Genomic DNA, 288358 nt, shown 5'->3' with positions numbered 1-288358 from the left:
ATTTTTGAAGTCACATTTAAAACAAATTCTGAGCGGTAAATCTCGGCTCGCTTTCTGACTGTGAAAGTGATCTTGACTCAGAAAAGGTTTGTGACCACTGCTCTACTTTGTTCACTCAACATTAGGTATTCTTTCGTTCACTTTGTCAAGTTCATTTATCCCATTGAGACCCATTAATGCTACAGTGCACATGTGCTATGGCGTGTTTGTCCCTATCACATAGATAAAGCCATTGCTGGAGAGATGGATAGCACACTGTTGCTAGGTCAGTTAGGGCATGTTTCTCTTCTCCTGGCAGTATTATATGCAATATTATTGGTAAAGCCATGCAAATTCCGAATATTGCTCAATTAATGGGCAAATAACTTCAAATAGAGCTTATTACGGATTCTGCTTATGGGAGGGATTTTCATATGGGTTAATGGAGTCAAATAATCTTCTGAAACTTGCCCTAGGCCCTGAAAACAAAGATAATACAGTGCAATTCTGCATTTCTCCTCAAAAAACCACAAACAAAATTAAAAAAGTGGTGTACTATGAAGCACATTACATTACCTATCAGGCATTCTCAAGTTCATATTGTGTAATTAAATCCATCAGGTTCAAATTCATAATGGAATTGGGAAAATATTCATTTACTTTGCATGTTACTTCAAATGGAAGTAAGACTTTTAAGGTCACCTTTTTGGGGGGGATACGTCTGAGCCATTTTTTAAATGAAAACATCTCAAAATAGCGAACAAGGTGAAAGAGCTCAAGTGTAATGCTTACAGCAGCATAGGACTAGCTGCTCCTCTTATCACAAAATAAGACACGATTTGGTTGTTATTAACAGATGATGCCTCGGGATGACAAGAAAAAGTAACCTCCCCATTTCTCTTTACACTTCCAAGATGATAACTGTGCTATGCAGAATGTGCAGTTTTGAAAGGCAGTTATGTCACAGCTCTCAATTAAAGTGCACCCACTGGCACAGTGGCATTTATTGTCAAGAGAAATCTAACAAAACACAATGTATGTTTTAGCTGGCATTATACATAGACATCAAACAGAATAAAACTTTTCAGTGCCCCTAACTTCTGGACAAGCACTTTTTTGGAGCAGGGTTGAAGCAAGGTCAGGTTTCCAGTAGTAGTTGTGAAAGTAGCATCATGTTTTCTCCGAGCCAGAGTGGCAGTTTAGCTTAAAAAACAACTCCCCCTTTCTGGCCCAGAGTGTGAATGTACCCTATTATGGATGATGTTGCTGGTTCTGTGAAAACGGTTGCTGTTCATGAAAACATTAGGAGCACCTGCTCTTTCTATGACAGTCTGACCAAGTGAAAGCTATGATCCCTTTTCGATGTCACTTGTTAAATCCACTTAAATCAGAGTAGATGAAGGGGAGTAGACAGGTTAAAGAAGGATTTTTAAGCCTTGATACAATTGAGACATGGGCTGCAGTCCAAACTCAAAGTAGACAGCCCTTGTCCCTAAAACGTCAGACCTTGAATGTCGTTTTAAATCGTCACATCCTAGTGTACCTTAAATGTCCCTTGCCCAAGCGAGGGAGAGTGATGATTGGAGAGGCAACGTCCTTGGTGGAAATCTTGAAGTTGAGCTTAAAAGCACCCAAACCTCAAAGCTATTAATATACTGAGCAACCTAACAGAGCTAGAAAGCACTCCTGTCAGGTAGCTAGCTGCTGTTACCCATAGCTTGGTCATCTATTCAAATACATTTCAGAATTCTCAAAAATATGTTTATGAAGCTAGCTATGTTTTATGGGCTCCTCACTGCGAGACTAAGTGAATTTGCCAACGTTCAAATCAATGTCATCTTGATTGATGATTTGGGATGAGTTGGACCGCAGAGTGAAAGAAAAGCTGTCAACATGTGTTCAGCATACGTGGGAACTCCTTCAAGACTGTTAATAAAGCATTCCTCAAAGCAATCCTCATGAAGCTGGTTGAGAGAATGCCAAGAGTGTGCAAAGCTGTCATCAAGGCAAAGGGTGGCTACTTTGAAGAATCTGAAATCTAAAATATATTTTGGTTTGTTTAACGCTTTTTTGGTTACTACATGATTCCATATGTGTTATTTCATAGCTCTGATGTCTTCACTATCATTCTACAATGTAGAAAATAGTCCAAATAATGAAAAACTGTGGAAGGAGTAGGTGTCCAAACTTTTGACTGGTACTGTATATTTTTTAGCAAGCTAGCGTCATAATTTTGTCTAACATGCTGAAAATGCAGAAGTGTTGATTAAATTTGACACTTCGCGGCCACCAGAGTTTGACACATGACTATAGTTTGCATTGATTTGTGGATCATATTAACCCCACAAATGATCAAAGTTCCTCACTCACTCCCTCAAGCTAAATCGAGGGCCGAGGGGGTTAACGTTTGTGAATTGGACCTACACTTAAGATGGGAATCAAACAAACTGCATCCGGTATCGACAGTGATTCCCCAGAGGGAAAGTGGCTAACGATAGGGCTGAGGTGGTAAAAATAACATTTTGGACTGTAGCCATGGATTGTGTATGTGTGCAATAGGCAAGACAAAATATTTAAGTGCCTTTGAATGGGGTATGGTAGTAGGTGCCGGGCGCATCAGTTTGTGTCAAGAACTGTAACGCTGCTTGGTTTTTCACGTTCAAGTTTCCTGTATGTATCAAGAATGGTACACCACCCAAAGAACAGCCAGCCAACTTGACACAACTGTGGATAGCAGTGTAGTCAACATGGGCAAGACTCCCTGAGGAATGCTTGACACCTTGTAGAGTCAATGGCCCAAATAATTTAGGCTGCTCTGTTATGCAGGTGAATGAGGACCCAAAAGCGACTTTACAGAAACAGAGTTTATTCCAGGTCAAAACAGGAAAACTGAAACCCTCTAGTCAGTAGAGGGGAACAACTGGAGATGCGACCACAGACTGCGGGTCGCTTCGGGAAGGCGCAGGCCGTAGCTGATCTAGACACCTGCTCACACGCAGCATCTGAAGAAGGCAAAAACACGACAGGACGGAACGAGGAAACAGAACAGCAAACAATGATCCGACAAGGACAGAAGCGAAAACAGAGAGAGAAATAGGGACTTAATCAGAGGGAAAAATAGGGAACAGGTGAGAAAGAGTAAATGAGGTAGTTAGGAGAATGAGGAACAGCTGGGAGCAGGAACGGAACGATAGAGAGAGAGAGAGAGAGAGAGGGAGGGGGAGAGAGAGGGATAGAAAGAGGGAAAGAACCTAATAAGACCAGCAGGGGGAAACGAATAGAAGGGGAAGCACAGGGACAAGACATGACAATCAATGACAAAACATGACATGCTCTGATGGCTAAAGGGTGTGTAACTCAATATTAGGAAGGTGTTCCTAATGTTTTGTACTCTCTCTCAGTGTATGTTTTGAATCTTCTCTGTCACATCTTCATAACAGCAGAACATACAGTGCATTTGGAAAAGTATTGACTTTTTTCACATTTTGTTACGTTACAGCCTGATTCTCCTCATCAATCTACACACAAAGCAAAAGCAAAAAAATGAAATATCCCATTTACATAAGTATTCAGACCCTTTACTAAGTACTTTGTTGAAGCCCCTATGGCAGAAATTACCCCTCAAGTCTTCTTGGGTATGACAATACAAGCATAGTACACCTGTATTTGCAGAGTTTCTCCCATTATTTTCTGCAGATCCTTTCAAGCTCTGTCAGGTTGGATGGGGAGCGTCGCTGCACAGCTATTTTCAGGTCTCTCCAGAAATGTTCGATCGGGTTCAAGTCCGGCCACTCTTGAACATTCAGAGACTTGTCCCAAAGCCACTCCTGTGTTGTCTTGGCTGTGTACATAGGTTCATTGTTCCGTTGGAAGGTGAACCTTTGCCCCAGTCTGAGGGCCTGAGTGCTCTGGAGCAGGTTTTCATCAAGGATCTATATGTATTTTTCTCTGTTCATCTTTCCTTCGATCCTGATTAGTCTCCCAGTCCCTGCTGCTGAAAAACATCCCAACATCATGATGCTGCCACTACCATGCTTCACCGTAGGGATGGTGCCAGGTTTCCTCCAGACGTGATGCTTGGCATTCAGGCCAAAGAGTTCAATCTTGGTTTCGTCAGACCAGAGAATCTTGTTTCTCATGGTCTGAGAGTCCTTTAGGTGCCTTTTGGCATACTTCAAGTGGGCTGTCATGAGCCTTTTACTGAGGAGTGGCTTCCGTCTGGCCTGATTGGTGGAGTGCTGCAGAGATGGTTGTCCTTCTGGAAGAATCTCCCATCTTCACAAAGGAACTCTGGAGCTCTGTCAGAGTGACCAGCGGGTTCTTGGCCACCTCTATTATGATGTATTGTGTGCAGATTGATGAGGAAAAAAATATATTTAATCAATTTTAGAACAAGACTGTAATGTAACAAAATGTGGGAAAAGTCAAGGGGTCTGAATACTTTCTGAAAGTACTGTAGTCCTCCTGAGGGACTACATTGCCTGTATGTTGCTGTTGTGCCCTCAGATCAAGTTAAACTCGTTGTGAGAAATGTATGTTTTTCAAAGCAGAACCATAGGGATCTTCCAAGACAATTGGGAATTGGGAATTGTATTAGCTTAAAGGTAATGCTTCCACATCACTGGGATAATCTGCACTCAAATGTCATTAAACTGGCATGACTGTTACAACTCGCCAGATATCCTGCAGCAAATCAATGTGAAATCCTCTCAAAGCCTGTTAGGATTTTTTTTTAAGACAAATTCACTAGGCTTAAAGGCCCAACGCAGCCATTTTTATTTAAATTTCAAATCACTTCTAGGTATCATCCCCCTTTTTCTCCCCAATTTTTGTGGTATCCAATTGCTGGTAGTTACTGTCTTGTCTCATCGCTACAACTCCCGCATGGACTCTGGAGAGGCGAAGGTCAAGAGCCATGCGTCCTCCAAAACACAACCCAACCAAGCCGCACTGCTTCTTAACACAGCGCACATCCAACCCGGAAGCCAGCCGCACCAATGTGCCGGAGGAAACACCGTACACCTAGCGAACTGGTCAGCGTGCACTGTGCCCGTCCCGCCACAGGAGTTGCTAGTGCGCGATGAGACAAGGATATCCCTGCCAGCCAAGCCCTCCCTACGACTCCCGCCAAAGTTGGCTCCCCTGCCTGTTCGGGCGGCGCTCGTCGTCACCGGCCTACTAGCCGCCACCGATCCCTTTTCCCATTACTGTTAGTTTAGTCTTATGAGTTGCACCTGTTCCTATTTGTGTTTTCTTGATTTACTTACCTATTTAAGCTTGTGAAGCACGCCCTTGTTTGTGCGGGATTGTATTTTGTTCACGTCTTGTATCGGAGGTGTTATTGTGCTCCGGACCGCTGTTACCCCTTGTTTTGGGTTGGTCTGTGTTTTCCGACCTGTGTTTTGGGCATGACCATTCTGTGCTGGATTAAAGTGCATTTCTCCATGAACCCTTTGCTCTCTGCGCCTGATTCCTACCTTCCCCTCCTAGTCATCCGTGACACTACCTTTAAAGTGCTCAGCAGGTAGTCCCTTATTTATGCTTTTATTCTGTAGAAATGCTCCTAGTGCACCATAGAGACTGTAGAAAATGAATGGGTATACTATAAGTTCATGCAGGGCAGGAGCAGAGAGACCAAACTGGTACTTCTGACCTGAGTCAATGACCACTGGGTGTCTAGACCCATGACAGTCTGGTGAATTCTATTTTAACCTCTTGTGCATGTCACACCCTAATCTATTTCACCTGTCTTTCTGATTGTCTCTAGCCCCCTCCCTGTTTCGCCTATCTTCCCCAATATCCCATGTGTATTTAAACCTGTGTTCTCTGTTTGTCTGTTGCCAGTTTGTCTTGTTTGTCAAGTCAACCAGCGTTTTTGTTCTCAGCTCCTGCCTTTCCCAGTCTCTCTATTTCTCACCCTCCTGGTTTTGACCCATGCCTATTCTGATCCCGCCTGCCTGAACACTCTGCCTGCCCCTGAGCCTGCCTGCCTGCCTGCCGACCTGTACCTTTGCCCCACCTCTGGATTATTGACCTCTGCCTACCCTGACCCTGAGCCTGCCTGCCTGCTGTCCAGTACCATTAACCAACCTCTGGTTTACTGACCCCTGCCTGTCTTGACCTGTCTCTTGCCTGCCCCTGTTGGATTATTAAACCATTGTTAATTTGACGTGTCTGCATCTGGGTTTTACCTTCATACCTGATAGTGCATCCAATTTAGTGTGTCTTCAGACTTACTCATTTCCCACCGTGCTCATGCACCCTCAAGTAAGCTGACCTCCCAAATATGTCAGCAATGTGGGTAAGGATAGACACGACAGCTCCAGAAGACACTTGGCCAGGCTAACATGTTAAAATGCATCTCTGGTTGGACATCGAACCATCAAAATGGCATGAATCATTAAGCAAGGCTGGCTGAATGCTATCCCTAGACATCCATGCTACAGATCTGTGTGCTCGCTCAGTGGGCACCAGTACACAGGAAATCAGACATTCCATGGACAACCTATTGCAAACACACACACACACACACACTCACAAACAAACACATCGAAATTTAGAATGCTACCCATCTGCACATTAAAACTGGTTCATACTCAGACTCATTTAGCCTTCCTGATGATGAGGAACTATCACGTTATGCTCTACACCAGGATTCTCCAAGATGGGGGGATATCCCTCTCTCTGCCCTGGGAAATGCTTTATTTATCCCAAACAACATACTGGAGAGAGGGACACATTTGCCCAAGGTGAGGTGATTTCACTGTAGTGCAAAAGGCCACACACACACACACACACACACACACACACACACACACACACACACACACACACACACACACACACACACACACACACACACACACACACACACACACACACACACACACACACACACACACACACACACACATAGTGAGACATACACAAACAGAGTCACGCACTCATACAGTATACCCACACAAACAGATAAAAAGAGCCTCTAATGCTGAGCTGCACGCAATATCTTTCACAGATGAGCTGATTCTCCCTCCCCTCTCTCCTCTATCTACACTGGCTACGGTACAGCTCCAAACTCTGTCACTAACATTCACGTCATACAAACATGCACAAAGCACTGATCCCAGGTCAGGTCCTATACAATGGAACAGTCCATAGGTACCCGGGTGGTCAGACAATAGACACCCTATTACGTGACTGAGTGGTTGATGAAGATGAAGCAGGGTGGTTTAGGGTCAAACGTTTGACAAGCAGGGTCTATGATGGTTGAGGGAGAGTGTGAAACTATAACCTCACATGCATTGTTGGTTGGATTGCAAGGCAGAGAGAATGGAGGGGACAAAGAGGAGGAAATCAAGTCACATTGTGCTGTTTCATACCCGAGGAAGGAGCTTGTTCTTCTGCCATTTTGTCTTTTTAATAGTCTGTCTTAGATGAGTTAGAGGCTACAGGATATGCTGAAACAGTGCTTTCATGTGCTGTTACTGTGAATTGAGAATTGTCAAACGAGGCTATGCAGGTGGGAAATTAGGGTCAGTGTTCATAACGCTCACTCCAGTGTCACAGAACATGAGCATGGAAATAAATGAATCTGAGAATGAGACTGATTCATCCAGATCCCTTCATTTAACATTTACCAAAGCGAAGTAATACTGCTCACTTTAAAATGCAATATATCAAGATAAATTCCATTGCATATCTCTTCACAAATCTACACAGGAAAAAAAATGGAATGGCTTCCCTCTATTCCTGCCAGTAGTCATTTAGTTGGTTGGTCTGTGAGCCAGAGTTCTAGTCTTCCTGTATAGTTAATGTACTTTGTTCCCAGTGAGGGGAGAGGTGGAAAGGATGGGGATGGGGCAGCAGAAAGCGAGAACAGAAGATGGCAAGCTCTAGTAGCATCCAGGGTCAGCCCTGTGCCCCCGGTCGTGGCAGTCAGGCTACTGTACAGACCACCCCGGACGGACGGAGGGAAGGCCGGGCTGCCATGAGCCTGGGGGTCTCAGTGGAGCAGAGCATCATTATGTAGCTCCAGTCCCCTGAGCGGCTGCTTGGCTTCGTCTGTTACTGCTGGGGCCGCCCCACCCTGTACTCGCACATCGTTGTTCCTAATGGAGATCCAGCACCCTCCGCCACCCTGATCTGTGCCCACTGAGCCCTGGCTGGGCAGGCACCCATGGAGGGGGGGGTGAGATGGGTGCCGGTAGAGATAGTGGCTGTGTGACAAGTACTAAGGCCGTGAAGGGACAGGGATTGACAAAGACCCTGGCACTCAAAAGGTTAAGCTTCACCAACCAGGAATAAGATGACTCTCATGCAATGAGATGCATTCAGGACTTCTGATTTGTGCAAGGCCACAGAGAGCCAAAATACTTGTTTTAACCACTGCCAGTGGTCGAGGGGCTTTGAAAACCGTATTCTCTCTCTCGGTGAGAATAACCTCCTACATAAATAAAGATAAGGCATGCATTTACAAGTGACCTCATTTGACCTGCCCAAAACGCCCCATCATCTCGTTGCATTACATAACTAATGGATGCAGGGGTTGACGTAATCTACAGCTGTGGGAGGTTTGCAGCGCATCACAAACGCTGCTACCAGAAACAGGTTCAAAACAGAATAGGACCTTTCTAAGAATCAATAGAACTCCCTCTCTCACTTTTAGCATACTTCAGAATCCATCAGGATGAGCCCAAATGGTGGGATGAGGTCAACACATCTCATGGACCATCCACCGCTTCACTGATAAGCAATGCGAGGAAGAGCCGTCCAACTGATCTTTACCTGTCAGCTAAAATGATTAGTTGCCTACGCAAAGTCTACCAGATTCTCTCTTTCACACACACACACACACACGCACGTACACATACATTTTCCCATGCAGTTCTTATAACATACCTTCAATTCAGGTTTTCTGACCAGCAGAGGGCAAGCACGCATTGTGTGTCTTCATCACGGAAACTTGGAATAACTTATACATGGTTGGTTAGATGAGAATTTTGGAATGGTGGATGTTGATTTCTGGAGGCTGCCATCAAGGGGGAATTTAAAAAAAAAAATCTGTTAATTCACTTCAACGAATCACAACCCGCCATAGCATATCAACAGTGACAATGGTTAGCTGCAATTTAAGTAATAGTTTGACTGTCAAATCCATGTGTTGGTGTGTGGCCAGCAACTTTTATAGAAGGGAATTATCCGTACCAGATTTGAGTTCGAAAGTTAACTCTGTGTTAACGGTACAACACCATAGATGTTGATCCGTTTTAAACGATCCATCTTATGTCAGTGATGAACGTAAACTTCTATACAAACCTCACCAATCTGAGGTTAAAAGGCTGTGTAATTCCCCTCAATTTGATGTGTTCAAAACGTGAGCTTGTGTAATGAAGAAACAGTGTCCACATCAAGGAAAGTAGCCTGTATACAAATTAAATATGGAAAAAAAATGATTACATATTTGAATTTAGTATGATAGTAAATAAAGCAAACTCGCAAACTTCTACAATAATCACATATTTCACTAGTTTAACCATTTAGAAAGTTTAAAAATGCTCTTATGCACAATTTAACCGGGTGCTCTAGAAAGAGTTGGGTAGCCTACATTACGGAAACAGGTTGTTCTGCTGTTCTCAGTTGTTGCTCATATGATAAGCAGGTTTTTGTTACATGAGAAATATAAGGAAAGCTATTACTGCCACCAGTACAGGCATTGTGAAAAACACAAGACTCGTCGCTAATGAATTGCGTGGCATCCGTTGGCAGTTTGATGTGCGTGAGTGATGTAGTGATGTCCCATTCCCTAGGCCTTATGGATCTCTCCCTACCACTAGTTGTGCCGTTTTCGGTGCCACTCCCCCACCAAGGAACACACGTAAACACGGGAGAGGGTTGAGTCCAAGTGCTCACCAGGTAGCCCTTTATGAATGCACCTAGCGGACCCATAGAGACCGTCGGAAGTAAAGGGTGTACTGTAAGTTAATGCAGGACAGGAGCAGAGAGACCAAACTGGTACTTCTGACCTGAGTCATTGACCGCTGGGTGTCTAGACCCATGACAGTCTTGTGAATTTGTTTCCAGCTCCTCCTGCACATCCAATTAAAAGTGTCCTTAGACTGACTTGTTCATTCCCAATGGTGCTCATGCACCCTCAAGTAACCTGACCTCACAAATATGTCAGCAATGTGGGTAAGGATGGACATGACCTGAACATACTTGGCCAGGTTAACATGTTAAAATGGATCTCTGGTTGGACATCGACAAATGGCATGACTCATTGCCCGCAAGGCTGGTTGAATGCTATCCTTAAACATGGAATCTGTGTGCTTGCTCAGTGTGCACCAGTACACAGAATATCAGACCTTACGTGGACAACCTAACCCCCCCGCCCGCCCCAAACACACAACGCCCTCCGTCCACACATTAAAACTGATTCATACTCAGTTCCTCATCATCAGTCGAGGAATCAATATGTGATTTCTACATGCCCACCAGGAAGCTCCTAGATGGGAGCATATCCCTCTCTTTGCCCTGGGATATGATTTATTTATCCATAACAACATACTGGAGAGAGGGACGCACATGCCCAAGGTGCAGCGATTCCTCAGTAGCGTACAAGAGGCCACACACACACACACACACACACACACACACACACACACACACACACACACACACACACACACACACACACACACACACACACACACACACACACACACACACACACACACACACACACACACACACACACACACACACGTGAGAAACACAGAAATACTGAAAATCACACACAGAAAAAGGCACTCTGCTAATGGTGAGCTGCACGCAACATCTCTCACAGATGAGCTGCTGCACAGGTACAGCTACCTCGCCTAAAGCCTACTCTCGTAGGAAGACGCTGTAAACTGCCAAGTGCTAAAAGTCAGTATTCAAATCAAAATCAAATCAACTGTTATGTGTCACATGAGCCGAATACAACAGGTGAAATGCTTACTTACTTACTACAAGCCCTTAAACCAACAATGCAATTTTAAGAAAAATACCAACAAAAATAAATAAATAAAAATAACAAATAGAGAGAAGCAGTAAAATAACAATAGCTATATAGGCTATATACAGGGGGTACCGGTACAGAGTCAATGTGCGGGGGCACCGGTTAGTCGAGGTAATTGGGGTAATATGTGAATGTAGGTAGAGTTATTAAAGTGACTATGCATATATAATAACAGAGAGTATCAGCAGTGTAAAAGAGAGGGGAGGCAAATAGTCTGGGAAGCCATTTGATTAGATGTTGAGGAGCTAGACCTGGCGCTCCGGATTAGATGTTCAGGAGCTAGACCTGGCGCTCCGGATTAGATGTTCAGGAGCTAGACCTGGCGCTCCGGATTAGATGTTCAGGAGCTAGACCTGGCGCTCCGGTACCTGGCGCTCCGGTACCGCTTGCCATGCAGTAGCAGAGTGGCCGAGCAGTTGCTGTATTTGGACTACATGTGTGAAATGTTGTGTGTCGAGTGAAATATTGACTCGTTGTTATCGAGCTGTCCACTCAAGAATAAGCTCCAAGTTATAACCTGTGCCTGCAATCTGGTTCAAGTTTTCAGTCAACCTACCAGGGTATTTACAAACTGAACAGGAAACAAATCATCTCATCTTTACTTATGTTGTGTTGCAGAAATCTGCTCTAAAGCAGATATCCACACCCATCGGATGTAGTGATCATATAATAGCCATATCTTGACAAGCCAAAGTTCCAAAGACTGGACCTAAAATTGTTTATAAATGATCATACAAAAGGATTTGCAATGTCGATGTGTGTAATGAGGAACATCCTGACGCTGCCCTTCTGAAATTATTCAGACCCCTTGACATTTTCCACATTTTGTTAAGTTACAGCCTTATTCTGAAATGAATAAAAAGATAAACATATTCATTAATCTACACACAACACCCCATTATGGAAAAGTGAAAACTGGTTTTTAGACATTTTTGCAAATGTATAAAAATAACAACACAGAAATACCTTATTTACATAATAATTCAGACCCTTGCTATGAGACTCGAAATTGAGCTCAGGTGCATCCTGATTGGAGTCCACTTGTGGTAAATTCAATTGATTGGACATGATTGGAAAGGCAGACACCTGTCTATATAAGGTCCCACAGTTGACAGTGCATGGTCAGAGCAAAAACCAAGCCATGGGATCGAAGGAATTGTCTGTAGAGCTCCGAGACAGGATTGTGTCGAGGCTCAAATCTGGGGAAGGGTACCAAAATATTGCTGCAGCATTGAAGGCCCTCAAGAACACAGTGGACTCCATCATTCCTAAATGGAAGAAGTTTGGAAACACCAAGACTCTTCCTAGAGCTGGCCGCCTGGTCAAACTGTGCAATCGGGGGAGAAGGGCCTTGGTCAGGGAGGTGACCAAGAACCTGATGGTCACTCTGATAGAGCTCCAGAGTTCCTCTGTGGAGATGGGAGATCCTTGCAGAAGGACAACCATCTCTGCAGCACTCCACCAATCAGGCCGTAATGATAGAGTGGCCAGACGGAAGCCACTCCTCAGTAAAAGGCACATGACAGCCTGCTTGGAGTTTGCCAAAAGGCACGTAAAGGACAATCATCATGAGAAACAAGACTCTTTGGTCTGACGAAACCAAGATTGAACTCTTTGTTTTGAATGCCAAGCGTCACGTCTGGGGGAAACCTGGAACCATCCCTACGGTGAAGCATGGTAGTGGCCGCTTCATGATGTGGGCATGTTTTTAAGCAGCAGGGACTGGGAGACTAATCAGGATCGAGGGAAACGGAGCAAAGTACATAGAGATCCTTGATGAAAACCTGCTCCAGGGCACCCAGGACCTCAGACTGCTGTGCAGTGACACTCTCCATCCAACCTCACAGGGCTTGAGAGGATATACAGAGAAGAATGGGACAAACGCCCCAAATCAGGTGTGTCAAGCTCGTAGAGTCATACCCAAGAAGACTCAAGGCTGTAATTGCTGCCAACGGTGCTTCAACAAAGCACTTAGTAAAGGGTCTGATTTATTTTTTATTTTTAAAACATTTTGCAAAAATGCCTAAAAACATGTTTTTGCATTGTCATTATAGGGTATTGTGTGTAGGTTGATGAGGAAAAAAACTACTGAATCAATTTTAGAATAAGGCTGTAACATAACAAAATGTGCAAAAAGTGAATGGGTCTCAATACTTTCCGAACGCACTGTATGAAACTGCTTCCTCCAGTTACTGATGGGCATGCGCCTTCAAACTGATTTATAGGACATAGCCTGCAGTATGCTGGGTATTCAATGCAGGTCTACATTGCATGAAACGTTTTACATTTTAGTCATTTAGCAGACGCTATTACCCAGAGAGTTAAGTGCCTCGATCAAGGGCACAGACATATTTTTCACCTAGTCTGCTTGGGGATTCGTTCCAGTGACTTTTCTGTTACTGGCCCAAAGCTCTTAACCACTAGGCTACCTGAAGGGCTTGACAAATTCATGATTTACCATAGGCCAAATAGGTGACTGTAAATAGCATTGTACGTTGCAAGAAACCACTTTGCAAAATATAATTCATTATTAGTACCATACAGTAATCAGACAATGTAGACTACCCCTCTGACTATTGGCTTATTTGCATATTCAAGCCTGTTTCAAAATGCAACACTGTCAGTGAGTACTACCTGACTCGCTTTTCAACGACTGCTTGAAATGTAGCCTACACATTTTGTGCTCTTGTATAGGAAGCAGTAACTCCCCATTGCTGGCCTGTACTTATCTGTAACTGGGTAAATTACTTGCTAACTAGCAAAGAATATCAACAAAATGTGCCCCCGCTCTGGCTCTGCTTACAACAAAACCACACACTCAGTCTTGCAAAGTTAGATTTGTTTTGGTTTCTTGCTATGAAAAAGGGCTGATATAAGGCTGATTCGATATGCGGTGAACTCAGTGAAGTTCAATCTCTGCACGTGCGCAGATTAGAGGGAACATTGCTCATTTGTACAACACAAGACATGCAACCAGAGGTCTCTCCACAGTCCCCAGGTCCAGACAGAGGCTGGGAAACGCACAGTATTAAATAGAGCCATGATTACATGGAACTCTGCCACCACAGGGAACTCAAGCTAGCAATAAAACCAGATTAAAACATTTTAAAACATTTTAAAAAACATGAATACACAGCCATATATATATGTTGTATTGTAATTTGCACTGTATTATGTATTAGACTAAGATATTGTGTGCATGTACTGATATGTAGGCTATGTGTGACGTTTTAAATGTACTTCAGTCCTTGACAAACCATGTTCTGTACTCTGTATTATGTCATGTTTCATGTGGACAGCAGGAAAAGTAGCTGCTGCTTTTGCTTCAGATGATGGGGATCATAATAAATACCAATACCAAACTCTGTCACTACCATTCACATCATACCGACATGCACAAAGCACTGATCCCAGGTCAGGTCCTATACAATGAAACAGTCCAAAGGTACCAGGGTGGTCAGACAATAGACACCCTATTACGTGACTGAGTGGTTGATGAAGATGAAGCAGGGTGGTTTAGGGTCAAACGTTTGACAAGCAGGGTCTATGATGGTTGAGGGAGAGTGTGAAACTATAACCTCACATGCATTGTTGGTTAGATTGCAAGGCAGAGAGAATGGAGGGGGACAAAGAGGAGGAAATCAAGTCACATTGTGCTGTTTCATACCCGAGGAATGAGTTTGTTCTTCTGCCATTTTGTCTTTTTAATCGTCTGTCTTAGATGAGTTAGAGGCTACAGGATATGCTGAAACAGTGCTTTCATGTGCTGTTACTGTGAATGGAGAATTGTCAAACAAGGCTACGCAAAATCAAATCACATTGTATTTGTCACATGCGCCAAGTACAACCTTACCGTGAAATGCTTACTTACTTACAAACCCTTAACCAACAATGAAGTTTTTGGAAAAACATTTCCTAAATAAACTAAAGTAAAAAATAAAAGAGCAGCAGGAAAATTACAATAACGAGTCTATATTCAGGGGGTACCGGTACTGTGTCAATGTGCGGTTGTACAGGTTATCAAGCTAATTGCGATAATATGTACAGTAGCAGTCAAATGTTTGGACACACCTACTCATTCAAGGGTTTATCTTTATTTTTTACTATTTTCTACATTGTACAATAATAGTGAAGACATCAAAACTATGAAATAACACATGGAATTATGTTGTAACCAAAAAAGTGTTAAACAAATCAACTTTTATTCTATATTTGAGATTCATCAAATAGCCACCCTTTGCCTTGATGACAGCTTTGCACACTCTTGGCATTCTCTCAACCAGCTTCATGAGGTAGTCACCTGGAATGCATTTCAATTTACAGGTGTGCCTTGTTAAAAATTAATATGTGGAATTTCTTAATGCGTTTGAACCAATCAGTTGTGTTGTGACAAGGTAGGGTTGGTGTACAGAAGATAGCCCTATTTGGCAAGAATAGTTCAAATAAGCAAAGATAAATGACAGTCCATCATTACTTTAAGACATGAAGAACTTTGAAAGTCAAGTGCTGTGATGAAACTGTCTCTCATGACGACCGCCACAGGAAAGGAAGACCCAGAATTACCCCTGTTGCAAGTTCATTAGAGTTAACTGCACCTCGGATTGCAGCCCAAATACTTGCTTCACAGAGTTCAAGTAACAGACAAAGTCATTCTCAACATCAACTGTTCAGAAGAGACTGCGTGAATCAGGTCTTCATGGTCTAATTGCTGCAAAGAAACCACTACTAAAGGACCAATAAAAGAAGAAGAGACTTGCTTGGGCCAAGAAACACAAGCAATGGACATTAGACTGGTGGAAATCTGTAATTTGGTCTGATGAGTCCAAATTTGAGATCATTGTTTCCAACCGCCGTGTCTTTGTGAAACGCAGAGTAGGTGAACGGAAGATCTCAGCATGTATGGTTCCCACCGTGAAGCATGTAGGAGTAGGTGTGATGGTGTGGGGGTGCTGGTGACCTTTGCTGGTGACATTGTCAGTGATTTATTTATAATTCAAGGCACACTTAACCAGTATGGCTACCACATCATTCTGCAGCGATACGCCATCTCATCTGGTTTGCGCTTAGTCGGACAACCATTTGTTTTTCAACAGGAAAATGACCCAAAACACACCTCCAGGCTGTGTAAGGGCTATTTGACCAAGGAGATTGATGGAGTGCTGCAACAGATGACCTGGCCTCCACAATCACCCAACCTCAAGCCAATTGAGATGGTTTGGGATGAGATGAACCGCAGAGTGAAGGAAAAGAAGCCAACAACTGCTCAACATATGTGGGAACTCCTTCAAGACTGGTGAAAAAGCATTCTTCATGAAGCTGGTTGAGAGAATGCCAAGCTGTCCATCAAGGCAAAAGGTGGCTACTTTGAAGAATATAAAATATATTTTGATTTGTTTAACACGTTTTGGGTTACAACATGATTCCATATGTGTATTTCATAGTTTTGATGTCTTCACTATTATTCTACAATGTAGAAAATAGTAAAAATAAAGAAAAATCCTTGAATGAGTAGGTGTGTCCAAACTTTTGACTAGTCCTGTACGTGTAGGTAGGGGTAAAGTGACTATGCATAGATAATAAACAGCGAGTTGCAGCAGCGTAAAAAAGGGGGGGTCAGTGCAAATTGTCCTAGTAGCCATTTGATTAGCTGTTCAGCAGTTTTATGGCTCGGGTGTAGAAGCTGTTAAGAAGCTTTTTGGACCTAGACTCGGCGCTCCCGTACTGCTTGCCATGTGGTAACAGAGAGAACAGTCTATGACTTGGGTGACTGGAGTCTTTGGCAATTTTTAGGCCTTCTTCTGACACCACCTGGTATAGAGGTCCTGGATGGTAGGAAGCTTGGCCACAGTGATGTACTGGGGCCATACGCACTACCCTTTGAGGCCGAGCAGATGCCATATCCATTGCACTGTATTACGTATTACAGGTGGGAAATTAGGGTCAGTGTTCATAACGCTCACTCCAGTGTCCCAGAACATGAGCATGGAAATAAATGAATCTGAGAATGAGACTGATTCATCCATATCCATTCATGTAACATTTACCAAAGCGAGGTAACACTGCTCACTTTAAAATGCAATATATCAAGCTAAATTCCATTGCATATCTCTTCACAAATCTACACAGGAAATAAAACATGTTGTGGCTTCCCTCTATTCCTGCCAGTAGTAATTTCATTGGTAGGTCTGTGAGGGGGATGGGCGCCGGTGGAGACTGCAGCAATTTCTGGTGCCTGGATCTCGCTGACATCCATCTTTTGCAGAGATAGTGGCTGTGTGACATGACGGCATGATGGAGTAAAATAGGCATAAAGTACTGAGGCCGTGAAGGGACAGGGATTGACAAAGACCCTGGCTCTCAAAAGGTCAGACTTCAGCAACCGGTAATAAGATGACTCTCTCATGCAATTAGATGCAGTCAGGACATCTAATTGATTTTTGCAAGGCCACAGAGCCAAAAACCCATGACAACAACATTTAAGACTTGTTTTAACCACTTCAATTCTTGAAAACTGTATTTTATCTCAGTGAGAATAACCTCCTACATACATAAAGATTAGGCATGCGTGTCCTCAGTTGACCTCCCCAAAACGCCCATCATATCTCATAGCAGGACAAAACTAATTGATGTGGGGGTGGATGTAATCTACCGCTGTGGGAGTTTGCAGTGCATCACAAACGCTCTTATCAGACACAGAAGGTGATAACAGAACAGGACCTTCCTAAGAACCACTAGAACTCTATCTCTACTCAGAATCCATTTTTCCATTGACCTCGTTCGCTTCTTTGTCAGTGTTCTCCTGTGGCTGCCTACTGCCTTCACTATGATGTAACTACTTAAATGTTAGGATGCTCAAATCAGGATGAGCCCGATTGGTGGGATGAGGTGAACACATCTCAGCGACCAATCCACCTCCTCACTGATAATGTGAGGACAAGCCATCCAACCGACTTACCTGTCAGCTAAAATGATTAATAGCCAACCCGAAGTCCAGCAGATTCTTTCGCACACACTTTTCCATACAGTTCTCATTACAAACCTTCCCCAGCAGAGGGCAAGCATGCATCGTGTGTCTTTATCAAAGCCAATGTCACTCATTTCATATAATGCATTCTTCATTACTAACACTAGAGGGTGGAATGGCCAAATTTAAATCCCAAGTATGTGTATTGACTAAAGTATAACCATGCAGCACTGTAATAATACTCATACACACACATGCTTCAACGTACAAGGCACTTTACTCCTGAACGGATCCTGTTCTCCAACTTCTCTCTCTCTCTCTCTCCCTCTCTGTTTGTTGCTATGACACTCGTCAGATGTGGCAGGGCCTGCAAACCATTACAGACTACAAAGGGAAGCACAGCTGAGAGCTTCCCAGTGACACGAGCCTACCAGAGCCTAAACTACTTCTATGCTCGCTTCGAGGCAAATAACACTGAAACATGCATGAGAGCACCAGCTGTACCGGAAGACTGTGTGATCACGCTCTCCACAGCCAAAGTTAGTACGACTTCTAGACAGGTCAACATTCACAAGGCTGCAGGGCCAGACGGATTACCAGGACGTGTACTGTGAGAATGTGCTGAGTGTCTTCACTGACATTATGAAGCTCTCCCTGTCCGAGTTTGTAATACCAACATGTTTTAAGCAGACCACTATAGTGCCTGTACCCAAGAACACTAAGGTAACCTGCCTAAATGACGACCGACCAGTAGCACTCATGTCTGTAGCCATGAAGTGCTTTGAAAGGCTGGTCATGGCTCACATCAACATCATCATACCAGAAACCCTAACAAACCGCCCCAACAGATCCACAGATGATGCAGTCTCTATTGCACTCCACACTGCCCTTTCCCACCTGGACAAAAGGAACACCTATGTGAGAATGCTATTCATTGACTACAGCTTGCTGTTCAACACCATAGTGCCCTCAAAGCTCATCAATAAGCTAAGGACCCTGGGACTAAACTCATCCCTCTGCCCCCAGGTGGTAAGGGTAGGTAACAACACATCCGCCACGCTGATCCTCAACACAGGGGCCCCTCGGGGGTGTGTGCTCAGCCCCTCCTGTACTCCCTGTTCACTCATGACTGCATGGCCAGGCACGACTCCAACACCATCATTAAATTCGCCGATGACACATCAGTGGTAGGCACCGACAATAACGAGACAGCCTATTGGTACATTTACATTTACATTTAAGTCATTTAGCAGACGCTCTTATCCAGAGCGACTTACAAATTGGTGCATTCACCTTATGACATCCAGTGGGACAGTCACTAGGCGGTCATAGACCTGGCCGTGGTCCAAGCACACCATGACAGTCGTGAAGCGGGCACGACAAAACCTATTCCCCCTCAGGAGACTGAAAAGATTTGGCATCGGTCCTCAGATCCTCAAAAGGTTCTACAGCTGCACTATCGAGAACATCCTGACTGGTTGCATCACTGGCTGGTATGGCAACTGCTCAGCCTCTGACCACAAGGCACTACAGAGGGTAGTGTGAATGGCCCAGTACATCACTGGGGCCAAGCTTCCTGCCATCCAGGACTTCTATACCAGGCGGTGTCAGAGTAAGGCCTAAAAATGGTCAAAGACTAGAAATTGCCACCCCCTTCCCCTCCCCTTTCCACACCACTGCCACTCTCTGGTGTCATCTATGCACTATGCATAGTCACTTTAATTAACTCTACCTACATGTACATACTACCTCAAATACCCGGTGCCCCTACACATTGACTCTGTACCGGCACCCACCTGTATATATGATTATTTTTTACTGCTGCTCTTTAGTTACTTGTTACTTTTATCTCTTATTCTTATCCATATTTTTTAAAACTGCACTGTTGGTTAAGGGCTCGTAAGTAAGCATTTCACTGAAGGTCTACAGCGATTGTATTCGGCGCATGTGACTAATAAAATTGGATTTGATTTGATTTGTGTGTGTCTCTCTCTGTGTGTCTCTCTCTCTCTCTCTCTCTCTCTCTCTCTCTGTGTGTGTGTGTCTCTCTGTCTCACTCTCTCCCTGTGTGTCTCTCTCTCGCTGTGTGTGTGTCTCTCTCTGTGTGTGTGTGTGTCTCTCGGCAGGGTTGGAACAAAGGAAGACATTTCAAATTTCCCCAAAATACTTCCAAAAATAGACTTTTGTGAGGTGAATGCTTCCATGTCTGCACACGTGCCTGCTTGAAAGCATGTGCATACATGCATGCGTCGCTCGGGTTGGGGTGATTGGGTTGTTATGCCTGCAGCTTACTAAAATGAAAACTTCCGTCCCATCTGTTTTGGTCCTGAGCTATAATTCACCCAGACAACTTTATGCTAATCAGTGCCATTGTAAACAGTCTGTCACGTTAACTCTTCCTCTGGGTCAGACAATCTATCCTCTCACACTGAAAATAGTTTTCAAATTGATGATCCCCAGACATTCATCATATAATAGTGAAAACTATTGCGGTTCTTAAGGTTTGATTACATCTTCAATGCTTATTTAGATGGAGAGATCAATGAGCTGGCCAAAATGAAGGAAGGAATGAAAGGAACGGTGTGATGACGCCATTGGGCAGCCCACTGAAGTGTTGCATACACAGTGACCTCATGTGACCAAAGATCATGACCTCCACAACTATTCCCTCCCCTGAGGTGTTAACCCTCCACAGCTCTTCCATAATAGTGCAGTTACCCCTCTTCATTATATAAACTGGAACAAGTCATATAAGCTTTTCTATGTGTGTCGTTCTTGGCATGCGGTGAACTACAGATCTAAAGGGTTAATGATCTCAACATTATGTTGCAGTATTGTTTCTGTAGCATCTTAAACATACTTTTTGCCTCTCGTCAAATGAAATCTCTCAAGGATTTCGGGTTCTGTGAAATGACAGGGAATCAACACATGATAAATCCTGCCCACCTGCTCCTCTCATAGGGTATCTGAGACATCCATCATGATGGTAATAGAACCTGACCTCCCTGTGTCTAGGGTTTGCTCTCACCATCATAGCCAGTCACATCTAAGCTGACAAGTGTATTCAGAAAGGCAATCAGGGTGGCTTTAGCCTCATGGTAAAGTGCACAAAGGGCATTCTATAGGCCAGTAAGCTGTGACAGGTCCACATAGCAACTATGGACCACTAACAATTGGAATAGAGAAGGGGCTCTCCCATTTACTTTTCCCAAATTCTCTGATTTTCAACAGGCTCCTTGGGGATTTATGGATGTGACAGACAGACCGAGATCTGTAGCAGCTCTGTCATGCACTGACCAAAGGAGATAAAGTCTTTGTGTTGAAATCAGTGACATGCAATTTTCTATGGTGACAGACACAATGCACAAGACACAGGGCAAATGCCTAAAAGCACACAGACCTCCGTCTCAAGGCCCGGAATGGAACCTTAGCTATTTCACTGAACCCTTATCAGTGGTACCAACATTTTTTTTGTTGACTCCAGCTTTTAGAGCGAGAGAGAGTTAACTCACACACAAGAGTTAACTATAGATAACAGTTAGGGACAACAAATCAATAGAAGCACAACAAGGGGAACTCAAATAAACCCTTGCTGCAGAAGGATGATGGAAAAGAAAGGAAAAACAGATCACACAAGATAAATCGGTTAGGTCCTGAGTGGAAGCACGGTAGCTCTAGGGGTGGGGGCACAGGGTGCCTTCAATCATTTTTCAACTCGAACGAGCTAGCTAACATTAGCTAACTAGCCAACTAATTTCAACTCGCACAATGATATTGACAGCTAACTAACCCAGATTTGCAAGTTAGGTAGCTAGCAAGCCGGTTAGGTGAATTCCAGCTTGGAAAAGTGGTAGTGTGTTTGCTTTTGATCAGATGTGAGCATCCTGATTATAGTGTACTCGAGAGTAATGGGAGGACACATTGATCAGGTAGGTAACATCTGATCTGGTTAAAGGCAAAACATACTCCCGCGTTTCTGTCCTGGAACTCACCTCTCCATCAGAGATAATGATATAATCAGTGCTGTGCGTGTTTGTATGCATGTGTCTATGTTGTAAGGAGGTGCCCCCTTCCACGGTCCCTTTTAAATTAGGTGTGAATCATAGGTACTGATGTGTTCCGACTGGTGGATTCTGCTGGGTGAGAATGTGATATAGGGAAATGAAAATTGAAATGTAAGACAAGTCGCCGACGTGGAAACTATTAAGTTGAAACGGTAGCAGGAGGAAACTCCACACGATTCAAGGCATGACTGTTGTATCTTACCTAACGAAACCCACAGTGGGTGTTAATGTAACAAAAATGCCTGGAAGTTCAAGAGATTACAGGTTACCCCAGGAAACCCATTGCGGGTGGTAACTGTAGACAACAAGGTAGCTTTATTCACGTCAGGGGGAATTTAACGAACAAGATTGCTGCATCAGGGGAACATAGCAGGGGTGAACCTTAGGTGCATACGATATTATATATGGCTCTGTTCACGCCAGGGGAGCAGAGCAGGGGTTAACAACTTTGGTGAAACTCCACATGGTTTCATGTGTTGCACTTGCATTTAGTAGAGTCTATGAATCACATAATAAGGCACAGTAATGGCGTCAAACAGAAGAATCAAGGACACGGACGGTTCCTGAGGTTGTGAGATTCTCTCTAAAACTATAAACAATTTCCTGGTCACCAAACATTACTGACATGCAGCAGATAGGAAGATAGAGGTGAAGCAAGAGCGTTTACTCCGCTCAAAGAAACTGTTCATGAAAAACAAGTCCACAAAGTGAGGAATTCTTGTATTTGATTGAATAGAAGTTCCCTAATGGTAAGGTTGTTAAGAATGCACTGATATAAGTAGACTTGTGGCATTTCCATTTTTAAAAATATTTTTTAAATGGAAACTGACAAAAAAAATCTAAAAAATAAAACTCCCTCTTCAGTCCTCCCGCTTCAGTCCTTCACAATTCCATATCTCCCTTCTCAGGCTCCGAAGCCTGAGAGGGTGGTACGGCTCGTGCTCCACGTAGCGCCTCCGCCAAGAAGTCTTCCAATCCCGGCACCAGTCTTTCGCAGCCACAATGATGTCCATCTTTCTGGACTTCCTCTCCACCGTGGCAATGCCATTAATCACCATAGCTTATAAGGCGACACCATGGACTCTTCATGCTCTCGACAGCCCTGACTTTGATCGCCTCATTCTCTTTCACCCTCGTTGGGCATTCCAAAGATGTGACTTCATGGTTAAAAAGAAAACACATTTATACAGAGGTGTGCCAGTTGTTCACATGCGTATCTGCCCTCTTTTTGGCTAGAATGTTCCCACCTGATCTCGTCTCCCTTCAATCTTTGAGCACGTGTATTTCCATTGTTAGACTGGTCACTCTAATATCTTGTCAATATCATTATAACTGTCACCTGTCCTTTCAGAATCAGTGTGCTATATACAAACAAGGAGTGGGAACCGTGTAGCGAAAGCTTGACCCCTAGACCTTTTTTCAATTTAGAGAAAGTATAAATATGCACAACCCCAGCCAAAAGCAAAGATGAGAGAGGCCTGTAATTTTCATCATAGGTACACTTCAACTATGACAGAGAAAATTAGAAGAAAAAAATCCAGAAATCACATTGGAGGATTTTTAATTTATTTATTTGCAAATTATGGTGGAAAATAAGTATTTGGTCACCTACTAACAAGCAAGATTTCTGGCTCTCACAGACCTGTAATTTCTTCTTTAAGAGGCTCCTCTGTCCTCCACTCGTTATCTGTATTAATGGCACCTGTTTGAACTTGTTATCAGTATAAAACATACCTGTCCACAACCTCAAACAGTCACACTCCAAACTCTTTGGCCAAGACCAAAGAGCTGTCAAAGGACACCAGAAATAAAATTGTAGTCCTGCACCAGGCTGGGAAGACTGAATCTGCAATAGGTAAGCAGCTTGGTTTGAAGAAATCAACTGTGGGAGCAATTATTAGGAAATGGAAGCCATACAAGACCACTAATAATCTCCCTCGATCTGGGGCTCCACGCAAGATCTCACCCCGTGGGGTCAAAATGATCCCAAGAACGGTGAGCAAAAATCCCAGAACCACACGGGGGGACCTAGTGAATGACCTGTAGAGAGCTGGGGCCAAAGTAACAAAACCTACCATCAACACACTACGCCGCCAGGGACTCAAATCCTGCAGTGCCAGACGTGTCCCCCTGCTTAAGCCAGTACATGTCCAGGCCCGTCTGAAGTTTGCTAGAGAGCATTTGGATGATCCAGAAGAAGATTGGGAGAATGTCATATGGTCAGATGAAACCAAAATATAACATTTTGGTAAAAACTCAACTCGTTGTGTTTGGAGGACAAAGAATGCTGAGTTGCATCCAAAGAACACCATACCTACTGTGAAGCATGGGGGTGTTTTTCTGCAAAGGGACCAGGAAAACTGATCTGTGTAAAGGAAAGAACGAATGGGGCCATGTATCGTGAGATTTTGAGTGAAAACCTCCTTCCATCAGCAAGGTCATTGAAGATGAATCGTGGCTGGGTCTTTCAGCATGACAATGATCCCAAACACACCGCCTGGGCAACGAAGGAGTGGCTTTGTAAGAAGCATTTCATGGTTCAATTTGCCTAGTAGTACCTAGTCAGTCTCCAGATCTCAACCCCATAGAAAATCTTTGGAGGGAGTTGAAAGTCCATGTTGCCCAGCAACAGCCCCAAAACATCACTGCTCTAGAGGAGATCTGCATGGAGGAATGGGCCAAAATACCAGCAACGGTGTGTGAAAACCTTGTGAAGACTTACAGAAAACGTTTGACCTTTGTCATTGCCAACAAAGGGTATATAACAAAGTATTGAGATAAACTTTTGTTATTGACCAAATACTTATTTTCCACCATAATTTGCAAATAAATTCATTAAAAAATCTTACAATGTGATTTTCTGGATTTTTTTTCTAATTTTGTCTGTCATAGTTGAAATGTACCTATGATGAAAATTACAGGCCTCTCTCATCTTTTTAAGTGGGAGAATTTGCACAATTGGTGGCTGACTACATACTTTTTTGCCCCACTGTACATGCTTAATATTTGCCATTTACCTCTGCTAGATCACATTTACCAATAAAAGCACTGTTTTTATTTTTATTTTTATAAAATGTGATTTTTGAAAACAAAAATCAATTATAATCAGGACATAGTTGTAATAAATAATTTTTATCTTGTAAAAATATAAATGAAACAAGGTTTTCATCACTATTGATGTTTATTGCTTTGAACTGAACAAACTGACACATTTTACATACAGTATTTTATTGGAAATGATAAATGAGCCCCATTGAACACAAACTAGACACTGCATGAGGGACAGAGTTTTACTGTGTGTTGCAAACGTATGTATTGCACTTGATGCATGTGTACTGTGTCTTCCTGTTCTTCTTGGGTCCACACACATCGCAGCGTTGTTCTAGAATGATGAAAACACTTAGTTCAGGAATTTTACTAGCGTCTCACTCACAAACATATATAGTTACAGCAGGCCAAGGTGTCAGTCACGCAAACCTGCAATAAAGTCAAAGTGATTCAGTTCAAACAAAAATGGCCTTTAAATCCAAGCTTCTCAAAAATAATTCAATTCAGATCTTAGAGTTCGTTCCCAAAGAAAAGCAAGTCCACAACAACAAAAATACATTTTAATCCAATGGGAATACACGCATAACCTTTCATTCTGTTCAATTTCCTATCACATTTAATGTGGAGACATTACGTAATAGAACATCTTCGGTGAGAGCAAATGGAGTTTGTGTTGAAATGTATAATGGGGAACATGGACACCTGCCTGCTGGGCTGTGTCAGCATCTTGTCAATATGATAGATCATCTTTGCATGCATTTAGAATGGCTTCCACCTACTGACCAACTCACTTCCTATTTCACTTCTTCTTCTGTGAGGTTTTATGGCGAACTACACACAAAAAGGTGTATTGCCGCCACCAACTGGACACTTTATAGTGTTTGTAATGCATGTGTATGGTGTACTTGTCTCGTTGATTATGTTGGAAACATGACCTTTGCTTTAGACATAATACAACTTTAGGAAGTGGTACTATTTTCCATTTGTATTTGAATACTACTGTAATATAAACACTACATGAAAATCTAGCTGATTTCATGGCATTCATTTTATTCTCAGGATATATACACTTTTGGTAGCAACATTGTAATATAGCACAATTTTGCAAACACAAATACATAGAGTTAGACAACTGCATGGAAATGCAGAAATATAACGCTCCGTTATAATGCCCCATCCTCCCCTTTTAACCTTTAACATAACTTATAACCCTGGCAAAAGATGAGTTTTGATGAGTTTTGATATTTTTCCGTATTTCAATATTTCATGACTTTCAAATAAGAAAGAGGGGTGAAACATGTTCATCCTGTTCAGACACATCTGAATCATCCACCAAATATTCACTTTAGTCCCAAAATGCAGGTCACTCATACATCATGAATCAAGTTGAATTGTCCGAGTTAAAGTCTGGGAAACTAAACCAAACCCACTGCATAGACAGAAGATACAATTCAATGAAATGTACATGGTGGCAAAAATAACCGGCACAGCATCACACCAATGTGAAATAAAACAAAAACACATTTTGATTTTAATAAAAGGATGCACAAACGGAGTGATTTTTCTACCCTAAATACTGTATGCAAACTGGTGAAATGAATGGTGCTGAGAAAATTCTGAGCAAACTCACATTCTGAGGTTCCATTCTTACCCACGAGTCCCTGAATTGAAGTACTTCTGTCAGTTCAGTTTAAGTAGTGGAATAATGAGACGGAGAAGGAAGCCATTCGGGCTCTGGCTCTGTTCTGGGTTGAGGAGGTGCCACTGTCCACAGGGACAACAGATGGTCTTGAGTCTGCTCCGGGCTCTTCCCTCCCATTGGTCCCTGGTTACTTCTCGCCTGGTCCAAAGCGAAAGCTCTATAATGTCAGAAAGCCCTGCACTGCAGCTACCTAACTATATACCGGACTATATCGTACACACCCATACACACACACACACACACACACAAAGAAAGGATGGTCGACTCCATTTTCTAGTGATGCGTCGCACTGTAAAGACTTGTTTTAACAAGCTTTGTTATTCAGTGGTTAGCTGTGTGTAAACAGTGTTTTGGGAATTTGAAGCATGCTTACAGTCAGTATCTTTGTGTTGTTATGATATAGGACACAGTAGAGCTGCATGATGTCGTATATCACTGAGTATACATCGCCATGCACTACAGCCTAGTCCAGTGCCCGGTCCTCGAGTACCCCCGACAGTATATATTTTTGTTATGGCCCAGGACAAGTACACCTGATTTTACTTGTCAACTAATCATCCAGCCCCTGGCAAGTCGAATCAGGTGTTTTTGTACGGGGCTGCAACAAAAACGTGTGCTGTTAGGGGCCTACTCAAGGACCGGAGTTGGGAAACGAAACACTGGTCGAGACAACAATCAGCCCAAACATGCCACGGTATTGTGGGTAGTTTAAGTAAGTTTATCAGGCAATAGAGTCCATCCCCATTACTATTCACTCCAATTCACTTCAGTGTAAAACCTCAGTGGGATGGCATAGTGAACTGGAATCATGTCCTTATACCAATATACAGTGATGGTGTTAAAAAAGCATCAGGAAGCATTTTCCATTTCAGCTACCAAAGTGTCTCTTCGATGACATCAGTAAGGCAAGTGTTTTTTCAAGCTGAGGAGTGTGCGTCTGTGTTCTGTTCCAGCACTGAACTCTTTTGGAAGCACTGGCGATTGACTTGAGATGTAGTTTTGCAGCCAGGTTGGCAATTGGGGCAAAATAAACGTGCTATACTAGTGTATGAGTGAAACTCGCGGAGGTGAGCATGTAATGCTAGGCTACACAGCACAGCAGGATCTCAAAGCTTCATCTGATGCCCTGCCGGTTAAATACTCTGACATCAATTGTAAATGGAAACCGAATAGATTGCTTTAATTGGTGCAGTGACAAACCATACTCAACTTTTCAATTGAAATTGGCATGTTGGCTACAATGGGAGTGAGGGATAGTTTCTGTGAAAGCACATTCCATTCCAAAGATAAAATCGAATTAATTACAGCGTCATACATGAATGTGGGGAAATGTAATGATCATAAATGTTTAATACTGATATAAATTAGCTTTGACTCTTATCAGTCTCTTTTGTTATTGCAGCTAACATTTATAATCACAAGATGAAACGTGTGTATCTATCAAACAGGTGTATGAAGCAAGAGTTCCACGGACATTCTCATGGTGTCATGTCTTCTCAGGTTTGAGCTTGTTAGTAGAAAAGAGTATGTTGAGGATGAAGTGAATATTGAGGCCTGCTCCACGTACAGTGCAGTGATATTGGGGACTCAGTAAACAGCCTCTCTTTTTCACTATGTCAGGATGAATGTCATATCCTTCAGCGTTGGAATGTGGTCCAGGTGACAATGCCGTTTTGACCAGGATAAAATCCTCCATCCCTTCCACAATGGGGAGGGTCTTTGTGCTTGTTGACAAAATGTTAACACTAGCCAACCATAAAGTTTGAATTCAGAACAAAATGGCCAACAATAGAGTACAGTTAGGAAAATGTGTGGCCAATTAATAATCAAACAGGGTGAACTCTACAAAAAAAATACACGTGAGAGGGTCTGTACAAAACAATAGAATCGTCATCAAAGAAGCGGTGGAAGTTTCCTATGTTTTTGATATGAAAATGTCTGCACATGAATACGCCTGCTCTTCCTCACCCTTCTGAGCCTAAAGATGGAATGGACGGCGGTATGGTCAAGCACTGCTTCGATTTTGGGGGGCAAAGCTCAATGACACGGGCTTGGTCCTACTCTTTCTTGGTCCATCTCCATTTTCTTCCTGTCACTGCGCTGCGTTCCCCTCTCCCTTGGTGATGTGTGTGTTAGCCTGGACCGTGGTCCAGTACTGGTTGGAAGGTTGCGGTGGTGGTGGTTGTCAGATGGTGGTGTATATGTAGACGAAGATGACCACTAACAGGTTGAGCACGGTCCCGATGATCCCCAGCACGGCCAGGATGCGCTCCTCTTGGTCATCCACAGGGTCTGTGGCGTGGGCGTGGCAGACATGCCGGCCGTGGGGGACCATGTTTACCATTAGTGAGCCCCACCCCCACAGGGTGCTATGCCTACAGAGGGGAGGAGAGAGATGAGTGGGATACTACCATTTACCATTGTATATGTTTATGCTGTACTTTATGTAGAGGTCTCCAATTCAGACATTAGAAGGCAGGCAGGCAGGCAGGCAGGCAGGCAGGCAGGCAGGCAGGCAGGCAGGCAGGCAGGCAGGCAGGCAGGCAGGCAGGCAGGCAGGCAGGCAGGCAGGCAGGCAGACAGACAGACAGACAGACAGACAGACAGACAGACAGACAGACAGACAGACAGACAGACAGACAGACAGACAGACAGACAGACAGACAGACAGACAGACAGACAGACAGACAGACAGACAGACAGACAGACAGACAGACAGACAGACAGACAGACAGACAGACAGACAGACAGACAGACAGACAGACAGAGTCATTGATTACGTCTAATTTTAGACAAGCTGGCATTTCACATGATTCAAGGGATGAAAAGTTAATGTAGAACAAAATCAAGCTTGACTTTTTTCTTATGATTTCCCATAGTTGGTTAACCCTTGCTATGGTTCCAGCATGCCAGTGAGATGTTGGGCTGGCCAGCCCAGGGTCCCTGCTCCTGTCCCTTTTCCATGCAACAGCCCCATGTGTTAATTCAAGATGATGCTCATGTGAAACTGAACGTTTTATCATCCAATTCCAGCCTCATCATGGGCATGACAGTTCTGTGCTACTTTGTCAATGAGGGGCCATTCAAGTGGACTGAAGTAGAGAGGACAGATTGTAGTAGGTGTCTGTGGAATGCTCTTACTGATGCAGCTTACAAGATGTGAGCCCAGGTCAATTTGTGACAAGACAGAAACAAACTTTCTCCTGTACTGCACTTGTTGGCTTCTCGCTGCACAACACAGGGCCAAACAGAATAAACAATATAGGAGCCAACCGAAGTTGATGCAGCATAGGGGGCCCCGGTGAGGCCTGGGAGACACTGATGTCTCCCTCCCTCTGCTCTGATGTGACTTAGCCATTCAGCGGTGAAACGCGATTATTTCCAACCCAATTAGGGGGAAATACATGTGGCACCTCCTCGCTCCAGGCCCCAGCCAGGGAGTCACTCACTCACACATGGCCCCGGTGAGTCCTCTCCGCGCTGGGGGAGGGGAGGGGAAAAAAGACTGTTCCCCTGCCAAATGATGATGAGAGAGAGAGAGAGAGAGAGAGAGAGAGAGAGAGAGAGAGAGAGAGAGAGAGAGAGAGAGAGAGAGAAGAAGAAGAAGAAAAACTAAATAAAGAAAAAGTAGAGGGGGAAGGGGTATAAAGAACATAGATAGTAAAACAGAGATAGAAGGAGAGATGTGGCGGTCTTCAGCATTGTTCTCAATAGACACCACACTACCTCTTGATGCAACGGAAACAAACAGGCTACAATGGTTTTAAAGTGTCTCCAGTGGAACGTTAACATTGAAAGATGCTTTTCCTGTCTACATCCAGGTATTGGTTCTCAGTTCTGCACTCCACTTTGACTTCTCCAGCTTTATTGGATCTCATCCTAACTGAATTGACGTGCAACTGGTAGCCTACTGGCGCTCTGTTGTTCACGCCATACCCAAAGCCCCATGTGTAACAGTGAGTCACTGGATGCTGACAGTGGACAGGGATCTGATGGGATGGGTGGGGGTGAGTCACGGTATGTGCTCCCTAGCCCAGCTCCAGTGTCACTGAGAAAACCCGTAGCAACGTGATGCCTATTTTCCTATAACCAAGGAATTACCAACCCAACATACTGTATGTTATCTTTACAAGCATCAACCAGCATTGAAAATAATTGTGTGTAGTGGGTATTAAAACACTTTCTTTAGATATATCACTCCTCATACAAGTTGCAGGCATATACTGTATGTTCCTCATTTACCCACCACAGCATATGGATTACACTCACCTATTCTTTAAGATCCACATTGGACTGAGGTAGATGATAGGAAATTGATGCTCTATTGGAAAATCCCTCAATGGCCCAGACACTGTGATTGACATGGCAGCCAGCCCAATCGGAGGCATATTCACAACCATCCTCAGTAAAAGAGAACGTGTAGCCCGCTTAGTTCGAGTCCTTAGCAATGTTCTATCTTAGCCAGTTTGCACACAATACAGGCCTGTTCAGAAAGCATGTATTAGTGATGGTTCAGCGGCTCGCTGAGGTTACAAGACGTCGCCCTGCAACATTAATATCATTAAGGGACCCGAGCGAGACGCCATCGATGATTAATGCACTTAAATTTGCTCGTTAAAGAGCGCGAGTACAGCGGAGTTAGAGACAGAGAGAACAGTACTGAGGCTACTTGCATAGCAGAGCCTGGGTGAACCTCCATCTGCAGTCCCCATTAGAGTCAACTGACAAACTATTACAGTATCGTTAAACGGTGTTTAAATGAGACCCGAACAGCAGCTCAGTCCAGACGTTTTCTCTGCAAGAGTCTAATGGAAGCTTCTTGATGTTCCATTGTTCTGAAACCTCTTCAAAGGCAACCCCCAAAATCTCCAAGCTCAGACTCCTCGGTTTAAAAAATACATTTTCTGAAGACACAGAGGACATGGTCTACTAATGGACTGCACATCTGAGCACTTTACATCTCAAGTGTAATGGGGAAAGGTTTTGAGAGATAGTCCAATGTAATTGTGTGTACATCTATAGTACTAAGTACCTTGCCCTGCTCCCTCTCCCATTTTAGCAGCGGCAGGTAGATTTCTATTGGATTGCCCTCTGTACACTGAGCTCGATAAGGAGCTATCTTTAAGTTCACAAACAACTGCTGCTGGCTTCCAGTCGAACCTTTTAAGCACTAAAGAGCGATCGGAGCTAGTTATTGATGAAGTGTTGGCGACATCGGACCGTTCACCTTGAGGAATCATGCGAGCACGCACACCTGCACGGCAGGTCCAGAGAACTTCGGGTCACCGCTGCTCAGAGAGGAGGTTGATAACAGAATGTTCCCAGTTTTACTCAACACTAATTGCCAGTTAAATCAATCATGCTAATTACTGTCAACGAGTAGAGATCCATTCTTATGTCGTTTCTTACTACTATTGTGGTTTTACTGGCAAACAGCAGGAGAGAAGTGGTACTGTACACATGATCGAGAAAATACAGTAAAACCTTCCATTACAAGGCTTTGTGCAGCTTCAGGTTTTTCCTGGCTGTGGGTTGGGCTGGGCTGTGCTGTCTCTCCTTGTGCCACAACATTATGTTTTCAGCCAGAGGTGGAAATATGAAGGAATAATGAAAGTGAAACAGAGTAAAAGAAAGAGATACACTACATGGTCAAAAGTAGGTGGACACCCCTTCAAATGAGTGGATTTGGCTATTCAGCCACTCCCGTTGCTGACGTGTGTCTAAAATTGAGTACACCCGCTGTGCAATCTCTATAGACAAACATTGTCAGTAGAATGGCCCGTACTGAAGAGCTCAGTGAGTTTCACTGTGGCACCGTCATAGGATGCCTTTCCAAGAAGTCAGTTTGTCAAATTTCTGCCCTACTAGAGCTGCCCAGTAAGTGCTGTTACTGTGAAGTGAAAATGTCTAGGAGCAACAACGGCTCAGCCATGAAGTGGTAGGCCACACAAGCTCACAGAATGGGACCACCGAGTGCTGAAGCGCGTAGCTACAGTCACTACTGAGATCCAAACTGCCCCTGGAAGCAACGTCAGCACAAGAACTGTTCGTCTGGAGTTTCATGAAATGGGTTTCCATGGCCGAGCAGCTGCCCACAAGCCTAAGATCACCATGCACAATGCCAAGTGTCGGCTGGAGTGGTGAAAAGCTTGCCGTATTGGACTCTGGAACAGTGGAAACACATTTTCTGGAGTGATGAATCACGCTTCACCATATGGCAGTCTGGCAGACAAATCTGGTTTTGGCGGATACCAGGGGAATGCTACCTGCCCGAATGCTGTAACATTTGGTGGAGGAGGACTAATGCTCTGGGGCTGTTGTTTATGGTTTGGGCTAGTCCCCTTAGTTCCAGTGAAGGAAAATCTTAACACTGCAGCATGCAATGACATCATAGACGATTCTGTGCTTCCAACTTTGTGGCAACAGTTTGGGGTAGGCACTTTCCTGTTTCAGCATGACAATGCCCCGTGCACAAAACATTTCCATACAGAAATGGTTTGTCGAGATCGGTGTGGAATAATTTGACTGGCCTGTACAGAGCCCTGACCTCAACCCCATCAAACACCTTTGGGATGAATTGGAAGGCCTACTGCGAGCCAGGTCTAATCGCCCAACATCAGTGCCTGACCTCACGAATACAGAAATGTTCCAACATCTAGTGGAAAGCCTTCCCAGAAGTGTGGAGGTTGTTACAGTAGCAAAGGGAGGACCAACTCCATATTAATGCCCATGATTTTGGAATAAAGATGTTTGATGAGCATGTGTCCACATACTCTTGGTCATGTAGTGTATATTTAGGAGATGTGGTTTATTTTGGTCCTGCATTTAAGTGGTCCATGCCTTCTAGCACCCATAGAGGCTGGAACTTGCTTAATGTTTATGCCCCATAAAAGGATTAAAATACCTCTCTCTCCAATGGAGGGATGCATACAAAGCTCAGCCACTTGTGAGATGCCAAGTCTTCAGTCATCAGAATTGGGTAGAAACAAACCAGAAGCACAACATGCTCAGAGTTGTGTTGTGGCATGGAGGTATGGTTGGTAAGCATGAGCGTGAGTAATGAGATACACCAATCGAAAGAACAACAGAAAGGTATCACTAATTGGCAGCTGTGTAAGGTGTCTCATTTGAAATGGATGAAACCGCCTCTTACCATCATATCTGCAATTACAGCCTGGATACCTGGCTAGTTCTGTATTCAACGTTGCTTTGCCAAAAGGCAAGTTGTTTCGACAACAACATTGTCTTGGTACTAGAGGTTGAAGTGGTCGGTCAATGTTTCAGGCCAGAAGGATCTGTCTGAAAGCCCCAGACCCAATGATATGTTGACTGTAAACGCTTCTCTTGTGGGACGAAACACAAACATTTGTCAAAGGATAGCATATTAGTGCTGGATATGTGCACCGAAGAAATTACAATGGCATGGTTACAGCCTTGAACATGGAGATAAAATCCGCAGAGACATGCCGAACCTCAGCTTTGCTCCCCGCTCTATCTTTCATCGGTCTGTCACACATTGTCTCTCATCTTAAAATAATCATGAGATTTGCATGTTGCATAATGCATATTTTACAGAAGTACGACATATCATGGGCTCTGGGGCTTTCAGACAGATCCTTCTGGCCTGAAACGTTGACCAACCACTTACAGTATAAGACAGCACTTAACATAGAAACTCTCCATTTTAACTCAGAGCTGATACCTTTACTGAAGAATGCCGATGAGAATAAGTATTGTTTCAATAAATGCACATCAATAATTACTACAGTGGAGGCTCCTCAGAGGAGGAAGGGGAGGACCATACTCCTCAGTGAAATTTGATGAAAAATGTAAATAGTGAAACATTTAAAAAAAGTTATCCTTTTCAGATAAAACTATATTATATACAGTTGAAGTCGGAAGTTTACATACACCTTCGCCAAAACATTTAAACTCAGTTTTTCACAATTCCAGACAGTTAATCCTAGTAAGAATTCCCTTTCTTAGGTCAGATAGGATCACCAATTTATTTTAAGAATGTGAAATGTAAGAATAATAGTAGAGATAATTATTTATTTCAGCTTTAATTTCTTTCATCACATTCCCAGTGGCTCAGAAGTATACATACACTCAATTAGTATTTGAAAGCATTGCCTTTAAATAGTTTAACTTGGTTCAAATGTTTAGGGTAGCCTTCCACAAGCTTCCCACAATATGTTGGGCGAATTTTGACCCAATCCTCCTGACAGAGCTGGTGTAACTGAGCCAGGTTTGTAGGCCTCTTTGCTCACACACTCTTTTTCAGTTCTGCCCACAAATGTTCTATAGGATTGAGGTCAGGGCTTTGTGACGGCCACTCCAATACCTTGACTTTGTTGTCCTTAAGCCATTTTGCCAGAACTTTGGAAGTATGCTTGGGGTTATTGTCCATTTGGAAGACCCATTTGCTACCAAGCTTTAACTTCCTGACTGATGTCTTGAGATGTTGCTTCAATATATCCACATAATTTTCCTACCTCATGATGCCATCTATTTTGTGAAGTGCACCTGTCTCTCCTGCAGCATGATACTGCAACCCCTGTGCTTCACAGTTGGGATGGTGTTCTTCGGTTTGCAAGCCTCCCCCTTTTTCCTACAAACAGTTCTATTTTTGTTTCATCAGACCAGAGGACATTTCTCCAAAAAGTACGATCTTTGTCCCCATGTGCAGTTGCAAATCGTAGTCTGGCTTTTTTATGGCGGTTTTGGAGCAGCGGCTTCTTCCTTGCTGAGCGGTTCTGGGATTGATTTGCACTTTTCACACCAAAGTACGTTCATCTCTAGGAGACAGACGGCGTCTCCTTCCTGAGCGGTATGACGGCTGCGTGTGACCATCGTGTTTATACTTGCGTACTATTACTTGTACAGATGAACGTGATACCTTCAGGCGTTTGGAAATTGCTCCCAAGGATGAACCAGACTTGTGGAGGTCTAAAAAACAAATCTGAGGTCTTGAGGCTGATTTCTTTTGATTTTCCCATCAAGCAAAGAGGCACTGAGTTTGAAGGTAGGCCTTGAAATACATCCACAGGTACATCTCCAATTGACTCAAAGGATGTCAATTAGCCTATCAGAAGCTTATAAAGCCATGACATAATTTTCTGGAATTTTCCAAGCTGTTTAAAGCTGCACTGAAAGTAAAGGGGCTGAATAATTTTGCACGCCCAATTTTTCCGTTTTTGATTTGTTAAAAAAAGTTTGAAATATCCAATAAATGTCGTTCCACTTCATGATTGTGTCCCACTTGTTGTTCATTCTTCACAAAAAAATACAGTTTTATATCTTTATGTTTGAAGCCTGAAATGTGGCAAAAGGTCGCAAAGTTCAAGGGGGCCGAATACTTTCGCAAGGCACTGTAAGTGCCCACATCAGAATCAAGCTTATGGGAAAAATCTGCATCGATTAGGACGAAGGTCTGGGTATTCAAACTGCGGAACACAACAAGAAAATAAGAAGAAACAGGGATGTTCTCAAGCAGCTTGTCAAAACCACTGCGTTTTTGGGCAAGCAATAATTTGCTTTAAGAGGACACGACGAGAGGAAATGTTCTGCCTACAAGGGCAACTACAAGGAGCTTGCAGACATAATTGCACGTTACAATGCTTTAATGGCTGAACATTTTGAACTTTTGACTGTCAATTCTGAATGATTTGATAGCTTCTATCGCATCATCCATTAAAATATTAAAGCGAGATTGATGCAGCGCATAATTTCAAAATCCTACGGTCTTTATTTAGCAAATATGATAACACATCACTGCGGCCAGACACAAGAAAAAACGAATGACATAAATGTTGCAGCAGCCTAGGCCACACCTAAACATTAGAAATCTGACATGCAGTACGGGATGAAAACTAGACTATTATTCAGTCTGATCAACTGTAGACTACTAATAAGAGCAGCTGCATACAGCCTATGTGCCCTGTCCATCTGGTCAGGGTAAACTAATTGGTAACGTTATGTATTTAGAAAATGTGAATGTAATCTAATTTAGTTTATATTCAAAATTGGGGTGGCTAGGCTGCTTATATGTTTTTAATCCAGAATGATTACCTGGATATAATGAATCAACATAATAGTGATGAAGGCCTACAGTTGCATAGGCCTGCATGATGCAAACATGCATAAAGCAAGCTCAGCAAGCTCATTGTCTATGAGTTGTTATCTATGTGCCTGGGTTGAGGATATCCCCCTCCTATCCCCCTCCTAATCTAACCTAAATATAATTTATGTCAACAAATGTAAGGTAGCTCCAGTTTGAAAGGGTTTTCATCCCCCCCAGGGCCAGGAGTTTTTTTCAAGAAAAAAAAAAACATGTGACCAGATTAGGAATAACTGGTCCCATCATAGCCCATATGAAAACATTTTACAACTGATTAAGCACTGTCATACCTTATAGGGTCCAGAGTTTTCCTAGTTAGGTTAACGTATAAGGACAAACTCCAGGCCCCAGGGGGTAAAAACTGCCCCACCGCTCTGGTACCTGTGGTGGCACCAATCTGCTTGCAGTGGTCAGTTATCATCAGCTATGTGGATGATCAGGGCTTTATTCAGGAACGTTTCTTGAGCTACTTTGATGTGTCAAGTGGGCGAGATGTACAGTCTGTGTTTAACTTTATGAATTTTGAGATGTCTGAGTTTAAGTTCTTCGAGACTCGTTGTCCAAACCTACGATGGCACAGTTGTAATGGAATGTATCTGCTATTTGTATTTACAGCTAAGTCCCCTCCTGTTCCCTGATTTAAGAGGTGATGACTACTCCACTACCATTGTCAACTTTCACCTGGCATGAACTGAAGCCACATCTCATGTGCCCGCTCATCCACTGGCACATTGAATGTTTCCCCTCCAAGAACAGAGTACCCCTATCAATTTTATCTCATTGCTGTACAGTCGTGGCCAAAGGATTTGAGAATGACACAAATATTAATTTTAACAAAGTCTGCTGCCTCAGTTTGTATGATGGCAATTTGCATATACTCCAGTGATCAGATGAATTACAATGAATTGCAAAGTCCCTCCTTGCCATGCAAATGAACTGAATCCCCCAAAAACATTTCCAATGCATTTCAGCCCTTCCACAAAAGGACCAGTTGACATCATGTCAGTGATTATCTCATTAAAATAGGTGTGAGTGTGACGAGGACAAGGCTGGAGATCAATCTGTCATGCTGATTGAGTTTGAATAACAGGCTGGAACCTTCAAAAGGAGGGTGGTGCTTGGAATCATTGTTCTTCCTCTGTCAATCATGGTTACCTGCAAGGAAACACGTGCCGTAATCATTGCTTCACATGCAAGGATATTGCTGCCAGTAAGATTGCACCTAAATCAACCACTTATCGGCTCATCAAGAACTTCAAGGAGAGCGGTTCAATTGTTATGAAGAAGGCTTCAGGGCGCCCAAGAAAGTCCAGAAAGCGCCAGGACCGTCTCCTAAAGTTGATTCAGATATGGGATTTGGGCACCACCAGTACAGAGCTTGCTCAGGAATGGTAGCAGGCAGGTGTGAGTGCATCAGCACGCACAGTGAGGCAAAGTCTTTTGTAGTATGGCCTGGTGTCAAGAAGGGCAGCAAAGAATCCATTTCTCTCCAGGAAAAACATCAGGGACAGAATGATATTCTGCAAAAAGGTACAGGGATTGGACTGCTGAGGTCTGGGGTAAAGTCATTTTCTCTGATTAATCCCTTTTCCGATTGTTTGGGGCATCCGGAAAAAAGCTTGAGAAGACAAGGTGAGTGCTACCATCAGTCCTGTGTCTTTTCTACATTAAATAATCCTGAGACCATTCATGTGTGGGGTTGCTTCTCAGCCAAGGGAGTGGGCTCACTCACAATTTTGCCTAAGAACACAGCCATGAATAAATAATGGTACCAACACATCCTCCGAGAGCAACTTCTCCCAACCATCCAGGAACAGTTTGGTGACGATCAATGCCTTTTCCAGCATGATGGAGCACCTTGCCATAAGGCAAAAGTGATAACTAAGTGGCTCTGTCACGTTCTGACCATCGTTCGTGTGTGTTTTCCTTGTTTTAGTGTTGGTCAGGACGTGAGCTGGGTGGGCATTCTATGTTGTGTGTCTGGTTTGTCTATTTCTATGTTTGGCCTGATATGGTTCTCAATCAGAGGCAGGTGTTAGTCATTGTCTCTGATTGGGAACCATATTTAGGTAGCCTGTTTTGTGTTGGGTTTTGTGGGTGATTGTTCCTGTCTCTGTGTTTGCACCAGATAGGACTGTTTTGGGTTTTCACGTTTCTTGTTTTTGTAGTCAGTTGTTCATGTGTACATTTACGTATTAAAAGAACCATGGACACTTACCACGCCGCATATTGGTCCTCTGATCCTTTTCGCCTCTCCTCTTCGGAAGAAGAGGAGGAAATCCCTTACAGGCTCGGAACAAAACATTGATATTTTGGATCCTTGGCCAGGAAACTCCCCAGACCTTAATTCCATTGAGAAACCCACAAATTCTGACAAATTCCAAGCATTGATTATGCACGAATGGGCTGGATGTCAGTCAGGATGTGGCCCAGAAGTTAATTGACAGCATGTCAGGGCAGATTGCAGAGGTCTTGAAAAAGAAGGGTCAACACTGCAAATATTGACTCTTTGCATCAACAACTTTGCATCAACTTGTCAATAAAAGCCTTTGACACTTATGAAATGCTTGTAATTATATTCCAGTATTCCATAGTATCTTCTGACAAAAATATCTAAAGACACTGAAGTAGCAAACTTTGTGGAAATTAATATTTGTGTCAATCTCAAAACTTTTGGCCACGACTGTATGTAGTGTCAGTCACATACACAATCACATTATTACACATCAATGATTTTACTCATCAATGATTTTACTTGCTTGGACTGACTCATTCTTAGCTCTTTTGTCCAACTGTGTACTGTGTTGTGTTGTTGTTTTTTTGTCTTCCCAGTCAAATCCTGTCCTGCACTGGTCAAGCCTCTGAACACCTCAACTCATGCCTCATACCCTCATTTAATCACTGATCCCTTTCCAACACTGTAAGTAGCCCTCTCATTCCCCATAATATTGTACTATAAATGTATTTTTAAATCTTTCGATTCAAATAATTAGTCTTTGACGATTTTTGAAACACACTTGTTCGTCTCCGTGTGTTCCGCCTATACCGTGCGTCTCCCATCCTCTGCCATTATGAAGTCACCAGCCTCCACTGACGTACTGTATATATCTAATGCTTAGGGGAAAGAAGTTAGGACAATTCCAGTGGGGTGGAAAACAGGAAGCAAAGTCCTATTTATACAATGCAAATACAATACGATGGACTGAAAGAGCTGCAATTCAATACATTGCCTTACTGAACGTTTTGGATTCTCAATGTAGATAATACTGTTATTCCAACCCACGTGGATGACAGATTATCTGCATCATCTCTTCATCACACAGCGACACTGGATGCCTTGTGAATGGCTTGTAGGCCTCTGTCATTGTGAACAATGGTTGTTGATCGATACCTAAATGATCATGGACTGTCTTGCCTATAGAGTGATGTAAAAGCACAAACATAACACGTCCAAATAGACACCATGCTGCCATCCTATCCGTTGCCCCTCTCTCTCCCTCAGTCCACACCACTACACGGTTGCCTCTGATGCAGAGGTTATTGCATAATGTGGCAAGAGTCTGGCTGTCTCATTTTAAAGTGACATTTCATTTTAAAAACAATCACACTATAACACACTATATTAGAACCCTTACTAAAACAGCACGGACACACACACACTCATATACAGACACGCACAAACGGTACACACGCGCGCGCGCGCACACACAGCGAGATGAGTCACAAAGAGTGATGGCAGAGGAACCAGAGCCTTATGACGGCCCAGACATCCACGGGCCTCATTATAAGCTCCGATGGACAGGCAGCGTGGGAGGGAAGAGTGGCGCCCAGGGCCAACGGATGACTGTCAGATCGCTACCCATTCTTTCGTTCATCTTTCGCTTTTTCCCCGCTCGGATTAGTGACTACCCGTCCTTCCGACCAGAGCATCCGGGCTGGATTCAATTCCTCCCTTCGCCCTTTTCCGGTGTTATTCCCATTAGCATCACCAGTGACCTCTTTTTTGGGATCTGCTCCTTGATGTTCAAGAGGTGGCAGGTTAATCGTGCCCTTTCCAATTTCACTCCCTTTCTCTACAAATGAAATGAAAATGTACTGGCAACACCATTTGGATGTGGTTGTCGTGGTGGGTGGGTGTGGGGGGGGGGCAGCAGTCTTTCTATTTAGATCTGCAGCTCCTCTATCTCCACCTCTCCTCCAACCAATGAAACTGAGCGATGGTGGCTTTAACTGGCTCAATCTAATCAAATACAAGTTGATTGTTAGTGATTGAGTAGTATTTCAGAGTGTTTGGAGGATAAAATGTAAGAAGCAAGGGGGATATGTAGAGGCTATTGAAGGAGAAAAACAGACCAGAGACCACTCTGCTTCCCTGTGGCTTCCAGCTACATTCTGATTGATCAATCCCTCATCCCCTGGCTGCTCTGTGAATGAATCTGACCTGTGGAAATGCCCTGTGTCTACACATGTCTGGGATGAAAGCCCCTGTGTTGATAGTGATAGATGGACGTGCTTCTGAAGAACACTCTCAGACATAGGGACATACACCCAGGGGGCCAATTCACACTTGTCAGCCATGCAAAAATGTTCAAATCGATGAGGGAACGCAGTACTGACACCAAACGTTTACATGGGAATTTTCAAAGTGGGAAAGTTGCAGACCCCCGATCTTCTCACGAATATGTCAAACAAATCTGCTACGTCACATTATGATCATAATTCTTAATTTTATATTCTTCAAACGTGTCAAAAGTAAGCATGTGGTCAAAAGGAGTACAAAGGTGCAGCACAAGTGTAAGGATATGAACATTATCCTAAAGGATGCGTGTGCTTTCAAAACTATAGTCAATTCTCTGCCTTAAGTGGAGGGCTTTTCAGCATGAAGCTGTCTGACCATATGACCTATTCGAAACACTGACAGGACTCATTGTTGCAGATGCTGGAAATCACATAGTGGACATTTCGTTTTTTTCCATAGCACCACACAGCTGATTCAAACAATCCAAGGTTGATGATGAGTTGCTCAGCTGTGTAGTGCTAGGGCAAAAACCAAAATGTGCACCCGGGGGGGGGGGGGGGGGGGGTCAGGACCTCAGGGGCCTGATTGATGTCACACTTTTACCCCCAGCTAATATACCTGACACAAATAATCAACTAATCATGATCTTCTGTTTAGAATGCAATTAGTTTAAATCAGATGTGTTTGCTAGGGATGTGGAAAAGGTTTGACACCCCTCCGCCCCCGTAGACGGTAGTTGCCCATCCCTGCTTTAGAGTCAACAACAGCCTGACCTCTGACCCAGCTCACCTTCCACACAAACTCCCTGTGGGAGCAACATAGATAGTACCCTTCAACAACATGTTCGGTGACACTTTCTCTGTTTGGCTTTTTGTCTATTCGATAAGCATTGAGATGCTGTATTGGATAACATGTTTCTCTCTTTTTCCTCTCATAGAGCACCGCGACACAATGACACTCATCATGCACAGACAGACAGACAGACAGGCAGACAGCACACGAATGCACACACAACCTCTCCATATCTCTATGACTGTAATGTGCAGTATTGTCAACTAATGACTTGCATACTCACCACACATTGCACCAGGGGGGGTAACCAATATGCTCCTTCTTTTTTGCTATTCCAGTACCCTCGCCATGTCTCCACCGTCCTGCCAAGCTCCTTCTCCACCCCCTCCCTTTCCCCCGGCACACTTCTTTCTTCCTGGTCCAGGTCTCTCGCTGTTGGGAAACAGTTCAAATGTCCTGCTGCAGCACCGATTTGTTTGCAGTTAGTCTCTGTTTCACTGAAGCGGTCCCTTTGAAACTCTGACGCTTTTAAGTGTGGCTTTGGCTTCTCAAGTAGAATAAACCCTTACCTTGACTTTGTATATGGTTCAACTGCTTTTCAGTCCTCCAGAAGGAAGAGTCCCACCCGATCTTTTCCTCGGGTGTCAAAGAGACTCTTTCGTTCGTTTGGTTTCCACTGTGCAGGTAATGGAACATTGATGCATGCTTTTCCAACATGCCTGTCGTCATCAATATTTGATAAGAACTCTTGCTGTTTGAGCTCGATTCCCACTGTCCTTGTCATGAGGCGGTGGACAATGCTTTTCCTCCGCTTCATAGAGTTGAAGTCCCATCTTCTGTCCCAGAGGTCTGTCTGCTCAGTGTCAGTTCGGCATCAAAGTTTTAACATAATATAATCTGATCCATTGCACTGGTTGTGGACCTGCAGACAGTCTTCCCGGCCCCAAAAGTATGTATTATTCAATTTTATCTTTCTATTTCGCCAAATAAGATCTGCTGCTGGTTGGAGCTGTATTCAAGTAGGAGGCGTCTTCCGTAGCGACAAAAAGGGCTGGGAATGTCGCCATAACAGAAATCAAGCCAATGGGACTGGATGAGAGGATTGTGACATATAAAAAATAAAAAGAGATCCCCAAAGAAGCTGCTGAACTGACAGCAGAGGAGTTAGGGGAGGAGGAGAGGGAGGGAGGGTGGCTGAGAAACGTATGTGGGGCGTGCGATGGAGGGGAGGGGGACAGGTGGGTCAAGTTGCGTGTCGAGCGGTCCTCTGTCACACCTATGGATTTCCACTGAAGACAAATAAAGTCGTGAGTAACAGCCACAGAATCCCAGATAGGTCTTATGTCGCTCTCTCGCTCTCTCTCTGAGGCTGTCAAACGTACTCCATATGCTCATCCATCCATCATTCTCTCTTACACTCTCTCTCTTCTTCGGTCCTTCTCTTGACTTCTCTGGGTGTCACCTGGTTGGCGGTCAGATACCCAGCTTCTCCTCTCACAGGGATGGATGATGATTTATAACCTGGTGGTTAACCTGTAGTGGAATCCCTTTTTGTTGCTGGTCCACATTTCCATGATCCTCCTCAAGTCTGAAGGAGGATCCATCACTCTCAGGTTTACAGGTTTGCACCTTTTCACAATCCCACTGTCCCTCTCTTTCTCTCTGTCTCTCTTGCTCCACATGCATCTCTGTGTGTCACTGAGCAGCTCTGCCCCCCCCCTCCCTTTCCCCTCTTTCTCTCTCTCCCCCTCCACTTCGAAGCTCCTAGAACAGCTACTAACTGACAGCGTCCAAAATCCATTCATAATTCTGCTTTATAAATCACCCATGTTCCTGGTTATGCTCACACTAAGACACAGAAAGATACCAGAACACACTCTGGGGAGACATAAATAATGGCATGCTAGGTTACAGTAGTAGTATGGTTATATAGAGAAGACAACCAATTTCACTAAATATATATAGCCCGGAACAACAATTTGAGCACTTCTCACAAGGCTGTTACCACAGAACTAGTCTACGGCTCAAGAAGAAGCATCAGTGCTGCCGTAATAACAGTCCCCATTTCTGGCATAGCACCAGCATGAGCTGCTGTATTCTCTACAGTCCTCCAGTAGCACCGGTGTCAATGTGCCTGGGACTGTGGCCCACTGGCCTCCAGCTCCATACCCACTACCCAACGCCACCATCTGGGCACTGACAGCCAGCACACAGCTTGACAGAGAGGGAAGCATGCTCGCTGGAACCAAGGAAGAGGCATTGTGGTGTTGGTGCCATTAGGTTGTTGAAATACAATGAATGGAACAGACCTTACACTGCAAGGTTCTCACGTTCTTTGCTACATGTTCTGTAGAGGTACAGCTAGTACACATACAGACACAGACACAAACAGGCAGACACATACGCACACGCACACGCACACACCCATGCAGAACCACGCACGCACGCACACACCCACACCCATGCACACACCCACACCCATGCACAACCACACCCACACCCATGCACACCCACACCCATGCGCACACCCACATGCGCACACACCCATGCACACACCCATGCACACATGCACACACACACATGCATGCACACACACATGCACACACAAACCATGCACACACACATGCACACACAAACCATGCACACACAAACCATGCACACACACATGCACACACAAACCATGCACACACAAACCATGCACACACACAAGAAAAGTGCAAACATACATTATCGCATAATCAGGGATTTAAATTACATGAATGAATTCTTTGTCGCAAGGTGTGATGAATGAAAATCATGTCCTGTAGCTTAAGCTTTATTGCCGAAAAACTTTTCAATCAACGCCGTAGGTGGTGAAATTTCCTTTATTTTATTTTTTAAATGTCCTCCGCCAGCTGGAGCAAAGCCACCAAATAATTAACTGGAACCATGGTAATGGCGAGGAGGAGAATAACCCTTCCTGTAGGCTGAATGGGCACATTGGCTCTCGATTAGCAGAACAGGGGATAGAAGACACACTGTGAAATAAAAGGGCTACAGTAATTGGAAAGTGTGTGGGCACTGGAAAGAAAGTGAGGGAGTGGGAGGTGGTGGGGGGGGGTTAGTCAGAAGGAATGCAGTCAGTCCCTTTCTAACTTATTACTCCATTATTTTCAGGAAAAATTATCTTTTTTTACCCAAAGAAAATACTGATAAGAACACACACACACACACACACACACACACACACACACACACACACACACACACACACACACACACACACACACACACACACACACACACACACACACACACACACACACACACACACACACACACACACACACACACTCTCTCTCTCTACTCACCTCTTCCTCCCATTGCCGGATATCCTTGAGTCTGACTTATACCATATTCAAACAGAATGTGGTTGCTAAGGAACTGCCTCTTTTGAGACACCTGCTGCATCACAGCCAGCCTGCTGATAACAAGTCAGATAAGCAAAACGAAAGGGAGGACTGGGTAGGGATGGGCTGTTATAAAGCATTCAGCGTGTTATACTTTAGAAGATATTTAGGAGCAGACTGAGTAATGCACTCTGTGGTGCCTCTGAAGGCAGAGAGACATGTTCCCCCTCAACCCCCCCCCCTCTCCATGAGAGACTCTGTGGAGATGTGACTGAAAAGGAAGTGCAGATGATAAAATATTGACTCAGTCAGTACTACAGGGACCTCTCTTCACCAGCGTTCTGCAGGAGGCTTAAGCGAAGCAGCTCAAAGTCCTTCATTCGCAGACTGGTCAGGCATTACTGATAACCTAGCTTGCATGGGGCTTTAAGTTTGTGTAATTCAAATGCCTATCACACTCCTTGAAGTGTCCCCCCTACAGTCATACCTTGGTAGAAGCCCCTGAAGCTTCTGATCTGGAAAGAGACAGAAGCCCGAGAACCTGCAGAGAGTGGAAATTGGGAGATAGATAGCCCAAACAACAGAAATACCTTATTTACATAAGTATTCAGATCCTTTGCTTTGAGACTCGAAATTGAGCTCAGGTGCATCCTGTTTCCATTGATCATCCTTGAGATTTTCCTACAACTTGATTGGAGCCCACCTGTGGTAAATTCAATTGATTGGACATGATTTGGAAAGGCACACACCTGTCTATATAAGATCCCATAGTTGACAGGATTGTGTCAAGGCACAGATCTACGGAAGGGTACCAAATAACTTCTGCAGCATTGAAGGTCCCCAAGGACACAGAGGCCTCCATCATTCTTAAATGGAAGAAGTTTGGACCACCCAAGACTCTTCCTAGAGTGAGCAATCGGGGGAGAAGGGCTTTGGTCAGGGAGGTGACCAAGAACCCGATGGTCACTCTGACAGAGCTCCAGAGTTCCTCTGTGGAGATGGGAGAACCTTCCAGAAGGACAACCATCTCTGCAGCACTCCACCAATCAGGCCTTTATGGTAGAGTGGCCAGACGGAAGCCACTCCTCAGTAAAAGGCACATGACAGCCCTCTTGGAGTTTTCCAAAAAGCACGTAAAGACTCTCAGACCATGTGAAACAAGATTCTATGGTCTGATGAAACCAAGATTGAACTATTTGGCCTGAATGCCAAGCTTCACGTCTGGATGAAACCTGGCACCATCCCTACAGTGAAGCATGGTGGTGGCAGCATCGTACAGAGAGCAAAGTACAGAGAGATCATTGAAGAAAACCTGCTCCAGAGTGCTCAGGACCTCAGACAGGGGCAAAGGTACACTTTCCAACAGGACAACGACCCTAAGCACACAGCCAAGACAACGCAGGAGTGGCTTCGGGCAAGTCTCTGAATGTTCTTGAGTGGCCCAGCCAGAGAACCGACTTGAACCCGATCAAACATATCTGGAGAGACCTGAAAATAGCTGTGCAGCGACGCTCCCCATCCATCCTGACAGAGCTTGAGATGATCTGCAGAGAAGAATGGGAGAAACTCCCCAAATACAGTTGTGCCAAGCTTGTAGCGTCAAACCCAAGAAGACTCAAGGTTGTAAATCGCTGCCAAAAGTGCTTCAACAAAGTACTAAGTAAAGGGTCTGAATACTTCTGTTTTTACCTTGTTATTATGGGGTATTTTGTGTAGATTGATGAGGGAGAAAAGCAATTTAATCCATTTTAGAATAAGGCTGTAACGTAACAAAATGTGGAAAAAGTCAAGGGGTCTGAATACTTTCCGAATGCAATGTATCATATTAATGTTAGAGGTAACAAGACCTCAAAGTAGCACACTTTCCACAGAATTTGACAGTACATAGTGCACATCCCCTTTTGATCACTTCTATTCCAAGCTGTGGGCGTAGCTCAAGTTCCAGCATAAATTACATCAATAAGATAATGTTTTTTGAAAAGCCAGAGAAGAAAATAACTTCCTAGGGTTTGTGTGGCTCGAGGCTACCACCCACATCCCAACACACACCCACACCATGACCTGTACACAACCATATGATGTATGCGATCAGACACTCCACGCCACATACACAATCTCAAACTCACTCATTCACAATTACCATCTGCATCATTACCCCTATCAAGCCTGTTGCACATTGGAACTCTCCTCGAGCACAATGCTGCTCAGTTCTCCCAGCTTGCAACTACAAAAATCCCTGTTTCTACGGGAATAGAAAGGAAAGAAAGGCTAAACTAAGTAAGACACTCACGTGGAACAGAACAGAGAAAGATGCCTCTGTGCATACCAATAGTGGAGTGGGTGTGTGTACACCGTAGAGACTCATGGAACTCCATGCTATGTAAATGTGCTTGCGGTTCAACTCCCTCCCTCTTTACCATAGTTCATACAGCTAGCTGGATCCGGAGTCATAGAGATCTCATTGGTCCAATAAAATATATCGTTGTTGCAGGGGCCTTCCTCAGTCATGGGAGAAGTGAACCGTAATGTGAATGTAATTGACTTAATGGTATGATTACACAAAGAAATGTCAATGTGCCACTGAAATGCTAGTACTAATGCCTATCCTATCATATGGCCCATTGGCCTCCATCTTATCAATCAGATCAAAGGCCTGCTTTGCTCCACTGATTGTTAGCCATTGAAAGATGGAGCCTGCAGCGATATAAATTCCATTCAGTAGGATATCCCAGGGTAATTCACTATTTCCACCACTGTCTTCATTAGTACATATCCACGACCCCAGGGAATGTGGAGTCTTACAGGCAGAGCACTTGGCAGGCCGGGGAATCTCCCAGGCATAAAACAGCCCTGACAAAGATAATGAAGCTAGCTTTGATTGCTCAGGTTAATATCGAGAGATGGGTGTGTTTGGGTGATGATGATTATAGTTGGAGTCTAAGATAATCAGAGTTACATTAGAGGTTCGATAATGACCCTTCTTTCATTCCCCTGACCAGTGGATACAGCTCTTCAGTTCCCCTAGCTAACACTAATCCACCCCCATGGGAGCTATCTACACCATGCATGGGATTGTGGCTGATGGTTGCAACCATGAGATTAGAGGTTCTTCCTCTCCAATTTCCTAATTTAGTCCAATGTCAGTCACATGTCACATCAAATGGGAACTGGGATATCTCTAAACTTAGACTTAGGCCCGGGTCTTAGGTTTCTAATGCTGCAAAAACTTTATCTCCATAGTGTGCCAGGCTGAGGTCCTCCCTATCTAACCTGAGTGTACAAAACATTAGGAGCAGCTTATTTGGACTCCTTTTGCCCTCAGAACAGACTCAATTCAACGGGGCTTGGACTACAAGGTGTCGAAAGCGTTCCATAGGGATGCTGACCCATGTTGACTCTAATGCTTCCCACTCCTGAGTGTCGCAGCGGTCTAAGGCACTGCATCTCAGTGCTAGAGGTGTCACTACAGACCCTGGTCCGATTCCATGCTGTATCACAACCGGTTGTGATTGGGAGTACCATAGGGCGGCGCACAATTGGCCCAATGTCGTCTGGATTAGGATTTGGCCGGGGTAGGCCATCATTGTAAATAAGAATTTGTTCTTAAAAACGTCTTATGGCTGCAAACCCGTTAACGGGATTGATATGACAACAGCCAGTGAAAGTGCAGGGCGCCAAATTCAAAACAACAGAAATCTCAAAATTAAAATTCCTCAAACATACATGTATCTTATACCGTTTTAAAGGTAATCTTGTTGTTAATCCCACCACAGTATCTGATTTCAAATATGCTTTATAGTGAAAGCACCACAAACGATTATGTTAGGTCACCACCAAGCCACAGAATAAACACAGCCATTTTTCCAGTCAAAGATAGGAGTAACAAAAAGCACAAAGAGATAAAATTAATCACTAACCTTTGATGATCTTCATCAGATGACACTCATAGGACTTCATGTTACACAGTACATGTATGTTTTGTTTGATAAAGTTCATATTTATATAAAACAAAATCTGAGTTTACATTGGTGTGTTATGTTCACTAGTTCAAAAAACATCCAGTGATTCTGCATAGCCACATCGATTCAACAGAAATACTCATCATAAATGTAGATGATAATACAAGTTATACACAGGCAATTATAGATATACCTCTCCTTAATACAACCGCTGTGTCAGATTTTTTAAAAAGACTACTACCATACCCCGTTCAATGGCACTTAAATCTTTTGTCTTGACCATTCAACATCTGAATGGCACACATGCACAATCCACGTCTCAAGGATTAAAATTCCTTCTTTAACCGGTCTCCTCCCCTTCCTCTACACTGATTGAAGTGGATTTAACAAGTGACATCAATAAGGGATCATAGCTTTCATCTGGATTCACCTGGTCATTCTGCCATGGAAAGAGCTGGTGTTCCTACTGTTTTATACACTCAGTGTATTTGGACTTTTCTACAATACCTAAAATGTTTTTTCACACTTTAAGCCAGTCTCGAAACATCTGAACAAGACCTAGAGGGAAACTATGAGAGGCCATGTGATTGAGGGCTGGGTTGAGACGGTCTCTGACTGCTCCGCAACGTGAATGTCCCCGTGCGGAATAGTTTCATGGGCATTTATCCTATATTCAATTATCCCCCTGCAAGATGTATTTATCATTGTGATTTCTCCGGTACCTAGGCGTTAATTTACATCCCAGTTTCACGTTAAAGAAAAAAAACACTCAAATATGAATTAGTCCACTGATCATACATTCCCAAAATGTTTTGCATGTCAGCAATCAAGTTTTCAAGATGTAGAATTTTCAAGAAGCGAAGTGTCACTTGCCACATCATCATGACGCTAAGTTTTGCATCATGCAAAATGCAATATATCGACTCCGTCAAAAACATACACTAGGCTAAAACAAGGACAGTTGAGACATTCAATTTTACATGTCAGTCATCTTATTACTTAAGTATTTCAGATTACTGTCTCGCTTGTCATTACTGGTGAAACAGAACCTTTGCCAAGCATGACAAATTATACAATCAGAAACTATCCGTTGCCACAATTACTTTGCATATCTGTACCATTACTGCCATCTAGTGACTTTTTGAATACCCTTCACCTCTGCACATTCGCAAATTGTTGTCCTATTTCAAATTCAATAGCACCAAGTCAATGGTGGAAGACATGCTTCTGCTTCGGGGTTTTTTTCAATACATTTCAGATACAACTGATCTGTCTCAGTCTGAACATTCATAGTCAAATATGGAGATCTGTCAAGCATCTTACCTAAAACAACATTTGGTTTCCTTAACTTCTCATTAACTCATCCTTTTCCAGGAGGCATAAGGCATCCCTTGGAATCAATGGGACAGCGCTCAACCTTTTGGTGGTGGTGTTTGTGTATGTTTACATTCCAGTGCACCATGCATCATGACAGAAAACTGCTGCCCTTAATAGCATAGATTGATTATTTATCCACACACAAAGTACACGCACAGGGAGAGGTTATGCATTCTAATGTGTAATCACTGCAAGGCATGATAGCATACATGTTGCAAATCATAAAGGTCCACTGAGAAAGAAAACATATGATGGGGTGGCAGGTAGCATAGTGGTTAAGAATATTGGAGCAGAAACCATAAGGTTCCTAGGTGAAAAATCTGATGATGTGCTCTTGAGCAAGGCACTTAATGATTACATACCGTTTTACCTACTTCATACAAATATACAGTACTGTATTCCAGTCAAGGCTCATCCTATACACACATGATCTGTTAATTTACTGTCCATAATGTATATACACACCATCACAAACATGTATGTTTATGTTCCAGACACTGACATTTTTGGAGACAGAAACACGAGCATTTCGCTGCACCTGCGATAACATCTGCAAAATATGTGTCTGCTACCAATAACACTTTATTTGATTTAACCCGAATTGTTCCTGTAAGTCTGCTAAATGACGAAAATGAATAAATCAATTGCTTATTGAATCTTATTGAAACTATTTGAGTGTGCTGTTGCAAATTGTATTATCCTCGAGGACGCTGGCAACCTCGACACAGGGCAGACTCTGCTGTAGGCTGTGGTGGTCACCCCTCTATTTCCATGTCTATGCGCTGGTCCTACACATATCTGATTGGCTGTGCTGTCCTTATATTTTAGAACTCCTATCCCATTGGCTCAAAGTTTTTAAGGCGAACTTTAAACCGACTTTACCATTTTCTAATGGGGTAGGACCGGAATAATGCGAGGACTAATAGTGGAGTCTGAAGAGTCGAGTTTATTTTCTATTTGAAAAGTAAATGATCTAGCCTATTAACTGCATTTGCAAAAATAGGCCAAACTAAGACATGTGCTCAAATTGTATTTGATTGTTTTGTTTTGGCTCACCTATTGCATAAAATTGTTTTCTATTTCTTAGTTTCTAAATTGTATTTTTCTTTTAACAATTTCCTGGTGATTCCGTTGCACTTGGATTATTTATAGGATCGATTTGTAACGCAGAAGATACTTCTAAAGATGTCAAGCAGGAGATATGCTAACTTTTTCGTTCTTGGAGTGACATTTCTTGTATTTCTTACATTTTCGAAATGTGGGACACTAGTGAGGCGTTCAGCCCGTAAAGGGCACGAGATGCAGAGGCGAACGGCGGACAGGTACCAACACGCAACCGTGAATGATCAAGTTTATCAGACTCGGTGGAGAATGACGACGACTTCAAAACCCAAATTAAAACAGAAACAGTACCATTTTAATGGAAAGAAATACTGGAAATACGCAACTAATGTCACACTTCAGTTAAATGGGTGAGTAGCCAGTAATACATGTAGATTACTCCGGAGCCCGACAGTCAAAAGCAGGTGTTTTACAATAGCCTACATAACGTAGCCTATAGTATAGAGAATCAGACCATGTTTCAGTGTCCTTTTGTCGTTTGATAGTTTCATAAACATTTTGATTAAGACGGTACACATTTGGGGGTTTATTATTTTGTCTAATGGCTTGCCAATTATTGTCCTCTGGAAAGTCAGGCTACTAGAAAATAATTACTTGTGCTTTTAAAGTACATTTCTTTCAAATGGGTAGTCTCCTTCAAGTAATCTGTTTCAATTATCCATCCAAAATGGTAGACCACCATCCAATGTCATTCCATCCTAAAAATGTACACAGGTATGTATGTTTGCACAAGTCCCTCTTGGATTGTGAGAAATCCTTCTCTTTGACATAAGAGTTATCGATGTAAGTTACATGTGACTTGACTGCACCTTTTGATGAAAGTGCATGACAACAAGTGATAAATGGACCCAAAGTCAAATCACACAGGACTGGGAAATGGCACTTCATGCACAGCAAAGTTCATGGAGTTTGCCACTTTCTGAACGGGCCAGATTAGAGACTCAACACATCATCCGGTGAAGTATTCCCCTGACCTGCAGAGGAAATGTTGATCCTTAAAGCTAGGGTAGGAATTTTGATTATCCCATTGCATTAGTACATTACAGTACTTCTGCTCATACCATGAGCGGAAAACAGGGTACACGCTCTCTAAGCAATTAACAGGATTAATCATTACTTCCCATTTTCCAGACTGCTTTATTTGGATGCCTCAACTCATATGTTTTCAGTCAGTGAAAAAACATTTCACTAATTGAGATAAACTAGTACACACAACTAACTTAGCACCAACAGGCCATTTCTCTTTGGGGGCCATGACAGTCCCACTCTGCTCTATTTAGCCCCAATGCACAGAAGGAGCCTGGCTAAATGTCCAAAATAAACACTGTCATGGTTCTACTCGGGGGGGCATGGGGTGGCGGTTCAGCAGTTCAACCCAGGCTTAGGTGAGCGACCGACCTTCCCCGGAAACTGGCATCGCTTCAAAGCCTCTTTGATGAGGATCTTTAGCACCCCACGTCATTTAAGAGGGTAAAATATATTATTGATCTTCTCACGGGGGTGAAGTGGAGGGAAGTGGGACAAATCCCTGAACTCTGCTAGAACAAGAGCATGAATTGACTTGGCGGAGCTGCAGTGAGCCTATAGAGTGTGACTGTGTGTAACTAAGGCTCTCTTTGTGTGAGCCTTTTTATTCACAGCCACAGAGCTCCTCTGAAACATTGCAGCATTATGTGCTTGTACTGTACGGCAGGTTATAGGCCCTAACACAACACATGCCGCAATGCAGAAGCTCTTGGAGTCTCTCGTGTTCCAGAACATTCGTCCTGTTCCAGAGCAGAGAGACCCTAGAACTAAAAAAACGGCATTCAGTCTGAGCCTTTTAGAATAAGTCCTCAAAGATGAGAGGATAGAAAGCCCAAGTCTAAGAGTTAGGCACTTCAGAATCGGTGCTCAGTCACCAGAAGAAAAGGTTGAAGATAGAAAGTTGGATAGCCTATGGCAGTGGATGGGAGCAGTGTGAGTATGCAGGCTCTTAATGGGGTGGCTCCTCCACCCAGATGACAGGTCCCACTTAGTTCTGTAAACACAGGGGCTGGGGATTATTCTACTGTATTAGAGCAGTGTCAGCACCGCGTTAAGACTCGACTAGAGATAAAAAATAAAAAACATCCAGTAATTTTCCATTCCACAACCACCGCTGCTGACAACTCCCTATTTGGGGTGAAAGCAACCCCTCCACCTTGTCTCAGTGGTGTCTGCATTCAGCTGTCAGGTCGCGAGGGAGGAGGAGGCGCTGACCGCACCGAATTAACGGCACTCATCCCATCGCCAGCTGACCCCTTCCCCTGCGCCTAGTCATATAGGACCTCCGTCATGTGACCCATGCCCTCTCTGTTGAATGAGGCCATGTGCAAATGTTCACACATCCACTAGCTGCTATCTAAAAACCGTCTTCATAGTTGGAAGAACCCAGGTGGTGTTCAGTTCTCAAGACCTGCACTGAAGGGAACTGTCAGTCTGAGAGAACAATGATATGCCTGTCACAGTCCTGTTTGGGTTTGGTTAGGAAGTTTGCACATCTTTTGTTGAGATCGATTGGATGTTGCTGGTCAATTTAAAAAATCCTTTACCAAATGTCTTCAGGATTGTGTGCAAACTGAAAGATCTGCAATTTAGTGTTGATATAGTTGTAATTCCGGCGCATCAATGGTCTGACAGTCTGTTTTGGCAGTGACATCTGCTGAATTAGCCTCCACCTTGGCCTGGGGTTCAAAGGTCATTCAGTCTCCAGATAGGCTCACCTTCCTCTGGGTGAGTTCACTGCTGGGTTTGAATAGGGGCCCTGCCTCTGCTACTTTGCAGACCCCCAGTCAGACCCTTTTGGAAGAGGCTCCTGGCCCACTATTTGCAAACACACAATAAAGCCAGAAAACTGTAACTAATCAGCAAATCCCACAAAGGAGGTATAAGGGGAGCTCGGTGGCGCGGGTCACGCTGAGCTGTCACTTTGAAGAGGGCGTCGTCACCGTGGCTTGTGTTGGCGTGCTAATTGCCACTTCTCCCAGAAGCCCCCTGGATAAACAGGCGGGTGCCCCAGAAACGAGACTCTGCAGAGGACCCTTAATCCGGTTTTGTTTACCCAATCTGTGGAGCAGAGGGGGCAAGTGGCTGGACCAGAGACAGACAGATATGGCCAGACCAGTGTGGGAACACAATATCTGTCATGCATTGTGCACAGGACGGACAGAGGCCCTTCTCACCCAGGGCAACCACACCATGGCCCCTCATTCATATTCATAGCTCCCCTTTTAAACAAACTGCATCTATTACGTCCAAAGGCAAGTGTAAAGACAAGGAGGTATTAACTGTTTCACACTGAAGCAACAGTACATTTCTGGGGGCCCCAAGTAGTTTATTATGAATATCCAGGAAGTTGTGAAAATAGGACCGTGTTTAGATCCTTTTGTGATCAAATTAAGTGATTTATTTTGTATTCGTGACCTTGAACTGTGTTATAATGCAGTAGTGTCTGTGATTTCTGTGTGGGGTTCCTGTCTTTAAGCTTAACCTTAACTTATGACAGCCTAAACTTTGTACTGTGATAACTGCTGCCAGGGGCGGACTTGCCATTGGCATTTCGGGCAAATGGCAGATGGGCTGATCTATTTTTAGCTTTGTGGGCCTGTCTAACTTGGATTTTTTTGCCCAAAATTATCGTTATCTGGCTAATAATGTTGGCCTCAAGGAACAATTGGGCTGTTGTGCCAGCCTCGAGGAGAAAAATGGTCCAGTGTTGGGGCTTTAAGGAAAAAAATGGTCCGGTGTGGGAGCCTTAAGGAAAAAAATGGTCCAGTGTTGGGGCCTTAAGGAAAAAAATGGTCCGGTGTGGGAGCCTTAAGGAAAAAAATGGTCCAGTGTTGGGGCCTTAAGGAAAAAAATGGTCCAGTGTTGGGGCCTTAAGGAAAAAAATGGTCCAGTGTTGGGGCCTTAAGGAAAAAAATGGTCCAGTGTTGGGGCCTTAAGGAAAAAAATGGTCCAGTGTTGGGGCCTTAAGGAAAAAAATGGTCCAGTGTTGGGGCCTTAAGGAAAAAAATGGTCCGGTGTGGGAGCCTTAAGGAAAAAAATGGTCCGGTGTGGGAGCCTTAAGGAAAAAAATGGTCCAGTGTTGGGGCCTTAAGGAAAAAAATGGTCCAGTGTTGGGGCCTTAAGGAAAAAAATGGTCCGGTGTGGGAGCCTTAAGGAAAAAAATGGTCCAGTGTTGGGGCCTTAAGGAAAAAAATGGTCCGGTGTGGGAGCCTTAAGGAAAAAAATGGTCCGGTGTGGGAGCCTTAAGGAAAAAAATGGTCCAGTGTTGGGGCCTTAAGGAAAAAAAATGGTCCGGTGTGTTAGAAATGCCAGGGCCAATTTCTGGTCACAATCTGCACCTGACTGCTGCAGTGATCTGATCCTATAAACTCTGCTATCTTTAATATGTCGTCTGTCTGTCTCCCTTGCTCTCTGCAGGACTAACGTATGTGGAAACAGGTGCTGCCACGGATGGACCGTTTCACCCAAGACTCAGAAATGCACCAAACGTAAGATTATCATGTTCACTGACCTTTCCCCAAGCATAGCAGGACTGTCAGCCCTTCCATAACGTGTAATGTTGTTCCACATTGTTGGGGAAATATTATATAAAGATCTCGTCATACCGTATAATGGAATATCATGCATAAATCTTTTTTGTTGCAAGAAGCCTCCTTATACAATAGGGGATGGTTGTCCTTATATCAATGTCAAGTCAAATCAAATCAAATTTTATTTGTCACATACACATGGTTAGCAGATGTTAATGCGAGTGTAGCGAAATGCTTGTGCTTCTAGTTCCGACAATGCAGTAATAACCAACAAGTAATCTAACTAACAGTTCCTAAACTACCGTCTTATACACAGTGTAAGGGGATAAAGAATATGTACATAAGGATATATGAATGAGTGATGGTACAGAGCAGCATAGGCAAGATACAGTAGATGGTATCGAGTACAGTATATACATATAAGATGAGTATGTAAACAAAGTGGCATAGTTAAAGTGGCTAGTTATACATGTATTACATAAGGATGCAGTCGATGATATAGAGTACAGTATATACGTATGCATATGAGATTAATAATGTAGGGTAAGTAACATTATATAAGGTAGCATTGTTTAAAGTGGCTAGTGATATATTTCCATAATTTCCATCAAATCCCATTATTAAAGTGGCTGGAGTTGACCACGACAACCAGAGTTTTCTTGCCCATAGGGTGCACAGGGGCACGTGCCCCCTCAGATTTGTCCTGTTAACAAAATATATATAATAAGTCTGTAATACTACTAACCACCAACAATTTTATAAAGTTGCGTTAAGCTAGCCCAGATAGGTTCCAACTTCATAACTAGCTACCAAGAAGCCATTTCAGGCTATCAATCAAGTGAGTTATAAACAAGCTAGCTACTCTATCTTAGCTGGCATGCCTGCTGGCAAGGTTGGTAGACTTTAGAAAAGCGAGCAATAACTTAATGTTCTGAATAAGACTGCCATTCCTTTTATTATTTGACCCAGATTTTAGCAGAGAAGTATACTAGTTTCTTTAAAAAACAAATAGCCACCAGGAGGATACAGGCAGCTCAAGAGGTAAGCTTAGATATGCAGAAAAATACATATTTGTTTTTTACATAGAATTAAACCTAATGATTATGGCTCTAGATTGCAGGAAAAAGCTGTTTCAGGCCTAGCCCCCCTCCGGACCACCCCCCAGTCATCTTCACGTACTTTATGCCCCCTCAGATCTTTGGAGGACATGACACCCCTGATAACAAAACTCTCTATCATGGTACTTGTGATAGATCTATTCCCAGTACTGTACTGTATATAGATGGCAAGCTGTCAGTAGTTGGTTTAATAAGGAGTGAGCGAGCATCAATCAGGCTCTATAGGACAATGGAATGTTCTCTCCACCCAGCTGGAAGTTGTAATGTCATATCCAACATCAGCAGATCCCAGTCCAACCTGTGTTTCCTCCCATTTCACTCAGCCAGACATCTGGAGAACGTATGATTTCATTGTATCATCATTTTCTGATTATGATGGGGGGTGTGGATGGCAAATGTGAATTCCGGTCAAGACCTACACAGTTTACAGATATACTAGCTTAATTTGACCTTTTTAAACCTCGACCACACTACAATTAGCATTTTCTGCTACGCCGGAAAATTCTCTGCAACAACAGATTGATCAAATTAAGATAGGACACCTTTCGACTTGCAGTGTGCAGCAAAAAGCGTCCGGTATCGATATGTTTCGATATGTTATGAAAGTGAATATGTCATGTGTTGATAGTGTTGAGCACCTCTGGTCTTGAAGAGTCTGTCGTAGGCTGCATTTACACAGGCAGCCCAATTCTGACCTTTTTTCACTAATTGGTCTTTTGACCAATCAGATAAGCTCTGAAAAAGATATGATTTGAAAAGACCAATTTAGTGGGGGAAAAAAATCAGAATTGGGCTGACTGTGCAAACACAGCCATAGTGGTCTGTGATGATGGCCTAACTTGGACTTGACCCTGGAGCAGCAGGCCTTTTGCTAAACCCTTGACAGGCCTGGGCCCATATTCTTAAAGCGTCTCAGAGTAGGAGTGATAATCTAGGATCAGACCCCCCCCCTGCCCATATAATCATATTAATTATGATCTAAAAGGCATAACTGATTTTAGATCAGCAATGTAACTCTACACACAATGCGAGCACTGGTTTGTCTACACACCATGCTGTACACAGAGAAGAGGTCGGGACCTTTTAAGAAAGGAAGAGCTCCTATTCATGTCTGTCTCCCAACACATCTCTGTGGTGTAATCATTATAATCCACACCTCCATAAACCTTGTCGACAGGTATTGGACACCTTTACTTGATCCAACCCCTTGACCCAGAGGATTTAAAGGGCCAGTGTCATGTCAAAACAACCTGGCTCAGCATTCCTGCATAGCACGGCTCTGCACATTGTCAGGAAGCACAAACTCACTGCGAAACTCACACTCACTCACACACATTCATGCATGCACCCACAGAGGCACACACACGCAGGCATGCACACACACAAATATACTCCCATACTTCCTTTCCCCCTCTCTAAGGTGTATTGATCAGTTATAAAAGCCACACTGAAAAGGAAACTCTGAAGTGGAAGCAGATTTAGGCCTAGATTCAATCAGATCAAGCGTTAACCGGGGATGGCCGACACCCACATAGCCGATGTTTTGGTGTTGTTGGCGGTGGAACTGCGTTGGAGCTGTCGAATCGGTGAGCAGCTGCTCCTCTGATCTTTGTCATGAAACCACACCTGTCCCACTCGTGTTAGAAGTTCAGAATGAGAAAGTGTAGGCTATATCGAAATATGACCCTCAAATCGAAAATCATTAAACAAAATCATGAGGATTTCTATAATCCTAATCGAGGTGTAGATTCATTCTCACATTCCAGTGTTCACATTTGTAAGCAGTGCTGCATGGGATTTCTCTTCTTTTTTTTCAATTGCTAACATGTATTGGTCATAACTGAAGTCACATTGTCAAAACTCTTCACATAGTCAGAAAAACAGAAGTGTATGTGGACCAAACTGTGAATCATTTCTCATTGTAACTGCGTTCGTCTGTTGAATGAAGAGAGTCAGACCGAAATGCAGCGTGTAGGTTACTCATGACTTTAATGAAAGTATCGCGGTACATGAAATAACTGAACTAAATACAAAAACAACAGAACGGAACGTGAAACTAATTACAGCCTATCTGGTGACTACTACACAGAGACAGGTACAAACACCCACAAAATACAAAGCAAAAGTCAGGCTGCCTAAATACGGTTCCCAATCAGAGACAATGACAAGCACCTGACTCTGATTGAGAATCGCCTCAGGCAGCCAAGCCTAACAACACCCCTAATCAGCCGCGATCCCAAATAATACAAACCCCAATACGAATACAACATATAAACCCATGTCACACCCTGGCCTACCCAAACATATAACAAAAACACAAAATACAATGACCAAGGCGTGACACTCATTGCTTTCACACAAAATGCATTCAATTACCACATTCTCCAAAATCCATGAACTCTGTTCTCATTCATACTCCACCACCTAAAAAACTATATATTTGCAGCACATGTTTTCAAATACAAACACATTGTTTCCAAAACTGTTCAAAAACACATTCAAAACAGAATGATGGCAAATGTGGTGCATTTCTGCTGTAACCAGATTGAAACATATAGAACATTTTAGCAGAATATTTAATCATTCCAAACACAGCTGATTGCAATTTCAGCTGAAAGCCTAACCAAGTGTCCTGTTTTTAGTCTCGTTAACAAACAGACAAAAGAGGATGGCTTCGGAATGATTTAGTTTGGAAACATGGATCAAGGAAGAACGGTTGGTGGGGAAAGAAGAGTGGCAGGGTTGAATTAGACATTCCAGAAGATACTTTCCAAGATGCATCACCAGAGAAGACATAAGATGTGATGTTGATGAGAACTTGTGGCCAAATGCAGGAGAGAGGGAGAACTAGAACCCTCACAGTACTCTACAGTATGAGTGATTATACTATACATGTGGATGAGAACTAGAACCTCACAGTACTGGACAGTATGAGTGATTATACTACACATGTTGATGAGAACTAGAACCCTCACAGTACTCTACAGTATGAGTGATTATACTACACATGTTGAATGAGAAGTAGAACCCTCACAGAACTCTACAATATGAGTGATTATACTACACATGTTGATGAGAACTAGAACCCTCACAGTACTCTACAGTATGAGTGATTACACTACACATGTTGATGAGAACTAGAACCCTCACAGTACTCTACAATATGAGTGATTATACTATACATGTTGATGAGAACTAGAACCCTCACAGTACTGGACAGTATGAGTGATTTATACTACACATGTTGATGAGAACTAGAACCCTCACAGTACTCTACAATATGAGTGATTATACTACACATGTTGATGAGAACTAGAACCCTCACAGTACTCTACAGTATGAGTGATTATACTAAACATGTTGATGAGAACTAGAACCCTCACAGTACTCTACAGTATGAGTGATTATACTACACATGTTGATGAGAACTAGAACTCTCACAATACTCTACAATATGAGTGATTATACTAAACATGTTGATGAGAACTAGAACCCTCACAGTACTCTACAATATGAGTGATTATACTACACATGTTGATGAGAACTAGAACCCTCACAGTACTCTACAGTATGAGTGATTATACTACACATGTTGATGAGAACTAGAACCCTCACAGTACTCTATAATATGAGTGATTATACTACACATGATGATGAGAACTAGAACCCTCACAGTACTCTACAGTATGAGTGATTATACTACACATGTTGATGAGAACTAGAACCCTCACAGTACACTACAATATGAGTGATTATACTACACATGTTGATGAGAACTAGAACCCTCACAGTACTCTACAGTATGAGTGATTATACTACACATGTTGATGAGAACTAGAACCCTCACAGTACTGGACAGTATGAGTGATTATACTACACATGTTGATGAGAAGTAGAACCCTCACAGTACTCTACAATATGAGTGATTATACTACACATGTTGATGAGAACTAGAACCCTCACAGTACTCTACAGTATGAGTGATTATACTACACATGTTGATGAGAACTAGAACCCTCACAGTACTCTATAATATGAGTGATTATACTACACATGATGATGAGAACTAGAACCCTCACAGTACTCTACAGTATGAGTGATTATACTACACATGTTGATGAGAATTAGAACCCTCACAGTACTCTACAGTATGAGTGATTATACTACACATGTTGATGAGAACTAGAACCCTCACAGTACTCTACAGTATGAGTGATTATACTACACATGTTGATGAGAACTAGAACCCTCACAGTACTCTACAGTATGAGTGATTATACTATACATGTTGATGAGAACTAGAACCCTCACAGTAATGTACAGTATGAGTGATTATACTACACATGTTGATGAGAACTAGAACCCTCACAGTACTCTACAGTATGAGTGATTATACTATACATGTTGATGAGAACTAGAACCCTCACAGTAATGTACAGTATGATTGATTATACTACACATGTTGATGAGAACAAGAACCCTCACAGTACTCTACAGTATGAGTGATTATACTACACATGTTGATGAGAACTAGAACCCTCACAATACTCTACAATATGAGTGATTATACTAAACATGTTGATGAGAACTAGAACCCTCACAGTACTCTACAGTACGAGTGATTATACTACATATGTTGATGAGAACTAGAACCCTCACAGTACTTTACAGTATGAGTGATTATACTATACATGTTGATGAGAACTAGAACCCTCACAGTACTCTACAATATGAGTGATTATACTACACATGTTGATGAGAACTAGAACCCTCACAGTACTCTACAGTACGAGTGACTATACTACACATGTTGATGAGAACTAGAACCCTCACAGTACTCTACAATATGAGTGATTATACTACACATGTTGATGAGAACTAGAACCCTCACAGTACACTACAATATGAGTGATTATACTACACATGTTGATGAGAACTTGAACCCTCACAGTACTCTACAATATGAGTGATTATACTACACATGTTGATGAGAACTAGAACCCTCACAGTACTCTACAGTACGAGTGATTATACTATACATGTTGATGAGAACTAGAACCCTCACAGTACTCTACAATATGAGTGATTATACTACACATGTTGATGAGAACTAGAACCCTCACAGTACTCTACAGTACGAGTGATTATACTACACATGTTGATGAGAACTAGAACCCTCACAGTACTCTATAATATGAGTGATTATACTACACATGATGATGAGAACTAGAACCCTCACAGTACTCTACAGTATGAGTGATTATACTACACATGTTGATGAGAATTAGAACCCTCACAGTACTCTACAGTATGAGTGATTATACTATACATGTTGATGAGAACTAGAACCCTCACAGTACTCTATAATATGAGTGATTATACTACACATGTTGATGAGAACTAGAACCCTCACAGTACTCTACAGTATGAGTGATTATACTACACATGTTGATGAGAACTAGAACCCTCACAGTACTCTACAGTATTAGTGATTATACTACACATGTTGATGAGAACTAGAACCCTCACATTACTCTACAATATGAGTGATTATACTATACATGTTGATGAGAACTAGAACCCTCACAGTACTGGACAGTATGAGTGATTATACTACACATGTTGATGAGAAGTAGAACCCTCACAGTACTCTACAATATGAGTGATTATACTACACATGTTGATGAGAACTAGAACCCTCACAGTACTCTACAGTATGAGTTATTATACTACACATGTTGATGAGAACTAGAACCCTCACAGTACTCTATAATATGAGTGATTATACTACACATGATGATGAGAACTAGAACCCTCACAGTACTCTACAGTATGAGTGATTATACTATACATGTTGATGAGAACTAGAACCCTCACAGTAATGTACAGTATGAGTGATTATACTACACATGTTGATGAGAACTAGAACCCTCACAGTACTCTACAGTATGAGTGATTATACTATACATGTTGATGAGAACTAGAACCCTCACAGTACTCTACAGTATGATTGATTATACTACACATGTTGATGAGAACAAGAACCCTCACAGTACTCTACAGTACGAGTGATTATACTACATATGTTGATGAGAACTAGAACCCTCACAGTACTTTACAGTATGAGTGATTATACTACACATGTTGATGAGAACTAGAACCCTCACAGTACTCTACAGTATGAGTGATTATACTACACATGTTGATGAGAACTAGAACCCTCACAGTACTCTACAGTACGAGTGATTATACTAAACATGTTGATGAGAACTAGAACCCTCACAGTACTCTACAGTACGAGTGACTATACTACACATGTTGATGAGAACTAGAACCCTCACAGTACTCTACAGTACGAGTGATTATACTATACATGTTGATGAGAACTAGAACCCTCACAGTACTTTACAATATGAGTGATTATACTACACATGTTGATGAGAACTAGAACCCTCACAGTACTCTACAGTATGAGTGATTATACTACACACGTTGATGAGAACTAGAACCCTCACAGTACTCTACAGTATGAGTGATTATACTACACATGTTGATGAGAACTAGAACTCTAACAATACTCTACAATATGAGTGATTATACTAAACATGTTGATGAGAACTAGAACCCTCACAGTACTCTACAGTACGATACTACACATGTTGATGAGAACTAGAACCCTCACAGTACTATACTACACATGTTGATGAGAACTAGAACCCTCACAGTACTCTACAGTATGAGTGATTATACTATACATGTTGATGAGAACTAGAACCCTCACAGTACTGGACAGTATGAGTGATTATACTACACATGTTGATGAGAAGTAGAACCCTCACAGTACTCTACAATATGAGTGATTATACTACACATGTTGATGAGAACTAGAACCCTCACAGTACTCTACAGTATGAGTGATTATACTACACATGTTGATGAGAACTAGAACCCTCACAGTACTCTATAATATGAGTGATTATACTACACATGATGATGAGAACTAGAACCCTCACAGTACTCTACAGTATGAGTGATTATACTACACATGTTGATGAGAATTAGAACCCTCACAGTACTCTACAGTATGAGTGATTATACTATACATGTTGATGAGAACTAGAACCCTCACAGTACACTACAATATGAGTGATTATACTACACATGTTGATGAGAACTAGAACCCTCACAGTACTCTACAATATGAGTGATTATACTACACATGTTGATGAGAACTAGAACCCTCACAGTACTCTACAGTACGAGTGATTATACTATACATGTTGATGAGAACTAGAACCCTCACAGTACACTACAATATGAGTGATTATACTACACATGTTGATGAGAACTTGAACCCTCACAGTACTCTACAATATGAGTGATTATACTACACATGTTGATGAGAACTAGAACCCTCACAGTACTCTACAGTACGAGTGATTATACTGTACATGTTGATGAGAACTAGAACCCTCACAGTACTCTACAATATGAGTGATTATACTACACATGTTGATGAGAACTAGAACCCTCACAGTACTCTACAGTACGAGTGATTATACTACACATGTTGATGAGAACTAGAACCCTCACAGTACTCTATAATATGAGTGATTATACTACACATGATGATGAGAACTAGAACCCTCACAGTACTCTACAGTATGAGTGATTATACTACACATGTTGATGAGAATTAGAACCCTCACAGTACTCTACAGTATGAGTGATTATACTACACATGTTGATGAGAACTAGAACCCTCACAGTACTCTATAATATGAGTGATTATACTACACATGTTGATGAGAACTAGAACCCTCACAGTACTCTACAGTATGAGTGATTATACTACACATGTTGATGAGAACTAGAACCCTCACAGTACTCTACAGTATTAGTGATTATACTACACATGTTGATGAGAACTAGAACCCTCACATTACTCTACAATATGAGTGATTATACTATACATGTTGATGAGAACTAGAACCCTCACAGTACTGGACAGTATGAGTGATTATACTACACATGTTGATGAGAAGTAGAACCCTCACAGTACTCTACAATATGAGTGATTATACTACACATGTTGATGAGAACTAGAACCCTCACAGTACTCTACAGTATGAGTTATTATACTACACATGTTGATGAGAACTAGAACCCTCACAGTACTCTATAATATGAGTGATTATACTACACATGATGATGAGAACTAGAACCCTCACAGTACTCTACAGTATGAGTGATTATACTACACATGTTGATGAGAACTAGAACCCTCACAGTACTCTACAGTATGAGTGATTATACTATACATGTTGATGAGAACTAGAACCCTCACAGTACTCTACAGTACGAGTGACTATACTACACATGTTGATGAGAACTAGAACCCTCACAGTACTCTACAGTATGAGTGATTATACTACACATGTTGATGAGAACTAGAACCCTCACAGTACTCTACAGTATGAGTGATTATACTACACATGTTGATGAGAACTAGAACCCTCACAGTACTCTACAGTATGAGTGATTATACTATACATGTTGATGAGAACTAGAACCCTCACAGTAATGTACAGTATGAGTGATTATACTACACATGTTGATGAGAACTAGAACCCTCACAGTACTCTACAGTATGAGTGATTATACTATACATGTTGATGAGAACTAGAACCCTCACAGTACTCTACAGTATGATTGATTATACTACACATGTTGATGAGAACAAGAACCCTCACAGTACTCTACAGTACGAGTGATTATACTACATATGTTGATGAGAACTAGAACCCTCACAGTACTTTACAGTATGAGTGATTATACTACACATGTTGATGAGAACTAGAACCCTCACAGTACTCTACAGTATGAGTGATTATACTACACATGTTGATGAGAACTAGAACCCTCACAGTACTCTACAGTACGAGTGATTATACTAAACATGTTGATGAGAACTAGAACCCTCACAGTACTCTACAGTATGAGTGATTATACTACACATGTTGATGAGAACTAGAACCCTCACAGTACTCTACAGTATTAGTGATTATACTATACATGTTGATGAGAACTAGAACCCTCACAGTACTCTACAATATGAGTGATTATACTACACATGTTGATGAGAACTAGAACCCTCACAGTACTCTACAGTATGAGTGATTATACTACACATGTTGATGAGAACTAGAACCCTCACAGTACTCTACAGTATGAGTGATTATACTACACATGTTGATGAGAACTAGAACCCTCACAATACTCTACAATATGAGTGATTATACTAAACATGTTGATGAGAACTAGAACCCTCACAGTACTCTACAGTACGAGTGACTATACTACACATGTTGATGAGAACTAGAACCCTCACAGTACTCTACAATATGAGTGATTATACTATACATGTTGATGAGAACTAGAACCCTCACAGTACTGGACAGTATGAGTGATTATACTACACATGTTGATGAGAAGTAGAACCCTCACAGTACTCTACAATATGAGTGATTATACTACACATGTTGATGAGAACTAGAACCCTCACAGTACTCTACAGTATGAGTGATTATACTACACATGTTGATGAGAACTAGAACCCTCACAGTACTCTATAATATGAGTGATTATACTACACATGATGATGAGAACTAGAACCCTCACAGTACTCTACAGTATGAGTGATTATACTACACATGTTGATGAGAATTAGAACCCTCACAGTACTCTACAGTATGAGTGATTATACTATACATGTTGATGAGAACTAGAACCCTCACAGTACACTACAATATGAGTGATTATACTACACATGTTGATGAGAACTAGAACCCTCACAGTACTCTACAATATGAGTGATTATACTACACATGTTGATGAGAACTAGAACCCTCACAGTACTCTACAGTACGAGTGATTATACTATACATGTTGATGAGAACTAGAACCCTCACAGTACTCTACAATATGAGTGATTATACTACACATGTTGATGAGAACTAGAACCCTCACAGTACTCTACAGTACGAGTGACTATACTACACATGTTGATGAGAACTAGAACCCTCACAGTACTCTATAATATGAGTGATTATACTACACATGTTGATGAGAACTAGAACCCTCACAGTACTCTACAGTATGAGTGATTATACTACACATGTTGATGAGAACTAGAATCCTCACAGTACTCTACAGTACGAGTGATTATACTATACATGTTGATGAGAACTAGAACCCTCACAGTACTCTACAGTACGAGTGACTATACTACACATGTTGATGAGAACTAGAACCCTCACAGTACTCTACAGTATGAGTGATTATACTACACATGTTGATGAGAACTAGAACCCTCACAGTACTCTACAGTATGAGTGATTATACTACACATGTTGATGAGAACTAGAACCCTCACAGTACTCTACAGTATGAGTGATTATACTACACATGTTGATGAGAACTAGAATCCTCACAGTACTCTACAGTATGAGTGATTATACTACACATGTTGATGAGAACTAGAACCCTCACAGTACTCTACAGTATGAGTGATTATACTACACATGTTGATGAGAACTAGAACCCTCACAGTACTCTACAATATGAGTGATTATACTATACATGTTGATGAGAACTAGAACCCTCACAGTACTGGACAGTATGAGTGATTATACTACACATGTTGATGAGAAGTAGAACCCTCACAGTACTCTACAATATGAGTGATTATACTACACATGTTGATGAGAACTAGAACCCTCACAGTACTCTACAGTATGAGTGATTATACTACACATGTTGATGAGAACTAGAACCCTCACAGTACTCTATAATATGAGTGATTATACTACACATGATGATGAGAACTAGAACCCTCACAGTACTCTACAGTATGAGTGATTATACTACACATGTTGATGAGAATTAGAACCCTCACAGTACTCTACAGTATGAGTGATTATACTATACATGTTGATGAGAACTAGAACCCTCACAGTACTCTATAATATGAGTGATTATACTACACATGTTGATGAGAACTAGAACCCTCACAGTACACTACAATATGAGTGATTATACTACACATGTTGATGAGAACTAGAACCCTCACAGTACACTACAATATGAGTGATTATACTACACATGTTGATGAGAACTAGAACCCTCACAGTACTCTACAATATGAGTGATTATACTACACATGTTGATGAGAACTAGAACCCTCACAGTACTCTACAATATGAGTGATTATACTGCACATGTTGATGAGAACTAGAACCCTCACAGTACTCTACAGTACGAGTGATTATACTATACATGTTGATGAGAACTAGAACCCTCACAGTACTCTACAATATGAGTGATTATACTACACATGTTGATGAGAACTAGAACCCTCACAGTACTCTACAGTACGAGTGACTATACTACACATGTTGATGAGAACTAGAACCCTCACAGTACTCTATAATATGAGTGATTATACTACACATGTTGATGAGAACTAGAACCCTCACAGTACTCTACAGTATGAGTGATTATACTACACATGTTGATGAGAACTAGAACCTCACAGTACTCTACAGTATGAGTGATTATACTATACATGTTGATGAGAACTAGAACCCTCACAGTACTCTACAGTACGAGTGACTATACTACACATGTTGATGAGAACTAGAACCCTCACAGTACTCTACAGTATGAGTGATTATACTACACATGTTGATGAGAACTAGAACCCTCACAGTACTCTACAGTATGAGTGATTATACTACACATGTTGATGAGAACTAGAACCCTCACAGTACTCTACAGTATGAGTGATTATACTACACATGTTGATGAGAACTAGAATCCTCACAGTACTCTACAGTATGAGTGATTATACTACACATGTTGATGAGAACTAGAACCCTCACAGTACTCTACAGTACGAGTGATTATACTACACATGTTGATGAGAACTAGAACCCTCACAGTACTCTACAATATGAGTGATTATACTACACATGTTGATGAGAACTAGAACCCTCACAGTACTCTACAGTACGAGTGACTATACTACACATGTTGATGAGAACTAGAACCCTCACAGTACTCTATAATATGAGTGATTATACTACACATGTTGATGAGAACTAGAACCCTCACAGTACTCTACAGTATGAGTGATTATACTACACATGTTGATGAGAACTAGAATCCTCACAGTACTCTACAGTATGAGTGATTATACTATACATGTTGATGAGAACTAGAACCCTCACAGTACTCTACAGTACGAGTGACTATACTACACATGTTGATGAGAACTAGAACCCTCACAGTACTCTACAGTATGAGTGATTATACTACACATGTTGATGAGAACTAGAACCCTCACAGTACTCTACAGTATGAGTGATTATACTACACATGTTGATGAGAACTAGAACCCTCACAGTACTCTACAGTATGAGTGATTATACTACACATGTTGATGAGAACTAGAACCCTCACAGTACTCTACAGTATGAGTGATTATACTACACATGTTGATGAGAACTAGAACCCTCACAGTACTCTACAGTACGAGTGATTATACTACACATGTTGATGAGAACTAGAACCCTCACAGTACTCTACAATATGAGTGATTATACTATACATGTTGATGAGAACTAGAACCCTCACAGTACTGGACAGTATGAGTGATTATACTACACATGTTGATGAGAAGTAGAACCCTCACAGTACTCTACAATATGAGTGATTATACTACACATGTTGATGAGAACTAGAACCCTCACAGTACTCTACAGTATGAGTGATTATACTACACATGTTGATGAGAACTAGAACCCTCACAGTACTCTATAATATGAGTGATTATACTACACATGATGATGAGAACTAGAACCCTCACAGTACTCTACAGTATGAGTGATTATACTACACATGTTGATGAGAATTAGAACCCTCACAGTACTCTACAGTATGAGTGATTATACTATACATGTTGATGAGAACTAGAACCCTCACAGTACTCTATAATATGAGTGATTATACTACACATGTTGATGAGAACTAGAACCCTCACAGTACTCTACAGTATGAGTGATTATACTACACATGTTGATGAGAACTAGAACCCTCACAGTACTCTACAGTATTAGTGATTATACTACACATGTTGATGAGAACTAGAACCCTCACATTACTCTACAATATGAGTGATTATACTATACATGTTGATGAGAACTAGAACCCTCACAGTACTCTACAGTATGAGTGATTATACTATACATGTTGATGAGAACTAGAACCCTCACAGTAATGTACAGTATGAGTGATTATACTACACATGTTGATGAGAACTAGAACCCTCACAGTACTCTACAGTATGAGTGATTATACTATACATGTTGATGAGAACTAGAACCCTCACAGTAATGTACAGTATGATTGATTATACTACACATGTTGATGAGAACAAGAACCCTCACAGTACTCTACAGTATGAGTGATTATACTACACATGTTGATGAGAACTAGAACCCTCACAATACTCTACAATATGAGTGATTATACTAAACATGTTGATGAGAACTAGAACCCTCACAGTACTCTACAGTACGAGTGATTATACTATACATGTTGATGAGAACTAGAACCCTCACAGTACTCTACAATATGAGTGATTATACTACACATGTTGATGAGAACTAGAACCCTCACAGTACTCTACAGTACGAGTGACTATACTACACATGTTGATGAGAACTAGAACCCTCACAGTACTCTACAGTACGAGTGATTATACTAAACATGTTGATGAGAACTAGAACCCTCACAGTACTCTACAGTACGAGTGACCATACTACACATGTTGATGAGAACTAGAACCCTCACAGTACTCTACAGTACGAGTGATTATACTATACATGTTGATGAGAACTAGAACCCTCACAGTACTTTACAATATGAGTGATTATACTACACATGTTGATGAGAACTAGAACCCTCACAGTACTCTACAGTATGAGTGATTATACTACACACGTTGATGAGAACTAGAACCCTCACAGTACTCTATAATATGAGTGATTATACTACACATGTTGATGAGAACTAGAACCCTCACAGTACTCTACAATATGAGTGATTATACTATACATGTTGATGAGAACTAGAACCCTCACAGTACTCTATAATATGAGTGATTATACTACACATGTTGATGAGAACTAGAACCCTCACAGTACTCTACAGTATGAGTGATTATACTACACATGTTGATGAGAACTAGAACCCTCACAGTACTCTACAGTATTAGTGATTATACTACACATGTTGATGAGAACTAGAACCCTCACATTACTCTACAATATGAGTGATTATACTATACATGTTGATGAGAACTAGAACCCTCACAGTACTGGACAGTATGAGTGATTATACTACACATGTTGATGAGAAGTAGAACCCTCACAGTACTCTACAATATGAGTGATTATACTACACATGTTGATGAGAACTAGAACCCTCACAGTACTCTACAGTATGAGTTATTATACTACACATGTTGATGAGAACTAGAACCCTCACAGTACTCTATAATATGAGTGATTATACTACACATGATGATGAGAACTAGAACCCTCACAGTACTCTACAGTATGAGTGATTATACTACACATGTTGATGAGAACTAGAACCCTCACAGTACTCTACAGTACGAGTGACTATACTACACATGTTGATGAGAACTAGAACCCTCACAATACTCTACAATATGAGTGATTATACTACACATGTTGATGAGAACTAGAACCCTCACAGTACTCTACAGTACGAGTGACTATACTACACATGTTGATGAGAACTAGAACCCTCACAGTACTCTACAGTACGAGTGATTATACTAAACATGTTGATGAGAACTAGAACCCTCACAGTACTCTACAGTACGAGTGACCATACTACACATGTTGATGAGAACTAGAACCCTCACAGTACTCTACAGTACGAGTGATTATACTATACATGTTGATGAGAACTAGAACCCTCACAGTACTTTACAATATGAGTGATTATACTACACATGTTGATGAGAACTAGAACCCTCACAGTACTCTACAGTATGAGTGATTATACTACACACGTTGATGAGAACTAGAACCCTCACAGTACTCTACAGTATGAGTGATTATACTACACATGTTGATGAGAACTAGAACTCTCACAATACTCTACAATATGAGTGATTATACTAAACATGTTGATGAGAACTAGAACCCTCACAGTACTCTACAGTACGAGTGACTATACTACACATGTTGATGAGAACTAGAACCCTCACAGTACTCTACAATATGAGTGATTATACTATACATGTTGATGAGAACTAGAACCCTCACAGTACTGGACAGTATGAGTGATTATACTACACATGTTGATGAGAATTAGAACCCTCACAGTACTCTACAGTATGAGTGATTATACTATACATGTTGATGAGAACTAGAACCCTCACAGTACTCTATAATATGAGTGATTATACTACACATGTTGATGAGAACTAGAACCCTCACAGTACTCTACAATATGAGTGATTATACTATACATGTTGATGAGAACTAGAACCCTCACAGTACTGGACAGTATGAGTGATTATACTACACATGTTGATGAGAATTAGAACCCTCACAGTACTCTACAGTATGAGTGATTATACTATACATGTTGATGAGAACTAGAACCCTCACAGTACTCTATAATATGAGTGATTATACTACACATGTTGATGAGAACTAGAACCCTCACAGTACTCTACAGTATGAGTGATTATTCTACACATGTTGATGAGAACTAGAACCCTCACAGTACTCTATAATATGAGTGATTATACTACACATGTTGATGAGAACTAGAACCCTCACAGTACTCTACAGTATGAGTGATTATTCTACACATGTTGATGAGAACTAGAACCCTCTCAATACTCTACAATATGAGTGATTATACAAAACATGTTGATGAGAACTAGAACCCTCACAGTACTCTACAGTACGAGTGACTATACTACACATGTTGATGAGAAGTAGAACCCTCACAGTACTCTACAATATGAGTGATTATACTACACATGTTGATGAGAACTAGAACCCTCACAGTACTCTACAGTATGAGTGATTATACTACACATGTTGATGAGAACTAGAACCCACACAGTACTCTACAGTATGAGTGATTATACTACACATGTTGATGAGAACTAGAACCCTCACAGTACTCTACAGTATTAGTGATTATACTATACATGTTGATGAGAACTAGAACCCTCACAGTACTGGACAGTATGAGTGATTATACTACACATGTTGATGAGAACTAGAACCCTCACAGTACTCTACAGTATGAGTGATTATACTATACATGTTGATGAGAACTAGAACCCTCACAGTACTCTACAGTACGAGTGATTATACTATACATGTTGATGAGAACTAGAACCCTCACAGTACTTTACAATATGAGTGATTATACTACACATGTTGATGAGAACTAGAACCCTCACAGTACTCTACAGTATGAGTGATTATACTACACATGTTGATGAGAACTAGAACCCTCACAGTACTCTACAGTATGAGTGATTATACTACACATGTTGATGAGAACTAGAACTCTCACAATACTCTACAATATGAGTGATTATACTAAACATGTTGATGAGAACTAGAACCCTCACAGTACTCTACAGTACGAGTGACTATACTACACATGTTGATGAGAACTAGAACCCTCACAGTACTCTACAATATGAGTGATTATACTATACATGTTGATGAGAACTAGAACCCTCACAGTACTGGACAGTATGAGTGATTATACTACACATGTTGATGAGAAGTAGAACCCTCACAGTACTCTACAATATGAGTGATTATACTACACATGTTGATGAGAACTAGAACCCTCACAGTACTCTACAGTATGAGTGATTATACTACACATGTTGATGAGAACTAGAATCCTCACAGTACTCTACAGTATGAGTGATTATACTACACATGTTGATGAGAACTAGAACCCTCACAGTACTCTACAGTATGAGTGATTATACTACACATGTTGATGAGAACTAGAACCCTCACAGTACTCTACAGTATGAGTGATTATACTACACATGTTGATGAGAACTAGAACCCACACAGTACTCTACAGTATGAGTGATTATACTACACATGTTGATGAGAACTAGAACCCTCACAGTACTCTACAGTATGAGTGATTATACTACACATGTTGATGAGAACTAGAACCCTCTCAATACTCTACAATATGAGTGATTATACTAAAATTGTTGATGAGAACTAGAACCCTCACAGTACTCTACAGTATGAGTGATTATACTACACATGTTGATGAGAACTAGAACCCTCACAATACTCTACAATATGAGTGATTATACTAAAATTGTTGATGAGAACTAGAACCCTCACAGTACTCTACAGTACGAGTGACTATACTACACATGTTGATGAGAACTAGAACCCTCACAGTACTCTACAGTATGAGTGATTATACTACACATGTTGATGAGAACTAGAACCCTCACAATACTCTACAATATGAGTGATTATACAAATAATGTTGATGAGAACTAGAACCCTCACAGTACTCTACAGTACGAGTGACTATACTACACATGTTGATGAGAACTAGAACCCTCACAGTACTCTACAATATGAGTGATTATACTATACATGTTAATGAGAAATAGAACCCTCACAGTACTGGACAGTATGAGTGATTATACTACACATGTTGAATGAGAAGTAGAACCCTCACAGTACTCTATAATATGAGTGATTATACTACACATGTTGATGAGAACTAGAACACTCACAGTACTCTACAGTATGAGTGATTATACTACACATGTTGATGAGAACTAGAACCCTCACAGTACTCTACAGTATGAGTGATTATACTATACATGTTGATTAGAACTAGAACCCTCACAGTAATGTACAGTATGAGTGATTATACTACACATGTTGATGAGAACTAGAACCCTCACAGTACTCTACCGTATGAGTGATTATACTATACATGTTGATGAGAACTAGAACCCTCACAGTACTCTACAGTATGAGTGATTATACTACACATGTTGATGAGAACTAGAACCCTCACAGTACTCTACAGTATGAGTGATTATACTACACATGTTGATGAGAACTAGAACCCTCACAGTACTCTACAGTATGAGTGATTATACTATACATGTTGATGAGAACTAGAACCCTCACAGTACTCTACAGTATGAGTGATTATACTACACATGTTGATGAGAACTAGAACCCTCACAGTACTCTACAGTATGAGTGATTATACTATACATGTTGATGAGAACTAGAACCCTCACAGTAATGTACAGTATGAGTGATTATACTACACATGTTGATGAGAACTAGAACCCTCACAGTACTCTACAGTATGAGTGATTATACTATACATGTTGATGAGAACTAGAACCCTCACAGTAATGTACAGTATGATTGATTATACTACACATGTTGATGAGAACAAGAACCCTCACAGTACTCTACAGTATGAGTGATTATACTACACATGTTGATGAGAACTAGAACCCTCACAATACTCTACAATATGAGTGATTATACTAAACATGTTGATGAGAACTAGAACCCTCACAGTACTCTACAGTACGAGTGATTATACTACACATGTTGATGAGAACTAGAACCCTCACAGTACTTTACAGTATGAGTGATTATACTATACATGTTGATGAGAACTAGAACCCTCACAGTACTCTACAATATGAGTGATTATACTACACATGTTGATGAGAACTAGAACCCTCACAGTACTCTACAGTACGAGTGACTACACTACACATGTTGATGAGAACTAGAACCCTCACAGTACTCTACAGTACGAGTGATTATACTAAACATGTTGATGAGAACTAGAACCCTCACAGTACTCTATAATATGAGTGATTATACTACACATGATGATGAGAACTAGAACCCTCACAGTACTCTACAGTATGAGTGATTATACTACACATGTTGATGAGAATTAGAACCCTCACAGTACTCTACAGTATGAGTGATTATACTATACATGTTGATGAGAACTAGAACCCTCACAGTACTCTATAATATGAGTGATTATACTACACATGTTGATGAGAACTAGAACCCTCACAGTACTCTACAGTATGAGTGATTATTCTACACATGTTGATGAGAACTAGAACCCTCACAGTACTCTATAATATGAGTGATTATACTACACATGTTGATGAGAACTAGAACCCTCACAGTACTCTACAGTATGAGTGATTATTCTACACATGTTGATGAGAACTAGAACCCTCTCAATACTCTACAATATGAGTGATTATACAAAACATGTTGATGAGAACTAGAACCCTCACAGTACTCTACAGTACGAGTGACTATACTACACATGTTGATGAGAACTAGAACCCTCACAGTACTCTACAATATGAGTGATTATACTATACATGTTGATGAGAAATAGAACCCTCACAGTACTGGACCGTATGAGTGATTATACTACACATGTTGAATGAGAAGTAGAACCCTCACAGTACTCTACAATATGAGTGATTATACTACACATGTTGATGAGAACTAGAACCCTCACAGTACTCTACAGTATGAGTGATTATACTACACATGTTGATGAGAACTAGAACCCTCACAGTACTCTACAGTATGAGTGATTATACTACACATGTTGATGAGAACTAGAACCCTCACAGTACTCTACAGTATGAGTGATTATACTACACATGTTGATGAGAACTAGAACCCTCACAGTACTCTACAATATGAGTGATTATACTATACATGTTGATGAGAACTAGAACCCTCACAGTACTGGACAGTATGAGTGATTATACTACACATGTTGATGAGAAGTAGAACCCTCACAGTACTCTACAATATGAGTGATTATACTACACATGTTGATGAGAACTAGAACCCTCACAGTACTCTACAGTATGAGTGATTATACTACACATGTTGATGAGAACTAGAACCCTCACAGTACTCTATAATATGAGTGATTATACTACACATGATGATGAGAACTAGAACCCTCACAGTACTCTACAGTATGAGTGATTATACTACACATGTTGATGAGAACTAGAACCCTCACAGTACTCTACAGTATGAGTGATTATACTACACATGTTGATGAGAAGTAGAACCCTCACAGTACTCTACAATATGAGTGATTATACTACACATGTTGATGAGAACTAGAACCCTCACAGTACTCTACAGTATGAGTGATTATACTACACATGTTGATGAGAACTAGAACCCTCACAGTACTCTACAGTATGAGTGATTATACTACACATGTTGATGAGAACTAGAACCCTCACAGTACTCTACAATATGAGTGATTATACTACACATGTTGATGAGAACTAGAACCCTCACAGTACTCTACAGTATGAGTGATTATACTACACATGTTGATGAGAACTAGAACCCTCACAGTACTCTACAGTATGAGTGATTATACTACACATGTTGATGAGAACTAGAACCCTCACAATACTCTACAATATGAGTGATTATACTAAACATGTTGATGAGAACTAGAACCCTCACAGTACTCTACAGTACGAGTGACTATACTATACATGTTGATGAGAACTAGAACCCTCACAGTACTCTACAATATGAGTGATTATACTATACATGTTGATGAGAACTAGAACCCTCACAGTACTCTACAGTACGAGTGACTATACTACACATGTTGATGAGAACTAGAACCCTCACAGTACTCTACAATATGAGTGATTATACTATACATGTTGATGAGAACTAGAACCCTCACAGTACTGGACAGTATGAGTGATTATACTACACATGTTGATGAGAAGTAGAAACCTCACAGTACTCTACAATATGAGTGATTATACTACACATGTTGATGAGAACTAGAACCCTCACAGTACTCTACAGTACGAGTGATTATACTATACATGTTGATGAGAACTAGAACCCTCACAGTACTCTACAGTACGAGTGATTATACTACACATGTTGATGAGAACTAGAACCCTCACAGTACTCTACAGTATGAGTGATTATACTATACATGTTGATGAGAACTAGAACCCTCACAGTACTCTACAATATGAGTGATTATACTACACATGTTGATGAGAACTAGAACCCTCACAGTACTCTACAGTATGAGTGATTATACTACACATGTTGATGAGAACTAGAACCCTCACAGTACTCTACAGTATGAGTGATTATACTACACATGTTGATGAGAACTAGAACCCTCACAATACTCTACAATATGAGTGATTATACTAAACATGTTGATGAGAACTAGAACCCTCACAGTACTCTACAGTATGAGTGATTATACTACACATGTTGATGAGAACTAGAACCCTCACAGTACTCTATAATATGAGTGATTATACTACACATGTTGATGAGAACTAGAACCCTCACAGTACTCTACAGTATGAGTGATTATACTACACATGTTGATGAAAACTAGAACCCTCACAGTACTCTACAGTATGAGTGATTATACTATACATGTTGATGAGAACTAGAACCCTCACAGTACTGGACAGTATGAGTGATTATACTACACATGTTGATGAGAACTAGAACCCTCACAGTACTCTACAGTATGAGTGATTATACTACACATGTTGATGAGAACTAGAACCCTCACAGTACTCTACAGTATGAGTGATTATACTAAACATGTTGATGAGAACTAGAACCCTCACAGTACTCTACAGTACGAGTGACTATACTACACATGTTGATGAGAACTAGAACCCTCACAGTACTCTACAGTACAGTGATTATACTATACATGTTGATGAGAACTAGAACCCTCACAGTACTCTACAGTACGAGTGATTATACTACACATGTTGATGAGAACTAGAACCCTCACAGTACTCTACAGTACGAGTGATTATACTATACATGTTGATGAGAACTAGAACCCTCACAGTACTCTACAATATGAGTGATTATACTACACATGTTGATGAGAACTAGAACCCTCACAGTACTCTACAGTACGAGTGACTATACTACACATGTTGATGAGAACTAGAACCCTCACAGTACTCTACAGTATGAGTGATTATACTACACATGTTGATGAGAACTAGAACCCTCACAATACTCTACAATATGAGTGATTATACTAAACATGTTGATGAGAACTAGAACCCTCACATTACTCTACAGTACGAGTGACTATACTATACATGTTGATGAGAACTAGAACCCTCACAGTACTCTACAGTACGAGTGACTATACTACACATGTTGATGAGAACTAGAACCCTCACAGTACTCTACAGTACCTATACTAAACATGTTGATGAGAACTAGAACCCTCACATTACTCTACAGTACGAGTGACTATACTATACATGTTGATGAGAACTAGAACCCTCACAGTACTCTACAGTACGAGTGACTATACTACACATGTTGATGAGAACTAGAACCCTCACAGTACTCTACAGTACTAAACATGTTGATGAGAACTAGAACCCTCACAGTACTCTACAGTACGAGTGACTATACTACACATGTTGATGAGAACTAGAACCCTCACAGTACTCTACAGTATGAGTGATTATACTACACATGTTGATGAGAACTAGAACCCTCACAATACTCTACAATATGAGTGATTATACTAAACATGTTGATGAGAACTAGAACCCTCACAGTACTCTACAGTACGAGTGACTATACTATACATGTTGATGAGAACTAGAACCCTCACAGTACTCTACAATATGAGTGATTATACTATACATGTTGATGAGAACTAGAACCCTCACAGTACTCTACAGTACGAGTGACTATACTACACATGTTGATGAGAACTAGAACCCTCACAGTACTCTACAATATGAGTGATTATACTATACATGTTGATGAGAACTAGAACCCTCACAGTACTGGACAGTATGAGTGATTATACTACACATGTTGATGAGAAGTAGAAACCTCACAGCACTCTACAATATGAGTGATTATACTACACATGTTGATGAGAACTAGAACCCTCACAGTACTCTACAGTACGAGTGATTATACTATACATGTTGATGAGAACTAGAACCCTCACAGTACTCTACAGTACGAGTGATTATACTACACATGTTGATGAGAACTAGAACCCTCACAGTACTCTACAGTACGAGTGATTATACTATACATGTTGATGAGAACTAGAACCCTCACAGTACTCTACAATATGAGTGATTATACTACACATGTTGATGAGAACTAGAACCCTCACAGTACTCTACAGTACGAGTGACTATACTACACGTTGATGAGAACTAGAACCCTCACAGTACTCTACAGTATGAGTGATTATACTACACATGTTGATGAGAACTAGAACCCTCACAATACTCTACAATATGAGTGATTATACTAAACATGTTGATGAGAACTAGAACCCTCACAGTACTCTACAGTATGAGTGATTATACTACACATGTTGATGAGAACTAGAACCCTCACAGTACTCTATAATATGAGTGATTATACTACACATGTTGATGAGAACTAGAACCCTCACAGTACTCTACAGTATGAGTGATTATACTACACATGTTGATGAAAACTAGAACCCTCACAGTACTCTACAGTATGAGTGATTATACTATACATGTTGATGAGAACTAGAACCCTCACAGTACTGGACAGTATGAGTGATTATACTACACATGTTGATGAGAACTAGAACCCTCACAGTACTCTACAGTATGAGTGATTATACTACACATGTTGATGAGAACTAGAACCCTCACAGTACTCTACAGTACGAGTGATTATACTAAACATGTTGATGAGAACTAGAACCCTCACAGTACTCTACAGTACGAGTGACTATACTACACATGTTGATGAGAACTAGAACCCTCACAGTACTCTACAGTACGAGTGATTATACTATACATGTTGATGAGAACTAGAACCCTCACAGTACTCTACAGTACGAGTGATTATACTACACATGTTGATGAGAACTAGAACCCTCACAGTACTCTACTACAGTGATTATACTATACATGTTGATGAGAACTAGAACCCTCATACTCTACAATATGAGTGATTATACTACACATGTTGATGAGAACTAGAACCCTCACAGTACTCTACAGTACGAGTGACTATACTACACATGTTGATGAGAACTAGAACCCTCACAGTACTCTACAGTATGAGTGATTATACTACACATGTTGATGAGAACTAGAACCCTCACAATACTCTACAATATGAGTGATTATACTAAACATGTTGATGAGAACTAGAACCCTCACATTACTCTACAGTACGAGTGACTATACTATACATGTTGATGAGAACTAGAACCCTCACATATCTACAATATGAGTGATTATACTATACATGTTGATGAGAACTAGAACCCTCACAGTACTCTACAGTACGAGTGACTATACTACACATGTTGATGAGAACTAGAACCCTCACAGTACTCTACAATATGAGTGATTATACTATACATGTTGATGAGAACTAGAACCCTCACAGTACTGGACAGTATGAGTGATTATACTACACATGTTGATGAGAAGTAGAACCCTCACAGTACTCTACAATATGAGTGATTATACTACACATGTTGATGAGAACTAGAACCCTCACAGTACTCTACAGTATGAGTGATTATACTACACATGTTGATGAGAACTAGAACCCTCACAGTACTCTATAATATGAGTGATTATACTACACATGTTGATGAGAACTAGAACCCTCACAGTACTCTACAGTATGAGTGATTATACTACACATGTTGATGAGAACTAGAACCCTCACAGTACTCTACAGTATGAGTGATTATACTATACATGTTGATGAGAACTAGAACCCTCACAGTAATGTACAGTATGAGTGATTATACTACACATGTTGATGAGAACTAGAACCCTCACAGTACTCTACAGTATGAGTGATTATACTATACATGTTGATGAGAACTAGAACCCTCACAGTAATGTACAGTATGAGTGATTATACTACACATGTTGATGAGAACAAGAACCCTCACAGTACTCTACAGTATGAGTGATTATACTACACATGTTGATGAGAACTAGAACCCTCACAGTACTCTACAGTATGAGTGATTATACTATACATGTTGATGAGAACTAGAACCCTCACAGTACTGGACAGTATGAGTGATTATACTATACATGTTGATGAGAACTAGAACCCTCACAGTACTCTACAATATGAGTGATTATACTACACATGTTGATGAGAACTAGAACCCTCACAGTACTCTACAGTACGAGTGACTATACAACACATGTTGATGAGAACTAGAACCCTCACAGTACTCTACAGTACGAGTGATTATACTATACATGTTGATGAGAACTAGAACCCTCACAGTACTGGACAGTATGAGTGATTATACTATACATGTTGATGAGAACTAGAACCCTCACAGTACTGGACAGTATGAGTGATTATACTACACATGTTGATGAGAAGTAGAACCCTCACAGTACTCTACAATATGAGTGATTATACTACACATGTTGATGAGAACTAGAACCCTCACAGTACTCTACAGTACGAGTGATTATACTATACATGTTGATGAGAACTAGAACCCTCACAGTACTCTACAATATGAGTGATTATACTACACATGTTGATGAGAACTAGAACCCTCACAGTACTCTACAGTATGAGTGATTATACTACACATGTTGATGAGAACTAGAACCCTCACAGTACTCTACAGTATGAGTGATTATACTATACATGTTGATGAGAACTAGAACCCTCACAGTACTGGGCAGTATGAGTGATTATACTACACATGTTGATGAGAAGTAGAACCCTCACAGTACTCTACAATATGAGTGATTATACTACACATGTTGATGAGAACTAGAACCCTCACAGTACTCTACAGTATGAGTGATTATACTACACATGTTGATGAGAACTAGAACCCTCACAGTACTCTACAGTATGAGTGATTATACTACACATGTTGATGAGAACTAGAACCCTCACAGTACTCTACAGTATGAGTGATTATACTATACATGTTGATGAGAACTAGAACCCTCACAGTACTGGACAGTATGAGTGATTATACTACACATGTTGATGAGAAGTAGAACCCTCACAGTACTCTACAATATGAGTGATTATACTACACGTGTTGATGAGAACTAGAACCCTCACAGTACTCTACAGTACGAGTGATTATACTATACATGTTGATGAGAAATAGAACCCTCACAGTACTCTACAATATGAGTGATTATACTATACATGTTGATGAGAACTAGAACCCTCACAGTACTCTACAGTATGAGTGATTATACTACACATGTTGATGAGAACTAGAACCCTCACAGTACTCTACAGTATGAGTGATTACACTACACATGTTGATGAGAACTAGAACCCTCACAATACTCTACAATATGAGTGATTATACTAAACATGTTGATGAGAACTAGAACCCTCACAGTACTCTACAGTACGAGTGACTATACTATACATGTTGATGAGAACTAGAACCCTCACAGTACTCTACAGTACGAGTGACTATACTATACATGTTGATGAGAACTAGAACCCTCACAGTACTCTATAATATGAGTGATTATACTACACGTGTTGATGAGAACTAGAACCCTCACAGTACTCTACAGTACGAGTGATTATACTATACATTTTGAAGAGAAATAGAACCCTCACAGTACTCTACAATATGAGTGATTATACTATACATGTTGATGAGAACTAGAACCCTCACAGTACTGGACAGTATGAGTGATTATACTACACATGTTGATGAGAACTAGAACCCTCACAGTACTCTACAGTATGAGTGATTATACTACACATGTTGATGAGAACTAGAACCCTCACAGTACTCTACAGTACGAGTGATTATACTAAACATGTTGATGAGAACTAGAACCCTCACAGTACTCTACAGTACGAGTGACTATACTACACATGTTGATGAGAACTAGAACCCTCACAGTACTCTACAGTACGAGTGATTATACTATACATGTTGATGAGAACTAGAACCCTCACAGTACTCTACAGTACGAGTGATTATACTACACATGTTGATGAGAACTAGAACCCTCACAGTACTCTACAGTACGAGTGATTATACTATACATGTTGATGAGAACTAGAACCCTCACAGTACTCTACAATATGAGTGATTATACTACACATGTTGATGAGAACTAGAACCCTCACAGTACTCTACAGTACGAGTGACTATACTACACATGTTGATGAGAACTAGAACCCTCACAGTACTCTACAGTATGAGTGATTATACTACACATGTTGATGAGAACTAGAACCCTCACAATACTCTACAATATGAGTGATTATACTAAACATGTTGATGAGAACTAGAACCCTCACATTACTCTACAGTATGAGTGACTATACTATACATGTTGATGAGAACTAGAACCCTCACATTACTCTACAATATGAGTGATTATACTATACATGTTGATGAGAACTAGAACCCTCACAGTACTCTACAGTACGAGTGACTATACTACACATGTTGATGAGAACTAGAACCCTCACAGTACTCTACAATATGAGTGATTATACTATACATGTTGATGAGAACTAGAACCCTCACAGTACTGGACAGTATGAGTGATTATACTACACATGTTGATGAGAAGTAGAACCCTCACAGTACTCTACAATATGAGTGATTATACTACACATGTTGATGAGAACTAGAACCCTCACAGTACTCTACAGTATGAGTGATTATACTACACATGTTGATGAGAACTAGAACCCTCACAGTACTCTATAATATGAGTGATTATACTACACATGTTGATGAGAACTAGAACCCTCACAGTACTCTACAGTATGAGTGATTATACTACACATGTTGATGAGAACTAGAACCCTCACAGTACTCTACAGTATGAGTGATTATACTATACATGTTGATGAGAACTAGAACCCTCACAGTAATGTACAGTATGAGTGATTATACTACACATGTTGATGAGAACAAGAACCCTCACAGTACTCTACAGTATGAGTGATTATACTACACATGTTGATGAGAACTAGAACCCTCACAGTACTCTACAGTATGAGTGATTATACTATACATGTTGATGAGAACTAGAACCCTCACAGTACTCTACAATATGAGTGATTATACTACACATGTTGATGAGAACTAGAACCCTCACAGTACTCTACATTACGAGTGACTATACTACACATGTTGATGAGAACTAGAACCCTCACAGTACTCTACAGTACGAGTGATTATACTAAACATGTTGATGAGAACTAGAACCCTCACAGTACTCTACAGTACGAGTGACTATACTATACATGTTGATGAGAACTAGAACCCTCACAGTACTGAACAGTATGAGTGATTATACTATACATGTTGATGAGAACTAGAACCCTCACAGTACTCTACAGTACGAGTGATTATACTATACATGTTGATGAGAACTAGAACCCTCACAGTACTGGACAGTTGAGTGATTATACTAACATGTTGAGAACCCTCACAGTACTCTACAATATGAGTGATTATACTACACATGTTGATGAGAACTAGAACCCTCACAGTACTCTACAGTACGAGTGATTATACTATACATGTTGATGAGAACTAGAACCCTCACAGTACTCTATAATATGAGTGATTATACTACACATGTTGATGAGAACTAGAACCCTCACAGTACTCTACAATATGAGTGATTATACTATACATGTTGATGAGAACTAGAACCCTCAGAGTACTGGACAGTATGAGTGATTATACATGTTGATGAGAACTAGAACCCTCACAGTACTGGACAGTATGAGTGATTATACTACACATGTTGATGAGAAGTAGAACCCTCACAGTACTCTACAATATGAGTGATTATACTACACATGTTGATGAGAACTAGAACCCTCACAGTACTCTACAGTACGAGTGATTATACTATACATGTTGATGAGAACTAGAACCCTCACAGTACTCTACAATATGAGTGATTATACTACACATGTTGATGAGAACTAGAACCCTCACAGTACTCTACAGTATGAGTGATTATACTACACATGTTGATGAGAACTAGAACCCTCACAGTACTCTACAGTATGAGTGATTATACTACACATGTTGATGAGAACTAGAACCCTCACAGTACTCTACAGTATGAGTGATTATACTATACATGTTGATGAGAAGTAGAACCCTCACAGTACTCTACAATATGAGTGATTATACTACACATGTTGATGAGAACTAGAACCCTCACAGTACTCTACAGTATGAGTGATTATACTACACATGTTGATGAGAACTAGAACCCTCACAGTACTCTACAGTATGAGTGATTATACACTACACATGTTGATGAGAACTAGAACCCTCACAATACTCTACAATATGAGTGATTATACTAAACATGTTGATGAGAACTAGAACCCTCACAGTACTCTACAGTACGAGTGACTATACTATACATGTTGATGAGAACTAGAACCCTCACAGTACTCTACAGTACGAGTGATTATACTATACATGTTGATGAGAACTAGAACCCTCACAGTACTCTATAATATGAGTGATTATACTACACATGTTGATGAGAACTAGAACCCTCACAGTACTCTACAATATGAGTGATTATACTATACATGTTGATGAGAACTAGAACCCTCACAGTACTGGACAGTATGAGTGATTATACTACACATGTTGATGAGAACTAGAACCCTCACAGTACTCTACAGTATGAGTGATTATACTACACATGTTGATGAGAACTAGAACCCTCACAGTACTCTACAGTATGAGTGATTATACTATACATGTTGATGAGAACTAGAACCCTCACAGTACTGGACAGTATGAGTGATTATACTACACATGTTGATGAGAAGTAGAACCCTCACAGTACTCTACAATATGAGTGATTATACTACACGTGTTGATGAGAACTAGAACCCTCACAGTACTCTACAGTACGAGTGATTATACTATACATGTTGATGAGAAATAGAACCCTCACAGTACTCTACAATATGAGTGATTATACTATACATGTTGATGAGAACTAGAACCCTCACAGTACTCTACAGTATGAGTGATTATACTACACATGTTGATGAGAACTAGAACCCTCACAGTACTCTACAGTATGAGTGATTACACTACACATGTTGATGAGAACTAGAACCCTCACAATACTCTACAATATGAGTGATTATACTAAACATGTTGATGAGAACTAGAACCCTCACAGTACTCTACAGTACGAGTGACTATACTATACATGTTGATGAGAACTAGAACCCTCACAGTACTCTACAGTACGAGTGACTATACTATACATGTTGATGAGAACTAGAACCCTCACAGTACTCTATAATATGAGTGATTATACTACACGTGTTGATGAGAACTAGAACCCTCACAGTACTCTACAGTACGAGTGATTATACTATACATTTTGAAGAGAAATAGAACCCTCACAGTACTCTACAATATGAGTGATTATACTATACATGTTGATGAGAACTAGAACCCTCACAGTACTGGACAGTATGAGTGATTATACTACACATGTTGATGAGAACTAGAACCCTCACAGTACTCTACAGTATGAGTGATTATACTACACATGTTGATGAGAACTAGAACCCTCACAGTACTCTACAGTACGAGTGACTATACTACACATGTTGATGAGAACTAGAACCCTCACAGTACTCTACAATATGAGTGATTATACTACACATGTTGATGAGAACTAGAACCCTCACAGTACTCTACAGTACGAGTGACTATACTACACATGTTGATGAGAACTAGAACCCTCACAGTACTCTACAGTATGAGTGATTATACTACACATGTTGATGAGAACTAGAACCCTCACAATACTCTACAATATGAGTGATTATACTAAACATGTTGATGAGAACTAGAACCCTCACATTACTCTACAGTGCGAGTGACTATACTATACATGTTGATGAGAACTAGAACCCTCACATTACTCTACAATATGAGTGATTATACTATACATGTTGATGAGAACTAGAACCCTCACAGTACTCTACAGTACGAGTGACTATACTACACATGTTGATGAGAACTAGAACCCTCACAGTACTCTACAATATGAGTGATTATACTATACATGTTGATGAGAACTAGAACCCTCACAGTACTGGACAGTATGAGTGATTATACTACACATGTTGATGAGAAGTAGAACCCTCACAGTACTCTACAATATGAGTGATTATACTACACATGTTGATGAGAACTAGAACCCTCACAGTACTCTACAGTATGAGTGATTATACTACACATGTTGATGAGAACAAGAACCCTCACAGTACTCTACAGTATGAGTGATTATACTACACATGTTGATGAGAACTAGAACCCTCACAGTACTCTACAGTATGAGTGATTATACTATACATGTTGATGAGAACTAGAACCCTCACAGTACTCTACAATATGAGTGATTATACTACACATGTTGATGAGAACTATAACCCTCACAGTACTCTACATTACGAGTGACTATACTACACATGTTGATGAGAACTAGAACCCTCACAGTACTCTACAGTACGAGTGATTATACTAAACATGTTGATGAGAACTAGAACCCTCACAGTACTCTACAGTACGAGTGACTATACTATACATGTTGATGAGAACTAGAACCCTCACAGTACTGAACAGTATGAGTGATTATACTATACATGTTGATGAGAACTAGAACCCTCACAGTACTCTACAGTACGAGTGATTATACTATACATGTTGATGAGAACTAGAACCCTCACAGTACTGGACAGTATGAGTGATTATACTATACATGTTGATGAGAAGTAGAACCCTCACAGTACTCTACAATATGAGTGATTATACTACACGTATTGATGAGAACTAGAACCCTCACAGTACTCTACAGTACGAGTGATTATACTATACATGTTGATGAGAACTAGAACCCTCACAGTACTCTATAATATGAGTGATTATACTACACATGTTGATGAGAACTAGAACCCTCACAGTACTCTACAATATGAGTGATTATACTATACATGTTGATGAGAACTAGAACCCTCAGAGTACTGGACAGTATGAGTGATTATACATGTTGATGAGAACTAGAACCCTCACAGTACTGGACAGTATGAGTGATTATACTACACATGTTGATGAGAAGTAGAACCCTCACAGTACTCTACAATATGAGTGATTATACTACACATGTTGATGAGAACTAGAACCCTCACAGTACTCTACAGTACGAGTGATTATACTATACATGTTGATGAGAACTAGAACCCTCACAGTACTCTACAATATGAGTGATTATACTACACATGTTGATGAGAACTAGAACCCTCACAGTACTCTACAGTATGAGTGATTATACTACACATGTTGATGAGAACTAGAACCCTCACAGTACTCTACAGTATGAGTGATTATACTACACATGTTGATGAGAACTAGAACCCTCACAGTACTCTACAGTATGAGTGATTATACTATACATGTTGATGAGAAGTAGAACCCTCACAGTACTCTACAATATGAGTGATTATACTACACATGTTGATGAGAACTAGAACCCTCACAGTACTCTACAGTATGAGTGATTATACTACACATGTTGATGAGAACTAGAACCCTCACAGTACTCTACAGTATGAGTGATTACACTACACATGTTGATGAGAACTAGAACCCTCACAATACTCTACAATATGAGTGATTATACTAAACATGTTGATGAGAACTAGAACCCTCACAGTACTCTACAGTACGAGTGACTATACTATACATGTTGATGAGAACTAGAACCCTCACAGTACTCTACAGTACGAGTGATTATACTATACATGTTGATGAGAACTAGAACCCTCACAGTACTCTATAATATGAGTGATTATACTACACATGTTGATGAGAACTAGAACCCTCACAGTACTCTACAATATGAGTGATTATACTATACATGTTGATGAGAACTAGAACCCTCACAGTACTGGACAGTATGAGTGATTATACTACACATGTTGATGAGAACTAGAACCCTCACAGTAATGTACAGTATGAGTGATTATACTACACATGTTGATGAGAACTAGAACCCTCACAGTACTCTACAGTATGAGTGATTATACTATACATGTTGATGAGAACTAGAACCCTCACAGTAATGTACAGTATGAGTGATTATACTACACATGTTGATGAGAACAAGAACCCTCACAGTACTCTACAGTATGAGTGATTATACTACACATGTTGATGAGAACTAGAACCCTCACAGTACTCTACAGTACGAGTGACTATACTACACATGTTGATGAGAACTAGAACCCTCACAGTACTCTACAGTACGAGTGATTATACTAAACATGTTGATGAGAACTAGAACCCTCACAGTACTCTACAGTACGAGTGACTATACTATACATGTTGATGAGAACTAGAACCCTCACAGTACTGGACAGTACGAGTGATTATACTACACATGTTGATGAGAACTACAACCCTCACAGTACTCTACAATATGAGTGATTATACTACACATGTTGATGAGAACTAGAACCCTCACAGTACTCTACAGTATGAGTGACTATACTACACATGTTGATGAGAACTAGAACCCTCACAGTACTCTACAGTACGAGTGACTATACTACACATGTTGATGAGAACTAGAACCCTCACAGTACTCTACAGTACGAGTGACTATACTACACATGTTGATGAGAACTAGAACCCTCACAGTACTCTATAGTACGAGTGATTATACTAAACATGTTGATGAGAACTAGAACCCTCACAGTACTCTACAGTACGAGTGACTATACTACACATGTTGATGAGAACTAGAACCCTCACAGTACTCTACAGTACGAGTGACTATACTACACATGTTGATGAGAACTAGAACCCTCACAGTACTCTACAGTACGAGTGACTATACTACACATGTTGATGAGAACTAGAACCCTCACAGTACTCTACAGTACGAGTGACTATACTACACATGTTGATGAGAACTAGAACCCTCACAGTACTCTACAGTACGAGTGATTATACTATACATGTTGATGAGAACTAGAACCCTCACAGTACTGGACAGTATGAGTGATTATACTATACATGTTGATGAGAACTAGAACCCTCACAGTACTGGACAGTATGAGTGATTATACTACACATGTTGATGAGAAGTAGAACCCTCACAGTACTCTACAATATGAGTGATTATACTACACGTGTTGATGAGAACTAGAACCCTCACAGTACTCTACAGTACGAGTGATTAAACTATACATGTTGATGAGAACTAGAACCCTCCCAGTACTCTATAATATGAGTGATTATACTACACATGTTGATGAGAACTAGAACCCTCACAGTACTCTACAGTATGAGTGATTATACTACACATGTTGTTGAGAACTAGAACCCTCACAGTACTCTACAGTATGAGTGATTATACTATACATGTTGATGAGAACTAGAACCCTCACAGTAATGTACAGTATGAGTGATTATACTACACATGTTGATGAGAACAAGAACCCTCACAGTACTCTACAGTATGAGTGATTATACTACACATGTTGATGAGAACTAGAACCCTCACAGTACTCTACAGTATGAGTGATTATACTATACATGTTGATGAGAACTAGAACCCTCACAGTACTCTACAATATGAATGATTATACTACACATGTTGATGAGAACTAGAACCCTCACAGTACTCTACAGTACGAGTGACTATACTACACATGTTGATGAGAACTAGAACCCTCACAGTACTCTACAGTACGAGTGACTATACTACACATGTTGATGAGAACTAGAACCCTCACAGTACTCTACAGTACGAGTGATTATACTAAACATGTTGATGAGAACTAGAACCCTCACAGTACTCTACAGTACGAGTGATTATACTACACATGTTGATGAGAACTACAACCCTCACAGTACTCTACAGTACGAGTGACTATACTACACATGTTGATGAGAACTAGAACCCTCACAGTACTCTATAGTACGAGTGATTATACTAAACATGTTGATGAGAACTAGAACCCTCACAGTACTCTACAGTACGGACTATACTACACATGTTGATGAGAACTAGAACCCTCACAGTACTCTATAGTACGAGTGATTATACTAAACATGTTGATGAGAACTAGAACCCTCACAGTACTCTACAGTACGAGTGACTATACTACACATGTTGATGAGAACTAGAACCCTCACAGTACTCTACAGTACGAGTGACTATACTACACATGTTGATGAGAACTAGAACCCTCACAGTACTCTACAGTACGAGTGATTATACTATACATGTTGATGAGAACTAGAACCCTCACAGTACTCTACAGTACGAGTGACTATACTACACATGTTGATGAGAACTAGAACCCTCACAGTACTCTACAGTACGAGTGATTATACTATACATGTTGATGAGAACTAGAACCCTCACAGTACTGGACAGTATGAGTGATTATACTATACATGTTGATGAGAACTAGAACCCTCACAGTACTCTACAATATGAGTGATTATACTACACATGTTGATGAGAACTAGAACCCTCACAGTAATGTACAGTATGAGTGATTATACTACACATGTTGATGAGAACAAGAACCCTCACAGTACTCTACAGTATGAGTGATTATACTATACATGTTGATGAGAACTAGAATCCTCACAGTAATGTACAGTATGAGTGATTATACTACACATGTTGATGAGAACAAGAACCCTCACAGTACTCTACAATATGAGTGATTATACTATACATGTTGATGAGAACTAGAACCCTCACAGTAATGTACAGTATGAGTGATTATACTACACATGTTGATGAGAACTAGAACCCTCACAGTACTCTATAGTATGATTGATTATACTATACATGTTGATGAGAACTAGAATCCTCACAGTACTCTACAGTATGAGTGATTATACTACACATGTTGATTATGTTTTTTGTTGTTGTAATTATTATTGCAGCCCTGGAATTTTTGTTTCAACCATTTTATTTTTCACAAATAAATTACTACATGCAAAGATATAGAAAAAATAAAGGTTATTGAAGCAAATTGCTGCATTTATTATTCATTCTTGTTACACATATATTTTAGTACAATCAATAAAGTGAAAAGGTGTTATTCTTATTCTATAATGAAATGCTGATTTACGTGAAAAATCGTTCAAAATTCAAAGAGTTCATCATTTATGTATTGCTCCCTGTTGTTAGTGTTTTTTAGGTCAGTGTGTTATGAGATATAATGTACGCTTTCTGAGTGAGAATTGTTGCCAGTGTTCTGGTCCAACGAGCTTATTCTGAGACATGTATGAAGTGTTTTGGTGGTCTGAGTGAGTTTTGGAGGTGAGATTAACTGTTTGGCCAAGATGCATGTTGGTAATGCAGACTGTATGAAGAGTTTTGGAAAAAGTGGCTTCAGTATTGACCGATGCTTGTCAGCAATTGAAAACAAAACTGTAATGTGACTCAGTGCAGCCAATGACAATGTCCGCATTATGTATAACGCCGTTCATGCTTTTGCCAGCCCTTACACAGTTCCACGTCCAGCACCACCAAAACAGCCGCTATGTGGATGTCGCCTGAAGCCAATCTGATTGAATAGAGCCCTTCGTTAGATTCAGTCCACTGTGCACTTTGAGCCTCACTTCTGGTTGGTCACATTGTGCTAGCCTTCGTGCAAAAAAGCCACGGATAAAAAGGGAGTCCGTGCACAACCCCTGAAAAAAATGTCAGTAAGCGGTGCCCATCGCTGTTGATATTCATGGAGGCGGCCAGGAGATTTGTGGTAAGCTGCTGGGTTTGGGATATGCTGTTGTTGTCTGTGTCCAATGGGCCATTACTGGAGCCCTCCAGGGGGTTCGACCCGGGCACAATGGCGTCCAGCCAGGGATGATGGGAGAAACCAAGAGCCTGGTACCGGGGTTGGGGGGGCCTGCATCGTGTATGCATGAATACCCCCTCCCTGTATCCAGGACCATGGCTCTCGCCCCCTTCTCCTCTTTTTTTCATTCCTTAGTTCATTTCAGGGGAGTGAAGTCTTGACCGTTCCACCATTGGCTGTTTTTCTTGTTTAAGTTACAGTCCACATTAAGCTGTTTGTCCTACTGAGTTTTTATTGAGATAGTAAAATGTGCCGCACAAAGTGGTCGAAGCAGTTATCCTTTTACGGTTGAGTTTCTGCTCTAGCATCTTAGCCCTCTCAACCACAGTCCACTGTTCTGGTTTTATGAACCTTCTCCTCTCTCTCCCCCTACTTGAAGCAAGATGCCTTCCACGTTGCCACAACGGAGCCGTGTGCAGGCAGCCCAACATCTGTGAATGCCGAACGGGCTTCTACGGGGCCCGCTGTGAGTTTGCAAGCGTGACCTATGGCCTCGTAGGCCTACCCTGGGCCTTCCTGCGCCCCACCAGCCCCATGGTCAGCACCACCACCACCCTTTCACCAACCACCACCCTCTCACCAACCACCGTCATCCCCAACACCACCCCAGTGCCCACTGAGACCACAGCTGCATGGAGGACAGAGGGGACACCAGTCAGCACTGTGCGCTGGAAACCTCTTACGTGAGTTTTTGACTTCTGTTTGCTGTGCACTGCCTTGATTTACTGCATCACCAGCTTGTGCCATTTAGTCCCTTCTCTACTCCTCCATTTCCTCTTCCTCCTCTCAGTTTGCTGGCTTTGATGTGCCAGTCTCCAGTCAGATGCCTGGGTTAGCCCAGCATGTGGGCCACAGGTGCAGAGTCAGAGTGTCTGTAGCGCTTAGTTTGGTCCAGCTGATGCAGTGCAGGTGTTGGGATCAGGGCACCTTGCCAAATGGTAGAAAGGGTTGGCTCAGTGCCAGCCTATGGGTAAAGATAGAGTACAGTATAAAATATAAGATTATGACAATATTTTGCGGCCTCAACTGATAAAGAGGTAACCCTTACATTTGTGGAATGTGAAAGAAAGCTTCTATTAAAATTGACTGTGGAGTGAAGTTACCTAGGATAGTCAGCAGGTGGAACTGTTCTCCAAATAAAATCTACTGTAAAAAATAGTGGAACTAATACTGTACTGCAAATGGAGCCAGTGTGTGTGTATGTGCGTGTGTTCTTGTTCATAGTAAAGAGATGTGGTTTTTACAAGGGGTCCTAGGATTTTATTTTCAAAAACGTTAATTATGCAGACAATGGTCAGAGTGAGTCATGTAAAAAAGAGACCAAACAGCCCTTGAAGTCATGCAAGAGGATTACCTGTGAAAATAATATACTGTATATTTATGCTCTGAAATGAAAAAGAAAGCTTTTAGTCTCCGTAAGTCTTTTGCCAAAATGTGAAAGTTGTTGGTGGACGACTGCTGTTGGAAACTTTTAATGTTGATCATTCATATAATAGTTCAAGGGTTCTTCACCTTTTTCAGTCTGGGACCCAAATAAGACATTTTGTTTTCCTGGGACCATGCTCATAAAAACATGCACCCCTTTGGGTCGCGAACCCATAGTTTAAGAAAGGCTGCAATAGTTATTAATGTTATTCTCTTCAAGTCGTCTTGTAGCGTTGTTGAAATTTGGTTAAAAATACCAAAAAAATCATCATGTTATTTATTGTATACCATACTGCAATGTTAGTTATTTAATGTATACACCATACTGCTTCATGTAGTGATTCACCATACCCTGCAAGACATGTAGTGCTAGGGAGAACTTTATAGCGTTAACACTAACTGTGCTGAAGCCAGTCACTTACAGTCTAGCTGTTTCCTATAGTTGAGGAACATTTCCCCTAGCTGCGTACAGGCTGTCTCCAATGAGGACTAATGAAGACAACAGAGTTTCCCTTTACAACCCCCAGCAGCCACTGCTACTCATTCACAAAAGCAGCAAAAACACTGTCTGCAAAAGAGAGATCCACTGGAGGGCCTGAGGGGTCCAGCTCTGTGGGAATTTGGACCGAATCACCGTAATCGTTTCTGATGATGTTGATGGTGAAATTGTATGTTGTTGCAGTGGCGAACTCAACATAGTTTTCTTAAATATATATATATATATATTTTTATACGAAGTCTGTTGACATTTACAACATATTAAATGGCTTTGTGACTACCACTTGATTTTGTGTCTTCTATTGTTGTGGCAAACCAAAGCTAGAGCATCACCGCCCTATGTCACATGCATCACGACAAACAAAGCAGTCTTTCAAAAAGATTGAAGGGAGTGTTGTTTCATTTGAACCTTGTGTCTGCGTACAATAAAACCATGTCTTCTGGAGGTGAAAAAAACACAGTGGAGAAGTTAAGCCCAGCAGTGATTTAATGTGTCTTGGAAAGGACGGAGCGTTTTCTCTCGTCTTTGGCTCTGCTCCTCGTCTCATTCCTGAGTTCACATTTCACTAACCCTGCTTCCTCATCCATGTAAACAGTTTGATCTCGGCAGGCTTCAACACCACAGTGTCCGAATAGTTTCACAATGTTTTTAGGTAAACAAATTCACTGTCCAAAGCTTTTTAACCTCTTATGGTGGCACGTTGCTCCAACTTGGTTTCAAGTTACTCTGAGTTGATTTAGGCAAGCTTTTTGCAACACTCTTAAAGGGGGTCCTACTCCAACGATTCTCATTGTTTTTCACTCAACGATGCTAATGCTAAACTGTAACTAAGTAAATATCTTGGGTCACTGATTCACCAAGTCCGTGGTACTCAACAGAAGGTAAATGCATAATGTAGTGTAGGTAGGAATACTCCTAACAGGCCCATGCAGTGCTGTACTCGTGGCTCGGACACAGATGGACTCTGTGTAAGATCACCCTGTCTGCAGCTACAGTGCACTCTCTCAGAATTCCACAGAATGTTATAGGCATCTGAAATGATGCCGAACCGCGAGCTGTCATAAAAAAAGAAGTGCTGTAACCTGGGGACGGCATTGCGCAAGACCTGAGTGGTGTGTTAAGTAAACAGTGATCGCATCAAAACATAGGGATTTGGTGGATATCTTTATTAAGTAAACATGGGAGGAGAATGTATTAACTTGGTATGGTGGAGCCTGTAACAGACTGAGGTCTGTCACCCCAATTCTGATTTCCCAGGCTTGAAGGAACTGGCCTACCATTTGTTTGGTTTTCATTCACCACACTCCTCCCTGTAATGAAGAACACTGGCTTTATCCGTACTCCCACTATGCACCTCCGCTGCTGCTGTTTGATGTTGGATGTTTGTTTCAAGTTCTGCCCCCCCCCCCACACACACACACACAAGTTATGGTCGGTCAAGTGCAGGTCAGGGCTACATGTTCAGCTGGGGAATATCGAATTGATGCTATCACCAAAACATTTCCAACTTCAACGTTCAAGTTTCTCTATTAGGAGAGATTCTTACATGGCTGACCAAACTGGCTCCTTTCGCGCACAGTTGATTAAGTCTATCTTCACCAGAGAGGTTCATGACACGCAGGTTAAATGACCAAAACCAACTGTGAGCTAACTGTATTCATTTGGGGACAGGTCAAAACACACATGAAACATTCAAATTGTATTTTAGCGCGTGGCTACGTAGACTCCCGCAAGCAGTTTGGAGGAAATGATTGAATAACCTGTGTAAATTGATTTTTGCAACACTCGCACGTGCAACGCAAGTGGTTTGTTCAGCATGTTAGTGATTCACTTAGTTTTTTATTTGTATTTCCACAAGGGACGTATAATCTATTGGTTCACTGGAGTTTGTCAAACTAGGCTTGATTTGACAAAACCAATGTTTTTCAAGGGTCAGCACTTGAGATAGTAGTGAGTAGTCTTGGGCCGTATACCATATATATTGTATACCGGGGTATTTGGAAATAGCCACCGGATGGTTTTTCCATCCTGTGAATTTTTTGTCTTTGAAGTTTTTCAATAAATTGTCATATTTGTATCTAATTTTTAAGTAAATACCTGCAGACAACTTGTTCAATACGTTAGGAGGTAGAGCAGATCGCGCTCTTCATTTCACCTGTCACATTATTTTACATTGAGGCTGACCGTAGTTCCCCAGAACAGTTGAACCAGCTGTCTATTTGGTTTAGCTTGCTAGTTAGTTAAGTAAGTGGCTGAATTAATAAGGAGACGGGGCATCATATAGTGTTAGCTTTCTGCCGTGTTTGAGAAGTCAAAGCTCTTTGGATGAGTTAGCCATGGCAGCTGTACAGATATCTGTCTGTCCCCTCAATCTGCTCCTCTCCCATGTTCTCTGAGCAGAGCAGGCATGCCGTTGCCCTACTGTCACGTTGTGTAATGATAGACAGGCGCAGAAATACAAAAATAGGGGCTTTTATTTCTCTACCCAAAATAGCGTACATCATAAATAATGACGGGGACGAATCCCAAAACGTGCGTGTGTATATACAGTTGAAGACGGAAGTTTACATACTCCTTAGCCAAATACATTTAAACTCCGTTTTTTGTGTGTTTTTTTTTACAATTCCTGACATTTAATCCTAGTAAAAATTCTCAGTTTTAGGTCAGTTAGGATCACCACTTTCTTTTAAGAATGTGAACTGTCAGAATAATAATAGAGGGAATGATTTATTTCAGCTTTTATTTCTTTCATTACATTCCCAGTGAGTCAGAAGTTTACATACACTCAATTAGTATTTGGTAGCGTTGCCTTTAAATTGTTTAACTTGGGTCAAACGTTTCCGCTAGCCTTTCACAAGTTTCCCACAATAAGTTGGGTGAATTTTGGCCCATTCCTGCTGACAGAGCTGGTATAACTGAGTCAGGTTTGTAGGCCTCCCTGCTCGCACATGCTTTTTCAGGTCTGCCCACAAATGTTCTATATGATTGAGGTCAGGGCTTTGTGATGGCCACTCCAATGCCTTGATTTTGTTGTCCTTAAGCCATTTTGCCACAACTTTGTAAGTATGCTTGGGGTCATTGTCCATTTGGAAGATCCATTTGCGACCAAGCTTTAACTTCCTGACTGATGTCTTGAGATGTTGCTTCAATATATCCACATAATTATTCCTACATGTTATTTTGTTATTAGTCTGTTATTTTATGGTGGTTTTAAGGTTATGTCGATATAGGACTCGTTTTACTGTGGATAAAGATACAGTCGGGCAAAAAAGTATTTAGTCAGCCACCAATTGTGCAAGTTCTCCCACTTAAGTTAAGTTCTCCCATTTGCAAATAAATTCATAAAAAATCCTACAATGTGATTTTCTGGATTTTTTTTCTCATTTTGTCTGTCATAGTTGAGGTGTACCTATGATGAAAATTACAGGCCTCTCATCTTTTTAAGTGGGAGAACTTGCACAATTGGTGGCTGACTAAATACCTTTTTGCCCCACTGTACACCAACTAATCAGAGGAAGTGGGAACCGGGTGTGTGTAATGAGACAAGACAGTCCGGGGTTGGTGGTAATGAATCCAGTTCAGTGACGCCTAGAAGGCTGGTGATGTAGACCTCCGGAGCTGGTGAACGGAATGAGCAGCAGTCCTGGGGGAATCCATGACTGTAACGGCGTTCTTCGTTTGTCGAAAGAGAGTCGGACCGAAATGCAGCGTGGTGGTTACTCATGTCTTTAATGAAAACAAATGACGATACATGAAATAACTTAATAAATACAAAAACAACAAACGGAACGTGAAACCTAATTACAGCCTATCTGGTGAACACTACACAGAGACAGGAACAATCACCCACGAAATACACCGAGAAACCCCGGCTACCTAAATATGGTTCCCAATCAGAGACAACGAGAATCACCTGACTCTGATTGAGAACCGCCTCAGGCAGCCAACCTAAGCTACACCCCTATTCAGCCGCATTCCCAATGCCTACAAAACCTCAATATGAAACACAACATATAAACCCATGTCACACCCTGGCCTGACCCAATATATAACGAAAACACAAAATACTATGACCAAGGCATGACAATGACACCTACTGACTCCATACTCCTCACAGACACAGTTTGTACACATGCTGCTCCAGTGTTGTTCTTTCAGACAAGCATGCATCGAAACCTTGTTCATTAGCACAATGTCTCTCGTTCACATTTGCTTATAAATTACCAAACTCACCAAAAATGACTTTTGGTAGCTACTTCCTATATTCAGTACCAGTCGAACATTTGGATACACCTACTCATTCCAGGGTTTTTCTTTATTTTTTACTTTTTTTATACAATGTGTATAAATAGTGACATCAAAACTATGAAATAACACATGGAATCATGTAGTAACCAAAAAAGTGTTAAACAAATCAAAATATATTTTATATTTGAGATTCTTCAAAGTAGCCATCCTTTGCCTTGACAGCTTTGCACACTCTTGGCATTCTCTCAACCAGCTTCATGAGGTAGTCACATGGAATGCATTTCAATTAACAGGTGTGCCTTGTTAAAAGTTAATTTGTGTAATTTCTTTCCTTCTTAATGTGTTTGAACCAAACAGTTGTGTTGTGGCAAGGTATGGGTGGTATACAGAAGATAGCCCTATTTGGTAAAAGGCAAAGTCCATATTATGGCAAGACCAGCTCAAATAAGCAAAGAGAAATGACAGTCCATCATTACTTTAGACATGAAGGTCAGTCAATCTGGAACATTTCAAGAACTTTTAAACTTCAAGTGCAGTCGCAAAAACCATCAAGCGCTATGATGAAACTGGCTCTCATGAGGACCACCACAGGAACGGAAGACCCAGAGTTACCTCTGCTGCAGAGGATATGTTCATTAGAGTTACCAGCCTCTGAAATTGCAGCCCAAATAAATGCTTCACAGAGTTCAAGTAACACATCTCAACATCAACTGTTCAGGGGAGACTGTGTGAATCAGGGGCCAAAAAACACGAGCAATGGACATTAGACCGGTGGAAATATGTCCTTTGGTCTGCTGAATCCTCTGTGAGGCACAGAGTAGGTAAACGGAATGATCTCCGCATGTGTGGTTCCCACCGCGAAGCATGGAGGCGGAGGTGTGATGGTGGGGGGGTGATTTGCTGGTGACACTGTGTGTGATTTATTTAGCATTCAAGACACACTTAACCAGCATGGCTACCACAGACTTCTGCAGCGATATGCCGATCATTTTCTTTTTAACAGGACAATGACCCAACACACCTCCAGGCTGTGTAAGGGCTATTTGACGGAGAGTGATGGAGTGCTGCTTCAGATGACCTGGCCTGCACAATCACCCGACCTCAATCCAATTGAAATGGTTTGGGATGAGTTGGAACTCTTTCAAGACTGTTGGAAAAGCATTCCAGGTGAAGTTGGTTGAGAGAATTCCAATAGTGTGCAAAGCTGTCATCAAGGTAAAGGGTGGCTGCTTTGAAGAATCTCATTTATAAAATATGTTTTGATTGGTTAACCACTTTTTAGGTTACTAAACTCAGCAAAAAAAGAAATCCCTTTTTCGGGACATTGTCTTTCAAAGATAATTCGTAAAAATCCAAATAACTTCACAGATCTTCCATTTCTGTTAGTCACATGTCTGTGGAACTTGTTCAGTTTATGTCTCAGTTGTTGAATCTTGGTATGTTCCTACAAATATTCACACATGTTAAGTTTGCTGAAAATAAACACAGTTGACAGTGAGATGGCGTTCATTGTGATGTTAGTTGTGATAGTTGTGATGTCTTCACTATTGTCCTACAATTCACTATTGTCCCTTGTGTACTAAACCGGTAATACCGTAAATCCCGGAATGTAAGTCCTCAGTTTAGTCAGTGTGTCTGCCCCATCAAACTGATAACTGTGTATAAAAAATGTTTTTAAAATAACAAGGATGAACATCTCATGGGATTTCTTTCATTTATTGGCAGATGCTGTAGGAGAGTTGATACTGATCAAATAAGTATCTAATTGAATGAACAGGCTATTGTTGCTTGCTTAATACACTACAATCGTGTATCTGATGTACCCCCATGTAATAATACAGTGAGTAAATCTTTAGGCCAGGGATTTTAGCAGGCTGCCAATCTACTGTAATACATTTCTGTCAGTAGTAACAGATGCACAGCACACACTCTTAGTTACCATACTTGTTGACGTTCTCTGTAGTCTCCTGTGTCCAGTATGAAGTATGCCCAGTCTGCTGACTGTCTGTTCTGTCTCCTGTCCAATCTGAAGTAGGCCCTTCTGCTTGCTGACTGTCTGTTCTGTCTCCTGTCCAGTCTGTAGGAGGCCCAGTCTGTTGACTGTCTGTTCTGTCTCCTGTCCAGTCTGTTGACTGTCTGTTCTGTCTCCTGTCCAGTCTGAAGGAGACCCAGTCTGTTGACTGTCTGTTGTGTCCCCTGTTCAGTCTGCAGGAGGCTCAGTCAGTGCTGCTAAAGAAGGCATTGGCCCGTGGGGGCCGAGGCGACAAGATGACCTCCATCCTGATGAAACACATCGAGACAGAGCGGAAGAAGCTTCAATCAGCCTCACCGTCAGACCTACAGGACACCCGGACCACCAGTGTCAAGAGCTTCCACACCCAGAAGGGCCAGTACACCATCCACGTGAGCCCACCTGCAGGTGAGTACAGACAGGCCCTTCACTTAGACCCACAGCCTCTCTTACTTTGACGACACTATGTGCTGATAACGTAGGTCGTTGTGATGAGTAATATGATAATGATCAGTTATCATATTCTGTCAGGTTCCTGCTTGTTGTGATATGTTGATATGGAATGCTTTGCTCCCAGTGGACTGGTGGTGACAAAGTCATGCGTTTAGAATGGATATCGTGTTGGTACACCTATGAACATAGCATGGAATTTCCCATGAAAACTTACCACATCATAAACAAAACACACTGATGTTATTTGAATGATTGAGCCCATTTCCTAGTTGTTTACACTTAGGGAATGGGATAAGGTTATCGGTGAGTAGATGCGAGTTTCAGACCAGTACGGACCCTGATAACCCATCGTGACCAATTCCTGCCATTGTTTTCCTTGGCCCACTGGCATAGGTACAGTAATGGCCCAGATGATAGACCATGTTTAACTAATGGGATCCCCCAAATCTCCTGTCCCTATGACCTCATGGCATGTTGAAATGGCCCTCTGTGGTGGTGGATGGGAACCAACCTAATCTGAAGGGTGAAACTGGCATATTATTCACGAGGGCAGACACAATCTTCCACATCGTCTGTGGCACCAGTGACCTATGAGATGTTCCAGTCCCTTTAGCTCAGATCTGAACTACATAGTACCGGAATCTAATAGGAAAATGAAAATGACCTGGGGTTGGAGGAAAATGAAAATGACCTGTTTGCAACTGGCATTAGTTTGCCTGCCATAATATGGAGAACCATGCTTTAGTTTATGTTCTGAATGTACTTCGAGTTGTCTGGTGTGGTATTAATTTTTTGATGCGACACTAAGCTCTGACAAATTTACACTACTGATTTGTAGGGTAGTGTAATGGTCACTCAGTGCTATTCAAGACATGATCTCATAGCAAAATAGCACATTAGTTGCACTTTCCCAACAGCACAAGCAAGAGCACTATATTTCTCTCAGCAGCCTGGTTTGCTTTTAACAGTGTAAGGCCCATTCCAAATATTGTTCAGTTGTGTCTATATACCACTACTACGCCCTACTCTCTTTTAATATCCAATAGGTGGCCGTCACTCGAACAGAGCATGTTGTCTCGCATGGAAAGAGAGAGTATCACTCTATATAATGCTTGATTTTCCTCTCAAACCCCAATTTAAATGTCTGCTGTAAAGCTTTAATCCAAGTTTCCAAGTCAGAGGAGTACGGGTCAGGTTTTGCATTTTTTTCACATTCTTTTCCAGAAGTGAGACAGTGCCTTGAACATTTTGAGTAATCTGTCATTCCACAAGAGCTCAGGGTCCTGGTCTTTTGTATCCTCTGACCTCTTTAAGTACCCAGGCACTTTGAGTTTTTTTCCCCTGCAAATATTTGTGTAAGAGGTCCTTCTCTAAATTCCTCCATCGGTTTAATAGCTTTAGTACCCCCCCCCTCTCTTCTCTTGAGTGCAAGCAGGAGCATTGTGGATGAACAGTTGCTGTGTATGAACAAAGCCATTGTAAGCACAAGAGAGAGAATTCATTCCCTCTCCCTTTGCAATCCCCTATTGGCTAAGATTTGACCGGGCCATAGACCAATGAAGTGATCTTAATTTTTTGAATTTTTAAGTCACCTTTATTTAACTAGGCAAGTTAGTTAAGAACAAATTCTTATTTACAATGACACGTTTAGTCCTCCCTGTCAATTTCAGTTTTCGCACCTGTCAATCACACTTGGTAATCTCACTAAAGAAACTTAATTTTAAAACTAACAAAGAATTAGCACACCCCGTTTAAGGGTCATAGGCCAAAGTCTGCTGTGTAATGTGGGCAGCTTTTTCCAATCGTCCAATCTCTTCATAATGTTGATCTGCTGTTTCGCCTTGAACCTGATTAAAACAAGGCTGGAGTAAAACCCTGCAAACATAAAGGCCCTCCAGGACCAACTTCGAAGGCCATTGCCAAAGGCCACCATCGTTCATGCAGACGTATACACACTCGACCTAAAAATTAAAGAAATGGAATCATTTATCTGATCAAACCAGAAACCTTTCAATATATAACTTCAAACAATACTTTAAAAGCATTTAAATATAATACATAGGAAAGTTGTACTGGACTATGGTAGGTGACGAATCAATCTATCTTTTTAGTCTGTTAGAGTATTTATCTGGTCAATATGTCAGTGTATTATTTGTTTGTAACCGTGTGTTTATATGTGAAAATGTGATCGTGCTTTAATGTTTAAGGACTCTTGGAAGATTAGTCCAAAAGAGGACTAAAATAAATCCTAATAAAATCAAACCTCCATGAAGATAAACCACACACACACACACACACACACACACACACACACACACACACACACACACACACACACACACACACACACACACACACACACACACACACACACACACACACACACACACACACACACACACACACACACACACACACACACACACACACACACACTTCGGTATAACACTTCAGTTCCATTCTTGATCCTTTACACAGCCACTAGACTGATAGTATTTTGGTAGCTGTTGCTTCCATGCGTGGAGGGGCATTCTGTTGTACATGGAGCAGAGCTTCCTGTTTCGTAATTGGAATAATAGTCCTATCTGTAGAGTGTGTGTGTGTGTGTGTGTGTGTGTGTGTGTGTGTGTGTGTGTGTGTGTGTGTGTGTGTGTGTGTGTGTGTGTGTGTGTGTGTGTGTGTGTGTGTGTGTGTGTGTGTGTGTGTGTGTGTGTGTGTGTGTGTGTGTGTGGTTTATCTTCATGGAGGTTTGATTTTGATTTGAGGTTTGATTTTTGAGACACCTTTATTTAACCAGGTACGCTAGTTGAGAACAAGTTCTCATTTACAATTGCGACCTGGCCAAGATAAAGCAAAGCAGTTCGACAGATACAAAGACACTGAGTTACACATGGAGTAAAACAAACATACAGTCAATAATAAAGTATAAACAAGTCTATATACAATGTGAGCAAATGAGGTGAGAAGGGAAGTAAAGGCTAAAAAGGCCATGGTGGCAAAGTAAATACAATATAGCAAGTAAAACACTGGAGTAGTAGTTTTGCAATGGATGAATGTGCAAAGTAGAAATAAAAATAATGGGGTGCAAAGGAGAAAAATAAATAAATAAATTAAATACAGTTGGGAAAGAGGTAGTTGTTTGGGCTAAATTATAGGTGGGCTATGTACAGGTGCAGTAATCTGTGAGCTGCTCTGACAGTTAGTGCTTAAAGCTAGTGAGGGAGATAAGTGTTTCCAGTTTCAGAGATTTTTGTAGTTTGTTCCAGTCATTGGCAGCAGAGAACTGGAAGGAGAGGCGGCCAAAGAAAGAATAGGTTTTGGGGGTGACTAGAGAGATATACCTGCTGGAGCGTGTGCTACAGGTGGGAGATGCTATGGTGACCAGTGAGCTGAGATAAGGGGGACTTTACCTAGCAGGGTCTTGTAGATGACATGGAGCCAGTGGTTTGGCGACGAGTATGAAGCGAGGGCCAGCCAACGAGAGTGTACAGGTCGCGGATTGCACTGTGATAGACCTCATCCAATTTGTTGAGTAGGGTATTGGAGGCTATTTTGTAAATGACATCGCCAAAGTCGAGGATTGGTAGGATGGTCAGTTTTACAAGGGTATGTTTGGCAGCATGAGTGAAGGATGCTTTGTTGCGAAATAGGAAGCCAATTCTAGATTTAACTTTGGATTGGTTTGATATGGGTCTGGAAGGAGAGTTTACAGTCTAACCAGACACCTAAGTATTTGTAGTTGTCCACATATTCTAAGTCAGAGCCGTCCAGAGTAGTGATGTTGGACAGGCAGGTAGGTGCAGGTAACGATCGGTTGAAGAGCATGCATTTAGTTTTACTTGTATTTAAGAGCAATTGGAGGCCACGGAAGGAGAGTTGTACGGCATTGAAGCTTGCCTGGAGTGTTGTTAACACAGTGTCCAAAGAAGGGCCAGAAGTATACAGAATGGTGTCGTCTGCGTAGAGGTGAATCAGAGACTCACCAGCAGCAAGAGCGACCTCATTGATGTATACAGAGAAGAGAGTCGGTCCAAGAATTGAACCCTGTGGCACCCCAATAGAGACTGCCAGAGGTACGGACAGCAGACCCTCCGATTTGACACACTGAACTCTATCAGAGAAGTAGTTAGTGAACCAGGCGAGGCAATCATTTGAGAAACCAAGGCTGTCGAGTCTGCTGATGAGGATGTGGTTATTGACAGAGTCGAAAGCCTTGGCCAGATCAATGAATACAGCTGCACAGTAATGTTTCTTATCAGGAGGTGTGATTGTGTGGGGTGCTTTTCTGGTAACACTGTCAGTGTTTTATTTAGAATTCAAGGCACACTTAACCAGCATGGCAACCATAGCATTCTGCTGCGAAACGCCATCCCATCTGGTTTGGACAATGACCCAAAACACACCTCCAGGCTGTGTAAGGGCTATTTGATCAAAAAGGAGTGGTTGAGTGCTGCATCAGATGACTTAGCCTCCGCAATCACCTGACCTCAACCCAATTGAGATGGTTTGGGATAAGGAAAAGCAGCCAACAAGTGCTCAGCATATGTTGAAACTCCTTTAAGACTGTTGGAAAAGCATTCCAGGTGAAGCTGGTTGAGAGAATTCCAAGAGTGTGCAAAGCTGTCATCAAGGCAAAAGGTGGCTACTTTGAAGAATCTAAAATCCAAAAAATGTTTTGAATTGTTTAACACTTTTTTTTGTTTACTTCTTGATTCCATGTGTCATTTCATAGTTTTGATGTCCACTATTATTCTACAATGTAGAAAATAGTAAAAATACAGAAAAGCCCTTGAATGAGTAGGTGTGTCCAAACTTTTGACTGGTACTGTATAGCTAGAAAATACTAACCTTGGAGCATTTTATGGCAGTATTTGAAAGGTTATAAGTGAATGCTAATTGGACTACAGTTTTTCCACTGGCTAATATCCCTAATAAAACGCTCAAAAAGGAGGCAAAACAATCTGCTGTGACCTCATTGACCCGTACTATAAAACATTGTGAACACCTGTCCTGAGCAGACACCAATACCTCCTCCTCCTCCCCCAGCAAGACAGGAACCCACAGTCCAGACCCAGACGGCACGTCCCAGCGGTAGCATGGTAATGTACGGTGTGTCCTAGCCTACACCAAGGCCCTCCCCTCTCTCTCTCTTTCTGGCAGTGTATCCCACCTCCCAGCCTCCAAGTCCTGGCCCAGAATGACGCACAACCTTGAGCTACAGGTGTGGATCCGACCAGTGGTGCAGTGCCTCCACAGGTGGTTCAGACACTTCATAGAAGGGATGACTACAGTACCAGTGTACCTGTAGTTTGTTTTATAGCAGACGCTCTTATCCAGAGCGACATACAGGAGCAATTAGGGTAAAGTGCCTTGCTCAAGGTCACGTCGACACAATCTCAAGGATTCAAATCAGCAACCTTTCAGTTACTGGCCCAACCCTCTAACCACTAGGCTACCAGTTCTCTCTGGGTTCTAGTTTGGTCCATTCCCATGAGCTATATTACGTCATTCTCCCAGATTTGTTGATGACCCGTATAAGCTTCAAGTCAAACATAATTCTTTCAGTAGTTAACCTTACCGAGCCTCTGATGTGGCCTAGGGCTTTGGTGAAGTGTACTGGCGCGTGCCTCGCTCGCTGTCCTCACAGGTCTTCCAGGTATTATACTGATGTCGTAATACTGGTGAAACTGGAGATATGGTCTGTAATGGGGCACCTGTGTTTGAGCCCAGTCCAACGCAGCTGTTGGTCTTCCAAATTCGACAAGGAATTTCTGCTTAGCTTTGTTTCGGGGTTAATCATAAGTGAACATAAAGAACACGTCATGTTTGTAAATCTAACGACCATACATACATTGACATTACAATGAATTTCTTTGTCAATTGGTTTTATATTTTCCATTCTTTACCATTCCTTTCCTAGTTAAATAATGAGGTGTTTCCATCAACCTCCTTTTTTTCCGGGGTTTATATTCCGGGGTTTATATTCATGAATGACCATAAAAGGATTCTTTAACATTTGTCTCCTATAGTTTTCTCAGCTAGTGAAAGTGATGTGATTTCACCCTAGATGACCTACAGGTCCAAGTTCTTAGAGCGGTAAGAGTGATGTGATTTCACCCTAGATGGCCTACAGGTCCAAGTGCTTAGAGCGGTAAGAGTGATGTGATTTCACCCTAGATGGCCTACAGGTCCAAGTGCTTAGAGCGGTAAGAGTGATGTGATTTCACCCTAGATGGCCTACAGGTCCAAGTGCTTAGAGCGGTAAGAGTGATGTGATTTCACCCTAGATGGCCTACAGGTTCAAGTGCTTAGAGCGGTAAGAGTGATGTGATTTCACCCTAGATGGCCTACAGGTCCAAGTGCTTAGAGCGGTATTTCACCCTAGATGTGATGTGATTTCACCCTAGATGGCCTACAGGTCCAAGTGCTTAGAGCGGTAAGAGTGATGTGATTTCACCCTAGATGGCCTACAGGTCCAAGTGCTTAGAGCGGTAAGAGTGATGTGATTTCACCCTAGATGGCCTACAGGTCCAAGTGCTTAGAGCGGTAAGAGTGATGTGATTTCACCCTAGATGGCCTACAGGTCCAAGTGCTTAGAGTGATGTGATTTCACCCTAGATGGCCTACAGGTCCAAGTGCTTAGAGCGGTAAGAGTGATGTGATTTCACCCTAGATGGCCTACAGGTCCAAGTGCTTAGAGCGGTAAGAGTGATGTGATTTCACCCTAGATGGCCTACAGGTCCAAGTGCTTAGAGCGGTAAGAGTGATGTGATTTCACCCTAGATGGCCTACAGGTCCAAGTGCTTAGAGCGGTAAGAGTGATGTGATTTCACCCTAGATGGCCTACAGGTCCAAGTGCTTAGAGTGGTAAGAGTGATGTGATTTCACCCTAGATGGCCTACAGGTCCAAGTGCTTAGAGCGGTAAGAGTGATGTGATTTCACCCTAGATGGCCTACAGGTCCAAGTGCTTAGAGCGGTAAGAGTGATGTGAGCCAGTGCAACGTGGATGCAACGTGGATGGCACGTTGCTCAGGCGTGAGCTGGCTCGGTAAGGCAACAGGTTTAATGCACATTGTGTAGGTCACAGAAGAGCCTGTGGGGCTTGTGAAATGACATCTCAGAAAATGCGTAGCGAAAGGAAAAGAATTTCCCTCCTCTTCCCCCTTGCCTTATGAGCAGAGAGAGAGAGAGAGAGAGATGACTCACCACCACAGTTTACAATGCCAGCGAGGACCTGAAACTCAAACCTTGCCTCACCCCCCACCCCACCCCGCCCTCCTTGTGGTCTCTTCCTCAGATGACAGGACGGTCCATGTTATGAAACTAGAGGGGGGAGTGGGGAGTATAAGGAAAAGGGGGGGAAACAAACAGATTACAGTTACAGCATAACGGCAGGGCACAGAGACATGGTCAGGGGCTGCAGTGGAGAGTTAACAGTACAGGGTGATAGATTGGATCCCTTATAAACATTGTGTTTGGAGGCTCGACCAGAGCATTCTTGCTATACTGCTTCCAAATAAGTGGACAGGCACTAAGCAAGCTTAAAAAAAACACACTTGTGTGGGTGCTTCTCTCGTCAAGGTTCTTCATTTCTTTGGTTGGTGTGTTTAGGGAAAAAAAGGAAAGGAAGCACTGGGTCTGTTCTTTTTTTCCTCTCTCTCTCTTTCTTCCTTTCCCTCCACGTCCTGCGCCAGTTGCAAGAGAGCGTGTGATTGAACAAAGCGTAAGAGTAAGCGTGGAGTTGACTGGCCTTCTCTCACACCTCTTCCTGGCGTTACGCGGCAGCTCTTCTTCCTGGACCTCTGTGGTGCCTCTTCTCCGTGGGATGCTTTGGCAGTAATCGGACGGCACCATGCTCCAGCTCAGACCCAGACTCAGGCTCCTACCGCTGCTCTACCTCTGCTTCGTCTTCTTCCCCCTTCCAGCCAGCAACCAGACCGCCGGCCACCGAGGAGGAACGGCAGCAGGGGCAGGAAGGAGAGGAGCTGAGCGCATCAAGGTGCTCTTCACCCCGACCGTCTGCAAGGTGCGCTGCACCCAGGGACGCTGCACCAACTTCTGCGAGCAGGGCAATGTGACTGCCCTCTACATCAGTGAACAGGGGGACCGGGCTGCACTGGGACCGGGCTTCAGAGTCTGTAAGTTTCTTACGTTATCTCATTTCTTACCTCTGTTTACCATCTCTCTCTGTAAGTGTGCAGTATACTGTAGTCTCTCCTAGCCATAAGTAGCCAGAGGAGTCACTGAGACTTCCCACCCTGGGGTCCAGACAGATTGACATTAGGGGTAAGCCACTGGGACTGATGAGCTGGAGGTGTGGTTGTAGCATCACTGTGGTTTTTAGGTCGGTGGTGGAGACCGGTTTGGGAGAATGGTATAATAATAATAATAATATATGCCATTTAGCAGACGCTTTTATCCAAAGCGACTTACAGTCATGTGTGCATACATTCTACGTTTGGGTGGTCCCGGGGATCGAACCCACTACCCTGGCGTTACAAGCGCCATGCTCTACCTTAAATGTGGACAGGTTGGAGGGATGAGAGAGTAGCCCCTTGGCTCTGCTGGCCTCCTTTACAGGTATTCACACCGTCTTGAGAGGCGACCATCCAGACATGTGCATACAGTGTATATTTACCAAGGCTCAGAGCCCATCCTTACATGAGATCCACCTCAAATAGTGACGTGTGGGAAGGTTGAACATCCTTACATGAGATCCACCTCAAATAGTGACGTGTGTGTGTGTGTGGGGGGGGGGGGGTCATATATCCATAGAAATTACACTGAACAAATATATAAATGCAACATGCAGCAATTGAAAGATTTGACTGTGGTCCAGTTCATATATGGAAATCAGTCAATTTAAATAAATTAATTAGGCCCTAATCTATAGATTTTACATGACTGGGAAAACAGATATGCAACTGTTGGTCACAGATACCTTAAAAAAGGTAGGAGCGTGGACCAAAAAAAAACGTTTTCCTAATGCAGCGCGACACATCTCTTTTGCATAGAGTTGATCAGGCAGTTGATTGTGGCCTGTGGAATGTTGTCCCACTCCTCTTCAATAGCTGTGCGAAGTTGCTGGATATTGGTGGGAACTGGAACACGCTGTCATACATGTCAATCCAGAGCATCCCAAACATGCCCAATGGGTGACATGTCTGGTGAGTATGCAGGCCATGGAAGAACTGAGACATTCTCAGCTTCCAGGAATTGTGTACAGATTCTTGCGACATGGGACTGTGCATTGTCATGATGAATGGTACGATAATGGGCCTCAGGATCTTGTCACGGTATCTCTGTGCATTCAAATTGCCATCGTTAAAATGCAATTGTGTTCGTTGTCTGTAGCTTATGCCTGCCCATAGCTATCCAAGTGGCTGGTCTCAGACGAGCCGCAGGTGAAGAAGCCGGATGTGGCGGTCCTGGGCTGGCGTGGCTACACTTGGTCTGAGGTTGTGAGGCCGGTTGGACGAACTGGCAAATTCTCTAAAATTATGCTGGAGGCTGCTCATGGTAGAGAAATGAACATTCAATTCTCTGACAAAAGTTCTGGTGGACACTCCTGCAGTCAGCATGCCAATTGCATGCTCCATCAAAAGTGGATGTGTTATTGTTGTGTGACACAACTGCACATTTTAGAGTGGCCTTTTATTCTCCCCAGCACAAGGTGCACCTGTGTAATGTTCACGCTGTTTTAATCAGCTTCTTGATATGCCACACGTGTCAGGCGGATGGATTATCTTGGCAAAGGAGAAATGCTCACTAATAGGGATGTAAACAAATTTGTGCACCAAATTTGAGAGAAATCACCTTTTTGTGCGTATGGAACATTTCTGAGATCTTTTATTTCATGGGACCAACACTTTACCTGTTGTGTTTATATTTTAGTTCAGTGTACATTCCATATCAGACTTTCCCTTCAAGTCATTTTGACGGAAGTTAGTGAAGTGTGCCTCTAGTGACCCACATTGAGACTCTGGGCAAGCCAGAGAAGACATGAGATGAAGAGTTTTGCAGGCCAGCTGGATTCAGCCGATTCTCTGTTTGTTGTTGCTGAGTGTCAAGAAGACGCACAAGCCCAGTCTCCCACTGTATATCACTGCTCTCACACTTAACCCCAAGCCCAGTCTCCTACTGTATATCACTGCTCTCACACATAACACCAAGCCCAGTCTCCTACTGTATATCACTGCCCTCAACATGCAGGTGCACAGAGGAGATATATCATGAGGTCTTAAACCACATGCAGGGTTATATTCACGCTCCGTGGCAGAAAGAAAATACAGGGGAGGAAATAAAGTGGTATCTTTACCGCCCCTCCCCCTTCTCTCTCACTATCTCTCTTTATCTCTCTCTCTCACCATCTCTCTCTCTTAGCCTCTTTATGTATTCACCCTTCCTCTTGTTGCCCAGTTTGTTGTAATCCTGCGCTAATCACTTCTGTAATTCGTGGGTGCAACTTCTTTACACACTCACTGCCTCCTAGACTGAGACGTTAAGACAGACCGACACAAGACTCCAAATCCATCCTGGGATTAAGTGGAGATTAGCTGCATTTGTTCAGTAATAAAACTACATTTCAGTGACCAGACCACGGCTGCCTCGTGTCTGACTAATCCGAGAGATTGTGTGTTTTTGTCCGCGTTTTAATACGCTGGGCCAGAATGATTGTACTTCCTCATAGTTTCTGAACAAGCCTTAGTTTTATGTTCTGAGCCAGAGTGCCTTAACCCTACCCTAGGGCCTTGTAGATGTTTGATAGTTAAGATGAGAGGAGTTAGTTGCATAATGTTTGGAAATTATGGACGGACACGACTAGGGCCGTTGCATATTTTATCTGTATTGATTTGTTGAACTTTTTATTTAACTAGGTAAGTCAGTTAATTAAGAACAAATTATTATTTACAATGACGGCCTACAAAAAGGCAGAAGGCCTCCTGCGGGGACAGGGGCTGGGATTTTCTATTTATTTATTTGTATTTTATTTAACCTTTATTTAACTAGGAAAATCAGTTAAGAACAAATTCTTATTTACAATGACGGCCAATCCCGGCCAAACCCGAACGACGCTAAGCCAATTGTGCGCCGCCCTATGGGTCTCCCAATCATGGCCAGATGTGATGAAGCCCGGATTCGAACCAGGTACTGCAGTGACCCCTCTTGCACTGAGATGCTGTGTCTTAGACCGCTGTGCCACTCGGGATAAAAATACAAAGAAATTATTTAAAATACATTTTAAAAAGGATAGGACAAAACACACGTCACGACAAGAGAGACACCACAACACAAAGAGAGACCTATGACGACGACATAGCATGGCATATGAAGGTAATCACAGCCACGTGTTTCTTGTAATAGCCCCATGTCCATCCAGCTGGCTTGTTGCCATCATCACATCATTTATATAACAACCTCTGGTTTAGAGGGGGTGGGAATGAATGCACAAGATGACCATGTGATGTCGTGCTTAAGATGACTGCCTTGAAGATGGCTCTTGAATTACCTAGATTATATAATGTCGAAGTAAACTTGGAGTCACACGATGACATATCGTGTGGTCCTCCCACTATGTCGGGAAAGCATGCAATATATCCGGAAACGGATGAAATAAATGAGGGTGAACTTCACAGGGTGGTGAAAGTGCTCGGTGATGAGCTTGATGCTCCTTTCCAGTAAATATCGAGGGTCTTATTCTGGTGACATGATAATGACGCTTGGCTGTCGTTTGACAAATAAAAATGATCTCGTTCTTTTGTCCATAATAATCTCATCATGTAGGCTATACGTGCGCTCTAGCCAACAGCGTGCAGATAGCGCTCAGCATTCTTTGTGAGAAAACCATCAGTAGAGTTGAAAATGCACAGAAACTCTTAACTCTTTTTTTTTTTTAAGTACTTGGGAATTTAACCGAAAACTGTATTTTTACGTGCACTAAGTCATCGCGTACAGCCTTTTATCTGCAAAAAGTACATTTGATGGAAACACATCACTGGTGCAAAATGTGCATATTGTTTTCAATGCGGATTTTAGAATATTATCATTCAAATCTGTCGCCTATTGGATGGAAACCTAGCTAATGTAAATAGCCAGGGTAGGCATTTGACTAACTGTTCAGCAGTCTTATGACTTGGGGGTAGAAACTGTTCAGGGGCCTTTTGTTCCCAGACTTGGCGCGCCGGTACCGCTTGCCGTGTGGTAGCAGAGAAAACTGTCTATGACTTGTTTGGCTGGAGTCTTTGGCAATTTCTAGGGCCTTCCTCTGACACCACCTGGTATAGAGGTCCTGGATGGCAGGAGGTTTGGCCCCAGTGGTGTACTGGGCCGTACCCACTACCCTCTGTAGTGCCTTGTGGTCGAATGCCCAGCAGTTACCATACCAAGCGGTGATGCAGCCAGTCAAGATGCTCTCAATGGTGTAGCTGTAGAACCTTTTGAGGATCTGAGGGCTGATGCCAAATCTTTTCAGCCTCCTGAGGTGGAAGAGTCGTTGTCGTGCCCTCTGTGTTGGTGTGTGTGGACCATGATAGGTCCTTTGTGATGTGGATACTGAGGAACTTGGAGCTCTCAACCCACTCTACTACAGCGCCGTTGATGTGAATGAGGGCGTGTTCAGCCCCTCCATCCCCTGTAGTCCACGATAAGCTCCTTTAACTTGCTGATGTTGAGGGAGAGGCTTTTGTCCTAGCACCACAATAGCCAGGCCTCTGACCTCCCTATAGGCTGTCTCTTCGTCGGTGATCAATCTGGCCTACTATCGTTGTGTCATTGGCAAACTTAACGATGGTCTCGGAGTCGTGCGTGCTGTAGGCATGTTTCCACATGTAGGCCTATGTCTACAGTCAACTTTGAACATTGCATTCATTCATAATAAGACTTGCTAAGCTTTAAATAGCTGCCAACCCAGTTGTTTATTTTCCCATCACCTGAGTAATGAGTAATACCCCATATCTTGTATAAACGGGCTCAGGGAAAGTCAACTCCCCTTTTGTCCGCTTACCACACGTCTGGTTTATAGGCTTGTTCCTAGACTGAATGAAGTCAGCGCGAAGTCACACTTACGTACAAACAAGACCCCCCCCCCATGCACACATACCATGTTAGTGGCCGGTAACATGTCAGGTGGGGTAGCATGAAACAGACAGACCAGGAACAATGGTCTCATTCTCCTCTAGCACCATGCATGTTCAATTAGACAGACAGTAGACAGTGCTCCACTGTACACGTGTGTAAATTACACTATTGTTTTCTCTTGCCATACTTACAGTATAGTCTCTCTCTCTCTGGTCCTATTGGCTATGACCCAGTCGATGCCCTCTATCACAGACGTGAAAAAATGTCTGCCTGGTCAGGCAGAAGTGGCCACCAGAGCCCAAAATATCTCTGTGAATATCTAAACTGCCCAGCTATTCAAAGCGAGGTGCTATGGCAAAGTTGATCTGGGGTGGTTTGGGAAAACTGCCATTATGATTAGTTTTGTTGTTGCAGTTGGACCTCGTGATCTCATGCTGATTGCCAGCTGCACTGCGGCAAACTAGATGAAACACTACAGTGAGTCTAGTTGCAAGTAAGCTTTCCATTGTACTATGTACACTACACTGTGTCCTTTGTGCATGATGAATAAAACTTTGATTTGATTCCAAATTGCCAACTGCTTTGTTTGAGTCAAGTTGCATTGCTGGTATTAATTCTGCGTTCACCTGATAAATACTCTTCAGCTTTCTGCTGTAATGTATCTTCCTCGCCCACACTGAGGAGCATTCGGGGTTGACTTGCTCAGGGTACAGGCCGGGTGTGCATGAGGACATCATGGGTTAAGCATCTCTGTTCAGGATGTGGAAACTATGGCCAGCTGAACCTTCCTTCTCATGCATACAAATAGGGAGCCCAAATGGCATGTTTCTTTGAGTTGCCTCAAAACATCTCCCTGCACACACACACACACACACACACACACACACACACACACACACACACACACACACACACACACACACACACACACACACACACACACACACACACACACACACACACACACACTTTATTATTCTTTCCAGGGAGGTCAGCCTTGAAGTACATACAGCATCCTCTAAGGCCTAGCTGTAAAGCCTGGGGAGACAGGAAGTGATTTCACGGGGTTCCACTGGTGTCCCACCATCATTTAGACAGGTAATGTGCCTCTAAACACCAATTAAACAGCCTCTGGTGAAAACTTAAGCTCTACATGGTTTGATAAAGCTGTTGTTCCACACTGGCCTGAGAGATGTACTGCATTACATGGATATGAGTGCAGTGAAAGGGAAGGGATCTTCTTTGAGAAGAGAGGGCTGACGTCGTGGGTCTCATGGAGGGCCTGAGAGGAACTGGGTAGCTGCTCACATCACTGTTTTTCATGGGAGGCACCTGCACCTGTGTCTGGTTACCCATCCACACTGCTCTGGCCAAACGCCACGCCCACTAACATTTCTTCTCCACAATGAATCAGCTTTGCTTCCTCCCCAACGACTTCTCAAATACGAACACATTCAAACCGTTCTGATTGGTCCCAGAAACCGATGGGTTGGACCAGAGCTGGTCTACATGAATCAGGAATCACGTCATTTTGACATCAGCACAAACGACGTCTAGGATGGTAGGTTCAGACTCATGGGTGGAGCGATTGATAGAGCAGCGGAATTAAATTCAGGATGAGTCGCCAGGCAACCTGCACCCTCCCCTCTCTCTTTCTCTTTCTCTCACTCTGTCTTTCTGCCTCTCTCGTTACCCATTCTGTCCCTCGCTCTGCCTGTCTTGTTTTGTCTGTTCTTCGTCTCTCTTTCTCTCTCTTTCACTCTCTCGCTCTCTCTTTTGCTCTCTTTCTCTCTCTTTCACTCTCTCGCTCTCTCTTTCGCTCTCTTTCTCTCTCTCTCTCTCTCTCTCTCTCTTTCGCTCTCTTTCTCTCTCTCTTTCGCTCTCTCTCTCTCTTTGTCTTTCTTGATCTCTCTCTCTCTCTTGTCTTTCTTGATCTCTCTCTCTCTCTTGTCTTTCTTGATCTCTCTATACCTAATTTCTCCTCTCCCTGTGTAAAATCTGGTGGATGGTCCGTTGCATCTGGAGGGACGCACACATCCGACTCAGAGCAAACAATTAGGTCACCTTCTCAGTTTGCATACTGCACATGACCTCCTCACCACGGCTACGCCACAGCGGGGAATACACACACTGATACACTGCATATGCTCAACTCATGATTTATCCACCGGAAACCTACTCCACACAGCAGAACGCTGCTGCTCTAGCCCCGGAAGCCGGACACAGGCTCTCTGCGATAGGAACCTAGAGAACTCCTAAGGCACTGTACTGTAAATTCCTCTTGTAAAAAGCCTTTTCCTGACAAAAACACCAACCTTTTTCCTGTTCCTCGCCATGGCCTCTGGAACAATGGGCAAGAGCATGACAGAAACTGAGAAAAGAGACCTATACGGTAGTTACCCCGATGCTGACACGCTCACTGGAGCCCAGAGGACTTCGTATTCAGACGGAAAATCAATTCTGTGCCACCCCTAGGGAAAGGAAGAACACTCAAAATGATGGATCAGTGTGTACTTTGGACAGCCTTCAGCTGCCGTCGTCTTTCCAGGTTCCGAAAGGCTCTGGGAAAGGTGAAGGCCTATAATCAGTGTTTTACAGTATCCTCTCCAAACCACTCTGATGAGATGTTCACCTCAGGGGAAACAGCTTTAGCTGAACTATCTGTCTTGATTGCAGGCTCATTTGAGTGGTAAATTACCACAGAACACAAAGGCAAAGAGTGTACTCTTAAGGATCGAACACTTTTTTTTTTCAATTTTGGCCTAAAATGACATATTCAAATCTATTCAAGTCAAGGATATGCATGTTCTTGATACCATTTGAAAAAAAAAACACCTTGAAGTTTGTGGAAATGTGAAATTAATGTAGGATAATATAACACATTAGATCGGATAAAAGATAATACAAAGAAAAAAACATGCGTTTTCTATATTTTTTTCTCCATCATCAAGACTTAGGAGTCTAGGTGCAGATTAGATTTTGGCCACGAGATGGCAGCATTCCATGTACAAAGTTTTAGACTGATCCAATGAACCTTTGCATTACTGTTCAAAATGTTATATCAAGTCTGACAAATTGTTTAAAAAAAATACATTTTCAGGTACAAAACTGTGCACTCTCCTCAAACATTAGCATGGTATTATTTCACCGTAATAGCTACTGTAAATTGACAGTGCAGTTAGATTAACAAGAATTTAAGCTTTCTGCCCATATTAAACATGTCCTGGGAAATGTTCTTGTTACTTACAACGTCATGCTAATCACATTAGCACACGTTAGCTCAACCGCCCCGTGGGGGACCCACCGATCCTGTAGAGGTTTAAGAGAGAGCAGGTTTGTGTTCTACCCAGTGACAATATGGATAGAAAGTCACACAAGTAGGTTCATCAGTGCATTCATATTTGTCTTTTTCTCTCTCGCTCGCTCACTTGCTCACTCTCTTTCTCTCCCCTTCACTCTCTCACCCCTCCCTCCCTCTGTCATACGGCGTCAGATATTGTTTACTTACGAGGTTGAGTTGATCCTTCTGGCCCAGTGTATGATGGACAGACAGTTGGCCAAGGAGATTCATAATGGACTGATTATAGATGCTGGAAAGATAATTCTGTTCAGCTAACTGCCAGGCATCTCTCCCTTTCTCTCTCTCTGTCTAGCTGCAGTGCCATGGTCAATTAATTTCCATGGACTTGGGCATGGGCCAGGGCCAAGTTTTCCAACGTTGTTATTATTATTATTATTATTATTATTATCATGAGCATTAATACAGCACAGCCATGTGATCTGGAAAGCATGTGGTGGTGGACAGAGTAAGCAGAGGCATGGTTTTCATCAAAGTGCTGCTTGTCTTCACTTGTTTTCCATTCATTGTGATAAAAACGGGGGACACATTGTGTGCTCTGTTGTTTTTGAATAGCATTGTTTACAGTGTGTCTAAACTGTCTATCAATTGTATATGTCACAAGGACACGTGTTGGATATTTCCCCTTGTTTTCTTGTTTGGCCAGGTGGGCGTAAAAGTGTTCGACCCCGCCCTTTGTTTTGTAATGGGATCTGAATGGTGAGTTTGTTGTTACATTTGAACGGCAACTGGCAGGAACTCTTGGCCCTAATGGCAACTGAACCATGGAAATCACTACAGGACATCAAACAATATGGTTATTGTTTCTCTCAGTGCCGGAGTTCAATTTCGGTTGTTGATGTCTTGGACTCCATGTTTCTCCCTCACTGCGGTCAGAGTTTACAGAGCCGTTCTGTTTCCCTCCCTCCCTCCTCTGTTTCCCTCCCTCCCTCCCTCCCTCGTCTGTTTCCCTCCCTCCCTCGTCTGTTTCCCTCCCTCCCTCGTCTGTTTCCCTCCCTCCCTCGTCTGTTTCCCTCCCTCCCTCCTCTGTTTCCCTCCCTCCCTCCTCTGTTTCCCTCCCTCCCTCCTCTGTTTCCCTCCCCTCTGTTTCCCTCCCTCCTCTGTTTCCCTCCCCTCTGTTTCCCTCCCTCTCTGTTTCCCTCCCTCCTCTGTTTCCCTCCCTCCTCTGTTTCCCTCCCTCCCTTCTCTGTTTCCCTCCCTCCTCTGTTTCTCCTCCAGTCCTGTGCCCCATGTTGTGTCAGAACGGAGGGGTCTGCATCCAGAAGGACCGCTGCCTCTGCCCGCTAACCTTCACCGGCAAGTTCTGCCACATCCCCGTGGCCACGCCCTCCACCAATGACATTGAGAAGCATCCGCGCAGCCCCTCGGTGCTGGCCAGTCAGCAGCTGCTGTCCCAGTCGGAGTACATTCTCCCCCTGCAGAGCCAGCAGCAGAGCCACAGTCAGCCCAGCGGTGGTAAGTGTGACAAGGCCGGCCTCGTTGGTGGCAGTGGTGGGATCTGAATGGAGATGAGTAAGTGTATACGTTAGACAAAAATCTTCAAAGCAAAGTCCAATATCTCTAGTGAAGGAGCCTCTCCTTGACAGTAAGACTGGGATAAAAACGTCAAGTAGAACTCTAGAATGAGCACCACGACACCTAATTCTCTGCATATTGATGGACTGATAGTGAAATGAAAGAAAACAGCGGGTTTGTTTTTTTAAACGATCAAATTAACCCTCATTATTTGCCTGATAATGCATGACAAATGATGATTACGTCTGACATGTAGTCATCTGTGGTTTTGGCTTTGGATGTGCAAAAATGGTCGTCTAAGGTTCACGCGTCCCCACAGTTACATAAAGTGTGTCTTTCCTGTAGATGAATTACTTGTCAAACTGCACCGTGTGTGCTGCGCTAAAGATGACAGTTATACATGACTGTTTTCCCTTGGCCAGTGCTCAACACTTGAATTGTACCTATTGGTGCCAATCGGTAATACGCCTTGATACACGGACAGAAATTCCTCTAGGTCTCTGAGACACTCACAATCACTCATTTCCCATTGTTTTGACATCATTACAATGCACATTGAGAACACTCCGATTCGGCTACTTAACGAATACTTGCTCTCACTGACTTTCCAAATGTGAATCTTTGGATGTTATGACAGCCAGATGTTTCTGACCAAATTGAATCAGTCGACATACAGTACACTCTTAGATGGTGAAGTATATTTGTACAACCTGAAGAAAAGCCCAACACTGACGTTTCCCTGCATGGCGGTATTGAGACCCTGGAAAATGCACGTCATCATATTTGCCAATCGCAACAAACTACGCAGTCGGTGAAATCTGAAGCTTTAACAGTTACACTGCAGTTACAGATGGCACTTGTTTCAGGACACAGTATGGTTAGTAATCTGCTGCTGCCTTTGAGGATGTTGTCATAAGAATGTGACCCTGAGCACATGTGTATTTATCCATGCTCTATAAAGCTCAATGACATCAGTGTGACTTGTTTTCGCTCAAAGGGGGGGGGCTGGTGAAACACAACCAAAAGTTAATGACATTGAAATCTGAGCAGTATGCTGAGCTCATACTAACAAATGAAATGTCAGGGTCAGTTATTTTGACGAGCCGCTTCTAAAAGTCCACGCTCGATTCCAGGACTGGGAGTGGAGATCTGAGGGCTTACACACTGAGGAGGCCTACGTCGAAGTGGGGGTCTTAGACTTAGCTGACCTGCCAATATAGTACCACAGTATGAGTCATAATACCCATAAAGCCTAGCGGTCCAACAAGGAAATGGTTCCAATCATTTCTTTCACCATTCATTTTTCGCATAGGGGATTTTAGAAACACTTAAAATAAGGGCTGTGTTTAGTGTAGGCTTACCCTGGCGTGAGGTTTTGATAACTGTGTAAATCTCTCCAGGACAAGGTGACTTTTAGCAATATATTCACCTGTATTTTACCAACCCCCAAATATGAAAGGCTAATTAGCTACTAATGTGGCTATCGTGAAGAACAACAAATGCCATAATGATCTGGACGAGACTGACGAATCGAGGCAAAGGTAAGGATCTCTGGATGAACTATTAATATTAATAAATTGGCTACTTTTCTTTAAATTGGCAATTCTGTGAACTCTCTTGTGCAAGTTTTAAATTGACAGAAGCTTGCAGGGATTTTGTAGTCTTGCATGATGTCTACTTTAATGCTAATTAGCATTTTCAAATCTGAATATATTGATATGTTGATGTCACCTTGTCCGAGAGAGATTTACATGGTTATCAAACGTCACGCCAGGGTAAGCCTTCACAAAACAAATTAATAGTGGAAAAACGATTGGAATCATTTCCCTGTTTGATTGCTAGGTATTATGGGTATTTTGATACCTACACTGTGGGGCTCTATTCTGTAGTGTTTATCATAAAACGTCTTTGTCCATGCACATCTCGCAAATCCACTTATATCAGCAATATACTATACCTCTTTCTGATGGCAATTTTGCTACACTGATATTTGTTTTCGTGCAGCCAGGACACTTACATTCTACATTCTATTTCCTTGGCAACTTGTGATGCAATTTAGCATCACAACCACAGTTTGACAACCATCAATTGTACCACCACTTAGGGCTATGCAGCCTGTGGTGAACATCATTCAGTCATTTCCTCTCTTCACTTTAGGAGGAGTTTTTGAATGTTCAGTTCATCTCCTTGCAGCTAAACGGCTAACCTTTCATGCGTGAACCTTGTCAGGTCACCTTTATTTTTTAGCGTGAAAAACAGACTAAGGACGAGACCTCTGTTGTGCTGTTAGGACCAGTTGTGAGGATGAGGTCGGCCATTACTGCAACACTGGCCCGTATGACACAGCCAGACAGTGAAGTAGTGAACAGGCAATTTAAAAACGGGAATGAGAACCTACGTAGTACATTTTGTCACAACTCAAGTGGGGTGTAGACAAGCAGCGAGTAAATTCCAAATGACCTCAGAGTTAGTCTATGAACGGTTATGGGGTGAGACAGGGGGATTGCTTGTTAACCACGGAGAACTGACGCCTGAGGCGTGTTTGGATCCAATTGAGCCTTCTAAAATCCACGGCACGATCATAGAGCAAAAGACCCGTTTGGACTCTCATTGTTTTGGGGCAAATGAAAACACAGTCCAAACTGCATCTGTAAATGAAACATTGTGGTGGCTGCATATCTCCAGGGCCCTCGTGTAAACGGTTGTGTAAAGCCCCGAATAGTAAACCAGGTGCTATGGGCCTGATATTACGGATGGGTAGGAAGCGAAGGCTCCCAAGGTCCTGGGGTCTTGATTTTAATGAGCCTTGTTCTCCACGTTCTCGTTTTTTTCAGCCTAGAACAAATCGTGCACAACCCGTTCCTTTAGCATAAACAGGATCTGGGACATTCAGTCACCCAGAGTTAACTGATTATCTCCTTGCCTTTTTACTCTGTAAATAAAGCCCAAGAAAAGGTTGCGGTATGAGTCAGGGTCGGGCCTTCCGCTCAGTCTGGGCCTCTTGGCAGTGTGGTAGCGACACTGTGGGGGGAAACGTTGTGACAACGTTTCACTCCAGTCTCTAACCGATATGAGGCTGCCATCATGACTCGCAGTAATTGCATGTCTTAGGAGAACAACCACTCCATTTTCAGACATACAGGGGCGTGGATACCCCACGCACACTTACGATCTGCTGTAGTAACAGGCCTTCACACTAGCTTCCTAACAAATTACATTTTTATATTTTTTAGTTCATTACAGGTAGGCCAGTTGAGAACAAGTTCTCATTTTACAACTGCGACCTGGCCAAGATAAAACACTGAAGACCACCATTCAATATTTACCTTTGAATTTCAACCACATCAAAGACCGTGTCACGCACCAAAGGCACCTCACATACATGGCAACTCCCATTCATATCCACTTTCTTAGTTAGGCCGTCAGCACAAAAATGCAAAGTCAATCATTCAGCGGGTGGTAAATGTGAACGACCAGGACAGCGTTCAAGTGAGAGGTCCATCATAGGATGACCTCTGACCCCTGGAGGCACAGTGGGTCAGGTCTGGCTATGTGCAGAGACTTTGTGGAGTCAGCAATGTTTGCTAATGCTAACCGCCACTAGCTAACCCCTAACCCCCTCCCAAGGGGCACAGTGGTCTAAGGCACTGCATCTCAGTGCTAGAGGCGTCACTACAGACCCTGGTTCGATTCCAGGATGTATCACAACCACCGTGATTGGGAGTCCTATAGGGCGGCGCACAATTGGCCCAGCATCGTCCGGGTTTGACCGGGGTAGGCCGTCATTGTAAATAAGAATTTGTTCTTAACCGACTTGCCTAGTTAAATAAAGCTTAAATAAAAAATCTATTAAACCCCCACTCCTCCTTCTCTCTCCCCCCAGCATCTGGCTCATCCATGGTGAAGGTGCGGGTGCAGCACCCACCAGAGGCCAGCGTGAAGATCCACCAGGTGCTGAAGGTGGGCTATGGGCCAGGCACGGTTAGGGAGCAGACGGAGACAGTCACCTGGTCAGCAGGCCTCTCGGGGGCCAGCACCAGTGTTCTGCCAGGGGAGAGGGCCGCAGCCACACCACCTAAACCCAGAGTCCAGGCCCAGACCCTCCACGGTAACTCCACCAACACAGAATCTTCTGTGTTCAAGTACTGCTTCAGGGAGGTCCGCAACGGCCAGGTGAGACTTCGCAGAGGAATTTCTTCTACTATTGATACCTACAGATATCTGCCAAAATAAAGGGAACACTTGAATAAATGAGGGAAACAAATTATATGCAAGCAGGTGCTGTCACACAGTTGTGGAATTAACATCTAATCATGCTTAGGGTCATGTACAGTGAGGGGGAAATAGTATTTGATCCCCTGCTGGTTTTGTACGTTTGGCCACTGATAACATAACGTTTTGCATTGTTGCCAAAAAGTTCAATTTTGGTTTCATCTGACCAGAGCATCTTCTTCCACATGTTTGGTGTGTCTCCCAGGTGGCTTGTGGCAAACTTTAAACAACACTTTTTATGGATATCTTTAAGAAATGGCTTTCTTCTTGCCACTCTTCCATAAAGGCCAGATTTGTGCAATATACGACTGATTGTTGTCCTATGGACAGAGTCTCTCACCTCAGCTGTAGATCTCTGCAGTTCATCCAGAGTGATCATGGGCCTCTTGGCTGCATCTCTGATCAGTCTTCTCCTTGTATGAGCTGAAAGTTTAGAGGGACGGCCAGGTCTTGGTAGATTTGCAGTTGTCTGATACTCCTTCCATTTCAATATTATCGCTTGCACAGTGCTCCTTGGGATGTTTAAAGCTTGGGAAATCTTTTTGTATCCAAATCCGGCTTTAAACTTCTTCACAACAGTATCTCGGACCTGCCTGGTGTGTTCCTTGTTCTTCATGATGCTCTCTGCGCTTTTAACGGACCTCTGAGACTATCACAGTGCAGGTGCATTTATATGGAGACTTGATTACACACAGGTGGATTGTATTTGTCATCATTAGTCATTTAGGTCAACATTGGATCATTCAGAGATCCTCACTGAACTTCTGGAGAGAGTTTGCTGCACTGAAAGTAAAGGGGCTGAATAATTTTGCACGCCCAATTTTTCAGTTTTTGATTTGTTAAAAAAGTTTGAAATATCCAATAAATGTTGTTCCACTTCATGATTGTGTCCCACTTGTTGTTGATTCTTCACAAAAAATACAGTTTTATATCTTTATGTTTGAAGCCTGAAATGTGGCAAAAGGTTGCAAAGTTCAAGGGGGCCGAATACTTTCGCAAGGCACTGTAACAAACTGAGATTAGGAGCACTCCCTTTAAGAGTGTGATCCTAATCTCACATCGTTACCTGTATAAAAGACACCTGGGAGCCAGAAATCTTTCTGATTGAGAGGGGGTCAAATACTTATTTCCCTCATTAAAATGCTAATCAATTTATAACATTTTTGACATTCTGGATTTTTTGTTGTTGTTATTCTGTCTCTTGCTGTTCAAATAAATCTACCATTAAAATTATAGACTGATAATTTATTTGTCAGTGGGCAAACATACAAAATCAGCAGGGGATCAAATATAAAATGCTGGGCAGGCCCAGTTGCCCATTATTTTTGGCTACCGTGTCTAGAAGGTGCATTAAAGCTGTTCCGGTGCCTCATGGTGGCCCAACATCCTATTAAGACACTTTATGTTGGTGTTTCCTTTATTTTGGCAGTTACCTGTATATATGTCATATGCATCAAGTGATGTAGCTAGGTCTTAAGCAATCCAATAGAAATGGGTGGCATCTCTCATTGTGGTTGTGCCAGTTTAAATCCAATGCTCTTTTCTTCTCCTCTACCCCTCTCAGTGCAGCTCACCTCTCCCAGGACTGAGGAGTCAGGACACCTGCTGCCGAGGGATTGGATTGGCCTGGGGCATCAACGAGTGTGTCCTATGTCCCCCTAACACAGGTAAAAGACCCCCCCCCCCCCCCCCCCCCCGCTCTAGTAGTCACCTGTCTGACTTTGCTCTTTTGTCCGTGTCCCTCTTCTCTTCCGCTACAATTGTACTCTCCTCTCAGTCTTTCTATCACCAAGTGGGTTCATCCTTTTTCTCCCATTTCTTGCGTAGATGCCCCCCCCCTCCCACACCTTCTGTCCCCTTTCTCAAAGCCAATCATTGTATACCAGAAACAAATGGGGAGGTCACTGCTGATTAGCAATCCCAGGTGCAACAATAACAAATGAGTTACACCTGTATTACACTGATCATATATACTTAGTTTTTTGTTTATGTATACATGTGTATAGCTGATGGAATGTATTGTAGATGACACCTGTACCATGTTTGTATTTTGTATTATTGCAGAGTTACACTTAAATACATTTTTTTTTAAACGTATGTCCCATGCTACAGTCTAGTGGCTAGCCTACCAGCTTGTTCTTGTTAATCTCACCTTCACTACTTTATTCACATTGACTCTGGACAGGGATGCTGTAGATTGGAGTGGAATTCCTTTTATAAACCTAAAACCAGATGGCCTCGCTCTGTTGTCTGATAATGAAATAAGAACTTCCGTAGTATCACATTATAAACCAGATATACACAGCACATAAAGTTGTGTTTTACTCCAGACCTGACTAACCTGACTGGAATGTACTTTTCTCTTAGCCATATTTGTCCATAAGTTGGCTTTACGCTCTCGCCTCCTAGACCATATCAACATCATGTCAAAAAGTAGTGAGCTAATGTTCTATTTTCAACTTCTTTCATCACCGTTAATCATTTTAACAGGAACCCAGACAGTCATTATTATTTTTTAGGTAACTCTAATCAGCCATGCCAGTGAAAGAATGTACTTACTTGTTTTAGATAGCAAAGCCCAGAAATCAACATGGTCTTGTTTGTATCTGCTCCTGTTAGACGAACAGGGAATTCATACTATTCCACAGTATTATTGTTGCTATCAGTAATGGACATATGATGTAATAGATTAACTCCACGCTTAGCCGGAGCCATTAAGAAATCTATAGCATTATGTCGGGTCATTGATCAATACAGAAATACATCACCGGGCTGTTTTTCTCTCTGTTCAACAGTCTGGAGAATATCATGGTTTTCCTCATTTAGATTTAGACTACAATGAAAACCTCATCAATTGCGACGTCTCCCTCCTTGCAAACAACTTCCCTAAACATTCCCATAAATAAATGGTTGATACCGAACAATGGAGGCCTTGTCCAAAACTCTGGCCAGGGATCACGGCCGTTTGAAGCACTAAGCACTTTAAACTTTCCATTTCCTTTGAGGAATGTCCTTTGAATCTTTACTCAGCGACCTCAAGTCACTTCTCAACTTCCCACTTGTCTCCCAAACCTGTAAAGGGCCTCCGAATAGTGCTTTGTTGGATGTGAGAGGAGAGACAGCTGGGAGGGAGATTGTTAGCAGACAGGTGACCAGTATTGTGTGATTTAGGCTGCCAACCGTCCAGCAAACAATTGGGAGTAAAATAGCTAGTTAACTCGCCGGAGATGGGATTGTTCGCCAATGTTAGTTGAGGGGGTTTTCCACTCTAGACTGACGGTGAGTCGTCATGCTCGTATGGTAAAAACCCTTTATTTGTTTCGCTTGGTTTAATTGGCCCAGAACGCTCCGGTGTATCCCATGGCTCCTGTACGCTCGGCTCTCTCTCTCTGGTGCTACATGCTGCTCGTCTTCCATGGTGGGATCAGGGACTGTATATACAGTACACACAGATTGAGAACTAAAAGAATCTGAAATCTCGTCCAGGCTCTGCAGGAGAAACATAGGCAAGAAAATATTGACCCATCAATCTGGTTGTAGACACAGCTATTAGCATCTACATGACTAGGTATCCCCTTTCCCTTTACATCAGTAGGGCTCACATAGGGTCTCTCGAGTATTGCTGTTTAATCATCAATATGTGAATTGCCTTTTCAGGAAATGGAGTCGATGGGAGCTGTCCGGCTGGATTTGAGAGGATCAACGGCACCCAGTGTGTCGGTGAGTTTCATCTGTAGAATGATGGTGGTCATCTACAATCTTAGAAAAACGGGTTCCAAAAGGGTTCTTCGGGTGTTCCCATACCTTTTTTGGTTTCAGGTAGAAATATTTTGGGTTCCATGTTCAACCCTCTCTGGAAGGGGTTCTACCTGGAACCAAAAGGGTTCTACCTGGAACCAAATAGGGTTCTTCAAAGGGTTCTCCTATGGGGACAGCCGAAGAACCCTTTTAGGTTCTAAATAGCACTTTTTATTCTAAGTGTACTTACATCCTATCTCGGCACTTTTAATCTCTTTGACTCTGGAAACAGGAGAACTAACCGGAAGAGATGTGTGTTGAAATGTCACAACATTTTATTTGACAGTATTTAACAAATACCAGGTCAAATAGGTGTGGAAAAGAGAAGCATTGCAATGGTCCATCTTCGTAATATGGCGCCTCTCATTTTCATGTGATGTTTCGAGTGGATTAATGTACAATATCACTTCATCGAGTCAGCAGCTGTCTCTTTCGCTTGTCATATTCCATATAGACTCAGCTCACCCACACACACAAAGCTCTTTGAAGCAGCTCGTCATTCAACCCAGTCTTGTCACTTGGCCCAGCGATCTAGCGCTGAATAGTCTGAGGCGATTTACTCTGAAACCACGAGCCCTGCCTTGATTATCTGCCGCTACGGAAGGGCCGCTTCATCCGTCTCTGTAGAGCCTGATAGGATATGAGAGGGATAGGAGAAAACAGAGCACTCATCTCCCCTGATGGTAACAAGCAAATGCTATCATGCTGGCTATGAATCATTCAGGCCCGTTCAAAAACATGGGATGGCACTCAGATGGGAAATACCAATGGGGTTGCGCTCATTCATGGTGAATCTGCTATTTATCTGAGAGGGGCACATACCCAAAGGCAGGTCACTTTGACACCATGCCACTCATCCGTATGATCAAATGCATGTGCTGTAGTTCTAGTCGACCCACCTGTTCATGAATTGCATATTGTAAAAACATCACCTGTGGTTCTTTAGAATAGGATTGGGGCTACTGGGATTATAAACGCATATTAGTTAGCAGTTGAAGTAAATAGAGAGAGAAAAACCACATTGATCTGTAAGTCAATTTCGGTAACATAAAGGAGGCCTCACTAACGTGCCTCAATGGATATACGTATTACTGTTATTTGGCAGGAGGAACTTTTTCATTCCTGCATCTACATGGAGATATTTAACATACAGTCGTAACTCAAATGGATTAGGTGCTGACCGGTGATGATGCAAACCATATTTGCAATGTTACCTTTGAATGTCTATTTGTAGCAAGAAGGTCTACAGTGAACTGGGGATGAGTTCAGTTCACTCATATTACCCAACAGTTCAGTTCACTGCTATTACCCAACAGTTCAGTTCACTGCTATTACCCAACAATTCAGTTCACTGCTATTACCCAACAATTCAGTTCACTGCTATTACCCAACAGTTCAGTTCACTCATATTACCCAACAGTTCAGTTCACTCATATTACCCAACAGTTCAGTTCACTCATATTACCCAACAGTTCAGTTCACTCATATTACCCAACAGTTCAGTTCACTGCTATTACCCAACAGTTCAGTTCACTGCTATTACCCAACAGTTCAGTTCACTGCTATTACCCAACAGTTCAGTTCACTGCTATTACCCAACAGTTCAGTTCACTCATATTACCCAACAGTTCAGTTCACTCATATTACCCAACAGTTCAGTTCACTGCTATTACCCAACAGTTCAGTTCACTGCTATTACCCAACAGTTCAGTTCACTGCTATTACCCAACAGTTCAGTTCACTCATATTACCCAACAGTTCAGTTCACTCATATTACCCAACAGTTCAGTTCACTGCTATTACCCAACAGTTCAGTTCACTGCTATTACCCAACAGTTCAGTTCACTGCTATTACCCAACAGTTCAGTTCACTGCTATTACCCAACAGTTCAGTTCACTGCTATTACCCAACAGTTCAGTTCACTGCTATTACCCAACAGAGGCAGTGTAAGTTAGGCCAGACGGTTGTATAACCTGACTGCTGGAAAAGCATTTCTCCAGGAAAAGCATGGAGCCAGATTGTATGAGACATAATGGCAACACCAGGCCCCGTTGCATCACTCACTCAATCTCCCTAACTCCCTGAGAGTCACACCTCGTTGTCGTAAAGCTGCTACCATATTGATGAGGACGGGGTTGGATAAACACTGATATGTTTATGTTATGGTTTTCTTTTACACTCCCGTTGGATGTCGCCAGACTTTTTAGTGTTTCCAAGACTGTGATTTCAGGGTTGGGCCTTGTTCTTCCAAGTTCTCAGCTAAACCTACAGTTTACTAAATGTGTTTGTTTCACAGAGAATGAACTCTGAGCACAAATGTTTGTCATGTCTAGCCACCCTCATTGGGTTTCGAGTCAGTCACTGTTAATATCCCCAGAATATGAATGTCCTCTGTGACCAGGGCCTCCCCTGCAAGTACTGTACACAGTCTGTCACTCAGTCAGTCACTGTTAATATCCCCAGAATATGAATGTCCTCTGTGACCAGGGCCTCCCCTGCAAGTACTGTACACAGTCTGTCACTGTTAATATCCCCAGAATATGAATGTCCTCTGTGACCAGGGCCTCCCCTGCAAGTACTGTACACAGTCTGTCACTCAGTCAGTCACTGTTAATATCCCCAGAATATGAATGTCCTCTGTGACCAGGGCCTCCCCTGCAAGTACTGTACACAGTCTGTCACCCAGTCAGTCACTGTTAATATCCCCAGAATATGAATGTCCTCTGTGACCAGGGCCTCCCCTGCAAGTACTGTACACAGTCTTTCACTCAGTCAGTCACTGTTAATATCCCCAGAATATGAATGTCCTCTGTGACCAGGGCCTCCCCTGCAAGTACTGTACACAGTCTGTCACTCAGTCAGTCACTGTTAATATCCCCAGAATATGAATGTCCTCTGTGACCAGGGCCTCCCCTGCAAGTACTGTACACAGTCTGTCACCCAGTCAGTCACTGTTAATATCCCCAGAATATGAATGTCCTCTGTGACCAGGGCCTCCCCTGCAAGTACTGTACACAGTCTGTCACTCAGTCAGTCACTGTTAATATCCCCAGAATATGAATGTCCTCTGTGACCAGGGCCTCCCCTGCAAGTACTGTACACAGTCTGTCACTCAGTCAGTCAAGGTTCAGCTCTCATTATTAGTGGGGAGCCCTGTTATCTCCCCAGGCCTTCAGGAAGAGGGTACATGACAGTTTCCTGTCCGTGGATCCTATGAATGGATGGATGACGTTAGGGAATAGGGATTGTGACCCTGGTGTTTCCTTTCCTAGATGTTAATGAGTGTTTGCAGCCAGGCTTCTGTGAGAACGGCAACTGTGTGAACACTCGAGGGAGCTACAGTTGTGTCTGCAGGCAAGGATACATACTGGACGCCTCTCACGGGATCTGTATCTGTAAGTAGCCTACAGGGCGCTCCGCTTGAAGGAGAGGAAGGGAATACTGTGCTCGCTGTGCCGCGGGGTCTGGAATGAGCAGGAATAACGCATGGCTGAGGTGCTATGGAGGTGAACTGTACAAAACACTATACACACAACTTCACATACAACAAAAACATGTTGAGTAAAGAGACCAGGTAAAACAAAAACAATCTGTTTTTAAGGATAATTTCCTGCAATTCTACACATTTTGCCATGGCTTATGCCGTGTTTTATGCTATCTGAGTGACTCAAGCATTAAAACAAAATCAATGGGGGCCCCATGTCTTCACATTTTTGGGGAATTTTAGATCCTCCCCGGCCGTCTAGTTTTAATTTTGGTGATTGTTAGCTCTCAAAGATGATATTATAAAAAATATATACAGTACCAGTCAGACGTTTGGACACACCTACTCATTCAGGGGTTATTCTTTATTTTTACTATTTTCTACATTGTAGAATAATAGTGAAGACATCAAAACTATGAAATGACACATATGGAATCATGTAGTAACCAGAAAAGTGTTCAAGAAATATATTTTAGATTATTCAAAGTAGCCGCCCTTTGCCTTGATGACAACTTTGTACACTCTTGGCGTTCTCTCAACCAGCTTCATGAGGAATGCTTTTCCAACAGTCTTGAAGGAGTTCCCACATATACTGAGCACTTGTTGGCTGTTTTTCCTTTACTCTGCGGTCCAAATCATCCCAAACCATCTCAATTGGTTTGAGGTTGGGTGATTCTGGAGGCCAGGTCATCTGATGTAGCACTCCATCACTCTCCTTCTTGGTCAAATAGACCTTACACAGCCTGGAGGTGTGTTGGGTCATTGTCCTGTTGAAAACAAATGATAGTCCCACTAAGTGCAAAGCAGATGGGATGGCGTATCGCTGCAGAATGCTGTGGTAGCCATGCTGGTTAAGTGTGCCCTGAATTCTAAATAAATCACAGACAGTGTCACCAGCAAAGCACCACCACACCTCCTCCTTCATGCTTCACGGTGGGAACCACACATGCAGAGATCATCCGTTCACCTACTCTGCGTCTCACAAAGACGAGACGGTTGGAACCAAAAATCTCAAATTTGGACTCATCAGATCAAAGGACAGATTTTCACTGGTCTAATGTCCATTGCTCGTGTTTTTGGCCCAATCAGGTCTCTTCTTCTTCTAATTGGTGACCTTTAGTAGTGGTTTCTTTGCAGCAATTTGACCATGAAGGCCTGACTCACGCAATCTCCTCTGAATAGTTGATGTTGAGATGTGTCTGTTACTTGAACTCTGTGAAGCATTTATTTGGGCTGCAATTTCTGAGGCTGGTAACTAATGAACTTATGCTCTACAGCAGAGGTAACTCTGGGTCTTCCTTTCCTGTTGCGGTCCTCATGAGAGCCAGTTTCGCGGTCCTCATGAGAGCCAATTTTGCGACCGCACTTGAAGAAACTTTTTTAAAGTTCTTGAAATATTCTGGATTGACTGACCTTCCTGACTTAAAGTAATGATGGACTGTCATTTCTCTTTGCTTATTTGAGCTGTTCTTGCCATATTATGGACTTGGTCTTTTAACAGATAGGGCTATCTTCTGGATACCAACCCTTCCTTGTCATAACACAACTGATTGGCTCAAACACATTAAGAAGGAACTTTTAACAAGGCACACCTACACCTGTTAATTGAAATGCATTCCAGGTGAGAACCTCATGAAGCCGGTTGAGAGAATGCCAAGAGAGTTCAAAGCTGTCATCAAGGCAAAGGGTGGCTACTTGCAAGAATCTCAAAAATATCAAATATATTTTGATTTGTTTAACACTTTTTTGGTTACTACATGATTCCATATTTGTTATTTCATAGTTTTGATGTCTTCACTATTATTCTACGATGTAGAAAATAGTCCAAATAACAACAAAACGTTTGACTGGTACTATATATAGCTCCATTATAATTTCGACATACTTTTCAAGTTTACACTGAAAATGTCGTTATCGAAAATAATTTTCAATCTTTTGGAGTGGCGGAAACTATTTAGCAGCTAAATGAATATAGTGGAAACACTCTGTAGGGCAGTAGACTACCTCATGTAATAAATATTTCCATTATCTTTATTCATGCTCTGATCCCAAAAATGAGTTCAAATTCCACACGCTTTTAGATTCAACCACATTCAGTAATACTTTACATTAACTGTGCTGTATTATGTCATACATAAAACATACATTACACATTTATACGCACATCATGAACATGACATTACAGCGCCTGGCCTGCTTATTCTAACCAGCATTTTACGATGGTCAGTGCTTCTGAAATGCTGGTTGGCCCTGTGACCCCTGTGTGTGTTGCCTTTGGATCTGACACAGTTTGGATCTGCTTGTCTGTGGGCTCCCTCTATCCAGTCCGCCCCAACTCCTGGCTCTAACTGCTGGAAGCTGTCTGTTTTGTGTGCATCGTTGACTCTGAGCGGTCATCTTTAAATAATGTGTTGCCAAACCATTCATGGGAATGCTTTGAGCTTTTCTGTTTTCTTGCACTCTGGATCGATGGTTTAACAGCGATTTATTTCCGACATTTCTTATTTTCTTCTGACTTCAGTTACTTCTGCAACTCATTGTCTGTCTTCAGTTGAATAGTTCTGTGTTTCTTAACCCGACTAAAGCAACAGATTGCCTACTGCTTTCTAAGCTAAGATCAAGTACCAGAGAATTGTGACACAAAAAGCAAAGACGAAGAGCACACCATCGTTATATTTCAAGATAAATTGCCAGTCAACAATCAGCATGTGTTGAGCCTGCATGTTGGGTTTTGTGTATTCTTTTGCTTGAGGCCTTTTTGGAAATGAAGCTGTTTCTGTATGGCTATAATAAACGCTATCTTCTCTCTACCATTCTCCCAATGGCATGTCCTCACCCTGTCTTCCTCCTTGCAGCCCATAGGGTGATCTCGGAGGATAAGGGCCAGTGCTATCGTATCTTGAACTCTGGCTCTGGCCGTGGTAGCTGCTCCGTGCCCATCCTTAGGAACATCACCAAGCAGATCTGCTGCTGCAGCCGCGTGGGCAAGGCCTGGGGAGAGAACTGTGAGAGGTGTCCTTACTTTGGATCAGGTGAGCGTCCCTATTCTGATTCAAACCTCCAGATCATACTGGACCGGCATTGGATAATCAGAATGCAGCTAATGACCAGTGTTAACATCTGCCTTATGTCACAGCATGTACATTGATCAAAAAATGCAAACGCAACATGTAAAGTGTTCGTCCCATGTTTCATGACCTGAAGTAAAAGATCCCAGAAAATGTCCATACTCACGTAAAGCTTATTTCTCTCAAATGTTGTGCACAAATGTGGTTACATATCTGTTAGTGAGCATTTCTCCTTTGCCAAGATAATCCATCTACCTGACAGGTGTGTGATAGGAGAATTGTGTTCTCCAGGCACATCACTCAATTGAATTATATTACTCTCAGTCTGCAAACCAGAATTTGTAAGATCCTGGTCGAATGAAAACAGACAGAGGCCCAGTCTACCACAGTGAAATGTTTATTCACGGGAACGTTCTGAAGTCAAGAATACAAATCAATTAATTTTATACTGGCTTCTCACGCCCACACATACACACAAACATACATACACACGTACACACAAACATACGCACACACATGTCCTGCTACGCACACACTGTCTGTCTCACTTCCCAGCCGACAGAGATAGTGACTTTGTCCTTGAGACGTACTCCCTGTTCTCTCCCAAATCTCTAGTCAGGTCGGCACCAAGCTCAGACAGTCTGTGTTTAAAATACCATAAAGACGTAATGTTTTACCCTAATTCTGACTAGGACTACACATTTATTGATTATGATTTCATACATTCTAATCAATTCCATACAATTATATGTTTCAGGGCGGAATATTCTAATCATTCAATTAACAGACAATTCTCACCTATCAGTGTGATATATCAAGAAGCTGATTAAATAGCATGATCATTACACAGGTGCACCTTGTGTTTGGGGGCTATAAAAGACCTCTCTAAAATGTGCAGTTCACACAACACAATGCAACAGATGTCCCAAGTTTTGAGGGGATGTGTAATTGGTATGCTGACTGCAGGAATGTGCACTAGAGGTGTTGCCAGATAATATAATGTTCATTTCTTTACCATAAGCCTCCTCCAACGTTGATCGAGGGAATATGTCAGTACGTCCAACAGGCCTCACAACTGCAGACCACGTATATGGTGTCGTGTGGGCGAGCGGTTTGCTGATGTCAACGTTGTGAACAGAGTGCCCCATGGTGGCGGTGGGGTTATGGTATGGGCAGGCATAAGCTACGGATGACAAACACAATTGCATTTTATCGATGGCAATTTAAATACACAGAGATACCGTGATGAGATCCTGAGGCCCATTGTCGTGCCATTCATCTGCTGTCATCACCTCATGTTTCAGCATGATAATACACGGCCCCATGTTGCTGGAAGCTGAAAATGTCCCAGTTCTTCCATGACCTGCATACTCACCAGACATGTCACCCATTGAGCATGATTGGTATGCTCTGGATTGTTGTGTACGACAGCGTGTTCCAATATACAGCAATTTCACACAGCCATTGAAGAGGAGTGGGACAACATTCCACAGGCCACAGTTCTATGCGAAGGAGATGTCACGCTGTATGAGGCAAATGGTGGTCACACCAGATACTGACTGGTTTTCTCTGTCCAGTGTCTGTGTTTTTTTGCCCATCTTAATATTTTATTTTTATTGGCCAGTCTGAGATGTGGCTTTTTCTTTGCAACTCTGCCTTGAAGGCCAGCATCCCAGAGTCTCCTCTTCACTGTTGACGTTGAGACTGGTGTTTTACGGGTACTATTTAATGAAGCTTCCAGTTGAGGACTTGTGAGGCGTCTGTTTCTCAAACTAGACACTAATGTACTTCTCCTCTCGCTCAGTTGTGCACTGGGTCCTCCCACTCCTCTTTCTATTCTGGTTAGAGACAGTTAGTGCTGTTCTGTGAAGAGAGTCATACACAGGATCTTCAGTTTCTTTGCAATTCCTCGCATAGAATAGCCTTCATTTCTCAGAACAAGATGAGACTGACGAGTTTCAGAAGAAAGTTCTTTGTTTCTGGCCATTTTGAGCCTGTAATCGAACCCACAAATGCTGATGCTCCAGATACTCAACTAGTGTAAAGAAGGCCAGTTTTATTGCTTCTTTAATTAGAACAGTTTTCAGCTGTGCTAACATAATTGCAAAAGGGTTTTCTAATGATCAATTAGCCTTTTAAAATGATAAACTTGGATTAGCTAACACAACGTGCCATTGGAACACAGGAGTGATGGTTGCTGATAATGGGCCTCTGTACGCCTATGTAGATATTCCATAAAAAATCTGCCATTTCCAGCTTCAATAGTCACAATATTAACAATGTCTACACTGTATTTCTGATCAATTTTATGTTATTTTAATGGACAAAAAAATGTGCTTTTCTTTCAAAAACAAGGAAATGTTTAAGTGACCCCAAACTTTTGAACGGTAGTGTATATGGGTCAAAATCAAAAGTAGCAGTCAGTATCTGGTGTGGCCACCAGGTGCATAAAGAACTGCAGTGCATCTCCTCCTCATGGACTGCACCAGATTTGCCAGTTCTTGCTGTGAGATGTTACCCCACTCTTCCACCAAGGTACCTACAAGTTCCCGGACATTTCTGGGGGGGAATGGCACTAGCCCTCACCCTCCGATCCAGCAGGTCCCAGACGTGCTCAATGGGATTGAGATCCGGGCTCTTCACTGGCCATGGCAGAGCACTGACATTCCTGTCTTGCAGGAAATCACACACAGAAGGAGCAGTATGGCTGGTGGCATTGTCATGCTGGAGGGTCATGTCAGGATGAGCCTGCAGGAAGGGTACCACATGAGGGAGGAGGATGTCTTTCCTGTAACGCACAGCGTTGAGATTGCCTGCAATGACAACAAGCTCAGTCCAATGATGCTGTGACACACCGCCCCAGACCATGACGGACCCTCCACCCCCAAATTGATCCCGCTCCAGAGTACAGGCCTCAGTGTAACGCTCATTCCTTCGACGATAAACGCGAATCAGACATCACCCCTGGTGAGAGAAAACCGCAACTCGTCAGTGAAGAGCACTTTTTGCCAGTCCTCTCTGGTCCAGCGATGGTAGGTTTGTGCCCATAGGCGATGTTGTTGCTGGTGATGTCTGGTGAGGACCTGCCTTACAACAGGCCTACAAGCCCTCAGTCCAGCCTCTCTCAGCCTATTGGGGACAGTCTGAGCACTGATGGAGAGATTGTGCGTTCCTGGTGTAACTCAGAACGTTGTTGCTGCCATCCTGCACCTGTCTCGCAGGTTTGATGTTTGGATGTACTGATCCTGTGCAGATGTTGTTACACGTGGTCTGCCACTGCGAGGACGATCAGCTGTCCGTCCTGTCTCCCTGTAGCACTGTCTTCGGCGTCTCACAGTACGGACATTGCAATTTATTGCCCTGGACACATCTGCAGTCCTCATGCCTTCTTGCAGTATGCCTAAGGCACGTTCACACAGATGAGCAGGGACCCTAGGCAGCTTTCTTTTGGTGTTTTTCAGAGTCAGTAGAAAGGCCTCTTTAGTGTCCTAAGTTTTCATAACTGTGACCTTAATTGCCGACTGTCTGTAAGCTGTTAGTATCTTAGTGACCGTTCCACAGGTGCATGTTCATTAATTGAAAAAGCATGGGAAACAGTGTTTAAACCCTTTACAATGAAAATCTGTGAAGTTATTTGGATTTTTACGAATTGTCTTTGAAAGACAGGGTCCTGAAAAGGGACGTTTCTTTTTTTGCTATATAAAATATGTGTGTGTGTTTGTGTATATGTATGGGTATGAAACATACTAACTAATTCAATCCTGCTTGTGGCGTTCTCTGTTTGCTCCTGAAAGTTGCTTTCAAGGAGATCTGCCCAGCAGGGCCTGGCTACCACTACTCTGCCTCTGTCATCCAGTTCAACCAGAGGTTGCTGGAGCAGCACGGGACTGGAGGTCCCCCTGTCATATCCCAGAGCACGGGACAGACCAGGCCACAACAACCAGCCAGTAGTGGTGCACAGACTCCCCAAACTAGTCACCAACAATCTTCAGGCTCTCTCACTCCCCAAACCAGGCCTCAACAACCAGGTATCACTACTCTGCTCACCACTCCGACCAGACCCCAACAGCCAGGTGGTGGCGCTCTCACGCTTCAGACCAGACCCCAGCAGCCATCAGTGGAGCAGTGGAGCAGTGGAGGCTCCCTGTCCTCCCAGGGCAGACCACACATTCCAGCCAGCTCTGTTACAGCAGGACCCACCCGGGTGGTGACCGGTGAGTAGACAGTAGCCCCTAGCAACCTCAAGGAGATTCCTCAATGTACAGTGATTATGAAGAGTTTCATTCCAGAACGCAATATATCCATTTTCAGAAATTTTTGTAAAATGCATTAATTAAAACCACATCTTATGAAAGAGTATATTTTATTTTCGAGAGACAAATGATCACGCTTTGTGGCAAAGCACTATATATCCGCCCCAACCAACAGAACGTCAATAGACAAAGTGTCCAGATTGGGTTTTAAACAGTTGCATGTAATAAAGTATTGATACGTAAATAAATAAATATACAAATGATCTATTTGTTTCAACTAAATTGTGCAAATATCATTGTCCATGTTGTATTCAGAGGGTGAACAGTGTCGTGTGTACTATGTGAGTTTTCTTTTTGGACATGTTAAGCAACTTTTGGAACAATTGTATGGTGGTTTTACAGGTGCGCTGTTTTTCGGCCTCCGTATGTTTGCAGCCTGTAGTCTATTATTGTTTCCTCGTCGCTGGATCTAAACTCTCTAAACACGTCTCTGGGTATAGCACATTTTGGTATGAAACGATATGGATATTTTGCATTTCGCAACCAAAAAAACAAACATTCTAAAGCACATCTAAAGTCAATGTTTTTAAAGTATGAGAACTGCCATAATTCATACACATAGAAAAAAAATGTGTTTTGGAATCAAACCCTTCATATACTCTTGTCATTTCCACATAGCAACATCAACTATTGAGACAGAATTAGAACATTTAAAGTTTGATGTTTGTGTCCAGAAGGCTGTGAGAAAAACCATTCTTATCAAGCTGCTGCTTCTCAACAAAGCGGAAGCTCTAATGTGTCTAGACATTCTCAGTAAATGTTTAGGTCCGGTTTTGGTTTCTCCAGCTCGGCCCCTCACTCAGACCCAATGGCCTCCAGTTGACCGACAGCCAGTATCTCCAGTGAGACCTGCCCAGCCCCTCCCACCTCTGGTCACGCCCCGCCCACCCATCCCCAGGCCAGGTACTGTAAATCGTACACCACAACACCACAGCCACAAAGTGTTTTTTCTTGATACAGTAATGGCTCCAAGATTAGGTCAACTGCAGATAAACGCTGGTTCAACTTTCTGGCCTCTCACACTGCCAACTCCATGTCATTCCCTGTTAGAACTTTTAACTATGGTACTCCACACCTGACTCAAGAACAAAGAAGCATATAGTTTGGAGTCTGTACTGTGGAGTGAGAAAAGCTCAAAGTTCTCCATTGAAGTCAAGAAATGGTCTTCCTGTGTCTGTTCTGCTCTCATTTTATGTGACAGCACTTGAAAGCATGAGTTCACATTTAGAAGGGAACAGAATAATGAGTGCTTAAGAATCATGGGTAGATGGAGTTGAATTCTCTGGTAGCGTCGATTTTTACTGGCGGTTTTATCCACCTTCAAAGACATCAGATGTGTTTCTGGCTCTGGCCTTTTCTGGCTCCACTAGAGTACTTAGCCGACGCTGTCCCACACACGCATGCTCACACACACCTCCACTTCAACATCAACAAAACAAAGGAGATGATCGTGGATTTCAGGAGACAGCAGAGGGAGCACCCCCCTATCCACATCGATGGGACAGCTTTGGAGAAGGTGGAAAGTTTTAAGTTCCTCAGCGTACATATTACAGACAAACTGAAATGGTCCACCCACACAGACAGTGTGGTGAAGAAGTGTGGCGCAACAGCACCTCTTCAACCTTAGGACGTTGAAGAAATTTGGTTTGTCACCTAAAAGCCTCACAAACTTTTACAGATGCACAATTGAGAGCTTCCTTTCGGGTCGCATCACTGTCTGGTATGGCAACTGCACCGCCCACAACCGCAAGACTCTCCAGAGGGTGGTACGGTCTACACAAAACGCATCACAGGGGGCAAACTACCTGCCCTCCAGTACACCTACAGCACCCGATGTCACAGGAAGGCCAAAAAGATCATCAAGGACAAAAACCACTTGAGCCACTGCCTGTTCACCCCACTACCATCTACAAGGCGAGGTCAGTACAGGTGCATCAAAGCTGGAATGGAGAGACAGAAGCTGTTTTTCAATCTCAAGGCCAGCAGACTGTTAAACAGCCATCACTAGCACAGAGAAGCTGCTGCCTACATACAGACTTGAAATCATTGGCCACTTTAATAAATGGATCACTAGTCACTTTAATGCCACTTTAATAATGTTTACATATCTTGCATTACTCATCTCATATGTATATACTGTATTTTATACCATCTATTGCATCTTGCCTATGCTGCTCTGTCATTGCTCATCCATATATTTATATGTAAGTATTCTTATTCCTTTACTTAGATTTGTGTGTATTAGGTAGTTGTTGTGTAATTGTTAGAGTACATGTTAGATATTGCTGCCCTGTCGGAACTAGAGGCACAAGCATTTCGCTACGCTCGCAGTTTCATCTGCTAACCTATTGTATGTGACCAATACAAATTTGATTTGGATTTGATTTGACACTCACACACACCTCAACTTCAAAACCTCAGTCGATAAAAAGCGTTTTACATTCTTTAATGCACTTCTTTGCAATACAAAGAGAGATTCAAAGAGTGAGTACCCTCACACAGGAACTCTGGCTCAAGAGATAAGCAGTAAACTGATGGGTACAATGCTCTGTTTGTGCCGCAAAATGTTTGGACTGTTAGTTTATCACATGATGGCAGGATTGAATCTCAAGGTCAAAGAGCTGCTAACTATTTTTCTTGTGAGCGAGGTGCCCGTTTTGTGCTGTAACCTGGAATTGAACACTGTTATGCCCACAGCCTTGAATCTGCCCCATAACAACTGAGTTCTGAGACTATAAATCCTCATAATGGTCCCTGAGAAATATGTGAGCTCTTAGAAAGAAATACGTGCCTTTTCGAACTTTAAAGGGTTGTCCCCATAAGATAACTTTTTAAAGGACCTTTTTTTGGTTCTGGGTGAGTGTTTGTCAGAGCTTCGTTGTTCAGCTCTCCAATGTAAACAGAGATCAGGCAGCCAGATGAAATCAGAAGCTCCTCACACCATTTGCCGTGGCTGTGTCATCCCCTCTTCCCTCTCACAACCTCAGGCGGATGAGATAACAACTAAGATCACACTTCGGAGTTGTTTTTGAAACGGTGACAGACAAGCTAAGTGTGTGTGTGTGTGTGTGTGTGTGTGTGTGTGTGTGTGTGTGTGTGTGTGTGTGTGTGTGTGTGTGTGTGTGTGTGTGTGTGTGTGTGTGTGTGTGTGTGTGCGTGCGTGCGTGCATCTGATTGGGCATCCAGTGCGGGGTGTGTGTGAGACCATGCCCCAGGTGTGTGGACAGGGCCATTGTGTGAACCAGCCCGGAGGGAGACATACCTGCATCTGTAACGAGGGATACCAACTCAACGCTCAGCAGACTCAGTGTCAAGGTGAATGTCGTTTTGTTTAGGGCACTGTTGCTCATTGAACTATTTACCTACTATTGGGAAGCATCAAACACACATACACATCCCAATGTTGGCTATTCCTGATGCTGCACTGGGCCTCAGCTGTATTTATAGTGTGCGGTCATTGAACATGTGCTAGTCATTATGGATGAGTCCGTTTCAGGCTGGTTACGGTACCACAAGCATCCCACTGCAATCCCCTCCCGTGAGGGGCCGCTGGATTGCAACCTGTAGGGTTGGTCAGGCTCCTCTTGACCTCTTTAACCCCACTCACTCCCCCTTCCTTTCAGACATAGACGAGTGCAGGGCTTCTCCCCCGCCCTGTGGCAGCGGCCGCTGCCAGAACACAGAAGAGGGCTACAGGTGCAGCTGCCCCTCTGGATACCAGCCGGGACCCCGGGGCACCAGCTGTATAGGTACTGCCCCGCCCCACTGTACACACCACACACACACACACACACACACACACACACACACACACACACACACACACACACACACACACACACACACACACACACACACACACACACACACACACACACACACACACAGTCGCTGGCCACGGCAGCTGTGCGCTGGACGTTTATTCAGACAACAGCTACTCTGTATTGTTGGGTATAGAGAGAGACCTTCTGGCATCTCCCTGACTTGGAGGTCAAGGGTTAGGAAATGGGGTCTGGTACTCTGGTCAGTGTTCTCTGAGAGTCCCTGGTGTAGCCAGGCGGCTACAGGTGTGTGTGTTCTGCGGGCTTCAGAGCCAACTTCCAACAGACGAAGTGTCAAGGTATGAGGGGAGGCGTCCTCAACATCTGCAGTCAATAAGTATTATGTTCATGACTGGGATTGTTATAAGGAATGTTATGTCGATTGTGATAGCTGTACAGTAATACTTCTAGAAGGAAATAGACAACTGTTAACTGTCAAGTCTTTGAGTAACGGACAAACTTTTTTTTTGGTGGCACAGATATTGACGAGTGTCGTCAGCTTCCGAACCCCTGTAACAACGGCCGCTGTGAGAATAGCCCTGGTAGCTTCAAATGTGTCTGCCGCACTGGGTACACGCTAGAGGGAAACGCATGTAAAGGTAAAGAAGCTATCTCTGCATCTATTCAACATTATTTCACTACTGAAGGTACTGTCCTGTATATGTTGCCATCTTCACGCACCAATGATTGCGTGATGTTTGTGAAATTATACTATTGGTCAGTTGGACATATTAAACTTCCAGTCTATCATTCTCCCTTTCCCCAGATGTGGATGAGTGTGAGGACCCCTTGAGGTGTCCTGTTCAGGCCTGTGCCAACTCTCCAGGATCATACAAGTGTGTGTCTTGCCCGCCAGGCTTTGGCCTGCTCAACGAACAATGCTCAGGTAACACCCCTTGTCCTGAAGCAAAACCATACACAAAACCAAATAATAACCTTTGACTAACGGTCTGTGTCCCCCCCTGTTGTAGACGTTGACGAGTGCCATCAGACCCCCAGCCTTTGCACCAATGGTCGTTGTGAGAACACTCCTGGGAGCTACAGGTGTGTTTGCCACACAGGATACAAACGACAAGGCAAGACCTGCACAGGTACCAGCGACGACTCCACCCAATGTATTTACCTACATTCCCTCTTTTTGAACCTGTCGATCTTCGGAAAATAAAAATCTGCCCGTCTATTAATGTTCTGGCTCTTATCTGTTTCAGATGTGGATGAGTGTGAGGACCCTTTGAGGTGTCCTGGTCAGGCCTGTGTCAATTCTCAGGGTTCTTACAACTGTGTGTCCTGCACGCCAGGCTTCAGCATGATCAATGGACAATGCTCAGGTAAAATCCCATTGCCTCTGTGTGTTCTGAGGTATACCTGTGTGCCTGTGATTTTTAAAATGTATTCATCCATTAGTACATCCATTTAGAGTGTATTTGAAATGGGCAATTACCTTTTTCAGCAATCTCCTCTCCATTCCTACAGATATAGATGAGTGTCGTCAGACCCCCAGCCCATGCACCACCGGTCACTGCGAGAACACCCAGGGTAGCTACAGCTGTGCGTGTCTCACTGGCTACAGACTACACGGCGATACCTGTACAGACGTGGATGAATGTGCAGACCCGTCCCAGTGCCCTGGCCAGGAGTGTGTCAACTCCCTGGGCTCATACAAGTGTGTGTCCTGCAAGCCAGGCTTTGGGCTGGTCGACAGACACTGCACAGGTAGGAGACAACATGGCCTTTGTCAACACTCAATCATGTAGATCCGATCACTTACACAATAAGCCGTAAGCGTAGGTCTTTAAAAAATATATATTTTAATAAAATATATCTTTCTTTTTTTGCTATTGTTGTTGTTGCAGATGTTGACGAGTGCCTCCGCAGCCCCACTCCCTGCGCTAACGGCCGTTGTGAGAATACGGCTGGAAGCTACAAGTGTGCGTGCCGATCTGGCTTCAGGCTACAGGGCAACACCTGCGGAGGTGAGACTGCACGTGGAACGTGCACATTACTTCGGCCGATAAAGAGCAGTCAAATGTGTGACTTCCTTCAGCACGTAATCGAGTGAAACGCTACTAGATACGGCCTCTGTTCTGTCGACTTCATTAAGGGATTGTAAAGAATAACATCTGTCGGCTTCTCCAGATGTCGATGAGTGTGAGAACGCTCTGCAGTGTCCTGGTCGGCAGTGTATCAACTCTGAGGGCTCCTTCATATGTGTAGCCTGTAGCCCAGGCTTTGAGGCTGGAAACGGACAGTGTACAGGTGAACCACACACACACACACACACACAGAGAGAAACACAGAGACAAACACACACATGTGTATTCCATATTGATAATTGTATCAATACTGATGTTAATACCTTCACGCAGATATCGATGAGTGTCGCCAGACCTCCAACCTATGTGCCAACGGTCGCTGTGAAAACACTCCGGGTAGCTACCGGTGTGTTTGTCGCACCGGGTTCACACCGCAGGGCAGCATCTGTATTGGTGAGGCTGCATGTGTCTGACTTTTACATGATGATTCGTGCTCCATATCACTCTGCTAGATGTGTGACCTCCAGCTGCTTCATTTTAGACCTGGATGAATGTGAAGACCCCTCACAGTGTCCTGGGCAACGGTGTGTGAATTCCGAAGGCTCCTACAAGTGTATCGCCTGCAAAGCGGGCCACGGCATGCGAGATGGGTTATGCGCAGGTAAGACTAGCTGCCTGTTAGGCAGTATGTCAAGTCAAATCGAGGCATTCTGTCCATGTAGTCGACGTGGTTTGTCACTGTGTTTTTGCTGCTCTCACACTTGCCTGCTGCATTTGTTTCTGTGGCTCTTTTACAGCCAAGGGGAGGAGGTGATTTGTAAACGGCGGCAGATTTCTGCCTAATAAGGAAACGCGTCACACACGCCTTCCACTTGAGATTGCGTTCCATTCATACTGCTTCATGGAATCAGACAATCACGTCACGAACACTGTTGGAGTTATTGGTGACGCAGCTTGACAAAGACAGTCACCATAGTAAAGTTTGCTGCAGAATCGAGCTGTTTCAACAGCTGTTTATATAAACTACACAGAGCAAATGTGACCGGGCAAATGTTCATCATCCTACAGTAGGTGATGAGTGAGCAAAGGGGGTTGGCCACCCATTGGCCCTCTCGGCCCAGTTCCACACTGCAGTCAGCAGTCTTCTCTGCATTCCTCGCCTCTTCTCTCCTCACTTCACCCTTGCTGGCTTCGGTTACTCCTCTTACTCACATCTAAGCAGTTTTTTTGTCCCGTGGGACACACAAATCATCAGCCCTAGTATCATTTCAGGACACCGCACTCCATCCCACCAGGGTGCATTGCCTCTACCTAAAATAAAAATAAATAAAAAACGGGACCACATTAAAAATGCATATGAATGTAACGTTTCTGCTGTGATATGAGAATCACTCAGAGGTATTCAATAGAAGTCTGGCTGTTGGACTGGGCCGACGTGAACCAGTAGAGTCTGCAACAGATGTTTAGACTTCAAAGGGATAAGAGTGTAAATCAGAAACACCTCAGGTATGGATGTAACACTTGGGAATGGATGGATGTCTCGTTGGCGAGGTCTCACTGTCAAAAGGTTATATCCATAAGGGACAGAATCAATTGGTGCTGTGTTGATTTAAGAGAAACCACTTGAATGCTGTTTAACCCCTTTTTAGGGGGGACAGAAAGACCTATACATGAAGCAGTGGTGTGTGTGCGTGCCAGTACCAATGAGCACCCCCCCCACCCCCTCCCATCTTTCCCATCCTCAGATGTGGATGAATGCCAGAGCCCTGACACCTGTGGTGCAGCGAGGCTGTGCGTGAACACGGACGGCTCCTACCGCTGTGACTGTCAGCCAGGCTACAGAACCGCTGGCCTCGGACGCCAGTGTAGAGGTCAGTACCCGACGACGGTGATGTCGGTGACGTGCTGTGATGATGTGTATATACCACGCTGCGGGTCGCTGTCTCTTTTCTGTGTCACGCTGTTTGTCTTGCCTCTTCACAGACGTCAACGAGTGTCTAGAGGGGGAGTACTGCTTCCCCAGGGGAGAGTGTGTGAACACAGAGGGCTCCTACCGCTGTGTGTGCTCCCAGGGATACACCACCAGCAGCGACGGCAGCTCCTGCCTGGGTGAGGCCTCCACGCCATCTCGTACACACCACTGGCATTGCTGTAGGCTACTCTTAAACCTGCAGAATGGAGACGTCTCTACTCATGACATAGACATGACATGGGTTGTTTACTCTGCAATTTAAACTGCCCATTAACTTTGACAACTCTTGGCAGGGCTATACTGGTAAGCACTCGTAATTATATTCAGTTATCGGCTACTTTACACAGATGATATTGCTCATAGCCTCTCACACAGTGAATGACATCCAATGAAACGACATGGGCACAACGTCATGATAAAGGATTGCTTAGCTTGGCGGTAGGCACAGCGGGGTTGTCTGTGGTGATGTAATGGCGTGTTGTCATTGCGGGTCCAGATGTGGATGAGTGTGCCAGGTCAGGCCCGGGGGCGTGCCAGGATGGCCGCTGTGTCAACACAGAGGGCTCCTACCAGTGCCAGTGCCAAGTGGGATTCACCACCAACCCAGAGAAGACAGCCTGTCTGGGTAACTCAACACCTCAACTACGTGTCCCTTTATGTAACGCGCACAGCGTTCGAGCCTATGGGGATGCTAAAGTGTGTGTGTGTGTGTGTGTGTGTGTGTGTGTGTGTGTGTGTGTGTGTGTGTGTGTGTGTGTGTGTGTGTGTGTGTGTGTGTGTGTGTGTGTGTGTGTGTGTGTCATCCCCCCCTCTCTCCCCCAGATGTAGATGAGTGCTCAGAGGGAGCAGTGTGTCGGACACAGCGTTGTGAGAACACCGTTGGCTCCTACCGTTGTATCACCTCCTGTGAGCCGGGCTACCGGGTCACCCGCACCGGAGAGTGTGTCGGTCAGTTCCATCTCTTCCTCATCGACTTCATCCTCCACTAAGTCTGGTCCACATATAAGAATGTATTTGTTTGATTATTATCTTATTTCTGAATCCACTTGATTTATTGTGCTACTGAGAGGACCAGAGGAACTCAGTCAATAGAGATTGAATGCCGTCCTCGCTATACTGTCATACAGTTTAGCCATGATAGTTTGTGAAGGAATGGTTGCACACAGATGTGGGATCCAGGCTGAGGGCGGGCCCGTAAGGGGTTGGTCGTCATGGCAGCGGTGTTTGATTGATGTGTCCGGGTTGGAGGCTTTCGCCGCGCAGAGGCTCGGTCACAAGGCTGCCCGTGCTGTTCGCCTTTCCTTGCCCAGATATGCATCTGTGACACACACACAGACCGACGCACACAGTATGAAAAGGATCGAGGGATGTATCTCATTGAGTTGTTTTCACCAAACTGCTGCTTTATACCTTTAAACAATTGAGTCAAGTTTGTCCTAACTGTAATGAACACAGTGACCATGCTAGAGACCATATTTCTGATTCACATGGGAGGGATGTCATCTCTCTCTCCACTTCTGTTTCTTCTTCTCGCTCACAGATATCAATGAGTGCGCTAATGAGACCGTATGCGGGGAGCATGCGTTCTGCCAGAACCTAATTGGAACATACCAGTGCATGTGTGACCAGGGCTACACAGCCACCAGCGATGGGAAGGGATGTGTGGGTACGTCTCAACACAGATACACGAGTCTCTGATAAGTGTACAAACGTTGCCATTCTGCTGTCCTATCATTGTCATTGTCTTTGCTTGATTTAGTCTACATGGTTATACCTTTTCGCCCTATATTTCTCTCTCTCTCTCTCTCTCTCTCTCTCTCTCTCTCTCTCTCTCTCTCTCCTTTTTCTCCATCTCTCGCTTTCTCTCCATCTCTCTCTAGATGAAAACGAGTGTGAGACTATGCAGGGCGTGTGTGGCGCGGCGCACTGTGAGAATGTGGATGGCTCCTTCATGTGTGAGTGTCCAGGAGAGGGGGAAGAGTTTGATACGCGCTCAGGACAGTGCCTCAGCACGCCCCGACCAGGTACTATACGCTGTCCAACACTATTGTGCTTTTCCAGGATTATCTTGTTTTTTACCGTATGAAAATATACATTTCTACTCCCTGATGGGAATAACACTTTCCCTGCTTCAAATGCCATCACAGTTTTATTGGCATTTAACATCAGTTTGTGCAACAAGTGCCCATTCAAACACCTTGGCGTTGCTGCCCCCTGTTGTTCATGAGGGAACGCTGGACTGTCTTGGTGGTCAGCAGCGCAGCCATAGCCACACACACCTCAAACATCAATCCACGTGTCTCGCAGGTCGTCCGGCGTACCCTGGCGGCTCCTCCTCTTCTTCGTCTTCCTCCACCACCGGTCTCGGTCCCCAGCGTCAGCCCGATGCGTCCCAGCTGCCCCCTGCCCGGCCTGGCGAGTTCAGGGAGTGTTACTACAGCACCGGGGAGCAGAGCTCGTGCAGCGTCCTGGCCCGCAACACCACACAGCAGGAGTGCTGCTGCACCGTGGGCCAGGGCTGGGGCATGGGCTGCCAGTACGACCCCTGTCCTCCGCTAGGCACAGGTAGGGACGAGTGATCAACACTGATGTCAACAGTATGTCTATGGTATGACTATGTCTCTAGCACAGGAGGTTGGTGGCACCGTAATTGGGGAGAACAGTCTCGTGGTAATGGCTGGAGCGGAATAAGTGGAATACCATTCCGTTTTCTCCATGTCGGCCATTACGTTGAGCTGTTCTCCCCTCAGCAGCCTGCTGTGGCCTCTAGGGTATATACATGTATGTCTATGTATAAGACTAAAGTCAATATGTATGTCGATGGTTAGACTCCTGGAGTCACATCCACCTGACAACCCACTCAGAAAAAGCTATCCCTGATGTCGTGAAGTGTTCCTCTCTGATATGTCTTGTTGTTGTTTCCTGTGGGTGCTGTTCAGCCGAGCACCAGGCGTTGTGCCCCAGCGGACGAGGATATGTTACCGGGCCAGGAGCATTTAGCTACAAAGGTAACGACGATCTCACATACACACACGGCAGGTAGCCTAGCGGTTAGAGCATTGGGCCGGTAACCCGAAAGGTTACTAGTTCAAGTCCCTGAGCCGACTAATTGAAAAATCTTGAGCGAGGCACTTAAACTCTTATTTCTCCAGAGTTGCTGTCAATAATGGCTGATTTTGACACACATGATTTGTATTCATGTTTGACCTGTACCTATAATCCAGGCCTTTCTCACCTCTCACAGATGTGGATGAGTGTAAGCTGTTCCACCCTGAGGTGTGTAAGAGCGGTGTATGTGTCAACAACATCCCTGGCTACTCCTGCTACTGCACCATTGGCTACTACTACGACGACGTGTTTCTGGAGTGCATCGGTTAGCGGCCTTTCTTTATCCGTGATATTGGGCTGTTTTGACCCAGACTTTAGCATTTGTGATTGAACTTAATGGATGTACATAATGGGTAGGTTCCTAAAATCTCATCTCGCTCTCTCTCTCCTGGTAGATGTTGATGAGTGTGAGGCAGGGGAGGACAGCTGTCCAGGGGGAATCTGCGTCAACATATTAGGCTCACACTTCTGTACCTGCGAGCCTCCTCTTGTGTTGGACGACACTCAGCGCAGCTGTGTCAACTCCACTGACCTCGCCGTGGGTAAGACCACACACACTGGGAGACGGGAGTCCCCAATCACTCTCACCTCATGAGTCCCCAGTCACTCTCACCTCATGAGTCCCCAATGACTCTCACCTCATGAGTCCCCAATGACTCTCACCTCATGAGTCCCCAATGACTCTCACCTCATGAGTCCCCAATGACTCTCACCTCATGAGTCTACAATGACTCTCACCTCATGAGTCTACAATCACTCTCACCTTATGAGTCCACAATCACTCTCACCTCATGAGTCCACACTACTCAAATGTCCCGTATTAGCTCAAGCTGTGAGGTCTCTCACTCTGGCTCTGTTTTTCATCTCTCTCTCTCTCCGCCTTTCCCCATCTATCGTTCCCTCTTTTTTCTCCATCTTCCTTTGCCTCTCTTTCTCCATCTTCCTTTTTTATTCATCTATCTGTCTCTCTTTTCCATCTCCCCCTTCCCCTCCTCATTCCTGTGCTCTCCCTCGTGCCTACAGATGAGAACCTATCGTTCTGCTGGCAGTTTGTCACAGCAGACCTGGTGTGTCAGAGCCCCCTGCTGGGTGGACAGGTCACCTTCACAGAGTGCTGCTGTCTGTATGGAGAGGGCTGGGGACTGCAATGTGCTCTGTGTCCTGCCAGAGACTCAGGTACTACTGGACTGACCACACACTCACTGATGCGCTACTACGGCCACGCTGAATGTGGATGAGTATTTACATTGAACAATCTGCTGTGTTAGCATTTTTGTCATAAGATAGAAGAAAATGGCGCCCTGTGTTTCGAAACAGTGTTGTGTTTATGGGCATGTTTAAAGTTTGGGGAAAGTGTCATTTTTGGTCTACGCCTCTTTTCCTTCTCTCCCTCTGTCAGAGGACTATGCGGCTCGCTGTAACGTCTTCCTGGGGCCCCCAGAGTTTCCTCCCCCCTTCCCTGACCCCTACGGGCCGGACCCAGGGCCAGGACCCGGCAGAGGAGGAGAGGGAGGAGGAGGAGTGGGGTATCGCGTGCCCAATGGACCGGACTCCTTCCCAGACCCCATCCCCCGCAGGCCTGAGTACCCCCAGCCTGACTATGACGACTACACACCAGCGGGAGGCAGCAGGTCTGGCTTCAGAAGCAGAACGCCCAGCACCTTCAGCGTCCCAGAGAGCCCGTACAGACGGCCCTCAGGATACATGTAACACACTGCCCTATTCACCACACTCACTCATTCACATACATCAAGATATGTTCTCGTCAAACATGTTGGATTTCTCCCTCCCAGTCCCGAGCGGTACTATGACGAGGACGACTACGGCCCGCCTGACGCTCCTCCGAGACCCCATTTCCGGACCCTCCCAGACCCTCGTTCTGAGCTTGCCTTTGGGGCGCGACCCCCTCCCCCCATCCGAGAGGGCCTCCCTCTGAGTCTGGCCCCCCTCTCGGACAGTGACCCCTACAGTGAGGAGGAGGAGGAGGAGGGGCCAGAACCCTGGCGTGTGGGACCCCCTTTCCCTCCGTTCCCTGACAGACAGGGGCCAGGTGGTGGTGGTGGCCCACGGAGAGTCTATGAGAGTAAGCCCTCTCTTCGTGTGCATTACTGGATTTACTGTTGTAACTGTAGCCTCTAGGGCTTTCAATAGGTCAAATTAGTAGTCTTGCTGGAAGGCATTACTGTCATTTTGCCGATGCTGCTGCATTACCCAAAATATTTCACATTCATTTTAAGATGCGAACTTAACCTAGGCCCTGTAAAGAATGCGTGTTTTGATGAGCTATCTGTTCATAGTTCTGACCACCTCCTCCTCTCCCCGCTCCAGGACGATATGAGCCGTATGCAGGCCTGAGCACAGAGGACTGTGGGATACTGCACGGCTGTGAGAACGGCAGGTGTATCCGGGTGGCGGAGGGATACACGTGTGACTGCTACGAGGGCTACGAGCTGGACATGACCTCCATGGCCTGCATAGGTAGGTATCCCTCCTCACACAATCCACAAGGCAAACCCTTCAACTATTCACAATGGTCTATATGCAAAACTCCCTGCCTTTCACTTGTCCTTCGATCCTTATGCCTTTAAATCTATTCTCTTATTCTCAGATTGACATTTATGTTACAGTAACATCTTTAGATTTACCAGTGCAATGGAGAACCTAGAAATGTCATAGATTTAGTGTATATTTACCGTTTTACACATCTACCAGAACATACGGTGCATTCGGAAAGTATTCAGACCCCTTCACTTTTCCCACATTTTGTTACATCACAGCCTTATTGTAAAATGGATTCATTTATATTTTTTCCTCATCAATCTACACAAAACACCCCATAATGACAAAGCAGAAAAACAGGTTTTTAGACATTTTTCCACATTTATTAAAAATAAAAACAGAAATACCTTATTTACACAAGTATTCAGACCCTTTACTATGAGACTTGAAATTGAGCTCTGTTTCCATTCATTGTCCTTGAGATCTTTCTACAACTTGATTGTTGTCCACCTGTGGTAAATTCAATTGATTGGACATCATTTGGAAAGGCACACACCTGTCTATGTAAAGTCCCACAGTTGACAGTGCATGTCAGAGCAAAAACCAAGCCATGAGGTCGAAGGAATTGTCTGTAGAGCTAAGAGACAGGATTGAGTGAGGCACAGATCTGGGGAAGGGTACTAAAAAATGTCTGCTGAATTGAAGGTCCCCAAGAATACAGTGGCCTTCATCATACTTAAATGGAAGAAGTTTGGAACCACTAAGACTTTTCTAAGAGCTGGCCACCCATCCAAACTGAGCAATCAGGGGAGAAGGGCCTTGGGTGACCAAGAACCCGATGGTCACTGACAGAGCTCCAGAGTTCCTCAGTGGCGATGGGAGAACTTTCCTGAAGGACAACCGTCTCTGCAGCACTCCACCAATCAGGCCTTTATGGTAGCCTGGCCAGATGGAAGACACTCTTCAGTAAAAGGCACATGACAGGACGCTTGGAGTTTGCCAAAAGGCACCTAAACGACTCTGAACATGAGAAATAAGATTCTCGGGTCAGATGAAACCAAGATTGAACTTTTTGACCTGAATGCCAAGCGTCACTTCTGGAGGAAACTAGGCACCGCTCATCACCTGGCCAATACCATCCCTACAGTGAAGCATGGTGGATGCAGCATCATGCTGTGGGGATGTTTTTCAGTGGCAGCAACTGTGCGACTAGTCAGGATCGAGGGAAAGATGAACGGAGCAAAGTACAGAGAGATCCTTGATGAAAACCTGTTCCAGAGCTCTCAGGACCTCAGACTGGGGCGAAGGTTCACATTCCAACAGGACAACGACCCTAAGCACACAGCCAAGACAACGGGACAAGTCTCTGAATGTTGAGTGGCCCAGCCAGAGGCTGGACTTGAACCCAATCGAACATCCAACCTAACAGAGCTTGAGAGGATCTGCAGAGAAGAATGGGAGAAACTCTGCAAATATCAGGTGTGCCAAGCTTGTAGCGTCATACCCAAGTAGACTCGAGGCTGTCATTGCTGCCAAAGATGCTTCAACCAAGTACTGAGTAAAGGGTCTGAATACTTATGTAAATGTGATATTTCCTTATTTATCTATTTTTTTAAGCAAAAATGTTTGTTTTTTTAGATGTGTTTGCTTTGTCATTATGGGGTATTTTGTGTAGATTGACATGGGGGAGAAAAACACTATATAATCCATTTTAGAATAAGGCTGTAACGTAACAAAATTTGGAAAAGTGAAGGGTTCTGAATAATTACTAAATGCACTGTATACACATTTGGACGTTCACTGATTCACATGCTTGTGTTTTCAATTGTGTCTTTGTTCTGCCTTCTTATGCCCAGACATCAATGAGTGTGTGGATCTTGACAACGCGTGTGTGAACGGCCGATGCATCGACACAGACGGCTCCTATCGCTGCGTGTGCCACCGGGGCTACGTCATGTCCCGGCGGCCCAACCACTGTGTGGCAGCATAACACAGCTACTACTTTCAACATTGTCTTCCCCCACTCATCAGTCCTATCTGCTACCGGGGAAGTGTTCCCTCTGGCCTCCACAGGCTCGGTCAGGGGCTCACGAATGTACCTGTCCATTTTCTGACCCGAGAGAAAAGCTGAGGGGGTTGTTCTCTGAAGAAAACGCCGACGTAACTGACGCACAGTGTCTGACAGAGATTTGAGTCCAAAGAACTCTGATATTAATACAGTTTGAGTTCTATACAGCGCACACACAACTCATTATACATACACATACACGCTCAACTAAGGACATACACTCGAGACTGCTGTTATAAAGCAGGTAAATAAATATGTCCATTCGCCAAACCTTTCCTTTGATGTTGAAATGCGTAGTGGTGAAAAAGAGGTTAACGTACATTGTGCAGAATCCTAACGATACGCACACGTATCTACAGGTAGGATCCGGCCCATTGAGATGGCTCACTTTGAGCTCAATCGTGATCAACACACCGTGTTCTGTGCCTCGACCCTGAGTCAGACGGGAACCATTGAATGGGGCCAGTGTAGTCTCTTAAGACCAATAATGACAAGCTACTGCTACAGACGAGCAGAGCCTTTGTCTAAGACAGAATCCCTGTCTGTGGATGTTTTGTTAACGAACGCTCTCTTTAGCTGGAATGTACAGAAAACACAGCAACATCACGACATCGCTGAACCAAATGTCTGTCACTCTAAAATGTCAGTGACTCGTAATTCTCTCCATTTGTTGATTTTACAACCCCGCCGGTGTTTGTTTTTGTGATTTTGCTTCTTGTATTAATTTATGCTGTTTAAAGTTAAGTTGCTCTTTATGTAATGATAACTTGTATTATTTTATAGAAATGTATATGTCGGAAGCTACACACCACTGACATACGTGTCTGTACATTTGATTTCTTTCGACTTTTGTAGCCAATTTGGATTTTTTTTTTTTCATGAGAATCGAATGTACCTGAAAACTGATATAAGATAGTTGACTTTGTATTCACAATTTGAAATGTTGTTTGTGTGATCAAAACACAATCCGTGATAAAATACCATGTACATAGTTACAATTGAGAACTTTTTGACCAAATGGTATCTGTTTCAGTGAGTAGAAGCTTCTCTGTAAATGTTCCTACTTCCTGATGTAGTTCACAAGCTGAAACAAACCCGAAAGCATTTCCACCGTTCAGCACCTAAAGATGTGTAACACTATGCACTGTATTTGTTGATGACCTAGCTCTTGTGTACTTTTTAGTCACAACTTTGTACATTTTTTAAAATTTGTTTCTGGAATTTGTTCGTTGTTTTGTCAGTGATTTTTGTATCATTATTGCTATGAAAACGATTTGAAAATATATTTGCACACTTTCCATTCCAAGTGGCTTTTGGATCTCATTCATTGTGACAGAATCGTATACACTTTTACTTTACAAGGTAGTTGTTATAAAGTAGTAACATATTGGAAGCTGGTTCAGTATTGGGAGTAAACCAGTGGTGTAGGTATAACACAGTATTTTTATTTAGCCTGACGATTTAAACTAAATTATTCTGCTGTTTTGTCGTTCGCTACATACTTTGTGGTGACGAGGGGCACAAGGGGCGTTGTAGAAAACAAAGCAATCAGCGATTGGATCGTCTCTAACCAATCAGAGTATCAAATGCCAATGACACATTTTCAAACCGCCGCATATGTTCTAGCTTTGTCTCAACCTATTGGTTTTTGGACCAAATCAGAATGTGTTCCCATTTGGTGAAGGGTCGCAGAGGTACTCAGATCCAGACTCATTGCGGAGAAGTAGCGTTTAGCCGGAGTGTGGGTAGCCAGGCTAATTTGGATTAGCATCATTATCACTGTCCCTATCTTGCACTGTCATAACAGCAGTTTCCACCTCTCTCACTCATGGTCTGTGGCTAGGCCTCTAATCCATTTACCTGCTACTCGAACCCTAATTCCCAGTAGTGTTTATAAGGATCCCATGTCTAATCTATTTTATAGGCCAATCCTTCTCCACCACACACTACGAAAGCTGATTAAAGAGGTTCACTTCGTACTTAATTATCTCTTGCGGATTGCAAGTGCTAGCGGAATATCTGCTTTTTCTATCTGTTCTCTCCCCTTATCACCTACCCTGAATCTGGCCCAAGTGACTAGAAGACCGGTGTTAACACTTACCACTTGCTGGCAGATACTGTAAGTGGCAGCTTCAGAGTAATTGTAATGCCTCCATTATTATTGTGTTTACCAATAACCAGCCACAACCAAATTTGCTGTTATTTTGTTGTTTATCCGTTGTTTATTACAAATATAGCCCACAATTACACTGAGTATACTGCAATTACACTGAGTATACTGCAATTACACTGAGTATACTGCAATTACACTGAGTATACTGCAATTACACTGAGTATACTGCAATTACACTGAGTATACTGCAATTACACTGAGTATACTGCAATTACACTGAGTATACTGCAATTACACTGAGTATACCAAACATTAGGAACCCCCCTTCAGCCTCAATTAGTCGGACCATTGCCTCTACAAGGTGTCGAAAGCGTTCCACAGGGATGCTGGCCCATGTTGACTCCAATGCCCACAGTTGTGTGAAGTTGGCTGGATGTCCTTTGGGTGGTGGACCATCCTTGATACACATGGGAAACTGTTGAGCGGGGGGAAACCCAGCAGCGTTGCAGTTCTTGACACAAACCGGTGCCCCTGGCCCCTACTACCATACCCTGTTCAAGGCACTTAAATGTGTTGTCTTGCCCATTCACCCTCTCAATGGCACACATACACGATCCATGTCTCAATTGTCTCGAGGCTTAAAAGTCCTTATTTAACCTGTCTCCTCCCCTTCATCTACTCTTACTGATGGGGATTTAACAAATGACATCAATAAGGGATCATAGCGTTCAACTGGATTCACCTGGTCAATCTATGTCATGGAAATAAAAGGTGTTCTTAATGTTTTGTACACTCAGTGTATTTCACTCAGCCTTAAAACACGCAGTCACTATGGAGCCTCTATTAAATGACCATTAAAGCAGTAAGAGTACATTATAAACAGGCATTAGTAGTATTACAGTTGTGTTACAATGTAAGCCTGTTACAATGTAATGATATGGAATCAGGGACCAGATGAGATAACAGTAGGCTCCTGTTCTGCTGGCTCCATCACACAGAGAGAGAGAGAAAAGGAGAGAGAGTTTAGTCCTGTCTGTACCATTGACCTGTACTGTGACAGAGCATGAAAACTGGTCCCAGGCCTCAGTACACTCCCAGGGAGCTACAGTATCACTTGATTTCACCCACGAGCACTGATGTTGCTGTTTGTGTTAACAGGGTCAACTGTCTCTCTCTCTCTCTCTCTCTCTCTCTCTCTCTCTCTCTCTCTCTCTCTCTCTGTCTCTCTGTCTCTCTGTCTCTCTGTCTCTCTGTCTCTCTGTCTCTCTGTCTCTCTGTCTCTCTGTCTCTCTGTCTCTCTGTCTCTCTCTCTCTCTCTCTCTGTCTCTCTGTCTCTGTCTCTCTCTCTCTCTCTCTCTCTCTCTCTGTCTCTCTCTCTCTCTCTCTCTGTGTGTGTGTGTCCGTGTGGGGAGAGGGGTGGGGGCATCTTGCTGATGCAGCCGTTGTTGGATTAGGGCTGAGGAGGAATAAGAGAAGTGTCAGACTAGACAGTAATCCTATCTGCCTGTACTGGGGGCCTACTGTGGTCAGAACCGGGTCAGTGTGCTGCTGCGCTGTAATACATTTCACAGCTGGGAGATGACAAGGGCAGGGAATGTGTGCCAAAAGAGAAAACGCATCAGTGGTCCACTGTGGGAACCTTTCATCCCAAATCATTTGGAGGTGGTGGATTACCATGTGTAAATATATCAGGAAACTGGCCAAAATCATATTTGTTTGGAATAGCCACAAAAATATGATTTCATGGTGTATTGGTTAAATAATATGCAAATATATTGCTTTTTCTATAAGTTCCATTATTTTTATTTTTTGATAATCTATTTTGGAACAGTGTACACAATTCAAAGTGTTGATGACCGCAATGGCTCACTTATTGGGATCCAGCTGTAATTCAGGTGAAGAGGGTATCTTGAGCCAAGCCTCGCTCTAACTTGAGTTCTTTGTCCTGATCTTTTCCACATTCTGATTGTGCCCACATTTTTGGACAGGTGTAGACCATCAAAAGACTCATTGTGATCTGATTGTGATCAGATCATCAAGCCCACCTCCGGAGGTAGTCAGCTCTTACAAGTGTAGACAGATCTGGACATAGAAACATTTTAAATCATAATTATTTTGCCCATTGAATGATTATATCAATTACATCAATATCAATATGTTTCTTACAATAAATAAATACATATTATTTTGAAAGAATAGCTGTGAAATAGTTTGCATAAAAGGGACCAGGAAATGTGGTCACAATGCAGACACAGTAGAAGGATAACAGAAACATATTAATATCATGGGTAGACACATTTCTGGAAATGTGCGCACAATCAGAATGCAGCCAAGATCCGGACAAAGGACCCATGTTAACACCAGGTATAAACGGGGCTTGGGTGTCTGATGACTGGATTTGGATATTCCAGCTCTTCACACTTCCGGGTTGTCCAAAAGTGCTGCTTCAGCACCCCTGCTAACGCACTGGCAATGGATGGCTCTTAATCCTCACCCTCCAGCCACCTTAACCCTCCTACCTAATCACCCCCTCCCCTCTCACCAGCTGTAAGCCCTGTCCTGTACATGTACCTGACCTACTGACAAGTTCCAAGTAAGAGTCCCCTCTCTCTTTCCACTCCCTCCCTCCACTCCCTTTATCTAGTCTAATTCTATCCCTTGGTTTTCCGGTCTGTTCTAAATCCCCCTGCCTGCCTCTCACTTTCACTCTAGCTCACTTTACCTGACTTTCACAGGTTAACCATGCAAACTCACTTCAAAGAGAGAGGCCTATGTGGGGCTATGTAAGACAAATACCTGGAAGCAGAGAGGATGCTGTGTCTGTGAGTCTGGTCCGAGTGCTTTCTCTGTTTACACCAAACAGCATAATAGGGAAATGCTGGTCCCACAATGACAGAGGTGAGGGAGAGAGGAGTCTGGAACACAGATGAGCAATGGGAAAAAATGACTAGTAAAATGCATTTAATGACAACTGAGCAAAACCAACAGACATAGTGCATGGTGTTCAGTCATAAGCAATAACGTGTCATCTTATCACCTCACTTTGATAACACTTTGTCACAAAGAGGGAACAGTGAAAATCCTATTTTAACAAATCTTGTTCATACGTTGACGAGTGTATCATGTATAAACGTTAGCTTGTGTGTAATATGTAAATATGTATGCTAAACACAACATAAGTGAGAAGATAATGAAACCATCAACAAACGTTCAGTGCTTGTCAAGGATTAGTCCGCCAGGCCCCGCCCCTTTCTAATGACAGGACTTCAGCTAAATAAACCTGCCGCTATAACTTTGGCTCTTGTCTCAAGAGTCCTCCCTCTGTCACTATCTCTATACCGTTGGCTCCCAAACCAGGATACTAGAATACTATTACTACCTTGACACATCTCTTTGAGACGTTCTTCCTTGATATGGATCTAAGGGGGTTTTGCCTGAGTGAAAACGTCAATTTTCTCAGCCAGCACAACCAGTAAGAGTCATTGAGATTTATGTAATTTTTTTGCCATTCCTATCATAGATACGTTTTTATTGGTCATTCATCTGATTGCCATCATTTGTGTGCTGTTCATTTGTGTTTGTTTTAATTAAAGCATTAGATAAGGCTTCATTTACTTGTTTTTTAAAAAGTTATTATTATGTGTCTGTAGAATAAGTGCAAAAGTTGATTTCCTCCATTGGGAACATGAATAGAGGTGGTGGTCCTTGAGGTGGCAGACAATCCTGGGGTCTGCATGTCACACTGTTATTGTAGCAGCTCACAGAATCCACAATGGGGTATTATTTCAGTGAGATTATATTTTTGTCATGATCATTTCAATTGTGCCATCAGCCTGTTGGTCTCCTCAAACACCGACGACGCTCCGTCACCAGATGATACATGTAACAAGACGGATTCCCCCAGCCCTACCTTCGCCCTGGACAGCACCACGCCATTCAGTCCAAGCTCGGACAGCAGTGGATACAGTTTATTTTCACAGGGTCACTCGATGGACCCGGAATCCCCGAGTTCGAGCAGCAGCGGCAGCGTTGTCAGCGCAGCACCGGACACTAGCGGTGCAGCTAAGTTTTGGTCGGAGCGCAGTTTGGCGCTCTCGGCGCACGTTGACTCCATCCTCAAATGTGACTACCTATCGTCTCTGCGCCCTGGACCTAAAAGGCTGTGCCTAGTTTGCGGCGACTTTGCATCGGGATATCACTACGGAGTAGCGTCGTGTGAGGCATGCAAGGCTTTCTTCAAGAGGACAATTCAAGGTAAACAAAAGTGAATACGTTTTTGCAAAAAAACGGATAGAACATCAAATCAAGCCGTCTGTGATGGTGTGTGTTGCGTGCACTGTGTGCGAGCGTGCACGTGTGATACATTTAGGACACGACGAAGTTCTTGGCTAGATTTTAATTAATAAAATAATCAATAATCTATTAGAGGGGGAAGCGCAAATGAGGCTGATTGCGGCATACACAGATTTCCAATAGTTATGTCAGCCGCAGACTCAGCTATGGGATTGATTTTTGTGTGAAGACTCAATGTGCTCCATATTGGTTGATGGCCCCAGAAATGATGTATTGTCCCCCACGATGAAATCTGTGGATCTGTCTCCGTCCTTTCGTACGTTCGTCACAAGTGACAGGCCTATCTCAGACAGCACTGGTCCGATTTTGACGAAACTTGGGTGAATGACGCGTCTTGCCATAGATATCTGATTTCTTAATAGAATCCGAAATATTGGATTTTTGCTCTCTGAAACTAGAGAGGATTATTCTCGGCTCAAGTGTTCCAAAATAACTGACGCATGATATTGATCTTGTGACGCCTGATGCATTAAATGACTGATTTTCAGCAATATTTTACTATGTGCCTAATTTCAAGTATGCTTGCAGTTGAATGAAAATGACTTTATCTAATTATTTTATTCTCATTTATCAAAAGTGGATTTTCATAATGCTTCTTTTAGCAAGAGTGGCCGTCAAAGTGTGAACATGCAGATAAAGTGTTATTGTGCCTAAAACACCACACAACACATTTACATTTCTTGTGAAAGGCAATCTGAAGAGGTGCCAATCTCCTGTTAAAAATTCTCCTGTTAAATCTCCTGTTAAAAAATAATCTCAGAGCCTCTTGGGACAGGAGAGGGTTTAGGGGGAAGCTCATTGATTGAGGGCCCTTGGCCCCTAGATCACCCCCAGATCCAGACCCGCTTGTCTGGGTATAGATGGGTGGGAGAAATTAGTCAATACTCTATTAAATCCCTTTTTGTCTTGTGTGAGGCCAAACGTTATAACACTTGTGGTGGGAGTTAGGCTCAGTGTGAAATAACCAATCAATATCTGTATTTTGTCTGGGCTTCTATTGATTGCTGTGTGAAAGCTCAGGGTGCCAGCGAACACAGAGGCAATTGACTTTTTTCATGGTGCCATAGACAGTGAAACACAGTTAACCACCAGATGGCAAGGGTCAGCCATGGTGGCACACCCCCTAAACACACACTTTGTTTTACAGCATGACAATTTCACCTTTAGGCTGACTGAAAAGTTAAGCATCAATAATGCACTGTAAGAAAGATACTGTAAAATGCAGTATCACCTTTTGGATGACATTATTGCGACATTGGCCTTGCTGACTGGTAACCTCAAGTATCCAGGGGGTTGTAAACAGAGCTGTGCTTTCTGTGTTTCCAGGTAACATTGACTACAGCTGCCCTGTGATGAATGAGTGTGAGATCACCAAGCGTCGGAGGAAGTCGTGCCAAGCGTGCCGCTTCCAGAAGTGCCTGCGCGCCGGCATGATGAAGGAAGGTGAGACTTGATGACCAACTCATCTCAATGGAATCACTTGGCTCAATAAATGGACATGCTTAAGCGTACAGGCCCACAGAGCACGTACAGCCTGAAGTAGAGTTTCAAATTACTCAACCTCTTTTTGTATTTGTATTTATTAAGGATCCCAATTAGCTGCTGCCAAGGCGGCAGATACTGTACTCTTCCTGGGGTCCAGCAACATTAAGGCTGTTATATAAAATGTAAAATATTACATGACGTTACATTTCCCTCAGGCCACTACTCAACTATCACATATCTACAATACAAAACCCATGTGTACGTGTGTGTAGAGTGCGCGTGTGTGTAGAGTGCGCGTGTGTGTAGAGTGCGCGCGTGTGTCTCTCTCTGCACAGTCCCCCGCTATTCCATAAGGTGTATTTGTATTTGCATCAGATACCTGATGTGGAATAGAGGTCCATGAGGCCATGGCTCTATCTATTATCACTGTGCACCTTCCATTGTCTGTTCTTGACTTGGGGATTGAGGATCAATCAATGAGGAAACATGATGATCACCGATCATCGTGTTTGTGTCACTACAGGTGTTCGCATGGACCGAGTCAGAGGAGGACGTCAGAAGTACAAGAGAAGGGGGGACTCTGGCCTCTCTCTTTATACGAAGGCCCCCGACACACACCCTGTCAAGTCCAACGGTGTGTACCCTCTGTCGTGCAACACTCACACACTCCAATAAGAGCCGTGTCAGACACAAACGGGAGTACATAAGAGTACATTATTAATATATCTGTTTGACCTCTTTCAGGAAACAAAGTCATCTCCCAGCTCCTCTTGACAGAGCCAGCCCCCCTATGTGCCACGCCTGACAACTCAACCAATGATGACAACCTTAAAGCCCTGCTGACGCTGTGTGACCTCCTAAACAGGGAACTCCTGGTCATGATTGGCTGGGCAAAGCATATCCCAGGTACCCACTTCTGTTGCTCTTGTATGTCTTGTTAAATAAGCATGAGTCCCTTAAATAAAGGTTCAATAAAAAATACTATGCAATGCCATTTTACACTGGTACAAATGGACAAGGTAAACTTTTTATACTGTGAGAATCTATGGAGTGTTACATTTCCATATTTGCCCTTCCAGGCTTCTCTGCCCTTTCATTGGTGGACCAGATGGCCCTGCTGCAGAGTGGTTGGATGGAGACACTGGTCTTGTCAGTGGTGTTTCAGTCTTTGGGCTATGGGGAGGAGCTGGTGTTTGCTGGGAACCTGCGTCTGGACCAGGCCCAGTGCAGAGCGGCAGGACTCTCTGACCTCTACACCGCCCTGAGACAGCTGACCACCAAGTACCAGCAGATGAACCTGAGCCAAGAGGAGGTGGTCACTCTCAAGGCTATGGCCCTCGCCAACTCCGGTACTAACTACATGGCATGCACTGGATATCTGTTATCAGTAGTTTGGTGTTGTCAAGCTCTGACAGAGCAGACTCAAGAGACGTACACTACCAGACAAAAGTTTTAGAACACCTACTCATTCAAGGGTTTTTCATTATTTGTACTATTTTCTACATTGTAGAATAATAGTGATGACATCAAAATAACACATGGAATCATGTAGTAACCAAAAAAGTGTTAAACAAATCAAAATATATTTTATATTTGAGATTCTTCAAATAGCCACCCTTTTCCCTGATGACAGCTTTGTACACTCTTGGCATTCTCTCAACCCGCTTCACCTGGAATGCTTTTCCAACCGTCTTGAAGGAGTTCCCACATATGCTGAGCACTTGTTGGCTACTTTTCCTTCACTCTGCGGTCCAACTCATCCCAAACCATCTCAATTAGGTTGAGTTTGTGGGATTCCAAGACTCCCCCAAAATCTACTTTAATTCCAGGTTGTAAGGCAACAAAATAAGAAAAGTGCCAAGGGGGGGTGAATACTTTTGCAAGCCACTGTACAATCCCTCTTAGAAAGCATTATAAGAGTGGCAGAACTACCAAAAAGATATGCTACTATCTAATCTGCCTGAGTACTGCGTACAATAATTAATTGTGTTAAATTCAGCTTTAAATCTACTACAGCGTCCTCAGGCAGCCCGACATACAGCCACTCCTTCAGGACTGTGGGGAGAGTTAGGGCTCTATTCAATCCGTATCGTGGAAGTTCAGCGTTGCAGCGTGATTGAAATGTAAAGGTAATGTTCCCGCGTTAGCTGAGACTGTATTCACGGTAAGCGCTGCATATGTCGGCTCAATTACCTTCACATTTCTATCACACAATCTTTAACGCCTCGGCGATATTGACTGAATAAAGCCCCTAAGTGTGATCCACAGTGCCTTTCCCTCGGGGTGTGTCCTTGAACACACTTTTTCTCCAGGTTCAGTGTCCCCTAGCAGGGCAAGCCTGTTAAATGATGGTCAATGACTTGAAAAGCCGCTAGCTGTCAGGGAATAAATGAGTGGCTAGCCCCCCATATTGATAAAAGTCCCTGACAGGTCCCGTATTTTAGCAACGACATTCTCACAGCATTACCCAAGTCAGTATCAGCCCTCCACTTAAATTCCAATTTTTAACTACTATTAATACATTTGATATGACTAACGTTGTATTTTGTTTGTTAGGGGTCATTCTGTGAACTCATGTTATACTACATACTTTTGTGGCGACAACTATCGATGCATTTTAGTTGAATAATAGTTATTCAATCACTTCTGTATAAACGGGCACTCTTCAGACCCCCATGACAGAGAGAGGGGAGGTCTAAGGTCTCTGCCAAATCTGTTCCCCAACACCCACTTCTCTCACCCCTCCCCTCCCCGCTGTTGTTCCCCAGACCCCAGCAAGTGAAAACTGATCAATATCCGACAGTGAGAAGGCTGCTTCTGCCCTCAGCCCTAATCAATAAATCCATCTGCCCCGCAAATTATCACAGGAATTCAGAAATCCATTTGGCGAGTCTGGCTGCGTTAGCCAGACACACCGGGGCAGTCACACCGCCTGAGGTGGCTAGAAGGATCAGAGGGGGGAGCATTTGTTTTTACATTTACAGTCCTTTCAGGAAAAATGAGGGTTGGCCGCATGCAACTTAACCTTGGCCCGTCCATTAGCCCTCGATGGAGAAACAAATGAGGTGGACAATGGGATCTGACATGCTGTCATGCCGAAACAAGGGGAGGTTTAACACCCGATTCCACCCACACCCAAACACCCACAGGCCTCGCTTGACCTTGTCTCTCCCCGCTCAGACGCAGAGAACCTGGAGAATGCGGAGGCAGTGCAGCGGTTCCAGGACGGACTCCATGAGGCCCTGCAGGAGTACGAGAGCTCCCAGCACACAGCAGAGCTCCACCGGGCAGGCAAGCTTCTCATGACCCTTCCCCTGCTCCGGCAGACTGCCAACCGCGCCGTGGACACCTTCTGTAGACTCCACCTGGAGGGCCGCGTGCCCATGCACAAACTCTTCCTGGAGATGCTGGACGCCAAAATATGACTGTTCTACTACACCTAACCTCCCATTGGCCCCCACAAACCTTAACCAGGTGCTCCATTGTTGAGGGGTCAGAAGTTCAGGGCTTGGTGGTTCGCAGTTTTATGACAAGCCATGGTGTCATGGAACAAGACTGACTTATAAGTCAAGGGCTCTATTCAATCCGTGTCGCGGAAGTTCAACGTTAAAGTGTGATTGAAATTTAAAGGCAATGTTCCCGCATTAGCGGAGACTGCATTCACTGTAAACTTTTGTCTATGTCAGCTCAATCGGAAATGACCTTTTACAATGCTATCGTGCAATCTATAACGCTTCAGTGATAAACACTGAATAGTCCCAAGTATAGCATATTTTTGAGGTACTTTTTCAGAGGAGAGTATGTACAAAATGTTTTTTTTATATCATGGCGATTTTCAAGCCATGATATTCAGTCAATATGAAATTATGTTACTCATGTGAAAACATAATAGCACTACGGTTATTGACGATGCATTCTGGTAGCTAGAGACCACATAGCCAAATGCCTCCAAGCAGTTAGCCAGGCTGAACCAAACTATTAGTACTGCTATCATTACAAACAGCACATTCTTCTGACTTCCCTGCCTTACCATACTGTACTAAGAAGGTGCGACGCCATTTTTTATTTTATTTATGTATTTATTACATGATCGCTGTACAAAGACATGAACTGCTTTCATACTAGCATGTATGCTTTTGAATAAAATGCTTTTGGAATTAAATGAGTTTATAGAGTGTGACAGACATTGCAGTGTGAACAATGCGTTTCATGTTGAGCCAAAAAGTAGGCTCACTGTAATTAGTTCGTTGTATTCAATTAATGAAGACCAGATTTAAAAAAGTACAGCCATAAAAGCTAGAGGTGTGACTAACTGGAGGGTACTGTATATGAAATGCACTCAGCAACCTTGGGTAACATTTTTCTGCTGATAAAGCATTCCCACTTTTGCCAAAATGATTACTATTATTGTTAGTTAATGGACAGACAGATATACTTTGTACAGAGACATAACATTGAATGTTTTACATTTCCATTCAATATGGTTTCTTTTTTTATATAGTCAGAAAATAGGATCTAAATGAAATGTACAAAAACATGGCATATTGGGTTAAATGACTACCTTTGGTTTCGTACAATTCCTAACCCATTGGGGAAGATAAAAAAACACAGGTACGTGAGGCACTGGGTCGTGATCTGGAAGACTTGAAAAAGAATGGTCAGTCGGTCAGATGTAACGAAACATGAACGATAAAAGTTTTACCATTGATCTATAGATTCTCCATCGTTTCCTCTTCAACAGTCACCACTGTTGATACTGTGTGTACAGTAGGCTTGTTGATTCATTTAAGCTACAGAGAGCCAACAGTAGTGCAAAACAGGAAGACTGAAAGAAATCTGTAGAGGATATCAGAAAAGTTTAGAAGGTGTGGGCCTAAACATCACTTCAGCTTGCAAGCCCGTGATGGTGGAACCCAGCGTTGGGTAAAGACTACTACAGGTCTTTACATTTCTCTTAAAGGGCAACTTCACCACTTTTCAACCAAATCAACAAATGTTTAAACATTTTAAAAACAGTGATTTTCAAACACTGAGGTTCACCGTGGGGAGCAAGGAAATACTCTCCCTTAGGCTAGAGACTCGTTGCTGGTTTTGAAAATCGCAGTTTTTTCCCTTTAATCCTACACTGTGATGTCAGAGCATTTAAAAAATATTTTTAACCATAGACACATACGTAGACTCTGGTTTGGTGCTTAAGAATGAGGTTGGACAATTCCCTTTTAATTCAAATATCCACAACATTCCTGCCACCTGACAGGTGTATCAATAAGCTGATTAAACAGCATGATCATTACACAGGTGCACCTTGTGCTGGGGAATAGAAAAGGCCACTTTACAATGTGCAGATGTGTCACAACACAATGCCACAGATGTCTCAAATTTTAATGGAGCGTGCAATCGGCATGCTGACAGCAGGAACGTCCACCAGAGAATTGAACGCTCATTTCTCTACCAGAGGTGAGCATTTTCTCACTGAAGTCGGTTACAATGCCGAACTGCAGTCAGGTCAAGACCCCGGTGAGGACGAAGAGCACACAGATGAGCTTCCCTGAGACGGTTGATAGTTTGTGCTGAAATGTTATTATTTGGTTGTGCAAATCCAGTTTCATCAGCTGTCCGGGTGGCTGGTCCCAGACAATCACGCAGTTGAAGGACCAAGATGTGAAGGCATGGGCTAGCATGGTTACACGCTGTGAGGCCAGTTGGACGTACTGCCAAATTCTCTGAAACAACGTTGGAGGCGGCCAAATAATTACATTTCCGCATAAACTATCAGAAACCGTCTAATGGAAGCTCATCTGCGTGCTCATCAGATGCACATCTGTATTCCCATGTAAAATCTATAGATTAGGGCCTAATGAAAATAATTTTAAATGACTGATTTCCTTATATGAACTGTAACTCAGTAAAATCTCTGAAATTGTTACATGTAGCATTAATATTTTTGTTCAGCGTAATTGAATAAAATGCACTGCTCTACCAAATGCAACAGAACACATTCATACATGGCTGGAGTTATAATTTGCATCACCAATACATTGACCATTTGGATATATTGTATACGAATCTTGCCTACGTCACAGCTGGCCTTTTTGAAAACAGAGGAATGACATTTGATATGGATCCTTGATGCTAAACAAGGAAAAGTCCATAAATATTACAATATGTGTCGTCACTAAAGCGCACATGCTCAGGAACACAAAACGCATCCTTTGTTAGTCCACTCACTCATACATCACAGAGCCAGTCAGAAGCTGGTCTCATTCATAGGGGGTTTAGGACTGGTGGGGGGCACAGGGGAGGAGTTCTCTGGGGTGGCTGCTGCAGCCTCAGGGGGCGGGGCTTCTGTAGTAGGGGAGGTGTCAGCTCGACGAGGTGACACGGGGGTCTGGGAGCGGGTTGGACTAACGATTGTAGCAGGGGCAGGGCTGGGTGAGGTGGGCTGTGGCCGACGCAGTGATGAAGATAAAGACGAGGCGGGAGAGGCTGCAGGGGGAATGGAGAAAGAGGCGGGGGTCCGTAGGCCCAGTCTAGCCTCCAACTCTGAGCATGCGGCCAGGCTGCGCCGCGTGCCCACCTCAGCCCCTCCTGCAGAGTCCGAGACCTTGGCAAGCTCCTGACAACGTTCCACGAAGCTGCCCCTGCGCAGAGACCCCATGCCACCGTCCCGGTCTCTGTCCTGGAGGGCGGTGCGGCTGGGCCGGGGGCTGCCACTGCTGCCGAGGGAAGCCTGGCTCAGACCCAGGTGGTGGGGCTGGAGGCCCAACCCCACCATGGAGAGATTCATATCCCGGGGTTTGGTGAGGGGCACCGGAGGAGCCTGACGGGGCAGGCTACCAGAGAAGGGACCCGAGTTGCTCACACCTCCTCTGGTCCCGCGCTCCCTGGAGCTCTCACTCAGCTGGGACTGCAAACTGCAGAGAGAAGATAAACAGAGATAATATGATCAGTGGCATGTAAATAAATAAAAAAATCTACCAGCCCACAGATTTTCTTTTACCAGCCAAAGTTATTTTTGCCAATAATTAAAACAAAATAAATATGCTTTGTAATGTATTAGTAAGAACTAATGTGGTATATTGCTCAATTTCATTTCATTTTTTATTTTAACCAAAATATCAGATGAGACAAAATGTTCAGCTGCCCCTTTAAGGGTGGAAGGTTACCATGGTAACGGGGCTACTGGAGTCATGTCACGTGTGTCTAAGTTTTGGGATGGGACTAGTAGGACAGAGCGACGACAGCGTCTCTTCGCTATCAGTTGAAGCAGCAGATTTTAGCTAACACTGAAAAACAACTGCGCTTGTGAAGAAAACAATGTGAACACGAGGACAAAGTCTCACTTTGCTAACTTGAGTAAATTAGACCAACTTTTATGCTTGTGCCAGCGCCGCCAAGAATGAATCTATCAGCGATTCACTCACAGTGCGTGAAGCTGTTGCTGCATGAGGTGGAATGTAGGATTCCTATTTCTTTGTGCGATTAATAGCCATGAAACGAAACAGCAGAAATACTGTACTTTGAAAACAGCAACTTTTTCCTGCTACATATCGCAACTCGCACACACATGCTCATACTTGACTATTTTTTTATTCACAAACGCAAATGTAATTCTCACATTGTAGAGCCATGCCAACTGACCACCCCCCAACATGGCTGGTGAAGTAGACGTTCTTATCCGCCAATACCTAAATCCACCCGCATTTGGTGGGTGGCGGGTGTTCATTTTATGCCCTGAATATGTAATCTTGCAAAAAGGGAGAGCATCAGTGAGTTAACATATGAAGCTGCATGGGGACATGTAGCAGGTGCCAATGGTGGCTGGTGTACCTGGAGGTGGAGGCTCGGGGGGTGGAGGAGTGGGTGAAGGAGGCAGCGGGACTCATGTCGGGCGTACGGGTCAGAGCCAGGTCACACTGGTCCAACAGCTCCAGGAGCTCCTCCTCTGTGGGGCCGCCCAGCGCTGAGGGACAACCAGACAGAGAACCCAATGTCTATGACACATCACTTAACAAAAAGCAACAACAAAAAAGTAAACACAAAAAGCCACGCGGGTCGTCTTTACCCCTGATGTCCACTTTCCCTGCGATCTCCATGGCGGTGGTCAGGTCCCACATCTGGATGCTACCGTTGGCGTGGCCACTGAAGAGGTAGCGGCGGGGACGTGAGCCGATGCGGCTGGACCCCTCGCACTCGTGCACCATGAAGGAGGTGATGGAGGTGCCGTCCACAGAGCGCACCTCGCACACCCTCTTCCCGTTGGACGAGAGGCGCACGTAGAGTCTGTCTGTGTCGGGGACGACCCTCTGGATAAACACCTGCTGGTCGTCTCGCTCGCCATACGGACCTGTTAGAGAGGAGCGACGCTCGGTACGGACCATCGCAGTCCTTTCCCCATTTGCATCTCTGAAATGTTCACTTCTTATTTAACATTTAAAACCACTGTCCACTTTTGACACCTGTCTGCTCACCTATCTCAGTGCCGGCAGCACAGCCCCCGTGGCCGTCGATGTCCTCCAGGGAGAGGATCTTGAAGGAGGTGAGGGGGGTGGAGCCTGGCTGGGTGGAGATCATGCCCCTGAAGCGAGTCACCGTCCAGGTCCGCACGTGGTTGTTGTCTGCACACACTGACAACACACACAACAGGGTTAGGCCAAACATCTGCATGACGGGCCCATCTTGCTGCTTTGTCAGCAGCGTCAATGTTTAACGCAATTGCTGTGTCAGCCGACATCCAAACATCAATCGATCGATCCTAATGAGAAATGTAGCTAAATTAATGAATGTGCTTCATTAGCGGAGACGGTAGAATACGCCGAAAAATGAACAATCACCCCTAGAAGGTGGAGGCTCCCAGCCAACCATTCTCACCTGATATGAGGTGTTTCTCAGAGAGCATGATCTTGGTGACGGGGCTGCGGTGGACTGAGAAGGTCTGGAAGAGCTGGGGCCCAGAGCCCACGGTCTCCGGGTGCTGCACTATGACCCGCACCGTGCCCGAGCTGGTCCCATAGGCGATCTCGATCCAGTTGCCGCTGTCGCCTGACGACACATTGGGGACTTTTATCCCATACACCATTTTAGCCTCAACGCATGCTGTGTGATGTACCGTGCATATCAAGAAATTGAAGTGGATAGTCAGCCGACAGACCCAAAAAGGTTAAGGTGAGGCATTAGGATCGAAATTGATTTAAGTTAGGGTTCATGTTAGGGAAGTGAGGTCAGGGTTAGGGTTAGGGTAAAGGTCAGGCAGAGTTAGCGAAATGCCACCAGGAATCATTCAAAATCTGCCAGCTGCCTATACAATTATACTGCCTATAAAATGACCATTGCTGACCATAAATGGCAAACAAGTTTTTCAGAAAATGATTGTTTAGCACCATGCATCTACTAAGATTGAATTTACAATAACCACGATTGACTAATTGATACTTGTTAATCCTTAAAAATAATAATAATTAAAACACAGGAAAATCTATTAATTTCAGTTCAAAATCGAAAACAGGCAGACATACTTGTTTTGGGCGTGAGGTAGACACTGAGAGCAGTGATGGCGTCCTCCGTGGGGTCGCGGTACAACTCTGTCACTAGGAGGTCATTGTCCTTCATCCTCAATGGAAACTTCTGAACATCTGTTGCCAAGATCACGTCAATGAGAGGTCTATACTTTACAAGTGTATTCATATACTACAAACACAACTTGTGACTGCATTCTTCTATACGGAAAAACTATTTGAATAGTTTTCCATTATTGCGTCATAGGTAGAAAAGATGACTTCCCTTACCTATATAATATATGGACCCATTGTTACAGCCTAGAATTAGGAAGGAACCGGCAGTATCATAGCTATTAATGGGAACCACATCTTGATTCTGAGAACGGAAAGACGAAAGGAAAACATGAACAACTGATGTACAATACACATATAATATATCGCATTTAGCCAACGCAACATTTTACACATGGGTGGCCCCGGGAATCGAACCCACAATCATGGCGTTGCAGGGACCACATACATTATTACTACACATAATGTGATGCGTTCAGGTAACGTGACATTCTGACAGAATGTTTGGACACAACTTCACCTGCCAATGTTTGGTCACCGCATTCCATACTCCCACTTTCCCTGTGTGGCTGGTGGCAATCAGCTGGTTCGCCACGAAGAAGAGAGCCTCCACGGGGACATTCAGACTGAACACACCTGGAGGGAAGCAGGTACAACGGAGACCTATTAGCACGGCCCTTACATAAACACCCACAACTACCTAGAAAATTGGTCTCTTAAAATACTAAAGTCAACAAACATCCCGAGTGAGTTAAAAACTACATCATAGCTATAATATTAGTTTTAAACACCGGCGCTTTACTTTTAGAGTTGCGAGTTCATCCGTTTGCAGACTGACCTATCTCGTTGCCGTTGCCGTCGGGACAGATAGTCCAGAGGATGATCTCTGTGCCCGAGGCCACGGCCACCATCTTGTCGTTGTCTCCCAGGGAGCCGCCCATCACCTTGGCGTTGAGCGCCACTCCGTCAATCACCCAGTCCAGGCGGGGGCTGGTGAACACCTGCTGCCAGCCCGTAGACTCCTTCACTCTGATGGACGAGGACGGCGCAGTTTAACACCCTCGACTGTCCTTAACCCCCCCAAAAAATGACTGATTCATATGACACTGTGATATCGTACACTGAAGTCCCGTGTTCTTACCGGTAACAAACAACAAACTGGGCATAAGCCACAGCGATCCAGTTGTGGTGGCCACAGATGATGCGGACCATGCCTGGGTCTGCAAGCTGAGCTGTGTCGGAAGGGAAAGAGGAACAGGCGTGGAGGAATGTGAACCCTCCTTTTTGATAATATTCCCTTAACAAATAAAATGGCTCCAGGTTAGAGCGTTTACTTTTCAATACAGGGACCACCGACGGTTCACTCTAAACCCTAGCTGTCTCTGTGCACAGACCTGCACCTTGAGACTATCTGCGTCGGACTCCCCACACATCCAACCCCTTACACATCAGGACAGATTTTTCACCCACATAGAATTATTAAGAGAGCTGATCCTTGACTTGATCAATTTATTTGATTGTTTTTATAACTCCAGGGTAATCGACAATTAGGCCATTCCCCGTTCCCTGCACGAATGAGTTTGTCTGCATCTCTATTCAACATTTGGATAAAATGAAACCATGCCATGAATTAAGAATGATAGTCCTATCTTCTTATTTTCTTGACAACTCAAATTGCTTTGAAAAAGAGACTTCCAATTCCCAAATTAAAGCCTATAGCCAACATAACAAAATACCCTGACATTTAATATGGGTTAGATAACCAACTAGTTTAATTGAAACTTAAATAAACATTTCCAAGAATTGAATAGGCTATAGGCTGCAAAAATTGCTTGTATTCATTTAGTAGGCTACTCAAACTTTTACCAGCTGCAGATTTAAACTTTATATGGCCTGCATAAGGTCTAAATGAACGACAGCCTGAATTAATGTAGCCTAATAATTAACTCCTCCGTTCCAAAAATACTGAATCTTAGGAGTAGATTCCTACAGGAAGATGGGTTCTCTTTTTACTAAATGGCTTGGTAAGTCACGGTATTTAAGAGAGTGGTGTGTGTGCGCAGGCAGCTCGAGATGATTTGATTGACAGCTGTCGAGTGATGGACATTAGTCCAGCTTCAGAAGCGGCATTCCTTCACAGACAAGTAAAATACCCATTCAGCGGGGCTTCGAAAACTATCTCCAGAGAACGTTTCGTGTCGGCATTTAAAAAGTCGTAGTGTACCCAGACAAACAAACATGCCGTAGCCGAGGCGCTCTCAAGGGTATATGACTGCGGTAGATAAAACTACATTGCCCAGCTCTAGCGGTGATAAATACGTAATAGGACCATTATTCTGCATTGTGAATTGACGTGGAATTTTATGATTTTTTTCTTACCGTTTTAACGGGAAAAAACGGGGAAAAAGGCAGTTTAAACATTAAGCGATAGAAGCATGTGACAAATGGAACCTACCTCTTCTATTACTTGTTGTTTTTTACTTGACTCTCGTTATTATTGATATTGGTTGTACTGCACTGTCGAGGGAACTACCACATAAACATTTTGCTGCACATTTTCCAACATCAAATTTTACAAGTCACACACATATTTAAACAGATGTTATTGCGGCGTGTAGCAAAATGCTCGTAAAAATGTGCGTGTTAAATGGGCGTGTTAAATGGGCGTGTTAAATGGGCATGTTAAATGAAATGGGCGTAAATGTTAAATGAGTATGTTAAATGAGTATGTTAAATGAGTATGTTAAATGGGCATGTTAAATGTGCATGTTAAATGAGTATGTTAAATGAGTATGTTAAATGGGCATGTTAAATGTGCATGTTAAATGAGTATGTTAAATGAGTATGTTAAATGGGCATGTTAAATGAGTATGTTAAATGAGTATGTTAAATGAGCATGTTTTTTAATTTTTTAAAATTATTATTATGTTTTCTTCTTGGGCCTCTATAACTATTGTTTTTATTTTTGTTGTCGTTGTGTGATTTGGATTAATCCCCTCTACCACACGGAACCCCACTAATCTACTGACGGAACGCAAGAGGTGGCTAATAACAGACCTCCACCCTATGCGAGCTTGCTACCGATGGCCTGGCTAGCTGTCTAAATCACCGTGACCCCCAACCAACCTCTCCACTCACTGGACCCTTTTGATCACTCGACTAAGCTTGCCTCTCCTTAATGTCAATATGTCTTGTCCATTGCTGTTCTGGTTAGTGTTTATTGGCTTATTTCACTGTAGAGCCTCTAGTCCTGCTCACTATACCTTATCCAACCTATTAGTTCCACCACCCACACATACAATGACATCTCCTGGTTTCAATGATGTTTCTAGAGACAATATCTCTCTCTTCATCACTCAATACCTAGGTTTACCTCCACTGTATTCACATCCTACCATACCTTTGTCTGTACATTATACCTTGATGCTATTTTATCGCCCCCAGAAACCTCCTTTTACTCTCTGTTCCAGACGTTCTAGACGACCAATTCTTATTGCTTTTAGCCGCACCCTTTTTCTACTCCTCCTCTGTTCCTCTGGCGATGTAGAGGTGAATCCAGGCCCTGCAGTGCCTAGCTCCACTCCTACTCCCCAGGCGCTCTCTTTTGACGACTTCTGTAACCGTAATAGCCTTGGTTTCATGCATGTTAACATTAGAAGCCTCCTCCCTAAGTTTGTTCTATTCACTGCTTTAGCACACTCTGCCAACCTGGATGTTCTAGCTGTGTCTGAATCCTGGCTTAGGAAGACCACCAAAAATTCTGAAATTTTAATTCCAAACTACAACATTTTTAGACAAGATAGAACTGCCAAAGGGGGCGGTGTTGCAATCTACTGCAAAGATAGCCTGCAGAGTTCTGTCCTACTATCCAGGTCTGTACCCAAACAATTTGAACTTCTACTTTAAAAAATCCACCTCTCTTAAAACAAGTCTCTCACCGTTGCCGCCTGCTATAGACCACCCTCTGCCCCCAGCTGTGCTCTGGACACCATATGTGAACTGATTGCCCCCCATCGATCTTCAGAGCTCGTGGTGCTAGGCAACCTAAACTGGAACATGCGTAACACCCCAGCCATCCTACAATCTAAACTTGATGCCCTCAATCTCACACAAATTATCAATGAACCTACCAGGTACCTCCCCAAAGCCTTAAACATGGGCACCCTCATAGATATCATCCTAACCAACATCCCCTCTAAATACACCTCTGCTGTCTTCAACCAAGATCTCAGCGATCACTACCTCATTGCCTGCATCCGTAATGGGTCAGCGGTCAAACGACCTCCACTCATCACTGTAAAACGCTCCCTGAAACACTTCAGCGAGCAGGCCTTTCTAATCGACCTGGCCGGGGTATCCTGGAAGGATATTGATCTCATCCCGTCAGTAGAGGATGCCTGGATATTTTTTTTAATGCCTTCCTAACCATCTTAAATAAACATGCCCCATTCAAGAAATGTAGAACTAGGAACAGATATAGCCCTTGGTTCTCCCCAGACCTGACTGCCCTTAACCAACACAAAAACATCCTATGGCGTTCTGCATTAGCATCGAACAGCCCCCGTGATATGCAGCTGTTCAGGAAAGCTAGAAACCATTATACACAGGCAGTTAGAAAAGCCAAGGCTAGCTTTTTCAAGCAGAAATTTGCTTCCTGCAACACTAACTCAAAAAAGTTCTGGGACACTGTAAAGTCCATGGAGAATAAGAACACCTCCTCCCAGCTGCCCACTGCACTGAAGATAGGAAACACTGTCACCACTGATAAATCCACCATAATTGAGAATTTCAATAAGCATTTTTCTACGGCTGGCCATGCTTTCCACCTGGCTACTCCTACCCCGGTCAACAGCACTGCACCCCCAACAGCATCTCGCCCAAGCCTTCCCCATTTCTCCTTCCCCCAAATCCGTTCAGCTGATGTTCTGAAAGAGCTGCAAAATCTGGACCCCTACAAATCAGCCTGGCTAGACAATCTGGACCCCTTCTTTCTAAAATTATCTGCCGAAATTGTTGCCACCCCTATTACTAGCCTGTTCAACCTCTCTTTCGTGTTGTCTGAGATTCCCAAAGATTGGAAAGCAGCTGCGGTCATCCCCCTCTTCAAAGGGGGGGACACTCTTGACCCAAACTGCTACAGACCTATATCTATCCTACCATGCCTTTCTAATAATTCTATGTAGAATGTATGCACACATGACTGTAAGTCGCTTTGGATAAAAGCGTCTGCTAAATGTAAGGTCCCTCGAAAGCCAAGTCAACAAACAGATTACCGACCATTTCGAATCTCACCATACCTTCTCTGCTATGCAATCTGGTTTCAGAGCTGGTCATGGGTGCACCTCAGCCACGCTCAAGGTCCTAAACGATATCTTAACCGCCATCGATAAGAAACATTACTGTGCAGCCATATTTATTGATCTGGCCAAGGCTTTCGACTCTGTCAACCACCACATCCTCATCGGCAGACTCGACAGCCTTGGTTTCTCAAAAGATTGCCTAGCCTGGTTCACCAACTACTTCTCTGATAGAGTTCAGTGTGTCAAATCAGAGGGTCTGCTGTCCGGACCTCTGGCAGTCTCTATGGGGGTGCCACAGGGTTCAATTCTTGGACCGACAACTACAAATACTTAGGTGTCTGGTTAGACTGTAAACTCTCCTTCCAGACCCATATCAAACATCTCCAATCCAAAGTTAAATCTAGAATTGGCTTCCTATTTCGCAACAAAGCATCCTTCACTCATGCTGCCAAACATACCCTTGTAAAACTGACCATCCTACCAATCCTCGACTTTGGCGATGTCATTTACAAAATAGCCTTCAATACCCTACTCAACAAATTGGATGCAGCCTATCACAGTGCAATCCGTTTTGTCACCAAAGCCCCATATACTACCCACCATTGCGACCTGTACGCTATCGTTGGCTGGCCCTCGCTTCATACTCGTCGCCAAACCCACTGGCTCCATGTCATCTACAAGACCCTGCTAGGTAAAGTCCACCCTTATCTCAGCTCGCTGGTCACCATAGCATCTCCCACCTGTAGCACACGCTCCAGCAGGTATATCTCTCTAGTCACCCCCAAAGCCAATTCTCTCCTTCCAGTTCTCTGCTGCCAATGACTGGAATGAACTACAAAAATCTCTGAAACTGGAAACACTTATCTCCCTCACTAGCTTTAAGCACCAACTGTCAGAGCAGCTCACAGATTACTGCACCTGTACATAGCCCACCTATAATTTAGCCCAAACAACTACCTACATTTACATTACATTTAAGTCATTTAGCAGACGCTCTTATCCAGAGCGACTTACAAATTGGTGCATTCACCTTATGACATCCAGTGGAACAACCACTTTACAATAGTGCATCTAAATATTTTAAGGGGGGTGAGAAGGATTACTTTATCCTATCCTAGGTGTTCCTTAAAGAGGTGGGGTTTCAGGTGTCTCCGGAAGGTGGTGATTGACTCCGCTGTCCTGGCGTCGTGAGGGAGTTTGTTCCACCATTGGGGAGCCAGAGCAGCGAACAGTTTTGACTGAGCTGAGCGGGAACTGTACTTCCTCAGTGGTAGGGAGGCGAGCAGGCCAGAGGTGGATGAACGCAGTGCCCTTATTTGGGTGTAGGGCCTGATCAGAGCCTGGAGGTACTGAGGTGCCGTTCCCCTCACAGCTCCGTAGGCAAGCACCATGGTCTTGTAGCGGATGCGAGCTTCAACTGGAAGCCAGTGGAGAGAGCGGAGGAGCGGGGTGACGTGAGAGAACTTGGGAAGGTTGAACACTAGACGGGCTGCGGCGTTCTGGATGAGTTGTAGGGGTTTAATGGCACAGGCAGGGAGCCCAGCCAACAGCGAGTTGCAGTAATCCAGACGGGAGATGACAAGTGCCTGGATTAGGACCTGCGCCGCTTCCTGTGTGAGGCAGGGTCGTACTCTGCGGATGTTGTAGAGCATGAACCTACAGGAACGGGCCACCGCCTTGATGTTAGTTGAGAACGACAGTTTGTTGTCCAGGATCACGCCAAGGTTCTTAGCGCTCTGGGAGGAGGACACAATGGAGTTGTCAACCGTGATGGCGAGATCATGGAACGGGCAGTCCTTCCCCGGGAGGAAGAGCAGCTCCGTCTTGCCAAAGTTCAGCTTGAGGTGGTGATCCGTCATCCACACTGATATGTCTGCCAGACATGCAGAGATGCGATTCGCCACCTGGTCATCAGAAGGAGGAAAGGAGAAGATTAATTGTGTGTCGTCTGCATAGCAATGATAGGAGAGACCATGTGAGGTTATGACAGAGCCAAGTGACTTGGTGTATAGCGAGAATAGGAGAGGGCCTAGAACAGAGCCCTGGGGGACACCAGTGGTGAGAGCGCGTGGTGAGGAGACAGATTCTCGCCACGCCACCTGGTAGGAGCGACCTGTCAGGTAGGACGCAATCCAAGCGTGTACCTCTTTCCCAAATGTATTTAATTGATTTATTTTGCTCCGTTGCACCCATTATTTTTATTTCTACTTTGCACATTCTTCCATTGCAAAACTACCATTCCAGTGTTTTACTTGCTATATTGTATTTACTTTTCCACCATGGACTTTTTTGCCTTTACCTCCCTTCTCACCTCATTTGCTCACATTGTATAGAGACTTGTTTATACTGTATTATTGACTGTATGTTTGTTTTACTCCATGTGTAACTCTGTGTCGTTGTATCTGTCGAAATGCTTTGCTTTATCTTGGCCTGGTCGCAATTGTAAATGAGAACATGTTCTCAACTTGCCTACCTGGTTAAATAAACGTGAAATAAATAAATAAAATAAACGTTAAATGAGTATGTTAAATGGGAATGTTGAATGTGTATACCCTTACCACCACTTATCCTCTCCTCCACCGTTGCTTTACCCAGTATGCCCGCGTTGCCCAGGTTGGGTGGCATAGTGTTGCTGCGTCTCACTGGAGCGCTCTCCATGGGCAAGGCACGTCCACCCATATACTGAGGCCCCGCCACACTATGACGGTTCCGCCGCTTCGCCGGGTACACTGGTCCAGAGGAGGAGATGATCAGGAAATCAAACCAAACACACACACACACACACACACACTTTGCCTGCTCTTGAAGTGAAGTCAAATCTAGAGTAGATCAGCCTACCTGGAGGTGGGAGATAGCCATTGAAGAGCACGTTTCCACAGGAGGATCGGTCCAGCTCGTCACAAAGCTGCAGCTTACGCACTGAGGAAGACAAAAAAAAGTAACCAAGGTGGAGACACTGACACACCCACACAAAGAAAGAAAGACAGCCTCTCATTCACAGCTGTATTTGACTAGCCGCTGGCCATTTTCTTACCCAATGGCGTGATTCCATAGAACTCCGCTTCATGCATAAGCAGGTGCACATTTATGGACCTAAAAAGTAAAGGTTAAGAAATCTAACTTGGGAAAACAACTTACCATCACGGCTGACAATATATTTGACTTATTAAATGTAAACGATTGTAACCAGAGGAATCAGCACCTGGGAAACAACTCTTTGGTGCGCAGGAAGCTCAGTATGGGAGTAAAGAGAGATGGGTCCCGATCTATGAAGATCTGTGGGAGATACAGTTCAGCAGTACATTACAAATGTGTTATATGTAGGCCTAAGTGGTTGCCACTATCAAAGAGTTTTATATATACACATAGCCCCTCTATGACAACTTACCGCTCCAGTTTCATCCTTCAAGGTTGAGATCCTCCCACTTAGAAGACTGGCAGAGACAACACAACTCACTAGTTAGCATCACTTAGTAAGGTATACAGCAAATGACCATATGCCATTACTATGGCCAGGTAATGAATGAGTTGGAGTGAGTCATTATGAATACCCTTGTGAGACTTTAATAAAGGCATTGGCCTATGTCTCAAAATAAATAGCTACCTACCTTGAGAAAAAGGAGTCTGGGACCCATGCCAATGTCTGTTTGGAGGTGCTGAACCTGAAACAACACGATCACTCAAATGAGCATAGTTTGATCATGTTCAAAACCATTAAGAAGTTAGCAAGCGAACATTACCTTAGCTAGCTAGAGTTGCACGTTCCAGCCGCACTGTGAAGTCAGTGGCTAACGTTACTGTCAGAGAGATCGTTAAGATGGAAAAATATTTAACTATGAATAGTTAGTTTGCTAACTTAGGACAATGTTACATGCTGGCTATCTAGTTAGCTAGCTAGCCAGCAACTTATAGATAGCTAACGTTAGTTAGCATCCACCCACCAATAGCTTGCTGGCGGTAACTTAGCTAGCTATTCAAAGTAATCCCAGTCCTCACCTTTTTCCTCCAACGTTTAAATGGATAATGTCTCCGGTCCTTGCCATATTAGCCATATTTTAAAATGTGGGAATGTTCATGCATTGCCCACAAAGTAAATAATTGAGTTAATCCATCACAATAAGTATTTAGACAAAGACAACGTTAGCCACATAATTGTTTCTGCTGCAACTTCCTGAAAGCAGAACCTCTTACTGTGGTGTCTGACAGTCGAGAACAACCAAATTGTCATCGCCACGGCGCCACCAGGTGTTCTGGAGTGCAAAGTACAGGCACAGTTTACCCAATCACTGTTTTTACAGTATATTTATTTTTTATTTAACTAGGCAAGCCAGTTAAGAACAAATTCTTATTTACAATGATGGCCTAGAAACAGTGGGTTAATTGCCTTGTTCAGGGGCAGAACAACAGATGTTTACCTTGTCAGCTCAGGGATTTGATCTAGCAACCTTTTGGTTGCTGGCACAAAGCTCAAACCACTAGGCTACCTGCTGCCCAGTAGGCTACCTGCAACCCATTAGCCTACAATCAACGTTTGACATAATGCATATGATCTGGTCAGTATATACACTACATGACCAAAAGTATGTGGACACCTGCTCGTCGAACATCTCATTCTAAAAGCATGGGCATTAATATGGAGTTGGTCCCCCCTTTGCTGCTATAACAGCCTCCACTCTTCTGGTAAGGCTTTCCACTAAATGTCGTAACATTTTTGTGGGGACTTGTTTCCATTCAGCCACAAGAGCACTAGTGGAGGTAGGGCAATGATCTGGGCAATTAGGCCTAGCTCGCAGTCTGCGTTCCAATTGATCCCAAAGGTGTTCAATGGGGTTGAGGTCAGGACTCTGTGCAGGCCAGTCAATTTCTTCCACACCGATCTCGACAAACCATTTCTGTATGCACCTCACTTCGTGCATTGTTATGCTGAAACAGCAAGGGGCCTTCCTCAAACTGTTGTCACAAAGCTGGAAGTACAGAATAATCTAGAATGACATTGTAAACTGTAGCGTTAAGATTTCCCTTCACTGGAATTAAGGGGCCTAACCCGAACCATGAAAACGATACAAAGAGCATTATTCCTCCTCCACCAAACTTTACAGTTGGCACTATGCATTCAGACAAGTAGCATTCTCCTGGCATCCGCTAAACCCAGATCTTTCTTTTGGACTGCCAGATGGTGAGTTTAATTCATCACTCCAGAGAACGTGTTTCAATTTCTCCAGAGTTCAATGGCGGTGAGCTTTACACCACTCCAGCCGATGTTTGGCATCGCGAATGGGGATCTTAGTCTTGTGTGCGGCTACTCAGCCATGGAAACCCATTTCATTAAGCTCCTGGCGAACAGTTCTTGTGCTGACGTTGGAACTTGGCAGTGAGTGCTGCAACCGAGGACAGACAATTTTTACATGGTTCAGCACTTGGCATTCCCATTCTGGGAGCTTGTGTGGCCTACCACTTCGTGGCCTACCACTTCACAATAATAGCACTTACAGTTGACAGGGGCATCTCTAGGAGGGCAGGAATTTGACGAACTGACTTGGTGGAAAGGTGGCATCCTATGTCAGTGCCAGGTTGAAAGTCAACGAGCTCTTCAGTAAGGCCCTCCAACTGCCAATGTTTGTCTATGGAGATTGTATGGCTGTGTGTTCAATTTTATACACCTATCAGGAATGGGTGGGGCTGAAATGGCAAAATCCACAAATTTGAAGGGGTGTCCACATATTTTTGTATATATGGTGTATCTACTCAGGGTGGAGGTGACAGTGACATAACAGACAGGAAGTAAAAACAGAAAGTTCCCCTCACAACTGGGCTCATTGGTTTACAGGCATGCTGAACATTATCACAATGAATCAAAGCATTATTCATTCAATACATGTAAAACTGCGTAAACAGATAAAATGTTTGAAGGTCTGTAGTTGTTAGCTTCAATAATATTATGTGGACTTGCTGCTATTTTGTCCCTGGCTGTAGTAGCAGTGACATATTAATGTATGTTTTTATGTAGGAGCAGTGTTAATACTAAAACATGTATCAAATACAGTAAATTAACCGAACTGCTTTGCTTTATCTTGGCCAGGTTGTTGTAAATGAGAACTTGTTCTCAACTTGCCTACCTGGTTAGATAAAGGTGAAATACATTAAAAAAATACTTTACACCTTTTTCTAATTATGTAAAGAAGAGTGAATGTAACTAGAATTAGTATTGGTCCAACATGGTCCTTTGGCCTGCATATATTTGTAGAGCCAATTGAACTGCAGACGTTGGCATTGAACTGCACATGCAAACAAAATTAACAACACAGTGAGTTTTTTTTTCAATATCACAATTTGTATTTATAATTTCAAAGAAACAACTGTACACAGTCAATGGTTAAGTTGGATCTGTTTTATACATTATTATTCATTCATTCACCTTTTCCATGTACGTAAGTGTGTCACCCCATTATTGTACAGTGATTGTATAGCGACGGGATGAGACTTCAAAACATGCAGAGCAGTATCATAATAGCGACTATGTAATTCATGCAACTTGTGTCCTGATATTGTGATGTTTTCCATTGATGTTGTACAAATGAACCATTTGCCCCATGAATATCCCCCCCCCCCCAAAAAAACAACATTTTTTTCCTTTTCACAGCAAAAAAATACATTAAGCAATTACATATTGTACAGGTCATCAAGCTGTTGAAATTTGCAAAACATCCATTCAGTAGTTCCCTAAAAACAGTGGTGCTCTAGGGTCAAAGGTCAGGGAATGAACAGTAGGTGTTGAGCATTGACTTAGTTAAACAACTAACAATAGAACATCCTGGATGAAAACAGCAACAAAATCATTATTCCCCGAAATGAAAAAAAAAAACGTATTCTAGAAAATCCGGATTTGAGTTTATTACGGCATTAGACTATTGATTTTTAACGGTTGCGGTGTGAATGCTTTCATGAAGGAAGCACTCCAGGACTTAAAGCACATCACACATTACAGATGCCCAGTTACGCAATGTTCTAACATAACTGAAACATCATGACTGCACAGCTAATACAGAAGCATTGTATCAATAATGAGATTCCTCTCACAAGTCTCCCTGTGACACGCTAATGCTCGTGTGCATCAACTGCAGGTTATAAAATTGTGCTTTCTAGTCATTAACAACATCCAGCTGGTTTGTAATTTGAAAGTCTATAAGCTCAAATTGCCCTCTGTGGGACAGAAAAGTACAGGATAACATGGATCGGGCCCTTGGCCATGACAACAGACGGGTTGGCCAACATTTGGAAAAATGACTACTGGTCATTTATCCAGATAGCTACTGAATGAAACCTTAACATGAATAATTGTATAGGCATGTTTGGCTTTAGGATGTGACCGTACTTCATGCTCTGTAGCTGGAAGTCCAGCTGTTAGTAAAGTGTAACAAGCAAGACAAGAGAAACAGCCATATGAGATCTCATATCACGGTTGAACATGATACACTTTTCAGGCTGGTGTTCTTCATGTTCATTCATGAAAATAATTCAAACCTCATTCTCCTGTAATCCAATAAACACATTTCCCTCTAGGACCCTGAAGCACCACTGCTCTTCAAGCAATAGCACTGTGCAATGGGGGAGCGTTTTAGTGCAAAGGAAAAGTTGCATATAAATTCTCGTTTCGCATCAACAATGAGTTCCTTGGCCACCTCCCGAAGCCACCATAATACTTGGACCGCATACCATCTGTTTAGAGTGAGACTATGGCATACAAATAGGAGATCTGTGACAGGAGTACACAGAGAACGCAATGGTAATTAACATTTCCAAACAAAGTTACCATTCGGAGACATCCAAATTAGTGTTTCAGACAGTTACGTACATCAATTTGAGACCAACTCGTTTTTATTGAGCATAATGTTTTTGGAATGAGACCATCCTCCATACGAGCTGCCCAGGCAAGATTAGAGTAGACTTAACAACAGATAGTAGTGAATACTGCACAGTGAATCTCCTGAATGCAAGAATTCAGCAGACTAGCAGTTTATTGCTAGAATCCTCCCCACTACACTATGCTAATTGTACTGTATGCCACGCAGTCGTGTGTCATACGAGTCTCGAAATTCACCACAGAATCTCATCGATGTCCACAGTGCCCTATCTGAGTGTGTCCTATGTCATGTATTGTACTGTATTTCACATTCCGTGTGATAGCTATGTTCATTCAAAAATAAGTTCTGCTGATCCTTGCCTTGCTGTGTCCAACAAGCGTTATGGATTGCACTGATTTGGCATTCGACGCCTATATAGATGCATAAAATGTGTTTTCAAAAAACAAGGTAGAAAAAGCTACTCGGGAAAGAGCTCATGATATTTGCACTGTACCATCTCGTCGCCGTCACTCCTCACAAATCTGTACAAATCTCTGATGTAAGGAACAGGCAAAGGATTTGTCCACCTGCTTCCATAATGTAAGACTTCCCGTTACCAAATATGGCTTTGCAGTGCTAAGACAAACAGACAATTGTACTGCATGATGCATGGATAGAAACAAAGTGAACATCATTACTGATAGCTACATACTGTGAGAGGAACAAGAGATGTATCCCAAGCAAGACATGCATGTGATTCATTCATCCAGAAGCTTTTGTTTACATCCATCTGACATCGACTTGCACTCCTGAGGCCTTGGAGTGACCAATCGGCACAGTATTACTTCTGTGTGGCCCCTGAACTTAGAACCTTGCTGTGTCCTCATCAACTCCTGTGGTTAGTTGAGCTGTTAGAAGCCTGGCCTGTGGAACGGCAGTGCCTGGAAGACTGAGGGAGAACTGAGGACGCAGATGTGAACAGAAAAACCTGAGCTATGAAAACCCTGGGAGTGGTGAGCAGCTGAACAGACACACACATACAACTTAATTTCTCTTTGACTGTCTATAAAAAGCAATGTGATATTTTCTGAATGGACAAAAATAATGTTGACTGGGTATGTGGAGTGCGATTACCACCATCTGATAGTCTTTGAGAAGAAAGGGGGAGGATTTGGTCTTGTGAGATGGCTTCCAGTCCTATCCCTCTGGTGCTGGGTGGCTATGGCTGCTGGGTCCCTGGGGGCCTCTCGGGGGCCCCAGATGAAGGCATAGCTGAGTATGGCCTTGGGGGCCAGCCTAGCCTCCGGGTGAAGGTTCCAGGTCATCCATTCAAAAGCCAGAACAAGCTTTGTGAAGACTGTTGTTACCTGCCTCTTCTCTTTCTCCTGGCTCAATGTTGAATTGTACAAATTCAATTTGGATGAGTTTGATGATATTACAGTTTTGTACTGAAGAAAGTCAAAGTGAGAAAAGAGAGTCCAGAAAAAAATGATGGCAGAGTGAACGAGCAGAAATACAAAAAAAGGAAACAGAAAATAATTGTTCTTCAAAAAGAGGCCAGTTTTGTCAAACATTTAGGCATATTTCATTCTCTTTTGTTCGGGAGTATACAATTGGATGTTCGAGACATACAATACATAAATAGACAGACAAGAGTTACATACAGATACAGCTCATCTCTTACAAAAAATAAAACGTAAAACTTTAGGAGCTACTTTTTCATACTACCAGTGACAACCCTCTTGTTACATGAGTGTCCATCTCTCTCACATTGCTGCCCTGACGGAGGATCTGCTTTCTGCAGTGCACAGGTGTCACCACTAGAGGACAGAGGTGGAACGAGCCAGGCAATAAGTGTTAGTGACCAGGTCTGACACCCTCAGAGCAACAGAGATAAAGAGAGAGGGCAACGAGGAGGGGCACACTGATATTCGTGCTTCAAATCCCTCATGTCAGTTCACCAGGGTGATTTTCCTGTCTTTTTCGACACTAAACAGAACTATCGCAGACAGATGAGAGGAAAGGGTTGGGTCTTGACTGGGAGTCTTTTATACCCCTCTCCCTTTCCCCCACCCACCGCACGACATCAAACTCATTTCTTCTTGCTGGACTTTTCTGAACGCTTGGTGTCCGATTTGGTCTCACCCTTATCCGACCTCTCAGAGCGCTCGGCCCTCTCCGGCCTTTCCCCCCGGTCAGACTTGTTATCGGCCTTGCTGCCGTCGCGGCGCGTGCCCTCGTCCGTGGATGAGGTAGTAGGCTGGGGCTGACCCCATTTGGCAATCTCCTCATGCTCTGCGATGCTCTTGTTGATGTTGGTGGTCCAGGCCTTTAGATCATCCTGTGACTCGGAGAGAGAAAGGGAGATGAGAGAGAGCATGGGACAGGACGAATGATAAAGAACAAGAAAGGGAAAGAGAGAGGGTGAGAGACAGAAAGAAAGTTATTTGGCACACGGACAAACATTGCAGAATCACATTGTTGTTATAGGACTGTGTTTCCACGAAAGAGCAGTCAACTTTTGAACGCCTTTTACCTCATCCTTTGCGTGGAACAGAAATTCACTTCCGTCTTTCGTTCTGAAACAGAAGGACAGAGAAGTTGAGGGTAAACACACAAAATGGCTATCTGTACGGTAGACAAGACAAGCAGCATGACCCTGATTGACAGACTGCCTAAAAGGCAGAGTACTAACTTAAGAGTAAAGACGTTTTTCTTCTTCTTGTATCCAAGGGTGACGTCGCAGTGGCAGTGGCCGAGGTTGAGCATGGGCTCGTTGTTGTAAGGTGTGGCGGTGTTCTTAGCGTCCTTATAGAAGCCTATCTCTCCTTTGTTCAGCACACAGTACAGGTTGACCCAGGATCTGCTGTAGGGGCGGGAGGGGGGGGAAACGGGGCGCGTTCAGCAAAAACCAACCACAGGTTTAATGCCACCTAACCTCACTCACCTGGGGGAGTTCAAGATGACTGGCCGGAGTGGTCCGAGGGGGAACACACTGCCGAACAAACAATGAACCGCCGACCGTAGCGTGCATAGGTGCATACACGTGGCTTACCTTTGTGGAGAGGTAGGAAGAACAGCCAGCAGCAAGGAGCAACAGGAGAGAGGGAAAAAAAACAGAGAGTTTGGTTAAATGACAGTATTGGTATTAGTGAGCATTCATCTCACCTCTTAAGACGATTGAGTGTAACAAACAAAAAGCTAGGCTTTACCTTGGCATGTACATAGCATTACATGTACATCAGAAACATTCATCCAATTGGTGAGTGAGCAGTGGGTCTCATTTGTGGGATGAGTCTGTTGCGTTGCGTGTCAGCCATGGCCTCCAGGGGGCAGTGCAGCAGCGAGAGGCGGACGGTTCAGTCTCCGGGGGCCAGAGACCCGTGGTAGGCCACCAAGCATGGCCGACTGAACGAAACGTCTCTCGGAGGAAGCGGAGTGATGTGTGGGTCTCTGCAGGGACCTGTGCGTGTAGCAAGGCTATGGCTGCATATCGTACTGGCTATGGGCCAGAACCAGCACCAGGTTCGACCTTAGGCCCAGCAACAACATCCATCAACCAGACCGCTCTCCGTCAGGGGCCGTGTTGGTTAGGCACCATGCATGTGGCAAGCAGTGGAATGGCTGGTGGCTATCTCTTGGTTGAACTCTCATTCTGATACACTTCTGATCAGAGGCTAAACAGAGATCTGAAGTTTCAATAAAATGCTAGAAGAGCATATGTTAAAGCAAATGGCTATTTTCAAATAGGATGCTAGAACATATGTCAACCCAGAATTCTATTTTCAATAGGTTACAAGAGCATATGTCAACTCGGGTCGTAAGCTCCAATAGGAATGTCTGAACATACAGTATGTCAGACCAGTGCTAAAGCTCCAATAGGATGAGCATATGTCGACCGAGACCTAAGGCACCAATCAGATGCTGGAACATATGTTAATGCCAGTGACGTGCAACCAATTGAACATTTCGTAGGTAAAGTCAGTTGTTTTGTTAGCTTAACATGCTCATAAGATCATGCCTGGTTGTTTTGTCAGAATCCCCCCCCCCAGTCAGGAACCTGGATGCCCACCTGTTAGAGCTCTTCCTCATGGTCTCGATGTCCAGCTTGCGGAAGAGGAAGCCCTCGTGGTGGGCTGTGTGGCTGGGAGGCTGGGGGACCGAAGGACTCACGCCCTGAGCCACCCCTGGCTCCGGCGCCGAGCGCGACCGCCGGGTGGTGGCCTCTCCTGCAGATGGGTCCTTGGGCCGGGGTCTCCGCCGGGGCTTAGGACGATCCCTCGCTCGCGGCCGGTCTGGACGTCCGGAAGACTTCTCTGGCACGCCGTTCGGCACTTTTGACACCTCCCCTCGTGCCTGAGGGGAGAAGAGAGAAGGCAGAGCTTAGACTATAAATACAATATATAGCCGTTAAACACTCATTAACAGTATTTATGTATAGATAACTGTGGAATAAAGACGGCATAGCTGGTGAACAGAAGACTCACCGTTGCTGCCTCTCTCTCTTTTAGCTGCTCCACTATATCAAACAAGGTCTGGCCACCTGACTTTTTCTCCCTGTAATCAGCCAAGACAAAAAGTGATACACCTTTCTGCAAACAGCACTTAATGAGACTAAGGCGCAATGTAGTACTCACGTAGAACGTCTGTCTGACTGCTCCTTGGCTGTGTCGTGTTCACTGGACTCCTGTCTTTCCGTCCGGTGGCGGTCTTTCCTCCGGCCCTCGTGTCCGTGGCCCTCCTGCTCGCTGGACGTCTGCCTTTCCAGCTTCCTCTCTTTGCGCTCGGCCCGTTCCCGCCACACCTCCTGGGGCAGCTCATCCCGCCGCGCCTGGATCATCAGCGCCTCACTAGAGTGCTGGCGCTCCAGCCTGGCTTCCCTGTGACTGTCCCTACTGTCCCTACTGTCTCTGTCCCTGTCTCTCTGCTGGGGCTCCGACCGGCTGCTCCCCGCCCGGTGGTCTCTGCTGCTGGGCTCGCTGTTCAGCCTCTCCCTGCCCATCCCCTCCCTCCCCATCTCCTGGAGCACCACCTCGGCCATCACCGGCATCACGGGCGCTGGCTCCATTAACAAAATATCTCTCTCCCTCTCTCTCTGCTCCCTCTCTCGCACCTCCTTCTCTCTCGCCTTCTCCAGCCTACAGGCCACCAGCATGGGCGTCACCATGTCGTCCATGTGTTTGATCTTAGGCTGCCGGAGGTACTGCGAGGCTTTCACCTCCACTGCGGCGGCTGCCCCAGTCACCAAGCTTGCAGCTATCCCTTTGGCCTCGACCGCGGGGGTGACCAATCCTGCTGCCAACCCTCTGGCTTCAGAGGTGGCAGTCCCAAATCCTGCTGCCACCCCTCGGACCTCCATGGCGGCGGTGGTCCCTAAATTTGTTGCCTCCACAGCGGCTGTTCCCAGCCTGGCTGCCACCCCGACTACATCCCCAGCCACTCCCCCCATCACGGGGATGGCCCGGGCCTCCAGACTGCTGCGGTAGCCACTGGAGCCGTTCATGATGGGGGTGTAGTTGGCAACGGTGGAGCCCAGGCGGCGGGCCACGGAAGAGGGCGATGGTTCCTGGGGGGGCCTTTCGGCTCTGGGCTCGGCCTGCTCGTAAAGGATCCGTCTCATCAGGGGGGAGCCCTGGCTCCGGGCAGGGGACGTCTCCTGGGGGTCCAGGAACACCTTACGACCCAGCAGGGGGGTGGGAGGGAGCTTACTCTGCTCCGCTTTCATCTTCTCCACCTGGAACCAAATCGAGGTTAACTAAACATCAGCACTTCATTGTAGAATCTCCTCTACAACCAAATTAAGCATAACGTAAACACGAAGCCATTTGACAAGTCACTTCAAACAATCTGTGCTCTACAACCTCTTGTATGCAACCAGATGAAAGATGGCATCAGCTAAGGGGAGTGTTAGTAGGCTAGGGATAGTGACGGACCGTGGTGAGGCGTCGTAGCGAGCTGAAGCGCTCCTCCCAGGTGGCGGCGGCCTTGCGGAAGGCCTCGTGGCGGCGGATGAGCTGCTCCACCTCGTCCACGCTGGCGCCCAACTCCTTGCTGTTGATGAAGGGCTCCTGGGCTGTGAGCCAGGCCTCGGCCACCACCGCTTCCTGGGCAAACTGGTGCACCTCCAGCACTGAGGCAGAGGAGAAAGAGGAACTCAGTGTCTGAGAACAATTGGAATCAAATTGTAGCTTACTGTGGTTCAAACTCTATTATGGAATGCCTTGGGATAATATCATTTAGAGACTTGAGGTGCCAGGTACTAGAGTAGTTCCATTCAGGTAAAGTCAGAGGGACTCACTGTGCTGCAGGACCTCCCAGTGTTTGTCCCATTTCTCAGACAGCTCGTACTGCTTGGCCACCACCGTATCCAGCTTCTCCTTGATCTAAAAAGACATAGCATTTCCATTGAGTTTAATCTAAACTACAGTACCATCCTCCATGTTCTATGGCAGAACCCTGTCAACAGTGCTGTTACCTCCTCAGCAGCAGGGTTGCGCGCGCCAGCAGCGTCTTGCCCATCTCGATGCACTGCAGCACACTCTTGCTGCGCGCCTCCACCTCGCTCTTCAAGCTCTGGTGGTAGTTCATCAGTACCTCCACTGAGGACACATCCCTGAAAGGACCAGAGAGTCCAGAGCCCGTTATATCGCTGGAGGGAATGCTGACAGTGAAGGAGAAGAGCACAGTGTTACCCACCATGGAAGACAAGGGCCAGAAAATAACACTATATTAAAACTCGCTCACAGTGCATTGCTTTGACATTTTTCATTATCATTTTTTGCTCTCTGTGTTTTCTGTGCATCTCTCTCTCTCTCTGCATCTCTCTCTCTCTCTGCATCTCTCTCTCTCTCTGCATCTCTCTCTCTCTCTGCATCTCTTGGTGCAGCTCTCCATATTTGGCATTTCCGTAACATAAATGAGTTCCGTTTTGTGTTATATTATGATAAGGTACTAAAATCAAAACAGGTCCCTGAACTTGCAGCTCAATCCCATCTGGTAGACGGACAGAGGGATGACACAGAGCAGTATGAGATACAAACTGTAAATATAGATATTTCATTGAATGTTTAACGAATGCCCCATTCACATAAAAAAAAAATCTTCCAGTAAAGAGATACACAACTTCCTTTTGGATTCTAGCTGAAGTACATTATGCATCTTTCAGCCTCTCCTAGGTGTTGAACTAAGGTTGCTAGGCCTATAGTATTTTCAACAAAAGGGTCAACTTTTTTCACCCTTCTTTTTTTTCTCTTGCTCACCTCACTTTAATAGAAAGTGTATGCCTCAACCATAAATATACAATTGTGACCCCAATTGTATACCTTGGATTGTCCCCTGTGCCGATCTGAGAGATGATGCTGTCCATCCACATGATCTGGTCTCGCACCACCCCGAAGAACCGCAGCTTGTCTGTTGCCGTGGTGATCTGCACTCGGCACTCCTCGCAGGAAGTCAAGAGCTCCTTCCAGCAATGCATCACTTCCTGTTCCCGGCCGGCGATGGCCTCAGCCTTCTGCCCGGCGTAGATTGTCCGGAGCTGACCCGCACTCTCCTGGAGCTGCCTCACCTGGACACAGACAGACGGGTGATAATTACATAGGAATGCCTAAAACACTGCAAAGATTACTGTAGTAATGTGACGAGAAATGTAATGTGACGTGTTACCATATTGACTGCTTGTTTTGTTCAGTCTTCCTTTTTTAGCCTTATGTGCACGTAAAATAAAGTGACAGTGGGCGGGGCCTCACCTGAGTGACGAGCAGCTGGATGTCGTGCTCGAAGCTCTGCATGAGCCTCTGCAGGGTGCTGGTGTTGGCGGTGCCACCCTGGCGCGCCCGCACCTCGGGCAACCTCCGCTGCTTATCGTCGATTTGGGCCAAGACCTGCAGCACAATGCGATAACGGCCCATCAGAGACACATCAAAACACGACACAGACCTGTATCCCTTGGCACTTCTTGTGGTAGAAACGCTACCTCACGGCAGTCGGTGAAGAACTTGTGGAGCTGGTGCGAGGCGGCCAGCATCTGTGCCCGGGTCTCCATGAGCTCCAGGAGGTCGGCCCAGGCCTCGTTCACGCCGTCCTTCCACTCGGCGATGGTGGCGGCGTCGGCGTGGCCGTAGTCGATCAGCTCGTCCACCATCTGGTTAACCGCCGTCACACGCTCCTGACCCAGACTGCCCGTCTCCGACGCAAACTCTGTGAACTTCTCCTGCAGGATCTGAAGGGAGGAGAAGGAGAGAGGAGGAGAGGAATGAAGGGATGATCAATATCTGTTTGGCCAAGCTAAGCAATGTTGCTAAAACGGTAATGGGCTACTTAGAGAAACTAAATCCATTGAAATACATGCTACTTCCTTACTAAGCAAGAATACGGTGATACGGTGTACTGTATACCATTCTTTGAGCCATATTAACTCCATTGCCAACAGTCTTTAGACACACGCTATAACAATAGAGGCCATACAGCAGAGGCTTTTATCCAAAGCGACTTACAGTCATGCAGGAATTCATTTTCTACGTATGGGTGGTCCCAGGAATCGAACCCACAATCCTGGCGTTGCAAGCGCCAATGCTCTACAAACCGAGCTACAGAGGACTAAGAGGATTATCAGATTGTTGAATGTTTTGTCCATTCAGGTCCCACTGACCGTGACGTGTTCAAAGTCCTGTCCCAGTTCTGGCGAGCTGGCCACCACCTCCCTCTCGGCGATCCACTGCTCCAGCTCGTCCACCTCGCGGTTGAGCTGGTAGAGCCAGTACTGCTGCTCCAGACGAGACTTTCTCTCCTCCACCAGGTCCTTCAGAGACACGTACAGCCGGTCCATCTGACACTGACGCTTACTGATCTGCTCACTGAGACACACACACCAGAGACAGGGTTAGAGACGAATAGTAAACACAGGGTAAAATTGAGGGGTAATGTGTGGGAGCTGAGATCCTGCAGTGAAACTAATTTGGACATGTAAAACCATGAGCTGCTGTTGAGTTTCCAGAAGGAGTAAATGTGAGGAGGATAAGACTTACAAAGCAAACTGAACAACATGAGAACGACATGGACAACCCGTAAAAAAACAATACCCTACTAGTGCAGAGATGCAGGTCTAGCATCGACTAACAGCTAAGAGCTAAGATGATAGCGCCGTTAGCATCGACGCCAGAGACAGAGAAGTATTACGGACCCAGTGCTGACCCTGATGTCACCATGATTCACTCTGCTGCCATAACAGAGCAACAGGAGTCTATGACTGGCCTACTTTACTGTGCTGTACTACCTTCTCTACAGGGGTTATGTCATTCAAGCAGTCTGCCATTTACTACCGGGTTACTCCTCAGCACCCAGTAGACATAGAGTGTAGAGGCCCTGGGTCCTCTTCAATCAAGTCACAAAATGAGATCCTTAGTTATCGTATATGGGATTTCCTTTGAGCTTTTAAGGCAGTATTTTAAATGTGCATTTCATGGCACACTCACTTTACAGCTACTATAACCAACGTTCGATCCCACAAAAGTCTTGGTGTGTTGTAGCGTGGTGAAAGGTTTGTGGGGCACCAACACTGACCTGTCTGGATGTCCCATCTCCAGTAGCTGCCTGCACTGCTGGGAGAGAAGGCCTATCGTCTCAGCGTAGTCCTCTATCGTCTGCTCCAGTACCAGGTGCTTCTTCAGTAGCTGCAGGGTGCTGGGCTCATCCTGAAGGGGAGGCCACAACACTCTTGACAGTCCATTCTCACAAACTTCAAAATGCTAACAATTCAAGGGGAGTGTTCATCACAGGAGGTTGGAGGCACCTTAATTGGGGAGGACGGGTTCGTGGTAATGACTGGAGCGGAATCGGTGGAATGGTATCAAATACATGGTTTCCAGGTGTTTGATGTCATTCCATTTGCTCCTTTCCGGCCGTTATTTTGAGCCGTCCTCCCCTCAGCAGCCTCCACTGGTGTTCATGTACAGTTGCTGATGTCTGGAGGGACACAATGACATTGTACTACACCTATGCACATACAACTTTTCCCTCTTCCAAAAAGCCAATCATCTTACTGTAAAAAGGTAACTGGGCAGATTAAGTACATCAGCGCCTGGTGATTTTTTTTATTTAAAAAATATATATTTGACCTTTTATTTAACTAGGCAAGTCAGTTAAGAACAAATTCTTATTTTCAATGACAGCCTAGGAACAGTGAGTTAACTGCCTGTTCAGGGGCAGAATGACAGATTTGTACCTTGTCAGCTCAGGGGTTTGAACTTGCAACCTTCCGGTTACTAGTCCAACGCTCTAACCACTAGGCTACCCTGCCGCCCCTTTAGCTTCTTCGCCTGCCTACCTTTCCCTTTTCCTCGTTCATCATGTGCAGCTCCTGTTCGCTGAGCCAGGCCTCCACCTCGGCCGTGTCAAAGTAGTACTGCTGGGCCTGGTACATGGCATCCAGCACCAGCTGTCTTCTCTCTGTCTCGGCCCACAGCAGACCCCACAGCCCATTGAGCTGCTCCAGGCCCGCCCGCACACAGTCAGCCTCGGGGCTGCGGATGGAGGCGATGACATTAGCTCTTTCCAGGACGTCCTCCACCCTCGCCCGATGGCCCTGTAGCTCCCTCTGCAGAGTCTGGGGGGGGGGGGGGGAACAGAAAGACGATGTCCAGATAGATAGACATATACTGTAAAGATGTGGTTATCCTCAGCTAGCTGCCACACACCTGGTTCTTCTTCATGAGCTGCTGCACAGCCTGCAGGCTGGAGCCGTGCTCCTGAGACGTGGCGGCAGGCAGCCGCTCCTGCACCCACAGCTGCAAACACATCACAGGTTAAACTAGCAAAGAAGCACCTGCAAACTCTGGTAACTGTTCTAGGTTTATCACCAGCATGATATTGCATCAGTTTAGAGTTACATGCATCTTTCTTCAAGATAAATCTTCAACAACAAAAAAAGGGGGGGTTAGTCGCAGACTTAAGCAACACTTCAACCCTTGTCGATGACACTTGTAAGACACACTTTTAGAAGCAAATGTATGCGTGAAGTGGTCTGAGTAGACTGGGGGAGGTGTGCGGGTGTTCTCTAAGTGTCTGTAAGTGTGCGTGGTGTGTGTGGGTATAATCGGAGGACGATCAGGACGGCCACTCACTATCTCGTCCTCCAGGTCCCGGCCCACTTGGTGAACCTCCTTGGAGGCCAGAAGGATGCGACGGCGCTCCTTGAGCGGCTCGATGAGGCGGACGATGCGCGTCTCCACGGCGGACTGGCACTCGCTGACCGTGTCCATGACCTGGCCCTGCTGGGGGACGGAGGCCGCCGCCACCTGCAGCTCCCCCACCTCCTTATACCACTCCTCCATCTGACACTCCATCGTCTGGAGAGAGGGAGCGAGGGGATGCGAGAGGGAGTCAGAGAGGAGGTGGAATGGAAGCAAAGGGGAATGGAATTGAAGCGGTGGAGGAGGGGCGAGTGAAGGAAGGAGGGAGAAAGGAGAGGAAATAAAGAGCGGGAGGGAGGAAGTCCATGGGACAGCGAGACGCCTGGTGAGTATTGAGGGGATACGTTGGTTCATCTATCGAGCCCCTCTCACCAAAGTATCCGGACAACAACCAACTCAGGAGTCAGCCACTGATGGATTTCCTAGGTGTACATGATCAGTTGCTCTACTGGTCAGTCTGTCGTAACAATTCATGAGAAGTGTTTGGATGATAGTAGTTAGATCTACCGCAATTGACTACAAGGCAATTACTTCTCCAGAGCTGTCAGGTAATTCTGAGGGGGGTGGTGATTCTCACCAAGGCAGTGACACTCATTTTGGGACACAAGCATCAGGTTGAGATCACCAGGGAGGTGAAGTAGTGTCACTGAGGCTAACTACTTCGAAAAGTGGGCCAGATGCAAAGAGTTGTTGCATGGGTGCCATGGTAAAGTGAATTAGAGTAGGAGGCAGAATGAGGCCGATCAATCCCTTACGAATTCACATGACGATTTGACTTTGGAAATTCTTAGGAATTGGGAGGAAAAGAGCCTTCGGGATGGCTGCCACGGGAATAAGCACACTTTCTATTGGCTTACGCAAATGTTATACCATTGAATCACAAATAAAACAAAACATGGGAACATTAGTTCTAATTTTGACAGAAATGGTCCTTGAATTAATAGACAGGACCATTTCTTAGTCTCACACAGACACACAGACACACACAGTGGAGTGGAGATTTTCTTACATTTCCATATGAAGCCAAATGTTAGAGTTTCCGGGGTGAGACAGTGATTCTGCTCACACCATAGATCACAGGGTGAACAGCGGGACAGGATGAGACAGTGATTCTGCTCACACCATAGATCACAGGGTGAACAGCGGGACAGGATGAGACAGTGATTCTGCTCACACCATAGATCACAGGGTGAACAGCGGGACAGGATGAGACAGTGATTCTGCTCACACCATAGATCACAGGGTGAACAGCGGGACAGGATGAGACAGTGATTCTGCTCACACCATAGATCACAGGGTGAACAGCGGGACAGGGTGAGACAGTGATTCTGCTCACACCATAGATCACAGGGTGAACAGCGGGACAGGATGAGACAGTGATTCTGCTCACACCATAGATCACAGGGTGAACAGCGGGACAGGATGAGACAGTGATTCTGCTCACACCATAGATCACAGGGTGAACAGCAGGACAGGATGAGTGAGTGGTAGTGGCTGGAAGGAAGCAGAAAGAAAAAGACAAAAATACTAGCATTAGAGTATAAAGAGGGATAAAATAAAGAAATTAAGAGAGAAAAAGGAAAGGACAGGAAAGGAAAGGAAGAAAGAAAGGAAGGAAGTAAGGAAAGGAACGAATTAAAGGAAAATAAAGGAAAGATTAGAGTACCCATGAGAGAAATGAACTGAAGTGAAAAGGTTACTGTACCCCTGGATGGAGGTTGAGTGGTGGAGCATACTGTACACAAAGCACAATTACAGGCTGAAAGGGAACTGTAAGCAGCCCTTAGGGGCAGCATGCTGTTGGAGAGGAGAATGAGAGACGCATGATGAACTGATAAGATGTATGGACCCAGTAGTAGTGACAGAACAGAGGTAGAGCTTCCTGGACAGGAAAAAAACCTGAACCACCTCTTACTGTATAGGTTGTTCACACAGAACAACCCTAGGTTTTTGTATATAGAGATACACTGCGATATTCAACTTTAACCTACATTTTCATTATGTATGACAATAGCTTCACCATACCCAAAAATATTCCCAACTGATCACAAAACCAAAAACTGTAACAGTAGTTGGACCATATATTGAAGAGGAAGAGACCTGGAGCTTCTTGAGCTGCTTGTTGACGCTGGTCAGGTCCTGACCCTGGTCCACGTAGCCCAGTTGTCCCTCCAACTGGTGCAGCTGATGGTCCAGGCTGGTGTAGCTCTGTACCAGCAGGTCAGCCTGGTTGGCTTCAAACAGCTGGCGGGCCTTGGCCTGGGTGGTGCTCTCCAGGTCCTGCCAACACTCGTGGATCTCCCCCAGCTTCCTCCGCACCACCGGGCCCAGCTCGGGCTTCTCCTGGATCAACTGCTGGCCCTCCTGGAGGATGGAAGAGGGGAGCAGGTGGAGGATAGGAAGAAGAGGTTGAGAGAGATGTAGGATGGCGGTTGAAGGTTAGGGTAATGGAGAGGGAGGACGAGGAGATGGAACAGAGAGAAAGGGAGATGGGGGGGGGGGGTTAGAGTTATTAGACATTGATGAGTGGAGGTTATAATAACATGAAAAATAAAGTCTCATTTATATCACTTATGGAACATTGGTGTCATAAACAATCTACTGTCGTAAATGTAGGATTGTATCCATTGAAATCATTCTATAAATAGTTCCATCATAGGCAGAAACAATTTGTGACTACCACATTGGCAGTTTACCATATGGGAGCATACATTTAAGCATTTTGTTACACCTGCTGATGTAAATTTGATTGATACGGAGTTGGCTATGGTTTTTCTAGATCTTTAATCTGGTAGGTAAATAAAAAGGTTTCTAAGCAATCACGTAAAATGACAAAGAAAATGCCTTCCATTGTTAGCTTGTAAGCTTGAGCTGTGACTCAGTGGTACACCTTTATGGAGGCTACAGCCTGGGCTCCAGACCAGCTGCTCCTGACACTGGCCTATCAGTGCACACCAAATTGGGTTAGGAGGGCTTGCTTGGCCCTGGCAGCCCAGAAAACCACTTCACCTTTAGAGGTCTGAGCTCACAGATAAAACGCACTTCTCTTATCATCATTTCACTTCCTGATTGAATCATCTGGTATGGATCTCTCCTTTGTCGGTCTTCATCGGTTTGGAGGTTTCAGGTTTGACTAATTTCTTGTTGATTTCATTCATGACACACTCAGGTCTTTTCAGAATAGACCCAGATTTAAAAGCTCTCTGCATAGTCACGATTCTTTCCAGTAAGCCTAGCTTAATCGCATAACAACCGCAACCCCAGAGACTGAGCCAGCGAATGAGAGGAGAGCACACAGAGTTGCTGCCTGCCGTGACACACCATCACAGACCCAGAGAGGCAGATAGACATACACTTGCTCTCTCTCCTGTGCGCCTGAGTGCACGCAAGTGTTCCGAGCAACGGGGGTTGTAAACTACGCAATCATCTCACTTAATTTTTGCCGCGATGGAGACATTAGCCAGTGACGACCGGAGAGGAGATTTAACTTACCCATGATCTAACATCCCCCCCATTGTAATTCACTCTCTGTCAGAGGTGGGTTGTGTGTGGGGGGGCTAGATCTCAGTGAGTCAGCACAGCAGAGCTCACAGATATTACACTCAAGGACATAAAACAAGGATGGCCTGCCTGAACTCACCATTTCCCCAAGGCACCATAAAGAGCCTATAGGGCCGCCCCCACAAAAAAAAAATGTATTTGCATTTCAAGCCACTATAATGTAATTTGCTGATTGGAGATAAGTGTGCATTTCATGTGGAAGGATTGAAATGCTAGTTAGTTAGATCCCTTTGTGATCAGTTAAAAACAGTCCCGTTCCCCTGAAACGCAGTACTTGCTTCTGCTTAAGGCTCCGAACAACAAAGCATAGAAATATCTCTATTGTATATACTCCAGTTGGGAGGACATTTGCTTTGCTGCTGCTCTTAACAGCTGCACCATCAGTGGAGTATCCTCTTCCCTCTGATCCAGCACAGTCTTCTCGTGATCTGCCCACACAAAGGATGTCCTCATTTGGAGAAGCACACCCCAGCTGCACTGTGAAGGGACACACTCCCAACAGGGCCAAAATATCTCAGCATGCATATGTTACTTTCCTGATCACCGGATGAGAGGTGCAGCAAGGGTATTCTACCCAACTCGTAGACTTTGTCAGTACAAATGTTCAAAACAAGTTCATCAGTAGCCAAAAGGACCAGGAAAACTTGAATTACCATAATGACCACACAAATAACAGATGGCAAGGAAAAACAGAATCGTCACTATGTGATCATGTATGCAATATCAAACATCTGTTATTGAATTATAATTGCATCAAGTGTGGCCATTGCGTTTGGCTGGTTGTGTCCACGGAAGCTATTGTGTCAATATTACTCCATGTGTGAAGGCCTGAAGGCATAAATCTGCTTGGGAGGACCAGACACAGTCACATGATTATGCTGAGGGTACCATGGCCATACGTGCCAGCAGGCATCAAGAGAAGTCAACATATATCAATGAGTGTATTGAAGGAAATATCAAGCCTTGTGAAGATTGTCCTTTGTCGCTTGATCTAAGGCCATGCCTTATAATGAAGCCAGACATTGTTTATGAAATGGTTTATGGGAAGCACATTTATTAATATGGGGTGGCAGGGTAGCCTAGTGGTTAGAACGTTGGGCTAATAACCGGCAGGTTGCAAGTTCAAATCCCCGAGCTGACTGTTGTTCTGTGCCTGAACAGGCAGTTAACCCACTGTTCCTAGGCCGTCATTGAAAATAAGAATTTGTTCTTAACTGACTTGCCTAATTAAATAAAGGTTTTTAAAAAAAAACACCAATTAATAGACTATTTATGTGTGGATAGTGATGTCCTTTTGATGGGTGATCACCTGGAGAAGTAAAGAAACACGTGAGAGATTCTGGTCGCTCGCCGACAATTGGTTCAGGGCGCAAACCTGTTGTCATGCGTCGCCCAGGCCAGTAAATAACTCTTTGGGCTCTATTTTCTTCTGGTATTAAAGGCGTCACTAGTGTCAAACGCAAGCTCTTTGGCAATTCTGTGTCTTCTGGCCTAAGTGTGAACACATTGCCTTGTGCTCATGGAGCGAGAGATGTGATTTATAATATCATCCTCGTCCATGGGCTAATGGTGAGAAAGTTCACGGCTTGAATGAAATTTTGTCTGCTATTTCTGGAGAAGTGCAAATATGATCTGTAAAAAGGTTTCCTGATGTTCATAAAACATTACATTTGCGAGCAGTATAACGTTGAGTGGACGTAACCCCTTTCTATTTCTAATGGATCTTTATCCAGCTCCTGTGAAAAGTCTGGATGTGCGTAAAATCCTCCATAGTCTAAGTTGGCTTGTGCGTATTACACGCCCACAGGGAGAAACTGTATTTACAGATAGCCTATTTAAAACAAGTTGTTGTTTCGTTTTATTCGCATTCGATCTTTTCAGGCCAGACTGCAATTTACAGTAGGCCTAGGCCCTATATCAGTGCAAACACTATAGCCTATAAAAAAAAATATTTACAAAAATTCAGTGAGAAGTAGGCATGGGTCTGAAGCCGAAAAATAAATTCAATTCACAATGTGTCCTGCTCTACCAAGGTTTTCCAATACACAACTTTGACCTACAAGAGTAGTTACATTGCTTTCAGCAAGTATTCGTACACCTGGACATAGTCCACATTTTGTTGTGTTACAGCCTGAATTCAAAACGGATTAAATAGATTTATCTCTCACCCCTCTACATACAATAGCCCATTATGACAAAGTGAAAAATTGTTACTTTTTGGGGAGAAATATCTCATTTACATAAGTATTCACACCCCTGAGTCAAAACATATTAGAATCCCCTTTGGCAATGATAACAGATGTTTTTTTGTTGTAAATCTTTGCACACCTGGATTGTTCAATATTTGCCCATTATTCTTAAAAAAAAATCAAACTCAGTCAAGTTGGTTGTTGATCATTTCTAGATGGCAAGTCTTGCCATAGATTTCTATGCCATATTAAGTCAAAAACTGTAACTAGGCCACTCAGGAACATTCAATGTCGTTTTGGTAAGCAACTCCAGTGTATATTTGTGACTCGTTTGTCATGCGTCATTACTTCACAGGAGCGCCATTTGAACGTAAACATTTCTTAATCAAAATGCATTTTTGGACAGAAATGCCTTCTGGAACATGTGAACTTTAATGTGCCTTAATAGCAGACCTGTATGCCATCTGTAAATATGAAAAAAAAGTGTTAAAATTAATGATTGGTTTAGCCACGGAAAAAGGAAGCAACCTTCCCGCTAGCCATGATTGGCTGAGATAATGAGTGTGCAGGACATCCTGAGAGATGAGTTTGGATTGGTCTGACATGTAGCACGCTTCTGTCTATAACATGAGCTGGCCAGTATGTGTAGGCAATCCTTTCTAACATAACTTTTTTTAAAGATATCACATAGTAGAATTGCAAGTGTTGCTCTCCACTTTCCGGAGGATCGAGTTTTTAAAAATCAGTGGAAATAGAATATGATAGCTTAGGAGATGGAGAAAATTATGGCGTTTGATTGCAAATATGCAGACGGAGTTGTAAAGAGAACACACAGAAGGCTGTTCTATAAAACACGTCCATGTATACAGGTAAGATAGTTTTGCTAGTTACATTTTCAGATATTAAAAGTTTCTAATTGTCAGAAAGTCATTTTCATTTCAAGTTAAAGTGTACTGTTAGGTAGCTAGCTAGTTAACGTTAAGTGTATGATCTGTTTAGTAATACTATTCATATCTCAGAGCCATTTGAATTGCTAGTTACAGTCTAATGTTAGCTAGCTAACATTGAACCTGGTTGGGTAGCTACATGCAGATTCCGGTAGTAACGTTATGAGTTGTGATTATGGTTCATTGTTTAGCTAGCTAGCTACATGTCTAAACAAAAGATTCCACTATGCAAATAACTATTTCAATAGAATATGTATGATGTCACTGCGTCAACTGTCGATGGAGGTAGCTGGTAAATTCTTTGGCAATCTTTTCTCATTTCAGAGCACTCTCGTCTGAGTGTGCCAGAGTGCAGAATAACTGACTAATTTATGAACACTCAACACCCGTTGAATATAGCCGGTGTCAGTAAATGTTGGGGAAAAAACATAATTAAATTGTTGCCAGCAGCACAGTTGCAAACACCAATGCTCTGGATAACATAAAAACTGCCTAACCAGCTCTGTTAGAGCGAGTAAAATGGTGAGCTGTTCTCTCATTTGTGTTTGGACGTAGCTAGCAAGCTAGCCAGCGTTAGTCAGTTAGCTTGGGTGCTTGACTGCTGTTAGGACAGAACACTTGGATCAAACCTACTCCTCGGCCAGAGTGTCAGCGTGCACGCAGAGAGCGCGTTCTCTGAATTTAAGAATGGACGCTGAGTTTACGAAGAGCACCCCCTGCACTCCAGATTAAATTTATGAACACACCCGTAGAAAATCTTTGGTTGTTTAGTACATAGCCTCACATATGAATCCTTAAAGAGATGGGTGGGGCTAAAGCTTAAAAGGGTGTGAACAATGTTGAATGGGTGTTGACAAAGAAGAGCTCTCCAGTGGGTACCAAAACATTCAACATCCATTTTCTCAAAAGTGAAGTTACAAGTTTATCAACTTTCCAAGCAGAATTACTTTCCCATTGTTCCTCAACTGTAGTGTATGATATGCCATTTTCTAGCTCTGAGTCTCTACTCATCCAATGTAAAAAACACAATTTCAAAGACGAATCCAGCCTGTCGGTCACATTTGGCCTTTTGTTTTAAGTTATTGTCCTATTGAAAGGTGAATTTGTCTTCCAGTTTCTGTTGGAAAGCAGACTGAACCAGGTTTTCCTCTAGGATTTTACATGGGCTTAGCTCTATTAATTTTGTTTTTATCCTAAAAACAAACACTCCCAAGCATACTCATAACATGATGCAGCCACCACCATGCTTGAGAATATGAAGAGTGGTACTCAGTGATGTGTTGGATTTGCCACAAACATAAATCAAATGAAATTGTATTTGTCACATGCGCCGAATACAACCTTACCGTGAATACAACCTTACCGTAACCAATCATACAGTTCAAGAAATAGAGTTAAGAAAATATTTACTAAATAAACTAAAGTAAAAAAAATGTATCTAATCAAAAAGTAACACAAGAAAATTACATAACAATAACGAGGCTATATACAGTGGGTACCGGTACCGAGTCAATGTGTGTACAGGTTAGTCGAGGTTATTTGTAAAGTGACTATGCATTGATAATGAACAGCGAGTGGGGGGAGGCAGGGGTCAATGTAAATAGCCCGGGTGGCCATTTTATTCATTGTTGTTCAGCAGTGTTATGGCTTGGGGGTAGAAGCTGTTAAGGAGCCTTTTGGTCCTAGACTTGGCACTCCTTTACCGCTTGCCGTGCGGTAGCAGAGAGAAGAGTCTATGACTTGGGTGACTGGAGTCTTTGGCCTCCCTCTGACACTGCCTAGTATATACTGTAGGTCCTGGATGTCAGGAAGCTTGGTCACAGTGATGTACTGGGCGGTACACACTACCCTCTGTAGTGCCTTACGGTCAGATGTCGAGCAGTTGCCATACCAGGCGGTGATGCAACCATGCTCTTGATGGTGCAGCTGTAGAACTTTGAGGATCTGGGGACCCATGCCAAAACATAACAGTTTGTATTCAGTACATAAAGTACATTTTTTTGCCACATTTTTTTCAATTTTACTTTAATGCCTTATTGAAAACCGAATGCATGTTTGGAATATTTGTATTCTGTACAGGCTTCCTTCTTTTTACTCTGTTATTTGGGCTAGTATTGTGGAGTAACTACAATGTTGTTGATCTATCCTTAGGAAAAAACTATCACATCCATTAAACTGTTTTAAAGTCCCCATTGGCCTCATGGTGAAATCCATGAGCAGTTTCCTTCCTCTCCGGCAACTGAGTTAGGAAGGAAGCCTGTATCTTTGTAGTGACTGGGTGTATTGATACACCAGCCAAAGAATCATTCATAACTTCACCATGCTCAAAGGGATATTCAGTGCCTGCTTTTTACTCTCCCACAAATAGGTTATCTTCTTTGCACGGCATTGGAAAACCTCCCTGGTCTTTGTGGTTGAGTCTGGAGTTTGAAATGCATTACTTGACTGAGGGACCATACAGATAATTGTACAGTATGTGTGGGGTAAAGAGATGAGGTAGTCATTTAAAAATCATGTTAAACATTATTATTGCACAATCGTCCATGCAACTTATTATGTGACTTAATAAGCACATTTTTACTCATGGACTTATTTAGGCTTGCCATAACAAAGGGCTTAAATAGTAATTGACTCAAGACATTTCAGCTTTTAATTTTGAATGAATGTGTAAGTGTCTAAAAACACAATTCCTCTTTGACATTATGGGGTATTGTGTCTAATGCCAGTGACACAACATCTCAATTGAATCCATTTTAAATTCAGGTTGTAACACAACAAAATGTGGAAAAAGTAAAGGTGTGTGAATACTTTCTGAAGGCACTGTATGTTGGTCTGTTGTACTTCCAATGATGTGTAGGCAGGTTGCTTAGGATTCCAACCTCAAACAGCCTAATTCATACTCTTAGAGGGGGTGGTCTCACAATAATGCAATGTCTCTGTTCTTTCACTCAGTACTGAGTGACTGTTTATTTCTCTAGCTTGTTGAAAAACAAGAGTCTAAAACAATTTCATTTGATCACATAAGCTAACGGAGTTAGCAAGCGTGGCATTTTATTTTGACTGCACACAGGTCTAGCAAGCAAACAATGATCATTATGTGCAACCCGCACCCATGCTACTTTTTACTTGTGGTAGGCGACTTCAGGTTTTCGGGTACACAGTGAAAATGAACTTGACACTTGCAAATGTGGATTAAAATGACGAAAAGAAAATTGCATTGACATTAATGCATAAGGTAAGGAATAGAATTTGGATCTTCTAACAGTCATGCGTCTGTTCTGGTGTGCACATATATTATAAATTAGCAGCGTAGCGGTTTCCCCAAGTTCAGTGTATCTAACTGCCTATAATAGCATCCAAGGATAATCAATAGTTTATTTGTTTGTGCTCTGGTTACACACAACTGTCCAGGTCAGCAGTTTACACATTTTACTACACCCGCAATTACATCTGCTAAATATGTGACTAATAAAATGGTATTTGATTTGGACTTCAACCATGTGAAAAACCTCCCATAGCACAATATACCTAGCTTGCTAGCTACCTTCCTTTTGCTTCTCATCCAACCCGGCGTTAGTTAGCTAGCTACAGCTGTTAGCCTTATACCTGCTAGCTGCTACTGTTGCATAGAAAACGAGTTGCACCCGGTTTTATAACTCAGATTCAGCAGGAAAGATTTTAGCATTGTCAGAAATGCTATAAAAAAAAGGTAGCACATCATTGGTTTATATTGGGCAGAAATGTGCACGTGAGAGCACTAAATTGTGAATTGAATCAAAACTGTTGCACCTAAAAACGTTTTCAGTCCAAATGGATCTAAATCTAATGGTCACCTTAGGGATTATGTCGCCTCGTTTTAATCCGATGTCTAGAATTTGAGCTAGGTTTGGGGAAAACATTGTCTGACAATCCTAATGTTTAGGACCCTGTCAAAAATCCGTTATAGTGGTTCTCAGATCATGACGAGAGGTGGAGATAGTGTTGCGTACCTCCAATGAAGTTGATTTGCACTTTTTCATCCACATTGGTGTCATATTGGCATACACATGTTGGTTGGGAGATTTGAATTTAACATTGAGTTTCAACCAACACATACTATAGTCGCACAACTGTGTCTAACAATGTATTTCCATATTAAAGCAATGCAATTAGAATAATGTAGACTGCAAACATGTTTAAAATATTTAACAAATATTGGGCAGTCTATTGAACTAGGCTATAACAGACTAACATTCGAATTGATGACAACGCTCTGATAGGCCATTGAGAGGCCAAACGTCGACAAAACTGTCAACTTAATCATTCATCAAAACGCAACCCTTTTTGCGACACCGCCAGCTAATGCGCCCATAATTCTGGTTGTGAAAATGTCCGAAATATTTCTGACGCACCCCAAACCTATAAAGCTGCCACCAGCGCTAAGATTTACCATTACTTTAGGTTTGTCAAAATAGTGCCTTTTATGTATAAAGTATAAATACAATGTGAGCATGTTTGACAAATGATACGCTAAGGTTAATCTAAAGAAATGTAAATTATTACCTTGGGTTTTCTCGTTGATTGATTAGGGTTCTGTTCATTTCCTGGTCTGAGAATTGATGGGCGAATGGGCGCGTTCCAGTGCATGCTTAATGATACGGTTAATGCAGTAGTAGTTTATCCCGGGGGGACTTGTTCATATCCCAGATTATGTTTATGCTCTAAAGCATGGAATAGCACCTGTATTGAAGTGTGTGCTAGGAAAATATGTATATGTTTATTAACTGAACGTGTTGTTTGGTATTTCATGCCCTGTAATTGATAATTTACCATGATGTCAATGGGGTTGTTCTCATTGGTCAAATGCATAATGGGAAGTGTTATTATTATTTTAGTCCTGTAATTTCCTTGTTAGAGGGAGAGAAAGGGTAAAGTCGGCATGCTTCTGGGTTTTCAGGTATGATTGAAACCTTTTTTTTTATTTGAGCTCTATTTGATTTGATTTATGTTCCTTGTGTCCAGTTTATTATTTTTTTACATGGTGTTCAGTGGCTAAATCTTCACTTGCAAATAAAAGGCCTCAATCTGATCTGCATTACTGCCTCCTCATCATTCAAATAATGCCATTGGGTCAACTTTACAAGTATACATGATGTACTTCCATAATATTATAGCACAGTATCTTGTATTAATTAAGAAAAGCAAAAATGTTGCCAAGACATTGTGAAGAACCGGTGTTCACAGCAATGTTCCACGAACCATTAAGAGGACACTGATAGCTAGGTATTAGCAATGTCCTGACACGGTTGAACATGGAACTGTATGACATAATTGTCTGCCTCCCTCTACATTCCTACCATGTCCTGTCGTCTAGGAAGCTCTGACTGTTCTCTCTCTCTGCTCACTCGCCCTCTCGGCTCACACGCCCCATACAGTGGGGCAAAAAAGTATTTAGTCAGCCACCAATTGTGCAAGTTATCCCACTTAAAAAGATGAGGCCTGTAATTTTCATCATAGGTACACTTCAATTATGACAGACACAATGAGAAGAAAAAAAATCCAGGAAATCACATTGTAGGATTTTTAATGAATTTATTTGCAAATTATGGTTGAAAATAAGTATTTGGTCACCTACAAACAAGCAAGATTTCTGGCTCTCACAGACCTGTAACTTCTTCTTTAAGAGGCTCCTCTGTCCTCCACTCGTTACCTGTATTCATGGCACCTGTTTGAACTTGTTATCAGTATAAAAGACACCTGTCCAACCTCAAACAGTCACACTCGAAACGCCACTATGGCCAAGACCAAAGAGCTGTCAAAGGACACCAGAAACAAAATTGTAGACCTGCACCAGGCTGGGAAGACTGACTCTGTAATAGGTAAGCAGCTTGGTTTAAAGAAATCAACTGTGGGAGCAATTATTAGGAAATGGAAGACATACAACACCACTGATAATCTCCCTTGATCTGGGGCTCCACGCAAGATCTCACCCCGTGGGGTCAAAATGATCACAAGAACGGTGAGCAAAAATCCCAGAACCCCACGGGGGGACCTAGTGAATGACCTGCAGAGAGCTGGGAGTTTGATAGAGAGCATTTGGATGATCCAGAAGAAGATTGACATTCTCCCATACGGTCAGATGAAAACAAAATATAACTTTTTGGTAAAAACTCAACTCGTCGTGTTTGGAGGACAAAGAATGCTGAGTTGCATCCAAAGAACACCATACCTACTGTGAAGCATGGGGGTGGAAACATCATGCTTTGGGGCTGTTTTTCTGCAAAGGGACCAGGACGACTGATCCGTGTAAAGGAAAGAATGAATGGGGCCATGTATCGTGAGATTTTGAGTGAAAACCTCCTTCCATCAGCAAGGGCATTGAAGATGAAATGTGGCTGGGTCTTTCAGCATGACAATGATCCCAAACACACCGCCCGGGCAACGAAGGAGTGTCTTCGTAAGAAGCATTTCAAGGTCCTGGAGTGGCCTAGACAATCTCCAGATCTCAACCCCATTAAAAAATATTTGGAGGGAGTTGAAAGTCTGTGTTGCCCAGCAACAGCCCCAAAACATCACTGCTCTAGAGGAGATCTGCATGGAGGAATGGGCCAAAATACCAGCAACAGTGTGAGAAAATCTTGTGAAGACTTACAGAAAACGTTTAACCTCTATCAATGCCAATAAAGGGTATATAACAAAGTATTGAGAAACTTTTGTTATTGACCAAATACTTATTTTCCACCATAATTTGCAAATAAATTAATTAGAAATTCTACAATGTGATTTTCTAGATTTTTTTTCTTCTAATTTTGTCTGTCATAGTTGAAGTGTACCTATGATGACAATTACAGGCCTCTCATCTTTTTAAGTGGGAGAACTTGCACAATTGGTGACTGGCTAAATACTTTTTCCCCCACTGTATATTGCAGGGCCTGCAAAAACACAGGGGTCAAACTCTACTCCCATAGGGATTAAGGAAAGTGTGTGTGTGTGTGTGTGTGTGTGTGTGTGTGTGTGTGTGTGTGTGTGTGTGTGTGTGTGTGTGTGTGTGTGTGTGTGTGTGTGTGTGTGTGTGTGTGTGTGTGTGTGTGTGTGTGTGTGTGTGTGTACGATACGAGTCATGGGATGCCAAGGACCTAAGAGATGGAGTTGCAACTATAAAAGGCAGTGATTATGTTGTTATGGCATCACTATTAATGGAGTGTCAGGGTCGCTGCTGATAATGCTGGATGCTTTTCATAATATATAACCCAGAACACACACACGCACGATGTACACACATACACTCTGAAACAAAGAGAGAGAGAGAGAGAGAGAGAGAGTCACCTTCATCCAGGAGGTCCCTATTATAATAATAGTGAGGGGTCTAGAGAATAGAAGGGTGAGATTCACATACTTATTGTAGATATGAGGCCAATTAATTATCTGAAAAGCGAGGGGGAAGGGGAAATAAAGAGCCCATTGGGCTTTGGGTAACAATAGCATTGAGAGAAACAGCGGTAGGCCCAATTTGTAACAACTTCTACATACTGCAGGGACAAGCACTAGATCCAATGATTACAATCCCACCTAAAGCATGTTCAATTGTACACTTCCAAAATTAGGTTCGGCACCCAAAGGTCGTTATCACATTGAACATCGTGTAACAAAATGTCCATCAACTACGTTGTATTGATTTTCAGAATATCAAGGTGGATGTGGACATGGGTGTGACTTTCCATTTAGAAACAAGAACTCTAGCTGTAGATGCCATCTACAGACCTAGAAACTAAGGGGTAGCCAACTAGCCGTCTCACCTGCATCGGATCCCTGTAATTACAGTAGTGAGGGCATACATTTTCATTCTTTATCAGTGAAGTCATACATTTTCTGGTACTCTTCACACTAGCCCTTTAATACGTCACTTCCTGCTGGACAAATTACCTTCACACATGAGGTACGCTGGGAGGGGACAGGCAGTTGCCTGGCAACCACTGCAAGCGCGGCCGCATATCCGTATCCGGCAAAGTTGCACCTTCCAACAGCTGCCGGGCATGTGACGTCGGGGAGAAAATCCACCACGTAAAAATGTCTACCACCTTGACAGTCACAGGGTAAGAGGGTCACCTGCATCAGAAGGCTGGTAGGTTCAGTAACACCAGAGATTCTAGCTGCTATATAGGCGGAGACTTTATTTACTTAAAACCTTGGAGACAGTCCTAGACCCTTTCATATATAACCAATTTGCTTTGGGTAAAATGTTCGATAGAGAGCACAGCTCTTGAAAATCCAGGAGGGGGAAAATAATGTTTCCCAGGACTACCCTAACTCAAACCCATTGGGTTTGTAACACTAGCGCCGCCCCAACAGATTTATCACAGCTACAGCTTGCTAGGCCTGTCCCCTTGGGTAGTCTTAACATTGGCTATATGAAATGGATTCTTGCACCCACGTAAGACCACCAACTTGCCCTTTACAGAGGGCTACGTTCGCCTACGGCGATCTCAGTGTTGCCGTTACAGAGGGAAATCTATAGGCAGGTCAGAGTGTATCAACACAGATGAGTAAAATATATGAGACAGAATACCGGCGAAAACAGACAGTATTATAACCTATTCTGATATGGTTTTATAGAAAAATGTCTGCTGTGCAAGTACAATGGAAAGTTCACATCCATGAAAAACATCATGAATGCCAAATGCAAAACCTCTCCACTGCTATTCAATATTATGGTATTTGCCTACAGTATTAATATAAGCTGTGCAGTGGAGGTTTTTAAAAAATATATATGAATAAAGGCTATTATTTCTAAAATACTAAGATCTTTCTAAGGCATATCTGATATTCATGTCTCAATCTGAGAACAAAACCATGGTCATTATCCTGAATCGTGAACAGAGATAAAACTCAATGTTTCGAGTTGATCTGTGTTTGAATTTGTCAAGCAAAGAGATATTCATGAACCTCTGTGGTTCTACACATGTCTGGATTCCAAGCTAGATTACTCCATAATATACAGTGCATTCTGAAAGTATTCAGACCCCTTGACTTTTCTCTAATCAATCTACACACAATACCCTATAATGACAAAGTGAAAACAGGTTTTTAGACGAATACATTTTAAATTTACCTTTATTTAACCAGGCAAGTCAGTTAAGAACATATTCTTATTTTCAATGACGGCCTGGGAACAGTGGGTTAACTGCCTGTTCAGGGGCAGAACGACAGATTTGTACCTTGTCAGCTCGGGGGTTTGAACTCGCAACCTTCCGGTTACTAGTCCATTTACATAAGTATTCAGACCCTTTCCTCAGTACTTTGTTGAAGCACCTTTGGCAGCGATTACAGCCTCGAGTCTTCTTGGGTATGATGCTACAAGCTTGGCACACCTGTATTTGGGGAGATTCTCCCATTCGTCTCAGCAGATCCTCTCATGCTCTGTCAGGTTGGTTGGGGAACATCACTGCATAGCAATTTTCAGGTCTCTCCAGAGTTGTTCGATCGGGTTCAAGTCCGGACTCTGGCTGGGCAACTCATGGACATTGCCCTGAAGATACTCCTGCGTTGTCTTGGCTGTGTGCTTACAGTCGTGATCCCTTTGGAAGGTGAACCTTCACCCTAGTTTGAGGTCCTGGGCACACTGGAGCAGGTTTTCATCAAGGATCTCTCTGTATTTTGCTCCGTTAATCTTTCCCTAAATCCTGACTAGTCTCCCAGTCCCTGCCATTGAAAAACATCCCCACAGCATGCTTCTGCCACCACCATGCTTCACTGTAGAGATGGTTCCAGGTTTCCTCCAGGTGTGACACTTGCAATTCAGGCCAAAGATTTCAATCTTGGTTTCATCAGACCAGAGAATCTTGTTTCTCATGGTCTGAGAGACCTTTGGGTGGCTTTTGGCAAACTCCAAGTGGGCTATCGTACCTTTTACTGAAGAGTGGCTTCCGTCTGTCCACTCTACCATAAAGGCCTGATTGGTGGAGTGCTGCAGAGATGGTTGTCCTTCTGGAAAGTTCCTCCATCTTCACAGAGGAACTCTGGAGCTCTGTCAGAGACCATCGGGTTCTTGGTCACCTCCCTGACCAAGGTCCTTCTCCCCCGATTACTCAGTTTGGCCGGGTGGCAGCTCTAGGAAGCGTCTTGGTGGTTCCAAAATTCTTCCATTTAAGAATGATGGAGGCCACTGTGTTATTGGGGACTTCAATGCTGCAGGAATTTTTTTGGTACCCTTCCCCAGATCTGTACCTCGAAACAATCCAGTCTCAAAGCTCTACGAACAATTCCTTCAACCTCATGGTTTGGATTTTGCTCTGACATGCGCAGTCAATGGGACCTTATGTGGACATATGTGCCAAATCATGTACAATCAATTGAATTTACCACAGGTGGACTCCAATCAAGTTGTAGAACCACCTCAAGGATGATCAATGGAAACAGGATGCACCTGAGCTCAATTTCGAGTCCTATAGCAAAAGGTCTGAATACTTAAATTTGCAAAAAAATATATATATATTTTTATTTTATTTAAATGTCTTCGCTTTGTTATGTGTGTAGATTAATGTGGATTTAATCCCCTTTAGAATAAGGCTGTGATGTAACAAAATGTGGAAAAAGTCAAGGGCTCTGAATAGTTTCCAAATGTAGTGTAAATATATTTTCAATAATTTTCAGATTTGACAGATATCAGGCAACCCCCATACTCTCTCACACAAACACACAGAGCAGGTCACCAGTTGGCATGGCTTCAGATGAGACACATACACACAGTAGGGCTTTGCTACGGTGCGTTTAGGGTGTCTGTCGCAACATGTTTATTCTGTTTTTCCCACCAACGTTATGTCGGGGGCCCTGGGGGAGAAAACTGTGTTTCTGTTTGGGTACACAGCATCACTGGGAGGACATGTGGCTTATCATACTGTACCTAGATAGAAATCATTTACTGTAAGAGGAGCTAAATGCAGATAACACTCTTCCAAACATTCTCCCAATTATTCTCCTGAGCTTATCGGCATGCCCATGGGCGCGCCTCCAAGCAATCGTTCCCTTGTACAGTAGCTGCAGTAAGCACTTTCCAATACCACTCCAGTATCTATCTACGCAGATGACCTGAATTTTTATCTATAATGGATCGTACCCCTTAGACTCAGCCTGGATGACGCCACTGCATTACACTTCTGTATATACTTAGGCCTAAATGGCCTCCACGTTCCCATACTGACAGTGTTCAGTGAAAACGCTCGCTTTCCCACTCAACTTCATGTGCACCTAGTGCAGCCCTATTCCGGTTAGGAGGAATAGGCTGGATATAACAGGGTACAATGAGCCACAACCGAGCCAGTGGGTGTCCTTGTGTTACTTACCTAAAGCAATTATCCCACTGATGTTACAGTTTGTATCAATCTGATAGGGCAGGCAGGGCCCATAGATATGATGTGGTGATGTGACCAGTGGAGATTTCAGGCAAAGCTGTTCGTGGTGAGCTCATAGGCACATCAGGGAATCTCTGGTTTCACCAGAGCTCTTAGAGACGATTCACTGACATTCAACCATCCACTCGCAGTGCCTGTGATTGTGCTTTTATTCAACTAACGGTAAACCAAATGACAATTCTCGTCCAGTTTATGCGTGTTTTCTGTGTCACACTCCAAACAGGCTTAGAAATCATGAATAGCTAAATAAATCATATAAGAGCATATAAAAATTGTTACGAACCACAAATATTGCAGGTACTATTGTTAGTTGATTTATATACAGTATATATGCTGGTCTGATCACATTGTAACAAGGAACTTTGTATTTCTAACCTACAAAACAAAACAAATGACGTAGTAAAGAATGAGTTGACACCAACTTACCCTCCCCCTCCCCATCCCCAACCACACACCCAAAACTCTGCCACCCCCAACAGAGCAGCCAGCTCAGTCTCCCCCTTCCCATCCCCAACCACACACCCAAAACTCTGCCACCCCCAACAGAGCAGCCAGCTCAGTCTCCCCCTCCCCATCCCCAACCACACACCCAAAACTCTGCCACCCCCAACAGAGCAGCCAGCTCAGCCTCCCCCTCCCCATCCTCAACCACACACCCAAAACTCTGCCACCCCCAACAGAGCAGCCAGCTCAGTCTCCCCCTCCCCATCCCCAACCACACACCCAAAACTCTGCCACCCCCAACAGAGCAGCCAGCTCAGTCTCCCCTTCCCCATTCCTGAGCATCATCTCATGGTAGATACCCACCCCCAGCCTCTGTGTGGAGCCCCAGCGGTAGTGTACTCACCCTTTCGATCTTCTCCAGCCACTCCTTGTTCTGGGCCAGCTCGGCCATGAAAGCCTGGTGCTTCAGCCACTTCTTGTGCAGCTTCTGCGTCTCATCGCGGGACGTGTCACGAGCCATGAGCATCTTCTCTGCCACCCAGTCTCCAAGCTGAGGGACAAGGGACAGAGCTGTCAATACAGGGTGATCATGCCACTCAATGCATTTGTACTGTCATCTAGTTGGACAATGTAGGCTACTAACAGATGGATGCAGAGTAGCATAGATGCACACATACATAAGAGACACACGCGCACACACACAATACCTGTACAAGCACAAACAGAGACGTATTCAGGCTGAACATATGACCATAGTCATGTGAAAACGTAAGAGATAAATGCAAACAAAAATGAACACCCATGGAAATAATAGAAAAGCAATCATCCAAAAACACATGAACACAGAGACACACACACACGAGGTCAAGCACATGCATATTAAACACATACGGCAGACACATGAATGCAGACACACGTGTTGTACACACAAGCATACACATGGTAACAGCAATTCCTTCACATGTACACAGAACACACATAAGCACACGTCAACACAAGCACATAATCCATTGGCACATTAGTTATAAAAGCAAGCTAACCATTACATTTAGGGCCAAACATACAACAGGACTTGCAAATATCCCTGCCCATTCAACATCATCAGTACAAGCAATATCTCCATCGCCTGCCTGCCACCCACATATTTCCACCCCCATCCTCTGAACTAGTCTCTCTCGTCTTCGACTGCTAGTCCCCTGAGATTTAACGGGAAATCGGTTCCATTTACCGGCAGGCAGCGTTTAACGGGAACGACTCATAGAGTTGTGATGGGTGGCGGTACGTATCCACATCCTCGACCTGCCCGTCCAGGTAGGAATAAAGCACAAATCCCCACAGTCAAAGAGAGATGCTGCAGGAATCAAAACAAACAAGCAGCAAGGCAAAGCTGCTCCTCCCCCCCAAAAAACCCCCAGATAAGATGACGTTGAGGCTGCACTAGCCCCTCTGCTGCTGCGTTGCCGTTGCGCGTTGCTCTGGCTGGTGTGTTCAACCCAGAGAGAGAGAGATAGACGAGAAGGAGGCGGACCACTGACAAGTGAGAGAGAATGAGAAATGGAGAAATTAAAAATCTCCCCAAAACAATAACCTCGCAGGCTCCAGGAGCAGGTTTGCCCCTCCCCATGAACCCTATCCTCTCCCCCTCATTCAGCCCCCACCTACAGATAGCTGGGCTGGGATTTGGAGGCATCCGTGATAGCCTGGAGGCTCAGTGGTTGTGGTTAGTAATGATGTGAGGTGAGGGAGGGAGGAAGGAGGGATTAGATGCGGGAGGAGGGGGCCGGCGTTTGATAGTGTCAAGGGGGGGGGGGGATTCTGCTCCTCTGGCTCCTCCAAAGAAATCCAGACTCGAAATCCAGACACCTCACGACTCCCTCTATCACATTCCTATTGTCTTTCTTCTCCACCCCCAACCCCCACCCCTTTTGCCTGGCTCTCTCTTGGTTTGTCCCTCTGCTGCAGTCCTTGACTCTTCCAGGTGCACGCGGCTGTATTCCGGGCTGTCACAAGCCCCAGTATCTCCGACCCTGCTGCTGCTGCAGTGGCTGAGCAGTGCGAGGTGATCGAAAGCTTGCACTGGATCGAGCCATCGAGGGAGAGCCAGCGAGAGAGCGAGCGAAAGAGAGGGGGGGTGAGCAGCAGAGAGAGAGAGAGAGATCCTACGCTGTTGTGAGGCGTCACCAGGGAGAATGCTCTGCACTTGAAATTACATCACTGAGTGGGGGTTGGGGGGGGTTTATAGATTTACTGCTATGCTTTCGTTTAAAGGGTCCATGGTATATTCCTCTCCGACGGCACCGCTATTCTCCTCAACCTCTTAGCATCCTACTCTCTGGAGGCAGGGACCACCCCTGGATGCTCCCCTCCTGACCAGAGAGGTCAGTTGGGTCACAGGCAGATAAGCCCCCCCTGGGACTCCAAATGAATTCTACCCATGCGGAGACTGGGAGGCAGCAGCTTATGGGAAATATAAGAACGGCGCTCTTCAAATGGACTCCAGTGGATCACTGCTATTAGAGATGATGAGCCTCTGCCTCCAGTCCACAGTCAGGTCAGATCAATGTGATGTGCCACTAGAGATCCTGGGTTCGAGTCCAGGCTCTGTCACAGCCGGCCGCGACCGGGAGACCCATGGGGCGGCGCACAATTGGCCCAGGGCCGCCCGGGTTGTGTCAAGAAGCAGTGCATTGTGTCAAGAAGCAGTGCGGCTTGGCTTGGTTGTGTTTCGGAGGACGCACGGCTCTTGACCTTCACCTCTCCCGAGTCCGTACAGGAGTTGCAGCGATGGGACAAGACTGTAACTACTACCAATTGGACACCACAAAATTTGGGAGAAAAAAAAACATTACATTTTTTGGGGGGTCATGGTAACAATCAACCCTTTTTTTCATAAGAGTGAAAGTTAAGAACACACTTCTGCACATTCTTACAAACTGTCGCAGTGTGTGTCATTCTCATTCAGTAGGCCACACACTGGAAGGGAAGCCTTCTACCACAGATACACACTCCCTATACCCTGAATTAATGATATAGGGAAGTGGTGGTGAATTATTCAACGCAGAGGAAAAACAGAATAAAGCTCTGTGTTAGATAGGGTACCTCAGGGGCACACTATGAAACCCTTTGAACAGGTGATATATCCAGTAGAGGTCGACCGATTATGATTTTTCAACGCCGATACGATTATTGGAGGACCCACAAAGCCGAAACCGATTAATCGGACGATTTGTATTTTTTTTTCCGTAATAATGACAATTATAACAATACTGAATGAGAACACTTATTTTAACTTAATATAATACATCAATAAAATCAATTTAGCCTCAAGTAAATAATGAAACATGTTCAATTTGGTTTAAATAATGCAAAAACAAAGTGTTGGAGAAAAAAGTAAAAGTGCAATATGTGATATGTAAGAAAGCTAACGTTTAAGTTCCTTGCTCAGAACATGAAAACATTTGAAAGCTGGTGGTTCCTTTTAACATGAGTCTTCAATATTCCCGGGTAGGAAGTTTTAGGTTGTAGTTATTATAGGAATTATAGGACTATTTCCCTCTATACCATTTGTATTTCATTAACCTTTGACTATTGGATGTTCTTATAGGCACTTTAGTATTGCCAGTGTAACTTTTGAAACGCTATTAGCAAGCGCTAACTAGGCAGCCATTTCACTTCGGTTACACCAGCCTCATCTCGGGAGTTGATAGGCTTGAAGTCATAAACAGAGCAATGCTTGATGCACAACGAAGAGCTGCTGGCGAAACGCCAGAAAGTGCTGTTTGAATGAATGTTTAAGCGCCTGCTTCTGCCTACCACCGCTCAGTCAGATACTTAGATGCTTGTATGCTCAGTCAGATTATATGCAACGCAGGACACGCTAGATAATATCTAGTAATATCATCAACCATGTGCAGTTAACTAGTGATTATGATTGATTGTTTTTTATAAGATAAGTTTAATGCTAGCTAGCAACTTACCTTGGCTTACTGCATTCGCGTTACAGGCAGTCTCCTTGTGGAGTGCAACGAGAGAGAGGCAGGTCGTTATTGCGTTGGACTAGTTAACTGTAAGGTCGCAAGATTGGATTCCCGAGCTGACAAGGTGAAAATCTGTCATTCTGCCCCTGAACAAGGCAGTTAACCCACCGTTCCTAGGCCGTCATTGAATATAAGAATGTGTTCTTAACGGACATGCCTAGTTAAATAAAGATTAAATAAAGGTGTAAAAAATATATATAAATATATAGATCGGCAAATCTGCACCCAAAAATACCGATTTCCGATTGTTATGAAAACTTGAAACCGGCCCTAATTAATCGGTCGACCTTTAATATCCAGGTTCGGCACTGGACACTGAATATGGCTCTTCTGACACATAGGCACACAGCACAGCTTAAACATGGCAGTCAAAGTCATGTCAATCATAGCAAAGCATCATCTTCCTTTACAACCAAATGACAAATATCCACCAACTATCAACTAGGTCCGCCTCTCTGAAGGGGTTTTCCAGAAGTTGACTGTCCAGTCAGAAAGATCCAGCAGGTCAACAACGACAACTAATCACATCAAAACCTCAGAAGAGTCAAGTTCGTCTGTCGCTCACATCCCCAAGTTAATCATCTAACACAGCAGCCGGCTGGCTCAAATCATTGAACTTACATAGACGAAGAAAAAAATGTTGTCAACCCTGATATAAAGATTGAGGAAGGGATAGACCCCACCACAGGTCTGTCAGATGTCATTCAATTTCAGCTAAGCAGAGTTTTAGTATATCACTGAAGGATCCAGCAACACAATATCCATCTGGAGGTTTGAGCCTGACCCCCTGTGGTCCCAAGCAAAGCCATGTACAGCACAGCTCCGAACACAAGCCCTTTTTTTAACCCCTACATCCTCCCATTGGTTATTCCATTGATATGCCAGCGTTGGTTGTGACATTTCTTTTCATGTTGTGTCCTACCTCGTGGCAGTCCTGTAGTAATCTCTGGAGCCCCCACTGGCCGTTGAGCCTCTCCAGCCACTGTTGGGCCAGCTCCCGGTTCTGGTTGCCTCTGTGGAGGAGAGAAACATAGAACCATTCATTTACAGTGCAGCAATCACTCTACTGGTATCTGCAACTCCATGTATGAGGTTGGTGGATTTGGTGCAGCACACCGAGCAACAGTGAGTCCATTGTAAAAGATGAGAGTCGGCCAACGGCCTCATCTAAATATCTCCCTAACATGTGGTCGCCCCATGCTATTGTTGGCGTGGAGGATTGAATACGGGTTGACTAGGCCCCTCCTCGCCTCACCCATCAGTATGAATGTCATGCTCTGCTGTTTAAAAGAAAGTATTAACAAGGGGAGTTTCTTTTCGGTTGCTTATGCTTTGTCTCCTTGTGTGTACCATTGTGTTAGTGAGGCCCACCTGCTACCAAGACCACTGCATTATCACCATAGTAAAGGATGAACAACATTTTCTATTTCAATATCCATAGTGTATTCAAATATGGTGTTGTGCCTCTGCTAAGTGACAAGTGACACATCTACCTATACCTCATGCGTTTCAGACTTGACCACAGCACCCCCCCCCCGTATAAATAAGGACAGGAGAATCTTCAGTCATTTATGGGTCGAACTAGCCTCACATTTCATCTTCATGCCCGCCCCTGTGCTCTTCTAAACATAGCCAGAGATGTTTAAGAAAGATTGTAAACTGGCTTTGCTATACATTCGCATGGTCAGAGTGGAAAAATCCTATGTGTCGCCACCCACCTGTTAGCGAGGGTGTCCACACGCTCCCTGATACGGTCCAGTAGATGTTGCTCTGGCTAATGAGGCTCTCTCCGGCCTCGATGACAGCCTTGATGCGATGCAGGTTGAGCTCCATGGTGGTGGTGAAGTCCTTGTGCTTCTTGATGGCAGCCTCCACCGTCTCCACCGTGGCGGGGAGTTCAACGTGGGCCAGAGCTGACTCCTGGAGGGGGACGGGGAGAATGGACAGAGTCAGAACCACACGTCAGTGACACGATTGTAAATGTCCAAGAGATTAGAGGGAATAGAGTGAAAACTGAGAGAGAAAATGGGAATATTACTGGAACAAGCCCGTGTGTAGTATGTGCTCGCAGACATGAGTATCATCTCATGGCATTTTAGCAATAACTACATTAGCATGTTTGGTACATGCAAAGAGGTGCAGATTCTATTTCGCTGAATGATAAATATGCTGATCTCTAAGGACTATAATGAGGTCAGGTTTCAGTCACTATTGGCAAGGAACACTACATTGTTTTCCTGATCAATAGATGTCTGAATTACGACGGCTGAACTGTTGTGTTCAACACAACCACATGTAAAGGAAAGCGATAGCGTAAGGACATTCCTGTATGTATGGTCAGATACACGCTACAAGGGTTGAGAGAAATATGGGGGGGGGGGCGACCAAAAACAAGTCATGGCACTCCGTTTGACAATTATTAAAAAATGAAACCCTTTGGCCTCTGTACCTAAGGGAGAACTGGGTCTCTGGTAAAGGTATGTCAGCAAACCAGAACAGGCCTGCTCTGACACACGGACAGAGCAGTCGGGGGAAATGCGTGACATTTCAACTGGAATGGAACACAGTCCTGCAATAGAGTGCATTTTATAAAATGCATAATGCATAATGCATAATTCCGGCATGCATAGCCTATAGACCGCCATACTGTACATACTCACACACATGGCACAATAAAGGACGATATAATGTGCATGAATATAAATGCAAAACAATGTTTTTTAAATGAACTACATGTTGACATTTTAACCTTATTGTCATGTCTAATCCCGCTCCAGCGCTCGACGTCGCCGGTTTACTATCCACCGGTCCTGGCAACCCATCATGACGCACACCTGGCAACCCATCATGGCCCTCACGACCCTCATGACCTACACCTGGCAAACCTCATGACACATATCTTGCTGGGATTTCCTGCTATAGAGCCTCCTATGAATTCTACATCTAGGCTAGTAATCACAGGCATATGCTGTGCTGTGTGTAACTGTAAAAGCAATCCTCTGATCATTTCCACAATGCCCTTTACACATCCTTTTTGGTTCCAAGTAGAACCCTCTGTGTAAAGGGTTCTCCATGGAACTCAAAAGGGTTCTACCTAGAACCAAAAACTATTCTTCAAATGGTTCTCCTATGGGGACAGCGAAGAACCCATTTAGGTTCTAAATAGCACCTTGTTTTCTAAGAGTGCAGGCCTGGGGTTTTCCCTGGCAGCATAGCGGGTATAGAACGTTGGCCCCTCACTGTAATAGCACTGACCCTCACTGTAATAGCACTGACCCTCACTAATAGCACTGACCCTCACTAATAGCACTGACCCTCACTGTAATAGCACTGTGCTTCCACAGCATCCATATCTAGTACAGTCAGAAGTCATATTGTACCGTCTTTAGCTATTCATGTTTAATAAGAATTACTGACTAATAACACAGATTAGCTAATGATGATTTAGGATGAATTGACTCAGTAGGCCTAACTACCAGATGTTGCTAATGGATATACTGGTGTTGGGATGTCCAACAAGAGGCTAACTGACCTGGTTGTTGAGGAAGGCCTCGGCCTGCTTGACGTCCCTCAGGAAGAGGTGGAAGATGTGCGCCTGCACCAGCACCTCCCTCCGGCTCTCCCACATCTCCAGCAGCTTGTTCCAGCCCACATCCAGCTTCTGGAGCCACTGCTGCAGCGCTGCGTATGGCAGCGGCGCCTCCTCGGCCTCCAGCAGCTCGTTGACCGCCTGCAGCCGCTCGTAGTCCTCCTCGTACCTCCCGATCTCCTCCTTCAGCGCCGCGTGGCGGTTGATCAGCCTCTCGGCCTCCTCCAGCGCGTTGGGCAGCTCGTCGCTAGCTGCCGCCGTCTGCGTCTGCACCAGCCACGTCAGGAAGGAGTCCAGGTCCTGGATGAACTGCTGCAGCCGCCCCGCCACCATCAGAGAGTCCTCGCAGCCCTGCAGCGTGCGCTTCAGCTCCTCCCACTCTACACTGATGCCCTCGAAGGGCTCCAGGACCTCCATGGCCTTGGCCGGGTGCGAGATGGCCAGTTCCTCTGCCTCCTGCTGCAGGTGAAGCAGCTTGGGCTCCAGCACGGCCAGGGCCCCCTCCATGGTGGAGAGTCGGCGCTGCAGGGCCAGCACCCCGCCCAGGTCACTGCCCATGTACTGAGTGGCGTCGATGGCCTTGCGCTTCTCCTGGATCTGAGACTTGATCTCAGCACACTCCAGCAGGTAGTTCTGGAGACGGAGGACAGAGTCCAGGTGGTCCTTCTTCTGCTCCACCATCTCCACGATGCGGTTCCATCTAGAGGGGATAGACAGGGGCACAGGAGTCGACAGGGGTTCAGACAGAGGAACAGGGGAGGGCGGGTCAGATGGGCACACGGGCGGGGAAAGACAAGAGCACAGGGTTGTAGAGGGGGGAGGTAACAGACAGGGGCACAGTGGTGGGGAGGTGGGGTACAGACAGGGGCACAGGGGTGGGGATGGGGGCAGGGTTAGTCTGCATCCGCTTGAAGCTTATAATTCAGTCAGTACACTAAAACATACACTAAGTATTAAATATTGTTACAATTTTCATTTTGCCCAAAAGGATGGAATCAATAGTGCAATTGATCAAATGCATTAATGAGGGACATTGGTTTTGCTTGTTAGTTGTCATTTGCATCTCAAAGGCTTTGTCTTTTTCTTCACACAGGCTGTTAATATGGTCCCCATGCAAAAGAACAGGCATGAATTATAGTCATTTAGCGAAGCATATCTGACATGACGTCATGCCAGAACCCTATAGCCAGAGGCTTCAAAGGGTATCAATATCATGAAGCACCATTGGCCAGATATGGTCAAAGCATTAAGCAAACCAGGAACATCAGAAGCCGAAGTCTACCTAAACTATGTCACCGAGATGTACAATATCAATGAACGCTATATTTAGTCACAACTCAAACAGTTTGAGACTGAGGGAGAATATAGTAAAGCCAAACAGAACACATTTTGGGCAGGTTGGTCTTGCACCCAGTGTGGCAGGCAGTCGACACAGATGGTCACCCTGAGATAGGCTTTGTATGCCAAAGTCAGGAGGAACTGGGCCACTGTAGCATTTTACCAATACCATCATCCACTACCCTGGCCCTGGCCTTAGATCTGTCTGCCTGTTTCTCCATGGTGTCACTAGGGTCTCTGGTCCAATCAGTCCCCTTCCAGGTCTATCAGCAGGGAGCATGTGATCATCAGGGTTTCTGTTGCTCCCGATCTGGGCCAAATAAGAACAGTGGACCAGATTCTTCATATCAACCCTCCTCCCTTCCCTTATATGGTAGAAATTATCTAAGAATGAGGTAACTGGGCCACTTTGGAAAAAAAATATCATCAATGCACTACACCCCATGTGCTGTACATGGATTGACAGATGTGTTTCTATGGCTGCGTTTACACAGGCATCCCAATTCTTTTCATTTCCTTTTGAATTGGACTTTTGACTAATCAGATCTTTTCAGAATCAGGCTGCGTTTATACAGGCAGCCCATCTAGTGTTCAGTTAGATTTTTTTTAAATCCTGTGTTGATGCATCTCTATTCAACAAAACATAACTCCCATGTTATTATGCAATGCAGATAAGTAACGTTTTCATCACATATTGGTGCTGTGTGGGTAAATAGAGAGACCCGTAGGTCTATGTTATGTCTGGTTGTGGAGTAGACCTGGGGTGCATTCATTAGTGCGCACCATAGCAAACTGTAGCAAAACATTCTTATTGGTTAAGTTCAGTTTATCCTTCCCCGTTTTGGCCTTTTGCTTCTGTTTGGTTCCTAGTGAATACACCTCGGAGTTGGTCAGTCAGAGAACAGTGGGGTGGGTTACCTGCTGTTGAGGTGGTCCTGACAGCCTCTGACCTCTGTAGAGCTGGGGTGACCACTGTCCAGGAGCTGCTGCACTATCTGGTTCACGTCCAGGATCCTTCCCATCAGGCTGTTCATCTCCTGGTCCAGGCTCTCAAACCTACAAAGAGTGTGAAACGAGAGGAGGGAGAATGTGTGTTTTAAAATGACAGTGTTATGTAGCCCTTATGAGAGAGGGTTCAAGGAACAGATTCCCTAAAAATGTATGACTAACTTTATATACGTAAAGCCTGACTTAAATCTAACATTCTTCCTATGATCTCCACCGCAGACGGGAGCTGTACCTATGGGCTATGACCTCCACGTCCTCCAGCCTCTCTGGAACCTCCATCTTGTTGAGCCACTGCTCCTTCTCGTCGATCCACACCTCGCAGGCGTTGACCTCGCTGAACATGAGGTAGACGGCCAGCGCGTCGTGCAGCCACTGCTGCCTCAGGACGGCCACCTCGGCCACCTCGGTGTACAGCTGCTCCGCCTCGCCCATTCTTGACTGCACCTCGTCCAGCTCCCGGTAGTGCAGTGGCAGCGCCACCATGTGTTTGCGCAGAGTTACTACATGCAGCCGGTGCTTGTCCACGGCCTCGCGCACACCCCGGTGCTTCTTGAGCAGTGACTGGGTGGAGTACTCGTCGTGGCCAAAGTCCTCGCTGGAAACCAGGCGGTAGGCGTCCTGCAACCAAGCCAACAAGTCGTCCGTCTCCGTGCTGAACTGGAAGAAGTTGAGTGCCTCCTGCAGGTGGCCCAGTCTCTGCGCCGCCTGGTCCTCCAGCCTCTTCCACTCCCCTTTCACCTCCATGATGCGCTCCTGGATGCCCCCCGTGCCAAAACTCTTCTCCATCAGGATCTGCTTGCCCTTCTTCATGGTCTGTTGGAGGAGGGAGCGGTGGGCCAGCAGCTCCCCAGCCAGGGTCTTGTGTTTCTGGAGCAGCCGCAGCACGCTGCTCAGGTCCTTGCCGCAGGTCTGGGCGGCCAGGATCGAGCTCTTCTCGCGGATCCAGGCCTCAGACTCCTCCACCTCCTGGAAGAAGGCCCAAAGGTGCTGAGACTCCTCCAGCTCCGAGCGCCGCTTGGCCGCCAGCTGCTTGAGCTCCTCCAGGCAGGTGCTGACGTGGTTGACCCGGTTGCAGATCACCTGGGGGTCACAGGGCTGGTAGCCTGGGAAGGAGAGAGAATAGGGAACAGGGGACAGCACTCAATATACATGTCTTTATTAGTGATGTCTATGGGGGACTGTATCCAAAGACTCAATTAACTTTGCATGTCAACAAAACACTACTACTGATGGCATAAAGTTTTACAAAATAACTCTAATATCCACAAAATTGAAATAACTCAATTAATTCACTTCTGTATTGTAAATGGATCTTCAGAAAATAAGTTGTGGAAAGTCATGCTTGCCCTCTTGTGGGTCTCTCAGGAAGTGCCATGGTCATCTTCACCACTCAATGTACAGTAAACTGTACTCCTACACACTCTTAATACAAAAACACTCATTTTTTTGTTAACTGTGCTTTTTCCCGGGACCATGGGAGACATAACAGCAATAGTCAGTATTTCTAATCCTATCGTATCCAAATGTTTCCTCCCTCAAAATCACCAAGTTGTTATCAAAGCACATTCCACTTCTCACTGAAGATGATCTGGCAACATAGCCATCTGACGTCTTACCTTCGATGGTGGTGAATTTGAGAGCGGCTGTGTTAAGGGTCTGCACCCTCTCTGCCTGCACTGTGATGTCAGCTTCCTGGAGGCTGTGTTTCTGCAGCAGGTCGTCCACCTCCAGCAGATGCTTGCCGAAGTCTTTGGAAAGGAGCTGGACCTGTGGTGAGAGGGACGTTGGTCACCTTCCTGACACTCAACAGTGCTTCCACTGACCATGCTGCCTGTACTGAAACGTCAAAGTCAATTTCTCAAGGGTTTCTCACTGTTTTTTCATGTACTGTATCTCGACATTACCATTTCCTGTGTACACAAATGTCAACCCACAGTCTATGCTGTTGAGTCGACGGTATAGCGTTCATGTAACGTCAAATGCATGACACAATACTTCTCTCACCTGCATGTCCTCCATCCAGTCGATCATGTAGACCATGTCCTGGAAGGTCTTCTGCAGGGCCAGGTTCTTCTCCAGCCGGGCCTTCCTCCCCACCACCAGCTCCTTCAGCAGGCTCCACTGGCCCAGGATGTTCTCCTTTCGGGCAGAGATGCGCCGGATGTCGTAGTAGCCTTCCGTCTCCATCTCCCCAGCCAGCTCCACGACCACCCCGATGCGCTCCTCGTACGACGAGATGTCCGCCTCAATGGCCTCGTGCTTCTTCATGGCAGCTTCCACCGCTGGCAGGTCGTAGCCAAAGTTATCCTGGTGGGACGGGACATTCAGTCAGGCAGAGGATCACTTAACTACAGGCAGGTGATTGTGGAAGGGTTTACCCAGTCAGAGAAATGCAGTCATAGGAAAATACATCTAAATATACCAATGTATATTTAAAAGTAATTCATGTTACACAATACTTTGCCATTGGTTCTAAAAAAGACATTCTAAAGACATTTCATTCTCAATCCACAGCTATAAGACTATTGCTATATAACTGTGATGATATGGCCCCTGTGTGATATGTTAGAGACATCTGTCACTTCGGCCCTGTGGTCCCTACCTGAGACACGAGGCGCTGGTTCTCGTTGAGCCACGCCTGTCTCATGGTGGTCTTGTGGTCAAACCGCTGGGCCAGCAACTCCAGCTTCTCCTGGCGAATCAGCTCCTGCCGTAGTGCCACGCCTCTCTCGTGCTCCGCCTTCTCCAGCCTCTCCCACGCCTAGCCAAATGAAAAACAGAGGGAAATGTACCCATAATGCAGCATGGTAACAAACATAAAGAGGAGTAATTTGCACGGATTTGCAACATTTTAAAGAACCTGATATTGATAAAGAAGGATGTTATATTTGCCAAGACCTGTCCTGTTGTTGCATTATCTGCTCAGGCATTTGAGACACTCCTTATTCCCACTTATACCAGTATTCATTACCTTGTTGATATCAGAGATGAGTTTCCCTTCATGGGGCACATATGGTTTCTGGTTGTTAGCTCTGAGCTTGCTTTGGATAGTAAAGAGGAGCACCTCCAGGTTCCCCTTCTCCTGGAACCTAGCACAAGACAAAGTGTGTTTCACAAACATCCTGAGACACAGTACTGTGCACAAGGTGGGCTCCGTTTGAAACCTAAAATCACAGGTGTCATATCCCAGATCCTGTAACTTAAAATAACCATCTGCTCAGAAAGTGATAACAGACCTGTATTTTCTCCCTATTATTAAGTTACTAGGGTAGTGACGGTCATGGAATTTGAGGACGACTATCGGTCAGCCAAATGACCACGATCACCGTTATAATCATTTGAATACTGCACGAATGCCCGGCCGCCATGTCGTCAGTCAGCTGTTTGTTCCACACAAAAAAAAAGCTTATGATGGTTTTCATGACGGTCTTCATCCATAGTCGTCGCTTACACATTCATCGTGCCAGTCCTATGAATTACTCCACTTCATCAATAGATTATCCATGACATTTCCTGCAGGCTTGACCTTCATAGCAAAGGCCTTCATTACTACATGTGACCTAGCTCCACACACTGTCTAGTTGTAACCTAATTCAAAAATAAGTGGTCATCCCTGAGCAGATTCCAGAGTCATATGATAGGTGACCACCTCTGGCCATCGAGGGCTGCCAGAGCAACTAGGCTGGGTGAGAAGCCGGGTAAGGCCTCAGAGACACTAGTCACCAGAGGAGATGTCTATCTTCTAGCCACAGAGAGAAAGGGCCTGGGGACACATTTGGGTGTCACATCACTTAGATCCAGTCCCTTTCGGTCAAACAGGCATGAGTCACATGGCATGGCTAACTGGGTGTTTAACTATGCCAGACATGCCAGCTTAGGGCCTCATGCTGGGACTCATGCTGGTACTACTGTGCCCACACCCATCAATGTGTAGTTTTTGTTTTGTTGTTGAATACCGCAACAGTAAAGTCATATAGCACACATCAAATGAGAATCAGACGAATCAAAAGCATTTGTCTGGGGGCATTCACTGAGAAAATAACATCAAACTATAAGAACTATAACAGGGTGAAACTATTGACTCAACCTAAATCATGTCCTAAAACTAAAGCATCCAAAAATTGTTTCGTGATATTTGTATAAAACAAAAGTTTGAAGTTTGAAACCTTCTGTTGTATGAACGGGACCACTATACAGTAGATACAAATAAATAAATAAATGTGATGCTATTATGTGTCATTTGCACAACGTTGACTTACTTGATGGGCTTCTCGATGGTGCAGTAGGTGGTGAAGGCTTGAAGCTGTTGCTGGACACCCGTTAAGGAGTTGGCAAACTTTTGGTTGCTGATGATGCCTATTGTCTTCTCGATCCAATCCAGGAGCTCAGAGGCCAGAGCCTCATATCGATCGATCATCTTCTGACCGTCAATGGCACTGTCCAAGACCTGTATAAGACATAAACATTTAGCATGGATGGATACTACGTAGGAGTGATTTAATCCATAGCTTTTGATAGTGGATAATGGATTGATAATAGATTGAATGGATATCAGTTTGTTTTGACCTACACAACTACACTGATGTGAGCACAACATACAGTATGATATACAGAGCCTTCGGGAAAGTATTCAGACCCCTTGACTTTTTCCACATTTTGTTTCCCCCTCGTCAATCTACACACAATATCCCATAATGTCAAAGCAAAAATAGGATGTTTGTTTTAATTTATTTAAAAAATGAAAAAATGAAAGATTTCATTTACATAAGTATTCAGACCTTTTACTCAGTACTTTGTTGAAGCACCTTTGGCAGCGATTACAGCCTTGAGTCTTCTTGGGTATGACTCTACAAGATTGGCACACCTGTAATTGGGGAGTTTCTCCCACTCTCAAGCTCTGTCAGGTTGGATGGGGAGCGTCACTGCACAGCTATTTTCAAGTCTCTCCAAAAGATGTTCGATCGGGTTCAAGTCCGGTCTGTGGCTGGACCACTCTAGGACATTCGGAGACTTGTCCGGAAGCTACTCCTGCGTTGTCTTGGCTGTGTGCTTAGGGTTATTGTCCTGTTGGAAGGTGAATCTTCACCCCAGTCTGATGTCCTGAGTGCTCTGGAGCAGGTTTTCATCACGGATCTCTCTGTACTTTGCTCCATGTACTTTGCTTACAATTGGCTCATTCATCCCCTTCCTCTCTCCTGTAACTATTCCCCAGGTCGTTGCTGTAAATGAGAATGTGTTCTCAGTCAACTTACCTGGTAAAAAAACAGTAAAATAAATCTAAATAAAAAAATAAATCTTTCCCCCGATCCTGACTATTCTCCAAGTCCTTGCCTTCTGAAAAACATCCCACAGCATGATGCTGCCACCACCATGCTTCACCATAGGGATTGTGCCAGGTTTCCTCCAGATGCGACGTTTGGCATTCAGGCTTGGTTTCATTAGACCAGACAATCTTATGGTCTGAGAGTCTTTATGTGCCTTTTGGCAAACTCCAAGCGGGATGTCATGTGCCTTTTACTGAGGAGTGGCTTCCGTCTGGCCACTCTACCATAAACGCCTGATTGGTGGAGTGCTGCATAGATGGTTGTCCTTATGGAAGGTTCTCCCATCTCCACAGAGGAAGCCTAGAGCTCTGTCAGAGTGACCATCGGGTTCTTGGTAATTTCCTTGACCAAGACCCTTCTCCCCTGATTGCTCAGTTTGGCCAGGCGGCCAGCTCTAGGAAGAGTCTTGGTGTTTCCAAATTTCTTCCATTTAAGAATGCTGGAGGCCACTGTGTTTTTGGGGTCCTTCAATGCTGCAGACATTTTCTGGTACCCTTCCCCAGATCTGTGCCTCAACACAATTCTCATGGATTGGTTTTTACTCTGACATGCATTGTCAACTGTGGGACCTTATATAGACAGGTGTGTGCCTTTCCAAATCATGTCCAATCAATTGAATTTACCACAGGTTGACTCCAATCAAGTTGTAAAACATCTCAAGGATTATCAATGGAAACAAAATACACCTGAGCTCAATTTCGAGTCTCATAGCAAAGGGTCTGAATAATAATGTAAATAAGGTATTTCTGTTTTTGCTTTGTCATTATGAGATATTGTGTGAAGTTTTCTGAGGAATTTGTTTTATTTAATCCATTTTAGAATAAGGCTGTAACATAACAAAATATGTGGAAAAATTCAAGGGGTCTGAATACTTTCCCGAAGGCACTGTACATATTGATCACGTTACTCATGTGTTCAAAACATACAGTACATATCACTGTATATACACTGTATAATGTAGGAGATATATACACAGGTTCCAATGACAATTGTTCTGCCACGTACAGCAGGATCCAGGGTTAAATAGTGTGTCAACATTCTCCTACCTTTCCCACTCTCTTGCCCTCTACTCGAAGGGCTTTCATCTTGGAGAAGTAATGGTAGTAGGACACAACATAGGTTATTATCGACTTCTCATCTGGGTTCTCCGTATTCACGTCTGCAGAGTCACACAGGAAGGACAACAATACACAAACACTTACAGCACACACATACAATATATAACAATCACGCCTTCACATGAAATCATTCCAGGTCGTGTAAAACAGAACTATGGCCGCTGTAGCTAAAAGTCTGCGAAGGTTTGCACGTTTGAGATATGTGTCACCAAATGCCCATGAATAGCTGAGGAGGTGGTCGAGCTGCTATTTGAATTCTCTGTGCAGTCTTACCTTCAGGGTCCAGGAGTTTGGTGAGCCCCAGGTTCTGCTCAGCAATGTTGAAGGCTTGCTGGAGGTTGTGTGTGGCATTGGACCGGATCAGCTTATGAAACTCAATCAAATCAGGCCTGTAGTAAAGTAGGTCACTTAGTTCACTTTCTACATGGTCACATAAATACACATTATAAAGCAAGACGTGCTTGTTTAGCCAATGCTGACCTGTGTCGGTGAATGAGAGCGTTGAAGGCGAGACCATCTCTCCAGCACGTGGTGAAGTTCTGGATGTTGACCTCAGAGTACCTGTGGGACAGTGGACACAGAACACACTCACAACCATTGGTCCAATGCATATATCCTATATAACTAAAGACATGGCATGAAACAATAGTAGTAAAACAACTGTCAACACCCTGTCAACAAAGGTTGAAGTTCAATTTTGGCTTTTGGTTCAATTAAGACACTCACCCAGCGGTTTTCATCTGGCACCAGAGTAGTAGGGCATCCTTTGCCGACCGAGTCTCCCTGTTGTCGTCACACTCAATTTTAATCCCCTGGATCTGTATACACAGGGAAGGAGAGCAGAAGACAAACAACCACGGTCAAGGAAATCAGCCTCAAAACTGTCCTCAGTTCAGTAAAATCACCAGATTACTACGAGGTTGAGAAGAAAACAGTTAGGAAACACACCCATGTTGCTGGTAAGTTTCAAACACACTGAGCCCAAAACCCAGTGCCTTTCAACAGCCACACCAGGAGTGTATTAATTATGCCGATTCTGTTGCAAACAGTTTGGTCTATTTCAAAATGTTGTGCAAAATAAACCGTTTACTCTAAACAAAACATTCTGCAATGAAAACAAGAGTTTGTTTCTATTGGACAAATTCAGGTATGTCCCTCCCTCCCCATTTCATTCCATTTCCTCTGTTTGCTTCCGTTTGGTTCTTAAATGGTAAACGATTTCCGTTGCAAGACGTAATGAATACACCCCAAGAGTCACACAACTGCATTGCATGTCTCATCACTAACTCGCACACAGACATGTGCCTGTCATGTTGGGAGGAAGGCCACAGAATCATGACAACATCACTGTGCACCCTCATCATCTATGACAGCCATTGGCCCAATCATGTCACCCTGACATGATACATGTTAATGGGAGTGTTGACACCCTAGAATCTGCTAGATCACCCATATCAACCAATCGCACTTAATCCGCTCACATACTGTACATGCTCACTCACACTGGAAAGCAACTGGAGGTTTATAGGACTATACTGCACGCACAGTTTAGTCTCCACCTACAGGGAAAGGTTATTTATGATTTAAATGATGATAGAATAACACTACCAGTATGTATAAAGAGAAGGACTAGTCATTGTCTAATTGAACAACTATTTTTCAAATAAACTGCTGCCCAGAAACCAAACAGACTTTTTATAAGAGCCAATGAGGACATTCCATCTCTAAAATGTCCTGCTCACATTTCAGATCAGGCAGATTTGAAACACCCTTGATCGCGGTGCATATCATCCAACAATAAACAAGAGTTCCGAGAAAAACAAACCATCTGGCAGTGACAGAGAGGCATACACCACGCAGGTCACAATTAAGTAGCACAAATACAACGACGCTGAGCGAAGCGACTAGAAAGGAATAGTTAAGTTACTCGATATAATGGAGGAGTCAAGTGTTTACTAGGGTCTTGAAATCGGCTCCTGGAGAACATTTACCTCCTGGAGTCCTCTTTTCCCCCCTTTCTCTCGCTGTGTCTGCTGCAGTGGCTAGGTCTTACCTGCTGACTGGGCAAAGTAAACTGAAACAGTCCAAGGGTAGGGGAGGGGTAGAAGAGAGGGAGACAGAAAGGGAGGAGGGACATAGTAAACTAAAAAGAGGAGTGTGAGGGGAGAGTGACAAGACAACCCCAAACGGTTGCAGAATCGGTGACCGAGAAGGAAGTAGGAGTGGCAGAGAGAGATGGAGGGAAGGGTGGTGAGGAGGATAGGCCCTGATTGCATCTAAGCCCTGCCCGGAGCCCCACCCCTTGCTCCCTACAGCACAAATCCGTTTCCAATAACGCGCTTCTCCTCTTTCACTGCTAGCAAAATTGAAGAGGCCATCGACTTGCTGGCTCCACAGTCAGTGCAGTAGAATGGGATGCCGGCCAAAAGTGCCCCAGCCAACCCATAATCACTGTTAGAAGGCAAAGCGATAAGCAATGCCATGCTAGCCTCTCCTCATGATGCCGTAGGAACCACTAGCCTATGTCCCTGAATCATATGTACAGAGTAACGCTGATTTGAATAATGCAAGACATGCGTTTATGCTGAGACCACCACTGTCCTGAGGCGACAACAAAAGCCAAATGATTTTGTGCTACTTACAGTACATGCCTGTCACTTGTCTGTGGTATCGCGTCCTGTAAGGCCTTGTGCCCATGGTATGTGTACAGTATGTCTCTGAGGCGGATGTCAGACAGTATGTCCCTGTTTGAGATCCAACTACGATCAGGACCAGAGTGACATTCAAGCTTTGCTAGTAACGTCACACAGTGACGTGTTGCGGCATGTTTCAGGGCTTCTCCGTACAGTCTTTTGGCCAGTCTACAAATCGCTCTGATTTCTGCCCTTTCGCTCCTAAATGAAGACGGTGCTGAAACCAGCATGCCTGTTGTGTCAAAATCATGACAATAATATACACCGATTTTTGACCTACTTCTGTTTAGCGCTGGGACACACGAGGTGGATACCTTTACCCAACTGGTGCTAAATCTGTCTCTTTCTCAGATGGGTTCACCTAAGCTCAAAGACTGATGAAATAGAGTGACAAAATATGCGATAAGACTTTGTTCTTGTGTTTGAATTAGGTGTACTATAACGTCGTACCCCAGGCTATTGCACACAGCCTGGGATATCAACGATTCAAAGTTGGCATTAGTGCAGCGTTTCTCAAACCAGGGGATGCGAGAGCAACTCTGAAACCAGTTGTTTTTAAATGCTCATAGAACCTCTGGTAGCTGGTAGATGCAGTTGTAAAAAAACATAGTGATTCCTGTTTTCTTCATACAAATGTGGCTCTATCTTCTGAACCGTTTAAGCCCACAAGCCGGGCAGGTCTCTTTAGAACAGAGTGGACAAGACCAGGCACTAAATCAATGACGATGTTCTTTTCTACACGTAAGTTCATACAAAATGATTGCCCGATGATCTTCTGAACATCCCAATACCTTTCTGATGGTTTTCAGTCACTTCAAACTGTATTGCCAGACTAATTTGTAATAGCCTGCCATAGCTCCAGTTTAAAAAAAGGAAACATTGGCAATTGATCACATCCCTTTTTTTTTTACATGGTGGGGTCGCACATTTTTGGAAATATCAAAATGGGGTCACGGGCCAAATAAAGTTTGGAGACCACTGCCTTAGTAGGAGTGCCCGTAGAATTCAATGGGAGGGACCTACTGAGTAAAATACTTTTTGAGAGATTAAGCGAATACCTATGCGCCAGTCATTCTGTATTGGCTAAAGAAGGCCAAGTTTGAAGCGCTGGTTCATCAGACTATTCCTGACTCTTGGGGCAGATTGTCTACGACGTCACACCGTAGAACATGTACTAGTCGGAAACAGGAGTTTGTAGAAACAACGGTGCACACCCACATGAGGTTCATCATCCACATGCTGACTGAGTTCAAAAGTACCCCACGGGGACAAAGAAGGAATAGAGCTACACAGCACTAGAACATACCGTCCCCAACATGAGACACACACAGGCCTGCAGGAAATGGATGCCCAAAATACCTCAGCAGAGGTTAAGCTACCAGCAGGTCTTAAGGACAATCCCAACAGGGGACAGGTACGGCCCCACAGGAGTTGGCTGCATGACAAAATAAATCAAATGTAAATACAACCACAACGGAAACGACAGAGACAGACAACACCAGGCACCAGGACGGGTGGGCAAGGTCACTACCTGGAAGCGAAGGATGATGGTCCAGATGAGGCCAAGGGTGAGGCGGTGGTTGCCGTCGACGATGTCGTGAGAGCCGACGTTCTCCAGGTGGACCCTCTGCTCCTTGAGGAACTGCAGGGCCTTGTCCACGTTCTCCAGGCAGTGGATCCGCATGCGACCCCGCGTGGGCCTCGGCTAGGGGAGGGAGGGATGGGGGAGGGAGAGAAGGGTGAGAGAAAATCGAGGTAAGGAGGTAGAGGGAATGAGAGAGAGGAGTCATACTTGAATGGTCAAAGCAATCTGCAGGGGAAATACAGGAGAAATACTGCTTTGATCTCAATGCCTTTACAGTAAGACAATATTTTTCCTCATTAAAAACGCAATGGCAAAGAAAGCGTGCAAATGCTGTTCCCATCCAATTGTCAAACCTCATTATGCGGACGACTATTCTCACACATGACATGTAGCTGCAGTGCTGACACCATTCATGAAACATTTAGACGTGACTGGATAATATTTGTAACAAAAATAAACTACAATACAGAGAGAGCTCTTTGTTGAATCGTTTGTGCTTGTTCTCCTAGCATCTACTGACTTAAAGGTAGCCCGAGGTTGTGAACCAGAGAATGGGTTGACCAACCAGCATCTCCCCAGACAGGACCTCCAGCAGCCTTGTGAGCATGTAGCCGTCCCGGAGGTCGTTGTAGAGGTCAGCAATCCGACAGGACACTCTGGCCAGGTGGGAGTTCACCCACTTAGTGAAGGTCTTCTTCTGGACAGCATCTCTCTCTTCTGCAGGAGAAATGAAATAAACACAAGGCTTACAGATGTAGGATATTAATAAAAACCAGTTTGCTACAGCAAGAAAATAAACCTGCAGCAACAGGAAATGTGAATTATTATGTGGAATTGAATGGACATTTTTGTAGGGGTTGATCCATTTTATGTTAATGCAAATCAAGTCTGCCATTTTAGTGGAAATGGAAATGGATATTACTAACTTTAGAATAGTTTTTAAATCTTCAACACACTACAAGTTTGCATTTCCTATGGTGCAGGAAAATTCTCTGCAACAAAAGAGTAATCAAATTAAGTTCCTACATCTGTAGTTCATCCAGATAGAGCTCTGATCAGTGATGTAGTTACTAAACCTCTCATCTGAGTCGTGTCCCCAGTCACTACTGGTCCAGTCCGAGTCCAAGTCCGAGTCATGGACTCAAGAACTACAACACTGGCTCTAATATATAAACCATACCTCCTTGTCAGTAGCCCCCTGTATGATAGATAATCAATCAAGTCCTTCCACAACTTTGAACATCCATCAGGTATACTGGAAGGTCTACGAAGCTTGTGTGTGATTTAGCTGTGACTGAGACAGGTGAAGGTGCTCTTGTTCCTCTAGTCCAGTATCTCTATCCGCCCACCTGCCAAGGCCTTGATGCGGGAACACTCAAACAGCTTGGAGCTGGTGACCTCGGTTTCCCAGTGTCCCGAGCTGCTGGCCAGACGGGTGTTGTTGTTGTTGAGCTGGCGCTGGGCCTCCGCGTTGTCCAGATCTGTGGAGGCATTGGCCATCGCGCCTATTTCCCTGAACAACTCTACAGACAAACAGCAGGAGAGTTAGGTCGAGTACATTTAGGATGCGGATCACACTTCATGCACCCTTTATCACCCCCATGGAAAGAAATGATACTGTACGAAGGTAAATACATCATCTCAAACACCATGCAGAAAATCTGAATCACAACAATTTGTCTTTAAGGGGCAAAGTGCATGCATGTTTTGATAGAGCTCCAGTCCACACCATATATTAAGTAATCCAGGGAGGGCTATGAACAGCCATAGATATCTAGGATTTTGTGAAAACAGAATCATAAGTGATCACTTACACTTTGACGACTCATCCATATGCCTATCCAGAGCATTTCTGATTCTTAATAATCATTTCTCATTCTTGACTCATTCATTTCCATAAAATACATAACAGAGGGAGTTTGGCACGCTCTTCTTCCCCGATCATGTCTTATTAAAAAAATGACCTTATTGAAACAACCGGTTCATATTGTGTCTCTTTCACATCAAGTGGGATGAGAGCAGTGCCGTCAGTAAACAGTACAATATATTAAGCAGAGAGCTACTGCCCTTATCCCCCATCCCTCTGGCTCTTTGTCATGTTACACTCATGTCCGTATGAATATGGACATGTTCAAGCGTAAGTCTGCAGTGGGAGACTGATTGAGGTTGAACTCTTTTTTTGTTACAATACCAGAGAATGTTTTTGAGGCAACTCACAAAGCACAAATATTCAAAAAAATTCCCCCTCCCCCAAACCTCAACCCCTGATTCCCCTCTGTTCTCCTCCCATCCCCCACATTTCCCTTTCAGCATTCAACACCAAAACCATACAGTTTAATGATGGGTCTCCAGATAAAACAAACACTACCTGTATGGGCTAGATAGATCACACAATACACAACACGTAGTAAAAATAAAACACAAAACATCACTGAAAGACTAAATGGACCAAAATAGAAAAAAATATTACACTTTGACATCTTGGCAGATAAGACAATACACAATAAATATGTATTTCCTGCTCAGTTGTCCCCTGCTCTGAAACAGCACTCAAGATGTGAAAAACAGGAGTAAAACACTAAATACATGATCAGTACTCTTACTAATAAAAAAGGTTGAGATATTCTAGACTTGTGTAAATCACATTTTCTGAGGATTACCAAAATGCGATTATCATTCAATATGGAGCTGGGAGGGGTCTGTGTTACTGAAACTGTTAGGCTTGGGATCAGGGCAGAGTGTGAATTATACTGTAACATTTGGGGGTTTCTATTTTTTTTCCACAGGACTTCCTATTTTATGGGCTTAATATGACCTATAGTAAAGACATGTATTTAACCCAATGACCCCCCCCCTTGGGCTTAATATGACCTATAGTAAAGACATGTATTTTAACCCAATGAGCCCCCCCCCCTTGGGCTTAATATGACCTATAGTAAAGACATGTATTTAACCCAATGAGCCCCTTCTGTAGCTCAGTTGGTAGAGCATGGCGCTTGTAACGCCAGGGTAGTGGGTTCGATTCCCGGGACCACCCATACGTAGAATGTATGCACACATGACTGTAAGTCGCTTTGGATAAAAGTGTCTGCTAAATGGCATATATTATTATTATTATTATAATATGGACTTTGTATTTTACCAAATAGGGCTATCTTCTGTATACCACCCCTACCTTGTCACACTGATTGGCTCAAAGAAAGAAATTCCACAAATGAACTTTTAATTAAGCACACCTGTTCATTGAAATGCATTCCAGGTGACTACCTCATGAAGCTGGTTGAGAGCATGCCAAGAGTGTGCAAAGCTGTCATCAAGGCAAAGGGTGGCTACTTTGCAGAATCTCAAATATAAAATATATTTTCATTTGTTTAACACTTTTTTGGTTACTACATGATTCCATATGTGTTATTTCATATTTTGTATGTCTTTGCTATTATTCTACAATGTATAAAATAGTACAAATAAAGAAAAACACTTGAATGAGTACTGTATGTACTGCCCTGATTGGATGATAGAATCATCTAGAGCCCACACCCTTACCCCTAAATAAAATATAAAAAATAAGGCACATGGTATTCAACCTGTCATTTGGAGCTGGAGTTGGACCCTGAAAAACGACACACTTCCACAGGTGTGTTAGGCTACTTTGTTTTGTCATGAAAATTAAAGGCATACATGACGAATCTTAATTTGCTATATCATTGTTGTACTTTTCAATAGGTTACCAGAAGATCCAGAAGAGGCAAGACCAGAACTGCCTTTTTGCATGGTGAACCATTCTGGCCAATACCCTATCAGCCAACCATTTATTGCAGAATGCCATGATTATCTACAGGGCAGATTATAGACCTCTGCGTTTCAGAGGCAGAACACAGAAACTAATACTTAGTATACAGTTGAAACAATGTTGCAAGTTCACTCGCAGGCTGAACCTAGTTGATAATGTTACAAGTTCGCTAGTGGGCTTGACCCAGTCAAAACAATGTTGCAAGTTCGTTAGCGAAAGCTCAAGACAGACAGAGAAAGAGGGAGACAGGCAGAGTAGAGAGATGAATGTGATGAAAGAACCTAAGCTTGTATTTTCATATTTACCACTGTAGCAGTATAACATTTCATTTTAAACAAACAGGATAATGGTTCAAATACAACTTTTGTTGTATTTCGGGGAGCTCATGTCTCATTCCGGTGGCTGAGCCCCCCTTGGCCCCCCATAAATCGCACACTGGAGTGTACTTATTGCTCTCTCACTCTCTATTTCCTATTGCAAGTGTTGTTGTACACAACCATTGACAACCATCTAATACATCAAGAAATAAAGGTTGAGTCAGAAAGAAATGGCAACAAATATTGGACAACTAAGCAGCCAAGTGAGACATACAAAAGAAAATGTCAAAAGAGCCTCAGAGGGACCTCCACTATCCGCTTCTATAGAATGATGAGCACAGACATTCTGAAAGATATAAACACAGCACACCCATCAGGAGAGTATTCTCAATTCCAGGAATGAGGTCATCAATAAATAAAGCATATTATATATCAGGAATCAATTGGAAATGTACAGTAAATACATATCACACTGAGATCATACCGAGATCATACAGAGAGCATACCGAGAGCATACCGAGATCACTCTGAGATCATACAGAGAGAATACTGAGATCACACTGAGGTCATACAGAGATCATACAGAGAACATACTGAGATCACACTGAGATCATACAGAGAGAATACTGAAATCATACTGATATCATACTTACACATCTTTCTACATGATCAAATCTGTCTCAGATCATGTCAAAGGATCGATGCAATGCTCAGTGATATTCAGTTAGTCCTAAATTCAATGCTCAGTGAAATTCAGTCAGGCCTAAATTCTATGCTCAGTGAAATTCAGATTTAGAGAGAGCTACAGTACTGTAACAATCACACCACAGCCCCCTTCCTCTCCAGATGTGGATAATTTGTATGTGTGTGTGTGCGCGTGTGTGTGTCAATGTGAGTGTATGCATGTGGGTGTGTGTGTGTGTGCGCGTGTGCGTGTGTGTGTCAATGTGAGTGTATGTATGTGGGTGTGTGTGCGTGCGTGTGTGTGGGTGTGCAGGAGACGCAGAGGAGGGTGTAGTGAAGCATGAGTCTGATGTTTCACAGCTCAACGCGTTCCAGTCGGTTGTCTCATTCCCCACCAGAATGTTCCCTGGATACCCAGAGCGCCTCCTACAGTAACTCCAGAGACTGCACCCGTAGGCATCAGCAGTACATCTCCATGACCGCTCAAGAAGCTGGTGTGTCCTACAATCACATACTACCAGATACTACTAGCCTATTGAGCCATGAAAGCGGGTGGTAGGTCACACACTTACTGAACAACATACGCCACCTTTATACAGAAAGACCCCACGTGTTGCACAAAATAACGCACTACACACATGGTTTTCAAGGGACCGCACGCACATCAAAATGCCATGGTCATGTACTGTATAGTGAAGGATGTCACACTGATGGTAGGCCACAACACAGCCACAATGGTCGCCAATGCATTAAGGCTCCATCCGAACTGTCACACTGTCATATGTGTCAAACGAATTGGCCTGTGCTGTTGCTAGCCTTTGGTCGCCCCAGCAGGCCTTTCCTAGACCTACCACCTGGTGTCCCTCCAATAAGACAGTTTTTTACCTTAAGGATCCCACTGACTGACGTGATGTTGTTCTTCCTGGTAAACAAACACAGCTGTCAGAGTCTCAGCGTGCCAGAGGCCCCTCTCACATATCCAAGACGCTCTGCACTGAAACAACAACAACACTGTTGCTCTCCAGCAATAATCCAGCCCACATATGCTTCTGCTTCTACGGGGACAATTCACTATCCGGGGTGGCCAAACTGTAGGCTGCTGTTGTTAATGGCAGAAACATAACCTACGTCAAGCTGGGAAACAGCTAGCGTGGCGATCAGGCTAGCCCTCAACAGAGAATCCAATGATGATCAGACTAAAATGAAGCAATAACAGATTGTCAGGCAAAAATGGATGACACAGGGTTCAATACATGTCCATGACACCTCCAGAAGAGACACAACAAGTCAACATGCCTAAGCCCTTTGATCCGTCTGATGCTGGGAGAAGGTCAGAGACAGTCGTCTGCACCACACCACGGCAGGCAAGGTGTAACCATTGAAGTTGAGTAAACACTGAGTCCTTACTGTTTCTTGCTACACCTTGTGCATACTACAGGGCAGGTGAAGTCATGCTGTGTCCACAGTTCAGACCACAAAAGTCTGAACATTCATTCAGGATTATCTCTATGGGTTAGTCTGGCCCTGATCATTTTCTGTGTTGCTGTGTTCTGCTGCTTCTGTTCGTTGCAGACTGCCTCTACCCTTTACAGCTCAAATCAGTTGTAGATACTGCAATAGTCTATAGTGACATATGCACAATTTAGATCGTCCATCTTTGTTTTTCGCCAGTTTGTTTCTGGCTCTTGTTCAGCATTCTCCTCCAAAGCACTCAACATTATTATTGCTCTTTGGCTATACCGTGTCACCCGGCTACAACTATAAATCTCCAGCCTGCCGGCATGGAGTAAGAATCAGGCTGTATCCCCACACCCATCCCCCTTTCCCACTGCCCAAAACATGCTTCCGGAAAAAATGGCCCTGGTACAGTAATTCACAACACCTCCTCAACCCCAAAAATTATTCCCAGGCAACAAGCCAGCTGCTCCAGTAGCACTCTGCCTGTGACCTTCGCACTTCCTACTTCCTGTCTGAGAGAAGCAGAGGTCCTTTGAGGAGCTATGGAAACCACTGCGGTGGCACAAACTGCCCTTTATTGAAGCTGTATGGAGATGCAGAATTATTTCAGGGATCTCTTTCTGCCGTATTTAAATTCTAATCTGATTGTGTTGTTTCTATCCTGAGTAGCCCCTCTTTGCAGAAATATGTCATGAGTCTTGATTACACGCCCCCCCCCCTCTTTGCAAAGCATTGATACTGCAAAAGATACAGAACATTTTAAAACCTATATTTAGTGTCGCTAAGTATTCTAGGTCAACATATTTCACTTCCTGAAAATCCACCTTCAGTAAACGATCAAATGAACACATCTTGACAATCATTAAAGTGAAGCGTTTTTTTTTTTTTTAGCATTTCAGTTTCAGGAATAGATACATTTACATTTAAGTAACTTAGCAGATGCTGTTATCCAGAGCGACTTACAGTAGTGAGTGCATACATTTTGTTACTTTTTCATACTGGTCCCTTGTGGGAATCGAACCCGCAGCCCTGTCGTGGCAAGCACCATGCTCTACCAACTGATACGAGAGGGACAGCCTGACCCCAAACTCTTTTCACTGTGTACGGAGTTAGGGGGCTCAAGAAACTAAGACACTAGAGGATAGAACAGAAGAGAGGAAGAAGTTCCCCTGAGCATAGACAGATGCCACACCACATTACACACCACAGAATTGAGGACCTTTAATTCTGTCCCCCTCAGGCTGAGGACTGGTCCCTCATCTTACTGGTCCCCCCTCCATTTTCAATCAGCTTTTCATCCATCTTTTACAAAGATTGGTGTATCAGTGGACATTTTTCCTTGACTTTTACGCCCCACACAATATTACTGTCAATTTGCATACAATGGAGAACACTGAGTATTGGCTATATGGCTAGGTTATTTTCTGAATGCACACTTCCGTAGTATCAGTAGAGACCCAGGCCTTTTATTGTGTTTAAATGTAAAGACAATGGGTCCTATAGTCTGCTGTGTTCAAGGGACAGAAGACCCATAACACACACACAAAAAACACCCGTTTGTGTAAGTCTCTGACCTTATCTGAATCAACTTCACTTAAGTCTATCAGACGTTATACAGCATCACATGTCCAGAAGTAGACCTATTGTCTATGCAGCTTAAAAAATGATCTGTAAATATCAATGGCGTGTATCAATCACTGTCTCACCACAGGAAAATGTAGCCTGTAGTGTCAGTTTGAATGGCTCGCATAGGCCTACTACGACAGCAGGCCTTGTCAAACGATTATTTTAAAAGTCCTGCAACATTGTCCTATAAAGGATGGATATACTAACGTACAAAATATACTAACGTTAAACCATAAATTCTCACTTGCATTCAGAATAAAGTGGCTATTGACATTCCTTTTGCCTTTGCCCACAAACTTTGCTGAAGAGTCTGAATTTGACATTTTTGCGTCCCATGACAGATCAGTACAATGGACAGCGCCAGCGGTAGTATCATGACGTCACAGCACGAGTCTGACTGTGTTGCAACGGATCGTTCCAGTCATTTCACAATTTGAACAACTGTGTGTGACCAACATTAACAACACTGACATCCGTAGAACAGGCTACGCCCAGCCCTACGGTCACCAAAAAAGCTATAGTTCAGTGTCAAGCCTAACAGAATTTAGGCTTGATCCACACAAATACTCCTCACATTAGATCAAGATTTCTCATGTCAAACCTGCAAGACTAGGCTGTCATTAATAGTATTGCCTAGTGGTGGCTATCCAAGTTGATGGTGAGGTGGGCTACTACAGTGTCGACGCAGTTGTGCGCAAGAAGCCAGGGCAAAAGAGGATATAAATGGCAGATATTTGGTTGTGGAATATTGGCATGTTGTCAAACTACTTAACTCCCTATTGTGCAATCACTTTTAACCTTAAAATGACACATACTGTATGACCTGCATCCCTACCACCGCCGTCTCATTATACCACACTTAGGCTATGATCACCGTCCCCTGCACCATCCCATATGAAGTGCACGGATCTTTTCTTTGGATAAACACTTTTAAGCAAGGAAGTGGCTGCATTAAAATGATGCAGCCATGCTATAAATGTCATATGGCTAATCTGCTGTTGGATAAAATAGCATTTCAATTTGGACTACTTTTAGTTATTGTAGTTGCGGTCAAATAACGTAGCTGTAGACTACTATATGTACAAGCATGTTGTTTAATGCTCTTCTTACGTTACTTCTTTCAATAATAAGGCTCCATTGTGACATGCAATGAATGTTCTAAAAGTGTCATACACTTACGTGCGTTTAATCATCAGGAACATGCGCGGACCAATTCTAAATAATTAAACATTGTATAAGGCCTATCCTAACCTGCCCATATTTGCTATTCAAAGCCTGTGTACAAATAGTAGCCTGAATATTAGGTTCGGCCAACACAAGTGATCTAAACAACAGCAAATGCCTAATACCCAGCAAAATAAAACAGCATATAATACGGCCCTATTGAATCACTGCAGTAGCCTTAGCCAATGCAGGCCGGTGTTGCTGCATCTCCCACGAACACGGGCATCTCGAATTGTTCATGCTCAATGATATAAAAAAAAAAAAAAAGTAATATACATATATACACATGCAACATATGCTACAACGAACTTACCGTAGCCTCAATTTCAGATATGAGTTTGTTTTTCACCGAAATATACGTAAAAATCAGTCGATGTGGTGCCAGTATCAATGAACCAGTGAGCAAATTATGTACAGAGCCTCGCGACGCGGTGTTTCTTCGCTGGCATAGTAGTCAAGTAGCCTATATCCTCAATCGAACTGTGGGATCAGGATGAAGATATCTGGCTAATAAAGGCAGATAATGCGGCAATACATGTAAATTCCCTGCCGTGGCTAGTGGGACCACGCGACTGCCATGAAAGGTGTATTGCAGCCAGGCTAAAATGCTTGATCAAATAATCCAAGCCGGTGGGCTCGGATATACTGTCCACTTGATAGCCTACGCGCTCCCTCTCCCCCCAGTCGTGATACTGCTAGAGAGAATTCGGCATTAGTGCGGCGAAGGAACCCACCTCCATATAGCGAGAGAGAGAAAATTAGAGAGAGGGGGGGGGGGGGTCGACACACACAAAATCAATGAATTCCAGTAATAACCCGTTATAAATGGTGTCTAGGGTTTACAGATAGGAAAATCATTCTAGTGCATCTCTATCTCCACGAAAGTGTTTGAAGCCCTCTTCTTTTCCCAGTGGACATTGTTCATTTGACAACATGTAATGTGGAACTATTGGAAGTTACTTCCCAATATGACATGAACTACCTTAAAACAAGCGGAATTATTGTCAAGTAGGCATATTATTAAAAGTACATGAACATAAACTCACTGTATTACTAGTTTATAAACTGATAATAACGTTTAACGTTGATAACTACATTACAGTGGGAAGTATGAGGGCTGAGGATGCTGCAGCACCCCCCTGAAAAATCTGACTTCAAAAACAATATTCATTTTTAAAAAGCACACCCCTGAAACGTCTATGGATAACTACATAAAAGCTGTGTACCTGAAAGTGACATGCAAATGTATTTACTTCAACCTACAGTAATTGTTCTCTCCTCGCTGATGAATTACGTTAATGTCACCTAAAGAAGAGCATTTCATACAGGAAGCATCTTGTGGCATGCATCTATGAAGGGAAAGTGGGCCTATGCTATTTAACGGAGGTGGTTCTCTGAACCGTGCCCCCCCCCCCCCACCCCCAGCCACTGTATCGCCATGAGTCCGACGAGCGAGACTATGTGAACCACATGCACATAACCTTGCCAGAGACCTGAAGATGTTTAATAGTGAAACCGATGTCAGTGTGCTGACAACAATTTAGCTTCGGCCACTGTCCATGTCCCAATACTGGACTCGAGCCGGTGATAATCTGCTTCGCAACACACGACCGCCCTTCTTGACAACAGTACCAACTATTTGAACTAAACAAAAGGTAGCAATTGGATAGCTCCATCGGCGAAATGCCAAGCTGCAGTAGCTGTTAAGTGAGTCTACGGCACGTTCTTAAATCCATTACAATAGCACCTCCCCGAACAAATGCCTGCAGGCTTGAGGTCAGTGGGCTACTACATTCTTGTGGCTCGCCATGTGGATCACAGGAGACGGTTGGAATCCCAGTCAGTCACCTAGGTGCCATAACAGGATGGCTGTCGCGTAGTGGAGGAGGTTGAAGTTGATTCGACAAGAGGTAGCTGGAACATTCCTGCAATTTGGTCTCTTGGCTGATTTTTGGAACTGCCATGCTTTCAGATCTTTGGATCTCCAAACTGAGAAAAACAGAATACATTAGTTGAAATGATCTAAAAAGGAATATATATCCTGCACAATTACGGCCCTGTTGTGACGGTGTGCGTTTTCCATTCATTGATGGGGCTGGGAGGAGTCTGTTGCGGAAGTGAGCCTTTTTTGGTGATCTAAAAGGGGCGTTTCTCAATGTTTCAAAGAGGTTCATTTTGCGTGTATGTTTTCGGGTACATTGTTGCACGCGATCCACAAAGTAAGAAGTTGTAACGTTCTTCGGTGACCAGTGATAGTTTCGCAATCTGTTATTATGTCAGAATCGATAAAGAATGTTGCAATATTTGGGGCCACGGGAATGACCGGACTGGTGACATTACCACTGGCTGTTGCAGCGGGTAGGCAACGTTTCTAAATTACATAATTAACTCATTATTGTGGGTGATTATAGGTTATTTACACAATCCCTCATATATCAATTGCTGTGTAGCCTGGTCCAAAAGTGATCGGAGTGTTCTGCCTTGTTCCTAAACTATGCTGAACGTTATTCATTTGATTTCCTATGCAATGCTATAGGACAGCAGACATCTGTCATTAGCATATGCTATACTAGTGTAATTGGAAGTGTAATTTGCCACAGCCTTCCTCTGGGGAGGGGGGGGTTATTATATTTTATTATATTTGTGTTTTTATTTTCTATTCTATTCCAATCTGATTTGTTCTATTCCGTGCTATTAATTACAAACGTGCTAAAAAAAACTCACTTTTGGATTATTTGATTAACAAGGGTGTTCGTTTTCTTGCTCGGAGATCACGCGACAAAAATGTTGAGTCATGCAAGTCGTTATAATGTTCTGCTGACTGATGATTGGGATGAGTGCATTGCAGTGCGCGGCAGATACGCGATGAAGTTCGCTGTCCGCTTATCGCGTTTATCCAGAACACTGGGAAGGCCTAATCAATTCGACCCACAGCCATGCTCTAGAATTAAGATCCATTCATCAAAAATTAACTAATTGCCTGCATTACATTTTCCTCTCATCTTCGTATTCCCATCAGACTCAAATACCGATGGATCATTGGTAGATGATAAAACGAGTCAATAAATTCATAATGCTTCTTTGTACATCATTATCCACAGGTTACAATGTGACAGTGCTGGTGAGAGACCCTGCCAGGCTGCCTGCAGAACACAAAGCCTGCAGGGTGGTGGTGGGAGATGTCCTCAATAAGGAGGATGTGAAGAAGACCATGGAGGGTCAGGATGCTGTTATCATCATTTTGGGCACCAGGAGTGACCTCGGTAAGTTTAGGAAATTTTTCATTAGTAGGCTATAGGATTTCTAAGTTAGTAAAAACATATGTTAAGTTGTCTGAATAAAACCAAGTTATAACAGATATGTTATACAAGCTGAAATATATCTTGAGGTGCAAATCAAAATGGAAGTGTTCAGGAGTCTCATTAAAACAAGTTTTCTGTTATGAGTTATACATGTTTTGTAATCATGTTCAGGGTGAGTTGAGGTAACTAACTGCACTAGGGGGTTGCTGCACTAGGCCTACACATTTGAATGCTTAGGCCAGGATAATGGTCAGTATGTTCATGTTTCAGTTGCAATCCACAGGTCCCACAACAATGATGTCAGAAGGAACCAGAAACATCTTAGACGCCATGAAAGCTCGGGGGATCCGCAAAGTAGTTGGCTGCATGTCAGGTACAGATTATTGGACAGTCAGGGTCACAGCATCTTTCCAACTTCCAATAAACTACCATATAGAAACCATATCCTTATATTGTCCCCCTCTCTCTTCAAAGCCTTCCTCCTATGGGACCGGTCTAAAGTGCCACCCAGGCTCCTACCGGTCACACAGGACCATGATAGGATGTACATGGTGCTGAAGGAGTCAGGGCTGGACTTCGTGGCTGTCATGCCCCCTCACATCGACGGTTAGTTGTCGCCTTTCCCCAATCAGTAGAAATGTAGTACTGTACTACTATACTGTAAGTGGCTCCAGTGATGACATGATAGGCCTATCATCACTCCTCACACACTACCCACTGAGCAAAGACGTAAATGAAACGTCTATTCAATGTTGGTTCAATGTAATTTCATTGAAATTACATGGAAACAATATTGATTCAAAGTATGTGCCCAGTGGGTATGTACTGGATGGATTAGTGTTATTCAAGTGATATTAAACATTATACACATATTGAGTCAAAATTATCTGAATATGTAATCATATTAGGTGCCTTATACTGCTAAATATAAATGCTATTCCCAACAGATAATCTCCCTTTGACTGAGAAGTACACAGTGACAGAGAACATGCTGAAAGGGCGGGTCATTTCCAAATATGACCTGGGACACTTCTTCGTCAAGTGCTTGTCCATCTCTGACTGGGACAGGAAGACCGTTGGGGTTTGCGGGGAATACAGTTAACCCTAACAAGACAGAGCCCTTCTTTTTCCGTAAACCACGTACCACAGCTGGCCAATCAGACACCGCAACTTAGATCTTATTTTTACAGGCCAATCTTTCTTGCTGGAATGAAATGGCAGCTTTGGCTTTTGCTAATGTTTTGTAATGATTTTATCTTGGATATTATAATGTATGACAAATGTAATATGTCAATAATCTTTGTAGTTGTGTGTGGGTCTCATACTTTGTGCAGATTTTTAATTAACTACATAGCCAATATCATTCAAATATCAATTTTACTTTTATTTTTTGATATTTTTTAACCCAACAGCAATTGAATGTTGACTGAGTATGTATGCGTGCAAAGAGAGTAATCAATTAGGCCTATGTGCTATTTATAGCCTAGGCCTACTTGTAGCCTGATCGTGTGCTGTGTCAGAATTTTATAGCTAGCTTTTGAAATAAATAGTTTTTTATTACAATGTAGTTGTGAAGTGGCAGTCTTTATGTGTCACATTCTCTAAAAGAACATGTCAACAATGTTTATCAGAAGTATTTGCTGGCACTATGTAGCTATTGAGGGTGAACAGCTGAAATTGAGCTTGAACCAAAGTCTGTGGTTATAGGTGAACTAGCACCTGACCTGTGCCATGAAAGTCTTAAAGGCTTCTTGGCAGAGGCAGTAGTACAGTCACATACAGGGTCACTATTCCCCATCTCTAGAAGTGTCACATACAAACACCTATGTGAACCAGTGTTGCCAAATTAGTGACTTTGTCGCTATATTTAGCGTGTATTCAGACCCCTCTAGCGACACATTTTCAAAAAAGCAACTAGCGACAAAGCTAGCGACTTTTCCTGGTGTTATTGGAGACTGACGTGAACTCACATATTGTTCTTACTCTTCTCAATGAGCAGCGGGTGCTGCCGTGGGCCCCACCCCCCATCCCAAAGCACTCACAGGCGGCCCAGTCCTCACACAGCAGTCCCTCCCAGCTGCAGTCAGAGCAGGCGATGTTCACCCCTCGTATCCAGACTGCAAATTAATCGCGCACGCGGGAAGCCACCACTGGCTGATCCCACCCTGGCTTACGTAAAAAAATTTTTTTACCTGAATTAGAGCCAGACTAGTCACCATCATTTTTTTCACATTGCCATTGACAGTTTTTTCTATTGTCTCTTTTTGGTCCATTTAGATTGTTAATGTAGATTGTATACAAAAAAAAATGTTATGGTTAAAAAATGTCATGTTTTACTGTGACTAGTTGTAGGCTCCTAAGTGGACCATAAGGTTAGAAAACAAACCAAATAAATACAAATAAAATAAAAAACGAAGTAACTCCACCAATGTCTCTTTTGGGTCACTTTTGCCGGTCCCAAGCCCAGATAAAGGAGGAGTGACATTGTGACATTTAAAAAAATAACAAGAATGACAGAAGAAAGTTCATTGGTAGTTCTAAACATATTTAGGGTGTTTTTTACTCACTTTGTGTCTCTCCCAGACGTTATTCCTCTCTCCTACAGCGTCCATGACAATTACATGCACATGGCCAATTATACAAATTAGGCAATGACGTTAGTTGGCGACTTTTAGGACAGCCAATAGCTGCTTTCTTTACTGAGCAGTTGGCAACACTGATGAGAACACTTCAAACAAAAGCTAAGAGACTGCTGGGACTACCCTACCACTGTCAACAACATTTCCTTTATCTACTGCAATTCTGACGAGTTTGAATTTCTAATTTGGCGAATGAGAAAAACATATTGGAAGCTTTCTGTTTGAATATAGAGACAAATAGGTTGGCATATAATGACTTACGTGGCCTAATATCACAGTAGCATGGGTATGCAAAGCATTCAGTAACTTTTTGGGCAATGTAGCTCGTCCATAGCTGGCTTTGTCAAAATAGCCGAGCCTATTGTAAACCTATCATAAACTCATGTTTTTTAAAATTGAAATAAAAACGTCATCGGGTCTAACATCAATTCACAGGCTCTCCTTCGATATAATGTTGTTTTTTTGGCGAAAATTAAAACGTTTCAGTTTGTCACTTTCACGAGGTTGAGGTAAGAATATGTTCAACTACTTAAAACATCGGCTCGAATCTAGGTTGTGTTTTTAGATTTCGAGAAAATTAAGAAATATTTTTTCACTTCCCTCATTGACTTATCAAACTCCGGCCTGGTCTGTTAAGTTCAGTATTTTGGCCAGAGTGAAACTTCTCGCATCGCCTCTTCTCTGGTGAAACTTAAATCTCGGGCGGGAACGAATTTACTTTTTAGTTTGCCGGTGGGTTTTGTACGGAGCCGGCGAGCTAGGCAAACAAATAGGACATATTTGGACCTAACATAATTCATTACTTTTCTATATCGAAAAGATAGCTGAAGACAGATGAACAGTTGCACACAACAGGTTTGTTATTGTTTTGCAAACATATATTGCTAGCTAGTTATTATATTCCCACACTGCAGTAAACTCACAATGTAATGTGTCTTGATGTGATCTCTAAAGATTCTTATCAAGTTTTGCGTTCTCCATCTTGCTAACTATGTTAGGTCGAGGAGGATGATGATGATATCCAAGGGTCGGAAGCGCAATGTCGATGATGTCGTGGGGGGCATGCGTAGCGGCACTTGGGAGAGCCAGCGGCAGTCCGTGCTTGGCATCTCCCTTGTCAAGTACCACCGCGGGCAGGAGCTGATGGAGCCTAGTTTGCGCCGCACCGTGTTGATAGCCAACACCCTGCGGCATATACACCTAGAAAACAAGCCTCCATATGGGTTAGTTAACCTGACAGGAACAGTGCCACCCATGGTCCCATCTAAACCCTGCCTCCACAGGGAGTCTGGTCTGGGTGTTGTAAACAGTGCCTCAGGTGTCGAGGACAAGGAGGATGTCTGGATGTCCTCAGAGAGTGACTTCTCCCTGTCAGCTGCTGTCTCCTCCATTCTGAAAGAACTAGACTTGACTGTCGATAGAGGGCGGTCACCTCAGAGGACACCTTTCAGGTCCATTGAGAACCTACCTGGAGACCTGGGGCTCAAACGGAGCTGGGTGGCTTTTGGTAGGGTGGAGGAGGTTGTGTGTTCCAGCTACCTGCAGGATGTAAAACTAGATGAACTTTTCCATGACATCGACACATCTGTGTTTGACAGGGAGATGGGGGGTCCGAGCACTCTGCTGCAGCCAGTGACGAGCTGCTTAAGTACTTACCCTCTCTGTCCTCCGTTCCGTCCACTTCACCCTCTTATCTCTCAACCAGAGCTTCAGGGACCTGCATGAGCTGGAGCACATCATGGAAATACTGGTAGAGTCTTGATCACCAGAACTTTGAAGAAATTAGGACATTATCAAGAGAACAAGACATTGAAATTGAGTGTTTACTCTGTCCAGTTGATCACATGGTTTAGTGAGTGAAATGCTCTATTTTTATACAAAAGAAGAACAGGCTGAATGAGAGACTAGCCTACTTTTTCTAGTAGTGATGTTTTAAACGTCATATTCCTTATGCCTAGCTATATCAAGAGATTATATTGTAAGATGTTCCTAATAGCAAAGCAGTTCAGACTGATGTCCAAGAAATTAATTAGTGGTTAGGTAGGATTGACTCAGTTGGAATTTCTGAATATCATTACATGCCTCAGGCATCTATTTAATTGAAGGTAGATGACCGTTTTTTAATGTGTAAAAACATTAACCTGAGGGGAAATGTCATCTTTGAAGAAATCCCCTTCACTGGTCTTACTCCAGTAAGTAGAGGGTTAATATTGAACACATTCTCACATCCTTCAATATCACAAAAGTACAACTGAACTACAATAGTACTGCATTCTATTGGTCAATATGTTCTGTAGTAGTAGTCTAACGTGCTTAACCAGTATGCATAATTAGGCTACATATTGAGATGTGCCAATAACTTACAGCGTGCTTTGGTCATTAGGAAATACAAATATTACCTTAACCTGAGTTACTGGCTGTGAAATGTCATGGTGCTTACCAGTAGTTCAATATCAGGTTATAACAGCTGGAGTTAATATAGAGGAATTCCTCAGTTTGGTTCTGTTGGCGTGCAATGATGTCTGTCCTAAGGGGAAAAATAGTGTTTGCTTGCAGTAACTTGGTTACAGTAATGTCCCAGACAGAAGTGGGTCTATTGTGTGGCATTTTTAGAAAATGTCAAACCAGGGTCAGAAATGGTTCAAAGGATGACTTATTTATAGAAAATTCCTATTTAAATGTCCAGCTAAATATGTGATCTATATGTTACACAATGGTAGTTTGTATTTTTTATATTCTTGTTTATATAATGTATTTTGGCTCAATGCCCTGAAAAAGCTAATTATGCTGACATTTTTCAATGAAAGACATGTATGTGCACTGTCAAATTTATGCAAACACAATGTTAATATTTTTTTTATACATTCTAAAATTAAATGGGTTTGTGCCAATCTTTTCAAACAATGACACTTGTCTCAACTGCGATACAGTACAGTAGATTCACACCTTCGGTGGGGATCATACTGCAGAACACCAGCAAGCAGCCAGAGAAAATACTCAACGTCCCGTTCTGACCCCAAGTGGACATTGTCAGAACAATGCAAGTGCCTCGCAACGATGCAAATGCAGGTGGAGTTGTGCTGTTGAATTGTTAAGGTGCATGTGAAAATGTCATACGTATGTAGTAACTGATAATGTAATAACTGCCCATAATGTAATCGCTGCTAATGTAATAACTTTTGCATATATAATGTAATAAATGTTAATGTAATACATGGCCAATAATGTATATATATACTGAACGCATAGCGTAACATTAAAATTAGTAGGTAGCGATAACGCCGACGTCATCCAGGTATTCATGTGGAAAACTCTTGAAGGCTCATAAAGCAGAAAGTATTTTAATTTCAAACGTGCCCAGAGGAAGGATATGGAATCCCATTGGGTAATGAAGGGAGGAACGTATGACGCCCTACCCAGCAGACTGTTGACTAATCGCTTCCACGTTGTCAAGCTGCGTCACGTGGTTGCTAAAATAACTAACGCAATCCCTTCTCAAAATCAGGTTATGAGTCGAAAAACATGCCTATTTTCCTCGAAAGTACTTAATCTCGTTTCCAAAGCTATACCTATACAATATTACAGATAGCAAGTTAAGTATCTCATATATTGGAAAATATTTGTAATATTGTTGACGAAATTCATGCTAATGTTGGCTTTTTGAGCTTGCGCCCAAGTGACTCCCATTCATTCCTTGTCCTATAATAGCCCAAAATTCACCGCGAGGCCCATTGACATGGCATGGGCAACGGTTCCCATCTCCTCAAAAGTATATCTGCCTTTGCATATCGATCTGCAGGTTGAACATGGTGAGATTGTAGACGCCGAAATTGCTAGTGCAGTTGGTTTAGGCGATTTTACAGCTAACTAGCTACTTTACATGCTGATATCTTTGTCTTTGGTATTATGTGTAGTCAGCCCAATGAGCGAGCATTGCATTGCATTGTGGATTTTGTAGTCGACTTGAGCTGCAACAGATTTCCAGAACGATTTTCCATGTTGATACCAACCTTATAATGCCAGAATTAAACATTTGTTCACCAAAAAAAAATGTTCTCACATGTTAGTATTATTTAACACTAAATTAAAGGAATTAGTGGTTTTGGGTGAATTGTTCTTTTTAACGTCAACGGCATGATGGTGGAAGCTTCCTCATCGCCTGCCGGCCCGTGATTGGTCTGTGTTAGCACGTGGTCCTGTGCGATGACAATGAAAACATAAATATAAACGCAGCGTGCAACAATTTCAAATATTTGCACTGAATTACAGTTCATATAAGGAAATCAAGTCAATTCAAATACATGAATTGTAATTAATTTAATCTATGGATTTCACATGACTGGGAATACAGATATGCATCTGTTGGTCACAGATACCTTTTAAAAAAGTAGGAGCGTGTATTAGAAAACCAGTGAGTATCTGGGTGTGACCACCATTTGCTCTATGTAGCACGACACATCTCCTTTGCATAGAGTTGATCAGGCTGTTGATCGTGGCCTGTAGAATGTTGTCCCACTCCTCTTCAAGAGCTGTGATAAGATGCTGGATGTTGAAGGGAACTGTAACACGCTGTTGTACACGTCGATCCAGAGCAACCCAAACATGCTCAATGAGTGACATGTCTGGTGTGTATGCAGGCCGTGGATGAACTGGGACATTTGCAGCTTCCAGATATTGTGTACAGATCCTTGCGACATGGGGCAGTGTATTATCATGCTGGAACATGCTGATTGCAGCGGATGAATGGCACGACAATGGGCCTCAGGATCTCATCACGGTATCTCTGCATTCAATTTGCCATCGATAAAATGCAATTGTGTTTGTTTTTCGTAGATTATGCCTGTCCATACCATAACCCCATCGCCACCATAGGGCACTCTGTTAACATTGACATCAGCAAACTTCTCGCCCCCACACGACGCCATACACATGGTCTGCGGTTATGAGGCCGGTTGGACGTACTGCAACGCAAACAACATTGGAAGCGTGTTATGGTGGATACATGAACATTACATTATTTGGCAACAGCTCTGGTGGACATTCCTGCAGTCAGCATGCCAATTGCACGCTCCCTCAAAACTTGAGACATCTTTGGCATTGTGTTGTGTGACAAAACTGCACATTTTAGTGGCCTTTTATTGTCCCCATCACAAGGTGCACCTGTGTAATTATCACACGGTTTAATCCACTTGTTGTTATGCCACACCTTGTGTGTGGATTGATTATTTTGGCAAAGGAGAAATGCTCACTAACGGGTGATGTATTGTCTACTTTTTTGCCCTTTGTGCTGTTGTCTGTGCCCAACAATGTTTGTAACATGTTTGTGTTGTCATGTTGTGTTGCTGCCATGCCGGTTCCGGTTGGAGCGAGTGGTCGCATCTGCACGTCGCTCCAACGGGTAGTATAACTTTTTCATTATATTTCATTATATCACAACGGTTTGATTTGTCTTATCTTAGCAATTTCTTCTCAGCTAGCTACATAGCCGTCTTTGTATCAAAAGATAATTGCGTAATTATCGTATTTCGCCGTCCTAACGTAGTCTTCACTAGTCTTCACTAGCCAGCTAGCTAACGTCCACTGATTAGCTGCACTGGAGAAACTGTTACACTCAACTGAACGACTTGATTAGTTTAGTGTCAGCTAGCTACATAGCTGTCTTTGCTGTCTTCGTATCATCGTATCATCGTATCCAAGATAATTGTGTTGTTTAGGTTTAGAGTGTGTAGTCTTAGAGTGATTATCTTAATTTACCGAGGTTAGCTAGCCAGCTATTTGTCGTCCTTAACGTAGGTGACTCTGCTAGCTAGCCAACAGCTAGCCAACGCTAGCCAACGTCTTCTGTATAGAACTCAACTACCCGGTCGCATTCACAGGTTGTATCACATTTTCACTTCATTTTCATTACAGTACAACGGTTTGATTTGTTTGATCGTAGCTAGCTACTTAGCTAGCTACATAGCCGTCTTTGTATCAAAGATAATTGTGTAGTCTAGAGCGATTTTCTAGGTTCGCTAGCCATCTATTGTCGTTCTTTTAACGCAACGTAACGTAAACAACACTGCTAGCTAGCCTGCTAGCCCCGAATAGCATCACTGCAGAAACTATTACACTCAACGGAACGACTTGATTAGTGTAGTGTCAACAACGCACCCACTGCCAGCTGGCCTACTTCAGCAGTACTGTATCATTTTAATCATTTTGGTCAATAAGATTCTTGCTACGTAGCTTAACTTTCTGAACATTCGAGACGTGTAGTCCACTTGTCATTCAATCTCCTTTGCATTAGCGTAGCCTCTTCTGTAGCCTGTCAACTATGTGTCGGTTTATCCCTGTTCTCTCCTCTCTGCACAGACCATACAAACGCTCCTCACCGCGTGGCCGCGGCCACCCTACTCTGGTGGTCCCAGCGCGCACGACCCACGTGGAGTTCCAGGTCTCCGGTAGCCTCTGGAACTGCCAATCTGCGGTCAACAAGGCAGAGTTCATCTCAGCCCATGCCTCCCTCCAGTCCCTCGACTTCTTGGCCCTGACGGAAACATGGATCACCACAGACAACACTGCTACTCCTACTGCTCTCTCTTCGTCCGCCCACGTGTTCTCGCACACCCCGAGAGCGTCTGGTCAGCGGGGTGGTGGCACCGGGATCCTCATCTCTCCCAAGTGGTCATTCTCTCTTTCTCCCCTTACCCATCTGTCTATCGCCTCCTTTGAATTCCATGCTGTCACAGTCACTAGCCCTTTCAAGCTTAACATCCTTATCATTTATCGCCCTCCAGGTTCCCTCGGAGAGTTCATCAATGAGCTTGATGCCTTGATAAGCTCCTTTCCTGAGGACGGCTCACCTCTCACAGTTCTGGGCGACTTTAACCTCCCCACGTCTACCTTTGACTCTTTCCTCTCTGCCTCCTTCTTTCCACTCCTCTCCTCTTTTGACCTCACCCTCTCACCTTCCCCCCTACTCACAAGGCAGGCAATACGCTCGACCTCATCTTTACTAGATGCTGTTCTTCCACTAACCTCATTGCAACTCCCCTCCAAGTCTCCGACCACTGCCTTGTATCCTTTTCCCTCTCGCTCTCATCCAACACCTCCCACACTGCCCCTACTCGGATGGTATCGCGCCGTCCCAACCTTCGCTCTCTCTCCCCCGCTACTCTCTCCTCTTCCATCCTATCATCTCTTCCCTCCGCTCAAACCTTCTCCCACCTATCTCCTGATTCTGCCTCCTCAACCCTCCTCTCCTCCCTCTCTGCATCCCTTGACTCTCTATGTCCCCTATCCTCCAGGCCGGCTCGGTCCTCCCCTCCCGCTCCGTGGCTCGATGACTCATTGCGAGCTCACAGAACAGGGCTCCGGGCAGCCGAGCGGAAATGGAGGAAAACTCGCCTCCCTGCGGACCTGGCATCCTTTCACTCCCTCCTCTCTACATTTTCCTCCTCTGTCTCTGCTGCTAAAGCCACTTTCTACCACGCTAAATTCCAAGCTTCTGCCTCTAACCCTAGGAAGCTCTTTGCCACCTTCTCCTCCCTCCTGAATCCTCCGCCCCCTCCCCCCCTCCTCCCTCTCTGCAGATGACTTCGTCAACCATTTTGAAAAGAAGGTCGACGACATCCGATCCTCGTTTGCTAAGTCAAACGACACCGCTGGTTCTGCTCACACTGCCCTACCCTATGCTCTGACCTCTTTCTCCCCTCTCTCTCCAGATGAAATCTCGCGTCTTGTGACGGCCGGCCGCCCAACAACCTGCCCGCTTGACCCTATCCCCTCCTCTCTTCTCCAGACCATTTCCGGAGACCTTCTCCCTTACCTCACCTCGCTCATCAACTCATCCCTGACCGTTGGCTACGTCCCTTCCGTCTTCAAGAGAGCGAGAGTTGCACCCCTTCTGAAAAAACCTACACTCGATCCCTCCGATGTCAACAATTACAGACCAGTATCCCTTCTTTCTTTTCTCTCCAAAACTCTTGAACGTGCCGTCCTTGGCCAGCTCTCCCGCTATCTCTCTCTGAATGACCTTCTTGATCCAAATCAGTCAGGTTTCAAGACTAGTCATTCAACTGAGACTGCTCTCCTCTGTATCACGGAGGCGCTCCGCACTGCTAAAGCTAACTCTCTCTCCTCTGCTCTCATCCTTCTAGATCTATCGGCTGCCTTCGATACTGTGAACCATCAGATCCTCCTCTCCACCCTCTCCGAGTTGGGCATCTCCGGCGCGGCCCACGCTTGGATTGCGTCCTACCTGACAGGTCGCTCCTACCAGGTGGCGTGGCGAGAATCTGTCTCCTCACCACGCGCTCTCACCACTGGTGTCCCCCAGGGCTCTGTTCTTGGCCCTCTCCTATTCTCGCTATACACCAAGTCACTTGGCTCTGTCATAACCTCACATGGTCTCTCTTATCATTGCTATGCAGACGACACACAATTAATCTTCTCCTTTCCCCCTTCTGATGACCAGGTGGCGAATCGCATCTCTGCATGTCTGGCAGACATATCAGTGTGGATGACGGATCACCACCTCAAGCTGAACCTCGGCAAGACGGAGCTGCTCTTCCTCCCGGGGAAGGACTGCCCGTTCCATGATCTCGCCATCACGGTTGACAACTCCACTGTGTCCTCCTCCCAGAGCGCCAAGAACCTTGGTGTGATCCTGGACAACACCCTGTCGTTCTCAACTAACATCAAGGCGGTGGCCCGTTCCTGTAGGTTCATGCTCTACAACATCCGCAGAGTACGACCCTGCCTCACACAGGAAGCGGCGCAGGTCCTAATCCAGGCACTTGTCATCTCCCGTCTGGATTACTGCAACTCGCTGTTGGCTGGGCTCCCTGCCTGTGCCATTAAACCCCTTCAACTCATCCAGAACGCCGCAGCCCGTCTGGTGTTCAACCTTCCCAAGTTCTCTCACGTCACCCCGCTCCTCCGTTCTCTCCACTGGCTTCCAGTTGAAGCTCGCATCCGCTACAAGACCATGGTGCTTGCCTACGGAGCTGTGAGGGGAACGGCACCTCAGTACCTCCAGGCTCTGATCAGGCCCTACACCCAAACAAGGGCACTGCGTTCATCCACCTCTGGCCTGCTCGCCTCCCTACCACTGAGGAAGTACAGCTCCCGCTCAGCCCAGTCAAAACTGTTCGCTGCCCTGGCCCCCCAATGGTGGAACAAACTCCCTCACGACGCCAGGACAGCGGAGTCAATCACCACCTTCCGGAGACACCTGAAACCCCACCTCTTTAAGGAATACCTAGGATAGGTTAAGTAATCCCTCTCACCCCACCCCCCCTAAGTTTTAGATGCACTATTGTTAAGTGACTGTCCCACTGGATGTCATAAGGTGAATGCACCAATTTGTAAGTCGCTCTGGATAAGAGCGTCTGCTAAATGACTTAAATGTAAATGTTAAATGTTCTCTTAGGTCTCTCTGTATGTAGTGTTGTGGTGTCTTGCTTGTCTTGAAGTGTTTTTTTGTCCTATATTTTTATTTTTAATCCCAGCCCCCGTCCACACAGGAGGCCTTTTGCCTATTGGTAGGCCTTCATTGTAAATAATAGTTCATTAACTGTGTTACGTAACTATGAGTGGTGGGTGCGGAGTCAGGCACAGAGAGCAGAGGTTTAAGGAAAACCAAAACAACAGGAGAATAAATGACAGACCCTAAACAGGACACAAACAGTCTGGAAAAATACAAACAATACCATCCACAACAGAGAAACAAGCCCGCACAAAAGCAGATGGGCATAACAGGCTTAAATAGCCCTAAACCAAACCCCAAACGAGAAACTGGTGAAACCAATAAGACATAACTAACCGAACAGGAAGGGGAGCCACCTTCGATGGAAGTCGTGACAAACTGACATGCCTAGTGAAATAAAAAGATATGTAAACAAATCTGTGCACAAAATTTGAGAGAAGTAAGCTTTTGTGCATATGGAACATTTCTGGGATCTTTTATTTTGAAACATGGGACCAACACATTATGTTTACATTTTTGTTCAGTGTAGTAGTCAGAATGGATCACTATTTAATTAAATAGATCAATTTGTAGCGAACTTTCAAATTGAACTTGATCATAAACTAATTTGAGGCCAAAAAGGGCTTCTAAAAAAAAAAGTGGTTTGGCCGTTCTGGAGATCGTAATAGGCTTTCAACACCGCTAAGTTGCTACGTATTAACAGAGCAGCAGAGTTCGTGACATCACGCTCCAGACATCAATAATGTAATAACCTAAAATAACTCTAATGGCATGCATATTAAGAAACACTTTGCATTTGCATCCATTGCCACAACAGAATAGCAAGAGGGGGTTACTATTGAATTTCCATTTTGACCTTGCAAACAGTGTCGACAGAGGGGGAAAAACAGCTCAATTTAAAGACACCTTTCAGTCATGCGAATAGACAAATTGTAATTATCACAAACATATTCAACATGATTTTTTACTCCTTATCCCAGGATAGACGAGGCTACTTTGCTTTAGAGATTAGATCAGACCCATTAAGACAGAGATAGAACCAGACGCATGTCAGACACTCACTCACCCCACCCATTGGTCCAAGGCCAAAATCCATGTTTTTTCCACTACTTTCAATTATCGGCCTTTACAATCCTCATGAGCCTCATATGGAAGTGTTGCACCTTTTCTTTTTCAGGTCAACCAATACAAGAAACATTTTAATACAACATTGCCTTCATGGCTCCATTTTACATACAGTTGAAGTTAGAACTTTACATACATGTAGGTTGGAATCATTAAAACTCATTTTTCAACCACTCCACAAATTTCTTGTTAACAAACTATGGTTTTGGCAAGTCGGTTAGGACATCTACTTTGTGCATGACACAAGTCATTTTCCCAACAATTTTTTACAGAATATTTCACTTATAATTCACTGTATCACGATTCCAGTGGGTCAGAAGTTTACATACCCTAAGCTGACTGTGCCTTTCAACAGCTTGGAAAATTCCAGAAAATGTCATGGCTTTAGAAGCTTCTGATAGGCTAATTGACATAATTTGAGTCAATTGGAGGTGTATCTGTGGATGTATTTCAAGGCCTACCTTCAAACTCAGTGCCTCTTTGCTTGACATCATGGGAAAATCAAAAGAAATCAGCAAAGAACTCAGAAAAAATGGTAGACCTCCACACGTCTGGTTAATTCATTTCCAAATGCCACGTTCATCTGTACAAACAATAATATGCAAGTATAAACACCATGGGACCACGCTGCAGTCATACTGCTCAGGAAGAAGATGCGTTCTGTCTCCTAGAGATGAATGTACTTTGGTGTGAAAAGTGCAAATCAATCCCAGAACAACAGCAAAGGACCTTGTGAAGATGCTGGAGGAAACCGGTACAAAAATATCTATACCCACAGTAAAACAAGTCCTATACTGACATAACCCGAAAAGCCGCTCAGCAAGGAAGAAGCCACTGCTCCAAAACCGCCAAAAAAAGCCAGACTACAAAGATTGTACTTTTTGGAGAAATGTCCTCTGGTCTGATGAAACCAAAATAGAACGGACCATCTGTTGAATTTATTATGGATAAATGAATAAACAATATCCCCATTTTAAATGGAATTGTGTCTAGGTAAACTTATACTCTGTATGTTTAATAGACAATATGAGTTCATAAGAGGAAATTGTGTGACAGGAGAAAGGAGTAATAAAACCATTACAACTGGGCAGGAACAAATGGGTTGTGGACTGTGTAAACACATAAGGTCGTTAGCCTATGGTTGACCCAACTTGAAACTTAGCTCTGGGGTTTTTAGATTAGGCAGTGAAACCCAGTGCATTCCTAGGGTTTCTGTTAATTAAACCTGTCAGTTCAGTGGTGATCGATAATGTTAAGGGGTCAAAAGTTATCTGGGAGTGTGTTGGTAAGTTAGAATGAACTTTTCACCTTACTTTGTCCTGTCGAGAGGGAGAGGGGGGGGGGGGGGGCTCGGTTAAGACAGTGAAATGACGTCATGATCTGTATTTAAACTGATGCATGTGTTTTGAGTGGGAGCGCGCTCCGAGAATAAATTCTATTACCTATTATTTAAAGAATGGTCTGCGTCTATTCTATGCAAACAAGAAATTCTCATAAAATAGATTAAGGGCTTTCAATTGATGAAAGCACATTGTCATAATTAAATTATACTAACACCATCATTATGTTTGGAGGGAAAAGGGGGAGGCTTGCAAGCCAAAGAACACCTTCCCAACCGTGAAGCACGGGGGTGGCAGCATCATGTTGTGGGGGTCCTTTGCTGCGGGAGGGACTGGTGCACGTCACAAAATAATGGCATCATGAGGGAAAATTGTAGATATATTGAAGCAACATCAAGACATCAGTCAGGAAGTTAAAGATTGGTCGCAAAAGGGGTCTTCCAAATGGACAATGACCCCAAGCATACTTCCAAAGTTGTGGCAAAATGGTTTAAGGACAACAAAGTCAAGGTATTGGAGTGGCCATCACAAAGCCCTAACCTCAGTCCCATAGAACATTTCTGGGCAAAACTGAAAAAGCTTGTCCGAGCAAAGAGGCCTACAAACCTGATTCAGTTACACCAGCTCTGTCAGGAAGACTGGGCCAAAATTCATCCAACTTACTGTGGGAAGCTTGTGGAAGGCTACCCAAAATATTTGACCCAAGTTAAACAATTTAAAGGCAATGCCACCAAATACTAATTGAGTGTATGTAAACTTCTGACCCACTGGGAATGTGATGAATGAAATAAAAGCTGAAATAAATCTCTACTATTCTGACATTTCACAGTGGTGATCCTAACTGACCTAAGACAGGGAATTGTTACTAGGATTAAATGTCAGGAATTGTGAAAAACAGTCTAAATGTAGTTGGCTAAGGTGTATGTAAACTTCCGACTTCAACTGTATGTTCTGGTCTTGTGTAGATATTACAGATAATACAGTCCCAAACGGTTGTCATATCTAAGTGTGTTGGAATTCAAATGTCACGACCTCCAACATATGTCTGCTGGGAACCAGTAGTATGGGCACTCCAACATTAGTCCCCTGGTTTAATGAACTGTCCAATTACATTCCTTTAGTAATATCAAATAAGGATTCGGGAATGTGGTGTGGCATGTAGTCCACTATTACTGAAACATGACACTTGATATTAATGAAAAAACCAGAGTGAATTTAGTTTAGTAATTTTGTTATTACATTGGTTAAAATTATTACATTTATAAGTTACCCACTTCAATGTGATAATCAATGCATAATGTAATAATTACATTAAAATGCTAAAGTTTTTGTGCATAAACATTGGCAATCTACATTATCAGCATTTATTAAATTATAAATGAAAAAGCCATTACATTATTGGCTGTTTTTACATTGTCCATCTTGAACAATGTAGCAACTGACAGACTTCATATGCTAAAGTACATACTTTCACAATGACAGAAAATCCTAATATTTAACTATAGACAACTACACATCAGAACACAGATACTTCGTTTTTATTTTAAATCCTTTTATTCCCTAAATTTGTTATCCTTCAGATGATATACTTAATGTATTTGAAATACAAGATCATGTTACACAACAGGCAAAAACAAAGCCATGGGGGTCCTGGGAATGTGCTCCATCATATGACTCAAGACAAAGTCTCAAGCAATGGCTTTTTCACTTAATTACTGGGGAGGGGCAACAAACTCTTTCAAAGATGGCCACTATAATGAGTTTGTTTGATTTTGAAACATCAATATTTCTGTACGACCTTCCTTGATCAACTCTGACCTGAAACCACAAAAGTGTACATGAAAATACATCCACAAGAAAATATCTGTATATGATATATATACATATACGCACACACACACACACACACACACACACACACACACACACACACACACACACACACACACACACACACACACACATATATATATATATATATGCATTTTGGTCTGAAACATAAAAAAATTGACAAATAATCCTCATCAGTCCCAACCAGAAGTGTTCTCTACAGGTTATGGAACAACAACCTTCTCCCACCTTGACGAACAACCCTTGCCAAGTGTTAACTGGGTGCACTGGGACATCTGTAGAGTTCTGTTTCTTTTTGGTTCAGTTGAGCTGTCGTAGCAGGAAGGTCTGACCTGAGCCGTGAGTTGCCTCACAGCAGTAACGATAGTCTTTGGTGCCTAAGTATGGTCAGGTTTTCAACTCATCCCGTGTTTCTGTAAAACAGTGACTGTATAGCTGTTTCACCTGACTTATGTAAAGGAGAACGGTCCAGAGTGGAGTGAGTCCTTATCGGTTGATGGTGTTATAGGAGGTCTGGGAGGCTGGATCCAGGGGCTTGGCCGAGGCCTCTGCCTCATGCTGGTCCTCAGGGTCGGCCTCGATAATGGGCTCCTTATCCTCCTCTGTATCCTCGTCACAGTGGGGGAGCTGGAAGAAAGAAGTCAGGCCATGCAGGTCGGCCATCCGGTGGAAGGCACGCAGGACCAGGTACATCATCATCAGCCCGAGAAACAGGTACACTGCAGAGAACAGAGAGTACAACATTAATTCAACATCAGCTCCTTGAGATGTGGGAAGAAGCATTATACATGGACATAAGTCACTTGGCTCACAAAGCACAAATTCACCACACTGGTGTGTTCGTGGTGCATTCCTGATGGACAAGGCGGCCAACTGTTCAACAGGCTTCTTCACAATATAGTTATGATTTTATGCCATATCATGGTTCATTTGTTTCAGTGCAGGTCAATAAGCAGAGTTGACTTACACCTCCCTTGTGACTTAAAATCTGTCATGCCATGTGGGGTATAATATATTTAAAATATATATTTTTAAATACTTTTTCCTCCCCAATTTCGAGATATCCAAATTGGTAGTTAATGTCTTGTCCCATCGCTGCAACTCCCATACCGACTTGGGAGAGGAGAAGGTCGAGAGCAATGCGTCCTCTAAAGCACGACCCTGCCAAGACGCACTGCATCTTGACACAATGCTTGCTTAACCCGGAAGCCAGCCGCACCAATGTGTCGGAGGAAACACCGTGCAACTGGTGACCGAAGTCAGAGTGCATGCGCCCGGCCCTCCACAAGGAGTCGTTAGAGAGCGATGGGACAAGGACAACCCGGACGACGCTGGGCCAATTGTGCGCCGCCTCAATGGTCTCCCGGTCGTGGCCGGCTGTGACACAGCCTGGGATCGAGCCCGGGTCTGTAGTGATGCCTCTAGCACTGGGTTGCAGTGCCTTAGACCGCTGCGCCACTCGGGAGGCTTTGTAGGGTATTGACAGGAAAAGTGTATTCCGATATGAACAAAACAACCTATTTTCTAGTAGTTGCTAATCCTAGGAAACGAGAACAACCATTCAGGAAGATCTGGCATACATAGTCAGGACCCTGTGTTTTGGTTGATCATGTCAGATGACAAGAGAATTACACCCAAAATTAAAGCAATCGTCTGAGGATGGTGCTAGACCATATGACATTAAAAAAAGGGAACGAACAAGCTTTAAATAAAAGTTAAAATCCAGGTCATGTGACATGATCAACCAAAACACAGTGCCCTAAAACAAGGCAACAAGTTGCGTATTGAAGCACAACGCGCGTGCGGGCGGACCCCGAGACAACGCCAGAGCCAGCCACCACAATGGCAGTACAACAAATAACTAGGCTCTAAACAGTGAGGTTATTTTGAGAGAGAATAACAGGGTAATTCAATTATACCTTAAAAACTAAAAGCATGACTCTGATAAAATGTCATGTGACAATATGAAATCCCTCCCAGTGCAAGTGGGGTAGGGTAGATGGTGGTGTGGTCTCGTTATCTCCCTACTGCAACATGTCCTTAAGATGAGCGCAATCACACCACACATTGCACTCTTCCCAAAACAAGAAGCCCACTTCAAATTCACACATGCAGTATACCAACCAAATGACAGACATTGTGAGATACATGGAGGGGGCAGTGGCGCGACACTGTTTAGTTTCCTCCTGAAAACCACAAGAGGGCCTCCTCAGACTTTCACAAATACACTCAAAAATGATAAACCGTACTGCATCTATGCAGTATCAGAATTACATGTCTATGGTCAACACAGGGATAAGGAATGCATACATTTTCTTTCATCAGCTGAGCCAGGTAAAAAATATTTAAATTTAATTAAAAAATAATAATAATAAAAATTTAAAAAATTAAAAAATCGTGAAAGTCACGCCAAGTCATCATTCTGAACTAATATCTCCTGACATTTGGCCCATAAGAAGTCTAGACACTGAGCAGAGGTGTTCTGTCCTCTCTCCTCTTCAAATGAAGAGTATTTCAAATAGATCTTACAATAAGCACATTTTAAAAAACTAGAACAAAACAGCATTTAGTAGTTCTTAAATCGCTTCCTTGGACATTATGGACCCTTTTGACCGGAATGCACTACCTAAGGAGGAGAAGCACTCAGGAGGCGCCATTTCTCACATCCAAGACGTGAACCTTTCTGAGGTCTCATTGAGACAAAGGACCATATTCCACCAGAGGGCCTAGCTATCTCAGTGCTGGAGGTGGTGTTGAGCCGAGCGTTTCCCATTTCAAATCAAATCAAATTTTATTTGTCACATACACATGGTTAGCAGATGTTAATGCGAGTGTAGCCATTTCACGTCAAGTGTCTGCACATGGTCAAAACTGTCAAGTCCACTTATTCCTATACACATCCCTGTGCTTAAAACATTGATGCAAACTCCACCCAATCATTCCCATCACTGTTCACACTGTTATTTCCTTGTTTTCTATTCATAGGAAAGAGACTTCAGGGCAAACAATTCTAACACGACATCGTGAACACAAATATTTAAGTTGAATGTGTAATGAGTATCACAGAATTTATATGACATCAGCCTGAGCAGTGTCAGTGTGCCACGCCCTGTTGTCAAACACAGACTAGTTCATGACTCACCCATCACAGAGATCTTATAGAGCGACCTGAACTTCTGTCCGGGCTTCTCGCCGGGCACGTAGTCGCCCAGGCCGATGGTACACAGCGTGATGAAGCAGAAGTATATGGCGTCCAGGAAGGACCAGGTGTCCTCGATGTGGCTGAAAACCATGGCGGGTACCACAAAGAATCCCAGCACCACCAGCAGCAGCAGGATTGCAAAGTGGACGGCAGTGGCGGTGAGAGGGTCCAGGCCGATCCTCTGGCGGCACATGTCGATGGGCCCGTAGGTCACCGGGTGCATGAGCCTCTGGACGCAGGCGGTGAGCACCAGCATGGTGAAGGGCACTCCCAGTAGGGCATAGAAGATGGAGAAGGCTTTGCCGGTGTCCGACAGGGGCGTAGTGTGCCCATATCCTGGGGATGGTGAGAGAAAGTATGAGAGAGAGAAAAAAAAGAGCGAGAGAAAGTGTAGAAGTTATTAGGATCCCATACAAGCAAACACAATATAATAGCAGATAACATACCATTGCCTGAGGTTACTGATCTCACAATCCAACAAATTAAAGCTATGATGGGAACAAGTCGGTTAACATTGAACAAAATCAAAGTTAACACAATCCATGATAGAATCCGCAAACAAAAGGTGAACCAGTAATAAGCTGAAACTTTTTAAAAGTAGGCTACCTAAGGGCTGATTTCTTTCATTTAAAGAGTAGCCCGTTTTGAATAATCTATCTGAAAAGTGTGACTCACTCACCCCTCTCAAATGTTAATTTTAATAATAAGCTAAGCTACCTCCCTTTTCCAACCAAAAAAAAGAGACATTCTAGAAAGTCCTCTCACTCAACAAAAACGAGCTGATCGTGGACTACAGGAGACAGCAGGAGAGTGAGCACGCCCCCATCCAGACCGGATGGAAGAAGAAATTTGATGAACTGACTTTTTGGAAAGATGGCACCCTATGACGGTGCCACTTTAAAAGTCACTGAGCTCTTCAGTGAGGCCATTCTACTGGCAATGTTTGTCTATGGAGACTGCATGGCTGTGTGTGTGGTTTTAATACACACATCAGCAAAGGGTGTGGCTGAAATTTCTGAATCCACTCATTTGAAGGTGTCCACATATAAAAAAAATCTAACGCAACATGTAAAGTTTTGGTCCCATGAAGAAAGTAAAAGTGCAATATGTGCCATGTAAGAAAGCTAACGTTTCAGTTCCTTGCTCAGAACATGAGAACATATGAAAGCTGGTGGTTCCTTTTAACATGAGTCTTCAATATTCCCAGGTAAGATTGTAGTTTAGATTGTAGTTATTATAGGAATTATAGGACTATTTCCCTCTATACCATTTGTATTTCATTAACCTTTGACTATTGGATGTTCTTATAGGACTTTAGTATTGCCATTGTAACAGTATAGCTTCCGTCCGTCTAGTTAGCGCACGCTAACTAGCTAGCCATTTCACTTCGGTTACACCAGCCTCATCTCGGGAGTTGATAGGCTTGAAGTCCTAAACAGCGCAATGCTTGACTCACAACGAAGAGCTGCTGGCAAAACTCACAAAAGTGCTGTTTGAATGAATATTTATGCGTCTGCTTCTGCCTACCACCGCTCAGTCAGATACTTGTATGCTCAGTCAGATTATATGCAACGCAGGACACGCTAGATAATATCTAGTAATATCAACCATGTGTAGTGATGTCTAGTGATTATGATATGCCCGCAACATGATTATGATTTTTATAAGATAAGTTTAATGCTAGCTAGCAATTTACCTTGGCTTACTGCATTCGCGTAACATGCAGTCTTCTTGTGGAGTGCAACGAGAGAGAGGCAGGTCGTTATTGCGTTGGACTAGTTAACTGTAAGGTTGCACTACCCTCTCCAGACCCTCTGCACAACGCTTCACCGGGGGCAAACTACCTGCCCTCCAGGGAACCTACACCACCCGATGTTACAGGAAGGCATAAAGATCATCAAGGACAACAACCACCCGAGCCACTGCCTGTTCACCCCGCTATCATCCAGAAGGCGAGGTCAGTACAGGTGCATCAAAGTAGGGACAGAGAGACTGAAAAACAGCTTCTATCTCAAGGCCATCGGACTGTTAAACAGCCACCACTAACATTGAGTGGCTGCTGCCAACATACTGACTCAAATCCAGTCACTTTATTAATGGAAAAATGTATGTAAAAAAGGTATCACTAGCCACTTTAAACAATGCCATTTAATATAATGTTTACATACATTACTCATCTCATATGTATATACGATACTCGATACCATCTACTGCATCTTGCCTACGCCGTTCTGTACCATCACTCACTCATGTATCTTTATATGCATATTCTTCATCCCTTTACACTTGTGTGTATAAGGTAGTTGTGAAATTGTTAGGTTAGATTACTCATTGGTTATTACTGCATTGTCGGTTAGATTACTCATTGGTCATTACTGCATTGTCGGAACGAGAAGCACAAGCATTTCGCTACACTCGCATTAACATCTCCTAACCACGTGTATGTGACAAATAAAATTGGATTTGTCCACGATCAGCTCCTTCAATTTGTTGAAGTTGAGGGAGAGGTTATTTTCCTGCCAACACTCCGCCAAGGAACTCATCTCCTCCCTGTAGGCCGTCGCCTGAAGGACAAAAAAAAGTTAACATTACACCTTCTCATTGCAGGTCGCTGTACTCATATGCAGGAGTACTATCGCCTTATGGTGAGGATAGCCGAGTTGCAAGCCCGGCTTCAGACAATCATTAGGTGAGGGCAATTTAAGTGTAGGAAAGGAAGACACAGCATCTTTGCCACCAAGAAATAAAGGTAGTAGTGTTAATAAGGCTGGGCGTGCCGCTAGTGACCCACCTCGACAACATCCTGTGAAATTGCAGAGCGCGAAATTCAATATACAAAAGTCGTAATATTAAAAACATGCATGAAAATACAAGTGTCTTACATCGTTTAAAAGCTTAACTTCTTGTTAATTCAACAGTTGTCAGATTTCAAAAAGGCTTTACGGTGAAAGCATACCATGCGATTATCTGAGGACAGCACCCTGCAATACAAAATCATTAAAAACATTTTCAATACCAGCAGAGGCGTCACAAAAGCCAGAAATAGCAATAAAATAAATCACTTACCTTTAAAGATGTTCCGCTGTTTGCAATCCCAAGGGTCCCAGGTACACAACAAATGGTTGTTTTGTTCGATAAAGTCCTTCTTTATATCCCAAAAAAAGTCAGTTTAGTCGGCGCGTTTGATTCAGTAATCCACCTATTCCACTAGTTCAACACGCATACAAAGGAATCAAAAGTTAAGAATAAACGTAATCCAAACAAGTCAAACAACGATTCTAATCAATCCTCAGGTACCCTAATATGGAAATAAACAATACAATTTAAGACGGAATGTAGTATGTTCAATACCGTAGATAAAAAAAACGAGGTGCGCACCCTCATCCACACACGCCACAAGACTACAGTCAAAATGAGAGCCACCTTGAAAAACTACAAATTCTAGCTAATAAAAAAAAAACAAGCCCGAAACCCTTTCTAAAGACTGTTGACATCTCGTGGAAGTCATAGGAACTGCAATCTGGGAGGATTTCCTTTGAATTTCCCATAGACAGGTATTTTCAATGGGTGGTGACATCAACAACAACCAAATTCCAGATGGATTATCCTCAGGTCTTTGCCTGCCATATCAGTTCTGTTATACTCAGAGACATTTTAAGTTTTATAAACTTCAGAGTGTTTTCTATCCAATACTACCAAGTATATGCATATCCTCGCTTCTGGGCTTGAGTAACAGGTAGTTTACTTTGGGCACGTCAGTCATCCAAACTTCCGAATACTGCCCCCTAGCCTTAAGAAGTTTTTAATCCTCCTGCACAGTCTTAGCAGCCGGACAATTTTTTCAAGGCTTCTGGAAAGAAATGCTGTCGGCATGATCAACCGGTGTCACTCATTCAGCCGATAGAAACTGTCAACCCGTATTCACCACGAAGCAACGAGTTTGAGTCAGAGCCTTCTCAGGTCTCTCCTCCACCCGTTACAGGGTCTGAGCCGCCGAAGCCTCCCACCAATTGCTCTGACAAATTTAAAACCTTCGGTCATTTGGCGACTCCATTACCCGCAATATTAGACTTAAAAAGAATCATCCAGTGATCATACATTGTTTACCAGGGGGCAGAGTTAATGACGCAAAGTCTAATCTGAAGACGGTGCTGGCTGAGGCTAATACTGGGGAGTGTAGAAAGTAAACAGATATTGTTATCCACGTCGGTACCAACGATGTTGGGATGAAACAGTCAGATACCCTAAGCGCAAAATAGCTTCAGCGTGTAGTTTTGCTAGAAAGACGTTTTGGCATCGAGTAATTGTCTCTGGCTCCCTCCCAGTTACGGAGAGTGATGAGCTCTACAGAAGACTCGCACAACTTAAATCACGGGTTGAGAACTGTCTCCCAAAAGATTGAATTTGTAGATAATTGTGCCCTCTTTCTTGGGACTCATGCAGTGTTGGAAAAAGTAGCCAATTGTTATACTTGAGTAAAGGTTTTTTAAATACCTTAATAGAACATGACTCAAGTCACCCAGTTAAATACTACTTGAGTAAAAGGTCTACAAGTATCAAAAGTAAATGTAATGGCTAAAATATCCTTAAGTATCACTAGTAATATTATAAATCATTTCAAATTCCTTATATTAAGCAAACCAGATGGCACTATTTTCTTGTTTTTAATTTACGGATAGCCAGGGGCACACTCCAACACTGGAGGGGTGATCTCATCTTATCTATCAACATAGACAGGGCTCTAACTCCTCTAGCTCGACAATGCGATAGCAAGCCTTAGTAGAGTTTACCATTAGCACAGCTCAGTTTTCCCCATCGAGACAGTGTCTGTGCCTCAATCTAGGTTGGGCAAAACTAAACATGGCGGTATTCGCTTTAGCAATCTCATTGGAATAAAGACCTCCTCCAATCCTGTCATTATTAAAAGAGATTGTGACATCTCACATCTCAGAATAGGACTACTTAAATGTTAGATACCTAATTTCCAAGGCAGTCATAGTCAATTAACTAATCACTGATCAAAAACTTGATGCCATTGGCCTGACTGAAACATGGCTTAGGCCTGATGAATATACTGTGTTAAATGAGGCCTCTCCTCCTGGTTACACTAGTGATCATATACCCCACACATACCGCAAAGGCGGAGGTGTTGCTAACATTTATGACCGCAAATTTACATTTACAACAACAAAAAAGACTGTTTTCTTCTTTTGAGTTTCTAGTCATGAAATCTATGCAGCCTACTCAATAAATTGTATAGCTACTGTTTACAGTCCGCCTGGGCCGTATACAGCATCCCTCACAGAGTTCCCTCAATTCCTATCGGAACTAGCAGTCATGACAGATAATATTTACATGGAGAAGTCCAAAGACCCACTCCAAAAGTCTTTCGGAACATTCATCAACTCTGGATTCTAGAAGCCCTTCCAGACTCCCTCCACCTATCCAAGGATGTCGCAGTACAAACATCTGTTAACCCTTTAAACCCCAATAGAAATCTAGAATGCTGTCATAGATTACTGAGAATTTTCTAGATAAAACAAATTGAAGTAAATTTGACTAAATTACTCACTCAGAATGTATTGTACCAAGTATGATATATTATACTTAAATATTATTAACATAATTTAAAAATATATATATTCTTTTTTTTCTTATTTTTTTTTTTACCAGAGGACAATATTCAGAAACTATTTCATAATCAACAAAGTAATCTATTTGATTGTTACAGAAGTAAGAATTGTTGTCAATGTAAAAAAAAGCAAAACACTATTCAGAGACTATTTCAAAATGTAGATAACCTCTCAAAAAGATTTAGTACAAACCAGGCCTGACATAAAATGTAGAAATAGTAGCCTACTTTGACAACAATTCAGTGAATTGGATTTGGTGGCGGACAGGTTGGTGTTAAACATCAGATCTGAAAAAAAAATTAAACTCATACCACTTTTAAAAACAAGTCTAAAACCCCTTCCACTTTCACTTTAGGCCTAGGCTGGGCCTCCCATCATCTCCAACCCCTCTTCCTCCCTCCCTGCCTTCTGCTGCTGAGCCCAGACTCTACACATAATTTCACTCACTTTCACTGACCTAAGAGAAACAGACTGAGGGAGAGAGAGAGTAGCAGAGCAACCAATAGGATACAATTGTGGTCAGAAACGTCATCGCTCCCTCTCACACCATCTCTCGACCATACACACTCGTCTTAATAATCACCTCTTAGGGGTTTCCATAATAAATTGTGTGATACAGTTACTCGCCTCCCATTCCACACACCCGCACACATTATGATGCTATACAGCACTTTCAAATCAACCAAAATGATTTTATAAAACCCCTTAGTGGCCAGATTGTTTCTGAGTGTGTGCAAATGTACAGTGTGTCAGACTGATGGATAATCAGACAGGAGAGAGTACACAAAGACATTCATGAATATGTTCATAGATGGGTCAGATTATAACCATAAAGACTACATAGGGTTCGCACACTTCAAGACCCATGGTCAGATTACTTTCCATGGATGGTAAGAAGTCAACGTATGTCGCACAACAGTTTATAGATTCAACACAACCACAGTTTATTTAATTTTAAAATAAAATGTTAAAAGATGACACTATGTGCAATTTAGCTAAACAGGTTTAGAATTATTTTGATAGGCAAACAAAGTTAGCTGGTTGTCTTTGTAGGGAGGGAGCGAGATGATCCGGGAGTGTGACAGCGTTGTGAGCGAAACACAATGTTGCCTCCAACTCTCGTTTTCTTGCCTGACAGGCAAACTACAGATGTTAGCTGCTTCGTTACAAAGCTAGGACAGTTTCGAAAATGAATCGCTTTGGTAGAAATAGGACAACAAAAGGAAACGGGTTAGCTGGCTATGTAAACAAATATCATATGAACTCCACTGCACGGGCATCTACTCTAACACTACAGATAAACTGTAATAGGAATGCGAGGCAATGTATAGCCTATAAATATCTATACCCCCCCCCCCCCCCCCCAAGTGAGGATGGCCTTCACTTCAGCAGTGATGCGTCATGAACTTCGAGGAAAACATCATGATCATTAGAAAACAAGATGAAGGACTCCTCTTAGTGTATGCATATTTCTCCAAAATTTAGTTGTACCGAGTCTGCACAGAACTGCCAGGACCACAGATCAATGGAGACAGTAGTTGTTTAAAAAAAAAAGATATATATCCCGTATCTCGACACTGTAACCAAATACAGTCATGGCCTAGAAAACTTCCAGCTGTCTACTGGACTCTATTCCAACTAAACTACTGAAAGAGCTACTTCCTGTGCTTGGCACTCCTATGTTGAACACAAACGTCTCCCTATCATCCGGCTGTATAACAAGCTCACTAAAAGTGGCAGTAATAAAGCCTCTTCTGAAAAAGCCAAACCTTGACACGGAAGTTAAATCTCCCATTTCTTTCAAAAACCTTATTAGGAACACCGTTCCACAGGGATGTTGACCCATGTTGACTCCAATGCTTCCCAGTTGTGTCAAGTTGGCTGGATGTCCTTTGGGTGGTGGACCCATTCTTGATACACACAGGGAATTTGTGTGGAAAACCCCAGCAGCATTGCAGTTCTTGACACAAACCGGTGCGCCTGGTACCTACTACCATACCCCGTTCAAAGGCACTTAAATCTGAACTCATCATGAGGCCGCAGATGCTCACGCACACCCATATCCCCCACACATTGCTCACAAAACATCTTAGTGACTCCCCCCTTGACAGTAGAGATTTTTTTTTACATTTTAAAATTAACTTAATTGCAATTCTACACATTTTGCAATGGGGCATAGAATAGATTAAGCAATGTTAAAACAAATTTCATGCAATTCTACTCATTTCGCCATGGGGTGGAGTGTGGAATTAGTTGTTTTACAGTTAATTTCCTGCAATTCTACACTAGTCAGTGTGGAGAGAAATGATGTCTGATTGAGACTAACTTACAAAATCAACGGGGGCCCCACGGCCAGTAATTCAACCATGATAACATATTTTAGATAGCTAAATTAGTTTAGTGGCTAGCTAAAAGATGTTAGCTGACATGGGCTAATTGACTCACTATCAGTGACTGAGTAAAACTGCTGATGCACAACCACATTTTGAAATTGTACCTTGTTTAGTGTAGTCAGTCTACTATTCTAACTTGCAACAACTTGTAAGTTGAGACCCTGAATGAGTCAGTGGAAATTGATCTGAGGGTCTTCAAAAGGAGGGCTGCCAGTTGCCCATCCCTGCTCTAATAACAAACCTTTACAGCAGGGGTGGGCAACTCCAGTCCTTGAGTGCCTGCTTGGTGTCACACTTTTAATCCATCCCTAGCAAACACAGCTGATTAATCAAATTGCATTCTGAACTGAAGATCATGATTAGGTGATTATTGGAGTCAGGTGTGTTAGCTGGGGAATAACTGAAACCAATCAGGCCCTCGAGGATTGGAATTACCCACCCCTTCTCTACAGGATCGGTGTCCCCGCGTGGGACAGTTGAGCTAACGTAGGCTGATGTGATTAGCATGAGGTTGTAAGTAGAGGTCGACCGATTATGATTTTACAAAGCCGATTCCGATTATTGGTGGACCAAAAAAGCCGATACTGATTAATCGGCTGATTTTTTAAAATGTATTTATAATAATGACAATTACAACAATACTGAATGAACACTTATTTTAACTTAATATAATATATCAATAAAATTTATTTAGCCTCAAATAAATAATGAAACATGTTCAATTTGGTTTAAATAATTCAAAAACAAAGTGTTGGGGAAGAAAGTAAGAAAGCTAACGTTTCAGTTCCTTGCTCAGAACATGAGAACATATGAAAACTGGCAGTTCCTTTTAACATGAGTCTTCAATATTCCCAGGTAAGAAGTTAAGTTGTAGTTATAGGAATTATAGGACTATTTATCTCTATACCATTTGTATTTCATTAACCTTTGACCATTGGATGTTCTTATAGGCACTTTAGTATTGCCAGTGTAACAGTATTGCTTCCGTCCCTCTCCTTGCTCCTACCTGGGCTCGAAGCAGCGTTACCCATGCAGCGCAAGGGGAATAACTACTCCAAGTCTCAGATCGAGTGACGTTTGAAACGCTATTAGTGCGCACCCCGCGAACTAGCTAGCCATTTCACATCGGTTACACCAGCCTAATCTCGGGAGTTGATAGGCTTGAAGTCATAAACAGCGCTGTGCTTAGGCGGCCCAAACTGTTGCATATACACTCACTCTACATGCAATGAACGCAAGAGAAGTGACACAATTTCACCTGGTTAACATTGCCTGCTGACCTGGATTTCTTTTAGCTAAATATGCAGGTTTAAAAATATATACTTCTGTGTATTGATTTTAAGAAAGGCATTGATGTTCATGGTTAGGTACACATTGGAGCAACGATATGCACCGCATCGATTATATGCAATGCAGGACATGCTAGATAAACTAGTAATATCATCAACCATGTGTAGTTAACTAGTGATTATGATTGATTGATTTTTTTTATAAGTTTAATGCTAGCTAGCAACTTACCTTGGCTTCTACTGCATTCGCATAACAGGCAGTCTCCTCGTGGAGTGCAATGGAACCAGGTGGTTAGAGCATTGGACTAGTTAACTAAGGTTGCAAGATTGAATCCCCTGAGCAGACAAGGTAAAAATCTGTCATTCTGCCCCTGAGCAAGGCAGTTAACCCACCGTTCCTAGGCAGTCATTGAAAATAAGAATGTGTTCTTAACTGACTTGCCTAGTTAAATAAAAAGGTGTAAAAAATTATAATATTTTTTTTTTAATCGGCCAAATCGGTGTCCAAAAATACCGATTTCCGATTGTTATGAAAACTTGAAAATCGGCCCTAATTAATTTGGCCATTCCGATTAATCGGTAAACCTCTGGTTGTAAGTAACAAAAAAAATTCACAGGACAGAGACTGATATGGGCAGAAAGCTTAAATTCTTGTTAATCTAACTGCACGGTCCAATTTACAGTAGCTATTACAGTGAAAGAATACCATGCAATTTTTTGAGGAGTGCGCACAATTATGAAATTGAAAATGTATTAATAAACCAATTAGGCATGTATTGATACAACATTCTGAACAGATATGCAATGGTTCATTGGATCAGTCTAAAGCTGTGCACATACACTGCTGCCATCTAGTGGACAAGCCTTAAATTGCACCTGGGCTAGAATAATACATTATGGCCTCTTGCATTTCAAAGATGGTAAAGAGTAAAACGCATGTTTTTTTCTTTGTATTATCTTTCAACACATCTAATGTGTTATTCTCCTAGATCAATTTCACATTTCCACAAACTTCAACATGTTTCCTTTAAAATGGTATCAAGAATATGCATATCCTTGCTTCAGGTCCTGAACTACAGGCAGTTAGATTTGGGTATGTCATTTTCGGCGAAAATGGAAAGAAAGGATCCGATCCTTATTAACGCACTGATACTGGGGCAAGGCTACCTGAAAAATCACAAGGGCCCATTGATGCGTGGTATGTTTTGGTCACGGAATACAAAAAAAATGCCCAGTTGGAACTGCAATTGTAATCTATAAACAATCAGTGTTTCCTTGAGTATCTTGCAATATTAGCACTTACATTGTTTAGAATTGTCTTATATGGACCAACTGAAACGATGTACGCCGAACAGAGACAAGTATAGGCTATTTACTTACCGACTGTCGTTACTAAAGTGTTGGCGAAGAACAAAGAGGAAGCAAAGTCCCAATTTGAACTCGCAGAAGAATTCGGAAGGATAGATATTCCATACTTATTGGCTTGTAAAACTTTCTCCAAAAAGTTTTCAAGTGATGTTGCATTGACGCAACTTTGGTTAAGAAACTCTTCTTTCAGGACTTGTATGTCACTTCTTAGTTTGTCCTCCACCGGCCGTTCGATGGTGGAGAAAACGAGCGCTCCGAGCAACAGATAAGCAACATAGAACAGTATAAAACCTGTAAGCAGTATCCAAGATTTGTACCCCGAAGACATTTCCCCCTTTTTCTGCTTGCAATGTCATCTGCCAAACTGTTACTTTGTAGCCTACTTCCGTGGCACCGTCTCCTCAAGTTAAGTTTAGGCTGTCCTCCGCCCCACTGGTACAAGTTTGACAGGGGTGTGTTCAAACGCCTAGACCTCTGCAGATAAACATTTTGAGAATACACTGCTCCCTGCCGTTTCTAATGATAACCGCATGTTCTTGGTCTTTTACGTTGTATTTCGATGTCAAACGTTTCAATCCTCTGAATAAGCCCCAGAAAATAGACCAAGAACTGATCCAGAAACAGTGAGGAGGGCTACAACACATTTCCTTTTCTGCCTACTCTATTACCCTTTTCCCCAGAGGGTTCTCTTTGGGGTTTACAAAACTGGATGGGGAAATATAGGGAAAAGGCTCCAACAATCCCTAGGTGAAGCCATAGACTAAATTATCCAGTCAGTCTCAGATTTGTGAACACTGAAGTGAGGCCAAAGGACCAAAAAGGAACTAGAGCATATCACCTCACCCTCCTAGTTTCATATGTCCATAATGGCTTCATATGGTTATTGCAGACAGAGATGGCTTCTCCTTGAGCTTTTATGTAAAACTAATACATGTGATTAGGGGAGCCATCGAATCACATGCTGCAGCTGAAGAAAACAGCATCACCAGGATATGTTTTTCTTCTTGCCAGCCATGCACTGAACTATAGCAGGGCAATGTGCACAGTGCAGATTAGGCAAACACCCTGTTGACTTTAGAGAGCTTGCCAAAAGGTAATCTACGACCACTCACATATTTTCACAATAACACAATCAATGCCACATTATCTGGTGAAAACAGAGCCTCTGACTCAGCAAATTCCTGTTAACCAATTCAGCACCACAGACAGCCCTGGACTACTGCATTTGAAACCCAGGGGGCCCCAAAACAGATTTTCTTTTAGGAAAACAGCTAACTTTATGCATTTCAACACATTTTGCCACGGGGCAGAGTACAAATGTGCAGTTTTATAATGCTATTGTACACATTTTATCATGATTTAAAGCAAATTTCCTGCAATTCTACATATTGTGCCATGGAACAAAGAGAAAAATGTGCTGTTTTATAGCTCATCTCATGCTATTCTTCACATTTTGCCATGAGGCCGAGAGGTCATTGTGCAGTCTTAAAGTAAATTTCCTCCGTCGGTTAGGGGCCCACTGGAGGTTAGGGGCCCCGGGGCACGTGCCCGTTCGGTAATCTGGGCCTGACCACAGAGACCAGCATCCAGTACAGGACCTCCCCTTGGGCCTCTTACCTGTCATCATTCATCGGAGAAGTCACAAATATGCCATTCTGATAGGGGGATATACTTGGCCATAAGGTTAGAGTGGGCATAAATCGAGAATAGCTTTGCGCTGTCAGTTTTCCTCATTAGCAGTCTTAGGATAATGACTTCAAGGCTTACTTTGCAGTCTTGCCAGTAGTAATGGTGTGCTAATTCAACGTATGTCACTTGTGTTGATTTGCCCGTGCGGTTTACCTTTGACCTGTGATACTTCATTCTAGCTCCGTACACCATTCTAATTGACTGACACATGTAGCCTGTAGAGTACTATTTTTTTTTTGCTGTTTTGGTTTATAGTGAGTATTGTGTCAAACACGCAAATAAGATGACCATTTAGGTACTTCTAAAAATTATACAGCAAAAACATTAGCAAAAGCTTTGAGGATGGAAAACAGCAATCACCGTGTCATTTTATTACATCAATGAACAAGTTGACAATCTTCTTTTTTTTCCCATTTGAACCACTCATCAGTAAAAATCAGTATTTTCCCTTGGAATTATGTACAAATGACAAACATCAAATACATTTTCTGTAGACCTACTGAGTTACCCAGGGTTGTCCCCACACACAAAAAAAGGAGTCTTAATATGACATGATTGCGTTTTTGTGATTTAAAACAAACTTGTACTGGTAAAAATAACACTCTTTGCCTGTACAAAACAACAATTCTGACAGCCAGAAACACCCCAATTTTAAAAAGTAATCATTTCAGTAAACATGGTCATTATGTACTGAAATAATAAGAAAAGGAGCTGTGATCCATGTGAGCTCCAATGTTAGCTAAACCAACAGTATATATTCTGCTCCAGAGTTGTTACTGGCACACAGTTGAGCCAGACCACATGATGGGAGAGGACAGTGTGTGTTTGTGTCCAAGTCCGTGTGTGTGGGGGAAAGAGGGTGGGAGTGAACGAAGGGGGGGGGGTATAGACATCCACTTCTCCTGACAAACAAATTACTTTAACATTTCATAGAGCCCCTAAGAATGAGATTAATAAGAATGTAAACATTTGCATGTATTTTAGGAATATTTGTGAGACAAAAATTATAATTTGTGCTTAATTGTATCCAATTTGTCACGGGTATGCATCTATTGATCCAATTCCAGGGAAATGTAAAGCAAAACAGGGCATTATTTAGAGTCACCATATAGTCAGCTGGTCCAGTTGGTCCATCCTCGGAGTTCTGAATCTTGTGAAATGTTTAGTCATTTCTCCCCATGGAGATGAAGACCGTGACCCATTAGTGGTTTGGCATAGTAAAGACAATGTGTTGTTGACAGTCAGGGAAAGTGGAAATCTTGGTTATTCCACGATGTTCTTGTTGACATCGTAAGACAACCGTCTCTTCCCACAGGCCTGTGCATGCTGACTGGACGAGAGGAGGCCAAGAGAGGGACTGTAGTTGGCTGCTCTATGCCCAGTCCTATTTTCCTGCAGACGTGAACAAACGATGACTCTAAAAATTTACATGAACTGTAGTCGTGATCCCATTTGCTTGTTATCAGAGTGCCAGTGCAGATAACAGTCAAACGACCACATGACGAATGACCCATTTATACATTCAGTTTGCTCGAACATGCTGTAGCATTTGTCATGGTGATAGTATAGCTTTCTAAGTTAAGGCTGTAACATAAGATTAGGCTGTATCATTTATGCCCCATAACCGGAAACAGAGTAGGCCTGTTATCACATTCAACCATGCATTACACTGACTACATGACACTCACCGTGTCACACTGGCCCAAATGTAGCGACTGCAGAAGCCGTTCTTGGGAAACAGCATTTGCCCTCTTATATTTCAAGCCAAACATCTTCTTCAGGTCATGGAACCCATCAAGTAAGCTACAGCGACAAACAAAGATATGCAAAGTAAATGAACGGAACAACTGAGCTCCACAGTTGTGAATGACTCCACAGCCTAGTAAATCATTGTGAATCTATCATTCAACCAATGCCGATTCAGTGCGTGAAATATTGTCCGACATGCAGCTTATCTCTCGTTCTGGGTTGAAACAGCAGGGTCGTTGTTGGGTGGTGGTGACATTTCATGCCATCTTGAAGGTCATCATTTCTTCCACTAGATGGCAATATTTATAACAACCATCTCAGAATGCTAATTCCAATTTCATGAATTGTAGAACTATAAAGATTCCAGATTATGCTTCCAACGGATTTAACGTCCGAGCTGAGAAGAAATACGAGTCGGATTTTCTGCTAATGCAGGATCAAACATCCAAATCATTCCCCGAGCTGGATTTTAATAAAATATCATTGTGGTCTCTTGACCCACTTACCCATGATCCTCTGCAGAGCTTTCATGATCCAAGATGCCTCTGAGGAGCTGGCTGAGCATGGGAACAGCATCACGATCATACAGGGGAGTAGACAGTGACGGGAAGGACTCCACAAACACATTGTTCTGACAGATGGAAATAATGAAAGATGAAGAAAAAAAAATTGTACGTATCATTTACAGTCAGTCCCATGGACCATGTATTCCTGGAGAGATAAGAAATAGGAATATGCAAGAAGTTGACTCCTGGACGCTGTAGTCACTTCTGAGGAAAGATTTGAAGGCCTACCACATTTCCCTTGGCAGAGAATTTTCCCCTCGTCTTCTCCACAGCATTTGTGGGCCACCACTGTCCTCTTGTGTCTTGTCCCTCTCCCTCTGAAGCCTTTGGGAAGGCTGTCCAGGCATCCTCTGGTGGTTGGAATGAGCGGTCTGTCCAACATGAGGTCCAATGGGTCGACTCGTTGGTGGTGGAATGGTCTTCAAGTGCTGCATGGGAACATTAAGAGAGCATCCGAAATGTATCGTTAGACACTAGCTGGCTTCTATTGAGTCGATATGATCAGTATTCCATGCACTGAGTCGACCTTAAAGTGCAGGGACCTGGTGTATGCTCCAAATAGGCAGCTAGTTCACATACCACCCTCATTCAAATGACCTGAATGGCCAACAAATAAAAGTACTTGGTTTCGGTAGCTGACCTGTTTTTGAATCTTTGTGGAGTGTCATTAAACACCTGATTTACACACCTTGGTTAAAAGCCCATGCAAGTGCCACTGCTTTAACTGACATGACAATCATGACAACAACGCTTAAATATATGTATATATTTTTATTGCCATCAGACACAAATGATTAGGAGTTTTGTCTTTGAGGTTCCATGGGGATGGAACGTTTGGATGGATGGGCGCTCTCCCTGCGTGGTCCAAATCGCAGAGGAGCTGCCTGCCTGGGTCTCTGTCTCTTTAAACATGGAGCCCCAGGTCCTGAGGCTAACACGGCTTACATCTGAAAGCCGACAGCACTAGCACTACATTCCCGGCAGCGCTTTCAATAATTAATACCTTCACATGAGTTTGGGAGAGGGCCCTCAAGAATCCAGGTCAGTCCTGACTAACTGATTAGTAACGGGAGCAACACGTCTACATGCCCTGGCCGCCGCATGGTACAAACCACAACAAAGAGAGTTACCACTACTGTTCACATTATGCAAATGTAACAGAGGCAGCAGTAGTCTAACTGGAGCATGTGATAGTCACTAGAATTTTATGTTGCATCTGGATGTCTTTAACATGGCTCAAAGCACATTTCTGAGGTGCAGTAAGCTAGGGACTTACCAACACTCTCACTTTTCCCAGAAGGCACTAGGGGTGATGCAGTGAAGCGGTCGTCCCAGGGCGGCTGCTCCTCTGCCTGCATGAAAAGCCCAAAGTCATCCTCCGCCTCCGGCCCCCCATCCAGGGACCCACCGTTGGCGGCCACCTTGCTCTCGTCCCAGCCCCTCTTCCACTCCTGCTCCCCTGGGCTCCGTAGCAGAGGCACCAGAGCCCACCCTCCAGCGTCTGTCTGCCCCCCATTTGGAGCAGGGAGGCCTGTTGCCATGGCTCCTGAGGAGCCCGGATTAGGCGGAGAGTGTGTGACAGAGGTAGCAGGGCCAGCAGCAGCAGAGGCTCGTAAAAGGGAATTAAACTGCCCAGTCCCTGCCTCCCTCCACCCTCCTACGGCCTCCTCAGTCAGGGTAGCTGATAAATCTGAAAAACACCTCTCTTCCATCCTACATGTGAGCTCAGACTCATGCTCATCCGTTGCCCAGCGAGGCCCTCGCTCAGTTCTCTGGGATGTGATGTCTCCCCCTACCAGCCTGGTGTCATCGTCTGTGCTCATGACCTCAGGCAGTATCTCTCCATGCTCCCCACAGAGTTCTCCAATTTCTGATGCTGTTGACTGGATCCCCTCCTCTCCCTCACAGAGGCCACGCACAGATTTCTGGAATACTTCTTTATCCACTGCCACAGGATATTTTTCTTCTGGTAGACATTTCACACAAAGCTTATTGTATTGACTATCTGATTTACTTTCCCGATTTATCTGACCATTAGCAGTCTCATCAGTAGCAGTTGAAATGCTGCCCCCTGCTGGTCTGGGTGGTTGAGTGGAGCAGTCTTTGAGGCAGCCTCTCTCAGAGCAGCAGTGTCTCTCTGAAGTTTGAACATCAATCCACCTGTTGGGCAGCTCCCCCTCAGCTATCCCCCCATTCCCTCCTAGACTCTCAGAATCACACTCTGTGGACTTGATATGATCCACAAACCCAATCACAGCACCCACCATGCCATCAAAGTCTTCCACATGCCTCATGATACCACTGGCCACATCATTGCCTCCAGTATGGATGTCTGTATCGCATAGTTTGTCCTGGAAGTGCTCCTTGTTGAGGGAGGTTTCAGGATGCAGCCCCTCCTGTGCGCGTGGGCTGTCTGGCTTTCCCCTGTCCCCGATGTCACTGCTGCAGTTTCCTGGGTCAGCGTTGTCTGGAGGCAGGGAGGAGTCACAGGGCTTTGACCGGGTGAGACCAGTTCCGTCCTGCACTTTCTCCTTAATCCCATCCACACCGCCGCTCGACTGATCCTGCTCACATACAGAAGCAGCTTCCCTCTGACCCCCGCTGCTCCCCTGTCCTCCTCTCCGCCCGTGACACTGGGTGCAGGTCTTGGTCTGAGCGTGACTGCATTTGGGGCCTCTAGTACTCCCTCGGTCTTGTTTTCCACTCGGAGTGTCCTGGCCAGTTGTGGGAAACTCCCCTTTGTCCCTGCTTTCCTGACCCCCTTCCAGGGTGCGCTCGCCAGAGTCCTCAGTGCTCTGGAGTGCTCTCCCCTGGATGGGAACCACAGGCTTGCAGGACGTCCTCCACCTCCGGGCTGACCTCGTTTTGACCTGGTACAACTCTGATGTCCCTCCCATATCCCACACCCCCATTTTCCCAACCATGGAAGAGTCCCTGACCCCTCCCACTTTATCCCTCAGCCAGCTGCCCACCAGCGTGGATGGGGACTGAGGAGCCAGACCTTGAGTGCAGGGCCTTGGGCTGCCCGTAGAGTAGAGGCACCTTCCACCGTCCGTCTTGAGGAACAGACAACGCGTCTGAGTCTGACCACCTCCCTCAGAGGCCTTCAATGTTGCCACAGTCACCAGTGCCCCCAGGCCTGTCTGTCTGGGGTTGGAGGCATAGTTGGAGTCCAGCGGTAGCCCCAGACCATAACCCAGCCTGCTCCACTGTCCCACTGGGTAGCCATCTGCAGGCCTGGGGCACGTTCCTTGGGACCTGGGGGGAGGTGCTGCCCTCCTGCGGTTCCTGGAGCACGCAGCCCAGGCCCGAAGGCCCTTGACTAAGGGCATGTCCCCAAGCTCCAAGCGTCCTGTGAAGGGAAGATAGCTTCTTTGGCACTTCTGCAGCACCTCCCTGGGGGAGCAAGACATCTCCAGGCATGGGTAGTTGTTGTTATTGTTCTGCTGAATCATTGTCGCAGCCTTCAGATGATTAAGATATGTTTGATACTATTGGCTAATGTACAAATCTTCAAACTTCAACGTACCAAGGAGGCTTCATCGACTGAAGAATAGACACTCAAAAAATGACGCGATGTGTATTTCGGGAGTAATATTCAGTGACAGTGCTGTCAACATTGTTCTCCATCCAGATACACAGCTTCAGAGTATTTCTGTCAAGGGGTGTCAGGCATGTAAAGACTTCAGACTAAATAAAAACAACCTAGGAGAAAACAAACATTTGATCAGAGATATATCATTTTAGACATTTATGCAATAACTCATTTCATTTTTTTGAAAGGGACGTTACTGTACAAAGACTCTCAAAGTCAAATGAAGCTACAAATCAATATCTGCAAGAGCCCACAAGAGAGATTGAATGTAGCGATCCTCACACAATATTTACTACCTATTTTTGATTGGTGTTTTGGGGCACAATCAAATGCCGTATTTTATGTGCTCAAGTTAAAAAAAATATATTATATATATATATATATATATTTTAGAGAGCCTCATTTTTAACCACAAAGAGCTTACATTTGTTAACATAAACGGTATAGTGGACATTATTATTATGAAGTAGAGGTTCTTGACCAAACAAACAATGTTAAATTCATATATGCCGTGGTTGATAGGGCACAGTAGGCTATATAGGTGATGCATGTATGATTAGCTCAGAACCAGAGTTTTAATCGGCTACGGGCATTCAACATGTATCAATTGCTTTAAAGCCTACCCGTATGAATATTTAATAAGGACGGTGGCTATAGACAATACAAATCATCAGAGTTTCCAAAACAGTCGCAATATGTTTTTATTTTAAACGGACGCTGTTAATATAGCCACCACAACTCAATATTATCATCATCCTTGCTTGCTTATCTTACCTCATCGTACCCAGATTCTCAGAGCGAGACGTTGCCAGTCGTATAATTGCCGTTGCGTGTTGTTTGCTAAACCTTAACCTTCATTTGATAGGTCTTGTAGAATAATTTCGTGCGCCTCCCACGTACACGACTCTCTGAACATCGGCCGAGGAGGGTTTCTATAATCTACTATAATTTGTTTAGAGGTGGAAAAGGTCCACTCTGCCTGCATCGAAGTCAAAAAGGC

The 288358-nt window shown here is 43.5% G+C and overlaps 8 protein-coding genes across 17 annotated transcripts in view; 4 read left to right on the top strand and 4 right to left on the bottom strand.

The window, feature by feature from the left end:
- Positions 1 to 51856: 51856 nt before the first annotated feature.
- Positions 51857 to 157282, top strand: LOC123993029 (latent-transforming growth factor beta-binding protein 4-like). 5 transcript variants are annotated; one of them, XM_046294764.1, is made up of 39 exons: positions 51857 to 52441; positions 56538 to 56608; positions 95332 to 95635; positions 103329 to 103543; positions 111515 to 111727; positions 121243 to 121479; positions 125423 to 125712; positions 127376 to 127478; positions 129469 to 129531; positions 132883 to 133005; positions 135950 to 136126; positions 139957 to 140376; positions 141262 to 141378; positions 143662 to 143790; positions 144099 to 144224; positions 144776 to 144895; positions 145063 to 145182; positions 145268 to 145387; positions 145505 to 145624; positions 145770 to 146009; positions 146150 to 146269; positions 146433 to 146552; positions 146663 to 146782; positions 146871 to 146990; positions 148075 to 148200; positions 148313 to 148438; positions 148798 to 148926; positions 149124 to 149249; positions 149842 to 149967; positions 150182 to 150325; positions 150609 to 150866; positions 151241 to 151309; positions 151546 to 151674; positions 151805 to 151951; positions 152433 to 152585; positions 152809 to 153115; positions 153203 to 153492; positions 153738 to 153887; positions 155765 to 157282. In XM_046294764.1, exons 1-39 carry the CDS (start codon positions 52155 to 52157, stop codon positions 155896 to 155898), a joined length of 6489 nt encoding a protein of 2162 aa, XP_046150720.1. In that variant the 5' UTR covers positions 51857 to 52154; the 3' UTR covers positions 155899 to 157282. The 5 variants fall into 5 exon arrangements, with proteins under 5 accessions (XP_046150720.1, XP_046150722.1, XP_046150724.1 ...); XM_046294766.1 differs by lacking the exon at positions 111515 to 111727; XM_046294768.1 differs by lacking the exon at positions 121243 to 121479.
- A 4118-nt stretch (positions 157283 to 161400) lies between these two features.
- Positions 161401 to 168089, top strand: LOC123993028 (estrogen-related receptor gamma-like). Its single transcript, XM_046294763.1, has 7 exons — positions 161401 to 161561; positions 161922 to 162343; positions 163769 to 163885; positions 164451 to 164561; positions 164672 to 164833; positions 165007 to 165276; positions 167108 to 168089. The coding sequence occupies exons 1-7, from the start codon at positions 161503 to 161505 to the stop codon at positions 167350 to 167352; spliced, it is 1386 nt and encodes a 461-aa protein (XP_046150719.1). The 5' UTR covers positions 161401 to 161502; the 3' UTR covers positions 167353 to 168089.
- A 1859-nt stretch (positions 168090 to 169948) lies between these two features.
- Positions 169949 to 182999, bottom strand: LOC123993026 (SH3KBP1-binding protein 1-like). 3 transcript variants are annotated; one of them, XM_046294762.1, is made up of 17 exons: positions 182793 to 182999; positions 182405 to 182458; positions 182185 to 182230; positions 181999 to 182072; positions 181831 to 181889; positions 181635 to 181715; positions 181388 to 181525; positions 174638 to 174728; positions 174335 to 174525; positions 174017 to 174132; positions 173713 to 173800; positions 173443 to 173559; positions 172799 to 172987; positions 172399 to 172554; positions 171993 to 172274; positions 171758 to 171890; positions 169949 to 170841 (listed from the first exon to the last, which is right to left on the bottom strand). In XM_046294762.1, exons 1-17 carry the CDS (start codon positions 182846 to 182848, stop codon positions 170175 to 170177), a joined length of 2538 nt encoding a protein of 845 aa, XP_046150718.1. In that variant the 5' UTR covers positions 182849 to 182999; the 3' UTR covers positions 169949 to 170174. The 3 variants fall into 3 exon arrangements, with proteins under 3 accessions (XP_046150718.1, XP_046150716.1, XP_046150717.1); XM_046294760.1 differs by having other exon boundaries at positions 181355 to 181525; positions 182793 to 182998; XM_046294761.1 differs by having other exon boundaries at positions 172799 to 172969; positions 181355 to 181525; positions 182793 to 182997.
- Positions 183000 to 185117: 2118 nt separating this feature from the next.
- Positions 185118 to 252033, bottom strand: LOC123993024 (spectrin beta chain, non-erythrocytic 4-like). Its single transcript, XM_046294758.1, is given in 39 exon segments — positions 185118 to 188984; positions 189174 to 189216; positions 189333 to 189503; positions 190710 to 190993; positions 191125 to 191194; positions 191275 to 192371; positions 192571 to 192767; positions 192936 to 193020; positions 193113 to 193132; positions 193135 to 193250; positions 193960 to 194204; positions 194386 to 194520; positions 194613 to 194858; positions 195288 to 195492; positions 196199 to 196329; positions 196962 to 197240; positions 197332 to 197421; positions 197758 to 197982; positions 199927 to 200190; positions 216758 to 216904; positions 221314 to 221404; positions 222110 to 222152; positions 222155 to 222311; positions 223924 to 224680; positions 226237 to 226374; positions 226559 to 227429; positions 227943 to 228093; positions 228331 to 228633; positions 228929 to 229087; positions 229298 to 229415; positions 230586 to 230773; positions 232697 to 232809; positions 233042 to 233157; positions 233249 to 233329; positions 233495 to 233586; positions 236993 to 237166; positions 237612 to 237763; positions 238396 to 238569; positions 252015 to 252033. Coding segments are annotated over 38 exon segments (8160 nt in total). The 5' UTR covers positions 238547 to 238569; positions 252015 to 252033; the 3' UTR covers positions 185118 to 188729.
- Positions 248331 to 251014, top strand: LOC123993025 (flavin reductase (NADPH)-like). Its single transcript, XM_046294759.1, has 5 exons — positions 248331 to 248503; positions 249247 to 249408; positions 249731 to 249820; positions 249922 to 250053; positions 250395 to 251014. The coding sequence occupies exons 1-5, from the start codon at positions 248419 to 248421 to the stop codon at positions 250547 to 250549; spliced, it is 624 nt and encodes a 207-aa protein (XP_046150715.1). The 5' UTR covers positions 248331 to 248418; the 3' UTR covers positions 250550 to 251014.
- Positions 252034 to 253088: 1055 nt separating the features above from the next.
- Positions 253089 to 255140, top strand: LOC123992430 (SERTA domain-containing protein 3-like). The gene has a single exon (XM_046293568.1). It carries the CDS (start codon positions 253095 to 253097, stop codon positions 253809 to 253811), a length of 717 nt encoding a protein of 238 aa, XP_046149524.1. The 5' UTR covers positions 253089 to 253094; the 3' UTR covers positions 253812 to 255140.
- Positions 255141 to 265545: 10405 nt separating this feature from the next.
- On the bottom strand, positions 265546 to 280637 carry LOC123993023 (potassium channel subfamily K member 6-like). Its single transcript, XM_046294757.1, has 3 exons — positions 279772 to 280637; positions 269017 to 269412; positions 265546 to 266593 (listed from the first exon to the last, which is right to left on the bottom strand). Exons 1-3 carry the CDS (start codon positions 280085 to 280087, stop codon positions 266361 to 266363), a joined length of 945 nt encoding a protein of 314 aa, XP_046150713.1. The 5' UTR covers positions 280088 to 280637; the 3' UTR covers positions 265546 to 266360.
- A 1154-nt stretch (positions 280638 to 281791) lies between these two features.
- Positions 281792 to 288358, bottom strand: part of LOC123993022 — a 6796-nt gene continuing 229 nt past the window's right edge. The window contains exons 2-7 of one of the 4 annotated variants that reach the window (XM_046294754.1): positions 288133 to 288337; positions 285040 to 287468; positions 283992 to 284191; positions 283704 to 283828; positions 283137 to 283251; positions 281792 to 282840 (exon numbers count right to left, since the gene is read on the bottom strand). In XM_046294754.1, coding sequence (XP_046150710.1) covers positions 282712 to 282840; positions 283137 to 283251; positions 283704 to 283828; positions 283992 to 284191; positions 285040 to 287218 — 2748 coding nt within the window. In that variant the 5' untranslated portion in view covers positions 287219 to 287468; positions 288133 to 288337 and the 3' untranslated portion in view covers positions 281792 to 282711. Of the gene's footprint in view, positions 282841 to 283136; positions 283487 to 283703; positions 283829 to 283991; positions 284192 to 285039; positions 287469 to 288132 lie in introns of all 4 variants that reach the window. The other 3 variants (XM_046294753.1, XR_006831348.1, XM_046294756.1) reach the window with 3 other exon arrangements.

The sequence above is a fragment of the Oncorhynchus gorbuscha genome, linkage group LG13, assembly GCF_021184085.1.
Source record: "Oncorhynchus gorbuscha isolate QuinsamMale2020 ecotype Even-year linkage group LG13, OgorEven_v1.0, whole genome shotgun sequence".
Lineage (NCBI taxonomy): Eukaryota > Metazoa > Chordata > Actinopteri > Salmoniformes > Salmonidae > Oncorhynchus > Oncorhynchus gorbuscha.
Note: the sequence above shows the minus strand (reverse complement) of the source record. Positions and strands in the feature narration are given on the sequence as shown.

What these genes read in the sequence shown, in the direction of transcription:
- LOC123993029 (XM_046294764.1), top strand. Translation starts at nt 52,155, where the DNA reads ATGTCAAGCAGGAGATATGCTAACTTTTTCGTTCTTGGAGTGACATTT. An exon ending in GTCACACTTCAGTTAAATGG is followed by an intron (nt 52,442 to 56,537) that starts GTGAGTAGCCAG and finishes TGCTCTCTGCAG; the next exon opens with GACTAACGTATGTGGAAACA. An exon ending in CTCCACTGACCTCGCCGTGG is followed by an intron (nt 151,952 to 152,432) that starts GTAAGACCACAC and finishes TCGTGCCTACAG; the next exon opens with ATGAGAACCTATCGTTCTGC.
- LOC123993028 (XM_046294763.1), top strand. Translation starts at nt 161,503, where the DNA reads ATGGATCTAAGGGGGTTTTGCCTGAGTGAAAACGTCAATTTTCTCAGC. An exon ending in ACACCCTGTCAAGTCCAACG is followed by an intron (nt 164,562 to 164,671) that starts GTGTGTACCCTC and finishes GACCTCTTTCAG; the next exon opens with GAAACAAAGTCATCTCCCAG. An exon ending in CTGGGCAAAGCATATCCCAG is followed by an intron (nt 164,834 to 165,006) that starts GTACCCACTTCT and finishes TTGCCCTTCCAG; the next exon opens with GCTTCTCTGCCCTTTCATTG.
- LOC123993026 (XM_046294760.1), bottom strand. Translation starts at nt 182,848, where the DNA reads ATGGCTAATATGGCAAGGACCGGAGACATTATCCATTTAAACGTTGGA. An exon ending in ACCAAAGAGTTGTTTCCCAG is followed by an intron (nt 181,890 to 181,998) that starts GTGCTGATTCCT and finishes TTTACTTTTTAG; the next exon opens with GTCCATAAATGTGCACCTGC. An exon ending in CTATGGAATCACGCCATTGG is followed by an intron (nt 181,716 to 181,830) that starts GTAAGAAAATGG and finishes TGTCTTCCTCAG; the next exon opens with TGCGTAAGCTGCAGCTTTGT.
- LOC123993025 (XM_046294759.1), top strand. Translation starts at nt 248,419, where the DNA reads ATGTCAGAATCGATAAAGAATGTTGCAATATTTGGGGCCACGGGAATG. An exon ending in ACCACTGGCTGTTGCAGCGG is followed by an intron (nt 248,504 to 249,246) that starts GTAGGCAACGTT and finishes CATTATCCACAG; the next exon opens with GTTACAATGTGACAGTGCTG. An exon ending in GGGCACCAGGAGTGACCTCG is followed by an intron (nt 249,409 to 249,730) that starts GTAAGTTTAGGA and finishes TGCAATCCACAG; the next exon opens with GTCCCACAACAATGATGTCA.
- LOC123992430 (XM_046293568.1), top strand. Translation starts at nt 253,095, where the DNA reads ATGATGATGATATCCAAGGGTCGGAAGCGCAATGTCGATGATGTCGTG.
- LOC123993023 (XM_046294757.1), bottom strand. Translation starts at nt 280,087, where the DNA reads ATGTCTTCGGGGTACAAATCTTGGATACTGCTTACAGGTTTTATACTG. An exon ending in CACTTTAGTAACGACAGTCG is followed by an intron (nt 269,413 to 279,771) that starts GTAAGTAAATAG and finishes CACCATCCCCAG; the next exon opens with GATATGGGCACACTACGCCC. An exon ending in CTATAAGATCTCTGTGATGG is followed by an intron (nt 266,594 to 269,016) that starts GTGAGTCATGAA and finishes TGTTCTCTGCAG; the next exon opens with TGTACCTGTTTCTCGGGCTG.